The 240,692-nt window shown below is 37.1% G+C and overlaps 1 protein-coding gene and 1 long non-coding RNA gene across 9 annotated transcripts; one reads left to right on the forward strand and one right to left on the reverse strand.

Moving 5' to 3' along the window:
• Positions 1–74,406: 74,406 nt before the first annotated feature.
• Positions 74,407–167,363, reverse strand: PCDH17 (protocadherin 17). 7 transcript variants are annotated; one of them, XM_027674272.1, is made up of 9 exons: positions 166,810–167,363; positions 166,539–166,692; positions 162,026–165,558; positions 139,427–139,485; positions 139,102–139,274; positions 102,375–102,458; positions 88,162–88,236; positions 83,920–83,967; positions 79,170–79,274 (listed from the first exon to the last, which is right to left on the reverse strand). In XM_027674272.1, coding segments are annotated over exons 3-9 (3,057 nt in total). In that variant the 5' UTR covers positions 164,642–165,558; positions 166,539–166,692; positions 166,810–167,363; the 3' UTR covers positions 79,170–79,272. The 7 variants fall into 7 exon arrangements, with proteins under 7 accessions (XP_027530070.1, XP_027530067.1, XP_027530068.1 ...); XM_027674269.1 differs by lacking the exon at positions 83,920–83,967 and having other exon boundaries at positions 74,407–79,274; positions 139,102–139,271; XM_027674266.1 differs by lacking the exon at positions 83,920–83,967 and having other exon boundaries at positions 74,407–79,274.
• A 694-nt stretch (positions 167,364–168,057) lies between these two features.
• On the forward strand, positions 168,058–200,054 carry LOC113963347. 2 transcript variants are annotated; one of them, XR_003532766.1, is made up of 3 exons: positions 168,058–168,307; positions 195,165–195,267; positions 198,112–200,054. It is a non-coding gene; the product is annotated as an uncharacterized LOC113963347 (long non-coding RNA). The 2 variants fall into 2 exon arrangements; XR_003532767.1 differs by lacking the exon at positions 168,058–168,307 and adding an exon at positions 178,193–178,387.
• The last annotated feature ends 40,638 nt before the right edge of the window (positions 200,055–240,692 follow it).

Below are 240,692 nucleotides of genomic sequence, written 5' to 3' on the forward strand. Positions count from 1 at the left end.
TCTCTTTCTCTTTCTCTTTCTCTTTCTCTTTCTCTTTCTCTTTCTCTCTTTCTTTCTTTCTAAGATTTGAAAGTATTTCCAACCATTGTGTCCAGTACACTGTATTATGGCCCCAAAAGAACCAAACATTTACCATAAAATATACTGAGAAACTGCACCTCCCTATATTCACTGGATACCCACTAGAAATAATGATCAAACACAAATGTTCACGTAGTGTTAGAAGACATAGAAGGAAATTTTGAAAGGGATTGCAATGACTTTAGCTTGAAGCATTCCAAATACAAAAGCAAACTATTAATAATAATAGAAAGGAAGACAAAAGAAGCAGGTTGTTAGTGTGAGGCTGACAAAAGTCTAAATAAAGAATTTCAGATTGAATGTTCCTTCCAGGCACTATCGTGGGAACTATAAAATATCAAACATAATATGACAAAAATCATCTTTCACTACAGAAGCCAAGATCTTCAAAATGGAAACGTGGATGAAGAACCCTTTCAATCTGGATTGAAAAAACAAGTGTGTTCTTAGTGCTTCCAGATACTACTCTGTGCTTCATGATTAACTTCACTTAGAGCTGTAGGAGTTCATCAAATCTAAGATCAAAACATAAGTTTCAGCTTTGGCCCATCAAGATGAAGGAATGGAAAATTACAGTGCATCATTTTCCCCACCTCTAAAATATGGGCTACAACCCTTTTTCACCTGACAAGAGGTTTTGTGGCAGTCAAATCATTACTGGTTTTAATAATATCTATAATATCTGGATATTTCCACTTCTATTCCATTCTGTCTTCAAGTTAGTGAGTAAACGTTGTTTTATACTTGAGTCGTCCTTTCACTGACAGTACCACTGTACTATTTCATTCATCTGTGGATTTACTATTAACATTTTTGTTGCCATAAAGATATTCTTCGATAATAGGTACTGTTTGCTGTGTTTGAATCTAGTTTGGTTGACTAGATATTTACAGAGGCAATAAAATCAATAAAATATTAAAAATTAATAACTATAACAACACAAAAATTAGTGGCAATGAGAGCTTTGTGCAGATGTTAAATGAAACATTTGGACTAGAATTAGATTCTACATTATGTATATTGTTTTTAAGAAAGATCAATGGTTATGTAATATGTCTTTAGTACAAATAAACACAATTCCTGTGGTTTTGACCCTCTTACCACCTAAAAACTTCTATACAGAGTTTTGTGTCATAATTTTTTAAACTCCTATCTTGATAGAATCAAAAGCAACAGACAATTCTAATATTATCAATAAATATTCCTAGCACAGCTGAGTCTCTTAAGTCTCATAAATTTATCAGTACAGGAGTCGGAGTTAATTACATGTAAATGCCATAGATTTCATTTATATCAATCTATTTGTAAACTATAAATAGATAACATATTATTTTTGCGGTGTCTGTTGATTGTTTCCTAGGAATAAAGTTGCATGGGTTTGGTGTTACCACACCTAATAGAAGTAAGTATTGGTGACCTCTTTATAGGACCTCAGATTTTAAAGATTCACACTTCAATTAATCCTATCTTTGCTTTTAGAGATAGCTATTAAAAATATCAACACCAACCAGTTTAGTTGTGATATCATGTAAAACTAACTGTGAGCAAGAGGAAACAAGGAAGGGGCATCTACATTTCTATGTAACTATAATGTCCCTATCACTGCATCATTTATTTTTAAACATAAAAAAAAATTCTTATCACCATGGAAGCGCTAGAAAAAGTGTGTTTCTGTATGAGGGTATTTGTGTATGTCCAAGCATGCAAGTAACGGATTAGGACACATTCTTGGTGATGAACTTCTCTCAAGTTTCACCATTTTTTTAATCTGAAAAACTCTCCTAAGGAAATCTTATCTAGACTGATGAATATTACTGGGAAAAAGAACAGAAAGTGCTGTCAAGTAAATAACACCTGTCTCTCCCAATGAGTATCTGTGTGCAGCTTTGAGGTAAATTGTAGAAGATTAGGCATTACATATGCCATTAGCCTTCTTGAACTCATTCAGTGTCTATGTTTACATTTTCATTAAAGTTAGATTCCAGAGTTACAGTGCATTCATGATGTAAGAATTAGAACATGATCTTAGTGAAAGTAAACTAAATGTGATTTACTGACAAAATACTTGCTGAGGTCAGAAACCTGTTGTCTGAAACTGTGTTGGCAAACATATCATTGAGTAGCGTGTGTTCACCTTTAGATCATTTGCTACAGAGGTCTTACTTCTACTCCTGACAGCCTTGGATTTTGAGATAGGAGATAAGGTTCATAATGGTTCTTATCATTTTAAGACACTGAGATGTAGCAGCTGCTCCTCCTCAGCTTACATGTGAAGGCTGAAATATTCAATATGAACAGTGTGCTGGTTTCAACACCAACAGGAAATTAAACTTGAAATAAGCCACTGCCCATCCCCCTTCTGCTTCCCATGAGGGAGGGACAAAAGCAGAGATTATGGGTTGAGGTAACAAATTACTGAAAGCACAAAACAATGGAATAAGACACACACAATGACGACAGCAATATTAATAACAAAAGTATAAAAAATAGGAGGTTTTACCCACAGAAAGGGTAACAGTGGGAACAAAAGCAAGATGAAGGACACTTCCTGTACATCATGGCCATGTGGTTTCCCCAGACAAAGGCAGTATGGAGACCATTCCCAAGCGCTGCCCCATGTGACTCTCAGGAACAAAAGCAATATGTCAGGAGAGCTCCTGTGGCTAACCTTCCAGCCTGCCAGTCCAAAAAAGCCAATGATGGACAATGACAAAACAACCCCCAAAATGCTAGGTCATCTGAGCTGAGTTGTGCCTGTCTCCGCTGAGTTCTGTTCTGTGCCAGGTGCCTGCACCACCACTACTTCTGGTCCATCACACTCATTTGGCTCAGGTGGGCTGGGTTCGGCTACATTGGGGTCACTCCCACCACCAATCTGTTCCTCCCCACTGGTGCTGCCAGTTCAGCACTATGGTGAATTCACATTTTCACTGCTGTCCCTTTCAGCACCATGGCCCATATATGCATTCTGGAGACAATGGGAGGGGGACCATCGGGGCAGCAGAGGGACTGAGTCCGCAGGGGTTGATGATGACATCTTCCCGGAGTGAGGCAAAATGGCTTACCTGGCTTTTCCTGCTGAAACCACCCCCCCCAGCAATGATGTGGGTGCTATAGAATAACACCTTGGTCACACCCACACAGCGCTAACCTCTCCCCTCTCTCTGTAATCAGACGAAGAGTTGTGTATGTCCTCAGCTCAAAGAATAAACATATTCAAATAGTACTGGTGTGGAAACCTCTGCATTGTCTCCATGTCACTTACTGCGTGCTGATTGGTTCACTCTTGACTCAAGCAAGTTAGAAACATAACAGACCTATGCAAAAAAATTAGAAAGTGACTGCATTATTCTGGGTCTGCTGTGCATTTATATGCTGATTGCTGTACATTTTGCTGGATCTAAGATAATACATTGTTTGTGAAGACAATCCATATAAATACACAGAAGCTAGAATATTGACTTCAGTACAGAACTATCACTACTCCCTGCTAGTACGGTTATTGAGCTCAAGGTCTTGTTAAGAATGTCTTCTTTATGGGGTAAACAGTTAAGAAAACAATGTTGTCAAAAGGCTTGTCTCTATTATGGATTTTTTCTACAGGTATGGTTGCACCAATGTATGGTATATTTACTTGCTTTAAAATGTGATCTTCTCCTGTATGGCTTTGGTTTGGTTTCTAACTGGACTGAACACTGAAACAGTGGAAATTCATGTTTCACTGAAGAGGACTTCACTAAGAGACTGATGCTTTATTACTAGTAGAAAGTCATTGGTAGGAAAACCTTTTCTGTTGGGAAAAAGGGACTTAAGTAATCTTTCTCTTCTGTCACATAAAATGTTCTGAAGAAAAATCAAACATCTGGTACAAATATTGCCACATTCTAAGGAACTGAGAAGTAGATCAGAGTTTGAATTCTTCCTGTGACATCCTTCTTATTTATGTCTATAGTGAACTGTCAATGTGCATTGCTATGCAATTCTAGGTCCTAATCCACATACATCAGCTGCCTTTCACAGAAGCCAAGGAGCAAGAAGTGCAAGTGGCTTGATACAGGTCCATGTCTCCTATTAAATGTAATTCACAGCACAACTTCATCCAGCAAGTGCTTAAGAGGGTTAGGATAAGATGTCCACCTACACAGTCTATATATTTTATCTCTGTATGAGATAGATTACAATGCACCAGTGCAGACATTAGTGAGAATCAGGGAAAGTCTTGCAGTATAGAATCATGAACGGTTCAATAGTAGAGACATCTTAATCAAATGTAATAATGTAATAGACTTCTTTTGTAATCAATAGAAAAAATAATTTAAGTATGAATTTAAAATATATTTTAAAATTTTCTAGCTGAATCTTGCCCTAAATGTGTTCATGTGCCTCTTCTAACAGTAAATAGAACAAAAGATGATTAGTTTATAACCAAATATAGGTGAAAGGAATCTCACTCTTAAACCATTATTTAGACACCTGAATCATTATGTAAGAGGTCAATATAATTATTAAATTTGTTCAAAGAAGAATAAGGTCTAGAAAGATTTGTCATGAAAAAATAAAAGGCCTAATGTCTGAGACCTCATAATTGAAGATGGTGGGAAAGCACTCCATGTCCAGACCACGTTCTCAGTAGAGAAGATGAAAGGCACTATCTTCATGAGTGTTAAAAATAGTATTGTTGTTACTTACGTTACCACCTCCACATTTTCTAGACTTATATTTAACTTTCTTTTATGTGATTCATCTATGATAGGCACCGTCAAATTATTTAGGAGTTCCTAGAGAACTCAAGGACACATACCAGTTTATTCTGAAGAACTGCATTACCACAAAACTCAGTTAATCATAAATTGATCTAATGTTTGACCTTTGCTTCAAAGTGGGCCATAGAAAGGTGTATTGAAATCGTTTTGCAATGATCAAGGCCTCTGTTTGTAATAAAGGCGTTAAGAAACTGCCTGCATTTTTCTTACAGATCCTTTTTTTCAGGCTTGGACATATTAGGCATTAAGCCTAGGAGAGAAATCCATTACAAATAAAGTATTTCCTATCAATACTGCTTCAACTTGTACTATGACTTTGGCAAAGCTTCCATGCTTTTTTCATTTGCCTTTGGTAAATGCTTATGGACTCAAATTTTTCTGATAAGCATAGTTGCAAAGATTCATCACACCAATATTTGTGACTAAATAGAGTCAAATTCCAAACTTTTTGTTTATATCCTGTAGGTTAGAACCCTGTTCAAATATAGACACAGCCTGAGTAAATTGCCTCAGGCTGAAATTTTCACAATCAACCAAAGAAATAAAACACAGAACCAATTTTTTTTTCTCATCATAATTAATAATGCCGTGTCCTCATTATATAATTTGTTTAGGGCTAAAACCAGAGAATGAAAAAGAAGATAAAGGAAGAAGGAGAAGAAAAGGCCAAGGGGAAGAAAAAGGGGAAGGAAGAAGGAGAAGGAGGAGAAAGAATGAGATGGAAGAAAAAGGGAAAAGAGAAGATGGAAAAAAGAAAAAAGTAGAAGAAGGGGGAGGAAGGAGAAGAAAAAGATTTTTTTTTTTTTAAGTAATATTATTTATATTTGTGTTGGATTTGTGTGGCAAGGTTTTGGTAGTAGGGAGGGTCAGAGGGTAAAGCCAGGGATGGCTTCTGTTTGAAGATGCCATAAGCTTCCCCTATGTCAGACAGAGCTAGTTTCACCTTGCTCCACGATGGAGCTGAAGCTGGCCAAAGCTGAGCCAAACAGCAATGTTGGTAACAGCTCTGCAACAACATATTTAAGAAAGGGTGAAAAATGCCGCATGACAGAAGCTGAGAGCAAGAGTATGTGAGAGAAACAGCCCTGCAGACACTAAGGTCAATGAAGAAGGAAGGGGAGGAGGTGTTCTAGGTGCTCCCCCTCCCCAGGAAGCTATAGAGGGCAATGAGGTCACCCCTCAGCCTCCTTTTCTCCAGATTAGACAAGCCTAAAGTCCTTAGCTGCTTCTAATAGATATTCCTTTTAGCCCTTTTTCCAGCTTTGTTGCCCTCCTCTAGAATACATTCAAGGACCTCCACATTCGTTTTAAATTGTGGGTCCCAGAACTGCACAGAATACTCATAGTGAGGTGCACCAATGCTAAGCATAGTGAGATAATCAACTCTTTTGACCATTCAATGATGCTGTGTCTGGTTTTCCCTCTTGGCTGACAGGGCTGACTCATATTGAGTGTACTGTTGACCAGGATCCCCAAATTCCTTTTTGCAGGGCTGCTCTCAAGCCACTCCTCTCCCTTAAACTTGTGCCCAGCATTACTCCATCTTAGGTGCAGAATCCAGGACTTTAACTTGTTACATTTCATCCCATTATTTATAGCCCAATGCTCCAATATATCTAGAACCCTCTGCCCTTCATGAGTCAACAGTACATCTCAGTTCAATATCATCAGCAAACTTCCAGTGGTGCATTCAACCTTTGCATCCAGACTGCTGGGAAATTTATTGAACAAAGTGGCCCTAGAATCGAACCCTGCACCACTGGTGACTGGTCTCCAGACAGATGTAACCCTATTCACTACAATGCTTTGAGCTCTGCCTTTCAGCCAGGTCTTCACCCAGTGCACCATGAACATGCTTATCCCACAACTGGACAACTTGTACAGAAGGGTGCTGTGAGGGACAGTGTCAAAAGCCTTACTAAAATCCAGTTAAACTACAGCCACCACCTTCCATTCATCCACTAGACAGGGGACCTTATTGTAGAAGATAAAGAAGAAGTCCATGAAGGACTGTATCATGTGGAAGGGATCCCAAGCTGGAGCAGCGGAAAAGCATGAGTAGGACGGAGCAGCAGAAACAAAGACTTATGGACCAACCACAAACCCCATTCCCCATTCTCCTAGGTTGTTCAGAGGGAGGACATAGAAGAGTCATGAGTGAAGCTGAGTTTGGGAAAGAAGGGAGAGATGGGGCAAGGTGTTTTTAGGCTTGTACTTTTTTCTTATTATCTTCCTTTTTTAATTGGAAGCAAATTAAATTAGCTAGGCTAGTTTAATAGGCTAATTTCAGTGAGTCACACATGACACTCATTTTGGTACCTAGTTTATGAGTATTCTTCCAAATTTTTTTCTGGAGGTACTTCTCTCTGTCCATTGCAAAGAGAGAAAATTTAGACAAGAATTTCAGGTTATAGGCATAGTTTTCAGATAGGAACTTAAGGCAGCAGTAACTTTTTCTTACAAAATAAAGAGAAGATACAGAGATCAAGATGAAGCATGAGATCATTGAGTGAGATTTAAGTTTTCCTTTGTGTTTTTGCACTTTGACATTAGGAAAAATGAAAGACAACATAACCCCCCCCCCAATTTTCTTGAAGGTTCTTGAAGCCTGTAAAAGTGAAGTTAGTTCAATCTTTAAGGGAAAATTTGAATACCACATCTGTCCCTTGTGTATGCTAATGATTTTGACACTTATAAATAAAATGAACAGTGCAGTGCAGAATAATTGCTTATTTCCAAAAACTTCATAAAGATTTTTATTATGTATAGTTACCCTGTGTGCTTGGTTGAGTGCTTTAAAGTCTCCCTCAGCAGGCACTGATACATCAGACCATAGCAGCACTAAAAGAAACCATTATAGTCTATTATGTCAATGAGCTGTGCATGAAGAATTTCCTTAGTAGTATTTATTGGCACAATACACCATGAAAACCACAGAATGTATGATTATGCTTTTGATGGAGGAATCATGACAGTTATATTAATATCTCATGGAAATTAGGTAGCACTGTCCCATGCACTTTAACCAAAATCATAATAGCTCTAAAGTGTCTTCTGTGATCACCATGAAGGAAATGGAGAATAATTGTTACTATATCAGATCAGTTCTTTCAGTATGAGGTTTTCTATTACACATTTTTTCAGAAAATGTCAAAAAATATGGAAAGATCCTTGTTAAAACGTGCAACAAGTTGTCATTTAAAACTCCAAAAGTCATAAGACTCTGACTGGTTTTTCTCTTCATATTATACTCATTTCATTGCATCTTGAAGTATTACAGGCGTCTAAAAAGACTGTGTGATCTTATTGACCATGTGTGCCATAATCCTTCCTAAATACAAAAGCTGTGTAAAAATAATCCAATGAAAGCCGGGAACTACAGAGTTAAGGCTTCTTATTCCATCCCTAATACATTCAACATGTCTGGGGATTGCATTTGATGTTCTTTGGTTCTGGGCAGACTGTCTAGTAAAACATTGAGCTGATTTAGGATGAGATACTAGCATGTCTCTTCTTTTTACGCACTTTGTGAGAAGGTGGAGGATTGTGCAGTTTTCATGAAGGTATTGCTAATTAGCAAAATGTAAACTCAGCATACGTTGCCAGCACAAACTCCTTCAATACAATCTGTTTGTAAAAGAATTGTTTAAGACTCAATGTTCTATCTCTCCACAAATGTCTTATATGGAGTTCCCCAAAAAAATTAGGTTTCCCAAACCTATAGCCACCTCTGAAGCTTTCCGAAATCTGTACTGCTATAGGAAAAAGTGAACAAATATAAAATGGTTATATGGTTCTTCCTCGTAGCCAGAGCAAGAGCCATTACAGATGTTATCCTTTATAATAACTCCTAGAGAAGACTACTGTAAAGGACAAATTCCGTAGTGAGATTGAAGTCTCAGGCTGTTACTTACCTGAAAGTCCTCAAGTACACAAAAACAGCACATTAAAAAAAAATCTTGTCATGTTGGATTCAACACTGGTGATTTTGTCAAAGTGAACGTTTCTTTTCAGAGAATTAAAAAAAAAATTCAATAAACACAAATTGTTATTTTTATTTTACTCAAATAAGCCTTTATGTGAAATAGTGAGGTAAAAATATTCTTCATCTTTTCTTTTTTTTTTAATTATTTTTTTTATTTTGGGCAGGTTGGTATTTGCGTTTTTTTTTGTTTGGTTGGTTGGTTTGGTTTGGTTTGGGGTTTTTTTGCATAGACAGCTTTTTTTTTTTCTTTCTCAAAGGAAAAGATATTTCACAGTGACATCTAGCTTTTCTAAACTCATTTACATACCTGCAAAGTGGGTGAAAAATAATTTCATAGTTTGGTTGGTTAAAATTTTTGAGCTCTGTCCAAAAAATTACTCCAAACTTTTTAATTAATCCCTTCTGAACAAAATAAAACTGTATATAATTTATAGTGTTATTCAAAATAACATCCAGCATTTGAAATGGTTAAATACAATCCAAAAACTAAAATAAAAAGGAAGTAATTCTTTCAGTGGTGGCCTCACTCTATCTTCCTAAATACAGCCCTAAATGGACTTTTTAAAGGTTGACAATAATCCTATATAGACCCTTTTGTAGAACATTAAATAGGATCAAAATATTATGCTAAAGAATGAAAAAATAAAAGTAGCAATTACAGTTTAATCATCCCACTTACAGAGCTTCTACTTGCTTATTTCCACTTATTGCCTAGCACACCACTGTTTCCTACACCATCATAGTAAGTATAAATATAAAACGTATGCATCCGGCATATGGACCTGGTTTTGAAATACTTACAGCTTTCATGTTTTTCACCAAAGATGTAGGGGAGAAAATGGTTCTACTGTTTGTGACTCCCAAAAGAATCCTTGTGGAAAATTTAATGCAAACGTTATTCTATTTTTATGTCACATACCGCGCTCATAATAACTGAACAAATTATTGATTTTCAGTAGGGAGATTATTTAAAACACTTATTCTACGCTTTCTGGATCTGCATTAACCATAAGCATGGAGAGTACTCTTATCTAAAAAGTATTATGTCACTGGAGTAACTGTTGAGTTAGCAGTAACATGGTAGTGACATTTGATATTACTGCCCTGTTTCTTATACTTAAAACAGTTGAAATATTTATAAGATTTCTAAAAGAAATTTACAACAATGTAGTTTTAAATTACTATATTTCAGGTCATTAAATGCTTCAGCTGTGGGATTCACTGCTGCAAAAATTAAAATAATACCTTCAAAAATCTCAGCTACACATTCTGAGGAAAAAAAAGGCGTTTACGATATTACTAATAAACACAATATCAATAAGCTATAACTTCACTGGCATAAATTTGTTCTATGCATGTGGATTCAGAAATATTAGTACCTCTGAAAATAGACAAGGAAGATCTAAGCCCTTACTGTCATCTAAATGATGACTAAATCACTAGCAAATAGTGATATATAGTGTATACCCAGACCACCTTACCTCTGTCCCCTGTAAATAACCTGACTGTGTCTAAGAGTAAAGTGGCAGAGAGATTTACCAGAGTGCTTTGGAAGAGCTGTGATAGAGTAGAAGAGCAGGAAAAATATCTTTTGCCTTTCTTCCATATTTCCATTTAGAAATCTTTTTCCTTGAAATGCAGCTCAGTAAGGAAAGAGTAGGGAAGAAAACTGATCTTGCTATGGAGAGGAGTAGTAACTTTGAGAGATATGAATGTGACTGTAGGCTTAGTGATGGGGTAGCACATTGTTCCTGTGAAACTGAATAGAGTGATCATAAAGGCTGGTCTGAGCTTGAAAACATTATCAGATATACCTTTTCAGTAATATTGTTAGCTAAATGTAAGGAGGAGAGAGTGTCTCAGAAAACACACATGATACCCTGGAGACATGGGACAAGGAGGATGCAACAAACTCCTTGGTCATCTGTTTGTATGGAAGAGCAGAAGGAGGAGCGTATTTATTAAGATAGGCAGGCTCTGAAATCCCAAAATACAGACGGTGATGAAGCTTACAGACGCCACTCTCTCCTGTATTTCTTTTGCCTTGCTACCTAGTTTTCTGGTCACCTTCACAGACTCACAGTTTTTTTGGGTGCATACACTGAGCTCCGTCTGACCTGCACTTCTGTCTCTAAATCCTCCTAATAAAGAAAATTCTCATGGCCTGGACATCGACTGTAAACATAATAACTGTGTTTACTGCTGACTCACAGGATACATTAGTTAAATAAATATACTATGCAAGGTGAGAAGTTTGCACAGCTATTGCAAAGCTAAGGGCACTCATCAGAATAGTGTTTTAGCTGGTCTATAGTAGTCTGCAAAATTAATGAAAGACAGAATTGTTTTGGACTGGAAGATCAGAAGCATTTCTTAGAAATTTTACAACAGAAGTGTGTAATGGTGCATGAGTGCCATGATCACCAGTACACAGAGGACATACTTGCCCTATGAGTGAGGACTGATCACTTTTACTTGTAGTCTTTCCTGCAATTCAATATAAGGACCTATTAATGTACATCTACGTGTTACAGGGAATGGTCTATTACAAGGAAGTCTGTCTCTAATTCTAGATAACAAAAAAGAAATGCTAGCAAGGGCAATGTTCTGTTACATTCATTCTGCAACAGGTGGGATCTCCTTTATTTTTATTGACAAACTTTCCCTACTGAACAAGAATTTATGTGTTTGAAAGTAATTTGAAACAATGTCATGTGTCTCAAATTAGATTTGAGATGTTGAAGTATTACATAATAGATTTCCTCACTTTCTAGCTTTTCTTTCCTCATGTTTCTATAAAAGGACAGGTTCGAATTAACACCAGTGAAGGTCATGAGTCACCCTTTTGTTATAGTAGTATCTGTCAGGAGAAAAATTTTTCAGATAATGCAGTCTATGTCTGTGCATTATAGTCTGTGTAATTTGCAAAAACTGAAGTTGCACTTATGTTGAGAGGTAATTTTTTTTTAAATGGAGACATTGATATTGCTTCCTATTAATTCTCTTAAGTGATGTGGTAAGAGAGACTCTCCAAAGGCTTGCTTTGAATCTTTGTGTGATCAACACAAAAATGTTAATAGAATATTTCAACTTTCTACCTTATAACTCTTATTGCACCTAACTGCAAAAGTTAAAGCCTAATCTAAGCTTATCTGTTGGAATATGTCATTGTGTGATCGGCCTGGTCTCTATTTCTGTTGTAAAACCGAATTGCCCATACTCAGACTTTCAGCTGACTAAAATCTGCAGCTACACTTTTTTTGCAGCAAGTGACACTAAGTGTGACTACATTCATAAAAATTTGTATTTGAAGGATGTCAAAAGCCAGACCCTGCAGGCTTTTGTTAGTTGTGACTCATGGTTTTATTTTACTCTCTTTCAATATGATATCATCTTTATTTAAAGGAAGTAATGGATTATTAATATATATATAAATAAAAAGAGAATACAGGTGTTTGGTAGAGAAAGAATAGCAGCTTTACTCTGTTTTACTCCCACTGAAAACTTCTCATTTCTTCTTGAGACAAGGGATTTTTCTAACTATTATTAATGAAAAAAAAAAGAAAAAAGGAAGTTTGCATCTATATTTTGAAGAAGTTTTTTCTGTCTGGAGGCAAACAAAATCCAATACCAAAACTAAATGTAACTTTCGTACCCCACTACAATAATCGCTAGTTCACAAGATGTAATGAAGGCGGCATAATGAAATTTTCCTGAATGTAATGGAATTTCTCCTAATGATTGAATTATCATTTGTATTTCATGTATTAAGAAATAATTTTTGCTCTTTGTTGAGTGCTCAATGTCATCTTTCCTTTTATTAGAAAGTAAATTAAATAGTTCAAAGGAGCTTTGTGCAGAAATGTTTGCTCCTTTATTCTGTCCCAGAATGTTGGGAATACAGATAACCTCCTTTCTTTCCAACAGCAACTGTAATAGCTTTGACAAGAACATAAGAAGGATAGTTGTGAGCAAAGACAAAATGCAAATAATATGGCTAAGGGCCCGGTTACGGAACAACTGGCCCAAGTGTGAGCTCTTATTACCATGTTAAGCTTTATTGAAGTCATTTTAAGCTCCAAAATATTTATTTGGGACTGATTGGAAAAAGTCTGAAAAATAAAATGAAGTTGTGCCATTTGCCACTACTTTGCTGATAATATGATACACAAAACAGCTCTTTCCTGAGTTCATCAAAGAGAGGTTCAAGCTGGTTTTCATTAGAAATTATGAAAGGTGTTCTCTACCTAACTGGGCAGAATACTTGTAATGTACAAATAGCAAAATCCTTATGAAATCGTTTTTGCTCTATTACTTCTCCTTTGAAATGACATGATAACAGTTAAGCACAAAAATCTATGGGAGTTAGACACATAAGCTGCCAGATCCACAAACTGTAAGACTTCAGGGGATTTAGTTGCCAGGCTTGGGAGGTGCCTAAGCTGTTTAGATAATTTTTTTTGTCAGTACCAACTTCTATTGCCAGGCTTCTAATATTGTGAAAAATATTGGGTCCTTAGATCACAGTGGAACTCACACAGTCCAGGGAAACTTGCTAGACTGATTGACTGGATATGGTCTCAAAATTCATGTTGGACCAATAACAGCACTAGTTCCACATTCACTGACCCAACATTTAGACTGACTTAGAACATTCCTCAACTGCATCCTTTAAGGTTATGATTTTAACACAGCTTCCCTGACACACTCAGTCAATGAGGGTATTGTGCTCTTATGTCAAATTTATAATCTTTTTAGCCAAATAAGAGACTTAATTACAAGACACTAATTTTATAAGTGAATGCTCAATATCCCTCCTTCTTGCTAGCTTTTTTGTGAAGCCTAATAGAGCAGATAGTCTTTTCTTTCAGTGTATCATTCACAGCAGGCTCTGTTGGAAACAAAATGATTAGCACGAAACTTGCCTCAGGACTGCAGTATGAACTTCAGTTCAGAATGACTCAGTAATGTTAAGACTTGGCTAGTTGATTCCCACAGCTTTAGCACAAACTTGAGTCTGCAGTGAGTGTTATCTCTAGAAAGCTAGACCATAAGACATTTCATCTTGCATACAGTTGTAGGTGAACAGGAATTTTGTGGAAAGAAATTTGAAGGTATTCAAGTAACAATGAAGTGCCTCAGTAGTAACTGAAATTTCTATGTAAGAGTTTTAGAAAGTTTTGTATGACTACTTTTTATGTCCTACTTGAAGAAATCCAACAGTATGTTACCACTCTAAAGATCTACTATACCTATAGGGCCCCTCTCCATACTAAACTTTGAGCCTTTGTCCAGCCAGGCAAGTTTAGAACTTCGTCAAAAATGTATCTGAACTCTTACTAAATTTCAGTGAAAAATTTCCACTGACTTCATTGGGCAATGGAAGAGGGCTAAGAGAAGTCATTAAGGTCCAGAACCTTCTGATTATGTAGGTATCTCAATGTCATTCGTCTCACTAGGAGTCATGTCAGATGTGCTGAAGGATCTGCAATGTGGCAGAGCCATCTTTGAACAATGACAGTGACATCTGAAATCTTCATGCAGAGGAACTGAGTACCAGGGTTACATAAATGTGACTACACTTCTTATGTTTCTCAAGCTGTTCAAAAGACAAGTAGGAAGGCCAAAAGAAATCCATCTCAAGCATTAAGTTCCACCCAGAAAAAAACTCAAAAAATAACAAAGCCACAAAACAACAAGAACTGTTTATCTTTCCTCTTGTATTATCTTGAGGTAGAGATGCTGCATGATGGCTGCCCTGGAACATATCACAATGAATAAGTACAATGGCCAAGATTTTTTTTCACTTGAATGTAGCTCGTACTTCAGCTACCAGTCCCTCTAGCCATGCCCAGGGCTTTATGGACCTGCAAAATTTGCATAGGCAGCAGCTTCACTAAGGAAGAAAGGAAAAAGAAAACCCAGAAAACAAAAACAGTGTTTTGTTTAAAATAGGAGCACAGATCATATTCTAGCAGCACTTAAACCTTCATTGCTGGTGATACTGTCAGCACAGAAACAAATAATCATTTAGAGAGATATGATTTAATTTTCCTTTCCCAACAAGCTCCGGAGGAATAAGCAGGGAGAATAGCTTGGGTACCTCCTTCCTCCTTATCTCTTGTGACAGAAAGCTTTATGGGCATCAAAGCTGCTCCTACTGTCCCCCAGACTTTGTCAGTATTGGTGAGACAGTAGAGGTGTAAGGTACAGAGAAGAGTGTTGACAGCTCTGCTTGACTGTGTTATTTTTCCCCACGTGTAATACCTGCGATGTCGCATTGATAAAACCTTGTTTTGGCCGCAGTCCTCTATTTCCTGAGTTATACTGACTGCCCTTCAAAATCACAGCCTGGAGGTAAATTAGCGGTGTCTACTGGGCCTACTTTAAACAAAACTACCAGAAAGATGCCTCATGAAAGCATTCTGCGTGGTAACACCCTGCCAAAAATGGGCAATCCTGCTCAAGAAACAAGCTTAGTCAAGTCTGACTACTTTTCAAGACTACAGAATTATGATATTGCCCTCTTTCACGGCAAATCCTACTTATCACAATCATTGCTTAGTGAGGTGTTCTACATTCTGTGATCCAACTGTTCAGAACTAATACTGTTTTATATTAAACCGTAATCTAAATTATAACTGCTTCAGGGATCACTTCAGACTCTGATTACAGGTTGCACTACCAAAAATCAGTGATACAGGTGTTAAATTATCATGATAATGGTCTCCTGTTGCAGAGAAACAGCCCAGAATATATTTCAGCTCCTGCTACATTTTCATAACACTCAAGAAGATCCTTTTGCATGGAAGTGAATGAATTCTACCTATTTTCAGAAGTATGAACAGCTGGTGACCTCCTCTTTCTCTGCATTATCATAGAACATTCTAACTTTAATGGAGATTACAAATAATTATTATAATAATTATATTTATTACAGCAATGTAGAACTGATTTGTAACTCATTAGGTAATATTACTTTTTAAAATAAAGATTTATGAATAAGCCAACAGAAACAAAAAGCTATGAAAGCCATCTATTAAATGTTTAGATAGATGCATTGTACATCTTCCTCTGAACTAGTCTCATTTAGGTCTTTTATGTATATGTCAAGAGGAAAAAAAGAGAATTTACTGAACACTATGCTCCTGAGTAATATGTAATCTATGACTAATGACTAATCTTAATCTAATTTTAGATACTTACTTTACTGTGACATGAATTGTATCCAATATTTTCTATTTCCTTCCAGTAACTACAAGTGAAGTTGAAGATAACTGCTCTAGATCCAGACATATTTATCAGGCCAAACAAATCTCATCCACATTGTCAACCTATCAGTACTTCTAAATGGTAGGCTCCACTGCACAGTCAATCCAGTCCAGCTGTAGGGAACTGTTGTGAAACAACTAAAACACCACAAAATCAGAAGTATTTACTTTGCACTGGATGGTTTTAGTGGGAAGGGAATTAAGGAGACAAAGGCCTTTAGTCTGATAAATCCATGTTCAGGGTTAGCTGGCTCTGTAGTGTTTCAGCTGAACTGCTTTCAACACCTGAACGAGCACCATTGCACCACTGTCTGTACAGAGCACTGCCATCCCCATTGTACATGTCTTCTAACACATCTGTGCTCTATCTATATCAAGAAGTTAAATGCCTCTGTGTCTGTTTTCCATCAGTGAGGCAACTGGCATAGGACAACTCTAGTTTTTGTGCTATTATCCATATAACAACAGTTGCTTCAGTCACCACACAAGTAAGGATGCAGACAAAGCAGACATGCCTTCTTTGCCTCAGTCTTTAACAGTGATGATGCAACCTGGGACCCCTGGAACCTTGTGTTGGAAGATCATGACTAGGAGGATGATAAACTCCCAGATGACTCCAAACTTATTTGACACTTGCTGCTCCAACTGGATGCTCCATAAGTCTATTGGGCCTCATGGGAGTCATCCCAGGGTACTGAAAGAGCTGTTAGATGTCATTGATGGACCTCTCTCCATCATTTTTCAATGGTCTTCAGAGTCTGCAGAGGTCCCAGTGGAGTGGAGGTTGGCAAATGTTGTTACAGTCTTCAAGAGGGGTGAGAAGGAAGACCCTGGTAATTGCAGGCCTGTCAGTCTCTCTTCAGTGGTAAAATCACACAGCTACTGGCATTTACTAAAAACCACTTGAGAGACAAGAGTCATTGCTTATAGCCAACACAGGTTCATGAGGACAGAGTCCTGCTTAACAAACTTTACGACGAGGTTGATCAAGGGAAGCCAGTAGAAGTGTTATTTTATTTTAGCAAATCTTTGGTACCGTTTCTCACAGTATTTTTCTGGATAAGAGGTCTATTCAGCTTAGAGAAGAGAAGGCTGAAGGGTAACCCCATCACACTCAAAAACTTCCTCAAGGTGAATTGCAGAGGGGAAGGTGCTGATCTCCTCTCTCTGGTGACCAACAATAGGACTTGAGGAAACAGCATGAAACTGCAGCAGGGTAAGTTCAGATTGGACATTAGGGGAAGGTTATTCAGTGAGAGGGTGGTCAGTCACTGGAACAGAGTCCCCAGGGAAGTGGTCATGGCACCAAGCCTGGCAGAATTCACAGAGTGCCTGGATGATGCTCTTAGTCATATAATTTAGTTTTAGGTAGTCCTATGAGGAGCAGGGAGTTGAACTCAATGATCCTTATGTATCCTTCCAGTATGAGATATTATGTGAGTCTATGCATTATAAACCAATATGGAAACTACATAGATTTACCAAGACTTAGGTTTTAATAAGGCTTAAATGTAAAAAACTCTTTTCACGCTAACCATGAATTAGGATAAGCCATTTAATCCTAGGTTGGTTTTCTTTTTTCCTATATGAATTTCTAGCAATATAATACCCTTTTGTAATACTAATACATTTGTATACTTGCTATGAAGTTGTTCCTCTTGCTTATATTCGGCACTGAAATTTTAAGTCCTTGTATTATCCATGAGCAAGGTGATGTAATTTAATTCTTCAGAATATGGACAGAAAATTGAGTGTGTTGCTGTCTGTGGAAGTGTTTATCCAATTTAAGCTTATTTTCACTGAGGTCATTTCAGTCTATTGAATAGCTCATAATGCACAAAGCAAGACAGACTTAACAAGGGAAAGAAAGAAGATTAAACAGAAAGAGAAGGATTACTTGAAGAAGATTGTCTGTGGTGAGGAGGAAGGTTTGAGCCTTGTAAACTGTGAGGTTTGATTTACAACGCATCACGCCACACCCATGTATTCCACATGCACATGTACAAATATCAGTAGCACTGAGCCAGTTGCCATCAATACTTTCTGACTTCACAGAACACTCAATAGTAGATTTATAATTCAGTTGTTTTCAGAATAATAACTAAAGAAATTTAAACTTTAATTAAAGAATATCAAAGCACTTCTTTTCTTCTATTAAGCAGCACCTGCAACACATGAAAATGACTTGTTGGGGTTACTAGATTTTTCTAAAGCTACAGAGGCAATTGACTGCACTCATATGCCCATTTAATGAGTCTCTCAATGAACAGATACATAGGATTTTCAAGGTGATTCATTCATGAAAAAGCAGGGAAAATGAGTCATCCTGTGAAGAAAACTGTTTATTACGTTCAGGAGTGCATTATAAACATTAGTTAATGATCTCAGAAGAGATCTACATCAGTGCTGGAGAAGATAATAGAGATTGCAGATTTAATGGACTTGGCCTTCAGAATATTTAACATAAAACCATTTTGTAAAAATTACCTCAATGACATATCTAGATGATACGTTATCTTGAGCTGAATACCATAAATTACATTGTTCCATTTCTATGAGTATATGCGCATGCCACAGAATGCTAAATTTTTTCAGCCTATTTCTCACACTTGCACAAATAAAATACAGTATTCACCATTCTTATTCTGTTATGAAGAAAAGAGCTGGGTTTAGTCCAGGTTTCTAGATCTAAATCTATCCAGTGACAACATAAAATATAGCACTTGGAAACAACTGTTAGAGTGTATTTCCTCAGACTGCATTCAATATAATGGCCTGGTTACTGTTAAGGATAATTCACATCTGTAAGACTTTGAAAGCAGAGAGGCTCCCATGACAGAGAAGACAAATGGGAACAATAGTGTGTTGCAACTTACACAGCATTTACTATTCAATGCACCTAAAGGCCATTAAAATTCACAATTAAATCTTCCAAAAACTTTCTATGAAGTAAAGAGTTTTATTATTCCTGCCTTACAAATTAGCAAACTAAGGCCCCCCAAAAAATATTAATTTGCTCAATGACACATACAAATTAGTGTACCAAATCAACACAGACTTATAGTTTGTGAATTCGAACACTTTGACCAATAAATATCCCATGCTTCCTTTAATTAAATTAAAACTTGTATTATTATTGTTGTTGTTGTTGTTGTTGTTATTAGAAGAAAAGGAAATTTTATTAGAGTGAAAGGAAAATTTTCTCAATTATAAACTAAAAATTCTCAAGAGAACCAATAATGATAAAACTGAAGTCCGGACACAGAAGTGAAAACCCTGAAACTATTTCCAAACCTTCAGGAAATTCTAGCATACTGCTTGTTCCATCCTGTAATAAATTATCATCATGACACACAGTGATAAAAGCCATGGTTTATAACTTTTCAAAATATTTTTGTAGATCATTCAGCAAATGGTTGAAAGCTAAGTTCAATTCCTGTAGCTCACAATAGTTTAGCAAGGAGAGAAAAAGAAGTGGAACAAGAAAACCATTCACAGTCACTGATTTCTCACCTTTAAAGAAGGATGCTGGTGGGCAGAAGCACTGTTCAGAGAAGAAGTGATCTGCTACACAACATTCTATGCACCCTTCTTCTGCACTCTTTGTTAGCAGTGAGTGGGAAAGATTAGAAATTTATCCTATAGGTCAACAACTGTGGCTCAGAAGCTGCAACAACCTCGCAGTCCAATGCTTTCTAGGATCAGTTAGTTCACTCTTTTAAGGACAGGCATTGGACTGCCAATGAAACGTCAGATAAAGTCCTACTTTAAAATTCTGTAGAAAGACCATCACAGGCTAAAGAGAGACATAATGTAAACAAGCACTGTGCAAGTTCCCAGCGCAAGCCTGTCAATAAGGCTCATTCCTGCTCTTTGTAGATTGCTAGCCATCCTCTATTACTACAAAGAAAAATAAAATTTAATGTATAAACTCAGTATCTGCTTTCTTTCTGGTGACCTTCAAATGTTTCATTAAAGTCTTAGTACTGATGTTTAATAAATCCTCACAGGGGATCACATGGAAGTCTATTGATAATAATAAATGTTCTAAGTTGGGTTTTATTTGGAAGACAAATAAAAGTAAACGTTTTCTTTGGAGGGCCTTTTGCTGTCTCTGAATGCAATAGCACATAGCAAAGAGGATGTTCTTCACTTGATAAATTAAAATAAATATTTGATTATACAAAATATTTAGGATTAAGAGAGTATCAGTCACCTAAAGTGCCTAAACAAGAACTTTTAACTTTACAAGAAGAGAATGTTGTGGTTTTTCTCTTTTCCTAGTGCAAAACCTAGTGAGATTATTAGGCCATTTTTGGCATGAACTGTCATAAAAATTGCAGATGAATTTAATGGATTTATCTGCATGCATGTGAAAACAAAATTTATCAGAATATAAGTATTTCAATCATCAACATAAAAGTTACTTTCACTCTTTTATTTTGTCTAATGAATTAGTCATAATTTGGTCTGCTCTTGTGAAACGGATGCATCTTACCCTTTTTTTTCCCTGACTCTTACTTGACGAGTGCTCTACTTTGAACCTTATCTTGTGGATATCTATGTGCAGTTACTAATTGTTTCTTATGACTTTACTGGTGTACTTCAGCTGAGAAGGCAGTTCAATACTTTTTGTGATTGACACATTCTCTAGGTTTATTTACACCATATTTTCTGTTCTTTTCCTAATAAATGTTTTTAGAACAGCCACTGCTGGCCTAAGTGCTTATTGCTTTTTTTCTGCCCCATTTCTTTTATTAATGTGTCCACTCCATCCACTTATGGTACTTTATAAGAGTGTTTTTATAATAGTTTTTATCATTTATTGCAGTTTTTTTTTAAATTTCTTTTGTATTTCCTTTATGCACATGTACCAGGAGTAAGGCCATGTTTTATGAAAACTACTGGTATTGCTAGTGATTGTTGACATTATTGCTACTATTATGTATATAATTTGTTACAGATATTTATTCAAAAAGCACTGATACTTTCTTCCATATATAGGAAGATTTTATACATATAGATATGAATATAATTTTATATATATATATTTATTATATATATAAACGTTCTAGCTTATGTGCATCTGTGTTTGGTATTTCTCAACCAGTATGTGTTTCTCTGTGTGTGAAAATAAGAATGTTGCATGATATCTGGCTCACCACTTCCAAGAAAAATACATTACACATCAAATAGTGTGCAACAAAAATATAGTAGTTTAAAACCCATGTCAGCAAATAATGCCTAAATCCAGCACTAATGCATTCCTAGGGGCATGAATGTTAGAATTAGAGCATAGCAGTTTTGTATTCTGTAAAGCAAATGCTTTTAAGCGTATCTTGCATCCTTTTTTATATAATTAAGAAAAACAAAGCAACAAAAAATCATGAACATTATGAAATGATAATTAACAGTAACAGACACAAGGTAACAAATCATCAATTCAAGACCACTGTTGTGCTTTGAACTCGTTGGTGTTGTCCCTCTAATTAATACCGTCATGTTTTCATGCTTCATGTATCTAATTGCTGTTCCAAGTAGTCTTCATCCATTCAACCACTTCCCTCAGGGGTTAACAATTTTAGTTTCAGTGTGTTTTCAATGACAGTGTTCATATTCTAAACTCAAAGGGCATTTTCTTCTTGCTGTGAGTTCTATATTAGCTTTTTTTTTTTTTTTAACAAGCTAAAAGGATACCTGTGGTTTTACTGAAATTGTATAAATTTCTGAAATCCCTTTTTGTAATATCACTGAGCTAATTTTATTTGGACACTAGCAAGTGCTTTGGTCAGAGACACATATTTGCAGGCATACATGGAAAGTGCTCTAACAACAGTTAGTTAAATATTTCCTTTCTTACGCATAAAACATAAACATCCTAGTTTTACATAAAGTGATGGAATCTTTGTCTTTCCATGAAACTGCATAAGAAGGTAAGTGCTCAGGGGCTTAAACACTCACTGAGATAAAAATGCAAGAGCATGAAACATCACAAGATGGAAAAAATAGGAATTTGAGCAGAGAAATTGCAGAAGGCAAAGAGGAAATAAGATCATATCATTAGAGTACCAAATTGAATGTAGTTTCAATAATATAATGCCCACTAGAAGAGAAATTTCTGACCCTCATACACTTGCATAAAAGGAAAAGTATGTTCAATGTAATGTTTCCAGGGGACAATGCAAAATACTACCCATTCCAAACTGAGAAACCTCTGTTTAACAAGGATTTCAAACAGCATTTACTATTTTAGTCAAGCTTCTAAGTTTGAATTCAGCCTATGAATAACACTTTAAGCTTGTTTGTGTCTACTTACCACAGACTATAGTATTAACCAAAAAGACATTCTCAGGCTCTTATAGACTAACAAAAACCATTTTCATTTGTGTTGGTGAAACACATATGCAAGCACTCATACATACTCATTACACCCCTTTCTGCAGCACTGCCAAGTCTTAAAATTTTTTGGAAATACTTCAATGCTTTTACTTCTGGAAGATTTCATGATATGATGAGGCTGATTCATGAACTCTGAGAGCTGTTTACACCAGGCTGATATAGTTCCAGTCTACATCAGTAGAGCTGTGCAGCCCTCACTGACTTGTGCAGCCCTCACTACATTATGCAGGCAGGGAACAAGGACTGTTCTGCCCAGTTTGAGTTGGGTGAAGGATGGATTGTCATGGGAAGGAAATGCCTTTAGACATGTTCATTAGCTTTACAATTAAGCAATATATTGTCAGTTTCTCCTAACTTCAGTGCTGTAGTTCTGTTGCCCAAAAAGTTTTATATTGTGTTCTGGACTGCCATGGTTGAGATAAAGACAGTTTAATAGGTAAAGCAAAAGCTGCACACACAAGCAAAGCAGATCAAAGAATTCATTCATCACCTCCCATGGGCAGGCAGGTGTTCAGCCATCTCCAGGAAAGCAGGGCCATAACACATGCAATGGTGACTTGGGAAACGCCATCACTTTGAAAGTGTCCTTCTTCTTCCCACAGCTTTATATGCTGAGCAGGATGCCATATAGTCTGATCAGTTGGGGCCAGCCCTCCGTGTCCCCTCCCAACTTCTTGCACACTCCCAATCAACTCTCTGGTGTGGTGTGGTGAGAGGCAGAAAAGGCCTTGACTGTGTGTAAGCACAGCAGTAACAAAAACATCCCTGTGTTATCAACATTGTTTCCACCACAAATTCAAAATGTAGTCCCATACTAGCTACCGTGAAGAAAATTATCTCGTTCAAAATCAGCACATGATTCAACAGTGGAAAGGGAAGGCATGATATAGCGAGCAATATCCAACTGAGTAGCAACACATTTTGTCTTGTTGTGCTTTAGAAAGTTCAGGATAAAAGAAAAAGGCACCTGGAGGAAGGGGACAGGTAGATATACAAGAGGAGGAAAGACAGCTGAGGGGAAAGAATCAGTAGAACTAGGACACCCAGAGGGAGAATCTGGTCCACACAATTCTAGGCATCACACCAATGTGTAATATCAAAGTAGACTTCCTTTTATACCCTACTCCAGCAAGTCACCTAGTATTCCTGGCTTTTAAGGTGGCTCTGTCAGATTGGAAAGAATTTTAGAATTTATATGTCCACTTACAGTCTACTCCATGAGTCCATGTGAATGTGTATATCTATAAAAATAGCTCTTTCTTTGTCTAAATACATGCATGTGCATATATCTGTGCATGCATGATCAATTTTTTCATAGCTTCTGCAGACAGCAATTCCTAATACAAGAAGCATCTAATAAATTAGAAAGGCACATCTCTCTCCCCATTGACTAATGAGTTTAGATGACTAGTTTTAACTAAGTACCTAACCATTTTTTAGTTCAAATTAGCTGTAAGGATATAAACTCAGTTCAGACTCTCAACTAGAAAAACTGGTACATCTGTATTTTTATTTAAACAGTTGTGAAAGAACAGTTCTAAATTTCTGCTCAGTAGATAGGAATAATTGTTTAGGATTAATGAATTTGCACTGGTGTAAAATGCAAAACAATTCAGAAGTATAACTTATTTTTTCAACTGTTACACTGCTGTTCACAAATAGATTTCTTGTTTCATTACAGTTGCTTTTGTATTAAAATTGTAAAATATCAGGCATAGTGGTCTTTGGAATTAGTTACTGGAGATAAGATTAATTTCTTGTATAGCTGATATAGCTACCATTTATATGTCTTTCTTCCACTTAAATGTCTTTGTAATAAAACTTTGTTTTCTTCACACTCTATTTTTGAATATAATGCAGAAATCTAAGTGGATACACATTAAGAAATGAACCTACAAAGAAGTCATCATATGATAGGAAGAAGCACGGCCATAGTTGAAACTAGACAGTGATAATATTGTGATCAATTCTTCTACACAATTAATCAAATTTTGTGATTATGACTATATTAGAAATCAGTTGTTAGTCATTATAGATTTTCCAATGAGAAAATGTATAAATCATAGGTTAAAAGAAGAACTAAATGAAAACTGAGCAGAAATTGCAAGGCAAAACTTGCTGCTTGAACTGATCATTGCTACTATCACTTTAAAAAATAAATGGCTGATAGCAGGAATTCTGCCTCCCTTTCTTTTTATGAACTCTATTTTTGACACCTTTATATGGGAGCCCTACAGAGACATGTGCCCTTTTCTGAGAACTGAGAGGGGTAAGGAAGGGATAAGATTTTACTGGCTTGACACAGACAACCTCAAAAAAAAACAAAATAAAAAACCCCAACAACAAATAATGCACATGCAGCACATAAAGAGCTCTCCCAAAGACATTGGAAAGTCTGAAAACCACAGAGACTTTAGCTTGATTCTTATCAGACAATGCTGTCCAACTGTTGATGGCGTAATGCAATAGGGACAACAGAAGGATTCTCATATCTTCATCAGAGATAAAACTTTGTACTACTTTTTTCTCAATATCTGACATAAGATAACACAGCTTGGCTATAGCATGAAACTGAGTGCAATGTAGATAATTCCTAAACAGCTTCCAGAGCATCCGGTAGTTCCACACAGTGCAGAGTTGCAGCAGACAACTGTGCCAAATTGGGTCCCCAAAGCAGAAGAGCACTGTGTCTGCAGCAGCCAGCCTGGCCTCTTGTAGCTCAGATATAACACCAGAAATGTGCTAGATTATTATGGAACTGAAAACTTTTAATTTCTATAATTATAAAATACAAATATTTTATCTGAAAAACTTAAATGCTTGACAGATTGAAGTACTTCATTCAAAGATGTTTTCAAACTGAACCAGAGTCTTGAGCCACTGAAATAATTCAGATTTCAAAAAGCTGCATTTCTCCATTCTGTCTTGGCTCTACTGCCTTATTAAATTCCCATCACCACTTTATCATAAAAAGCTGCAGTAACAAAAGGTGAAGACCAGATGAAGCTTAACTGAAGAGGCAATAAAAATAGGAGTGAATGATGGGCTGAGATACTCACATTTCAATTAGCAGTAGCTGATCAGAAAAGTGAATGCCACACCCTGACAGAAACAAAGTTTTTTCTTTAGACTTCATTGTAATGCTTTTATGTTTTTTTATTTTTAATAGCTTGCCATAAAAACCTAAGCTAAAATAAATGTGTTATGGAAAGCCACAGAGAGATCAAAACAAAATGGAAGCTGTTTGTATTACAACTGCAGCAAAATTGAGAATGCATGTTGAGTCAAATGTACCAGAGCAGGAGACAATACTTTTGTGTGTGCAGAGAGGCTTAAAAATTTTTTTGAGTTAAATGTTCAAGCATTTGAAAAACAACAAATCATTCTAGATTTAAGAAATGTCTGAAGCTATTACTCTCACTTCTGCCCCTCAAATTACCCCACATTTCCTCTGTTCCATAAATGCGCATCAGTGCCCTGCACACTGATAGGGACAAAAATAGCTTCATTTATTACTGGGGTTTTTTTCAGTCTTCTTTCTTTGCAGCCTCATTGCAACTGGATGAGCAAAAGTCAAATCCAATGGAAAGCAAGAACAGAAGTTTTTGCAGAAGCTTCATGCTTATTAACTGAGTTTTCGCTTACCTGGGTTTTCGGTTACAAACTCTTAGACAAGTAGAAATCAGTTTTGTGGATTTGAGTGTATGTTTATCTTTACAGATTGTCATAACAGCCACTAATTTCTGTAAAGTTTTTCTTAATATCTTAATTTTCTGTAGGTTGAGAAACAGCCTAGAAGAGTCAATGCTGCATCCAAAGTCACAATGGCTTAGGTAGAGGATCAGTGCTAGAACTTGCAAATACTTATTTTGCAAATGGGGATTCACTATATAACAGTACATAAATGTGACCTATACCAAATTTCTTGTATATACTTACTTTAAATAGGCAAATTGTCAGGAGAGTTTCCAAAAAAACTATAAAGCAAGATATAGAATTGAAAATGTTTTTCTTAAGGATAACCCCCACCCCCCTCCTCATTTAAAGCTACTTTTGCCTGGAGTTATATTTGTATCTTAAAGTTTAAAAATTCCTGGGAAGAGATTTTATCCTATCAACACTACTTTTGTACTGAAGATTTAAACATACTGGTAATCTGATTAACAATAAAAGGAGTCATTGAACTAGTCACACCAGCAAACATTTCAAAACTAAAGAATAAATAATTGTGACAAAGATAAAAATAATAAAACTTCATAGAAATAAAACCCCAGCAAAATATCAGCATGTGCTATCAACTGTTAAATTCAGTTGTTTGACAATTTTGTTTGTTTGTTTGTATTTGATGGCAGACCATGGCCCCCTTGTGAACCCTTTCTCAATGTTGTGGATTAGAAAGAGATACCAGGAGTCAACTTCTGATGTTAGAGGGACTCTTAACTCAAGGAAAGACTCACAAATTAACCCCCATCTGATTCTGACATTTGCTTTCTCCTTCATATAAAAAGAGACACAGGGCATGGAGAATCTGTATTTCTAATAAGAAGTTAAGCATTATGAACCCTACTATTTTCTTTAATTTCAATTTGCTTTTCAAACACTTTGGAAATTTTTATATTTTAGTCAACTTATGTGGGCTTAAGCTTAACTTTGCAGACATCTTGTATATGCACACTCTTCTTCTCATCACTTCCAAAGAAAGATCCTAGCAAAATTACATCCTAACTATAATTATGACAGATCCTAGCAAAATTACATCCTAACTATAATTATGACAAATCTTTTATCACTGAAATAAAGGTATTCACAACAAACCAGCTGAGTAAAAAATGAGTATGGTTTCTGATAGATATACTAAACCTGTAGATCTATCTGTTGGGAAAGAATGGAGATGTTGAGAAAACTGTGATAGAGAAAAAATGCAACTTGCCCATCCCTGTGACTGACTGTCTTGCAGATATTCCCATCTCCAGTACAGTCATCTGTGCTTCTTTTTATTTACAGCTATTTCCATTTTGCTCACTGTAGTGTAGATTCTGAGCCCATTATTTTATGACTAGTAAGGGTCTTCAAATTTTTCCAACATGTAGACCATATTTTCAGAAAGTGGTTGTCTAATGGACACTTGCCTTAGCTGTGATCAATAACAACCTTAGGACAGCTGTAGAAATGGCTTACAGGGATAAAGAAGTTAATCAAGCTCATAGGTAATTGAAGTATATGTATTTTATCCTTACATAAGAAGTTAGCCATACTGTCTGATTTTGTTCATTGTTTAATCTCTTGCTCCCATCTGCTCTATTTCCTTCTCTTTTCTTGCTCCCCGAATCCTGAATCTTCACCATCTAATCTTTGTCTTCCACTTCACTTTCTTAGTGGTTTATGTTTTTTTTCTCTTCAGCTGCATCAGTGGAATAAAAATACCTCTTTTTTTCCCCTTCTATTTCATCTGTGTTATGCCAGAGGTTCTGATAAATAAACTACCTGAATGCATGGAGGAAAGAAGGCTTAAAAGAGGCCTTCTCACCGTGCAGTTCTCTGGATAAATATGCTTTAGAACACTTTTTCTCTGAGTGTTTATTTAAAGATATTTTATTATATTATTAAGGAAACAAAGCCATGAAACCCATATTTTCGTTATGCTCAGTGATTTTACATCTTCAGGGATTCAGTATGTTCAAACTATAGGTAAATACTATGGTGACTCCCAGTATATGACCAAGTAATCCAAGGTAAATACAGTAATGATTCTCTCACAGCTGAAAATTTTTGAGCAAAAATATGAGCAATAGTCTATCTCAGCTGCTCTGGAGGAACTAATCTCTCTTCACTGGTACTGTGGGAAGCCATGGCAGAGTAGCTCTCTAAGTCAGACACTAGGTTCATAGAACTGGTTCTGCCCAAGGCATGAAACAAACTCATGGGGTCAGACCCTGGAGCTATACGCTGTGCACAGTACGAAAGCAAAAATATGAAAACAGAGGGACACACAACATGTTATTCAATCCTAAGGAAAGGAGGATATCATATAAACTCACAGACTATTCAAATGAGGTGAGCACAAAGGATGTCATAAAGCAGTACAGGGCTGTGTTTCAAGAAAACTCCCCGATGATTTTGCTGTGGATTTGTCCGAGAGTGATTATGGCAAAAAAAAAAATCTAAACTACTCAGAAAAGGTATCTCACAAACCCATTGCAGAGGATTGCTAAGCAACAGACACAGCATCAAAACAATTGCAGTGCAAATGATGTAGAATTTCTTGATGTACACTCAATCCAGCTGTGTGATACCTGTAGAGTGGGCCTGATGTGTTTTCATCATTGCACCCTTTTCATGCTGGCTCTGCAAACTCTATCCTCAGGGCCTATCCCTGTGAGCTCAAGCATTCATCTGCACCCCTTCTGTGAACACAGAGATTAGAATAGTTGAAGAAAGTATCATATATATCTCATGGACAACAAAATAAAAAAAAATGTTAACCAGCTACTATGTATGGATTGATATTTACAGAATCTTGGTATTGAACAATTAGAAAAGCTGTTTTTTGACTACAGATGTGTTTGTAAAAACAAATTTTTATTAAAATATTACATTTTTATATAAAATTCTGTTCTTTTATGTCCCATTTAATTGTATGTGAGTAGATAAGGAACAATAAATTGTTAATAATGTTCATTAAAAGTACTTTTCCATAGCCACTGTATGCCAGGTCATTTGTAATCTTCCCCACCTACTTGTCACACAGTATGATACTGGATTCTGGGAATTAGTTATGTATGACATGGTATGGTAGAATACATTTTATAGCAGTATTGGACAAAAATTTGTCCCCAATTACATCTACACCAATCCAATCATGGGCAAATAAGAGAAGAATGTCATTTAGTGTGTTTGTCATTGTGGTCAATATCATTATTAACTGAATCTAGAGAACCATCAGCAAATTTGCAGATGATACCAAGCTCGGGGGGAGTGTCGATCAGCTGGAAGGCAGGAGGGCTCTGCAGAGGGACCTGGACAGGCTGGAGAGTTGGGCTGATTCCAGTGAGATGAGGTTCAACGAGGTCAAGTGCCGAGTCCTCCACTTTGGCCACAGCAATCCCCTGCAGCGCTACAGGCTGGGGACAGAGTGGCTGGAGAGCAGCCAGGCAGAAAGGGACCTGGGAGTTTGCATTGACAGGAAGCTGAACATGAGCCAGCAGTGTGCCCAGGTGGCCAAGAGGACCAATGGCATCCTGGCCTGTATGAGGAACAGTGTGGCCAACTGGTCCAGGAAAGTGACTCTTCTCCTGTACTCAGTGCTGATGAGGCCACACCTGGAGAACTGTGTCCAGTTCTGGGCCGCTCAGTTCAGGAAGGATATTGAGATGCTGGAGCAGGTCCAGAGAAGAGCAACAAGGCTGGTGAAGGGACTCGAGCACAAGTCCTATGAGGAGAGGCTGAGGGAGCTGGGGTTGTTCAGCCTGGAGAAGAGGAGGCTCAGGGGAGACCTCATCATTCTCTAAAACTCCCTGAAAGAAGGTTGTAGCCAGGTGGGGGTGGGTCTCTTCTCCCAGGCAGCTATTAGTAAGACAAGAGGGCATGGTCTTAAGCTGTGCCAGGGGAGGTTTAGGTTAGATATTAAGAAGAAGTTCTTTACAGAGAGGGTAATCAGGCATTGGAATGGGCTGCCCAGGGAAGTGGGTCTCCGTCCCTGGAGGTTTTTAAGATGAGACTGGATGTGGCACTTAGCGCCATGGTCTAGTAACCATGGTGGTAGTGGATCAAGGGTTGGACTTGATGATCTCAGAGGTCCCTTCCAACCTGGTTGATTCTATGATTCTGTGATTAGATCTAATTTGCCTTCTATCCTAAAGGGTTTCTGAGAGAGTTTTTACTTACCTTTTTCCCTTGGGTAGTTCTGCCACTGCTAGTCGCAAAGTATTCCTACTTTACTTTTTGCTGTCTTTGCTTAAGATCTGGTTGATTTGCTTTTTGTGGAATCAGACATGTGGCAGTTTGAGCCACGTTAGAAATCCAAAATCCAATTTCCAGGCTCCCCTACCCCTTCCCACAATTTATCCCAACACCGAAGAGAGACCATTCAGGCCAGAGGCTTCTGTAGGGGAAGGGGGAAGTATTTACATTTATTTACACAAATAAATATACTGTACAAACTAAAGCAACTATATATGTATATATTACATTCTATCAGTCCTTTTAAGTCCCTCCCTTTAACTTTTGTCCAGGAAGAGCCTTTCAAGGCTGCTGGGTAATGCAGTCTCTCTCTTGTGGGAGTGTTCTGGGCCCCTGAACATTCCCTACCAACCTTCAGCTGATTGCTGCAGTCTTTCTCCTCACGAAGTCCAAGAAAGTAGCTTTGAGTCCTTTCTCCTCGGTCTACTGTGTCACTCTCTCTTATACCTCAGTCTCATACCTCGGTTTGTAGGCTGCTGTAGCGTAGTTAGTTTATCAACGTATGCGTCCTGGAATTTCATTCCTCCTCCGGGTTTTTGGCTGTCCTCTGTTTAGATCACTGCAAAGACATCCTCCGGGCCTCTCTCTTCAGTCCGTCTCCAATTTCACCTGGGATTCTTCTCCCGAGCGCCGAGCTGAATTGCTATCAACCCATCCACTTGGCTCTGCTTCAATGCTGAACCTCTCCTCCACTTTACAGTGGAGGGAAAGAAAAGGCCCCCCTCCACAGCTTAACTGCAAAAAAGGGGGGGGAAGAGGGCTTGGCTGCAAAGCCTGCCTCTCTCCTCTTACCTCAGGTGCTGTTAGTCACATCCCTCACAAACACTCACTCCAAATGCTGCCTCTAACTCTGGCCTAGGCAGAGTTGGGGGACCACAGGGCTCCCCCCGGAGGGGAAGAGAAGGAACCCAGCCACCCACATGCAGCAGACACCAACAGAAGAACTGCCAACAGCTTCCGGTGCTGTGTATATATGGTTTGTCAGCAGAAATTAACAACATGAGTGGTGATTGGCTCTCCGGGGAACACTGCCCTGGCACCCAATCACCTCTGAGCCCCCAACTCTCAGGGGGGGCCAATCTCAAACCATGACACATGTATACATCTCTGAGGTGGCTCTGAAATCTACTACATGCATTCCTATTGTGTCCAACAGAGGTGTGAATCCACAGAATTGTCCAACAAGCGTGTGCTGTAGCATCTAGAAAGGCATGCTAATTAAAAACCCATTATAGGTACAGTTATGCAAGACAAGAAAACTTCACATCTATAGTTTCCCGCTGAAAGAATATTTTATGTAATACCAGAAACTTTTAAAATTTACTATATAAAGGTGAGAGAATTTGGAGAAAGTGTGATTTAGAATCATATGGTCATAGAAATATTTTAGTTGAAAAAAGCCCTTAAGATCATCAAGTCCAAATGTTGACTGAACCCTATCAAGTCCTAAGCACCACATCTACACATCTTTTAAATATCTTCAGGGTTGGTGATTAACTTCCCCAAGAAGTCTGTTCCAACACTTGACTATTCTAGATATTTTTCCCAATATTTAATCTAAACCACCCCTGGTGCAAGCTGAGGATGTTTTCTCTCATCCCATAAGTTATTACTCATGAGAAGAGACAGACACTCACCTCACTACAACCTCCTTTCAGGTAGTTTTAGAGAGAGACAAGGTCTCCCTTCAGCCTCCTTTTCTCCAGGCTAATTTACAGACTCTCATAAATCAGGAGAATTTTGTCCAGAAAAACATTTAGCAACACACAGAATTTAAAATAATTATCATTGTACATATAACAAAAATTATATTTGTCTGCTCTGTCTTTTTCAATAAGGAAATGGTTTTTTAATCTAGAACTAAAAAGAGTTGGAGATCTCACCTTTTGAGCTTATTCTATGTGAGCCTCTTCAAAAGCCATCACTTAACAAGGCTTGGGAAAATTATCTACAGCGATAAGAGCAGGTCAGAACTTTCTGAGAACTCCATGAAGACAGAGGAGTTCCTAGGAAAAGTCTGTGAGCACCTTTTGACAAGTGAGGGAAATTAAACTGTGCTAGGTCATATTTACCTTAGTTCTATATGACATTTTGTAATTTGGGACATTTTGGTCAAAAAACATCCATCATCAAACATTTCAGTGGTGTTCCTTCTCAGAATGTGGTGACCCATACCGTTAAAACGTCCATAGCACTGAGGTGAAGAAAAGCAAAGCAAAAGTATGTCTCCATTCAGGAATGAAGTGGTAGGGCTTTAGCTATATAGACTCAGTTCTGGTCCCATATATCATGATTCCTCTCTCAGGTGTGCTTCAGAAACTTCTTTCAGATAAATACAGGAATGGAAGCACTGTGACTTGCAGTGCAGCTGTTTCAAGAAATAGTGTTGAAAAATATGAGTTGGTTATCTGAGCAAGAAGCATGAAGACACTTATGACAATGAAAACTTGAGACAAAACAACAAAAAACAAAGAGCCTAGACCAGGCCCTACATCAACAGCATCTACATAGAACATCAGATCTCTTCATAAGCCCGCAGAAATTTCCTTTTTTGGGAGAGGAAGTCAAAACCTCTGGTGGTGTTTTCACAGAGAGAATAGAGTACACCCAATAGCTGAATAATGTCTCCATGACCTGGATACTCAACAGAAAAAGAGATCTCACCAGCAGGAAAGATCAGCAACTGAGTACCTTTTTCTACCCATATAATTTCCAAGATAGATCACAGGTGATACCTTTTACTACTATCAATTTCTATTATTATTTTAAAAATTTATTTATATTTTACTTATATAAGTATACTATATAAGCCCTATCTTCCCATAAAAGGTTTTTTTTTTGAATGGATAAAGAAACAGTTTCCCTCAAAAAAAAAAATCATAAACAAAAAAAACCCCAACCAAAACAAAACATCAAACCCCAGCCGCTCAAAGAATTCTACTCTATCTTCCTACTTTTCCTGGTGAGGACTGGGCATGAGACACAGGATTATTATATCAATTATTGCCTCAAACCAACTCAAGAGTGTGTGTCGGGGGGGAAGGGACAAGTTGAATTTTAGGAAGGTGAAGTGGTGACCTGCTCCATACCTCAGCCCCTTGGAGCCTCCTTGGCCAGCCCTGGGGCAGCTGTCAGTCATTGGACATGGGGAGCACTGCCCACACCATACCTCCTGGGCCCCCAAGATGGCTGGCACACTGAAAGTCCCACCTGGGGGAGGGAGGTGGCCATAGGGGGCCAGAGCAGATAAAACCAAAGATGTGGTCTCCACGTTGTCGTGGCCCTGCCATTTTCTGGACTCCTGGTAGATGCTGGATCTAGGGTGGTAGCTATATTTCTCTTTTTCTCTCTCTTTCTTCACTTCTTCTTCTTCTTCCCCTAATCTCCTTTCTTGATATTTGGGTAAGTTAAAGCTTGATGGGTTGAATTTCACTAAGTTGTATGAGTTAGCATGTGATAAGTCAGTGTTGTGTGGAATACTTTATTTTGGTTGAATGTTGCCCCTTAAACTTCTGCCAAGTTCCCTTATTTTCTAAAGTTTGTCAATAAATGTGTGTTATTTCACCATCTGAGAAATGTGTGCAGCGTCTTCTCCTGTGCACTCTCTCGAGGTAAAAAAGAACTGAAGGCCCTTTCAATGAATTCTGCAGGCAGATTTTCTGGAGCATTTTATATTTTTGCAGTAAAACCCCTTCGATGAGATTGTAGAAGCAAGCCTGGGGTCTTACACTAGAGCTTCTATTACTGAAGTTTTTCTGTTATAGACTCCCAGAAACAGGCTTTTTAGAATTGAACAATCTCTGGTAGAACTGTCACAGAGACAAGTGTTACAGAGTCACAGAGTTGGAATGGACCCATGAGGATCATAAAAAAGTTTAGACTTTTTTTTTTCATCAATTTGTGTAGCATTACCTCCAAGCTTTGGATCTTGTTAAGAATTTCTTTCTAGCCCAGAGGACCCCTTGATATTTCATATTGTCTATTTGTGCAAGAATTTATAAAGAATGATGCCACCGCTCTTCAGTAGTACATATATTTCACACGCAAGATGATCTTCCAGGTTGAAGGGCTGAGGGCAGATTTTATGGTCATTTTAAATTTAAACTACACAGAAAGCTGTTACAGAGAGTCAGTCTACAATAATTAGATGAGGGAGCTTGAGGTTGCCACAGAGATCTGTGTCCTGTTCCACATACATTTGCAGCTGTCATAAAGGTGGATTTAAGATTTCGGCACTTCCAGCACCTTGCTCCTGTTTTCTCACTGCTATTTACCATTCTTTTAGTAATGTTAGTACCACTTTTCGTGCTCCTGAAATATAATTGGAACTGTTTTAGTAGCCTTTGTTAAGAAAAAAAAAGAGATTAGGATATAAAATAAGTAATTGGGAGGAGGTGGATTTCATAAACTAAGTCAAATTCCCAAAGTAATGTTATGTTGGGTGATACCCTAAGATATTCCAGTAGCAATGAAGATTCCAGGACCACATTTCCACCTGAACTCTTCAAGTTTTCCCGTGATATATATTTAGGAATGAAGGTGCAAAAAGAAAAAAGTACTTTATTACAGATTGTATATTATGTTATTGTGGTGAATTGAATTGGTCTGACCTTTCTTAAATGTGCTTTCTCCAAAGTGGCACCACCTTGGCTGAGGGGCTTAGCCACAACTGGTGGTAGGTCTGTTGGTCTTGGCTGGAATTGTCTATGTCTGGCACCAGGTAGCCCAAATCTGTCTTCACAGAGCACGCCCATGCAATCCCTTCACTGCCGACATTTTGACATCAACAGATAATACAGTTGTCCATTAGCCGGGGATGACGACAACGTTGAAATAAACAAAAAAGGAAAAAAGAATACACTAATAGATGAAAAATTGATTGGGAGGGATTTTCTTTGTTATTGAAAATTGATGCTTAGCAGTATACTGTCAAAAATACTTAAAACAGTGAACTGAGAGTAAAGATCTGACAGATCCAGAGGTCTGGAGTTATTTCCTGTATTTTTTTTCACTCCATCTTGTCAGTAATGATATTCCTTTTGTCTCTTATGCAGTGCTAATACACCACTGATTCCTCACAAAAAGGATTCCTTTCCTCATTGCAAGCTTTAATGTGCTTTAGGCACAATTGTACTCCCTGTCCTATGTAATTCTGGCTTGTGTTAGCTGGTGGGTATGGGTCCTAGAGAACCACTGCATGGTCTGTGCTCTAGCAGTCATCAGAAACTCATCAATAAGATTAAGAAATTTGGCTTTTGCAAGTAAATTCTGCCTCTTGATTACAATACTCACTGTTATTTTAATGCAATCACAAGGCCAGAGGAATAAGGATTATGACAGTTCCTCTGGACTTCGTAAGAAAAGTTGCTTATTAATTATTTACAGTAGTATAGAATTAACCTCTTTTCATCATTAAGCTCCAGATATTGTAATGCTTTGAATCACCTGGAGCAAATTGAAGACTTTATCCAAGAGACAAGACCCATAAAGGCCAGGTTGGATGGGGCTCTGGGCAACCTGGTCTAGGAGTCATGTCCTTGCCCATGGCAGGGTGGTTGGAACAACGTGGTCTTTAAGTCCCTTCCAACCCAAATCATTCTATAATTATATGATTCAATGACAGCAGGAAAGTCGCTGCCACCTATCATTTTGATTTTTCTAATCTTCTAGGCTTTAAAATGTCAGCCTTAGCTTTTCAAAAGCATCTTCTTCCTACTTTTAATGTGTATTGCATTTCCAATTCCTTTTACCATAAAAATATATTTTGCATTACATAGCTTTTATTTTCATCTTTATAGATCAATTAGGTTATACCTCTTCTCTATTCCCAGACAAGAGCCAGTGAAGCAATTTCCAAGTAAACATAGTATTTAAGAGTGCTTGCCATTTTACCCAAATATAAAATGCTAAAAAGATAGATACAGAGGACCTTAAGAGAGATGAAGTTGGGTTAAATCTGACCTGACTACAGTGTAGTATTTTGAAAATAATGAGGGGAAAAAATTGGTGTTAGAAATTTACTATTTATTGTCCTAGTGACGAATTAAGCAAAAAGCATAAATATGACTTCCTGTAGTGTAAAAAAAAGTAATCAGGAAAATCCCAGAGTTGACACAAAGATGCTAACTGATTCCAGTGTACTCCAGTATTCTCTAGGACCAAAAAAAAGAGGCTTCAGCTTAGCCAATATTTACACTTGAACTGTAAGAGTTGGCCAATTTAATACACTAAGATTATTTATTAAAGCTATACCGAATTTTTCAGTGAAATTCCAGAAAGCTCTGTATTGCCCAAACTGTAGTTCCATTCCAATGATTATTTAATTATCCATACAGAAAGGAACAAGCTGGTACAAATGAAGAGAGGATACTGACCCCAAAATAGCTAATAAAATTCTGACTATGATGTTCACTGGGCTGTGGAAAAAATGCAGAAAAAAAATGGCTCTTAACTTTTATTTCTCACATTGTAGATAAACGACCAGATCCTTTGATTATTGGACATTTCAAGGTGAATTTCTATTTCACTGTAAAATCCACCCTGCACTTGAAGAGTTTCATGAATTGGCATTTCTTAATGAAAGTCTTTTTCAATGTATTTTAGTTCAGAGTGTTAAGCAAGAACATGTGACTTGCAGCATCAAGGACTATTCATAAAGAATACAGCAGTTGTTTGTGGAATACTTCAGGATTTACAGCACTAGCTTGGGTTTCAGATTCCTACTCTACTTCATATATTATCATCAATGAGTTTCTCAGAAAAGCTCATAAGAAGTATTTATGTTCCTGACTCCTAAATCCAACCTTTCTAGATCCATTTACAACAGTTCAGAGCTTCTCGGGGCAACTTCAAGAGCAAAATAATCTCATGTTTTTACTTGTCAGTGCCAGAGTGCCTTCCAGCCTAGTTTGAGTTAATTCTCTGTTCAAGGTCTCACTTAGCTGGTACCCCTGAGAGCATGCTCCCTATAACCCAATCTCTCTGTATTTAATGGAGATTGACAATATTTGCTGGACTTTCAGAAATTATGAAGTAATAAATGTTTTCAACTCATTCACTTCTTAACAAGTACTAGTGTTCTATATCTCCCATATTCACCAGATGACTTTATCTCCAATATAGAAAAGAGAAGACAAGTGTAAAGGGATTGTTTCAAAGTAGTTTCAGAGGGTCAAGGGGATAGAAACAGCTTGAAAAAAATCACCAGAAGGGCAGAGAAGCAGGCTGGGTTTGACAAGAGTTGCTGTCGCAAGTTGGGGTTTCGGACGGATTACAACAGGTGGATTGTCCTCAGTTTTGGGGAACTGCTCAGGGGAAAGCATGGCCTGGAATGAATATGCCTAATGTTAAGCCACAGAAATCCTCTCTTCACGCCACTGCACCAGAGTGTCCTTAGGGGCTGCATTAAGAACTGACTGTGCCTGGGTAATTTATAGATGTAGTTTGGTGTGACCTTAATACCAACAGAGAACTAGAATATGCAATCTCATTTAATTTTGAATCTTGTACAGACTTCACTGTAGACAAAGAAGTGTACTATTTAGCTGGCAAATGAAGCCTAAACCTGTGGAAAATCAAGTAAGTGAATTTCTTAATGACATTTTCCGCTTCCCCAGTGACCTTTATCTGATGGTCTAAAAGCATTTTACAAAAACATAACATTTCTTACAACCAAAATTAGTTGGAAGATTATGTTATTTTGTTTCTTTCCCTGTGGAAAATGTTGACTTCTCCCTGAAAAATGAAAAACTTAAAAAACTCCGGAATAAAAACTTTTGACTTGAAATAAAAACTCCAGGTTCAAAGAAGATGTAGATTTTTGATGAATTCATATCTGCAATCCCTCATTCTCCTGTTCTCTTGTATGAACTGTGCTTGGTATTAAAACCGTATCTTTTGTTGGGCTCCAGGTTCTCCACTTTCTCAGAATAAAGCTCTAGGAGGCTCTTAGACACCTCTGACTATGCTGCATAAGGACAGAAGTGATAAATAATGTGTTGAGCCACTATTTGATGCTCAGAACCACTTTTCACTTTCTCATAAGCACAACTTTCAAATAGTTATTTAAGTTATCAGAAAAATTTCTCATAGTTTTATAATTTGATACCAATGGTGGTGGTCAACAGGATTTAGACTCACCCCAAATACCTACAGAGAATGCTTGAGAAAAGTGAGACAGTTTCATAAAATGTGCTATGTATGTTTTTTGGCCGATGATTATAGCACTTCATCCTGTGTCTCTGGGAGAATGAGGTGCACTGAATGCCACAAACTATCATTTTATGTGGCAGAGGTCTGCCAACCCAATCTCTCACTTTTATCACTATGTCACTTACTTATAGTCTGGTTTATGTCTAACCCACAGTACTTTTTTCAAGATCATTGCAACTCAGCAGTGAAGATAGACATTGCCTCCTGTACACTTATCAGATCTTGCTATTTTCACCATGCACATTTTAAGATTGCTGGTGTATCTTGTGTAATCATATTAAATAAAAAAAAAAACCAGAAAAAATAACACTGGAGGTGGAAAAAAATGATGAATGAATTATAGACTAGAAAAGAATGGGACCGTTTCAGTTGGAAAGGACCTACAACAATCATCATGTCCAACAGATTTACCAGTTCAGGGTTGATCAAAAGTTAAAGCATGTTATTAAGGGCATTATCCAAATGTCTCTTAAACACTGACTGGCTTGGGACACTGGCCACATCTCTAGGAGGTTTGTTCCAGTGCTTGACCACCTTTTTGGTAAAGAAATCCTTGCTAATGTCCAGTCTAAACCTCTCCTGATGCAGCTTTGAACCATTTCCATGTATCCTATCACTGGATCCCAAGGAGAAATGATCAGCACCTCTGTATCCACTTTCCCTCCTCAGGAAACTGTAGAAAGCAATGAGGTCTATCCTCAGATTCCTTTTCTCCAAATTAGACAAGCCCAAAATCTTCAACTCTTCCTCACAGGACATTCTTTCCAGTCCTTCCACCAGTTTTGTTACCCTACTCTGAGTGCCTTCATTCACATCCTTCTTAGATTGTGACTCCCAGAACTGCATCCAGTACTCAAACTGTGGGCTCTGACATTACCAGAATTATCTAGCTTCTGAAAGGAAAATTTGAAGGATTCAGCACAAAAGTTATTCAAAGACCACAAAAAGGCTCATGCAAGGTATTAAAAGAATGAGCATAACTGAAGAAATGACATCACACAATAGAAGACGTTGAGATCTGCTAAGAATAGCAAAGATGTGAAATGAAAGGAAAATTGCAGCAGAGGTTAAGATAAATAACAAAATTTTCTTTTTTTCAAGAACATATTGAACAAGAGGTCATTGGAAGAATTCTAAGAGCCAGCCCGAGTAATTCAATGACTGAAGAGACAGACATAACTAAAGCACAGTCAAATGAATTCTTTGCCTCTGTTCACACAGAAGGTTTGGGGATGGATGTCAGAAACTACACAAATTTCCCAGGAGAGCAAGAAAAAATATCGAAGGAGGTAAGATTCAGCCAGAACAGGTGATCAAGGAATTAGAACATCTGAAGCATAACAGATCTCCAAGACCTGGAAATATACCCTAGACATTTCTAAAGAGAGTTGCAAAACAATGGGAGAAACATTTCCAGATGGAGCTGAAACCTTTTTGAAAACAAGGACAGCATGACTAGACTATATGAACAAATACAATTTGTACTAAATAAGGACAAAACCTGCTTCATTCTGCTCCAGTGAGTGTGGAAAGTGCAATCACAGCTAAATCAGCATGGTATTCCCACAGCATAAACTCTGTGAAATCACTGTGGAAAGGAAGTTACCCAGAATACAAAAAGCATTTGAATTTTTTTAGGGTTTTTTATTTCTTTGTTGTTAAGAGGAGTTATGCACTCCAAGTCAGTAAGATTTACTGTGCATGGGATTCGTCTGACCAAAGGTAGATTTCTTTACCTGTGCTGGTTTCTTACTTCTCAGTAAACCTTTTGTTCAAACATGAAGGCAGAGAGTGCTAATCAGACTGTGCTTTAGCTGTAACTGTCTCTTCAATCAGTAAATTACATCTTAGCTTGCTGCTGTGTCTGAAATATTCTACCTTACAGTTAGTGGAAAAAAAAGCAAGCACTTTTAGGGATTGAGTCCAGTCAGCCTGAAGCAGCTAAAATTAAAATTGGCCAGTTAAAGCACACCTGAAGTACATGTCTAGTTCTCTCGTTTGTTACTGAACAAATTTGCAGATAGTAGCTCACATGTCCATATTCATATTGTAGATATCTGCAAGTGGGTAAGGTGATTCCCACTGCAAAAGTTTTGAAGCTATGAAATGTTTCAAGGGGAAAAGTTATTTCAGCCAAAAGCTTTTCCCTTATTCTTAGATCTTGTTGATGTGGTTCCTCACCCAATTCTATCTAGACTGTGAAAAATCACAAATTTCATACTTAAAGTGATAGTAGTATGTAAGAAAATATTTTTCTAGGGAAGAAAGTTCTCATCATAGATCAGAACTCTTAGAAGGGGAACGAATGACTATGTTTATTCCAGCCATTTTGTGCCTATCTGGTAGTATATCTGGGTGCTGACCATTATCATCTATGGTACGTTGGGCAGGCACGTCTCAAGGATGAAGGATCACTGCCTCCCTAAGATCTTTCTTTATGGTGAACTTGCCACTGGCTGCCGCAAGAGAGGAGCCCCGAAACAACATCTCAGCCTTGGCCATATTGATCATCATAACTGGTCTACTCTGGCCTCCAATCGGGAGGTCTGGAGACACACCATCTATAACGCTGCTGATGCTTTTGAGAAAGCATGCAGGATCACTCTTGAGGAGAAAAGACAACGCAGAAAGAATCGCGCCTTGCAGAATATATCTCCTAACGAGTCTTTCTGCTGTGTCTTTTGCAACTGGGCGTGTCTATCTTGTATTGGCCTTTTTAGCCACCAATGCGCTTGTAACAAACGTGGGTAGAGCCCTTCCCAAATCTTCGTTTGCGAAGACTAGCCATGATGATGATGATGATGACGACTACATTTTAGAACATTCTCTGGCATGAGTTTAGTCTTCTTCATCTAGCACTTTTTCTGAAAAATTTATTTACTTTTAATGTTTATGAATGCCCCTGAACTCATATTATGAGTACAGATAGCCAGAAAAATCAGACTACATACAGGCTACATTATGAAAAATTACACTTAAGCAAATAATGACAATATAATTTCATTTCGATAGAGACCTGGTGAAGACTGTGTTTGGTTCTTATTTTATTTGAACCAGCTCGAACAGTGTTTTTGGAATGCAACGAGAACATACCTTTTTATTTATGCAGCACAAACTGGTGTCTGCTGTGCTTGCAAACTCCAAAAGGGTCACTGCTATTGGGTCACTCCAAAGGGCATATTCAATGACAAGAAGAAAGGCAAAATCCAGATTATAGTGGACAAAGTTGGGAGAGTGAAGGCAAAGTAGTGGGAGCTGGCAGACAATGTCTCTTTTTTTGCCCCCCTCCTGCAGTTTTCTTTCTTACATTTTCTGAGCTGTGTATTCACCTTGATGGCTCTTCACTTCAGCCACTCTATAAAAAGGCTCTCCATTGTTCATGTTCTTTGTGGAAGTGAGTGGAAAAGGATTTCCATGCTTCATAGCTCACACTGCATCACTTTTGTGTATGTCCCAAACAAAGATCAAGTACCACAGAATCTGCATAATGATGTCTTCTTTGACAGTAGGTTAGGGAGACAAGGCAAGCTTTCCTTGTCTCAGAGGAGCAGTCTGAATGCAGCACACCAGAAGTATGGAAAAAACTGCAGGTTGTGTATGTATTTTTTATGTACACACAAAAAAATATGTAAATTAGATGTCACCTGATGTGTCACCAAAGGAAAGAGAAAAAACTTCAGAGACAAACAAATAAACAAAAAAATTGCAATCATATATTTCATAAATCATATACTCCCATTATCTATTATTTCAAAAGTTTAAGAAAACAATACTCTAGTTTTTACTTTTGTGAAAGCTGCTCTCTTCCTTTTCCGTATTTTAACCTTTTTCTCTGGCAGATTCACAATTAGAAGGGAAAGGAAACAGGTATATCGAGAAAATTAATGTTTTTCTTCAATTTTTTTTTCAAAAATACAGATAAAGGATAAGATTTCACTCTATACTGTCACAATAAAATGCTACAAAAAGCTTAGAAACATATTAGATATTCATATTGATAAGAAGGGTACTACAGCCAAGAATTGTATCTCCATAGAATCCTGAAAGTAGTATTTCCCTGTAGTTGCTAGCATTTACCTAAGGAAAAAAAAAAAAGGTTTTTTGAGTTGCCTTCAAATAGAAGCTGAAAGGTTAATACTCACCCTAAGTATAGTCAGCCTTGTAAGGCAGAAAAATGATGCAATAAACAAGAGTTTAAAATACTCATATTCCTTCAAGATCATTGTTAAAGTACTTGCAATACCAATCATCCATCATCTCTCTCAAGTATATCTGAGTTTCATGCAGCATGGGGCTACAGAACTGTGTCATGAAGCCCAAACAGCTCCTGGCTTCTCTACATGAACACTATGGACACAAAGGGATTTGTCATAAACAGAAATTTTTCAGTTTGCTAAAATTTGGTATCTTACCCATCTTCTCTGATAGACTGGATGTCATCTCCTGCTGAGTTAGGAACCAGTCATCATCCTTTGCATGTGTAGGCAAGTTTTATGGATTCTACTACTGCTGAGAGCTCAAATAAAATGCAGTCGAAAGCCTTACTTCTCATCCTTTTCCCTCCATCTCTCTTTATGAAGAGAAATTATTCTGAGAGAAATCAGATCTTCACCTAAGTCAATAACAAAAGTCCTTGTTGACATCACAGAGGTGTGGTTTTGCCCTTTGACAATACGAAACTGCGTGAAAATCACTTGACATTTCTATCATTCATCTCTCATTATTTAAAAATAGATAATAATAAACATTTCTTAGCATTGACTTAGAGAATTATTTCATGTCACCTATTGCAGGCTTTAGTTGCCAGCACTAGAGTGTTGATCTTTTTCCAGCTGTTGCAGCTATTTGCAATTTTGAGTACTGGAAATCAAAGAGGAAATGTTTTTCGTAAATGTAATAAATAAAGGTAATGGTGTAAAGCTGTGAAGGTGTACTAACATTAGTCTTGAGCAATGCACACCAGCAAAAAAACGCTTGAAAAATCAATAGAAAGGTCTGACCTGTCTTCAGACATCTAAGTGAGCAATACTTTTGGGGGAAAGAACGTAATTTGGAAAAGTCACTGTGATGATTCTGTGGCTCTTTCAAGTAGGGATATAAAATAATATACTTTATTTTGATCAGATTTTTCAAAATCCAAAGGCCTTTTCCTGTGTTTTGCTGCTTGCAGTCATGTTTAAGCACTTACAGCAAATGCCTAATGGATTTTGCAGTCAGAGTCTGCCATCAGTTCATATATTTTTAGCAAAGTACATTGGTGATAGCAAGCTGTGCATAAACTATTACAAATTAATTTGTTGCTCTCTGCTAGTGACTCTGCTGTCTGTTGCCTCACAATATTAATTTTGGGGTTTTGTTATGGCTTTAACTGTAACGATAATGTGAGAAGTTTAGACAGAAATTTAGCCTAATATAATAACCAATTTTATTTGGTTTTTTTTATCATTTTGCTTCTAATTGATTTTCCGTTGTACCCTAGATTTACACATTTGTTAAAGCATTAAAACATGAATGCTTATGATACTGGGACTGATGCTACACCACTGAGCAATCAGGTGAAGTGAAACAACTCACAGTGAGTATTGGCTTAAGTGGAAAAATGTTATGCAATGTTAAGCAAGTTCAGAACCTCTTAATTATGTATCTTTTGCCGTTTATGGAAGAAAAAATATTTTAAAAGTGGTTTAGATATCTAATTTCCTGAGAAATCAAGTGGAATCAAAAGATGGTTAGTGTTGAAATACCTTTAACTCTTTGTGCAGAAACTTTTAAGAAAAATCGGTGAACAAGAGGACCATAAAAGGTTAGTAAATATATTTTCATTATGCCTTATCTCCTAGTTCATTTATCTTGTTTTTCTCCATCTCCTGTTTTTCTTCCCTTTTCTCTCATAATGTGTCTTAAAATCTTAAACATCTTCTCTCGAAGTATTTATTAGGGATCCTACCAACTAGATTCCTGTAGGATTTGAGGGTACACAATCTTTAAATTATTTTCTTCCACAGCATTCTGTTAAGGAAGAAAGACATATTTACATTTCACACATGGAAAACGAAAGCACTGAGAAGCTAATGAATAGACCAAAAATATATTTCAGGCATCTAAATTCAAATAGACATGTAATTTAGAAATCATAATCCCCAAATTGTTATCCCTAAGACTCCCATCAGGCATATCTTAGAAATTCCCATATTTCAATGATTCTTTATTTTGTGACCTTAAAAAAAATCTTCATAGGTAACACATGTACTTTAGACATTTAAACTCAATATTTTTGAGCAACACACCACCTAGACATTAAATAAAGCTATTTAGAGACACCAGCCATTCTTTTCCTTTAATTCCATGGGGAATTTGATCTTACAGGCACTCTCAGATCAAGACAAATGTGCATATTAAAATTTTAGCATAGAGGACAGAACTTGAAAACAAACATAGCTGAAAAACCAAAAGATTAATTTTAACAGTGGGAATTTGGATCCTTTAAATTTTTGATACCTAATTCAAGAAGAGGTATCCAAACCCTACCAAAGTGACTGCAGTCAGATAGAGTGCAATCTTTCTAGTCTCTTCTTTGTCTAATATGGTGCTACATGAAAATAGCCAACAGATAAGCCATCTCACCTTTTAAAAGGACCTGATCACTTGGCATGGCTCTGACAAGGTGGTCTGTCTGTACTGGGGGTGCTCAGCCCAGGTTGCTCTTCTGCACACAGATGCCTACAGCTGTCTTTCAAAAAAGGTCCTGAATCTTGAACCTCAGTCACACACACATCTCTCAGATGAAAAAAGACGTAGGATTTCAGTCATTCCCCTCTTTCAGTGTCTCCCAGGGTGTAACTCATTCATACTGCTCCCTGGCATATTAGGTGTTATGCCTTTCACTCCTATAAATGTAACCATCTAAGCACTACAGCAATTATGTGGGTGAAAATGAATTCATGCTTTACTTAGCACTTGAAGCTCTGTGGATGAGGAACAAAGATATGGTCAGTTTTTTATGGGGTTTGTTAGTTTTTTTGTTGTTTTTTTTTTCAGAGCTGGATCTTAGATCTTATTTTCTGACCTTATTAGTTCATCTAGTTAATGAATAAATAAAAACAAATTATGAAGTGTTTAGTTAGGCTCATGAGGTTTCAGCACTTGCATTTGCCTAGCTTTTTGTCAGTTAGAACAAAGTGCATCTCAATATATTTCTCATTAAATTTTTTAACTGTAGTTTTAATTAGCTCATGATAACTTTCATTACTTTAAAAGAATATGCCATAAGGTAGAGGCAAGGGCAGGTGGAGGGGGCAACATAATAGTGGAAGATCGATGATATAAATGGAATTTCAGAGGGCTTTTTCCTCACTGAGGTAGCATCAATGTATTATTTTCCCACTTTTTTTTCTCTCTCTAAGATGATCATAAAATCTCATATGCTATAATACAGAAATTCTCACTTTGGAAATTATCCCTTCAGAATATGAACATGCTGTTCTGAAAAGTTTGGGGTTTTTTTCCCTGGTACTATTAATTTACAATGACATAGGTAATAATAATGGTTCCTTAATTTTTTCTTCCATGCTTTACATATTTCAACAGCCTTTTTGAGTTAATAAGGCTGCACACTTACACCTCATAAAATCTGAATCAGTGCCGGAGTATGTGCCTTTTGCTTTGCTGAATTTTTTCCTGCTGGTTTGCGCAAAAAAACAGTTTGAGGCCTAGCTGCAGATAAAAGAAATAATTCTTCAGCCACTACATCTCAACCAGTCCATAATAACTGGTTGGGGTGAGAAAAGTTCAAGCCAAAAGCTGTTGATTTCCCCAGAGTCAATCAAAATGATAGATGCAGTGGTAGAAGATCACAGCTGACTGGGTTTAGTCCTCTCATCACTAGCTGCAGATGGCATGTAATTTAGGGATGCCCATTTGGTAAAATTTACCAGTTTCTCTTGAGATAACACGTATGGGCTTGCATTTAAAAAACAGTTGTATCAGGAATACCATTTCAAACTACAGATGTTAATATTGACAGTGAAAGGATGCCCAAAAATAAAGACTATATTCACACCAGAGAATGGAAAGAATTTGTGTTATGCTTTACAGAACTCCATTTGACATTTTAACTTTAAAAAAAAGAACAGAAAATGACCATGAAAATCAATGAATGCAACACTTGCCAAACTTCCTAAATTAGATATGAGCTGCTGTCTTTATAGTTTATGACCTTCAAGCATTTGACATAACTTTTTCCCCCCAACTTCATATTTCAAAGCCACACTCTCAAATCCTCACATAACAAAGAATTGGCTTCGAAAGAATTATGAGTTGGGCTGATCGCTTTGCTTGATTTGAGTTCTAGATTTAGCTAAAAGGAATCACGCAACCAGATTTTTTGCTATAATCTTTCCTTAATTCAGAGCAGGCATTTTTTGCAGTGTTTAGACTTCAACCAAATGGCTGGTGCAGAATTTCAGACAGTCGCATAACTAAAATAAAATAAATTAATAATTAATCCTGCAAAGTTATCTTATCAGTAAAAGAGCTGTCAGGGCAAATCATAACACTGGCCTGAGACAGTTAAAGAAACAATTCTGTCCACAGTAAAAGTCAACAAAAAAATCTCAATTTATATAACACAGCATCAAAATCACTTTCACAAGTAACCCGATTTCCATTTTTCTGTATAAGTGTAGTTATAGACATTTCTGGATAAGAAGCTGTGCCTTCAACAATGTAGGCTGTTAAGCATCTCTACTCTAACACTACATACGAGAAGATAACATAAGAGGTTAGATTTGAACGTATGCCTTTCCCAGTGATTAGTTCTTCACTGGATACACCATATATATTCTTCTTTTTCAGTCTCCTGAGTTAAATAACCTGGGCTACAACGAGAAATCAGTAAGCAGCAGTTTGGATTTTTTCTGTTCACAAGTCACACAGTAAAAAAAGAAGAAGATTTGGTCTAGTTTTATTTGTGATGTAGAAAGATGGGAAATGAGTGTTCTGCTACGGATTCAATGAAAGTGAAATTTGGTTTTACAAAGAAGAGAAAATTATCCCAGTGATGACATATTTATAACAACATTATGAAAAGAAGAACCATGAAGAACCAAGAAAAGACAGCAATACAACCTTCAATATTCTATGATATATAGGCAAATCAGTCACTGTCATCCACTTCTGGTATGTTGTTATGTATATTTCTATCTAAAGAATTTTTACTTTACCCTATTGCATGGACAAACTGAAAAGTTTTGAGTATGCTAAGTCCAGTAAGTAGTCTCCATGTGCCTAGGAAGAGAAAGCAGCACTTACGTGGCAAAAAAAGTTATGTGTAAAAATCTAAGGACATAAAAAAATATTATTCATTACTTTTATTGTTTTTGTCAGACCAAAGCAAAGAGAATTGTTTAGAAGAGATTATGGCTCAAGTGTCAAAAGCATATGGGCTTCTTAATCTAATGTAAAAGAGATTCTGAGGACCATTGTAGATGCTACAATATAATCTGTGCAATCAAGTTAAAAAAGATAATGATCGGAGAGAACAATAAAATTAATTTAATCTTTGGTTGCAGTTAGCTTTTTCCGTTGACACTAAATAAATAAGATTAGATCATAATATCTTGGTTTTTTGTTGGTTTTTTGGCCAGATCTGCAGATGGCAAGTGCTGGAGGAGAGAACACAACCAATCTTCGGAGCCTGAGGCTGGGTTGCTAAGGACTCACACTGAAATAAAGCCAAGTGTTTAAGGCTATGGATAAGTCAGGGATGAGAAAGACAAATAGTGATAGCGACATACATTACAGTCATTCAAAACTGTTAATGAATAAAGACTGCAGGTTTGAATTTACACATAAAATAGCATTTAATTAATTCTAGAACTTTGTAATATAGACACCCTCATAATAGTTAATCCATACTATTACTGTTTTTTAATAAGTTGCTTGGGGTCTTTTGCAAAATATCAAAAGAATTGATGTGCTGGTGAACTTCTGAGCCTTTGCTCATTAGAAATGATATAAACAGAGAAAACAAATTCATGGTCTTGAAGGCACCAAGCAGTTTGGGAGTACCTCATAGGTCACAACAAATGGGGCATACCACAGACAGGGAAGAAGGATTCCTAGGCTTTAGAATCTTTCTAAAAATGCCTTTTAAGACTTGTAAGAAATGTATTCAGTTATGACTTGTAAGAAATTTATTCAGTTATGTCTTGAAATACATAATTTCCGTGTAATGCAAACTAATATTGGAGGGAGACCTTGCAGGGTAAATTGAAGAAGCTGAAGGGAAAGGAGGATGAAGAACAGTGGAAGCCTCTGTCAGTGTCCCTCACTACACTGAGGTCAACATGAAAACTAGATTTGCCTATCTATATCCAGGATGTTTCAGTGCACTGCTGTTTGTGAAGAGGATAGCCTGAGCTTTTATTTTTTAAAAGAACTAGGACTCCTTTCCTTATCTACTACAGTTGTCCTGTGCTCTCAACTGACCATATACGAATGGGAACCAAAGTGCTTAAAGCGGGATGTCAAAAAAGTTTAGATACTAAAAATGCAATCACAGTTCAGCTTATATCTGATTTCAGAGTTGACCCAATATCTGTAGATTCTCCACTGTTAGATGATAAACTCTCCTATTCGTCTAGGGACAGGTTCAACCTGTCTATCTCAACATGAATATTAGGCACCTAATCACCTTAGGTACCCTACATAGATGCCCACAGAAAACAAAAGAGACTCCTAAGTTTTAGATTCTCTGTGTTAAAACAGATCAGTTTTATAGTTGCTGGAAAATTCATCACACCTTATACCTGGTATTCAGATGTTAGATATCTGTCCTATTATGTTCCAAAAGTGGTTCAATTCAGAAGATTACTACAGAGCATGTGTAGCACATCCCATTAGGACTGGGTTCATCTCAAAAGGTAGAGTCAGAACTTCACTCTTAGTTTATAATGGGCTAGATAGTAATATACCTCCTTTCCCTAAAAAGCAAGACATGTGAGCTAAAATTCTTTCTGGGTTGGTAGCTTTCTATCACAACTCTGTTTTGATCCACCCCAAGTCCTTAACTAATGGGATATAGTCTATCTGAAATATTGGTACAGACATTCTTACTGTTGGTAGTGATCAGGAAGAAATTGAAGATTCATTGACACCGACAGTATTTATTATATGTCACTTACACTTACACCACCTCTTTTCATATGATATTTTGCCAGTGTGAGTCACCAGTAATATGAGGCTGCTTAGCATCTTTTCATTGATTAGATCAATATCAACATCTAGACTATTGTAGCTGTCTCTGTTAAACCAGGTGAAAAATGTTTTAAAGAGAAAAAAAGAACAACTTGGAAAATTATAGATAGTAGGTGTAGCACAAATTATTTTTAATATTAAAGATAGACTAAGGGAGATAAAACTGACAGAACTGCTTAAGAAATAGAAAATGTGAGGATTAAAAAAATGCCAGCACATTAACAGAGAGGTGCTCCAAGGTTTTACATTAAACTCCATGCTTTTTAATACATTTTATTAATGATCTGAAAGAGAAGATTGTGCAGTGAGGTAGAAAGATGACACAAAGTTGTCAATCAAGACCAGAAGGTACTGAGAAAAACATTAGCAAAGGAAAACCACTTGCTATCCAGTTTTATGCTTTCTGGAGTCACAGAAGATAATTGTTTCAAAACTATGTAAATCAATAGTCGTTTGAAGTTGATTCCCTCCTAAAGGATAAGAAAACATCATGGAAAGGGTTGGGGAGACAGTGGTTACACTGGTGGAAATAGGAAGAATGTGCTGCACCACATTCTCTATGGCTTGAGATCTATTTGTGTCCCAGCTGGAACTCAGGAACTCTTGAGACCTGGGCACTGCTGTAAATAAGTCAATGAAATACTTGGATCAGTACTTGGAGGAATAATGTGATAATTGTAAATATGGTAAAAGCTATGAAGTATTTCCATAAATCAGTAGTGTGGTCTTAACTCAAGAGTGCTGTGCAAATTAGCACCTATCAAAAAGATTATTTTGGAATTAAAACATGTAGAAGAAAGGCAGAAATAACTAGAAATCAGAAAAAAAACTCAAAAAAAAAGTAAGTTTGGCAGAGGGAGGACAAACCCCAAAACTAGCAGAGAATTATCTTGCATATTAAATTTGTGTCATGGGTGCACTCATAACTTTTAATGGCCTGGAGCAATCTCATCTGGCTGCTCCAAGGGCACTTTGCCCACAGGCCCAGGAGCCAAATTCCAGCACAGACTTGGGCCTCCAGACACTGCCTGGGCTGCATGATAGGTGTTCCCTTCTCCAGCCCTGCTGCCTGGATGGACCTCACCCAGCTACCTGTGGGTAGCTTGTCTCATGGACGGATCCCTTGGACATACTCTGCATTTTGTCTCAGACCCTGCCTCTGTTGTTGTGTCTTGCTGCCCCTGATGGGGCCCTGTGGATGTATTCTGGACCTGATGTATTGTTTGCCACACTGGGAGCTGATGATGGACCTTGCTATCAGCTTCCAGCTGTGCCCACTGTGCTCAGACCCTGTAGGAGGTAGTGAGAGCACTACCTCCTCTTGGGTCACCTCTGGCTCACTGCTGTTGTGACTTGAGGAAGCAGCCTGCTGCTGCCAATCCTTGTTCAGCTGGAAAGTGCATTTTTAGATGCCTATCTTTAAAACTGCAAAATTAGCCTGAGCCCTTGCTTTTTTTTCTACGAAATACCCTTATTCACCTTAGTCCTGCTATGGAAAACATCTGGAACTGCCGCTGTCTTGGTTGACTGGAGAATCTAGGTATTGTTCACCTAAACCCATTTGTTCTGCTGGGCTCTACCTGTAAAATAACACCCTAGTAACACAGCCTAGCAGAGGTGAAGACTTGTTGGTTGGTTAGTATTTGAGACCCTAGAGAAGAAAGAGTCCCTGGTAAAGTGAATAACAGTGTTCAGAGCAGTCTGAAAAGTGTGCGCTAAACAAGGCTTTTCATCACGCATTTTGAATAATGAGAATAGTAAATGAGCATCCTCCCCAGCTTTGTATTAAGTGAATGACACATTTGATTATGCCAATGAAGATAGTGTCACAGGATAAGTTGCAGTTGCTGTAAATGATAGATACAGTTTGTGCCTTAGCTTTGGGTGTTTAGTGATTCAGTTCTCCTGAAATGAGTGTTTTATAAAAGAATAAATTGAGTGACCCTGAGAACATCCAGGGAAAGACTCTTTTCCATTTATGTTTAGACATCTAAATATGAAACTCAATTAAAGCAACCTCATTACTAACATTTTTAACTTTGTATTGTTTGATTTTTTCATCCTTTATGATTATCTTTCAGATACATTTTTTTTCTAAAACATATGAAGACAAACCATTATCTGCTAACATGCTAATTTCTATTCTAAAAAGTGAAATGGATTTTTTCTTACTATTATTGTACAGTAAGGAAGAATCCCAGCCATTGCTAATTTCCATCACATAACTCATTATATAATCTTTCCTTTTCCAGCTTCATGGACTTATCTCTTGATAAAATGTAACACTTTTGTAAATATGATCCTAATGGTTGTTTTTTCTGCATTGCTTACATTTATAGCAAAACGTTAAGGTGCTGTGAGGAGTCACAGTGCAGAAAACAATTCAAATCTTGTTTCCTCCTGGCTTTTTCTTTTACTTTCAGGCTGGTTTATGTGTCTGACACTCTACAACTTGCTTATTTTGCAACCTCATTGCATCTTTCCCAGCTGTCTCTGTGGAAATCTTAATTGCAGATTTTAAGGTTAAGTTCCATCTTTTAAAAGCTGCATCTTTGAATGCTCATTACATGCAGAGTGGGCAATGAACGTATTTGGGTATCACTCTAGTCATCATCAGACTGGCAGGATTCAAATACTCAGCTTTGCTGTGCTGACTACAGTACATTCACTTTTTGACTGAAATTAGTTGGGAAAAACAGCAACAAGGCATTATGAACAACAAGATTTATGTTTTAATTTATAGAGAAAGCCAAAGCATTTTCGTTTTTATTCCTTCAAAAATCTCTTGGTTATATTCAATTCTTTCTGAGTGTGTGAATTAGTTTACCTTAAGCAAAAACTCAATGTGGTTTGGGCAAAAACCTGTCTCAAAATGCAGTGTAAATAATACTGAATAAGTCAGATTTCCTCTCCCAGTCATCTAAAATCACACCAAACCCAACATCTCAAAATTAACCTACTCACCAGAGGGATATCCTTAGATTCAGACTGCAGGATCACCAGTCTAGTAGGCTGAAACACATCTTTCATATTATTTCAGACACTTTCAAGTTAAAAAAAATTATATATATATTTATATATATTTATATATATTGTATTTATATTTATATATATGCAAAAGTGAATCGATGCCTGTATTTTAACATGGAGCTTAACAGTGAGTCAAATGCTATGTTTTAAGGATATGGCAAATCATATGTAGAAGGCACTAGTCCTTAACAGTTTGGACACAAGTCACTGTACTTGGTGCTGAAAGCCAGGGATCACTCCCTTGGAAGTGTGTAGGTGTGTAGCTACTGCTGACTTAAAATCATCTCAACAAGCTGATAGAAATCACCCTAAGATTTAATTCATTATGCTAAGTTAAAAAAGACTGAAACATTCATTGTGCTTGACTTAAGACAGAACAATGCTTGAGTTTTATATAGACTGAAGTATGCATTATAAAAATAAATCTCTATATATTTATTAAATAAAGTCAGTATCTCACACAAACCATCACAAAAGTTTAGGTAGTTTTCATTCAAGCAATTTACATGGACACTGTGTGAGAGTACATGGCTTATTAGATTATTTTTCTTTAAAGAAATTCAAATGTTCAGAATAAATCCACCTCAAGTGGGAGATGATTAAGTGCAGTACTGAATTCTGTCTATAAGGTGGCATTTGTGAAAATCTTTCAGGTCTCCCAAGAGCATTAGAGTGTCCAGAGCAGAAAACAACCTTGGACTCATTAAGACCAGCATCCTAGAGGCTGCAGTGAATGATAAGGGGAAGATGACAAACAGGACAAGTGACATTTTCTCTGGTCTTGTGTTCCTGTACCAGACATCAGCTGACTGGGGTTTCCTGAAGTTTCATTCAGACCACTGTTGTTAGTAACTACAGAACGAACTTCACTTTCTGAATATTTTTGGCACTTTCTGAGATTTATCCACTTCCTATGAAAATAAAATTCACTTTTCAATTATACACTGTGTGAAAAAAATACTTATTTTGATCTTTATAAAGCTACTGTCTCTCATCTGCTGAGATGCTCCTTAGATCTTAAGTTATGAAAAATTGGAAATAAATTTTCTTATTCATTTATTCTATATTTTAATTATTTTAACATATTTTTTTTTGTCTATGTGTGTATGCATATATGTATGTTTTATTGTTTGTCTTTATTTCCTAAATCAGCTCTTCCGGATACCCATCAATTTACAATTGATGTAGATTTTCCCCACTATCATTTAGAAGGGCAACTATAAAACCTAAATTTCCAAATCTGAGGGAGATATCCTACAACACGTATCTCCAGGTGCTGAGCTTTACTCTGATCTGAACTACCTCTCTCAAGACAGCTGCTTGCTATCTTGAGATAGCATAACATATCAATCTATAACATTCAGAGAAACTCAGAGGATGAATTTCCCATTCCTTTTCTGGCCCCATGGAGTTTGGGCACTGGTTCTATTTTCAAATTGCCATACATACTCTCCAGGTTGCTATTCTCTTTCAATGAATTTCTTCCAAGACTCAATAATGCAGCTTGCAACTCCCAGAGATTTTTCAGTTTCAGAGTTTTTCCCAGGGTCTTGTGGGTAACCTGAAATATAGTTTACCTCTTCAAGACTTGTGGCTGTTTAGGAAAAATAAATGTCCTATAGAGATAAAAATTTTAAAATAAAAAAGTCACCTGTATTTCCTCTAAAAGAAATGATGGTCAGGTTTCTTGTGAACCCATATCCATCATCACTAATGAACAGGCTCTCATTACACACACACTAATGAAAAATAATTTTAGCAAACAGATCAAAGACTTCCATGACTTAGAGGTGGAGAATGCATTCCCTCAAATCTCCAGAATAGAACCCCTTTAATGAGTTTTGTCATGGTTGGTCAAGGCAAGGAGAAACATGTGCTGTCAATATGCAGTCTACAACTTCCTCGTGAGGGGAAGAAGGGTTGACACTGATCTCTTTTCTGTGGTGACCAGTGACAGGACCTGAGGGAATGGCCTGAAGTTGTGTCAGGGGAGGTTTATGTTGGATATTAGAAAAACGTTCTTCACCTAGAGGGTGGTTGGGCACTGGAACAGCCGCCCCAGGGAAGTGGTCATAGCACCAAGCCTGACAGAGTTCAAGTGTTTGGATGATACTCTTGGGCACATGGTGTGACTCTTGGGGACAGTCCTGTGAAGGGCCAGGGGTTGGACTTCAGTGATCTTTGTGGGTCCCTTCCACCTCACCATATTCTGTGATTATGTGATTCTGTAAAATTGCTTAAGAATTACCTGACTGACAGCATGATTACTGCAAGTGGCATTAGACATAAGGCTATTGACAAGTTGAAATAGAGAATAGTATCTCGAAAGAATATAGTACAATCTGTAACAAACATGCCTTTTAAACTCTAAAGCTGTTTATTCTCTAAATCGTGTGCCTTCAGGTTTCTGCGAGGCATCTTGTCCTCGTGATCCTCTTACTCCTAATCAACCTGGATTCAAAAATGCTATGTTCTTGGAATTCCAGCATAGAGTATCCCCTAACATATTACTTCAAGCATTTTGAATTAGTACCTGCCCCCATTCATAGACACAGACTAATTAGAATTGTTGTGGGATCCAAAGGACATCACACAGGTTCTAGAGGAGACCTGAGGCTGAGTGATTTGTGTTCCATGTGACAAGTCTACTTTGCAAAGAGATAGCTAGCTATGAAAAATATGAATGTGAGCCAATCTGTGCTTAAGGTGCAGGACTGGCCTCAATCCTATTTAACAGTATAGGCATAGGCTGTATCATCTGGGTTTGGGAAATACACACAAGTGCATTTAGAGAGGAACAAGTTTTCTGTAATATTATAAGATGGCAATATCTTCAAATGGAATCCTCTAGCCACTGTGTGATGCTGTGCCCTACCATATCATGAAAGATTATTGCTTTTTAATTTTTAAGGCCACAGAATGGGAAAAACAAACAAACAAACAAACAAACAAACAAAAACAAACCACAAAATTCCTAAACATTCTCTTTGGGATCTTTGTGTTTATATACTCTTTGAACAGCTTTAAACTGTTGGTGGTAACAGGTGTTCAAAACCAAAATTATACTAAGAGCACAGTAGTGTAAAAAGCATAGCAACTGCAAAAAAAAAAAATCCCTAAGGATTGGTTTAAATAATGAAGCATTTCTGTTGCATAAGCAAATATAGTAGCCAAATATTTATGAACTGAGTAAATGAGTCCATCCAGAATCTTTGCTTAAAACCAAACAAAGTTTTGGATTAAGAAGCCTTCCATGTAGCACTCTGGTTATATGATATAATCTCTGAACTTCCTGACATTATGAATCAGAGCATGGCATTCTATTCTGACATGTCTAGTGCCAAATTTTCACTAGAAGTTGCAATAGTTCCCTAGAGTTATGGACTATGCTGCTTATTAAATCGGTTTCCTCTTGCCTGTCATAATTTGGAAATAGCAGCATGTTCCAAGGTATGAGGATATCATAGATTCATCAATGCTGAGGCTGGAAAACATTATTTTAAAGCATTTGGTGTGACCTTCTGCCTATTGCAGAAAATTTTTCTCTAATTCCTCTATCAAGTCAATAAATAGCATAACCAAATGGCCAGGTTTTTGTGTTTTTGATCCTATTTAGTAGAAAGGAAACATTCCTTCATCTACATAAATGAGTTGAATTGTTGGATTTGACTATAGTTTCTTTTTACTATTTTTATTTTTAATGAACACTGATTGCTATGGTTGAATAATCCTGTCACTATTATTTTAAATTATAAATTTAATATTTTAATATTGTCTGCTTAATGTTCATGCAATGTTCCCACTGACTGAACATTATGAACAAAAATTTTCAAAAGCGACTGATTGTTTTGCAAGCCTAGAAGGTATTTATTTATGGAAATCCATGTCATTTACATTTCTGCACAGAAAATTTCCAGAAGCTAATCCATCTTCCCAAAATTATATTTAAAAGGCCATATTCCTGCAGTCTGTAATACCATCTGTCAGAAATTAGGATTCCTTCCTGAAAGAAGGTGAAAACATCCTATATGGATCTAAGACTTGTGTCAGAAGTCTGAAAAGAAAAGCCAAAAGCCACTCTGTTTCTGACAAAACAAATATTGAAAAATTGCTCTTCATTTGCTGACAGGATATGCTCTGAAAGTGTTACACAAAATGAAAGAGCACCTTGTGTTGTTGGGTAATAAATTTATTTTGTTCACAGTCCATTTCTTTCTGTAGTAAACTGCTAAAAAAATAAGCTTTCAGTTCGTCCCATGTGGCATATTGGGCTCCATATAGTTCCTTACAAAGAATGGATTTGCATCAGGACCAAATATTATCCTGTATGAACTTCCGATATGCATATTTAGTCACATTCTAGATCTAGTAATAGCCTGGAAATGATTTAATATGCAAGAAAGGGACTGAAGAAAGGAAGGAGTGGACACTTTATTTCATAGTAGCTTCTTCCTTTTATGACCAAAGAGAAATACACGAGAGGATGAAAGAAAAGGAAGAAAAAATAGATAAAGCATCTGAAAGTTTGATAAAAAGTTTCTGAAGGTTTGTCATAGCTTTTGTCAGAAGAAGAGAGAAATTTGCTGCTAGTGAATGAGGCAGACAGCAGTTGTCAAATTCCTAAGCACTTGAACCCCTTCTTCGGGTTCTAGATGGGAATGTAATTGCAAGACTAAAGAGGACCTTCTACATAATTAATAGAAATAACACATTTGCAAAATATGTCACCCTTTCCTTTAAAAAAAAAAAAAAAAGAAGGAGATTATTCCCTGAAAAAAAAAAAAGTGTCATTTTGGAGCATCTTTTTCTCACAATGTTAGCATATTATTTTGACAGTTTATTAAAGTTTCAAGAAGTAGTCATGCAGATTAGCTTAAATGTCTTATTTTTCTTTGCCACCATATTCCTGTTAAAATTGATCAAATCATTACATTCATTCATCATCATTTGGCTTTGAGGTTCCAGGATGCCAAAAATAGTAAACACTTGTGGAATCTACAGTAATTGAGAGCAACAATAAATTACATTTTAAGTGATCATCAAGGTGAGAACAAGGCACTTCATGACTCTTCGTACATCCTTGTTAGGAATATTGCCAAGCTAGAAAAATGCACAGGTTCATATAGAAGTTGCTTGCTCTAACCTTCCTATGAATGCATTTGTGCTATACAAACCCAGTGATTTTTTTCAGAAATACCTCACTGATTTAAAAAAAAAAAAAAAGGAAAGCAAAAGTAGTCCGCCTTGTATGGAGATTTGTGCTAAAACCTCTAATATATACTGCTCCTGTATTTCAATCTGATAATTTAAATGGTAGTGCGGATACTTGCTACATTTTCTTTAGGGATTAGACAGGTTGAAATGTTACATTTACTTGCAGTTTCCTACAAGAAAATTCCCTCTGTGAGGCACAGCACCAATGTCTTAACATTGAATATTGGAAATACAGCAGCTGTTGTTTAATTTGTCAACATACTCCTATGCTATAGAGTTAGTAAAAACAACATTGTAGAACAACTGTCCGCTTTAGAAATTTTACTTTCTTCCCATTTCTGCCCTTACGCAATACATTTCAAGGAGCTGAAAAAGTTTGCCTTTGACTGTAACAGGACACACTGGCAAGATATAATTTTTGGAGTATCCTTTAGCTGGAATGGCATCCCTTGGTCTTAAAAAATTTAGTTACCATCCCATTTATAAAATCTACTTGATCTCCTCTTGTCATAATAAAGATATCAACTTCATCATACAGCAAAATTAATTGCCTGTTGCTCCTTTGTGTGTTAGCTTTGCTAGTATTCCACTATGCCTGGAACCAGATAATTTTGGCTAGTAAAGTCCCAAGAGATCAAAGGTGCATCTTACCTGTCTATTTCTATAACAACCAAGATAGGAATGATTTAATCACTCATACCTGATCACTCACTCCAGGAAATGACAGGAGACCTAAGACAGGATGGGGCCTCAGCTTTGCTTTCCCATGTTCACCCCTTCATCCACTTCCCACAGGTCGGGCCAGAATCCAGTACCTCAGGCCACAGCAGCTTGTCTTCCCCACAGGCCCCCTGAGCATTTGGGGGTTCAGATCAGTCTCCTGGGAGTGAGAGGACCCAACTGCCACTGCCCTTCATCTTTTTTGAAGCCCCTAGAGGCCATGAACAGCCTCCAGTTCCTTCTTTAATGTCCACTGAACATTAAGAGTGAAAGGAAGATGATATACTGTTTCTAAAACCTCTTGTTCTTATAGAAAGTATCTTTTTTTTTTTTTTTTGTCTTCTGATGGCTCATCTCTCTGTATATTCTGCTGTAGGTGGCTCCAAAGTAGTACAGCTAAGTGGGCTAAGAAGCAGATAGTAATGATTACTGAAAGACATTATATAGGAAGCATCCAGAGAAAGCATATGCATTGGAATAAAATGATTTGTAAAAAATGTTTATGGAGCTCTGTATTACTCTGAATGCAAATTGCACTTCTAAGATTCACAGATCCTTGTTGAGTGTGGTCATATATTTTCAGGTGCCTTAGATAAACCTTGGGAAAGCATAATAGACACTGAGATCCACTTTGAGATATTCTGAGTGGAAATTGCTTCCCTTTTTATTCTCTCAGTAAAGAAGATAAATGGCTGTAGAAAAATTTCTGAAAGGTTTTGTCCTATAAAGATAAAAATCCAAGGCCTCCCACATATCTTGTTTCTTCTCTTTGCAGTTGACATAGTCTGGTAAATTTTTAAGTTGGCTGAATTCTGAAACTATTGAAAATAGTCAGGCAGAAATGTTACTACAATATGTTTTTGGGAAAAGAAATCTGGTATTGTCTCTTCCTGGAATCTCCCATCATTCTTCCTATTGTCTAAAAAAACTGATGGATTTCATGCTGTGAGAAAAAACTGACAGAGAAGAAGGTAACCATGAGACAATGCTACAAGATGTCTGAAATAGTTTTGGATGCTCATGCATATTTAACTAAATATACAGGTTTCTAGATAGTAACTGCATTCAGCAAGACCTCTTAGTAGAAACCAGAGTGTATGCTCAGAGTTCTGACTTAGCAAAGACACTTTTGGTGTTCTGAAAAATCCAGTTGAGAAAAAAAAAATAAATTCAGACATACTAAACGTGTACTTGGTCTACTGAATAAATCTTTGAAAGTGATGACTGAATGTAAAACAGAACCAGGTTTGTTAAGTCATTTCATGTTTAGAATAAATCTTTGTCTAATTTTTGTCTGAGTTTGATTTTGGTGAGGAATTGCAAAGATCAGGAAGTTTCTTCTGTCAGTTATTCTCTCTCTTTCTTTGTTGACAATGAGACTTAAATGCTGTTGTGCCCACTTGTGGTGGTTTGACCATGGCTGGATGCCAGATACTCAACAAAGCCACTCTGTCACTCCTCTCCTTAACTGGACAGGGGAAAGAAAACAATGAAAGGCTCTTGGATCAAGATAAGGACAGGGAGGGATCAATCACTGATTATCATCATGGGCAAAACAGATCCAACTTCAAGAAATTAATCAAATTTTTTACCAATCAGAATCAGAGTAAGATAATGAGAAGTAAAAGAGGGCTTAAAAGCACCCTCCCAGGCTTAACCATATTCCTGATTCTCTGCCTTCTTCTCCCAGGTGGCACAGGGAGATGGGGAATGGAGATTACATTCAGTTCCATCACGTGCTGTTTCCGCCTCTGGTTCCTCCTAAGGCAGAGGAGGAACTCCCCTGCTCCCATGTGAGGTCCCTCCCATGGGAAACAGTCCTCCACAAACTTCTTCAGTGGAAATCCTTCCCATAGGCTACAGTTCTTCCCAAACTTTCCACTGGGTGCAGTCCTTCAGGAACAGGCTACTCCATCACGTTGTCCCCATGGGGTCATAGCCTTCTTTCAGGCATCCACATGCTCCAGTATGGGTCCTCCATGAGCTGAAGGTGGATCTCTGCTCTCCCATAGATCTCCATGGGCTGCAGGGGAATCTCAGCTCTGGTACCTGGAACACCTCCTCCCCCTCCTTCTTCACTGACCTTGTCTCACTCACATATTCTCACTCCTCTCCTCTGTGGCTGCAATTACTTCTGCACAGTAACTTTTCTCCTCCTTTTTTTTTTTTCCTTCTTAAATATGTTGTCAGAGAGGCATTACTACCATTTCTGATAGGTTCAGCCTTGGCCAGCTGTGGGTCCATCCCTGAGCTCGCTGGCATTGGCTCTTTTGGACATGGGGGAAGCCTCTGGCAGCTTCTCATAGAAGCCATCCCTGTTGCCCCCTCACTACCAAAACCTTGCCACACACACCCAATACACCAGTTTACATCTCTAGGTTTTTGAAAATTAAATCTGTAACAAAGATTGTTATAAAGATGCAGAACAGCAGAAATAAATCCAGTAACTGTTTATTTGTTATGATGGGAGACAAACTGCTATAAATTTGTACTAACATTTCCCATAGATGCATAGAAGAGGGAAGACAGAACCAAAGGCTGTCAACAATTGTGTCAAATAGGATGCTTCCAGATAGTGATTTTGCTGACAGCAAAGTAGAAAGTATATTACCCCTTTGAGGCTTTGGATGCACCTGAAATGGATCCTAAGAGTAATCTCTCCCAGTGAAGCATCAGGTTCCATGGGGGCTGACAGGGCAACACATGACCAAACATCTCACTGCCCGCACTGAATGCAAAACTTATGGTGATCCCCAAGCCATAACTATAACCTTATAATACATCTCTAGCCTCAAGTCCTAGCTCTTACTCAGTTTTGCTTGACTCACTTTAACACACACGTTTCAGCCAGCTCACCCTTATAATGCACAGGGAATGTCACAGAACCACAGAAATATTGGTTGAAGGGGACCTCAGGTGACCATCTAGTCTAACCCACTCCTTGCTGCAGGGTTATCACCAATATAGATTTTTTCATGCACACTGTACTGTTGAAAAGTCCACGTTGAGTGTTCCTGATTACTCCTCTCGTCTTTCACTTACTTGGATGTGGATTCCAAAAGCATGTATTTCTTGATCTTCCCAGGGACTGAGACCAGCCAACAGTTTCCTTGAGTCTATGATTAACTTCCGAGCTATCTTTAAGCTTTCTTAAAAAATCACCTTGCTCTCCTTGACATCCTTCTTCATGGCAGCTACCCAGAGAGTTCCCAAGCAACATACTGAATTAGAAGAAATATGCAGTTGTAGAGTCCAGAATCCAAAATTTGCTACTTGTCTTTCCATTTCAGACCCAGGCCCTTAACTTAATCATCTTGAAAACACTGCAACTCAAGCTACACTCGAAGACTCCCAGCAGGTGTTCCCTGTTTATGAGTAGAGCACTACCCCTGGTCGTTCCCGCCAACACTTGCATTAGGAGATATGGTAGAAGTACAGTTACACCATTCTTGGAGACCTTTAACTTTTCCCCAAGGATATGAAATCTTTCCCTGGCTAATATAATTACATTGCATGTAATAAAAATGCATGGTTAATGGAAGACAAAATTTTACATGGTTATAAACTACTGTTATCCTCTATCTATTACCAGAGTTTCAAGAGAAATGTTTCATGTCCAAATACAAGGAAATTTTTTACCTACCAATTACATCTCACACAGGTCAGTATGTGCATTACAGGTTTTTTTTTCTATTGTGTGTGTGTGTGCTTTGTAATATTGTGTAAATAATTTTCATTCATGTAGTACCAGTACAAATATTAATTATAATGAAACCACCTGCATGAGCAGAATCAGTAATTTTCCTGAAGAGCTTCAACTTTTTCCTGAAGATATGAAATCTTTTTTTGGCTAATATAATAATTCAAATTAAAATCTGGTCCAAAAACCCACATAAATAAATATAGTTATCTCCGAGAACTACCATTGAGCCATTAATAATCAATGTCATGGTTTTTTTTTACTTCCAATCCCAAAAGAAGCAGCTCAAGGCAAGACAAGTTCTCCATTCTTCCCCAAACCAGTATGAAAGTAGAAATGTAACTTTGAACGACCCCACTTGAAGGAGCAATTACAGTTTCTTCTGCCTCTGGCAGACAGGTAATAGATGTTCAGAGTGTGGAATACCACAGCTGACAGAACATTTGGAAGGAGTCCACATAAACTTAGAACAAAATTTTCAATTTATCTTAGTATAGGAAGGGAGAGAATGAGGGCTTCTGCCATAAGATATGAAAAGGCAGAGACCTTATCAGGTCAAATAATTTTGACTAATATTGACTAGTTTAAAGTTGACATAGAAGAAAACGACAGTAACACCTGGTAAACAGCCTAGTTTACTTAGTAGATATTTCTGTTTTCCTTGGAGATGTCCCAAGAATTGGATAGAGTGAGCTCCACTTAGTTGATTGGATCTGGCACAACTACATAGTGCAGTAAATTAGTTCTTATGTACAGTGAAAATTAAAGCTGCAGCTAATCTGCAAATCTCTCATGTTCATATAAAGTTTAAAAATTCTCAATGTTTGTCATGAAAGAAATTATAGTGCCTTAAAGTAAGCAATCTTCTATTTTATTTGCCTTAGGAATGGCAGGAAAGTTATAAGAATGTAACTTGTGAGAAAAATTCATTTGGATTAGTAATGTGGACAAAACCAAATTGTTTCATTATATGGAAGTGTTGATTGTAATCCAGCCTTTCTATTTGCTTAAGATAAGGGCATTTTAAATATTTATCTAGATTTTACAAGTATTTCTTCAATACTCAAATATAAGCAGAAAGCATTTACAGGGAAATAAATAATATCTAGATGCTGTTTCCATATTTATAATTTAATGAACTGTCCAAAATGTGATTACAGATGCACATGAGAATGAAAAACTTTTAATTAGCTAACCTTATAGTAGTATAGAATTTGTCCTTTGTTATAAGGGAATGCATCTATGGAAAGGTTTGGGTCAGAACGTAGTTTAGCTGAATCTGTTCAGCTCAATTTTAAATCTTTTACTTTCACAGGCCTCTTCTCCTTGTGTGTATGTGTGTGTGTTCCTAGATTCTAAATTTTAATTTCCATATTCCATTAAAAGATAGGCAACTTTTTCATAAATTTCTTATTTGCCAGTTTCCTTACTTAGCAAGCCAGAAGAGAGCATATTCCCTAATATTATTTAAAACAACTCAAAAACCTTGGTTCCTATAGGGACTTTACTATCACACTCATTCATGTTCTACTGTGAATGTTACGTGCTAGTTTTGGTATGCAACATGAAATAGAAATCAAGCATAATCAAATGGCTTTTATACAGCTTTTTGGGTGCAACACAATTATAAATGATCCTGAATATTATACACAGAGAGGTCAATCTTAAATCAAGAGTAGTAGTTACAGTGATACACTACATATTTATCTAAAATTTTATTAAAACAATATTCTTCTTTCTTGAAAATTTGACTTCAAAAAATCCATAGTTTAAGCAACTATCTGAATCATACAACAAGATTCAATTATACCAGGTGGTATTGACTGATATATTTGGTAATGTAATAAAGATGCCAACCCTGACAAAATTTGTTAGTTTAAAAATAGGGTAAAATACCATTTTATTGCAAAGCTAATGAAAAATATTGCTTACAGAATGATGAGACCCATCAAGTAGATTTATAGCATATGACATTTTTAAGATCCCAAATATTTCAATGAGGTTCGAAGGCTTATGCAAGGGGCAATATGACTATTGTCTATGCAGTATAATGAACCAAAGAAAAAGGAGAGGGGTGAGCTCTGACATTCAGAGACACACGGTAGACGGTTAGAAACTTTTTGAATAGTAAAACTCTTAAACAAAGCAGTCTGTTTTTTGAGCTTATGCAGTCACTGTCATGGCTGGACCACCACCTGGATGTTTTGCAAGCTCCACAATTCAGAGATACTGCTTGGGGGGATTAAAGATTGTGAATCAGATTCACTGAACCCAAATCCCAGCAGAAGTTTGGCAGAGGATTGAGTCAGTCCCTGGGATGCCAGCATTAATGGCTGAGGGCCAGCCACTAATCTCAGATGCATGGCACGTGTCGCCTCCTATCTCAATTAAGCCATGTCTGTGGCTTCCACACAAAACACATAACAGCAGATTTTCTAAGGCATATGCCGCTTCCAGTGCCATACGTTTTAGTTTAAAAATCTGGTCCATAAGGTATGAGTATTTCTTTTCTTTCCCTTCAGTTGTTTGATGAAGAAATAAAAACAAATGAAAAACAAAACAAAAATTTGTTAATAGGACTCACCCTGTTTTACCCCTCTGGCTTTTTCTTCGTCTTCTATTCCCCTCCTTCAAAAGGATTAAATTAGCACCACACCAAAGATGCAAAGAAATTAAAGTAATAATAGAAGCAGCACAGGAAGATGATTTTACTTCATTTTTTCTTCAGTATATGTGAGACATGACAGGATTTGATAAACTCTCAAGTATTTACTCTTTAAGTTAATTCTGCAGCGTTGTAAAACATGCAAACTGCAGGCTAGAGAGAAATAAGAGAGTCAGCATAGCAAAACTCGATTAGAAAGTTTGATTTGATTATCTGTTCCTTATTTGCATCACACTGCTGTTTTACTCTGAGCTACCTGACTGGAATATTTTCACTTCAATCTGAATGCGGAAACCAAAGCTATCGGCAGAATAATAGGCTGCAGGAAGCACAGCATTTTATGCTGGAACATTCCAGCACACTAATTGCTGCTTTGAAAATCATACTCCAAACATTTTCTCGCTTCATTTCATTTCTTGGTTTCAATGGAAAATGTCCAGAAACAATGCAGTTGAGCTTGAAGATGAGAAATGGGAGACTGAGTGGCTGAAAGGTATCGTATGAGTGGATTGATGCAGTGCCTTAACGTACTGGCCTTGAACTGTAGGAACCTGATGGTGAGTTCAGCCAGATTAAGGAGAGTGAGAATCAATCAGTTTCAGATGGCTCTGAAAGGTGCAATAAAAGGGAAGATGGTTGTCTATTCATTGTTTAAGACCCACACAGAAGACCCTCTTGTGTACTAATAATTAAAAAGACTCAACTAGAGTGATTAGCTTGAAAAACAAGGAAGAAAACCACCTGACCCTTCTGTTCTTAGAAGAGAACCCATTAGCTAAATGATTGATTTTGTGCTCAATTTTTTGTTTGTTTTTTTTCTTTTTTTCTTCAGCACGTATTTTTCCTTTTGATCTCATTCTCTATATTACATGAAACATCCCAAAGTATTTTCATCAATTGGATACTTAGCCCAAATTGGGGAGGGTTAAGTGTGAGGCTCATTAAAAAAAGTCCTGTCATATTAAATTTTACTTTTGAATAAGCTATTTTTAACCTTTCACATAATGGCATGACAGGCACCAGAAAACAAGCTGCTTTTGGTTATTTTTTAAATAAAAGAAAGAATCTATATAGGTTACGTATCATATTTTAAAATCATGTCCCTGTTTCACTGATGTATAACCACCAAAAAAAGAAAAAAAATTGAAAGAAAAACAACATCACTCTGCTTCTGAGGTGATGTAACAAAGAATGCTCTTTACTATCACTGTCCCTGACTTTACAGAAACCTCTCTCTTACATACTGGAATAATATATAATGTAGATGAGATTAGTAGGGCCAGAAACCTTAATTTATTTATTGTATAAGTGTAGTGCCAGCCACCTCCTGTTTTCATTATACCAATCTAATACCAGCCATTTCCTGTTTTCATTAGACCATTGTAATGCTAGACTCCTACTGTTCTCATTAGTGCAGGACTGTGTAATGGCAACCACCTCATGTTTTCATTATAACAAAACTGTGTGGTGCCAGCTGCCACTTATTTTACTTTACAGAATAGCATTTGAATGTAGTCCATATTTTTTTCGACAGAATATATACAGAGGTGTCAAGAACCCTAAAAGTGTAAGGCCCCTAAGAAAATGGTGGGAAACACCCTTCCTGATTATTTTGTTACTGAAAGAATGGTAAAGTTTATACAGCATTTACAGAAAAGAGGTTAAACTCTTTTGGAACATGATTAAATTCTAGGAACTGCCTTTCTGATCCATAACCTATCTAGTCTTCCTGAAGAAGATGAAAAAGTGGTTGTAATTGTTCAAGGTCTGTATTAGACTTAAAGGGAAATTCAAGTTCAATTCCTGGCTCCAGTACACATTGCCTGTGCAGACTATAACCTATAAATTCTTAGTCATATGACTCTTGTTGTGACTGTTTGGAGTCAATAAAATTTTCTCTGTCCAAAATATTGTTTTTGTTTTGTTATGTTTTGCTTTGCTTTGCTTCTGTAATACCTTTCCAATATGAAATATTTCACTGCTTATCAGTGGTGCTTAAAAAGAAGCTGTGACTCCTTCTCTGGGGTCTTCAAATAAAATTGTAATGATATTACATAGTGCTAAGAACTACCTGATGACACAAAAGTCTTCCATTGAGAGATCTTAAAAATATAGTTTGAAAGCTGAAAGGGTTCTGTTACTAAGGTACAGATAAGGTGTAACATTGCAAAAGATTATGGATATTTTTACTTTTGTAGTAGGTATCAGGATAAAAAATCCTCAGATTTTAAAAGAAATAGAGGCATAGGATGTTGTAAAAATATTTTTCCTAGAAAGTTTACTACCTTTTACTAAAAAGTAAAATTTAATTTAGATGCTCAGGTTTCTACTCATATTGAACATTATAGATTTAAAAAAATAAACAAAACCAAAACCAAAACATCCCATTGTCATTGCTCTGGAAAGGCTATAGATCTTCTATGTGGATGTCCTGTAATATCGCTGCAAAAACATACCTGGTTTACACAGGGGGACTGCAGCCTTGGTTCTATAACGAATGAATGAGCTGCACATTAGTCATGAGGTAGAGCTACCACATCTACTAGTACACATACATTTGGTGCCTCTATTTTGAAGCCTTGGGAGCTTGAAGTGCTTGCGATCCGAACCAGAAAAAGCACCACAGTGAAGGCCCTTATTCTGTACCTGACCAAAATTATCAGTTCTGCACAGTGATTTTGGTTTTAATTATTTGTGTGATGCCAGCTTGTCATGTTTTATCAGTTGTATGTTTTAATGATTTATAGTTTCACTGTAGCTTGGAAAAAGAAAAAAGCTCTGTAGACAGGTACCATGAAAATAAAATTTTACTGTTGTTATAAATGCTGCTTGTGGTGGGTTGACCTTGGCTGGACTCCAGGTGGCCATCAAGCTGCTCTGTCCATCCCCTTCTCAGCAGGACAGGAAAGGGAGAAAATTAGATGAAAAAAACCCCATGGGTCAAGATAAGGGCAGTTTAATAAAGCAAAAGCAAAGATCATGTGCAGAAGCAAAGGAAAACAAAAGATTTATTTTCTACTTTCCATCAGCAGGTGACGTCCAGTAGTGCCTTCCTGGGAAGCACGACTTCATGTAGCAGTTGCTCCACAAGACAAATGTCATAAATAATGAATACTTCCCCTCCTGCCTCCTTTCTCCCAGCTTTTATATCTGAGATGTCATATAGTATGGACTACTCCTTTGATCAGCTGTCCTGGCTATGTCCCCTCCCAAGGTCTTGTCTACCCCCAGCCTACAGTGGGGGTAGGGAGAGAGGGCAGAATGTTGGAGAGTACTGGCACTATGCCAGCACTGCTCAGCAGGATCAAAACACTGGTGTGTTACCAACACCTTTCTAGCTCCCAATGCAAATCATATCACTGTGAGAGCTGCTGTGAGGAAAACTAACTCCATCTCAGCCAGATCAAGTATGCTGCTACTTATACTGAATTGTCTGGAAAAAACAGCTCTTCAAAAGTGTTTTTGTTCTTTGCTTCCAGTCTTGATGGAAAAGTTGTGGTTTCAAGAAAAGGAAAGCATATTTTGTCATTCTCAGATTGCTGTATTATTAACATCACTGAATAGAGTAATTGACAGATGTGTATAAGTTTTGTTAAAATGATTAAAAGCTCTGGAAATCATAACCTGTCAGTGTTCCCTGGGAAACAAAGACCTTTCCATCTGTTAAGGGACTCTGTAAATGAATGTAATGAGTCACCTTTACAATGACAGCTGTCACCCATAGGATTTGAGCCTCGAAGGAAGTGCAAAAATATAATGAAATATATATAAAATGTCAATCAAAAATACCCTAAATTTGTTATTATTTTGATCACCTCATGCTGGGCAGCGTGTGACACCTTTTCTGTGATCTCTAGTGTCTGGATTAGGTACAACTCAATAGGAAGACAGTTATGTTTAGTGATGTTAGAGCTTGATAAAGCACTATATGCCTGCATAGGCCTTTGCACATTCTCTGTCAGAGTATTCACAATGAATAAAATTTTACACGGATAATGGCATGTGATAGCAGCATATTTGAGAATTACTTCTCAGTTGTGGAAACCCAGTAAAACAGAAACCGAGTGATAAAACTGAGGAAGATGAGGGGAGTTGATGCACTTTTAGTTCACCTGCAAAGATGCTATACTGTACAGGTACCCTTCCCTTCAATATTTATATTGTTTTAGTAAAGGTGATTTGTCACTTTTTTCTTGTACCACTGTTTCCCCTTTCTGATACATTTTCTGAACTAAGGCAGGTGGAGTCACAACATTTTCTCTGAAATAAAATCGAATTCCACTATGCAAATGGACCACTAAGAAATGAATTAGTTTAAGCAGTGGTGGTAAATCAACAATTATACTGTCTTTTTTTTTAATAGCAAGATTCTAGTAGAAATAAAATCCAATGTTAGACACCACTAGAAGAGAAAGCCTAGGGCTGCTGATGTGCTTTACTGAATTTAGTATATATTTTACCACCACTCAGATGCAGTCTTTAAAACTAAGGATGCTGAGCAAAGTGCTTTGAGTCAGCTGGTAACACAGTATATTAATTACAGCTCATAATAACTTCCATTTTTACATATTTTTGCATAGTTGTACATGTTATGCCAAATAAAATCCTCAGTCTGGACTGGTGATTGTGATTAATATTTATGCTGCTCATATTAAAAATGAACATGTGTTTAGCTTCACTGATGCTGAAGATTTTCTGGATTATTTATACAATGAAACAAAATAATAAAGAAATTCCCAAACTGAGCAAACAGGTGGTTCTTCGAATATAGTTCTGATTTTTATCTGGCTGCAAAAAAGCATTCTGTGCTAACAAACTCATGCATTGAACAAGGATTGGTCTTCCTCCAGACCACCCTTCAAGGTTTGGAAATGTCAACTAGCATTTAGTAGTATGCCTTATAAACACTTAGGATGAAGGAAATAAAGTGAATGAGGAGAGTTGCCATCCACTTACAAGAAGCTACGGGATTCAAGATTTGGCAGCTGCACCTGGTGGCTCCTTGCAGTTGATGTCATTGCCCATAGAAGCTTGAAATTGTTCCAGGCAGTAGGTGATGTGAACATCACCTTATACTACAGGAATTACTGGTTATCGGCAGAGCTGTCTCAGGTTTACAGGCTTGATCCCAGAATAAGCTTGGCAAATCTCCATGAAAGCTTTTTGAACAAGAGTGTTTGATTCCGATGTCCTTCAATTGTTTCTACTTCTCCTACTGTTGCAGTAATATGATGGGTCCCTGACATTTCACCTCAGATAAAGGGATAAGAATTAATAGGAACTGGAAGTCTGCCTGAAGCATAGTCTTCCTTTTCTTTCGGTACCTTGATACTTACCTCCACCACATTAACTTTTGCAACAGCAGTGGTTTTATGATTTAGCAGTCCATAGAAGGTTATTACTAAGAGCAGAAGTATGAATCTTCTAAAAAACGTGATTCATTTGGAATTAAAGGATTGAATGTGCTTGCTATCAGTATACAGGTTTTACCTGGTTTTCTAAACTTCCATTCCTCTCTCTTATTTTAGTCCACTGGAACAGGTGTATTTAGAAAAGTATGGTGGTGGATTTATAGTTATCAACTCATCTGAGTTTTGGAGGGAAAAATATCCACAAGCAAGACTATATTTGCTATTTTTCGTGGGGTTTTTTTCTTTTTTTCTGGGTGGATTCTGGAGACTACTTTTCAAAAACTGTTGCTTTTTCAAAAGGTAGGTATTCTTTTCCTTTGAAAGGTGTTCTTACTTTGACACGTACAAAAAGATGTACTACAAAAATCCACTTTCTATCCATACTGGATCTCTAAAAAAGTCACCTAAACAGACTCTGCTAAGGTAGTCTTGAAGCAGTGAGTGGCAGTGAGTTGGTACATACCAGCTTGGCTCACTTACTTACACTGGGTCACGGAAGTGCAAGAGTTACTATGGACACATAATTACCAACCTCTGGAGTCTCTTCTAGAAAATACCATGAAATAAACACAGAGTCTGAACAGTACCCTTATTCTGCAGCTTTCCACTACTAATACAGACCTTAAACTGAGGCAAACCTCAGTGCTTTTAAGAGGTTTATCTTGTCGTAAAAGATAAAGGCTTATTAACAGCTGCTAATCTCTGTTCTAAATCTCTTATAATACAATGATACTGTAATGTTAAAATAGTTTCACATGTATTCTTTTCTGCTGTATTTATTGTATTCACTTGGCGTTACACAACTTCTTATGAAATGATATAGCAGTGCTTATATTAATTTTGTCCTCAATTTAGAATGAAGCACAAGGGAATAGAAGATCATTCCCATAGGCAATATGGCTTCAATCATGGAAACTCAAAGGGTGTTCAGAGTAAGTACAATTTCTCATCTGGTCTAAGACAGTACCTAAACATGTACTCATAATGAAGTATCATTACTATGAACCCTATTATTGTTAGAGGATATTAAATGTATTAGTTATCCAGAATACACATATCAGATTATTTTTTCTTATAATTTCTGGACAAAAAAATCAAAAAAGAAATAATATTCACTAAAGACAAAATAGCTATATGTTTAGTTACCAAGAAAACATACTTATTTAAAGCTGTCCAGCTTATTAAGTATGGCACTCTTCTTAACAGGATCTTCCACTGAACTCACAATAGTGAACGAAGAATTTATTCATAAAAAGATAAAGATTTTAATTGAAAAATAAAAATATTGCTAAAATAAAATATTATTTTAGCAGCTCAAATCAAATTTTAAACCAAAGAATTGTAAGAAATAAATGGAGGTCTCATCTACAAATATTATTATTAATATTTTTATTATATGGTATAAACTGTGAAATATCTTTGAAGATGGAGAGGTAATCTGCTCTAAATTTAATGAGATAAATTTTCAATTAAACAATTTCAAATGGACATATGAAAAGGAAGGAGTGATGACTAATAAAAGGGACACTTGCAGAAATCATTATATCATCCATCATAATAATCAATACCTGATGTAAAAGGCTTAAAAAATATATGCATGGAACATTTTCCTATAGAAAGTAATAACAGAAATAGATAAATGTCATTTTCTGATGGTCAGACAGATATGGTGTTTCCATTTCAGTGTTGACGTCAGCCTAGTGATCCATTTTTTATCACTCTCAAATCAAACCACTCAAAAGAGTTCTGTATGTGATTGCACTTAAAAAGATGGAAATGTGCAGTTATTACAAAATGTAATTGCAAATTTGTTAAGGAGTATTTCTTCTTCAAACATAATGAAAATATGTTTTCTATACTACACTAGCAATCAATTGATTTCCAGAGGCAACTTCAATGTTGCTTTTAACTTGGAAAAAGTTGAGGATAACTGGCTGACTGTTCCCCTAGTTCTCTGACAGCAGTTCAGTAGATGCGCTATAATAAAATTTCCATAGAGTTAGTGTTCAAAGTATTAAATAAAATGTATTTTAAGAAATGGAATTTTAATTATTCCATTCCTCAGTAGGTAAAAATATGAATCTCTTGTCCAGTAATATATGTTTCAAGCTGCACCTACACTATTAACTCTCACCAAGATAAATTTCATAATGTTTGCAGACATTTTGGAGTCTTGTCCAAGGAAAAGGTATTATCTCCAGCCTAAAGAACTGAAAGGGGGGAACCATACCAGAACAATATTTTTATTTTAAAAATAACAAAGGGGCCCAAATAGTATATATTTAGGAAACCAATCAACCAACCAACCAAAATCTTTAAAAAAAGAGAGAAAAATGTTTCCCCAAAATTCAAACTAAATGTTTTTGTGAGCCAGGCATTACCAGGAACCATTGGCAATAAATAAATCAAGATACTGTACTATCATAACATATCCATTACGGAATATACATCTCAGAAAATTCTTAGATGACTCATTAATTCCCTGATCCATTTCTTCTTGCACTACTGAAACTAAGGTGACCTTTCACAAATCAAGCTATGCATACAACAGACAGTTGTCCTTTCTACTGGAGAAATTTCATTTTTAGGGAAACATTACTAACTGAAGAAATAAGCTTTCAGCTGCTTTCATGTCTTAGACTCAATAAAGGATAAAGATGGATATTTATCCCATGAGTGAACACCCTGAAGCAGTTATACGTGGTTGGCTTAAAGGAGATCTAAGAATCTCTGTTTGACAGACTGGCTACTTTCCAAATGGGAAATCAATGACACTGTATTCTGGGTAAAGAAAAGCCAGGATGGTTTATGACTTGTTCTACATATACTGTGGATCCAGCAAAGCTTTGAATTGCACAAAGCTGAAGACAGTAAGAGTAACATCCCATGTCCAGTGAGCCCATCAGCAGCATAAGGTACATCCTGTCAGGAGTCTGCACAGAGAGTGACTTCCTAGATTTTGGAATTCAGTCTGTAGAAAGACAAATATATGTAACAGGAAAAAGGGAAGAAAACCATGGTGGGTTTCTGTGCCTTAGGATGGCCAGCTAACAAGATGCAGGCTGGTTTTGTTTCTTACGTGTAGAAAAAATGCAATGTAGAAAAAAGATAATTCTGTCCACAGGACTAGAACATATCTTTATAATATCTGTAGTATTCTGAACAAGATAAAATTCTATTTAGCTGTCAAAAGCAATGCCTGTATACTTAATTATTAGTAAAAAACAAACAAACAAACCAAAATAAAAACAAAAACCAAAAACAACAAAACAATGAAACAAAAATAAACAAACAAAAGCCAAACCAACTCTTCCTAAAAAAAACCCTAAAAAATCTGGTGTACAGGCTTTACACAATTTGGTATGTCATTGCTACAATCACATAGGAACAGAGACAGAGAAGACCATACATTCTAAGGATTAATCATAATGCTCAAATATAACAAAAACCAATCAAACAAAAGAGGTTAATGAAAGTGTTAAATTATAACAAAAAACTGGGAAAAAATATTTTTCCCAGCAACTTGTCACGTTATTTACAGCAACATGAACAAAATTGCTCAGACTCTTAAAAAAGACATTTGAAAAAAAACCCCACAACCAAACCCCAATCCTTTGCATTCTTCAGGTTTTTTTCTCCATTAGTATACTTAAGCGGTGTTTTGATCTCCTCTGCTGTTCTGACAGTCTTTGAGAACTTATGCCCTGATTTATAATGTTTTTGGTGAACTAACACCAGTGCACTAGACCAAAATATCCTTTATTCAGCTCCATGTTTCTATGAGCAAATAACAGCCTGTAGGGATTCAGTGCATCAGCTGCTTAAAAGATAAACCTACCCAGCTTGATGAAAACTCTTCACCACTTTCCTGTTGAGAGAAAACAGCTACACATTTCTAATAAATGAAGCAGGAACTGTCATTTTTTTGGCAAACTGATAACTAACTGTAACAGCCGCATTGCCACAAGTTGCTTTTCCAAAGTAATTACCATCAGGCTCCCTGTAGTATGCAGTGTTTAACACATTTCTTCTGTGTTAATGAATGCAAAAGCAGGCAACACCACTATTAGTAATTGCTTTTTATTCGTAGTCCTCATTTTCCAGATAGGTCACATTAAACACAGTCATTAAACAATAGTGGTTGAGAAAATCCATACAATGTATGCTGCTTTTGTTTGGGGTTTTTTGTGTCATTCACCAGTCACTGGTGCAACTTTGAGCCATATGGGGAGACAGGGGCTGATAAATGAGAATGCCAACCTGTATCACAATTGGGCCAGAGAAGTCAAAACCTTGATCAGATTTCATTCAATTACACTTCAAAGCAACGAGTCTTGATAGCCAAAACTCCCATTTAAATTAATGCAATAATAATCACTACCTGATGTAAAAAGAAAGTAATTAAACAATAATGAGTGTGTGCGTGTTATGCTAGGCTTCAGACTCCTACTTGACCTCAGCAATTGCCCTTTCATTTGACAGCAAGCAGCATGAAAGCTTGTTTGAATGATGCATCTTGCTCCACTATGAGCAACGTTTGACTTCTAGAGTAACTTGGACTGGGAAATGTCTATTCTTAAGTGGCAAATCACAGTTCAGGAGAACCTCCTGATAAATATGTCAATTAAAAAAAAAAAAAAAAGGTCTGATTTTGAGTTCTGATTCGATTGGCCAATTGTATAAGGAACTCTCAGTTTCTGGCTTTTGTTAATTAGAAAAAGATATAGAATGCCTTATTCGCTGTTCAGTGTACAGTACAAATTTATTAGTTGCTTAACTTGCCTCCCTTAACTCCAACATTCTCTTTATAATCATGTGGCGGATATTTTCTCCCAATCTTATAAAGCATATATGTGAGAAATGAGCGAAATAACTCCTAAACTTTATCTTTCAATGCTGCCTCTTTCTCCAATGGTGATATTAGAGACACCATGGAGAAAAAACACTTTTTAAATTCTTTTGTGTGCAGTATGTCCTTCACACACAATCATGTTAATTTTGACTGAACCAGCAAAACTCACATTGTATAAGCTTTACTGGTTTATTGGTTCATTATGCATCTATTCCAAATTGTGACACAGAGGTTTTAACCTGGGATATCCTTATTGGAAGCAGTATGCCAGAGTTCTACAACACAAGGCAGTCATAAGCCAAATTAAATAAAAGCAAGGTTTCCTAAACTCTTCTATAAAGCTGTGAGTCATGAATTCTGAATTACCTCAGACTGGTAAATAAATAATCACTACTAAATACAGATAATGTGTTAAACAGCTAAAGTTAGTAAATCACTAGTGACAGAGAGCCTTAAGGTAAATTCCTCTTACATTGGCACAGCCCTTTCTCAGAATGTTGTGGTTTTATGTCTTCAGAAACATATATGAATTGTACAATTGGTTATTCAGTGTTAAAATCATTTATAAAATACACAAATCTCCATCACTTGACTGCATTTACATATTGGCTTAGATTTTGCTGAATAATGGATCTCACTGGCAGAGCTAAAGATTTGGTGCACAGACACTGAAGTGATGGGCACCACGAAAATACATATAAAAGATCAATCAAACAATAAGAAATCCTCTCCACAATGGAATTTCAAGCTATCAAGCTATCAAGCAAAACCAATCTCAGGTCTCCTGGCCAAAAAAATAAAATTATATAACACAGACAACACCACATTTTAGATACATAAATTGTCCAAAACATGGAGAGTAGCTTGATAAGACATGTACAAGATCCTTTTCTTGCATTTAATAGTGGATTTCTTTAATAGGAGGAGCTAAAAGCAAACCGTCAGAACGGTTGTCTCCCAAAGACAATTCATTGTAGGACTGACTAGCTAAGAATCACCATTTAAATGCAATCCCAAAACCAAAATAGGTTGTTGGGTCAACCTTCTTTCTTGAACAGATACAGACTATGGCTTATGGTTTTTCAGAGTGACAATCTGGTTTATAAGTGTTTTTATAGTACAGATTAAATTTAATAAACCCAATACCTAATTTTTTAAAAATGTGCCATAGTGATATTTTCAACGGACTATCTGAAGTATATAAGGGACAAATCCTGAGCTAGTAATTTTATTGTTCTGCTTCTTCTTGTTCTGTGCAAGTTCATTTTGAATGTGTGTTGTTTTTTAAGTTATACCTGAAAGTAATTTTGAATTTTTCAAATGCAATAAAAACACTCTTAGAAAAAAAAAAACAAACCTAGAAACTATATACCAAGTTATCTGAAAATACTATTCAAGTGAAAATCAAACTAAAACCACCCTCCAAAATAACCAGTGTTTATCTAGAACTGCAGTAAGCAATTGCATATTCTGAAGAATCAGATGAAATACTCCTTATGCCATATTGGCACTGAAACATTTTTCAGCTCTATGAATTTTATACCAAAACTTCGGAAATGGTGTCATCTCTGAAGAAGTCAATCAAATATCCTACATTAAACAGGCTGGCTGCATGTGTTTGAAAAAAAAAAAAAAAAAAACAAACCAAGGAGGTTCCAGCTGTTGGTTCAAGTGTAATTTTTGTTATTACACATGGGTTTGCAATAGAAGCTTCTACAAGGACTTGCACATAACCATAACTGATGGATGTATTTGTAGGCTGTTCAGTTAGCTCCATCAGCTCACTCAAACACATTTTGAACAGATTATGTACTGCAGTACTTCGTAGACCATACATTAAACAAGAGACTTTGCTCTGAGGCGCTGCTTCCCATATTCCATGGGGAAAAGGAAGCAGGAAAAAACAAAACTCATAGAGTTCGACAGCTACCGAGGCAACACTTGCCATTTACAATATAAGCCCAAATATTTTTGCAACACAACTATATATTAATTTAATAAAATACACAATATAGCTCTTATACACTCAACAATTTGGCTCATATGCACTGAATCTGCAATAAATCAATAAAAATATGTCATTTGATGTAAACACACTGAATTTTCTTACATTTGCACATTTAAATGACCATGTGATTTTTGTGGATGCCTAAGACATTTTCACCCTCCTGAGCTATTTTAGTGTCCACAAATGAATAAAAAAGTGTTAATAATGTTAATTTCTTTTCTGTATTACCCTTAAGGTAACTCTATTTTTTTTCAAACTTCTTTTTACTTCCTTTTTTTTTAAAACTTATCACTAACTATTTATAGCTTTGTTGGACACTAAAAAGCTAAATAGATATTAATTTTTTTTCTTTTTTATCAAGTGAGTTAGCTTATGTGTGTGCAGGACAAGATGGACTATATCATTTTACACTTAACCTTAATATGATATGAAGTGTTTCATTAATGATTAGGATATGTTTCCTTGAATAATGTTCTGGAATGGTTCTTTCTGTTTTATTGTTCTTTTTTTCTTTCCCATATTTGTGGCAGATAACTTTGTACATAAATATTTACCACAAATGAATGTTAATGTTTGATGTCACTTGGACTACTACAATAACTCTTTATGGGACTTTCAATAGAAGCCTGTGGCGACTGCTGGAAATCCACCACAGATCAGCATTATACAACCCTTTTTTTCTTGGGGTTTATACGTAAACAGTAAAGTCAGCATCAGCTATTTGAGGACAGTCTTAAAGTATCACACGTATTTCCACTCCATCTTTCCACACCTTCCTATCAGATTGTCAAAATGGCACTGTCTTTTCTTCTTTCATTTTGTTCTTTGTGTACTTGACTCTGTCCTAATGAAAGTTTGGTCAAAATGAAACCAGTGTTATCTGTCAAAAAGAAAGAGCAGTGAAAAGAACATACTTGTGGGCACTTCAGATGTTCACTAAAAGCCTTAAAGCAGCATTGGTCTTCCTTCATTCCTGTTAATTCTGTTACAAGCAGGGGATTTATTTATTTATTTACTTTTAACCAGCTGAAGAAGAACCAAACTGTCAGCCTGTCCATTTTCCCCCTCACTTTCTGATGGCCACAGGGTCACTTCCCCGACAGTCCTGCAAGAGCTTGTCTATTTCTCTCACAACTTCCTCGGCATCCACCGACTCCCTGCCTAGATCCCGGGCTGAACGGTCTAACTGCTCCAGAACAGAGTCCATCTCACTCGAGTCTCGGCTCACTCGGGAATGTACATCTGCAAAGGCCCTAGCCATCTGATCTGATGCAATGAAGGAAGTGTCTTTTGACTGTTTACTGGGTGATAGATACTGACTGTCAGTTGACAAGTACTGGCTGCTGGGTTCAGCCAAGGCTCCTGATTTCACTTCACAACCATCCAGTGGTCCTTTTGTCGAGGTGCAAGGCTCAATGCATGTCTTGGTTGGGCTGCTCGATGCTGAGGGAACCTCCTGAAGCAGAGGACTCAGGGCACGTTTGGCTTTTAAGTAAGGTTTAACATTGGCAATGAGAATAGTGTGCTCTCTCTTGTCTTTCCCAAATGTACAAAAAGTCTTTTTCCCAGTGGGATTCACAGTTTCGTATGTCTCAGTCTCAACATTAGCTTCAACTGTGGGTACAAAGAGATTTGTGCGATAATCTGCATTCTCAGCCTGACTGGCTGCAGGAAACTGTGGCATCCAACACCTGTCAGAATGACCAAGCACTCTGCATTCATCTGTGCAGTTAACACATTCTTCTTGCTCTGCAAAACAAAGGAGAAAGAGAAAAAACCCTAATTATAAGTGAATTTATTTAGTCTAATGGATAGGCGATAATAAACACATGATGGCCTTGATATCTGGTTTCTTAATTATGGAGAAAAAGAAGAAGATATAATTAAATATTTCAGAAGTTTTGCATAAACGTGTTAGTTGAGACAATAGATTTATTTAGCTCTGTTCTCTACATATTAAAGCATTCACACAGCCCAATGGAAATATAAAGGGGTCATTACAGAATCATTCTCAGTGGAATTGAGCTTCATGTGTAAACTAATCTGCTGTAGAAATCTGTTAGGCTTTGTTCTGTAAAACTCATCCTGGAAAAGAGTGAACAGTACTTAAGGAACTCAAAAGGAATTATAAGGATTAATTTTTCAAATCAAATAACTGCAATGAGTGCCTTTCTGGAAATACAAACACTTCATAAAAATCAGCAAGCTGGTTTTTCATTCTTGTCACTTCCATTTCATTTATAATTGTTATGTTGTGTGACAGTCAAAAAATAAAAAGGTTTTCTTAAAATCCTACTTTTCCTGCTGAGAACAGAGAACTAGAATTTCCCATCAGTATGCATTAAATATAAGCCTGTCAGAAAGTGCATATTGCAATTTTATTAGACATGAGTATGGATCATGTAATCAGTTTTTCCCTTTTTTGTTTTGGTGCAAGTAAGTGAAAACGGATTTGCTCAATACATACAATTTGGAAGAATGACAAACTGTGACACACTATTTGAACTGATAATGTTTTCAGATAGGATTTCTATATTCTATTTCTTTCAAAGTATATAGCTAAATGAGATTTCTTTGCTTCATTTTTAGAACATAAATTTTGATACTGCCTGTTTTACAATTCAAAGAAAACTTTCTGCTTTAAAAACCTTAGCTCGTCTGTCGTTTACATTAATAGATTATGTTTGGGCCAACATTTACTATTTTACAATTGTACTCCTGACTCTAACCAAATATCAGGGATAAGAAAAACAATAAATAGAATAAATCCTTTTATCATCTCTAGGTTTCAGTGTACTACACATTAATCTTTAGCTATGAAGTATTTTTCTTTCACAAAATGGGCTGATGGGTTCAATATTAATTTTATTTGAGGAATTTAGTATTTAAAAAATGACTGGAATTCCAGTTAGACAAAAAGCTGTTAGTACACCTTTAAATGCATAGATGAAGCAAACATACAGATACATGCACAACAAGTCTTCAGAAAAGCAGAACAAACATGTTGACCCAAACATAGGAAAAATTTAAGCAATCATCATCTTTCTAAATTAGAAAATGAATTCCTACTAATCTTATATCACCACCAGATTAATGGATGATTGCACTGTGAAAACATGACACAAAAGAAATACCAAAGCTGATCTACGAGAATCCAATAGTGTAAACAGTTTTGACTCTTCACCTTTCTAAAAATATATGAGCAAATATGATTTAAATTTAAGTAAAATTGTGTTATGTCACAATGATCAGTTAAATTGGAATGAGATAATTTACTCAGAACTGATACTTGTTAATGACACAGTTCTGTGAAAAAGTGTCAAACTGTATATGTGCTCCCTTCCTAGAAGACTTTGAAATCTAAGTATGGTGCAGGTCCTAAAAAATATCAAAAGCAAGAGAGAATGAGGTACAGGGACAGCAGAACAGAGTGATTGTTGAGGAAAAGAATGTGACATAAAGGCTTTAAATATAAAATTCACAGAGGTGAGTCAACCTCACCTGTGTACCTGGTAAGATAATGGAACAGATCTTCCTAGAAGATATATCAAAACACATGGGAGATAGGGAGTCATTAGAGACAGACAACATGGCTTCACCATTTTGCCTGACTAATCCAGGGGTCTTCTATGATGGAGTCATTGCATCAGTGGACAAGGTCTTTGATGTGGTCCTGCATAATATTCTTGCTGTTAAATTGAAGATAGATTGATTTGATGATGGACTGTCAGATCGATAAGGAACTGTCTGGGTGGTCACATGCAAAGAGTTCCTGTCAATGGCTGAAATGTTCAAGTGGAAACCAGAAATGAATGGTGTCCCTCCAGGGTCTACACTGGGACTAACATTATTTAGTATCTGCATTGTTGAGACAGTGGGATTGAGTGCGCCCACAGATCACAACAAGCTGAGTAGTGCATCTGATTCGCTAGAGGGAAGGGATGTCCTCCAAAGGGACCTTGACAGGTTTGAAAGGTGAGGACCATGTGAACCTCATGAAGTTCAACAAGGCTAAGTGCAAGGTCCAACACCTAGGTTGGAGAGTTTACCAGTATCAATACAGACTGGGAGCTGGACAGATTGAGAACAGACCTGTGGAGAAGAACTTGGGGGTACTGGTGGATGAAAAATTAAACAAGAGGCAGCAGTGTGGCTCAGAAAGCCAGTTGTGTCCTGGGCTGCATAAACTGAAAGAAAGCAGATTTAGATTGTAGATACGTGAGGTAGAAACTCTTTGACATAAGGGTAGTGAGAAACTGAAACAGATTTCCCAGAGAAATTGTGGATGCCCCATTACTGGAAGATTTCAAAGTCATGTTGGATGGGACTGTGAGCAACCTGATCTAGTGACAGATATTCCTGTCATGGCAGATCTTTCAAGATCCCTTCTGACCCCAAACCATTCTATGATTCTTTGAACTCCAAGGAAAAGTAATCTGCACACTGATTTTAGTATACACTAAAAAATAGAACTATCATGATGAAAAACAAGAATAAAAGACACCCTGACGTTGGGACAGTAACACAGTGACAGAACTAAAAAGAGTTTAAGGAAGAAATTTAAGTTTGTTGTGTTTCATTTTACTTCACTTGCCTGTGATGGCATTGGTATGCATAACCATGGACATATGCCACACAACATATGTCTGGCAATTGCTTAATGAAATGGGAGCCATACAAATAAAGGACATAGCTATATACCTCATTCTACCCATTAGTTCACCTCCACTAAAATTCTCTGTATCTAGTTTTCTGGAGCTTCTATAGCATCAAAAAGCTGCAGCTTAAAACAGGTGAGTGAAACTGCTATTCTCTCTGAAAAAAAAAGAAAAAATAAAACCAAAACCAAAACACAACCAAGAGCAAACCAAACAAAAAAAATCCAAAACAAACAAATGAACCCCTCAAAAAAAAAAAAAAAAAAGCAGCAAACCCATAAAACTTCACGAAACAAACCAAATCAATATATTTTAAAAAACACATGGGGCAAGAGCATCGGAGGGGAAAGTTCTGAGTTGTAGCGTGGCAGTAGTTAATATTAGCCAAGTTTGATAACACTTTATCAGAGAAATCCAGTAGAAATAAAAAAACAGTGCTCCAAGCCAAACTGTTCCAATGTTAATTTAGAACTTTAGATTTTTCAGATGCTTGCTATTAAATAATTTTGTTATTTTTCTCATCCTCCTAATCCTTCAGAGAAGATTTGTGGCAAGCTCAGTCTCTAGCTTTAAAAGTGGACTTATATAGTAAGGAGAAATAATAGGTATTTTCTTTAAGATTTTCCCTAGATATATCTCAAAATATTTTTCTTATATATGGAATTCATGACAATGCTGAGTAAAAATTTTCTGGCACTTTCAAACCTAAACAACTAATCAGACTTCCAACTATTATTTTGTAAGTTTAACTATCCTCTGTATGGATATTTGTAAACAATTTTGTTGCTTCTTAACAAGAGGTGAAAATAAACCTTGCTGCATGTTAGCTGCCATAAAATGTTCAGAACTGCACAATCAATGGACCAGTACTTCTCTCTGCTCCTCTCTTTTCAATTATTCCAGCGAAGCAAGCTCCCTCTTTGCTCCTTCCTTTTTCTCAGGAAAAAAACAAAACCCAACGGTAGTACTTCCTGTAAAACTTTCTAACCATGTTGAATGTGTCAAGACCTCACACTGTACTGGGAGACCCCCACTGAACACTGCTGGGAAGATTTCAATACATTACAGTCTATTTTATTTCACCAAAAAAGGCCATTGTGAAGGGAAATACTTACTGTCTTTCAGGTAGTAGTTCTATGTCATATTATCTTACAATACATCAAAGAAATGTTCATATATATTTATATACAATTCTCTTCTATCAACATTTACAACATATATATGTACATGAAATATAGAACTGGGAAATTCGATTTGGAAAATTACTTTTTTCTAAAACTCAACTGAACTGTATTTCTTCCAAAAAAATTAATTTTTTTTCCTTAAACTGAGATTGAAATGAACAAACTTCAGATACAAGGTAAGGATCAGAGAAGTTGTCAGTCACTGGAAATAAGTTTATTATACTAGGTATTCAGTACTGTGCCAAAAACTATGCTTTGAGATTTTCAAGACTCATTAGGTTAATTTGTTGCAATCAAGTTATGTTTGAAGATTTATGTTTTTAGCTCTTTCACATATACATACACTGGTATGAGGAGAAGCCTTACACAGTGTTTACATTATTCATTACTGTCAACAAAAATGCAAAGTTTGCTGCCTATCTCTAAGTAAAAGAGATGTATATCATGTAGCATATATATGTTATATATATATATATCGCATGCCATATCTTCCTTCCTCTTCTCATTTCCTGCATTTGTTAAAGCAGTTTTTATACTTGCATTTCTACTCACAGTATCGACTAACTCTCCATTTCTGCTCCCTGGGCATCATAGAAGTGACTGAATTAAATATGAAGCCAAAAAAGAAGAAAAAAGAAATACTGAATGACCTTGAATTGAAAACCACTTGCATTGCATGAGCATTGGAGCTCTAGTCCTGAAAATCTGTGTCTTTTCACTTCATGCTTTTATGTCACATCATAGGAAATGGATTTTGAGTATTGATTATTATATATTACAAGCTGCTTGTCTAACCATTAGCCTGTAATTTTGACTGCTACAGCTAGCAGACAGTGAAGAAAATCAAACAGGGACTTTTTTACGAGTAGCAGAGACTACAACACAAAAACTATCACCACCAAGGGCCAAATTAGTGCATATGAGAAAACAGAATCAATTTAAAGGTAAATATATAAATATATATATGTAAAATAGGTCATATGCTGTGCTGTACAACAGGATGTGCCAGTAGAGTGATATGTGTCATTGGTCTTTATTTCTGTACTTGTCTCTCTCCTGTTGAAAATAAACCCTTAACAGTGCATGTGTGTACAATAAACAGAAGCAGTCTAGAGGTTTTCCTAACTCTCTAGAGTTTTAAGGGTAAACAGTCAGAAGTGCTTTATGCACTTAGGGGAGAGCATACACTAAAATAGAATTGCAAAATTATCAGCCACAGAAAGAAAAGGAAACAAGTTATCTGTAAACAACAGTCGCTTAGATGGGAAATATATTCTGGATAGAAATTTAGAGATGGTATAGAATGAAAGTTATACTAGCAACACACAAAATGCAATGCAAGATATGTACTTTTGGTGCAAGATAAAACATATCTTACATATTTTATTCTATAGGAGATGTATTTAACATCTGCCTTCCATAGCAAGCTAAAAGAAATAGATACTTAAAGCGTGATATCCATAATTTCCTATGATTTCCTTATAAATATTTTGAACAGAATTAATTATGGCTACTGATTTCATTTGCACTATAAAACTAATTGATTAATACTTTAGATAGCCGGTTTCTTTCAATGACTAAAATGGAGATATCTTATTTTGACTCATTAATTTTATGAAATTTGCATAATGATAACAAAGAAGAAACTCAAGAATTATAATTTTTTTAAACAGTGACTCAGTGTGGTCAAATCAGGTCAATAAACAAAATATTTGCTGTAATTTAAACATACCCTAATCATTTAAAGTACACATACACACAAAGCAGAAAAACAAATGAAAAGTAAACATCACCATGCAAACATTTTCAAGAAATATTTAATGTCCTGTGCTTATAAGATGAAGAACACTATACTCTGAATCAAAGTACTCCATAGAGCTTAATAGTAAATGTCCAGACTTCTTTATATGGAAATGTCCTGGTTAGAACGGCTGGGACCAATTCATCACTGGATGAGTGTAACCCAAAACTGTGTATTCTATAGCCTTCCATGCCATTTCCCAACAACTGTTGTCAGTAGAGGCCTGCGAGATGGGAAGATGTTCCTGTCCTCATACCCTTTTATGGAATTCCCCGCTCTGATACCCTTTTATGGAATTCCCCTCTCTGAGGAAAGGACTGAGCACTCCTCATGCCCTTTTATGGAATTGCCCACTCTGAGGGAGGGACTGAGCACTCCCGCCTGAACTGGAGAATATACAAACTGGGAGTTTCGGAACCTTGGCACCACTCGTGGGATCCAGAGGAAGACTGCAGACCACCGCTCTCAACTAGACTGAGACCACCACCATCAACTGGACTGCAATCACCACTTTCTGACCAGACTGCAGCAGCTCTCCCACCAGCAGGTTTTTCCCCTCTCCCTTTACTTTGGACTCGGGGGGGGCCAAGGAACACCACTTCTGTTCATGCCCCAGGGTGCTGGGTTATACATTTGGGTTTTGTGGGTTCAAACCAATTGTCTGTCTGTATAATTGTACTTATTGTATTATTTTAATAAATTGTTATTCTGACTTATAATCTCTCTTTTGAGTTGAGTTCATTTCCCCTGCTGGTTAACTTTTAAACCAGTACAGGAAAATTAAACTATAAATATATGCACATATAAGTATATATTTTTATATATATTTATGTAAATAAATGTATCTACCTATATTTAAAGTCTGATTTTCCTTATACACAAGTCTGGATATATACCTAGACGTAGATCTAGATCTACACCTAGTCCTATACCATCACATTACTCACAAAACCTGTAAATTATTTTATCAAATTGTATTTTAAATTAAACAAGACAGACAGAGCTAGGAATATTACCATTTATAAGATCTGACCAGGTAGAGGGTCATTCAAGTCCTTTCTTTTCTAAACTTTTTACTCACAAAATGTAGCTTTTTATTACCATATGTTCATTGATAAGGGTTAAATAAGAATATGGCTAGATAACTACATGAATAACACTGACTATTTAAAAATGTCAGTAGCTTTTGTTATTTTTTATTGTCCTGGGAAAGCTCATCTTTCAGATATCTTACTCACTCCTTTTTGCTCTTTCAACATGTGACGTCTAGCTTTTACCATTGCATAAACACCTTTTTCTGAGTTTTTTTTTTCTTTCTTTCTATAATTATGGAAACTAAAAAATAAACATTAATTGTCAGGGATGGTTTGTTGGCTGACTCAGTTGACTGGAACAACTATTAACTAAAAGGTCCAAATAAAAAACCCACTGGAGGAGCCATTTCAAAATATATGCTGCCTTTTTTTTGAAGGCGTGTTGTTTCACACTCTTGAAATGCTCTATTCTTCAGCGCGTTACAGAGTTAATAGTAATGCACATCTGTGATGACCCTTGTTTCACATTACAAGGAAAAGGATCTGCCTATGAATGCATGCATAGAGTTAACACTGACTTGTCTAAGAGATAAATTCCTTTCACCCTTGATTTTACTATTGAAAATATTTCCATTTAGAATTCATTCTGTAATGAAACAAGGTGAAAAATTCTCTGTAGCTTTTATTTCTCTGGTCTAACCACACACTATTCTTGACTGTAAGGGTGGTGAGGCACTGGAACAAGTTGCCCAGAGAAGCTGTGATTCCCCATCCCTGGAAGTGTTCAAGACCAGGTCAGATGGGGCTTTGAACAACCTGGTCTAGTGGAAGGTGTCCCTGTCCACAGCAGAGGGGTAGGAACTAGATGATCTTTAAGGTCCCTTCTGACCCACATCATTCTATGAAAAAAAAAAATAAGGACCACCAGTACTTGCTTTAGACTAATAAAATAATATTATATTTGATATTTTTAATACCCTGAATAGATATGAAAGATCTGTATCTTCGGTACATATGTGTAAGCAGATGGACAATAAATGCCAAATAATATCTAACAGAGAATGCAATTAACTCTGCTTTTCAGAACTTCAGTAATTCCTGAAATATGACCAGAAAACCTCCCAGAATTTATATGAAATGGTGGTTTACCTTTTTTGGGGGGGTTTTTTGTTGTTTTTTTTTTTTTTAATTTGATATGGGCAATTGTCTTTACTAAAGAAGTGAAATTACTATAAGGAGATATTTATTACAGGAGAAAAATAATGGCTACTTTGACATGTCCTAAACACTGGGTCTATATGACACTTCTATTGAGAAGAATCAGCTAAAGTACTGCTTCTGTGGTTGGATTTCTGTTTAATTACAATTGATTTTGACAGAAATGAGTAGAGGTAAACAAATAGTTTTATACACATTCTTGCTGTTATTAAACAGAATTGTCTCCAACCTGAGTATTTATATTGACTTGTCTGTTTAAAAGCTTCTTTCAGTCAGGTAATGTAATTATGTAGCTCAGGTTAGCGAAATGACTGGCAGTAAAATAAGAGTGAACTGCCACATTTTTAAACCTCTTGGATCTCATGATCTCTTCCTAATAATAAAAATAAAAGTTTCTGAGGTCTATAATCCTTACTCAGTTTCCCTGGTTTTGGTTGTTGGGGCTTTGTTTGCTTGGTTTTGTTTGCTTGCTTTCCGAATGTAGGATAAAGGCAATATATGTTTTATATTGACATGGCATAAAACACTTCAAAAGCCATAAAAATATTATGGCCTATGGATTTAATTCTTGTTCTCATTTGTCCAAAATGAGAACAATATTGGAGGAATATTTCAGGATTACATGGAGCACATAGAACATTTAATATAGTTCTTACAGAAGTATGCTTTAATTTCATGTTTATAATTCAATGGCAATCATGTATTTTTATTTAAAGACAATGTAAGAGAAAGATGTGTTACCTGAAAATTTTCCATCCTCACAGCGGGCTGGTCCACAGATCCCAACAATGGGTCTTTGGCCTCTGCCTTGCTGTTCTGGAGGCAAATCAAAACTGTGAGTCACAGACATGGATAGGCTCTGCTTCCAAAATTCACAACAATGACAAAACTTCCACAGCAGAAAAACAGCTTTTATCTGTGGCCCAGACACAGCTCACAGCCCTTGAAATTTTTCACTGTGCTTCTCAAAGGTACAAACACTTAAGTTTATAGTTGGCAGTGAACTGGAAATATCTGACCAGTAAAAAGGATGCCTCATTTACTCCTATCAGGTGAGAAAGAGGAGAATGGACACCCAGAAGTTGGTTTCCAATGGTTTGCCTATAAGTTGGCTGGCCCTGACTGTAATTTGCAGTGAAAAGACCATATGAGATCATGAAAAGATATTTTGGTCTCTTCCCCATTCCACCATAAAAAACTCTTCCTGGCCTAAGGCTGCAGTGAGCAAATACACAAAGGCTAGCTGTGCCAGCCCTGCCCATAGCTGAGAAGCTAGTGGGAAACTTCAGTAATATGACAAATTCATAGTTTTAAACTGTAAATCTTTGTTGTAGAGCTCCAAAGCTTTTTCCTGAGAATTAAGGAAAACAAAACTGCAGTAATTAACAGAAGAAAAAAGGTTTTATACATTTTTAGTATAACACATTTTCATACTCTTGATTAAGGCAGTGCCACAGATTTTTCAATGGGATTGCTTCAACACTAGAATCTAAAAATGCAATGACTCTTAAATCTGAAATCTAACTGAATTTGTGTAACCATTTGCATAATTTGCATGATATTCAAATTTTTTTACTAACTTTATTGTGAGCTAGGCATAATTATAGTATCAATAATTTCCATATCTAATATGCAATATTTAGTAAATACTACATATTGTACTGCGTCAATGTTTAGGAATATAGTCATTAACCAGGACCACTGTGAGGCATCCTATACAAATATTAACAGATTGTATAGTTAGAGACAAAAGGTAACAAGTGATTATGACAAACAAAAGCAATGAATGGGAAGAAAAGACAACATTAATGAAAATATAATCACACTGTTGACATTTCCTGAAAATACCAATATAAATGCTCCATAATTTTAAGATGCTATCCCCATCTGTCACACCATCAAGCCACCAATGATTATCTATATATTACACCACTGAACCTTCTTCACCGGTTGCCAATTATCGCAGTATACAAATCTTTAATCAGAAGGCACTAAGCTTTTTGCTTTGTAAACCTACCTCAGATTTGGATATGACAACTTGATTATAGACATTGACTGAGGAGGGTGCCACTGAGGAGAGAGACATGGCAAGCTTCTGAAGAAATTTATTTCTATGTACTTTTGATGGCTGTGTTTACATTCTGACTATAAGTAAGCTCTGTTGAGTGGACAGAATCTGTTGGTTTCCGTGTAGGAGCCTCATTTTGACCAAAGCAGAATCAATGCAGTAAAGCTTTTCAAATGCTATCTGTTTTCCTTTGCAAAGTCTCATGAAAATAATTATAAAGGCTATATAGATATTGAACCATTCAAAATCTGGCCACTTTGGTAAAAGACAGTCTTTTCCTCCACGTTCCTCTTAGTATGCTTGGATTTACATTCAAAATATCCTTTAACAGCCATAATGAGACCATGTCTGTTTTATACAAAGAGATGCAAAAGCCTACTGGGTATCATTCTCTGCTTCAAAAGGTTGATGTCATCAGTGGGTCATATATTTTAGATTTCATGGGAGGTACAATGCATCTGACAGAACAGAGAGAAGAACACTTTTCATGATGCCGCTCTCAGAAAATCCCTGAAGTTGCCCAGACATCTCAAGGAACTCTCACTTGGACATATGGATGCAGAAAAATATTCTTAGAAAAAAAGAAATTATTTAAGAGTTTAATATAGAATCTAAGTAACATATTCAATATTGTATGATTAGATGGTCTCCTGGACTATTGTTTGACAGATTGCTGGTGTTGTGTTCTATTGCCACCTTTGAAAGAGATTTGCAGAATGGGATTACCTTTATGCCAATTTGTGAAGAACCCCCATTCACTTAGCAATTTGATTTTGATAATGCTATCCTACTTAAATTTCTGCCTGGATATTGCTCCAATTAGATCAATCAGAAAGGCTAATTAAGGGCATCTTTTTCAAATCTGACTTTCTAAATACAACTAGTTTGGCAAAGAGAATTATACATGTAAACAGATTCAACACCGTATTTTCAGATTCTCCATGAATAGTAAACTAATTTTTGAAAGACACTTACTGAAAACACCTTCAGAATATTCATATCTTCCTTTCCCTTGATCCTTCATTAAAAACTCTAAGTTCCAGATCACTTTCTTATATTTCAAGGATTGAGGAGATTATAGATATCAACAACCGTAATACAGAAAAATCTCTCCTGCTAGTTACATTTATGTGCAGCAGTTGAGCTGCTCAACTGAGACACACTATTTTACTTGTCATCTTTTCATTTGTTATAGCGTCAACTTTTGAGTGGATGTCAGAGTGCTTTGATGTGACAAAAGATATCTTTAAGAAAAATTATCAATTTCCAAAGATGCCATCATTATGTGTTCTTTGTTTTCACTAATATCTTTGCTTTTTAAGCCTGCTAACTGTTAAGCTATTTTTCTGGTGTGTAGCAACCACTAATCCGAGCCATGTTCTTATAAAAAGTGTATTTTTGTCTTGGAGATAGACATAAAGGCCAATTACGAACAGCACCAAGTAAGATGTAGTCAGGGTAATTTCTGTTAGCTGTGCCCTCATCTTATTTATCTGAACACCCTCCAGAGGAAATCAGCATTGAGGCATTAGATAAGTTAAACACTGTTCAGGTAAAACAAGGAAGAGATGCAGATGCTTCCTTTAAAGCCACTGAAGGATTCAGAATATGTCAGTCAGTATCAATCTATTGACATTCTTTAAGAAAATCTTAAATCTGTAGAGGTGATGAAGATACTACACCCCTAGAAATGGTGAAGACATGCTATAAAATGCAGTGAAAACTATTCTAGATATGCATCATTATTAACTTTCTCAGGGTATTTAAAACAACCTTTTCATTTACTGGAACTTATCACTATAATATTTACTTGATTTAGAATTTCATGTATGCTTTCCACCATGACTTGATTTTAATGTGTCACCCTCCTCCCAGGCTTTTTATTCTATTGGAAAAAAAAAGGCAAGAAACCTGTACAGTTATTATTGGCTTGAATTCTGAGTATCACAGATATGGAAAGTAGAGAAATTTGAGCCCCAATATCTACTGCATGGTTCTTCAAAAACAGCCTCTGAGTTTCCAAATAAAAATGTAGCTTTGCTTTGTTTTTCTTTAAGAAAAACAATGGCTTTAATTCCTAAAGAGACAAAAATAAAGCAGCCTATCTGAAAGCAGGGCTCAGCCTGACCTCGAATTATATTAGGAATTATATTATCTAAGGAATTATATTATCTAAGGAATTAAGGCAAGCAAAAATTGTCTTACGGGAAAAAAAAATTAAACTTTTTGTTTTGTTTTGTGTCCACCTATTACACAGGTGCCTATGCACAGGCACAGTATACACACTGCATCTCAGGTATCTAAGAAACAGTCTAGCAGAGTTCTAAACTTATTTATAAGCTCTCAAGTGACTCTCTGCAGTTCCAGCTGATGATGGATACAAGGCAGCTAATTTCCTACCACCAAGGGAAAATGTTACAACATAAAAACATTCCCTCCCTTAGCTTCAAAACTGTTGAGTGCCTAGGGAGCCTGACTATTTGTAGAGCTGATACTATGCATATGCTTCTTCTGTAACTGTTACATGCTTACATCTGGCATCTGTCTCTGTGTTAAACAGACTTAATTGTCCCTAGTATTACCTAGGTAAAATCCCTCTAACCTAGATGGTGAATGCAAATGAAATAAATGAAAGGATATATATGATTTTTTTGGTAGCATTATTTTTGCATTATTGGCAAGATATGTTTATGGTGAACTTGCCACCGGCTGCCGCAAGAGAGGAGCCCTGAAGAAAAGATACAAGGACTCCCTGAAACAACATCTCAGCCTCGGCCATATTGATCATCATAACTGGTCTACTCTGGTCTCAAATCAGGAGGTCTGGAGACACACCATCTATAATGCTGCTGATGCTTTTGAGAACGCATGCAGGATCACTCTCGAGGAGAAAAGACAACGCAGAAAGAACCGTGTCTTGCAGAATATACCACCTAAGGAGTCTTTCTGCTGTGCCTTTTGCAATCAGATATGTCTATCTCCTATTGGCCTCATTAGCCACCAGCGTGCTTGTAACCAATGTGGATAGAGCCTTCCTAAATCTTCGTTCGTGAAGCCTAGCCATTTTTGGCAAGATATGCAATGAGCTCTGTACTGTGGTTATGATCAAAATATTTTAGCTCTGCCTCCTGAGTAACTTTGGATAGAGATTATGCTTTTCTCTTAGCATGACATTTGACACTTTGTACAGCTTTTTAATCAAATTGGATTGTTTTAGCTGGAATTCTTTTTTCTGTTTATTCTCCTTTTATTTTTTCCTTTCTTGATTGTTGTTGTCTCCTCTTTTATCCACATCAGACTTCAGAGCATTTAATCATTTGCTAGACATAGCTGGTCTGATTCTGAAGAGTTGTCATTTCTTTTTTTTTGTTGTTGTTATTAGGGGGACTCTACATGTTAGTACATTATTCAGCTCACTGTTGCCAGCAAAGTCAAGACTCAGGAAAAGCAATTGATTTCAGATTTTAGTATATTTTTAAAAGATCAAAGAACATGGAAAATCTTGTTCTTTGGTTACACAGACCATGCAGAACAGTAATACTCTAAAAGATGGAGATAGTTGTATAGAACTAATACTAAATTGAAGGCCTTTTGAAGTTGTTTTAACATTTATGTTCATGTTCATCTCAAAGTCCCCCCAAAAAGTATAAAACCAATGCTTTTAATTGGGAAAACACACAGAAATGAGTTCTTCCTGTAAAATCAGATGAAAAAAAGTTGCTGGTTTGATATCTGACATTATTCATGATAGCAAAGACAAAATATCCTCGAGGTGCTTCTTTTACTGACTTATTTCTTTGAGCAACACTATAGCAAGCACAATCTTTCCTAAGGCAACTGTCCCTCCCTAAGTCTACTTAGGATTCAGAGTAAAGCTATTCCTACAGCTGAGATCTTCTCAAGAGCCTGACTTCCTCCTACTATGCGCATTAAAACCTGGTGAGCAGGAAGAGAGGTCATAGGATTTTCACCCCTCCTATTAAAGATTTATTATTATCATGCAACAGGGAAGCAAACCAGAGAAAGCTTCCATATAATCTCCTGTTTAAGGAAGAGTTCTTGTCAATCAAGGGACTAAATAAAAGCCCACAGGATGTAGATTCATATGCTGAATACTAGTTTCATGAGATACCTAGTAGCAGCTATGAGACAAAGAGTAATTTCATTCAACAATGAATGTAGATGGGGTTGAGGTATATAACTTAGAATCATAAGTTCCCTTTTCCACGATTTGCTCTAATGCACATTGTCCTTCCAGGGGTAGGAATATTTTCCCTTTCCAAACTAATAATTAAGTGATTACATGCACATATAACTTCTGGGATATCCACAGAATATTCATTCAGTATCTGGTCAGATCAAGTTTCATGGTATTTTTCCACTGAGCTATTTTCTGGCAAAAGCAAACAACTTTCTTTTTCCCTAACACTATACTATCATGTTTATACCAAGTTACTACTTTCTTTTACAGAATTAAAACTTGTGACAAAGTGCTGCATTTTGAATACCTGAAGGATTGGGACCTAATGTTCTTCATTGAGGAAAATTGTAACTGATCCACACCCTTCTTGCAGCTGCAGCTTTGATGCCATCTAAGTTTCATGTGAGAACCATAGCAGAGAGTGGCTTTGCTAATGTATGCATGCTTCCACCATTACAAAAGCAGGATGTGTGACATCGTGTGCAGTGGCATTTTATTTTATTTTTATTCCAGAAATTTAGGAAGAGAAGTCCAGATCAGCTGATGAACTACGTTTTGTCTAGAGAGCAAGTTGGCACATTGCCAGCTTGACCAACCATCCTGTCTTCTGCAGGAATTTGGGGACAGAGACAGATGACAGCCAAAAGTCTTTTTGCCAACACTTCTGTCCAAACATACGTTGCTTTTGCAGCCCAGGTTCTATTGGCTCACAGATCTAGTGAACCTTAAACAGAACAGGGTACGGGACACATTGCAAATTTATTGATATGGAGTGGCATACTTGGAATTCCCACCAGTCACCAATTCCATTCTCAGAGACAATTCTGATCTCAAAATTCTTATTTAAAAGGTTGAGTAGGACTGAGCTCTTCCATTCATTAAATCTGTTGCTTTCAAAATCAACACAAATATTCCTTTTTTAAATAAATTCTCAGTTAAAATTTGGCATCTGATTTTTGATTCAACAATGTTGAACTGGTATTTCTCAGAGAGTCAGACTATGATGATAAACAACTGTTAACAACTGTCAACAACTCTGTTCATAAAACATCAGTCACAGTCCTCTGAGAAGCTGACATACTTATTTAGCAGGTTTTTTTCTTTAAACATAATCAAGTGGAAAACCAAAGTAAATCCTGTAGAGTGCATATGCATTATCAAATGATCTCATGATATTTTATCACAGCTACATTTAGCCACTGCAGCCTACTGGTCTACATGATAAACAAATACATTCAGTTCCAGCTTGATGTTATAAACTATCTCCAACATTTTCATCTGCAGTTCATTGTACCTGCCCAACTTCAAGAGGTATTTCAGAGCCATCACTGGACAGAGTAGTAAGGCTAATATTCACAACATATAGTGGGATACAATACATATCAGGGTAGATATTTTCAGGTTTAGACCATCCTTTTTTTGATAGCTAAGGGCTAATAAAAGGAAAATAATCATATTAAAAAGAATAAAATACAAAACTAGTGATTCTTTATTAGAGCAGTTCTTTATTAGGTTAACCACTCTATATAAGAAGAAGTTCTTATGTAAGTATGATTTTCAAGACAAAAAACCAAAAGAGATCATATATTAAAACTAAATGTTTATGTAAACCATTTTCCCTAAAGTTTCCTATGACTAATTCAGTAGAAATTAATTTGTTTGCAATCTTTCTTTGAAAAAATCACATCTAAAGTAATATATTTATTTTGCTTACTGTGAGAATCTGCTTTATAAAACAATCAGCAAATGTTGTTCTGGAATATAACTGCCTATTAAATTTCAAAGAGGAAATCAAAGCGGGATAAAAATGCCAAAAAAAATATTTCATACAGAGAAAGATATGTGTATTTCAGTCACATTTTGTATTTTCTAGCTTTGGAGAGTAAAATGCAGCATTTTCTGTAAGCTTTCAGTGTCCCACTTAGCCTGCTCTAGCTATGATGACAACATGCATCTTTGATGACATGGATGAATACATCTAGAATTCAAGTCTTTCTTCTAGCAAAACTGTAATCCAGCACAGAAGGTCAATGACAATCTGCCTTTTAAAGCCACCTCTTTTTGAGTAGTAAGCAGTTTTTTCTTGTTAGGCTTTTTCTCTCTGCTTTGCTATCTGATTTCTGCAGGGACATGCATCTATTTACCACACTGAATCCTGTTGTTCATCTTTCACATCTAATGTATTTTTTGTTAATTTCCTAGAAGTAGAAAAACAAAACTGGCTTTATTGTTAGCATTCTCCAAAGACAGACTCAATGAAGATCTAGCTAATCCTCTCCTACTTATTATTCAACAGTGTCTGCCAATAGGATTTGGGAATCCCAAAAGGCAATATTTAAAGGGAAGGGTTAAAGTCATCTTGTGTAATGACATTCTCTGTTCCTGGGATAATTCATCATATTCAAGGAATATGTTCCATGGAGTGATCTAAGGCTGCCAATTAAAATAAATTAAACTGGATGGACAGGCATCCAAGTGAATGAGATTGCTGTCACTGTCTGAAGTAACTTTATTATAGTGAGAAGCTATGTTGGTATAGACAGTTCTTTTAATCTGTTCCAAAGGCCTACATATTCCTTGCAGAAAGCTGTGTTGGGGAGGTATCACCTCTAGAGCTAAGCTCCTTGGGAAGCAATGATATTAGAGAAACCTGCTGGGGTACTTGATTTAACATTAAAGTGAATTTATCAGCTACTCCCAAATTTTTGAGAGACTAATTGAATTATCAAAGGCTGCAATGGGGAATATAAAGCCTTCTGAGAACAGATTTTTAATATAGATAAAATCCTTAAATCATTCCATGTGATTATCTTAAAATGTAGAAATAGCCCAGTGGTTAAAATGCACCTGAATTTAAGATTTCTTTTGCCTATCTAAATGCTCTCTCTACCCACCAAAATGAAATTTTAAGTGTTTGGGACAGGAAAAAAGAAAAAAATATTTTAAAACATCTATTATGTGTCCTCTTTCAATGTCTTCAGGTCTGCCGGGTGCTCACTAGGGTAAGTTTTATCACATTTGTTGCTCAACTAAATTCTAATCTTTCACTTTTTAAAGGCTTTCAGAAAGCATATATGACTTTCCTCATTTTCAGTGAGACCATACGAGATTAAAATCAAAGATGAATGCATCATCTGCATGAACTTGGACATACAATAGTGATAGAAAAGCTAGTATTAACCTAGACAGAAATTTCATCTGTGAAAATTCAACCTTTCCCAAAATTTTGCAAGATAATTATTTGACAATTTATTTTTATTTTCTAATTATATCTCTTTGATGTACCTATTCATGTGGAATTGTAGAACAGATCTTGGCAAAACAGACTAGTGGATTGGGAGTATGTGAGTCAGGCAAAATTACAGGACAAAGGTGATTTATTGTGTTTCACTGACATTTTGTAAGAGAACACTTTAATATAAGTACATAAACATTAATATTCACGTGGATATTGTTGAATCTATATTAGGTATGTTTAAAATACATTGTCATATGCTTGTCAACAAATGTATGACAAGTGGTTAATTATCCTATTAACAATTATAAAAAAAATTATAAAAATAATTATAAAAGTAGAAAAAAACATGTTAAAATGGAAAGTATGAGAGTAGAGCTTGCAAGACTTGCATGGCAGAACAAAAGATACAAGACTAGCTTTGCCCCTGTAAACCACTGCAATCAAGTGCAGTGACAACAAGCTGGAGGTGTTCACTGCATGAAGAGGTGAAAAGAGGTGATTGTAAGAAGTGTGAATACAATTCTATATCCATAATGCATTCATCCCAGAGTGCAAGGACATATGTTAAAATGCTTTCCTCTTACCAAGCAGCTTTAGAAGTATTTGACTAAAAGCAGATAAAGAATCACAAATAGAAAATAATTTAACAAGATACTGTAAGGCATCAGAAAGGACATATGTTATAATCTTGTTCTATGATGGAAGTATATCCTGTCCCATGAATGAAACTGGTGATAATTGTGAGTAATTAATAATTATACCGAGAACCAAGAGCTTATACAAAAAGCAAAAAATCTGTAGCATTCTCAATACATGCTGTGTTGTTTGCATTGTCCCTTGTCTTATGGAGACCTCCTAGAGGTATGCAGAATTGCTTAGTAAACTGGACCTGGGAGCAGATCAGGAGCAGCTGAGGCACTATTAATTGTTTCTAATTTATTCCTCTAAATAGAATTTTTCCCTTTTCATGAGAAGGGAAAATAAAAAAGACAACTGCCCCCTTAATAAATTCATGTATATTCTTTTGGTATTTTCAAATCAAATGTCTTGCTAACCTTCCAAGGTCCTCAGAAGTCAGTTTTCTTGTACCTGATTTTTGGAGTGTCATTTCACTGACAATTACACTTTTTGACTTTACACTTATCACCAAAGGAAAACTAAACTTTTTCAAAACTTTGAATATTTTTGCCCATTCACCGGCCTTCCATTAAGGAAGGATGGAACCCAGGTTGGATGGACCTCTAAACAACCTGATATAGTGAAAGGTGTACCTTGCCATGTCAGGGGAGTGGGAAATACATGATCTTTAAGGTCCCTTCCAACTCAAGCTATGTTACGATTCCCTGATTCTGTGATCTTTTTTTCCACTAATATTGCTATTCATGAAAGTTTTGTCCTCCTTTAGCTACTCAAAGGAGCTGTTAGTCTCCCTGTGCTTAGTTCTGTTCACTAGAGTTGTTTCTGTTGCATTGCCTAAAAAGATAACATGGTTACAATAACACATAGTGGCATGAGCAATGGAAGTAATTAGAGCTTATTTTCTGAATTTTTTTGTGTTATTATTGACTAAAATGTCTTGGAAGGCATAGTCTACTCGAAGCTTTCTAAGTAACTGAGGCATTGTTAATGACTCTCTTCAGTCAAGTCTTCAGTGTCTAATAATTTGTGACATCAGTTTTTAACTTGTATTGAACACATATAGTCTATTAGAGCTGTCTATATCCATAAGATTTGTGGAAACTTACTTTTGAGTCCTGCATCCTTGGATAAATTCTGATTCAGAAGCTATGGGTAATCAGGGAAACAGGCAGACACTTCATGGAATTATTTCTAAAAAAAACCTGAAAATTTACCTGGAAAATCAAGTTTTTCTTTCCATAACTTTCAAGATTAGCTGAAAGACTGATCTTCTTACATCATGTTCTTTTTCTGTTGAATATCTGGGAGGCACTTAGGAGATCAATAATGCTACCATAAACTAATTATTGGCTAAGTTTTTCAAATATCGCTTTCTGACCAAAGCAATGTAAAATATGTGTAAATGACTGCTTATTGAGAAGCAGCTTATCCTCATCAAAACATTTATGAATATGATCAGGTTGATTCTGACACTGAAATAACTCAAGACACTTCCACTCAACGTACACTACTGCTCTGTGTTGTTTACACAGACAGGTACATACATTTACAGCTCACCAAGGAATGCAAGAGGGACACAGCCCCAAACTCTGATACTTTCATGCCTCCAAGGAAGGTGTCCATATGCAAGATAGGTGTCTAACTTCCCATTATAGTATACGGAGTCCTACTGAAGAAAGTCAACGTCATGTGCATGCTTATGTAGATATTTATAGTTGATCTGAATGTCTTTGCTAATTAGGTGTATGAATATGGATCAAAATTGCATTCCAAATGTCTAAATATAGATGTAGGTTATCATCTTTTGGCAGAAATAGTTGAAAATACTGGTTCCCTACCCTAAATATAGTCTTCTGTAATAAGACATTTCACAAAGAATTCTGTCAGTGATTATGAGCAGAGCTGCAGAAATGGCATCTAATTGATTTCTTTTTGTTACTGTGTTTGGGAAAGCCTTATTTTGATTAATCACTCTTGCTACAAAAATATGATATTTCTTTCACAGCAGTTTCCAAGAAAGCAGTTTTGAAATTTCTTGGAAGACACGCTCCAGCTTGTTGTGCCCAGCTGTGTTATATCACACAACAACACACTCACACATGATTAATGAAAACGACATCATCCTACACCAGTCAAGAAGAAACTAATTTAACTTGCTTAAAAAAAAGTGCCCCTTCCATAAGAAAAAAAGATCTAGTGCTACTTGGAAAAATTGAGCAGACTAGTTTCTGTACTCCTGCACTTGAAGCAAAGGACAAGAAGGAAGTTTCAAGAGATTACAGGACAAAAATTAACCACAAGAGGCCAATGTATTTCTATCAGATCAAAACATAAATATTAGAGGGGGAGAAAAAGCCAAAAACTGAGGAAATACTACTTCTGAGAACTGTTTCTCTAAAGCAGAATTGCAAGTTTAGGCTTTCTATCCTCCAGCATGAACTGTATTATAAACCTCCAGCCAACAATAAATATCACTTATTTGGATACAGTTTTAATTAAGTAGCATCCAAGATAAGTTCACACAAGGAAAGGAAGTTCTTTAATATAACTTTTCAGGTCAACAATCTTTAAACCTAGCAAGCCTAAGCATGTCATTTTCTACATCAGTAGAAAAAAAAAACCCTTTTAAAATGGAACATTTATCAATAGGTTATTCTGAAGAATTCAAAGCACAAGCAAAAAATTAAAAGTACATATATAATATATGTTGGCAAACATGCAGTAAAGGGAATGTCTGCTAAATACCTGCTTTGCCTAAAGCAAATCCTATTAAAACCAAAATAAAATCAAAAAACAATTTGTGATCATAAAAATCTTACAGTCCACTCTATAAAACATTTTCTTTCCCTCACTAAGTCACACATCCCTTCATGCTTACCTTATTCCAATGACATTGGTTAAGCTCGCCTCTGTTAGGTATGTTTTTGTTTGATTGCCTTGTTTTTAAATAACTGATATTAAGCAAAACTGGGTGAAAAAATGTTATTTGTCCAGTGAACTTTGGACAGAGTGCATTTCAGCAGATTTTTAACTTGAAGAGTGTTTTACCAGTATTGGTTTTGTCACAAATATATAGCCAAATTACACAGCTGTAATCAATTCCATAATCTGAAATAAAGAATTAATTCTTTTTTGTGAGAAAAAAAGAAATGTGATGAATTCTAAAATATGTGCAAAACTGACTCTAACTAAGGCCTACCTGAAGCTGTTCCACACATTCAGAATTTTAGTCAAAAGGAGGTGAGTTCAAAGGAAAAAAGCAGAACTTTTTATCCTGTGCACATCTAGAGGAACTCGTTTTAGAAATATATGTTTGTCTATAGTGTTAAACAAGAGAAATGCCTTCTGAAAATATATTTGCTTTAATGATATATAAACTGTTGCTAAATATGTTAAAAGAAATATATAATTTAATAATTACTTTTATTGTTTTTTATTCTTCCATCTTTTGTTTCTCATCTTGATTTTCTCTTTGTCTGTTCATGTTTCTCTTCCTCTGTTCCTTCTGCAAAATATGTAATGCTCTATCAATGCTCTTTTGACAGGTGGTGTACAGTTTTCGGAAGCTGACACAATTTTACTTTTTCATTGAAAAAATAATATCCAGAACTAAAAATAAGGCACAGAATTAATTTCCAAATCTGAACAAAACCTGAATGGTTATCACCTTTCATTATTTTAATTTGAGTATCCTAATGAGTTTTGTGTTTTTCCCTCATGAAGTACAGATTTAATAAACTCATAATTGTATACTGACTGCATTTCGTGACACCAAGTGAGACATGGACTCAGTCACATGCACTCACACAAGCAAAAAGCAAAAATATTGTTTCAAGCTTTAAAGTTTTGGTCAGGTATAGAATTTGTCCCAACATGAACAGGAAGGTTATAAATTAAAAACTTTTTCATTCTCAGATGAAGTTTGTGTCTTGCAGTAAAGTAGGTAATAAAAAGACTAAGTATTTCATGCTTTAGCAAAAACGACCTTTTCAATAAATTTACACGAGGTAGTAATGAGCTATACTGTGCAGTGTTTAATCTGCTCTAAAAAAAGTGGGAAGTCGTTCTTCTACCCAGCTCTCAGGTATTAAGTTCGTACATCTTTTATGTTGACAGCTCAGCTTCAGGCTATAAAATAGAGGAACCTGTTCTACATCTACTATTTAAAACAAGAGCAGAAAACCTAAACCTCCATCAATCTGCTGCCTTCATTTTATGGCTTATCTGTGGCAAAAAATGAATAATAAGAAAGATATTTTCTGATTCCACAGACAGACCCATCAAACCACTGGTACCCGTAAACCCTGCTTTCCTGTAGAGACTGGTGGTAATGGTGTAGCTGGAGTTTTAAACATACTATAGCAGTGAGCTACTGCTATTCACCTGCAATTACACTAAGGATGCGTAATAAGAATGTATTTAGAAAATGTGCATGCACACAGCACATACCCAAAGTAAAACAGGTTCACACAGTCTTTTTTATACATCTATACCTCTTTCAAATGGTATGCTTTCTTTTAAAACCTCTATCAGGACAAAAGCATAGAATAAGACAGTGATATAATTTTGAACAATTTTTTTAATAGGAAATTTATGTCCAAATCTCTTGAATTCAAGATTAATACAAATATGCAGTTTCTTCATCAAATTACTTTCAAGGTCTTCAAGAAATAGCGTTCTATCAAGTTCTGATATGTGAGTTTTTAAGCTGTGACTTTTCGAAAAACAAACCCTACACATTTTTATAATCTCACATGTAAATTTTGGATCAAAATAGAAGATAGCTAACAGATGAAGTATTTGCTCACCTGAAAGAAGCAGATCAACAGACTGAAGTCTACTTGTGATGGTATGTAGGGTGAGGATAGCAAAGGAAAGCAAAGTTGGGAATGCTTGAAAAATAAAATATTTTTAGTTAACAAGAAGAAAATTAAAACTTTGGAGAAAGGATTCATTTCACATCTGAATCCCTCTTCCAAAATGGCCTCCGATTTTGTCTTAATCCTGCAGGATGGTAGCTGCATTAAAGCACACAATACTTTTAACTAAGGGCCACTGCAGAGTGTATTCAGGAATAACTCTCTCTCAAGTAAATAATCTACTCAGGGTAAAATGGACCGTACAGTGTAGCAGTGTGCGAATGATTTAGCGTAGTGACTACATGTAGTTTCAGCTCCCTTTTTCTGGTAGCTCTATCCAGACAGCAATTTCATAATGCATTCAAAGTCAGTGCCAGAAAATATCAACTCAGTGGAGGAAAAAAAAGCAAAAGATATTCTCTAAAAATTATAGTTCAATTTGCTTTAAAGCATGACACAAGTGTGAGAAACACAGAAAAACATACAAGTATAGTTTGGTGGCATTTATTCCATAAAGATTGAGAAAAATGTGTCTTGTATGGATTATTTGGATAGTTGCAACAGACGAAAATAACAGCTAATTACATAAGCTATCAACAACTTCCCTGGAAAAGAGCTTATAGGGTTTCTGACCTGATATCATATTCATTTAATCTAATTTATGAAACTGCTTGAGGAAATATTCAGCTGCTTTCTTGAAAGACTGACTTGGGGATTATTGGAGCTGTATAATTGTTCAACTGATCAGACTTAAAAAGAAGTATTTTGTTTTACATTAATCTTCCAGAAATGGGCAATGAATTTGAGAAATAGATTGTTGTCTAAAAGTCTTGCCAAAAATGTCTAGCTGAGAGCAACCACAATTACTTTTTTTTCTAAAAAAGTCTCTCATTTTCTTATTTTCAATCTTTATTCAACATCTGTTTCCCCCCTCCTCTGTAATGTAATTATGCAGAAATCCAGCATAAGACAGGTTGAGTGGTTAATAACAGGCAGTTTAAACATTTTTTTCCCATTAATATATTGCAGATGTTTCTTCCTTTTTCTTTTTTTTTCCTTTGGCTTCTCATTTAGTTTGTATACACTTCTATCCTGATCTTAGAATGTGGTCTCATAACATATGGAAGCACCTGAAAATAAATCTAGAAAAAGCACATGTTCATAAGGCTCTTATTGGATGTGTAGCACATTTAACAGGAGAGTACAGTTTGTCAAGATAATGTTGAAGGAATTTGACTGAGATAGGTAGTGTCTCCCAACTCTCACTCAAGAAAGACTTCTAGACCTTTTAAAGATATTCTATATAAAGGTTGATAGTCTTTCAGTATATGTCTATCTTTTCTTTTTCCAGAAGAAAATTTTCTTTTTATTTGACATAAACCTATCCCAAAAGTAGTTGTGGCCATACGATAAATACCTCATTTTACAAATACTTTATTTCAGTAATTAGCACTTGACATTTAGCCTAAAAGAGATGGAAAAATGTTATACTGACAGATGTTCAAAAGGTCCACTAAAATATAAGAGTTCCTCCATGCAGAAACAGGTACAAGATGATGTTGTCCCCTGAATTTCCAAAGGATACTCTTATTAAGATAAATAAAGGATTCTAATTCATCTGGGGAAAAGAAATCTTTAAAGAAGTTGGGATTAACTGTGGAAAAAGTACTAAAAGTCTAGCAGATCTTCAGTTCACACAAACACACACACCAAGAAGATACAAATTACAAAAGACAATGCTATGCAAAAATAGAATGGTTTTCATTTTATGTGATACATGTAAACATACAAAGCACAGTAAGTGTAACTGAACGTACAACCTATTGTAATTAGAGGATTCTATCTTCAAGTTCACATAAATACCTTAAATGGAATTATTTGTTGAATGTTGAATGAGTTTATATGAGACTTCACAGAATCACAGAATATTCTCAGTTGGAAGGGACCCACAAGGATCATTGAGTCCAACTCTTAAGTGAATGGTCCGTGCAGGGGATTGAACCTATATTAGTGGGTTAGTGTTATTAGCTCAAAGTTTTAACCAGTTTTAACCAGTTGAACCAAACTCAGGGTCATGAATCCTAGCAAGCCCAATAAGAGTGCATGTTTTCTCCACAGGTTTAATAATGTATAACTCCTGATTGCAAACTGATGACTGGATAGCAGGTTTTTATTTTTTTTCATAGTGTCACTGATTTAGTTCTACATTCTTGGTATTTCAGAAAACTATTGTATATTTTCCATATTTTCTGGCATTTTTGTGTATAAAATGTTGATTTTAACATTTTTTCAGCCTACTTGGTGCACGAATTTTTTTAACTTTATTTGCACTCACATATTTTTTATACTATATGTAATATGGATGAGATACTACCCTTTATTAATGAGACACCTTACAATCTGATGGTTCCTGCTGGAAGAAAAGTATCTGCTTTCACTTATCTCACAAGAGGTGATGAATAGTTAAAAATTAGCACAGAAGACACATGTAAATTCCTAGTTTATCTGTGAAACATAAATTCCTTAAGAGGGTCACAAAACTGCAACTTCTAAGCTGCTGGGTTTAAAGTAGAAGAGAAATTCTGCCATTGCTTGATGTCATAGCTAGTAAAGTAAGTTTGACAAAGATGAATAAAAGAATGTTTTTTAACTAAATATAAATTTTAAAGAAGTCTGAAGCATTAGTATCTTTTCTTTGGGCAAAATTACACGTAGGATAGTTACAGATTATGAGATTATTCGATTTTCCTTTGTTACTCTGAAAGATGGTTAGTTTCCCTCCCAGGCAGAAGTTTAAAAATCATTTTCCAATTAAAAAAAAACCCAAACAAACCAAACCAGAAAAAATACCCAACCAAAACCCAACTCCAATTTCAAATCCCCTTTTGGCATAAGGTAAGAAAAAACACCTGATATTTTTAAACAGCTATCAAATGCTAGAAGCTGCTTTAATAATGAAAGATTACACAGATAGCTTTTGTAATGTCCCCAGTCAAGTTAGCCATAAATAGGTGTATACAAAACAGAAAAATCCTTTTGTAATGGAAAATATTACTTTGCAAAAAAAGTATTATTTCCATAAGGGAGTTCTTCAGTCTGTCTTTATAGTTGCACTTCTAAATTATCGAAGGTGCAGAAAACTCTTATTGTTACACATCATCCTCACCTGCTCCCAGCAAAGGAATGAAAGCAGAAGAGGCAGTTTGGAAGTAGGCAAGAAAAGCTAAAGAATGTGAGAAGAAACTGAGACACCTTGCATCTGGCATATCCCTAAATTACCCTAGAAATCTGTTTAGAACTACTTGCCAGGTCATGTGTTGACACTTACAGTGCACCCATGTGTGCCTAGAAAACTGGGATTCTTGGAATTAATCTATCCAGACTGAAATTTAGTGAAGTTTATTAGATTATAGGGGTGAGGGGGAAGAAAAGAAAAAAGTAAAAAATATAACAGCATCTTCAATACAAATACAAAAACATCTTTAATATAGGATTGATATATCTGTGCTATGGTTTATAGTAGAGTTTTTCTATACACCATCATCATACCTGAATGGAGCGTACAAGAAAGATGGAGTCAGATTATTTACAAGAGCATATAGTGACAGGACAAGGGGGAATGGTTTTAAACTGAGAGTAGGTTTATATTACATATTAGGAAGAAAATCTTACTGCAAGGGTGGTGAGGCACTGGAACAGGTTACCCAGGGAATTTGTGAATGCCCCATCCCTGGAAGTGCTCAAGACGAGGCTGGATGAGGCTCCAAGCAACCTGGTCTATTAAAAGGTGAAGGTGTCCCTGCCCATGGCAAGGGTACTGGAAATGGATGACTTTTAAGGTCCTTTCCAACTCAAGCCATTCTATGATTCTATGAAAAGTGTATTTTGCACAGGTTATTTGTCTGTTCTTTTATTTTCCTTGTCTTTCTCTGCATAAAATTCAAGATTTATTCCTACTTGTCACCAACAACAGAGATTTTGTAATTGCTGTTAAGTAATGTTTCATGTACAACAGTAAAGATACAATTATTACATATACACAAGCTCACTGCAAGCTTCTACCAAGACATGACAGCTCTCAGAAGAAAGTAATGTCCTCCTATCTTTGTGGAGGGAATTTTTCCTGATGTTAAAAATATATTATTTACAAAGCTGACAAGCCCCAATTTGGGTTTTCTGATATTTCATTTATATTCTTTTCTATTTTCAAAATTTGTGCTATTCTACTATGATAATTGCCTTCTACCTCATGAGACCTGATTTGTTTTCTTACCTCCAGATTTCATCACTTTAGAGTTTTCTGACATTGTTGTCAAAGTTCTCAGGAAAAAAGTTTTATCTGGTATCTGCTGCTTGAACTTGTAGTCTTATAAATATCAGTTCTGTGCAACTCTAGATCAATGATCTTAATATTATGAAACATACATTTATATACTGAACAGGGGTGATGATTTAAAATAATAGTGCCTATTTACAAATCTTTTAATAAAGAACAGATAAAGGAGTTAATTGATACCTTGTTTATAATGGAATTGCACAAGCTATATGTGTACCAAAAGTCCCAAACTTCAGTATAGCTATTCACAAAAAAAAGAGGTTCAAACTTAAGGAAATGGTGATCCAAAAAATCTGAATTATGTCCTTTGCAGCTCAGGAAGGCAAGCAATGTTCACTGGAAGGTGGCTAGTACCAATCTTAACTCTAGCAGACAGTCAAATAAGTCATGTTTACTTTCTTTGCGAAACCAATATTTTAATAAATGCTAAGAGATTCACCAGCTATACCAAACTGACGTTAACTACTCAATCATGTAGATCCTGAATAAGTCCAGGAAATTGTAAATTAATTAAAAAAAAAGAAAGAACCAAACCCTAAGCAAGTTTAATGTTCTTGAAAACTAAGTCTGGACTTGGGTCATGGCATCGAGTTGGAGTACACTGACAGTTGATCTAGAGAGAAAGATAAGACTAATTATTCTTACACTCCTCTATTTCTCTATTGTTAAATACTGTCTACCATGAGATCTGTCTAGCGTGCTTGATCTAGGGAGAATGTCCTATACCTCTGTGTCAGAAATAAGCAATAATAGAACCTATCCTCCACAACTAAGAGCCACACTTGTTGTGAACAAGATAATGATCAGTGTACCTTCAGGTCCTATCTAAATATCATGATTAGATCATATATCATATGTATTAGGTGATATAATTCACATGATATGGACTAAAAAGCTAACAGCTTGCATGCAGCCAACAGTTTACTTCTCTTTAACTCAGGAAAATTATGCTACCTTCAATAGGGAGATACTTGGAAAACATCAGCTTATGAAGGAATGTTTCCTCGTTCAGCAGAGCAAATGGTCCTAAAAGACTCACAAAGTTATTGTGATGCACTCACTATACTCTAGCCTCCTGGGCTGAAATTCTACCAGTATAAAGAATAAAATAATCTGTGTTCTGGGAGGGCTACATTGTTTAGACATGTAAATTAAGAAGTTGGCCTTTTTATGCTCTCCACTTACTCTGTGGAAAAAAAAGAGAGACTCCTACCGAGGGAATTTCAGTTTAAATTCTTAACACAGAGATTCAAATACTTTTGGAGTAAGCTCTCTCTCTTTTTTGACTGACAAAAATCAGGAAGAAGAATTGTTAACTTCGTGAACTTCAACATGGCCAAGTGCAAAGTCCTGAATGTGGGTTGGGCAATGCCCAATATCAATACAGACTGGGAGATATATGGATTGAGAACATCCCTGCTGAGAAGGACTTTGGGTTTCTGGTAAATGAAAAGGTGGACGTGATCCATCAATGTGTGCTCGCAGCCCGGAAAACCAACTGCATCCTGGGCTATATCAAAGGCAGCATGGCCAGCAGGTCAAAGGAGCTGATTCTGCCCCACTACCATACTCTCATGTGACTCCACCTGGTGTACTACATTCAGTTCTGGAATACTTAGCACAAGAAAGACTTGAACCTGTTGGAGGCAGTTTAGAGCCAAGCCACAAAAAACATCAGAGGGCTGGAGCACCTCTCCTGTGAGGACAGGCTGAGAGAGTTAGAGAATCACAGAGTCACAGAATATGCTGAGTTGGAAGGGACCTACAAGGATCATTGAGTTCAACTCTTACCCCTGCACAGGACCATCCCCAAGATTCACACCATGTGCCTGAGAGCATTGTCCAAATGCTTCTTGAACTCTGTCAGGCTTGCTGCTATGACCACTTCCCTGGGGAGCCTGTTCCAGTGCCCAACCACCCTCTGGAGAACCTTTTTCTAATATCCAACCTAAACCTCCCCTGTCACAATTTCAGCCCATTCCCTCGGGTCCTGTCACTGGTCACTAGAGAGAAGATACCAGTGTCTGCCCCTTCTTTTCCTCTCATGAGGAAGTTGTAGACTGTAATGGGTTCTCCCCTCACTCTACTCTTCTCTTCTCCAGGCTGAACACACCAAGTGACCTCAGCTGCTCCTCATATGACTTCCCCTCAAGGCCCTTCACCACCTTCATTGCCCTCCTTTGGACACTTTCTAGCAGCTTAATATCTTTCCTATGTTTTGGTGCCCAAAACTGCACACAATATTCAAGGTGATGCCACACCAGTGCAGAGCAGAGTGGGACAATTCCCTCCCTCGACTGGCTGGCAATGCTTTACCTGATGCCCCCCAGGACACAGTTGGCCCTCCTGGCTGCCACATTCAATTTACCATTGACCAGGACCCCCAGGTCCCTTTTCCATGGCACTGCTTTCCAGCATCTCATTACCCAATCTGTATGTACATCCAGGGTTGTCTCATTCCAGGTGCAGAATCCATCACTTTCCATTCTTGAACTTCACATGGTTGGTGATTTCCCAGTCCTCTAGTTTGCTGAGGTTTCTCTGCCTTGAAGGGAATCAACAGCTCCTCTGAGTCTGGCGTCATCTGCAAACTTGCTTAGTATCCCTTCCAGTCCTTTGTCCAAGTCTTTTATGAAGATGTTGAAGAGCACAGGACCTAAGATGGAGCCCCACAGAACCCCACTAGTCACAGGTCACCAGTCTGATGTTTCCCCATTCAGTATTATCCTCTGTGCTCAAGATGTTAGCCAATTGCTCACCTACTTCATGTGCTTATCCAGCTGTGGGGTGGACATTTTGTCCAGAAGGATCCTGGTTGAGAAAGTATTGAAAGCTTTAATGAAATCCAAAAGGATTACATCAACTGACGTCCCTTGATCAACTAGCTGGGTTACTTTGTCATAAAAGGAAATCAGGTTTGATAAGCAGGACCTCCCTCTTATGAAGCCGTGCTGGCTGTGACCAATGACAGAGTTATGTTTCAGGTGCTTTTCAATACTTCTCTGAATAATCTTCTCCGAATAATCTTATCCATAGCTTTACCAGGCACTGAAGTGAGACTGACAGGTCTGTACTTTCTGGGGTCCTCCTTCTTGCCCTTCTTGAAAATCAGGACAACAGTCGTCAGCTTCCAGTGAGCTGGGACCTCTCCAGATTCCCAAGACCACTCAACAATCATCAAGAGAGTTGTTGTAATGACATCAGCCAGCTTTTTAAGGATTCTAGGATGAATCCCATCAGGCTCCATAGATTTGTAGGGATCTACCTGGAGCAGCAGATCCCACACAATTTCAGGGTTGACTGGAAGCTGATCATTCTTGCAGTCATGGTCCTCCAGTTCAGGGCACTGAGACCCCCTTGGTCCATCATCCGTGTGGAAGACAGAGGTAAAGAAAGTGTTAAACATCTCTGCCTTGTCTCTGTCTCTGTTTGTGAGGTGACTATCCTCATCCTGCATCCTCATCCTGTAATAGACCAATGATATTTCTATACTGTTTCTTGCCATTAATATATTTGAAAAAATATTTTAATTGTCCTCACATTTCTGGCCAGCTTCAATTCCAGCTGAACGTTGGCCGCGCAAATTTTCTCCCTACAGTGGCAAGCAGTATCTCTGTGTTCTTCCCATGTCACTTGACCTTGATTCCATGGGGCAAACACCTTCCTTTTATGCCTTATTTCCAAGAGAAGATCCCTGCTTAGCCAAGCCAGCCTTCTGTCTTGCCTGCTTGACTTCTGACATTTGGGAATTGCCTGCTCCTGTGCCCTTAGGAGGTGATGTTTGAAAAGTGACCCTCACTCATGGACCCCAGCACACGCAAAAACATTTTACCAGCAGACCTTATTCACTAAATCCCTGAGCAGCCCTAAGTCTTCTCTCCTCATGTCCAGAGGTGAGGTTTTGCTGGCACTTTTCCTCCTTTCAACTCTTGATTTTAAACTCCATCACTTCATGGTCGTTGTGGCTGAAATGGTCACCAATCTCCACTTTGCTCATGAGATCCAGTCTGTTGACAAGCAGCAGAACAAGGAGAGCATCTTTCCAAGTTGTGTCCCTTAGGGCCTGTTCCATAAAGTTGTCATTCAGGATTGTTAGGAATCTTCTGGCCAGGTTGAACCAGCTGTGTGATGCTCCCAGTTAATTTCTGGCAAGTTGAAGTCCCCCATAAGGACAAGGGCAGTTGACTTAGAAGTGTCCCTTAGTTCATCAAAGAATAATTTGTCAGCATCATTGTCCTGGCTGGGAGGTCTACAAGACTCCTACAATGACATCCGGATTATTTGTTTGCCCTTTGATTCTTATCCAGAGGCTGGGATTATTAAGCCTGAAGAAGAGAATGTTCCAAGGAGATCATATAGAAGCATAGCAGTATATTTACAGGTGTTTATAAGATGTGGGAAGACTTTTTATCAGAGCCTTTAGTGGCAGAACAAGGGGCAATGGTTTTAAACTGAAAGAAGGTATGTTTAGATTAGATATAAAGAAGAACTTTTTTATGATGAGGATGTTGAATTCTGCTTTTGTTAGAGAGGTTGGACTAGATGATCTATAAATGTCCCTTCTTATTCAAAACATTCTATGACTCAATGGCTACATAATTCATGTGTCCTAACTTTTGTGTTCTTTATTAGGATGAAGTTGTCACAAACAGCTACCTATAAGCAATATTTTTTGTTTCTGCTGGTTGACTGCAAGAGTGTCTCAACTAAGAAGAAAGCGATATGCCCTTGTTCCAGTCTTCACTTCTGTACATGATGTTCCATAGTTCAACCAGAACTAGAGATTTTAACTAGAATGGGAGTCCTTGGGGACATAGGCTGCCAAAAATGCGTTAATTTAAAGTTGATGCATTCAGCTGTTTTCTCCTTCTAGAAAGAAAATGAGATATCTTAAGTCAAGAGCTTGACTTAAGCTGGGAGGTACTCAGGTACTGCTGTGATGAGTATCAACAGAATGAACAAAAATATCTAATACATAATAAAAGCAATGCAGGAAAGGGCTGACTTCCAGAGAACTAACTGCTCTTTTCAAGATAGCTTGGCTGTATATATGCAAGGTGTGCATATATACATATAATCCTTTTTTTCCTACTACACAGTGATTATAGCAATCCCTTTTGCTCTATGTCCATTTGACAAGCGTGATTTTTTCAGAAATAGATACATGCCTTTCACTTCCAAATTGAAAATATGGCTGAAAGGCCCGGATTATTTCAAGTTCCTACCTTTTGCCAGAACAAACAAGAATATTAATCATGAGCATGAAATAACTAACATGAACAAAACTAGCAACAAACCATTCTGCTGGATGGCAGCACATTAGAATGAACACAGCATAAAGATTATTATATAAAAGATAACAAGTGAGGTGGATCACAGAGCGCAATTACTATTATACTTTTTTCCTCTTCCACTCTTTTTTTGAAGAGCAAATTTAAGAAGTAATCTGAAAAAAAAACCCTGAAACATTAAAAGATGGTTAGGGCAGGAAGGATTTGAGGCCATTAACCTTGACAGAGCTTTCTTTGCCCTAAGCAATCTTTGTGCTTTTATAACATGAGCCACCGATGTTCATTTAGAGACTGAGATGAAAATACAACTGCATTTCACTCATGGACTAGTACTCATTTTTTGCTAAATGTACCCACTTAGTCACTGACATAGACTCGCTTTCCTGGTGAACCTTAAGAGAAAGTGCAATTATTTAAATGTAAAAACTCTATATAATTTTTTTTTGCTCTTGTATTCCAGCAATTTAGGCTGTGTCCAAGAAGATCATATAGTCATCTTCAAAAGTATTGCCCTAATCTATACAGAACTGCCAAGAAGTTGCAAACTTAGGCTTCTATAAAAAGAAAATGCATTGCTGTAAACAAGGACAATACAGTACAAAAATACTTACTAAAATAAAAAATAAGATTAGAAGCAATATTCCTGATCAGAGGGGAAGTTTAACCCCAGATGGCAACTAAGCATCATCCAGCTCCACTCAGTCACTCCCCACCACCAGAGGGATGAGGGAGAGAATTAGGAAAAAAAATAAGTGATGCATAATGCAATCGCTCACCACTCAATGATCGCTGCCCAGCCAGTTCCCAGGCAGTGACCCCTGGTCAGCTTTCCCTGAAGTTTATGCTGAGCATGATGCCACATGGTATGGAATATCCCTTTGGCAAGTCTGGGTCACCTGTCCTGGCTGTGTCTCCTCCCAGCTTCTTGCACCCCTCCAGCATTCTTGCTGACAGGGCAAGAGAAGATGAAAAGTCCTTGATTTAGTGTAAGCACTACTTAGCAACAATTAAAAACATCAGTGTGTTATTGACATTATTCTCATACTAAATTCAAAACACAGCACTGTACCAGCTACTAGGAAGATAATAAACTCTGTCCAAGATGAAACCAGGACAGGGAGTCAAACTAATGGAATTAGGTTAGCCGGAAAAAAAGAATAAGAAAGGGAAAACTGTGTAAGGAAAAGTGGTGAAAAGATTAAAAAGACATGCCTTATGCAAAATAAGAAAAAAGGTGATCAAAACATAAAATGCTAATTATAAGATCAGAGATAAAGAAACATACCATAATTAAAAGATAATAAGAGGAAATATCAAGTAGCAAGGTAAAAACCAGTATGTGACTACCAGGGATGATTTAAAATAGTAAATAAGAAAGATTGAAAAGGTGATATTTCAAGAAAAAATTATGCAACACCAACACACATGAAACAGAGGGAAAGATAAAATGTAATGATTGAATCAAAGGAGTGTGGTAGAAGTCACATGAGTGTTATTAATAATTATAATAATGATGATGAAGATGATTGTACAGATTTAAAAAGAGAAGTCGGGTACTAAGAACTGTTATGATCAAAATTAAATAAAAATCACAAAAAGAACAATTTGATCCACTTGAAAATACCACTAATATCTGTGCAATCTGACTAAATACATACTTCCTAATGCATATTTTAGTGCCCATTGACAGCAGATAAAGTATTACACAGAAATGCATGCATAATAATAACACAAGCCTAAACCATTCAACTGTATCACAAATAATAATTATCTGGGACACTAAAAGATCATGGCAAGAGCTAATCTAATAAGTCTTCCATTATCCTTTAATACTTTAAAACTGTGCCGTGAGCTAAACAGTTGTCAAAATTGAGTTCTGTTTACACCGAGCTGAGTATCAGCGAAACAGAAATCACTGCTGAGCTCTAATTACAAAAACAAATTGTTCTCTCTGTAATCGAGCTGAAAAGGTTAGTCTGCTTCTCCTCCTGCCCCCCAACAGACTTTATGCTTATTGGAGGCAAAAAGGCAGATGAAAGCTCATATGTCATTTGTTGAGCAGATAGGAATTGTATGAGGGGGGCACAATACAAAGACCCCACCAGATAACGTTGATTAGCTACTGCCTTGCAGGGATGAGGTCACAGAGAGCCCAGCAGCTACTTTATACCAGATATTGTATTTCATTTTAACTCAGCTAATGGCATACTCCCTTCTTTCCAAAGTGCAGCAGCTAAAGTGTGGTCTACCAGATAAGTACAGTCCATGACTATCCTCCTTCTGAAAAGAGGTACAGATGGCAGAGGTTATTCAGAGAGGCACAGGGAATCTGTTTGCTGCTCAAGATCATGTGAACTTCCATCCTCCATGGCATATATGTAAGAACTGCAGTTCACCTTGTTCATCTTGTGCAAATATGAGCTAGAGTGAGTATTTGTGGAAACTTGACTGCATATGAATTCAGAGACTATACTATGAGCAAGCCTGCATTAGAAGACTGAGTTCAGATTTCATATTGTGAAGTACTGCCCATATGAATGTCCAACATCAATGGAAATAGAAGAGCTCACTATTTACCATGTCTTCTAAGCTTTTATTAATTCCTACTGGGGAAAGATAGGGTTCTATTTGTTTTGCTGCAGTAAGGTCTTACATTGATAGTCACTTTGATGTCCAGCTCCCCACTTTCCAGCTCTCTTGACAATAATTTCCTCTATGACAATCACAGATTAGCTAGTGTCTGACACCAAGAGAGATGTTCATGTCTGAATATAAAATGCTGTTTGCATACTAAAAACCATGGTTGCCTGTACCATCACTTCTTTACAGATAAGTAATTTATTTCTTGAAAGAAACTCTATTACAATGCAACTAAATATAACACTGCTCCTCAGCAGGTATCGCTGTGGTGAAAATAGCCCTTCACAGTTAAATGGTAAAAATTTGTTTTACACGGAACAGCCTCTGCTTATTCACTCTCAGAGAAAATATATTTTGCATCATCACTTGCGTTGTTTTCCTTATCTGGCACGATAGCTACAATCTATATTTCTCAGCTCTGTGCCCCAGGGACCGAAACTAGCAAAGTAGAAGGAAAGCATATATGCTAATAAAAATGCAGTACTAACCCATCTCATGAACAGAAACAGAGTCATCTTTGATTTCCAACATGTTCAGAGCCCTTTCCAAGACAGCTGCTAAATTATTACTTTAAAACACTTCACTATAGCTAGTACAGAGTTTTGCATCTAGAACTCAAAGAAAAGGTTACTGAGAAACTTTATTACAATGGCAAAGCATACTGTTCCTTTGAATGATGAATTACTAAAAAGAAAACAAAAACTGAAAAAAGGCAATTAAATCTACTTAATTCCAACATTCTGCAAAACTCAACAGATCTAAAAATCTAAGGCTCATTTAAAGCAAGTGGAGTGGGTCATTAACAGCTTATTGAAGATGTCAATCAAATGGAGATGTGGGAAGAATTTAAACACTTGTAAGTACTAGCAGTCCTCATGCTGATTTTTTTCTTTTTGTTCTATTAAAGGGAAAATTTCAGTCTTCCACCCCTATTGGAACTAGAAATTCCTCCCAATGTAGATTTCTATTTATAAATTTTTCATAAAATATCTCCTCTAATACTAGAGATTTTAAGGAACTTCATGCCTTAGGAGTGGAATGTCTAACTTCTTTATCTAGGCTAATAAAATAAAAATAATTTTGAAGTTTGCTACAGAAATCTGTACTATTTTCTAAGCCCAGAATGACTAAAGTATACATTTGCTTGGGTATTTACTCACAAAACAGAACTTGTAATCTGATTAGGTCTGTAATACAAAAACAGTATATAATGAATAAGAGTGGAATTTTTAAGCTCTTATCTGTAAATAAGTTTTATAATTAGGATATGGACTTTTAAATACAAAGTAATATGAATGCATTCAGCTTAAAGGTTTTATATCTCAACCTTTACTCAATGATAGTTTACGTCTTGCTGTAATTTTGGCTTGATAACTTGAAAATCTAACCTACTGCTTAAACTTGAAGGCCTACACTTTTTTTCATACTCAGAATGAGCATTCATTCATGCTCATTCATTCATTCATTTCAAGTAGCTTACATGCAAAAGATAAAGGCAAAATTGCAGGTATTGAAAATAGTTGGAGGATATCTTTCAACATCTTGCCTATATGTAGCAGAAACTCTTATTCAAACCATGGAATTATTTAAAAACATATATGAAAATCTTTTAACTTTTTTTTCTTGCTGCAGCATCTGTGAAAACACATATAAAAAACTCTGTGTCAAGATGTGCCTAGTTCAAGAAAGCTGTATAAACTGCAACAGACTGAAGTGACTGCCCATTTCTTCATTTGTTCAAAAATAATTTTTTTACTTAAATGTGTAAAAAACCATGGCATTTTCCATCTTTTTGTTTTGCTTTAAGTAGCTTTGCAGTGTGGATTTGCTACCCCTTTTGGGCTAGCAAACATCACTAGAGAAGACCTAGTTCTGACAGAAGCAAGGTTCTCCTTTCTTTAGGCTGTGATTCCACAATATGTAAAACTAAGCTAGATCATTCCTGCCTGGCATGCACTCTGTGTTTCTACCCTGTTTCGATGTTATGGTGAGTAGGTTCAAGTGCCTAAAAGAACATAAAAAACAACTCACATAATTTTCTGTGAGTTCACCTTCCTGAACTGGCTTGCTGAAGGATCAGAGGTCCTCTCTGTTTTAAAATTCCCATCTGGAGAAACAGAAGTGTACCATATTAATAGAACTGGCACTGTTTAACTGATTCAAACCAGTTAAAATTGCAAAAGTAGCTTTCTAATGTTGGAGAGACTGTGATAGACCCCATGCTTGCTCATCAGGAGCTAATACTTATGGACAGTCACTCATATTTTTCTCTCTTCTTTTAATGTTAAAAGTTTCCTTCTTGTTTTGAACACATTAATGCCTTCCTACAAATTGTCCTTCCAGGCAACAGCTGCTTCTATCACCGAAGAAAACTGGTCACAGAAGAGATTTCTAGGTTGTGAACTCACAGTGGGGACAAGAGCCTGCCCATGCAACCTGGGACCATAAGTTACATGCTTGCCACATGCATTAGAAAGACAGTGTAAGTGGAGCTGCAATGAGCCACAAACTGATGGAGCCCAGCCTTACATGTCCTTCTGAAGTAATGTTGTCAAAAAAGTGTCACAAAATCTAAAAGGTAAAGAATAGTTGATTCAATGTCAGCCAGCAGAAGGAGGATGTGATGATAGATGAAAAAAGAACATTCTGAATATCTGTAGGTTAGGAATGTCTTCTGTTACATTTAATTATATACTGTATGTTTACTTAAGTAGTACAAAGTCTCAAGATCTCATTACACATACAGAGAAAGGAACTGGAATTCACTGGTTTTGCCTCAACAAATATTGTCCTTTTTTTTTTAACATCAGATTGGATAGCAACCATCAATGTGATAATCTCATCTTGCTCATACTGTTGTACTTAGCATCATGCAGAAATCAGTCAGGGATACAAGTATAATGTGCACAGAACAAGAAAATTAATTGTTTGAGAGGACAAGCTACCTCAACCTGTCATATAAAAAAATTCATATTTTCCATTGGTTCTCAATTTATTTTCAATGCCAGTTCAAGAACCTGGCCATAATATTTAAGGTTCTGATGAGCAGGATGTATCCAAGAAGGATTCTCTGTTCAACGCATAATGAGACAGCTGTGTCCCTCTAGGCCACTCTTATGAGTGTGAAGTTTCCAAGATTAGAAATAAAATGTTCTCAGTTGATGGCTGTCATCTGATGGAAAAGACATGCCACAAGAAATAAACAGGGGCTCCAGTCAGATTCTCCTACACTGAGCAAGTAATCAAAGAATAATAACAAAAGTAAATAAAATCAGAAGTTTAAATGAAGTAAATAAAAGCTGCCACATCTGTAAGCTAAGGCTTGGAAAGTCAAGCCTCCCATTAACACCTCCATCGCTACATCAAACTTGTTGTGGATCTACTGGAATCCACATTGCCTCCTTCTCCCCAACCTACATATCTAATTTCCAGTCTTCTAATGGAAGGGTGCAATGATATAAAAATGAATCCAACAGAGTTGTGGGGTCCCATGCAGAATATTGTCCCACTAAACAGTTCAGCACAAGCAAGTCTTACAGTTTGGTCACATCGATATTTAATTGATTTAGGTTTTTGATTCTCACAGGTTGTGATGAGAGAGCTGGAAATGCCATTAAGATGTAGTTAAGATATGAATTCTATGGATTTCAGCATACCATACTTAATAAAATGTATGTCCTGTATCTTTCTTTGTCTTTTCATAATAAATATGACTTCAGGATTTTTTACATCCTCACACTTTTTACAAGGAAACAGGATTCTTTTTGCTTCCCTTCATACCACACTACTGTCAATTTTTATTTATTATTTGCCCAAACTCACCCTCCTTGTGCACTATCCCTACAAAGTAGCTGGAAGAGCTACTTTGGAATCAACCCTGTTTTTGCTGGATAGAACAAATGGCAAGATATGCTTGAAGAGTTACGCGGCTGGCAGTCACCGCTGAGAATAAAGCATATGATGCTGGCTCTCAGCATGCATCAGGGTGAAATTCAAGCTCAGGTGAACAGAGTTGCAGGTATCCTTGACTACCTTTGAGCTGTTCAATCTGACAGAGCAATGTACCACGGCTTTACATTCAGACCCGTTTTGTTCTTTATAGTAAGGAAATCCTGAATACAACACTGATAGCATCACTCGTTTGAATCAGCAAGCAAGCTATTAATGAGACATGGCTAGGTCAAATATTCCACAAGTTCAGGTGTTACTGCAACCTCTTTTTAAAACTGAAATGGAAAGAAGTTATCTTTCCTAAGGTTCCAGATGAAGGAATTTTAAATAAATATGTATTGTAATTGAATGAGAACCTGAGAAAAAAAATGTTAAACCTCTTAGATAAACTGAAAGACTCCTATGCTTGTCTGAGAACATGTGAGTGACAGTCTGTGGAGCTCAAAAGGTGGATCCTTTTTCTATGGATTCTTTGGCTGGATCTGGGTTAATAACTGCAAAAGTGCCACAGCGGAAAAGTGTCTACTTCATAAAACTGCTCTACCTATAACATCCATGCAGCTGGAATGATGTAGAACACACCTTTGGCCTGGGCCAGCTTGCATTCTGCCCATCTGTTTCAGACATGATTCAGAAGTCAGCATAGTCAGGATTCGCGGCTGTGTGAGCCTTCTGCTTAGCGTAATGCTCTTCTTGGATTTTACCTAGAATCTTTACAAAAATTCTGTGTGAAAAGGAACTCCAGTGTTTACAAAAGCGAGTGACTTTTCTGTGCTCAGGGTAAAGGAGACTTCAAGTGTGCCTGTGGCCAGACCATGGAGTTCAATTTCAGGGTCAGAGAGCCCTTAACATCAGGGTGCTTGTGGTTTATTTGCACAAAGTAAGGCTATGAGGGTGTTACCTGATAGGATCTGAGCAATGGTGAATAAAGGATCTATTTGGTAATGTTTCTTTCATGTCTTATGACTCTGTGTTAACCAGACCCAGCCATGAAGCTGCAGCAAACCCCAAGAAGCTATGGCAACCTAGTCAGGAGCCACTACAACCCAAACAGATCCCACCACAGTCCATAAAGGAACATTGGACTCAGGGTGGAAAAGCAGCCTAAGGCCCTGCTTTGATGAAAGACCTCCAAAGCACAATGGTGAACACCGAAGCCTGTAAAAGCACATGCACTTCTGTCTAAGGCTACACTGAAACACTTTGAAAAATTAATCCTTATCAATTAAACAGGCAAACTTGAAGATTTGTTCAATTGCATTAAACCACTAAGTGGATATTCTTATATTCTTCTTGTTGTATTCCTATTCTTTTCATTACTTTTTTCTTATTCTTAATGAGGTCTAAAATGCCCCTGATTCTCCTTACTCTCATTCAGTTTGGCACTGATTTAAGTTCAGCCAAAGTGACTGTACTTTAAGCCCGAATAAATATATAAATAGTTAGATTAAAAGCTATATGACTAATTTACCTGTAATGTTAATTTGGACAAATTTTTACAGATGCCTCAGAATAGAAAAAACATTCAGATTTTTGCTGGATTGAGATAAAATGGTAATCATAATGGATGTTTGCATTCCTGAGTGGAATTCTGCAACAATAAATTGTGAAAGACCTCTAGAAGTATTTTTCCAGGGGTGAGGAAAGTCAAAATGACAAAAGGAGAAGGAACAAACCTAAAATAGGCATTGACAAGTTGTGTAACAAACGAACAATACAAATATTATTAAATTATTGTCTTTGATATGTGATATTACTAATAATAATGGCCCATCTTCGCGAACGAAGATTTGGGGAAAGGTCTTTTTACCTTTCCAGCCTGTGCAATGTATTTTTTAGGTGAGACACAGCCTGCGCTGAACTGAGCCCACCCTTTAATCCTAAGGTTCATCTGCCGGGGCCAAGCAAGCTTGGACAATGGCAGTGAGGTCCCCAGGACGTAGGTTTGTTTAGAGTGTCCTTCTCATAGATGGATGGCCACACAGGGCTAACGACCTCCATCAGGCCAGGAGACCGGGGAATCGAACCCGTGGTCGCAGCAGTGAAAGTCCTGCACGCTAACCAGTAGGCCACCAGGGGTCTCGATATTACTAATATATCAAACAAAAATGGACATGGTCAGTACATGTACTTAAACATGTTATTCTTATTTGCCAAAACTCCCAGGAAGTGTGAGAATAAAAATCAGAAGGAGCTGAAAATAGGAAATTGCTGGCAGTCATTGGAGACTACCAATATAATGTGTGGGGATTTTCCAGTAAAAAGGAAGCACAACATTGAATTTTTACTTGAACATTAGTTACAGGTAGAACTATCAAGTCTCTGTCATAAAAATTCAATATGAATAGGCAGACTTGAGTCAATTGAATCACAAGCAAAAGATAAAATTCAAGATGAAAATGAGACACCTAAGTATCTCTCTATAATTGATTTGGAATAAATGTGTCTTCTTTTTTTTTTCCTGTCTTTCTGTCATGGCCTAAGAAAGAACAGAAAATGACATCACATTTCTGCAGTATTTCCACATTTCTGCAGAGATTCTGTTTCTGCTTTCTGAATTTTAGACACTAAAGCTCATACATTTTTTGTGGTTGAAAATTGACTTAGATAAGGAGGGTATATTTTAATTAGTAACCAAGGAAAGGTTTTTAATGAATGGAACACATCCAAGAAGAGTAAGCATCATGCAAGTCAGCACAAAAAAAAGGCTGATGACATTTGAATTGGCTATGAGAATGTTTTTTAAATGAAAGACAAGTCACAGGTAAGAAAAGCACGTAATCTCAGATAACTTGTCTACTAGACTGAAGTCACAAACTGTAAACTGAAAAAGGAAAAAAAAAGGCTAGAGCAAAAGCTAAACCATATTTGGAGAGGGAATAGCAAAGAAAAACTTTAACAAATGAAATCCAAATTGAACAGGACACATAAAAATTGGTAGCCAGACCAAACCCAAGTATTTACTTGATTCTATACTTTTTTTAAATCTAAAAAAGCAAGAACTCCAGCAGCTGGTTCTAAGTGAGGAATGTGATATAACAGATACTTCACAAGGGCAATAGAAAGAAAATACCCAGTAGAAACCAATGTAATTATAATTACAAGAAACAAATTATATAGGAATGATGAAATACACTGCACTTACAACAACTAGCCAAACAGTTCACAAGAGGATAAACAGCATTTACTTGATTTAATTTTTAGCATTCAACAGGCCAGGTGGAAAAAGTAATTATTTATAAGCTCCACTGTAATGATGGCCATGAAGCTCTCAAATTTGATGTATCTGTAGAAAAGAGAGAGAAAAAGGGGGGAAAGAAAAGGCTACAGTAACATTTAACTTAAAAAATTAGAACTACTTGAACATGGCAAAGCTTTTTGAAAGGAAATTGAAAAGGACAACTAAAAGACTAAATGCTTGTAGACAGCATGACAGGCTGCCTAAAGATACTATATTAGGGGTTCAGAGAAACTGTATACCACTTACCAAAAACACTTTTAAAGGACAGAAAAATAACCAGCATGGTGAAACAGCAGACTAAAAGAGGCCATTAGAAGTAAAAAGATACTCCTAAAAAAAAAAAAGGTGGAAATTGTGAGCAAATTAGGATGAGAAAAATGCATAAATCCATACTGTAGGGAAGTATGAAAAATGTTTGGAAGACTATTTGTTCATGACATAGAAAGTAATGAGAATTTCTACCAAGAAAATCAGAAAAAATTATGGCCTGCCAGAGGATCAGTGGATCAGTGAGGCTGACAGAGACTCAGCATATAATACAGTGCTGAGAGAAGATAAGGTCACAAGTACCCTCCCACTCCCCCTCAAAAAAAAAAAAAAGTTTGAAAAGAAGGAGCCTGAGGAGATTCTTGCAGTGCAGATATTTTGGGGATAGAAATGAGTCATGAAAACTGCTGGCAACTAAAAGATTAATAGACAAAATTCTAGAGAAAATGGGTAAAATGACTCCTAACAAATCAGCAGATCATATGGAACCCAAACATAAAATTGGAGCATTGTAACACTATCACTTAAATTAGCTTTGGTATCAAACAAATGTGAGCAGTACAATCTGAGATTATGAAGAGTTGCAGATAGATGTCATGCTATTGAAGGACTACAATAAAACAGCACATGAGATTCAGTCTCAACAAATGCAGGTAATGTACATGATGGAAAACAGTAACAACTCTCAATACACAATCAAGTGACTCTAAAATAGATCTCTGTATTAGTCTGGACAGTCAGATGAAGATGTCAGCTCATAGTTCATAAAGACAGTAGTTAGAATAAGAGAATATCTTGGAAAAAAATAGATATTAAACCACAAAATATTGCTCTTTTAATCCATAGCCGCTGTGTTTAGACTTCTGTATGAAGTTCTGCTCATACCATGTTCAAAAGAATATAATAAAACTGAAAAGACAAAAAAGAGCAGCAAAGATGATCAAAGTTATGAAAAGGCTTTCATAAGAGAAGAGATTAAATAGACTAAGATTTTTCAGCTTAGAGAAAACAGAACAAAGGGAAAATATGAAAAGATTTTTGAATCATGATTGTCACTGAGAAGACTAATAAGAAACAATTATTTACTCTTTCTCCTAAAGCAAGAACTAGGCACTGCTAATGAAATTATCACATGGCAGGTTTCAATCAAAAACAGCATGTTTGTATACACATCTAAGTTGTGGAGATCATTATGCAGGATGTTATGGAAGACAAGGGTCCATAACACCATTACACAAATCCATGGAACAAAAATCAACACAGGTTTGGTGAAAAATGTCTTTTTTATTTTCTTGCATTCTTTTCTTTAGACCTGTAATTGCACAGGGGTGTAATTGTCCTAGTCTTTGTGCAAATGTTGGAGTAATAGGAACTTCCACAAGGTGACTCAGATATTACATCTAGGTGGACGATTGAATTACCTTCCACAGCTATAAGTGAAGGGCATACATATAGTGCACGTTGAATAGTAGTTTGTTACCTCATGTGTAACTTGCATGTCTCAACCCCTACTAGAAAGGGCTGTTTTCATGTTTTTAAACCCCCACAGATTAATATTGTACATACTAAAGAAAACGTTTAAATCAGTGTGGTAGTTGCTGAATCAGTGCTTGCACTGCACCTTCCCAGCAATTTTTATTACTCTTGCTTTCACATCCATTATTCTGAATGTCAGGGAGCTATTTTTAAGTACTAGCTTCATTCAGCTTAATAAAAGATATTACATTATCTGCACAAAAAAAAATAAATTAAAAGAATTCCTTATAAAGAATTTGGTTTCATAAAATCAAATGTATATGTAGCTACCAGCATGACTCCAGATGAGATACATTTTACAGGAGTAGCATTTTAAGATCTATGTTGGACTATTGAGGTAGAGATCAGAATTATGAAAAGTCACACAAAGTATACAGTTAAAAATTTCAAATATCCAATAGAAAATTTACCTACCCTTTCAATATTTTTATATGATTTACTATCATTACTAAGTTATTGCTTTAAGCTCAACTTCCTTTCTTTTCAAAATCTGTTCTATTGTTTTCAGTAATAGATAAATAACAAATTCAGAAATTGTTACATTTCTCATATTTTCTGAAATAGAAATTTGTAGTCATTAAAAATTATCTACTTAAGATTTTCACAAAAAAAAACTTGGTTTTTTTTATTTTAAAATGTATGGGTTTGGTTTGTTTTATAAAGGTCTTCCCCATTTTCTCTTCCTCTGTAAAACTAATTAAATATTAAAAAAAAAACAAAATAAATCTAACAAAACCTAAACCAAATATTTTGTTGTGGGTAAGAAAAAAGTAAACTAATCCTTCAGAAGAAAGTACTCAAATTTCCGAAAGTAAACTGACTATTTTGAGAGAGGGGGGAAAAAAATCTGTATGAGATGTTTACTCCACTACTTGTTTATCAGTTAACAAAGCTGAGAGAACAAACACAAAAACAGAAGACAGTGGAAGGTATTTGAGTGATGTACAATACACAAGATATAATCTCTGAGATAGTTCTGAGGGACACTTATAGAGCTAAATAGTTGCTGTTAAGGTTACTCTGTATATGAGAAGGTACATAATGTATTCTTGACAATACTGTTCAATTTGCCAAAAATGCAGTTCAATCTTAATCTGAGTGAGCCTTGCAAGAAAGCAGACTATGTTCACTATCAATAACACTGATGCTGAATAGCAGCTTGTGAGACCAGATCTATATCGTGAAGCACTGCTAGCAAAGCTGTGTCATCTAGAAGCATGAAAAAATATGACAACCCCAGCTCACACAGCTATTTGGCAGAAAACTGACATTCACATAGCTATATGAATATATATTTAGATTAGTTTATCTCTTTCAGGGACATAGGGCAGAAAGGTTAGAAGGAGACCTCTTTGTGTCAGCATGTGCAGCATCTCCAGCTGCTGGCTCTCGTGTTGCAGAGAGCAGAGTGGCGGGTGTACTCATGAAGATAAACCTCACCTTACCATCAAAAATGGCATATACTACAGTGGGTATGACAAAACAGGATAGACTTGAAGTATTTTAAACAAATATTTACTTAGATTAAATGGAATTGTTACTGTATGTTTATGAAATGCCAGTTGATTCTTAAATATATTTGCCAGGGATTAACAGCTATTCCAGAACCTATTGCTATTTAATGAACATACAAGAACTGCCTTAGATGTAATAAGGAGCTGGGTTTAACTAGATCATGAATTACTTCCACTCACTAAACAATAAAAATTTACTGAAGATTAACACTATGTAAGGTACAGATATCTCATATAGAGATTAATCCTTAAATTAATATTTTTATTCATCCCTTGGTACTTAATTAACTTAAATTACAATAGTTTCAGCAGTCAGATAAACATACTAATTTATTTTGATTTTAAGAAGTCCTTGTAAACCAAGGCCATGCCTTTCCTTTCTTGTGAGACATTTCATTAAAGTATTTCAGAACATAGGGCTTTTTTAGAAGGTTGATCTCAGATTCTAGTTTTAAACCTCCAACACACTATTGTCCATTGCTTCTGGCACCAGCAATTTGGTCATAAGAATTCAAAACAAAAGCCAAGTAGGTAAATATTTAAGCAAAACATAAAAAATTATGCACCTTACACAGGCACCCAATTTTGTGAGGGACGAAACAGTTCCTAACTGCAAATACATGGAAGAGAGGACAATAGCCATGCATATTTCTGCCATGGAAGAGATATTCACCACCCCCACACCATGACTGATGAAATGGGAAAGACTTGCTGAATAAATTCATGATGATGTATCCAGAATAAACTTGGGCTGAAAGCATTAACACCCATAACACAAATAAGGAACACAGAAGCCAAAAGCTTGTAATAAACAATGGTCAGTATGCAAAAAGCTAGTTCCCTCAAAACCTGAGTTGCAATTAATATTTCATAGGTTTAGATATCTACAATTATTTAACTATATCTCAGTCATCTTTTACTGACAGTAGAGAGGATGTGACTCAATCACGTCAAAGGAATCATGCTCCAGAAGTACCTCTTGCTCTCCTCGGTAATTCTAGAGACCTAATCAACTAATTAACTATAAAGAATTAGAGTAACTAGCTCAGAGGTAGGCGAGATGATAGTTGAAAAGGTAGGTACAAGGTTCCTGAGAACTTGTGGCTGTTCTATTCTTTAACAGGGTTGAAAATGTAGAAGTTTGTCATGTCTAGCTTTCTTTTTTTTTTTTTAAACTAACAAAACTTTGTGGTCTATGTTTTCCAGTTACCTTGTACTTATAGAGGACTAAATATAGAGGAGAAAACTTGAGCTTGAGCCTTAGTTTTGAATCCATTTTGGAAACGTAAAATTCAGTCTAAATAAAAATGCCATTAACTTGAATTTCCTGGATTTCATTGAAATTTTGAAGAGTATTTTTAGCTGTCTTACACTTATCAATTTTTTTTACTTTTCTTATGTTTTCCAAAGTATTGTGCTCACATATTTAGAGTAAAATTATAATCCATATTTTGAGGAAACATTTTATTTTTGTTTACCACAAAAGCTTATGCAAAAGAATGATATTACCTGACATTGGATTAAAAATAGAAAGTTATATTTTGTTGATTTATAACAACAACAAAAAAATAGTATCCTGTGCTCATTTTAAATGGGCACAGTGTTTTAACTCTGCTGACCCTGATGAACTTCTACTGCAAAACAAAAAGCACCTGTCTTTGGATTACCTGACATTGGATTAAAAATGGAAAGTTATATTTTGTTGATTTATAACAACAACAAAAAATAGCGTCCTGTGCTCATTTTAAATGGGCACAGTGTTTTAACTCTGTTGACCCTGATGAACTTCTACTGCAAAACAAAAAGCACCTGTCTATATGGAATATAGTCCAGTTTAGGATTATTTAAATGCATCTTGTCTCTAGGAAAATTACAAATTTTGATCACTTTTGCTAGAAAATTAAATTCTACAAGAGCACATCACCTCTAACAATAGGGTAGTTTCTTGTTTCTTAGGAAATCTAAATTTTGATTACTTGGGGTTTTTTCCTCTCCTCTGTGTTATATGTTATCTTCCCACACCTTTAATTTCTATGTGAAAATTTTTCTTTTTCCTGTAACTCTCTCTGTCTTTCCATACTTCTGCATGGCAGAAAAAGAATCAAGTTTACAATAAGGAAAGCAGCTCTGTGGTACTTATCTTTCAAATGTGTTTGTAAAAGTTTAAATATAGGAGTCTTCTTTTTAATAAACAAAAAACCAGCAACTGTTGTCATGTACGCCTGTGAAAATCTGTAGATATTTAATAAATTTATGATAATCAGAAATTCTACTGACATCTGAATCTATGTCTTTAAAGAATTTAAAGAAATCTTTAGGTTTTAAATAACAAAGATGTTTGCAGGCTTTTTAGCTTTTTTTGTCATACTTAAGGAGATAAAACATCTCCTGAAATCACTGTAAAATAATAATGAATTAGTGATTGGGGCAAGATTTTTCAATAACAAATGGAAGGTGGGTTCATATGTCTCATTAATTGCCTAACCTGTCTTTGAGAGACTCTTTTCTTGTGTCAAAATTTCAGCAACATAAATATTTCTGCTATTCTTCACATACTAAGAATAAAATATGAATGCATACAAAATAAAATGTATGAAATTAAAAATAAAGGAATTAAAATAAGCATTAATAATAAAGAATGAATAAACAGACTCTGAATGTAACAAAAATATGGATATTATCAATGCTTCTGGAGAAGGAAAAGATATCCATAGAAAAAATTCACAATTTTATAAGTGTACGTCACAGGCTTAAACATCTCATGGGATTTCATTTTCACAATAAATGTAATGAAGACTAAAAAATTTTGAGAGAAGATTTATTTCGGAAGTCCAAACTATTTCAATTCTCTTCTTATTGTGAAATAACCATACAATGATAACTGAGATACTTTTTACTAAGTGCTTCAAAGTATTTTATATTTCTGTTCAAAATTTACTTTTTTCTTATTATTATTGTTTGGAAATTGTAATAAATGTTAAATATAAGTATTCTAAGTTAATATAATACTGCTTGTATTGGGGACATTTGCAAGCTGTAATATATTTTACTATACATTACTATGTGAACTTTCCAGTATAATTCCACCCAAATATAATTTTTGAGAATATCTTTATTTTTTTATTATAAATATGGATGTCAAAGAAATTCAGCAGTTTGCCCCGGTTACTCTGGTACTCGTGAGAAGCAAAAAACGGCCACAACACGCTAGCAATTTAAGCTGAGTTTAAAGCTTTCCTTACAGCAGTAGTTTCAGTGTTCAATATAACTTTCTTCATCTTGCTCTACTTCATGCACTTCCCATCAGAAAGTAATTTATGTGAACTTTGCTTACAACAAGGATAAGGGACAGAATCCTCACTTCAAATCAAACTCACAATGTTGAAAAGAAGTATCACTTGTTAAAACTAATCACACGCATGAAGTGTAGGAATATTCATATTCAGCAGTGCACACAGACCCAATATAAGCTTCCCTAGGCCATGAAGATTACTGATGTGCTGTAAAAGTCTCTTCACAGGGTCAGAAGAGACACAGTTCCACTTCTGTATTTCTGTTGTTCTTTGTATGTTTCATTCAGACCTTGGAAAGTTGTTTGGGCTGTGTAGCTCCCTGGAGATCTTTAAATGTGCAACCTAAACTGCACTTTTAATGTTAAGAACTGTTTTCATTTGTTCAAACAAAAATTGGGTCAGATAGTAAAATCTGCTATGAAGAATTTAACTCAAAACTCTGAGAAGCAGTTATACTGATAGGCTACCCTCTAAAAATCCAGTGTGCACATCCCTATAATATTTAACCAGACACTGCAATTATATTATATATAAAAAGTTATATATATGTACAGTATATGTGAAGTACTATACATTATTAAATACATATTTTAAGAACTTTATTTTTAAAGTACTGTTTTTCAATTATATGCTCTCTTCTAAATTGACAGCTTTTGCCTCAGAATTACTTTGCCCAAACAAGTTTCATAAGGAAATAGAATGTTTTGTGAAACAAATTTGTGAATTGTTCTCATAGTTGCAGTTTTAAAATAAGCATAAAAATGTTTTAAAGCACTACATTTTCTATACTGTTAAGATACAGATTTATATAGATTTAAAAAATCAAATTTTCAGGGACATCAGTTAATGATTTCTTATGTTTGTATTTATGCATATGCATGTGGACATATATAGACACACACATACTACATATACATTATTAATCATATTGCATTACTAACAGTAAAAGAAATAATAAAAGATTATACATTTTTTGACATGTGGTCACATAAATATCCCCACTGATTTATAAGATAATTTACGTATAAAAAGCCAGAAGAATAGGGTCCTAAATTTTAAAAATACATATACTTGTCTTAAATGAAGGGGTTTTATGCCACAGTATGACTTGGTTATACTGGGCATATGCTCTTCTCCATTTCATGCTGCAGAGGGGAGCAGATGGAATTATATATAGCTTGGCATGCAGGATGGGGGCAGCCATGGAGCAGTATTTTTTAGTATCATGCAGGCACTACCAGCTCCATATACATTAGAGATGAAACACAAAAAAGGGCATGTCACCTTCAGGAAAGGGTACCAGTCAGGGAACATCTGTTATACATGCAGTGTTCCCTGTAGAAAGAACTGAAACACGATGAAATATGCATCAAAAGTTCCCTATGCACTGAGGTACATTAAGTCCCTTTCAAACCATATGAAGCCCACTTGGGGAAGGGAGGTTATTTAAGTGCAGCAGCTGGAATAGGAGAAAAAAAGCAGCAGGGAATGGAAACCAGATGTTCTGACATTCTGGAAATCAGGATGGGCAGTAGATGCACAGAGGCTGTTACGTGGTATGTGTGCATCACTGATGTACAGAGACTAGATAAAGTTTCACTAACTAGTAATTAGTTTGTCATGCTGCTCTGCCTCTGAGCAAAGTCCATGTTAAATTCTAAGTACTATTACATTATATCAGGGATTCTTGTTGTGAAGAACTGCATAATACACATTCCCTGAAATTCTCTAATATGGTGAGCTCTTTGAGATAAAGATGTTCATGGAGAAAAGACTGTAGAACAGGTCAGTGCAAATGCTCCCTTTCAGTACATTTTACTGAGGACTAGACAGTATAACGCATCCCCACGTTTAATTATGGCATTATAAAAAGGAGGGTTGAGTGGATGCTCTAGTCCTGGGTAGGTCAAAATAAATCTAGATTATAACTGATAAATATATATTTATCCTGTCTTAAAAATCTCCAGGATAGGAGATTTTAACCTTTTTAATCCTTTAACTTACATGGGTAGCCTGCTTCAGTACCTAGAGATCTTTATAGCAAAGCTCTTCCTCATATATAACCTAAATACCCCTCCCAAAAAATTAAACAACAAAAAAAAGCAATCATCATCCTATTTATAACAATTTAATATACGCAAAGACTTCTATTATATTTCACCCCGTCCTTGTTCATTTAAACACACACATATTCTAAACAAACACTACTTTCACCTTCAGGCAATGTTCTGCAAACCTCTATTTTCTGCTGTTATTCACCACTTTTTTGATTTTGAATTTTTCCAGATCTTTCTTTAAAATATGCCTATAAACTACGTACGGTGGATGTATCACTAATTAGAGTGTTCTGCAACTCTGGCCAAAATTCAATTAAACAACTTTTCTCCCTCTGGAAACCACAGCACAGGAGAAAAGTAGTATGTAAAAAGAAAAAAGGCCATGAAAAGGACAGTCTGTATTAGTCGCACAGACATTAGGAGATACTCTTTGTTCCAGAAGAACAAAATACAATTAGTAGCATTCCAGCTAAAACACTGCTGAATGGAATAATTAACTCTTGTCTCTTATTTAAGACACTTCTCTTTTGTCTTCCCTAGCTGGACATAAAACTATTGATAAATACAGTCCAAGTTCAGATTTCCAATGAATATATATCAGATTTACGGTAACTCCATCTGCAGAACATTTCTTCTTTTTAGTAACAAGAATGTGGCTGGAACATGCAATGGGATTTTGTTAAAACTTGTCTACTATTGTTGTTTACCTTATCTGTATTTTCTGCTGACTCAGTAAGAGGGGATACAATCATACAACAATGATTTAAAATGAGAAAGAGAGAAGATGTATTTATTTTAATTGTCTCCTCTATATAACTGAATAAACACACATACTCTCATAAATGTTTTTTTAAACTCCAATTCTGTGAAACTTAATTAAAAGAAACCTGTAAGTACACCATACAAGGACATTTTCAGGCATAAAATAAGAGGCAGGAATAGACTCTCTAGTCCCGTTAAGCCAGTCTCCTTGATATTAAGTAACCATCCAATATATGTATATGTGCCCTAAAATATTACAAAAGTAAGCACAAGTAGAGAACATCCATTTACCACCTAGGGAAATACATAAAGCCTGAAACAATGAAAACTCTCTATTTTCTGATTTCCTTGTTTCAAAAGTTGTTGATCTTTCTATGCCCCCACTTTTCTTCCAATTTATAGAAAGAATCTGAAAAGAAGAAATGTTAGCTGAAGATAATGATTTTGACATAGAAGGACCTCATCTTACTGAGAACTGCAAATCCTTCTCTTGCTCTTCTAGTGGGAATAAAGTGAAAAGATAACTTATGGATTCTAAGCCTTCCAAGAACAAACTGCAGTACAATAACCATGCTCAGCCCGAGGAAAGACAGTGTCAAAACAGAGAGTACAGAAAGGATGTAATGAGATTTCCACTAGTGACAGGGGAGGGATATTCTGCTTTGTTGCATTTGAAGTAAAGCACAAAGAGATGAGCACCAACAGCTACAGCACCCAAATATTAGAATCTCAGATACGAGACTTATGGTAATAGACTGGTGATCTTGAAGTGCATGGTATGCATTAATTTGCAAATAAGGTCATCAAAGAAAACTCCTCTGAAATTTATGAATACTTTCACTGGTGCAGTCTCAAATTTTTATGACGTTAGTAATGATGTATCTAAACCGATTCAACAGTGAAACTTCCAAAGAAAAAAAAATACAGGTCAAAAATATGTATAATTTTCAACCACTGAATTAATTTGCAATTATAAAATTAGTAGGAATAATGCAGGGGAGAAATGAAATTACCTGAAAAATGTAGTATAACACACCAAATGACACATAGATGAAGTTGTGCTGAATGGTTGCAATCCCTTTTTTGAGTCACAGTGACATGTTTCGTGTGTGTGTATAGATGAAGAAAGCTCTTTCTGCATGTTTTGAAAGTCAGTTATAGAAATTTTATCCCTAATTTATGGCTAAATACATTAATTACATGTGGGATATGCTATTCACAAAATTTCACTGCTACCAGATACATGATGGCAATAATCTGCCAGATGCTGAAATGCGCACCTGATTAAAAACCTGGTTTGGCAGAACAAAACTCCAGTTGAAATGCAGGATAATGGGCAATAATATGCAGCAATATTAGAATAAGGTAATCTGATGCAAACTGTATTCACTGTCACTTGAGTAGCGAGAATATTTGCAACACTTTTCTAATTTGTATCAATGAAGGCAGGTAAGTAGTGAAGCATTCGGTTAATCTATCCCTTCTCCATTAGGCTGCCATTTCACTTCCTTTTCTGACTTCTTTTAGGACAAACATCTGCTTCCTCAAACTTCTCCTTCTCATCTGGATAGCCTTGCTTGAAAACAAAAGCTGCTTGTATACTTAAGAGAGCACTACAGAGTGAAGCTGTGATTGTGAACATTCTAACAAGGAAGCACCAAACTGGACTCTGCCTCGAAGCAGTCACACAGCATCGATCACAAATCTAGACTTGCTATTAAAATAACTGAGATCTAAAGTATGAACTTAAATTGACTGGTAGACTAGAGACGGCCTAAAAAGAGAATTTAAAACCTGAAAGATATTCAACATAACTGTAGCAGAGAGAAAAGAAAATCATTAATACTCTGAGTAAATAAAAGTTGGCAGATATAAGAGTTTTTATTTTTCCTAAATCCATCATATAATTTGCTCAATATATTATACAGCAAAAGATATGTCATAGATTACTGGGTATTAACATGAGAAAGGTTATGACAATCATCTGCACAGCAAAAACAACTGATCTGTATTCCTCTCTCTAGTTCATTAACTTAGGTTAAAAGGGATAATATTATTCTGATCTCTCAAAAAAGGGCATTACAGAACATTTGCATAGCCTAGCTCAGCCCAGATAAGGAAGTCTTGCAAAAGTGTTACCTAGATCATCTTTAAAGGAGTGTTTGAGATCAAGGCACTTAGAACATCTGAAATTTTTATGAGTACTCCTCTGACTAAAAGTGAAATATACCAATTTAAAAGTTTAATACCAATAGAAGTTTCAGTATCACCATTCACAAGGAATCCATAAAAAGGATGAGACCAAAAATAATTCTGCTAATTCTCTTACATTTAGAAGTAGTTTCACTGAACAAATTATTCACAGCAGAAAAGCAGCAAAGAAGCACTGTCAGTGCCTTAAATGTCATATTGAACTTGTTATATGCACTAGAGTGGACATCAAGCAAAGCTAAATATAGTCTTATTCTTCATAAAAGTCTGCAGTTCTACATACATTTTTAATCTTAAATTAAAAATCCCATTATTAGAATAAGGCCAAAATCAAATATCTTCAGCTTGTTGATAACAAATTTGGTAGACCAGAAACAGTTACAGAATAGGTAAGTTAGTTTTTGACCTATGCTAGTCTTCATCTAGGATCATATATGTGCTTGCATAAAGCACAGATACAAAACCAAAAAAAAAGGAGAGAAAAATTTATAGAAAAGAACAAACAAAAGCAGAAAACACAAACCCTCGTTTTGTGTGGGATTCACCTAAACATTTTGAAAATTTAGAGTTCTAGAAACAGGTACAGACAGACTAAGAAAAGGAAAGAGACTCTCAACACAATTAAGTTGCTCTTGTAGCTTTCCTGGCTAACAATTAATCAGACGAAAGTGAAGAATGGGTACTGTGTGCAAGTCAAGAGCAAGTTAGCATCTTACCTGACCAATGCTAGGGGTAAGCGAGTTGGAAGGGATCATAATGCTGGACATAAACACTCTTAGGTGGCATCAGAACAAGAAGTGCAGTCTGACAGCCATTCACATTCTGGGCACAAAGAGAATGTGATAGGAGGTGTTCTATCCAGAGAGAAAAACCTATGGGAGGAAGGAATGTTGAACAAACCATTCCACAGGTTGTGTCAGCGCCTGGGGACTCCCAGCTTCCACCAGTTTCTCAGTAAAGGCCATCACCAGTTCAGAAAATTTTGAAAAGAAATATTTCTCCACAATCTTCTTTTTCCATTACCTCATTAAGCTGATGTATTCATAAAAGAACCCATCATCCCCAACAGCATGGTGATGATGTCAGACAGCAGAAATTTGCTTTATGAACTTTGTGCACTTACCAGTCTAGACTGCTTCTAACTCAGTTACTAACAGAATGGATTTTAATTATCTTATGGACTCAAGCAAGATTATGGCAAGAAAAATCAATGGATAGTTCAGAGAAAATCTTGCTAAAAATTTTTGAAAATTTCTACTCTGCTGCAGGTGGATAATGGAGGATACTCTATTTCTAGGATCATTCTTGTTTAGAAATGGAGACTATAAATGTTCAAGTCACTACAGACTTATTATGTGAATGTGTTCAGTGGGCAAACACAAGAGTTAACAGTATTTGTAGAGATTTTGTAACACCGTAATATTTATTCCTAGGACTTGCATGCAGGACTGCATGAGTTGTGATTCAAATGTATTTTTGTTGTGACGATGAAGAAAGAACTATTTTATTTTCAAATTATATTTAGTATCATTTTTTTTCATGAAGATACATTAGAGTCCTTTTATACTATTAATCTATATCCCAGATTAAAACAGTGCTGTTCTACAGGGAAGACTGGTGGGCAATATTGTTCCTGGAGGAAACCCTCACAATTATGCTGAAGAGTTTCCTTTTACCTTCCTCCGAGGAGATGCATTTTTGTTTGTTAGTTGTTTGGAGGTTTTTGTTTGTTGTTTGGGGTTTTTTAATTATTTTTTGTTTATTCTATTTTATCCATGCTATTGTTAATGAGGCAACAGTATATGCGGAAATGGCTCTTCTATGTGATGTATGTGTGAACAGCAAGCAAATGTGTTGAAAGAAAGATGCAATGTACAGTGATAGAGCAAAAACTCAACAAAGCTGTTGAATTTGGAGATACTTAATCCCTTGAAGTTTTTTGATAAAGACATGAAAGTGTAGATTTATGCTAAAACAAGAAAACACAGACAGGAAAAAAAAAGAACAAAAGGAAAAGAAATTAAAAATTCCTGGGAAAATCTAACAAAGGCAATAGTTTATGAGTAACTACAGAAAAGTCCATAACTCTGTATTTTTTACTGATTGTAAGGTAAACACATGCAGGATTCACTAAGAAAAGTATAAAATGTACATCTTGTTGTTTAACTCCCTTATAGATATTATTGTTTATGGTTTATGGTATAATTTTCAGCTTTGGATACCTCTTAAAAAAATACAGAATATTGCTGTTATTCTTAAACCATACCAAACAAAACACTTATTCTGTTGTTTAAATTTTAAAAAGTGAATAATACATGCTACTACTTCAGGTGAAATAAACACCTAACTTGACAGATGTATTCAAAACTATAATTCTTGTAAGACTTTTTAAAGTAGGGTGATCTCAAACTGTCCAAACTAGTGATAGGGTTTAAAGTATCAGCAACAGAAGTGAAAAAAGAGAGAGGTAAACAAAACAAATCTATCTAAAACCATTCTATCAAAAGAGTAGCAAGCATATGGAACAAGCTGCTTAGTAAGACAGCTGATTCAGACAGCATAAGTAAGCTTAAGAGACAGCTAGATATTTTTATGCAGAAAGTGGCTTGGAAATCACAGTAAGAGAATATAAGGTTGAGATAACCAAAATGGGACACGCTTATTTTAACAAAAGACTTACTTTATAGTTTGGGGTTTTCTTCTGCTTTCTTTCCATTAAGGCCATTCCATAAGCAATTCATTAATTAAGACATTAATTATATCTAATTTGCATTACCTTTCTCATTTGTGTAAATGTTTAAAATCACTAGAAGACAAAACTTGCTATTTGTATATATATTTTTTAAAAATCCCTACTTCTCTGTTACTGAGAGAAGCACAATTGCTGTAGTGGTAGCAATACATTTTTTTATCTTAATGTGACCTTTTAATTTTTGAGCTGTCTAGGCTAGAGTTGCTCAAAGCTATAGTTAAAATACTGGTACAACTAGCATTCTTATTACTGCCATGGGTAGAATTGGACCTGTGACAATAGTGTTTGGAATTACATGAAGAGCATGTCAAATTTAAACTAATTTTTGAAATGGGATTGTCAAATGAAGATCCTGAATTCACAATTAACACAGATAATTTTTCAAAAATGTCTGAAGATTTAATAATTATCATTGTTCTAATAGCAGAAGCTAAAGTATTTTAAATATTTTTAAGCAACAACAATCAAGCCTGGAACTTGGCTACAAAATAGTGAATTCCTACCCTGCACACAACCCAAAATGATGACAGAACCATAACTTCTGATATTGCTTCTGGTGTTGTTGAAGACAATTGTTTCTAGCAAGCTTTCCATCTCCTTTTCGCAGAAAACAATTTTTTGCTAAAGAAAAATTAAGTTCTTTTTCCATCTTAATCACACATATCATTTTTCTTACCCTCCTTCAACTTGGCTTATGACTAGAGAAGCAATTTTGTTTATCCTCTTTCAAAAGAGAAAAGTTACATTGGGCTAAGAACCCTAATCATCCTAAACATGACAAGTAATCGTGAGCACCACATAGCTCCACATTTGTCACTGCAATGACCTGAAATCCCATAAGGTACTCAATGCAGCTTCAGTTTTCATAATATGTCCAAGATTTTATTACAGCACACTTGAGAGGGAAGAGTTCATTCAAGTAAACAAATTGATATTGTTACTATTTGTAATTAAATTCAGGGAGAACCAAAAAAAAAAAAAGAGAAGAAAAAATGTAGTTTATCTCTCTATCCCCATTCTTTTTTTTTCTCAGTAAAAAAATTCACATAAACATCCACTGCTGCAGTTCAGTGGCTGACAGTACTTAATATCCACAGTTCAATACGTGTTTAATAAGAACATGTGGATTCATATAAGCCACAAATACATTGTTTCTTGAGGAATAGGGTTCCTCATCTAGATATAATGATGAAGGCACATCTGCGTTATAGGCAAATTCTTTGCATTATAATGAAACTAAGCAACAGGACTGGTTGGCTTAATATACTGTCTAGATTGCATATATTTTGACCAGATTTGGGTATATTGCTGCTGGACAAACTGCTGTATTATGAACACCAGCCACACAGTCCTTTTCTAAAAAACCACATATTTTTAATTTGAGTAGTAAGTAGTTTCCTGGTAAAACTTTAAAGATTTTAGAGCTCTTTCATGGCTATACTTGATAGATAGAAATCCAGAGGTTTTGTCTTTGTTTCACACAAAACTGAGAGAGTAAGACACACACTCAAATAGCTTCTTTAAAAAAAAATCCTGTATGGCATCTTTATACAGATCAATGTCCAATTATAAGCAGAGAGTTGCTGTGGCAAAAGGTCAGGAAAAAATAATCTTTCCGGCATTTATTACTTGGAAAATAAGGTCACATATGAGGTCAACCTTCAAATACATACAGAATAAATTATACTGCTGCATTCTAAATATCCTACACAGCAAAAATTATACTGCAATCTCAACATAATCAGAAAAATTAAATTGAACATATATTTTCTGGTGACTGTACTACAGACCAGACTCAGCTAGGAGGCAAAAAACCTAGGTCCAATCAATCAACAACTAATAAAAAGCTTATAATATATTTCTGCTTAATTATAAATATAACTTCTTATTAAGGCTGACTGCTTTAATAATCTCTTAACTGTCTCTAACACTGAATCACCTTCCCCACAACAAAGTAAAATAATGGCAAATATACAAAACATTTAAAAATAGTTCAGTGGTGCACTTCTTTACTGCTTACAGCCTAGAAGCAAAACACAAATGCACACAATGCTGGAGTGGTCAGTCTGTCTGATGCTTTAAAAAAAAGAAGTGCCTCTTTTGAAATAAAAGGCCTTCTAATTAGATAAAACACATCTGGAAAAAAAGAATTGGATGCAGTTTGAGAAAATAAACATGCTTGTTTGTTGGAATGAATGCTGGCAGAATGTCCATTGTCCTGATATAACTAGTTTTAGCTCTTTCACAGACACTCATTTTTGGTACCTTCACAGAACGTGAATAAAAGTATATTGAAAATAATATTATACTATTATTTGACACTTCTCACACTATTATTAATTGTGAAATCAACATTACAAATAGGAAAATGCATCCATGAAATGAAAACATCTTCAGATTAATTTTTACTTGTTTGATATCCTCAGCCTTTTTTTTTCCCTCTTCTCCAAACTACATGCGGAATGTAAATGACTGGCATTCTTTTATCTGCTGCAGTCATGTCTAGTTTGAATTTTCAAATCACACTTTGACAGAAGGACTGTATATAATATATCACAGGCAATGCCAGTGGAGATAAAGTATATTCTAATAATTTTTAAAAAGTATTTTTTTTAATCTACTTTGGACACTCGTGGTTTCATTTCATGTTCATTCTGAAAGATACTAAGTGTTCTTTGCTCTGGGCTAGTGACAAGATTTACTGTTTTCTCTGATAGTATTATGGGTGGGTTATTCCACCCTGATAATCCGCAACTGCAATACTAATAGGTTTATAATGACGGTTTAAACTTTACGGTTTTGTAAGCATTGGAGGCTTCACTCACCTTGTTCAAGTGGTTGGCTTTTAGTTGAAGTAGTTTTCATCTTGAGTGCCTCCCTAACAGACATGTCACAGCAGGAGCCTTTGTTAGTGTCTTGGTCACTGTCAGCCTGATCACTGTCCCCGTGCCCGCTGTCCCTCAAGCTGGCTCTTTCTGGATCCTTGAACGTGGAGCTACTGAAATACATATTAAAAAAAAAAAAAGAAAGAAAGAAAAAAGAGAGAGAGAGTTGTATTTATTTGTTCTAAGTTGAGTTGTACTCTCTGGCAAAGCAATTTTGACAAGAATGCAAATGGGGAAGCCGAGAAAGTTATTTAATAGGCCTTACCTTTGAACAAACTGCTGCCTGCTGCCCATGTAATTGGGCTCTGCGGGAAAATTGTCTGTCTGTGAAAGAGAAGGAAAAAAATACGTATAGTTGTACACTGGACAAATCTCCTGCAGAGCAACAAGATTTCCTAGAGGAGAAATGATTAATAATTCAAAAATTCCCTTAATCTTCAGATTTGTACATTTTAATTAAATTGGAAAATGCTGGCATGTAATTATGTGCTCAGAACAATTAAATGATTCCGGTCCACAAATTACCTGCTAAAGTAAACAATGAGGCTCCAATAAGTGGCATTCTCTGTTAGTACCCAGACAGATGACACTGTTTATGTTTTTTCATTAGTTAGATATTAAGACTGATGGTTATTGAAAATGAGAGAAAAAAATACTTTTGCATATTACAAAAGTGAATTATTCAATAATACTAATTTTTAATCATAATTACATCATCTGCTGGGATTCTGAAGCTCTTACTGCTGTAATGAAATTTCATACACTACTATCTTACTCTTGAATTGAGAAAAATAAACAAAAAATCAAGAAAGTTTATAGCTGAATAGCTATAGTGTTTCTTAGATGCTACTGGAAAAATGAAAGTATGAAGATATTTGGATTTTCTCTCTTTAATTTTCATCAGTATTAATAGCTATGTCAGAATAATGAGAGTCACACATGCAAACAAGAACATTAAATTATCATTGTTGACAAGTAGTTTTTAAAAGAATATACTTTCATTAGGTCTGTCACGAGTATATTTTTAGCAGCATGAGCCAAGTAACTGTAGAAGCAGAAGTATTAAAAGCATCCAGACCAACATGGAGTCCTGCCAAAGCGAACTGAATTCCCCTTGTATCATTAGCTGAAGTTCCTTGGGAGAAAGAGAGACTGCATCATTCAGAAAACTCCGTATACTGTACATTCACACATGTCACTTCTTGCAGCTGACCTAGCAACAGAGCTTCTACTGTTTTCTGCATCATTTCATATCACCCCTCTATGCTCCGCAGAAGATCTGAGTTTTGCAACAGCATCCAGCATATCAGTATCAGTAACATGGGCAGCATTCAATTAATGGAGCAGAAGGCCCAAGGTAAGGTTTAATGTCACACAACTGTTTACACAAGCAACTGGTCTCATAGATATTTGGTTTTCCCTGCCACTCCCCCTCCCCACCCCGCCATTGTTTTACCTTTGTTTTGGTTTTAAAAGTAGGAGGTAATCAGAAATATTTGCTACTTCTTGTGTGATTGGAATATTGGAGCTTGGAAAAGAGGCATGAAGTTTCATCCAAAATTTAAGTCATGTTGTTTGCAACAGAACATAAGCAGACACCTTCCACTCTCAAGGGACTCCTGAAACAGATGTGCTTATAGAGAGCTATCTTCCATATAGCATGTATGTCAATGTACACCATACTTTCTTCTTGTTTCTAAAACCCTTTAGTTCAAAAATTAAAATTATAACACATTTTATGTTCACGTCCTGATGAGAAGATCCTGGCTTTAATATTCACAACTGGAATAAAAGTTTATCTTTACATTTATTATGTATCAAGTTAGAAAAACAAACATTGAAAATAGAAAAAAAAAGAATGTATAAAGATAAATATTTCAGCATTCTTATGTATAGTTTCTCAAATGCAGCACATCATATTTTGGAAGCATCTTTAATTCTGCCATTTATTCTTTTTTTCTTACAAATTTTAAGCTAGTATATCTCTTTTGTGTAGCATATATACACACAAATAATCATTATGACACTCACAGAGCCAATACTTATCAACCCAAATAAACCTTTACAACTGCAGAACTCATGTCTATTTTCTACGTCTAATATCACAAATAGAGACATCCAGGAAAACTGACCTTATGCTTTTACTTACATAAGACATCTGTCTCCTCCTAAACACAGCTGCTACTAGAATCAACATTTCCATTTTTCGTGACATTGGCAGTCAAAATATCTGCTATAAACTGCCTTTTCATCAATTCTCTGCCATTAGAAAAGTCACAATTCTGCCCTGGAAATAATTATAGCTTCTCCTTTCTGATGGTGCTAGGAGCTTAGTTATAACCTGGACCATAGTTAGAATTGGTTATGCTTTTTGTCTCTGCTTTTTTCATAGCAAAGAAGCATTTCACACATCCTGGACTAGCCAATACAGAGATTTTAAAAGAGAAGTTATGACCACATCTTAGCTGCTGTCCTAGAAATGGACCTCTTTCTGAGAAATTCTGTATTTACGGTAATCATTAATGATCTTTAACTAGATAATAATTGACCAATTTACTTCATACTGCATTTTGCAACAATACAATGAGTTGGGTACCATGTTACAGCAAGTTCATTACTGCAAAAGAATAAATGTAAATACTTGATAACCATATAGAGACACAGAACTCAGAGCTGAATACTTTTCTTTCTGCTCTAAAAGCATTAGTCCTTCTCCCATGAATTATGAAAATACGATGCTTGTGTTGAACTCTGAGGCACAGGCAGCAAAGGGAGAATTGCTTTGTGTATGTTAATATCTATCAAAAATCATGGTAATAAGCAAACATTTAATTTTAAGGCTAGGCAGTTTGGAAGAATCTTAGAAATGTAAGCATCTGCTTCACAATGGACTAGAGAGAGAGATGAATGCTTAACTCCCTTAATTTATTTTTTTTTTGGTAATCCCAGTTGAAGTCAGAGGTCATATACTTAAAATTTTTACACTTCAATCTATGGAAGTGATATTATACATTTCAGCTCATGCATTAATCATAGCTCTTTACATTGCATAGTTGTAACTCTAAGAAAGGAGTTCTACTTTAAAAATCTATTGACAGCAAAAAACTTCTTTTTCTTCTGGATATACAGCCCTTTCTAGGATAACAGAATGTCTAAGACTCTGTACCTTCAGTTCTAAGGTAGGTTTCAGTTCACTTGCAGAAAACCATCTAAAAGCTAGTCAACTACTCTAAGCTAATCACCCAAGATCCTTCAATGTGCGCTAGAGACATACAAGATAATTCATCACATTTTGGTCATCTAGCTTTGGTACATACTGTTCCTGGAAATTACTTTCACCAATAACCGTAGGGCAATCTAGATGACCAGCAAGATATTCAGTGTAATAGCTAAAGTTAAGTAAGATGCATCATATCAGAAGTGAATTGTATGGAATTACAATCTCCTGAGAAATAAACAAAAATTATGCAAATGCCAGCACCATTAACCTCCTGAAGAACAAAATAAAACAAACTCTACGCTCTCCTTTCCCCTCCCCCCAAAAAATCTCCAGAACAATCCATCTCTGAAAGTCACTGGAGTTAAAGAGTAAAGAAATATTTTCTATCTCTGTGGTTCAAGATTGAGGGCTGGAGTATTCATTAGATCACCAGCTACTAAAACACAAGTTCTACAGCAGTAGGCAATCATACTACGACAAATGTTCTCTAAAACTAAAACAAAAGAAGAAATGTCCACTGCTCCAGGTAGATACCAGAGAATTAATGTTTGTGATGTCAACCTAACTGTTCAAAGCTACCCTAAAGGAGTGGAAGGAGTGGCCCTGTTTTTATGGCTCATTTTCAGAGATTAGTGGAACCAGCTCATTTCTGCTGAGAGCATGCTGTTAAACCATTCAACAGATAATCTTTTTTGACAGTTGCTACAACAGATCTTTACAAATACTTTCTTCCATCTATCTGTTCTAATATGTGACTTTAGAGTAAATATGAAATTTTAGGAACACTGTTGTTAGTGTGATGTTGCAGAAAAATACCGGAGGATTTCTGTACACACATTTAATATAGCTTTCTCAGAAAGATGAAGCTCTTTAAAAAAAGTAATTTTAGAAGAGGTCAGAATGCATATGGACCTTTCAAAACCCGCCAAAATTTAAAAGAAAAGAGGGTTACTACCTTTCATAAAATATTGATTTTGTTACCTTTTTCATCAGTGAGTTGAGGAGAAGAAAAATAAAACATCAGGCAAATTAAATCTCTGCAAAATACACATTTCATAGAATCATAAAATGGGTTGGGTTGAAAGGGACCTTAAATATTATCTAGTTCTATCCCCTCTATCATGATCTGGGACACTTTCCACTACTCAGGTTGCTTGGATTTCAAGAATCCTACTATTACTCAGTAAGACAACAGTAGAGAACTTCACAAGGCTTCTGTTTTCAAGAATTACTGAAAAAAAAAGCACTGTCTATTAAAAATTAGAGGTTCCTAGCTATTTTTCTGCTTTTTTTTTCCTTTTCAATAAAAGTCTTTGTTGCATCACAATTCTGAGGATTTCTACCAGTCTTTGGTGTATTCACTACTGTTTGAATAAAATTATAGAAAAATAAGAGAAAGTGTGTTTAATTCAACAGGTCTCTCTAATAAAATAAAAATATCTTAAAATCTTAAAAAAATGGCTACAATAAGAAGAACAGAGGAAGTGAGAGAGAGAAAGAAAGGGGCAGAGAGAGAAATGCAGTTTTTAAGTATTCTTGACAAATTATGTCCAGAAATAATTGCCATATAAGAGAAAGATGTACTCTAAAATATAAAAAACCCCTACTTAGACATTAATCAGATTTATGAATATTAGACTACTGGAATATTCGTATTTTTTCCTCATAATTACAAGAAGTATCACATTTTCAGAAATTATTCAATGCCACTCCATTTTATGTAAGTGTTCATACCTGGAACTATAGCAAAACAAAAAGTCTTTGCTGATTCTAACTTCTTTTTAATTAAACATTAAATGCAAAAATGAAATTAAACATTTCTCCCCCTTATCAGACTGCCACTTAATATCTAACTCAGGCATCTTCTGTGTCTTTTCTTGAAAAGCTTAATTCCAAGTATTCATCCCCCTCACTCCCAAGAAACAAAGATCCTATATAATGGCAATGTCTTCTGAAGACAAAAGAATTGTATTCTGCCAAATCTAGTTTTGAATGAGCAGACAATTGTCTTCATTTTGTTAGGAACAGTGTGGATTCAACATAGTACAATTTTTCACAAAGGCTCCTCAGTATAAGAGTGCCAGTTGGTGGGTATACTTAGCCTGAAGTAGTAGGTTTTGGTTCAACAAGACTTACTTCATTAAGAAAATTCATTAGCCCATTAACAAAATAAACAAACAAACAAAAAAAATCTGGGCATAAAGGTTTCATAAGTTACTCTTCCTTTTTCAAGGACAGAATTAAGTAGGCTTTTTTAACAAATATTGTCCTACTATGTGCTCTCCACTCTCATTCTTTTGAAAATGCTTTTGAGATATAATTTATACAACATGTACATATTTGGGAAGTTTCACACTTGATGTAAAATGTGTATTTGGGTGTTAAAAGGCCTACAGTGTGTTTATGTGAATTTCTGACATATGCAGCATTCTTCAAAAGCACATTAAAAACACAGGGCAATAAAAACGGTAAAATGCATAAGGCAATATCATTCACCAGGCTGCTGTACTCTTTATTGAAGAGTGTTGGTTGGCAGTTTGTGTTTTCTCTCTTTCTTGAATGGGAAAAACAAAACTGTAGGAGAAAGAGGTCCTGAGATCTTTGGTCAATTGCAGAGTGACTTCTGAAAAGTGAAGCTCTGGGGACAGACACTACTATCCTTTCCTGTAAGCAAAGGAATGCAGATTCTCCCAGTATAAATGCCTTACCCATGCACTGTTTTCTCTTAGTAAGAAACATATTTTTTACCAGAAGAAATTATTGTTGATTTATTGTTTAAGCTGTCACACTAGGGTATTGCAGATATTTCAGTTTTTTGTACTACTGGTTTAATGAAAACACTTATTTGTTAAATTTTTACAAGAGTTTATTCCACAATGTACTAAACACAAAAGAAGATAGAAGCCTGGACTGCAGGCATTTAACACAGTGCAAGGATTAGAAATCTCAAGGCCCAGTCAAAATTCTTCTCATCTGATTGATGATTGCACTGAGTCTGAAGACCGAAGAAGCTGAAAAGGTCACTACAGAGAGACATATCTTTAAGTGATCCTGGTAAAAAAAAACAAACTTGAAAAACACTCAAAAGATGAGGTGAGACCAGACCCTGATCAGATTTTTTGACATGAAATAGAAGATTGAAGTATTTCAGGAACAAGTTTGCCTCTTTGTTCTCAGGAAAGTCAGCTCAACAGATGCTTTCAGCTTCTCTACCAGAGCAGGCAGAGGGTATATGTTTGTCGGACTTCTCTCTCTAAGAAAGACGGGATTAGGAAAAAGTGTGGAAGCTGAACCCAAAAATTCCTCCTACTAAAAAGGGAATCAAGAATGTTTTCTGGACAAAACTCAGTTTGCTCTTTTTTTCACAATGGTTTCAGGTTTCCAAGCTTCATTTTATTTTATGCTGGAGAAACATGAAATGTAATGAAATTAGCATGGTCTCGGAAGAGAATGTGGAAAGTTGTCAAATGGGAGTAGGAAAAAAGAATTGTAATATGAGCTTTTAAGTTGAACTACTTTTTGGAGAAGATGCAAGATGAGAACATATGAAGAGGTGCCAAACATCACACTGCATAAAGAGTTCAAGCTAAAAGTACAATAGCTCTATCACAGCATCAATAAATAAACATAATGAAATTCATGACACATTATTGCATTGTTCTGCACTGCTGCTATTCATTTAAAAATTATGAACACATTTAAAAGAATTCGCAACTTGTCAAATGCCTGTGAGCAGTGCAGTTAGACTGGTGCCTTATGAGGCATTTGTAAAGGTCTTATAAGAGAGCTTCTTTCAGCTTATACCAAAGTAAAGATGGCAGTGTGGGAAAACAGAACAATAACTACTTCACCTGAATCTGCTAGTACAATGGCATCCAATATATTTACACTGCTCACCAACAATATGTACTTACTGAAGCTACTCTGTCAATAAAAACCACATTAAGAATCTTTTGAAAGAGCTTCCCTGTCAATTAGGCTGTAGATGCATTCTATCGCTTCAGTTTTCCTGTCAATTTAATATACTGGATCATATTAACAGTACTGGCTTGTCAATAAGGCAAATCCGAATCCTATTAATAGAGTTACAGTGCCAATATAATCGGCTTCCCATTTATCGAGCTCCCCAGTATTTGGGAAAACTGTAAAATGGGATTATAAGGTTAGGTTACATACATCTGACTCTATATTACAAAAATATTTCAGGAATTGTACCCTGTTGTGTAAAGAAATACATGTAATCACTTTTTTCCATTACAAAAACTTCAGATGACAGAGTAGTATAATTGTTTGCTATTGCTGAGAAAGCATTAAATCATCCTCATTTATCACATTGTTTCCTGCTTTCTCTATGTAACACTGCCATTTCATAAGACAGTCTACTTGTGTGCCACACATACAGAACTTCTAAGAGATGTAGGCACTTCACTCTACCTGCACAAGATAATACCTCCTCCAGAAAATAAAAGGAAAGAGATAAAACACATTTAAGGAACTAAATATAAAGCACTCCACAGTTTCAATGTGTATTTAGCCCTTGCACTGTGCTGAATAATCTTGGTGGAATTGAAATATGTAAGTATAATTCTAGTGTAACAGAAACACCTGGAAATAATTAATAAGAGGTAGTAGTTCATGCATTAAAAAAATAGTAGAAGTTCAGCAAACCTTCTACTTAATAGAAGCCTTAATGAAGTTGAACATTAGTTGCTTTTAACCACATTCAATATTAAGTAACTACTTTGACTGGATTAGCAGAATATACAATAGACCGTCAAACCTGATTATATTTAAAAAAAAAAAAGTAATTTCATTAAAATATACTGGATATTCTCTTATCAAATTAACTGTCTAGGTCTAACTTGAAAATATGGATTTAAAAAACATGGTTCAAAATGACAGTTAAAGGTCAATGAATCAAGCTGCCCATTATATTTTCTGGTAGCAGATGGGTGCAATGAAACCTAATGATTGAATTTGAAACGCTTTAATGCACCTATTATCTATGACTCCCACCATGTTGAGTCTACCTTAGTATTCCTAACAGACACTATGTTTACTGCATAACAGATTCAACTACAATCAGCTAACTAGAATGAAATCTGCACTTGTCACAATATCCAGCTTATTCTAAGAATAATCACACCATAAACTCAAAATTGACGATACATGTTGGAGTGTGTCTTTCAGAGCATGTGTGGTTGTTTAAGGTTTTTCTTTTTATATTTCATGTTAAATATGAAGTCTTGAAATTAAGATATCAAAATTTAAGGGAAACTTTAAAAAACACTGCCTTGAAGTTTAAAGAGATGACCAAAGTATTTGTTATAATTTCAAAAATGTTTTTCTCTTCTTGTGTTTAGACCCCCTTTCTGCGTGAAAACAACCTTATCTTTTCTGACTTTCCTTCTCTTTTTTTTTCTTTCACATAGATTCTACAGTGCAATTCGATCTCCTGGCATTTTATTTTTAATTTTGAGACACATCTGAAAGCTCTTACTCAGCAGGAATTCCCAGTGAAGCCAGTAAGTGTTGTAAAATTTGTCCTATTCTTACCACAGCTATTTTCCTGTTTCTAAGAGCAACATAACACAAATGTTTTCTGAACAGATAAAAGCATATAAACATTGCAGTACTAGATGGTGGAGAAGGAGAACAAATTATGGCCTTTTAACACTGTCAGACTGTTTTGTACTTATCATATTTACTAAGGAGAAAACAGAGACACTGGATATTTTAAATCCGTTAACTTTGTGTTAACATCTATCCACTATGTTTACCCTTTTCTGTCCAACCCATACTGTCACTAAAGGCAACAATAAAACTCCCACGAGCCATGACCTAAGGTCCAGTGAAATCAATGGATGTTTTCAATTTGGTTTCAATAGCTCTTGGATCAGCGTGCTTACTTCAATTTCAGGCTAAGCGAGTCTTTACATAGCATGCTACATTCCCCCAGATACATGTGTTTATGCTGAAGAAAGTTGCATTTAAACTGCCATTATAATGGCAGTGAGAGGCAAAAGTGATTAGCTGAGTAGCAAACACTTTATGAGGCACAAAATTCTAGGTCTGTGTTTCTTCCCCACAGAGTGAAAGAAATTAGCAAGAATGCTAGAGCAGGACTTGGTTTTGAAACCACACTGCCTGCACAGAAAACACACACAAGGAGGAACACCGAAGCTTTCTTCCTAGGTGACGATCAGAAGAGGGGTAAATCTAGATCATCTCCTTTCCTTTAAAACTGCCACCTTATCTCCTTTCTCTTTCTAAAATCCTTCTCCAAAAAAGCAATTATTCCTTTAAATTCCCTGGGAATTAGGAAGAAAATCAGAGATGCTAAAACTTAAATTATAATTTTCTGTCTAATTTCTTATTTAGGTCATGCAATTCTTTATTTCAACTTTTTGTTAAAAATACACAAGGTATTCTATAAACATTTTGCGATGGGCTACAAAGCCCTACTTTCACACAAATACCTTCACAGAATTATTTCCTCTAAGCACTAGAATAAAAAATGCACCACTAAATATGCTGCAAAAATAATGGCTGAATTTGTGACAGAATAGTAGATCATCAAACTTTACAGACTCACGTGGCCATGCAAGGAGATTTTCAACTGTAAAACGGTGATGAGTTGATTTATTATTTGTGACATAAGATAAATAATTTAGGCTTGCACAAATTTAGCATGTGGTTCTGTCCCTAAATATATTTTAAAGCCATAACAGTCATGTGTCTACAATGAGGTGCCTCATAAAATGGAAAGTTTGATTGAATACACCATTACAGCTTGAGCATAGTAGCAGTGGTCAAGTAGACTTGGATAGAAAAAAATAAGGCCTTTCTGCTACAGGGCTTTGTATATCCATCCACAACTCTGTCACTTCAATGTTAATCTACCGCAGTGTGTTACCATAGGACTCTTAAGTTCATGCAGAACAAGCAAAACAAAAAATAGTAACCCCTCTTGATAGGATCACCTCAACTAGGACACAACACCCACTTGTCTAGGGATTTCTACAGGTAACCTCTAATTTAATAGGTATTTAAAGGCTTACTTGGACCTGTAAATTCTTAAAAGAGTGGTAAAAAATGTTCTGGATTTCCCTTCTCATTACAGCTTGCCATATCAAGATTCTGAAATCAGATTTTGCTGTAAAATGAAGAAGATCCACATCAGATATGGTCTCTGCAAAGATTTCAAGACTAGGTAAAGTCATCTTTCTGTTCCAAACCAGTGTTGGTTTGTCAATATCTAGGACACTACTGCACGTTTCACGAGGAATAGAGTTGTAGAATATGAATGATAATATTTGACTGAGGGGTTATTTAGAATACAGAGATTAAAATATGGATTTCCTCTCTATCTAATTAGCAGGATGCTCACCCAGCATGTGAGCACTTTTTTTCAAAGTGGAATGCATTGAACAACAACTGAAGGAAGTTTTGTTGGCTTTTTTTTTTTTTCAAATTTTATTTATGATCTTTCAAAGAAAATAGTTTATCCAACCTTCTCTAACATCCACATCACAAAAGTCTCCAAGTTGGCATTCAGAAGTGTGTGTATGTGAAAGCCTCTTTCAGAATGGGAAAAGTAATGAAAACATGAAAGGTACAGTGCAAGAAATTCCAAACCAAAACTCAGAATCACAGAAGCACAGAAGCACAGAATATGCTGAGTTGGAAGGGACTCACAAGGATCATCAACTCCAACTCCTGGCCCTCCAGAGGACCATTCCCAAGACTCGCACCATGTGCCCAAAAATATCATCCAAATGCTTCTTGAACTCTGTCAGGCTTGGTGCTGTGACCACTTCCCTGGGGAGCCTGTTCCAGTGCCCAACCACCCTCTGGATGAAGAACCTTTTTCTAATATCCAAACTAAATCTCCCCTGACACAACTTCAGGCCATTTCCTGGGGTTCCTGTCACTGGTCACTGCAGAGAAGAGATCAGTGTCTGCCCCTTCTTTTCCTCTCACGAGGAAGCTGCAGACTGCAATGAGGTCTACCCTCAGTCTCCTCTTCTCCAGTAAAACTCATGAAAAAGGGAAAAGAAATAACTTATTAAGATTGTTCACACTGCTTATCCTGAATAATCAAACCAGATCATATGTAACACAGACTAATGCTGCTCCCTGCAGGTGGATCAAGAGCCCACATGAAGCCACACCAACTTCCAACTTCACTGGAATTCAACATGGAGTTAGGTGCTTAGCTTCAGAGAGTTATCCCCAGGAGCACAGCCTTTACATGTAATTCTTTTACACATATGCCCTCAAAACTTTTTTTCAGGTAGAAAAATCCATTAGAAGAAGAATAAAATTATTTCCATGGGAAGTTGTTCATTTGTATCATTTCAGGGCCATCTGTTTCATGCCATTGTGATATTGGTGATAAAACAAAAGCTATAAAATACTAAGGGCCTACCATAGTCTTGGGTTCACATGCAACTTTTTTAATGTCCTGATAAATTCCTAAGAATTATTAAACTTGGGTTTGTTTGGTGGTTTTGGTTAAATCTTCTGAGGCACAAAGTAATAAAATACAGAATACCTTTCTAAAATATACCCTTCTAAGATCAACAGAAAATTCATCCACTTTCCATGAAAACAGAACTAGTGCCTTACTCATAGGATGCTGTGTATCACACTTCAGCACAGAGACTTTACAAGGCAGTGGCATAGCATTCTATTCCTAGAGGTATATAGCAGCATTGCTGCTTTAACTTTAACCACAGGATAATAAGCAGCAGCAATATAATGATAATCCAAGCTACCAGTAACCTTACAAATGTGCAAGGAATAGACTGGCAGGAATTAATCTGCCATTTTCACACATCTGCCCAAGGGAAGTATTGTAATTGCAAAAATTTACTCTTAGACTGCTGAGACTCATAGTAATTATGTTTCTTTTTTAATAGAAATAGCCACAGGTAGTAACAAATTGGGTTCTGAGATGGGGAACTGGGCATGCATTCTAACCCAAATTACTATGTAATTGTCTTTATTATAAAACACTATAGAAAAACCAGAACTTAAATCGGAACAAAACCTTTTGCTTAAATTAAGTCTTCTCCCATGGCTATTCAACATGTATACCTATTTCTTCATTCATTGGTATCAGTAAGACCACTATGACTTCAAGTAATTTATCTTTGTCTAAATATCTTTTCCAATGCTTACCAAAATTCCAGAAGCTTACATTTGCTTAATAAAAACAGTTTCCTCTTGCTTTACTTTCATTTGTGTATAAAGCACGCTAACAAGTAGGTTGAAATCTGGAAATCCAGATACTCATTCGTAAAGTTCCTTTGCCAGTATCAGGGGATGAAGTAAAGATTATGTGTGGTCTACACAGACTTTAAATGAACTGCAATTAAATTTTTCTTCAAACTTCTGGAAGCCTGTTTCAAGCAAATGAGCCCAGGAAAGTACTTAAAATGGGTTATTTCAGGCTTGAAGAATTATTATTTTGTTACCACCACATTGTTGCAGTGATGAGAGGAATACTTTTGGGAAAGATCATATATATGGTGGCCAATGGATATATAATAAACTAAATAATCCAGTTACTTCTGCCCCTTGCAATACTATTGCCTGTTAGACCTGAAAAGAAACTACACATGGTTTAAACAGACAAAACACTTTTGCAGATGTAGACAAAATGAAGACTATATATTGTAAGAAATAATAACCTCTTTTTCACCCAGTGGCTACAAAGCTGACTGATACATTTCTTGCCTTGAAGCTACAAGATGCAAATTATCATGTCCTTTTCAATACCTAATGCAGTCCATTGAATCAGTTAAGTCCTGTTTATTTTTACAGGTTGCGTGACTTATACCTCCTTTTAATCATCACTCTCAATCCTGAAGTCTCATAGCAGGATTCCATCACAAAGCAGAAAATAAGATTCATCCTTACCTATGCTCTTGCCTCAGAAAAAAAAAAATGACATCATTTTCTCTAAACTTGATGCGTTCTAGACAATATATACAAAAAAATTAGATACACATTGCGCATTAATAATGCTTTTTATCCACCTAGGTAGTTATTTTGATTCCATTTTGCTCTCTTTTCTGTGTATCTCCACTTATGCATTCATACAGACAATTATATCATCTGGCCTATAGCCTAGAAATCTAAACTCTAAATTCCACTATATTCTTACTCGGATTTGATCCACTGAAATGACGAAGAGATCAGAAAAGAACACACTTGCTACTTTACAGCTGTGGTTGGATAATCTTGCACATGATCATCAAAGCAGGATTGTTTTTATGATCTTCAAATCTGCATATCAAATTACGCAAGTCTATGCGAAAAAGCAAGACATCAGGACTATCTCATAGAATACGAGAAAATATAGTTGGAGGTTAAGTGAAACGAACAGCTCTTGCAGCTTTGCAGTGTTCTTAAGGCAAAGGAGAGAAGCAACAGGGAGCAGTTCAGGTAACACACACTAACAGATTCTGCAGAATTTTGCACATGCTTATGCACATCAGCAACCCCCCCCTCCTGTAAGCAAGCTATTTATTTCGGTGGTTCTACACTGACTTAAATTTAAATGCTCATTGATTAAGTGGTTAAGGATCATGCCCTGAAAGAAATCATATTAATTTAATTTTACATATATATGTATATTTCCATGGGCCTTGAAATTACTTATGCACTGATTAAGGATATGATCCTCTTTTTTTCTACATCTGTGCAAAAAGAGTATCTTTGACTCTGTTGGTAGTAGCTTAAGTGTTGAATATGAAGTACAGTGTTAAAACAATGTTCTTTTCTTTGTCACCATTAAAATTTTATAGAATTAAAATATTTTCATTAAGAATTAATGAGCATTTGTTTAGCCCATTTCAGCTCACCTTTTTTTTTAACTGAGTTGTAGCTAAACAATCATAAGTGGTTGCTTAGCAATCAGTAAAGAGCAAGACAGAAATATAGTAAATGTCAGTAAAGAAACTGACGTTCTGTGTTTGAATCATGGCATTCATTAAAAACAACAGAATAACACCAACAACTTTAAAACAAAATTCTCTTAATAAAGGAATACATATAGTTGTCTTTAGGAAAAATTTATGCACTTAGAAGCTACAAATTGTGATTCACATGTCTGCCTCTACAGAAAAAATCCTCTTATTAAAAATACATTAAAATCCTTCAAATTTTCATGAAACCATTATTTACCTTTTGTTTTAATTCAACTGTCAAGTGTGCTTCCAATGATTTTAAAAACAGTATATATCTACAAAGCAAGCAAGAGTTTGCAGCTTTGAAGACTTGCAATTGATTTTTAATGCACCAGCTTTCAAACACTACAAAGGCTGCTCTCTGCTGATAAAGACAGTAAACAAGAAATTGTCCTTTAAATGTTCCCTTTAATGTTTTTCTTTAATTAAAAATCAATCAAAAAACATTGCCACATAAAAAAAAAAATCAAAATTAAGACATTAAAAAATGTTTTAGGTTTTTGACACACAATGCATTCAAACTAGAATGGAAACTTATGATGTTACTTTTGTTTACTTGTATTAGTTTAGACTTTCTTTGCACTGTAAACATTGTTAATCAAAAACTAAAAACACATAAAAGTAGTTTATCACTAAACTTAGCTATTTTTACTGAATGAAAATATTAAAAATATGATGAAATAAAACTAAAAATGATAAAAGTACTAAAGTAAAATGCTTTTTTAATACCTTTGGATTGTTTTAATATATTACTTTCCTCTAATCAGAACAAAGTTTGTTTATGTAGATTAGTTACATCTACAGTTTCATTTATCTAACCTATATTTACTCTTTGATCACAAAGCTTGTTAACTTAAATGGTCTTTTATTGTTATGATTTGTTTTCCCATAATTATGCGATTTAACTGCCTGATTTTTTTTAATAAATATGTGCAAATGCACCAATCACATTCAACAGTGTTATGCTGGATGCTCAATGAACTGTAGGACCCATTTCAATACAATAAAACTTCTTGGAAGTGTTCCAGGGCAAGGACTGCAAAATAGGAGTAATCATAGTGTCACTAGAACTAGTACAGGTAAATATACGCATGTCGTACACATATCTGAAGCTAATTTTGCATGTCTTTACTGAAAGAACTTACAATGCATCTATCAGAGGTCCTACTCACACAGCTGAAATTATGCATTTGTATCTCATAACAAGACTTTTCCCTTACCCTTTTGAGTCCTCCTTTGGCATGCCATGGAGACTGCAGCACAATGACACCCAGCAGGAAACAGGATGAGATTAAAAACTTTTCTATTATGGATTAAAGTATTTTATGAACGTGAGAAACTCTGATCTGATATATATACCACAAAGCCAGTAGAAAGGTCCATGGCTAAAATAAAATACTGTTAATTTCAAGGATTTCACTTGTCTAGATACCCCCTCACTGCACCAAAGTGAGATACAAATTGATCTCTATGCTTTCCCTCTGTATAAATAACACTAATAATTGGCTGAAACTATGCAATTTTATCTTATATGCAGAGGGACTCCTCAATTTTGAGGACACATCACACAATAAAAAAAGGGAAATACCTTCTCATCTCAAGCACATGAGATGAACTGATCTGCTATCCTTTCTATACAGGTAATACCACTACCTAGTGAAAGCAAATCAGTAGGAGATGGCTCTTGTGTGACCTTAATAATCAGGAATTGTATCAGCAGCCTTTGGGATTTAGCTAGAAAATATATGACTGCTCAAGGAAGTTATTTAAAGCACTGTCTAATATCCTAATTAACAGGGGCATTTATAAGAATTCACTTGTTCTTGAATGTAGTACTTAATACTGAGTATTTTATCTAAAATGCTTAATAATTCACTTTTTTTTCTTTCTCATAGGATTTACAGTAATTAATCCAGAGTCTTCTTCTGATTAAAAAAAATGTCTACAGCAGACTGAAAAACAAAGGTTGCACTAAATAGACTACCAAAAATATACTAATAAGGCTTAGAACATACCATGGCTAAGACTTATGCCAGGCTGTACACTACTACATTTCATCTCATATCAACAAAAGGAGCAACTAGTTAATCTCCTTGATGCCCCCTTAAAAACATAACAAATAAAACACCTAAACTTTTTCCCCAAATCATTTTGCCACTCTCTTCTTAGTACCTTTTTCTATTTCTTTTCATTTTTCTTTTTTTTCCTACTAGGCAAGAACCTGTAGTCCCCTGAGAGTTTTACTTGTTTCTTGTACTTTTGAACCCTTTAGCATTAATTTCACCACTTCTCTTACAGACGAAGTAGAGATACAATTGAAAGCATAAAGCTCTCAGGCTATCTGCTACAAAAATTTGTCCCAACTGCTCTACATTGACCTTTTGACATCAAAGGATTGCTTCTATACTTTTAAAGATAAAAACAGAGCTATGTTTCTGCTCCAGTCAACAAATCATTGTTTACGTTCTCATCACAGAATTTTTTTACCAATTGGAAAATATCAGTACTAGTGTCAAAATGTCTTTTCTTTATACGTGCAGGCACTCCTCTGTCTTGAAGTAGTATCTCAAGATCTCTGCCATGCAACCTATGTTTTCTTCAGAAAACAACAAAAAAAACCAAAATAAAACCAAACCCAAACCATATACATATACTTTTGGTATGTAGAATAAATGCCTTGCATAGCAAAGCCTAAAACCAATTTGATAAGGCATTTTTAACTTTTGTAGAAACAACAAAAGAAAGAGAAATCAAGCATGATACTTAGAACATACATGTAAATATTAGCTGATATGTTACTATTCCCTGGGGAGGAAGGTAGTGAAGAGAAAGAAAAAAACCTGAGGAAAAAAGAACAAAAAAAACCTAACTTTTTTTTGCTCTTTAAACAAAATACCAATTGGTTTACAACCAAATGTTGTGACCTTGGATGAATTTTTTTTTAATGACATTTTTGTCTCATCAGAGAAACAAGGCTGTATCTATTGTTTTTTAATACCAGGTGATATTTGTGAATATTTCACACATACCTAATGATAATTTTCCATGTAACAATATTTGCTGAATTTTAACAATAATGCTATATTGCACAGTTTCAAAAACATTTGAAAACATGTGGAAATGTGTTCAGCAATATGTTCAATGGAGTCTTTGATTTCTTCTTTCAGTGGCACATACGATTATGCTGGGTTAACCACTGGACTTTATCATCTTAAAGGTTTTTCCAACCTAAACAATTATATGATTCTATGTTACAATTAACATTGTAGTTATAAAAACATCTACATTCCAGTTCCCTTAATTCTTTGTAAAGATGTTATAAGAAAAAAAACATAAAAAGCTCATATCTCAAAATAAAGGGCCCAAACATACTATTCTTGGCTGCACTCCATGGTGCTCTTAGTCACAATTCACTCTTGAACCACTGAAATAATTTATGAAGTCAAAATTATTCTATTGACTAAAATATGAGTTAAGAATAGGTCTTTTCATCAATGTGGGTAAGGATAATAGAAACCTGACAAAATCTGTTGTTAAAACATAACTCTCTGAAGGATCAATCAGTCATTGAAATTGCACTGGTAGTCACAAAGTTCTATGGATCTCCTCATTTAAGTTTAGGTAGTGATACTGAGCACCAAGTTGTGGAAAGCTCAGACAACTTTAAAAGCAGTTGAGAGTTGTAATACAGTGAATCTTGCATAACTTGTTATAAAACAGCAAGTTCTACAGAGATATTGTTCTTAATTTATTTGTTAACAAGAATTTCTGTTCTGGAAATATTTTTTCATAATATCTATATTCAACTTCAGACTCTTAAATTTTTTTTTCTATTATTTTTATTGTTATATATTACAGCATTTCATCTTGGAAAGTTCTTTAGATTTCATATGGGCCTATATACCAAGAATGATCCTTTTGAAATAATAGTGCTATAAATAATACCATCAAGGAGACCAGAACAGAACAGATGTAACATGAAACAGGAGCTCAATTCTGCTTTCTCTGTCTATTTCAGCATCCATGGCAGATGCCACAGTGAGTGGCATGTTCCCAGATGTGCAATATATTATGCAGTGCTTCTTGACAAGAAATTAAATAAAGCTTCATGGAAATATAGAAAAGATCCTGTCCTGAAATTCTTACACAGCCAGCTCTGGAATTGACTTCATTGAATGGGTAAAAGTAAAGGTATAGAACAATGTAACACCAAACCATACTAACTGTAGACCATATTTACATAATGCAAACATTAAAGGAGCTATTTTGCAAGATATCTAGCCCTATAAAACACTGCAAAAATTAGAAAAAATGCAACTTAGGTAGTTCCAAAGTTTCATCTGATGATAATTTAGTGTCCTTTGATACAGCAAACTGTGAAACTTTAGAACATACAGAATATGAACCTGCAAACTTGCAAATATTTAGAAGTGCTGCAGTATCCCCTTGTTGCAAAATGTTACTTTGTACTAGTTCTAGTGAAAGAGAATAATATTCCTCATTTGCGGTAGAAGTTAATACCTCTGTTTTCAGATAGGAATTTAAATCACTGAGAATGAGTACAACTTCTGCAAGGAAAGCTGCTTCTTATATGCAGCAGCTGCAGACTTCACAATTTTGAAATTTCTGAGCAAAAGTTTCTCGAAGTAAAGCATGAAATAGCGTATTTTAAGATAAAGTAGCACTAATATGGCTCATGTATTTTATTTCCCCTGAAGACACTATCTTCTTAGGTACTACTAAACACCTGGTGATGAAGCTGCACTGGGACTTGACATTAATATGTTGTGACATCATAAACAGACACCTGAAGTATTAAGAATGATCTGTACTTTATCTTAAAATTTTACATGACTGCCCGGTACAGCAGCTATGGTGATTCCCAGCTTGAGAGCTTCTTTTAGCACAGTCATTCATTTTTAGCTGTTGTTTAGCAAAAGCTGTGACCGCCACTTTCTTTACTCACACCCACCTTATTCCTGATATAGTTACAAAATTCTCCAAGTTGCACAACTCATATAGCAATAAATAATCTTTAGAATGATCAACACTACATACTTGCATATGTAGATAGCTTTCTACACTACTGTTATGTCACTTTGAGGAACTTATTTACACCCACTTGTGTAAAGAAACTATTTGTTTTCCTTTACGTATCCACTCTTTTATCTATTGGAAGCCTGCAAGGAGAAATTGTGACTAATTCACGGGGTGGATGCTACAAAGTAGTGAACAAACACACGAGTTGTTAAACTGTGTGACTAGTGTATAACAGAAGTCACTTAAAGAGAGGCAAGATTATGCCGCTCATACATATCAGGAAGCATTTTATTCAACTGCTAGTCATTTTGGGTCAATCTGAAGCCTATAGTCTCTAAGTAACACTTTACTCCACAGGCATTTGTTGATATAAATTGGGCTATCTGTAGAGTAAAATACTATTAATGAGAAATAAGGGAACTGTAAAGCCCATTGACTAGGTCTTACTAGTAAGCGAAGCAAAAAAAAATAAATTATTATACACTCCTGATAAGAGTGAGAAAACTTGAATCTTATTGAGGAAGAAATTATTTATTTACTTTTAAATATTTATAGAAACCACTGGATGTACTAAGTAATAATATAATATTTAGCATGTATATATATATATCCATATATATATATATGTACATATATATATATAAAGTTTTAATAACAGGTTCCTGTTAGAGAATTCTGTCATTAAACAGTTGCCGAGAAAATGAGAATGAAGAAATGCAGTTCCATTGTATGAATTACAAAATGTGAGATTATTATGGTTCAGTAATATATCTGTAAAAGCTAAAGGGAATATTTGTTAGAGAACTCCTATGCAATTGTTTACTTTCCCCTACTGAAGTAATGAAGACAACTGCTTATTTGTATTGACTACCAAAAAGAGATTATAAAGCAGCTATTTGGATTCTGTTTCTTTTTTTTTTCCATTGGCTACACTGGAATCTATTTGATTACTAACTGTGCAATCTACATATGCAGACACAGGTTTCCTGGAGTGATTAAGGATATAGTAGATCCAGAGAGAGAGCTGGCTGATCCTTTACTATTTCTCCTTAAGTGTGCAGTTTAAATTTTATATGAAGCAGAAGTACAGGACCAGGCATAAAATAGTGTCTACATTCTAAATGCAAATTTTATATCAAATTTACTCCAGAGATGTGGCGATGGAGAAAAAAAATGTATTTTAGTAATGGAAAACTATGGAGAAGATGATCAATTTTCCTATCCAGCTACTTTAAATCTGAGCCATTTCTAAATAGAAACCAAGAACACTGTTTCATACTGTGTATGTTTTGCCAATACTACTACAAACTATAGTATCAACGAGTATGTTTGAACACATTGTTCACTAGGTAAAACTGAATGCTTTCTAATCTACCAACTGAAACATCTAAACATCTAAAACACTCTGTGTAGATATTGAGGGAAAGCAAAACCAATATTAGATATACCAGTATGTGCTATGAGGAGTTACAGTTAACATTTTCCACAGTTCTTATAATGAAAACTCTTATAGAGACCACAACACACTTTTTAAGGGAAGAAATTCCTCTTTTAGCTTTATATAGATCTCAGGGGAAAAAAAAAATCATGGTTGATATTATACAGTGAACACCACAAAAAAAAGGAATCATATTTTCCATAGGGATTTTACACTACAATTGAAACTTTACTATTCAGTAGCATCAATACATTAATTAATTGCTTTATATAGACATTACATGGTTCTAGAAAATTATAATTTTCTGTCTTTTATTGACTATTACGCTTGTCAGTAGGGAAAAAATGTGGAGTTTTTTTTAGCATTCTGACAACTCCATTTTACAGTAAAAAAAAAGTTGGCATTACTTAAACAAGTGTCTTTGAAAGTTATTTGTTTTTTAAAGCATGAATAATAAATCAAATTATCTCTGGTTGTGCCCTAACCTAAACTCTTTTCTAAAGTGTCACTTTTTGTTAAAATCCATTTCAGATTTTAAGTATTGCCCCACTCACCTAATTGATAGCAACACAAATTCATGATGGGCGTAAAATGGAATTGTTTCTGTGACACAACTCGGTAATGAGTTGAGGATTAGTTTGCAGTGACCTTGTACAGGCAGGCTTTTTTTTTCTTTTTTTTCCCCCCATTTATAAATGTTCCATTTACAGGCCATCAGTTACTTGAATTTTGGTTCTTTAACCTGCCAATTACTGATGGTCATTTCTATTCAGTTCAAAGTATTATATACAGATGGCATCTACAACATTGGTGTCCACAGATCACAGGGTATGATAACTCCAAGGTATTATGAATCTTCTTTAGGTACATTGAGTGACTACAGTGCAACTTCTTTCCCACTAGCTGCTTACACAAAATGAGTCTGCGTCACTTCTGATACACTCAGCTCATTCCCCTATGACTCAGAACAGCATATTAGGAGAACCACGGGATAAAAGAGATATGACATTTCAAATATATTTAATAGCCATTATCCAGAGCCTGCTTTCAATCCAAACGTTAAAAATCACTTTGGAACATACCTGTAGTGTTTGAACATTAAGCTGCATTAATCATGAAGTAATACTTTAAATTAAATCAACTGGAGCCAAATTCTGCCCTCATCTTCAGTCTGCAAGTTCACTGCTCTGAAATAAATCTTCTGAACTTGGACTTTAAACTACCTGCTAAAAATTAAGTCATTCTTTAATTAGCACCCTATGTCCAATGGTCCAAATTCTGCCATTTCCCACATTCGCAAAAGTCAGTAGAGGACAGTATGGATATAACTGGCAGCAGAATGCAGCCAGCTATAATTTCTAAATGAACTTTAGTAAAAGACAGAGCATGCGAGTCTTTTGCTATAAAGCAATCATCAATATTGACTCAGGCTACTGGAAATCTGACTAGTTGTTTTTCTGGTTTATGACAGGATGTGAGTTTTGTTAACATTTGGGGGTAGGAGGGAATTACCACACACATCTTCTTTCTATTTGACTATGCAGAATTTTCAGCACTGAAGGTTGTTTTGGGGGAGAGGAGGAGGCAATGAGGCCCCTATGATATCATCAAAAATATATTTATGGATATATATTCTGAAGAAGGAAATTAAAAAAAATTAAACCATACATCTTGGAAATATAGCTTATATTTATACACAAGATTGGAGGGCTATGATACACTGTTGCAATAGATGTCCTCAGTGTGTAAAGTTTCTCCCATGTCCTGTTATTTACCTCAGATAATATGACCACTTCAGAAATGCCCTCCCTATTCTCCACCCCAAACCAAAGAGAAGTGAAACCTGTGGAAGTGCCACCTCTGTCTGACAATCTTCTGGGAAAATACACCAGCGTGCCCCAAACGTACTAAAAGTCTGTCCACACTCTCATGTGCACCTCTTTGGCACTGCCATAACTATGTATGTGTCAGTGGGTATTTGCTTTTGAATTGCATGGGAAACATCAGTGTGACAGTAGAGCCAGACCCACCAGATGTGGTCTGGTTCCACTTTCATTAAGTTCACCTCTCTTTAGTGACTTGTGTTGATCCCTTCAGTGGTGCATTACAGCAGATTTCACTGCAGACAAAAGGGAAAGTTAAACCAGTGTCTAAAGTGAGATCCAGGGTATTCTAAAAGCCTCCTACCTGAATTATGGACATCCGGCTCGGGGGAGCCTCGCTGGCGTTAGTCCCTTGCCCTGTGAAGCTGGTGTGGCAGCCCACATGTCCCTGGGGTACAGTCAGGTTGTTGGAGGCGGGCTTCAGGTACATCACCTCGGACCTGGGAGAGCTGAGGGGCAGGCGGGTCTGGTAGTCAAAGTACATGGGTGAGGTGGCCAGGGATGGGCTGCTCACCACGTTCATAACATTGAGGGGACCCCGGCTGTCCTCGCCCTCACTGGGCACCAGCATAATGTCATTCTTGCTGATCTTCTTCTTCTTGCCCTTGCCCCCTCCACTGCCACTGCCTCCTCCTCCCCCGCCACTGCCTCCCCCTCCTCCCAGCTGAGGGTGGCTATACTCGGCAATGCGACAATTATAGGTGCGGATCTCCTTGTTCTCTCGCTTGCACTTCACAGCAATAGTGATCATGGCAGCCAGCAAGATGATGGAGACAGTGCTCAGTGTCACGATAAGGGGCAGTGACAAGTCCCAGTGTGGTCGCCGGTGTTGCTCACCATTCACCTGCGGCTCACCGGCCTCGGGCAGGGGCCCTGCCAAGGCCCTGACTATGAGCTTGGCCACTGCAGAGAGGCTGGGCTTGCCATGGTCACTGACTTTTACCACCAGTTCAGCCACAGGGCTGAGCTCCTCCCAGTAGGGATGCAAGGTGCGTATCTCACCACTAGTGGGGTCCATCTCAAAGAAGTGCTCCTCATTGCCTTCCACGATCTCATATGTGAGGCGCCCACTCTCCCCAAAGTCACTGTCCAGGGCACGGACGGTCCCCACAGGGTAGCCCACCCCAGCATTGCGTGGTACCTGCAGCTCAGCAGTGTCATTGATGAGGGCAGGAAGGACAATGAGGGGCGCGTTATCGTTGACATCGAGCACAGTAACACGCACTGTGGCATTGCTTTCGCGGTGGGGTGAACCAGAGTCTTTGGCCAGCACACGGAACTCAAAGTGCTTTGTCTGCTCATAGTTGAAGCTCCTCAGGGCATAGATAGCACCATTTGTAGGGTTGACAGAGACATAGGTGTAGATAGAGACATCTCCCACATGCCCGGGCAAAATGGAGTAAGACACCGTCCCATTTTGGCCCAGGTCGGGGTCCTGGGCCAAGACTGAACCCAAGTACTCTCCAGGGATGTTGTTCTCAGGCACCTGTAAGACATAAAGGTTCTTGCTGAAGCGGGGTGGGTTGTCATTCTCATCAAGGATACGGACGGAAAATGACTTGGTGGAGTTAAGTGGGGGATTGCCCCCATCACGTGCCACAATGGTCACATTGTACTCGTCTTGTGCCTCACGGTCTAGAGGTCGATCAGTGACCACAGTGTAGAAGTTGTCATAGTTCTCCTCCAGGGTGAAAGGAACGGCACCGGGCCCGCCGCCACCGCCCAGCACCCGACACTGGAGCTGCCCGTTCTTTCCTGAGTCACGGTCAGTGACCCGCACCAGGGCAATGACGGTGCCTGGTGGGGCAGCCTCACTCAGTGCTCCCTGGCGAACAGAGACAAAGCCAATGGTGGGAGCATTGTCATTGCGGTCAATGAGGCGGACAGTGACCTTACAGTGAGCGGGGATGGGATTGGGCCCCAGGTCCCGAGCCTGGACATCAATCTCAATGAGGCCGCTCTCCTCATAGTCCAGGTTGCCCTTGACACGGATGAGGCCGCTCTGTGGGTCGATGCTAAACAGGTCACGGACGCGTTCAGGAGCGTAGCCACTGAAGGAGTAGAGCACCTCTCCATTGGTACCCTCGTCAGCATCAGTGGCATTGAGGTCGATGACAGCAGTGCCTAGGGGTGCATTCTCCGGCAGCTCTACCACGTAGGAGGCCGCCTCAAAGATGGGGCTGTTGTCATTGGAGTCAATGAGACGCACATTGATCTGCACCGTGCCTGAACGCGGTGGGTCACCACCATCCAGTGCTGTCAGTACCAGGGTGTGATGACTCTGCTCCTCACGGTCTAATGGTTTCTGGATGACCAGCTCTGGAAACTTTGTGCCATCACCACGGGACTTCACATCAAGGGAGAAGAGGCCATAGTCATCACGGGTGAGCAGGTAGGTGCGCAGACCATTGTCCCCAGCGTCTGGGTCATGGGCGCTGGTGAGGGGGAAGCGGGTGCCTGGTGCAGCATTTTCTGAGATGTCCATATCCACTTGGTCAGAGGGGAAGGATGGTGCATTGTCATTCAGGTCCTGAATCTCCACTTTGATCATGCAGATCTCCTGGTCATTGGCAAACACCTCGAGGGACAACTGGCACTTGGCGCTGCGCCTGCACAGCGCCTCACGGTCAATGCGTTGCTTGGTGTAGAGCAGCCCACTCTCCCCATCCACGTCCAGGAGGTGCGGGGCTGAGTTCTCCAGCACCCGGAAGGTGGACTTGGGGCCGCGACCGCCACCGGGAGCGCCACGCTCCGCAGGCAGCATTCCGCCTCCCCCCGTGCCTGCCGCCAGCCGCGCATCGCGTCCGATGTTCCCGATGACCGTGCCCGCTCCCTGTTCCTCTGGCACCGAGTAATTCAGGTTCTTTAGTGACAGGGCAGGAGCCCAGAAGAAGAAAAAGCAACAAATGGAAAGGTACATCCCCGAGCAAGGGGTGGAGGTGGCCGGGGCTGCAGCGACGACCAGGGTTGTCCCCGTGTTCTTTGCCTCCTGCACTGGGGTTGTTCTTCCTCCTCCGACGGCTCTTTTTTTTTTTTTTCCTTCCTTTTTCTTTTTTTTTTCCCTTCTCTCTCCCCACCCCTATATTTCAAGTTCCTGAACCTGTTGCTCTAAAACGTCTGCAGAGACACAGGATGGGAAGCAGCAAATAGACCATGTAGCTCAGAGGGAGGAAGCAATCGTGATGGGGGGGGGCTGAGGGGAGGGAGGGAACAGCTTCGCCAGCGTTACAGCAAGAGCTTGCCGTGCTTGCAGTCCCCTCGCAGTCACTTCGGCTGTTCAACTTCTGCAGTGGGAGGGTTTCAAAAATCAGAAAATTTGCAAAAGATCTTCTCCTCCAGGCAGGCGATGTGTTCCTGATCCTTGAATCCCAGCAGACGTACAAAGGATAATAAAAATAATAACAATAATAAAAAAAATCGGCGGCAGTAGTTTGGTTTTTTTTTTTAAATCAAAAATATTTTTCTTAAATATGTGTATTTATATATACATAGGAAAGGAGGGTGGTCACAGGTCTGTAGCAAGAGATAAAAAAGCTTATTTGCTACTCATCGCTTGTGATGCGATTGATGGAGTGGAGGGGTAGGAGAGAGACAGAAGGGAAAAAAAAAGTCTCAGCTTGTTGTTGAAGCCCTCTTCGTGTGCAGTGAGAGGTAGTGAAATGTCTGATTGCACCGCGGGGTTGTTGGTTTTCAGGGAGTGTTTTGCTGCATTTAGAGATCTAATCTTGCATTGCTTGCGGCGGAGGGCTGCATCTCGCTGCCATCGGTATTTCCCCCCTCTCTGTCTCGTACACCCTCACTGTTTCCTTCCCGAATCAAAGGGAGTGAGAACGAGGACTGCAGGGCAAGAGGGGAAAACAAAACACATGAAAAAAACCCCAACAACAATAAACAAACAAACAAAAAAAACAAACAAAAAACCCACCCCCCCCCCCACCAGCAAAAACTAGTGTCCGGATTTGTAGTTTCCTTTCTCTCCTTCTACTACCAGCCTCCCACTCGTCCTCTTGGGGCGAAAAAATTAAGAAACCCACCAGTTGACCTTCATCATTAACAGTAAATATGTATTTTGAGAGAAAGCTCAGGCCGTGCTCTATCAGCAGCACATTTGGTTTTCTTTAAGACAGGCCAGTAGCCGCCGCCACTACCACATCCTTTCTCTCTGTGTATCTATGCGTGTGTGCGTATGCGTGTCTGAGGAGCTGCACTTTCTCGATGCAGTTTAATGCCAGTTTGCTATTCTCTCCAGCCGAGAGGAAAGCAACAGGCAACCCGTGGCTGGACGCATAGATTAAAAAAAAAAAAAAAAAAGAGAGCAAGAGGGAGGAGGGGGGGCTGCGGGAGAGAGAAAGAAAAGCCGCCGCCACCACACACACACACACACACACACACTCTCACTCTTTCTTAGTCTCTCGCTAAAAGGAAAACAGTCTATGTATTCACAGGGCTGCGCTGTCAAGTGCCTCTCTTTTCTTTCTATTCAGCGTCTCCTTCCAATGACACTGCCGCCTAGTCCTCTTCATTTAGGGGAAGGGAGAAGAGGAAAAACAATCCTGGCGATGAATAAAGTGGGAGATCTTTTAATCGACTAATTAGCTTACATTAAAACCTATGCAGTTCCGCGATCTGTGTGATGCATTTTTTGCAGTCCTTTCAAAGCTTTAACAGTCTCTCTGGGCATCTTGGTACAGGGGAGAAGAGCGGCGGCAACGCCAGATGCGCTCCCCCTCTCCGACAAACACCTTTCCCAGCGATACAGTGTATAGGTAAATAGTGGGGAAGGGTAGCAAAATTTTATTTCAAGTTCTTTTAACAACCTGAAATAAATGAATGTCAAATCCAGAAATGCAGGTGTTTCAATCTGCTTGGATGAGTCAGATCCAGCGGAACAAATCACATTGACTATCGCCTCATGTTTCTCCCTTCACAGGCATTAGTTGCAGCTTCTTCCTAACGCTTCTCTGACTCACTCTATAGACAGGAAAAAAATTAATCAGATTTATATTTTGGAGAGGGGGGAGGGAAGAAAGGAGGAAAAAAAAAAAAAAGAAGGGGGGGGTGTTGGATCCAGCTACACTTTTACTATACCTCTTTCTCCGGGAGACTGAGGATCAGGAAAACAAGGCTGTTATCCACTCACTGGCACAGAGGCGCGTCTGATTCCTGCTTTGCTGAGTGTTTTTAACCACCTTTCCTCAGTGTTATGTGTGAAATAAATCAGAAATCTTTCAAATTAAAAGAAAAAAAAACCCAATAAAAATATAGGTTCCCAATACATTGCTCACAGATCTAGTTCCGAGTCTCAGTTCTGCACCGTTTTTTCTCCTTTATTTGAGTCCGGACCCAAAGTACACAGTTAATTCTGCAACGTGTGGTAGGGAGGCTTTCAAACGAAAAAGAAGAAAAAACAAATATTCTTCTCTGCCTCATTGATGGGTGGCCCCTTGCAAACAGACGGTCGCCAGTCTTAGCCAGGCAGCACGCGGAGCGAACGCCGATCCCAGATAAACCAGATCCATTTCACCAGCCGCCCGCAGGTAAGTGGAGAATTCAGAGAAAATTCAACAGTTGGAGCCGCGCTTTGCTTTGCCTCGCACGCTCGCTCGCTCGCGCTCGCTCTCGCTCTCTCTCTCTCTCTCTCCCCCCCCCCCCCCCCCCGCCCCTCTCCGCCTCGCCTCCCTCACTGCAGCACTCGCGGGGCCGCCGCGCCGCGCCGCGCTCGCCCAGCGCCGCTCTCCGACTGCCGCTATTCACCTCACGCCGCGGCTTAAACATTGATACGGATTCAGTGCCAGCCAATCGGCGGCGGCGGCGGCGCCCGGCCCCGGCCTCCACCGGCCAATGGCGGGCGGCGGGCGGGCGGCGGGCGGGCGGGGGGCGTGGCTGCGGCGGGCGCTGGGTGTCATTGATTAGATCGGCTCGGAGGGGGACGCGCAGCGCGCGAGCAGCCCGGCTGGGCGGGAGGGATGCGGGGTCTCGCTGCCGCGCCCCGCAGCGCCACCGGCCCCCCTCGGCCGCTCCCGGCTCCGCGTTAGTTATTTATTTATATCTACATCTCCCCCCCGCCCGCTTATTTATTTATTTTTTGAGACGTATTAACAAGTCTTGCTTGTTACGGGTGGGAAAGGAGGGGGGACGCGACAACCCCGAACTCGCCCAAAGCGCTGCGAGGGGGAGGACTTGGCTCCGCTGCGCGGTCCCCGAGCACCCCGGCGAGCCGCCGATCCGAGGAGGCATGTCGGGAGGGGTGTGTGTGGATGAGGACAACCCCCCGCCGTCACCTCCGCCCTGGCCCTGCGGAGCCGCCTCGAGAGGGTCTCCCCTCCCCGAGGGGCAGGTCCCGAGTGCGGGAGTATCCCCCGCCTGCCCGCGGGGCCGCGGCGCGGGATAGCCCCGGGTGAGGGGCCGGGGCCGCAGCAGCGTTCCCCACTCCTCTCCCCGCCCGAAGCGGCGCGGCAGGAGTCTCCCGGCCGGGGGCGGTGGTTGCGGGGAGAGGACCGAGGCTGGAAAGGTGCGTGCTCGGATTGCCGGAGCACCGGTCTCGACCCGTGCGTACCGACATGAAGCTGCCATTTGTGACCAGCGTGTAAGTAGCAAGAATCATTTAGGGGGAAAGGGGAAGAAAAAAGAGAAAAAAAAATTAAAAAGGGAAAATATACTCAGTAGCACTTATAAGACGCTCCTGAATTATTTTAGGAGCGTCTTTTAAAAGATTCAATTAAGGCAGCTTCTCCTTCGCCTTACTCAGTAGGATAACCTTCAACCCTGAGTTATTATGTCCATAAATATCATTTGACTTGGAGAAAGTCTGGCAAATTTATAAATTCAAATCAGTGTTCTTTCCAGACCCATCTTCCCGTCCTGAGGATCTCTTTGTAGCTGTGAAATGGATAGTTTGCTACACAGAACAAGTCTGCTGTTAACCGTTATAGAACTAATACTGTGTTAAAATGCAGTGTATAAATAAACTATATATTAGTGGCAGGGGAAAACCACTACTCTCAGACGTGCCAACTTTCTGTGTGAGAGCGACAGACAGATGAAATAAAGGATATGTTTACAAAATGGGCTTTGCTTTCTGCATGAGGGCTTCAGATTGGCTGATGAAAATTGGCGTATTTGGCTAAGTCACATATTTGGAGAAGTTCCCTATAAAAGCAGCACAATATTTAAAGTTTAACAAACAGCAGCATAAGCCCCTGAGCTATCAGGAGACCTCATTTGACTGTAACTCGAGTTCTCTGCTTTCCTCTCCTTATTTTATAGCCTTCTGCCAAACCTTCAAGACGTCTCAGGATGTCCAGCGATTTTTCCACGCCAGTTCTGCTAATTGGAGGGGGGGAAGGGTCATTGCAATTATGTAATGGCTCCCTCTAGCGTGCTAGAGATACTGCTGCATCTGGGGTATATACTTGGTGTGTGCATCCGATGGCATATACATATACATACATATATGTATACACAAACTGTGGGGTAGACACTCTGCCTAAGTGTGTACACGTATGGTAACTCTAGTTTCCTTTCAGAGCAGGAGAGCACCAGCAGGAATAAAAAAAAATGTTTTGTCTTAAGGTGGCATATTCAATGTAATATATTTCTGACAATATTTCTCATGGTTTACTTCGTTTAAAAAAAAAAACAAACTCATAACCCAGGATGAATTTGATTTTTTTTGTTTGAGGAGGCTAGTGTCTCCATCACTTTTTTTCTCCACCCTAGTGAATACTTTTTTTTTTTAATATATGACTCAGCATTACACAATAAATACTCTGACTCCACAATGAACTCAATACATTTGAGGGCACTCTGCAGTTTGTAAAACAAGTACTCAGGACTCTGAATTAAGAGAAAAACTATACAACCCCTTATACAAGTAACTGGAGACTTTGCTTGTAAAATCTGCCTTTTTTATCAAACATCTTGCAGCTTACAACATCCCCTTGACACCAACAACATGCATGGAATACTTAGAGGAAAAATAAAATCTGAAGCACTAGCAATGGATCTTCAAACCTATGACTGACTGCCAGGTGATGATGATAAATGAAACTCCTATGCTTTGCTCTACAAGTCACTGTGGTTTTTGCTGTTAACTTCAGCAGAACAGCATTTTAGTGCTCATTTTTACGTATGGCTGTTTATTAGCTATTTCTAATGATTTCTTGGAAATCATATCATCTTGGCATCTTTAAAAATTGTAGCTCTTAAACCCAGTAGAGACTTAGGTGCCTTACTGGAAAAAGCCACATAAAAAATGTGCCTGCATATGAATATATGCCTCTGTCAGGCTGATGGTTGTTACATCAGACAGTTTGTAACAACAAAATGGCATTTATTGATTTTAATCCACCTGTGCAAGTAATGAATATTTTATTTATACGATGATTTTACAATATATCTAAAATACTTTTTCTGTCAAATTTGTAGCACTACGTAGTTGGTAGCTTAGACTGGCATCATAATTTTATATACCTCCATCAGTCAAAAATGAAATGTATGAAGGTAATGCAAATGCATGCCAGTGCTGTGCCATGTCACTATATATTGAATATATAGTGTATATTTATTGCTGAAAAAGTGAAACAAAATAAAAACAAAATTAAAAGTGTTTATTAACAGCTTGGTGTGAAAGCTGGACTGTGGAGAGACTAATACATAGACAAAATGCAAATCTTTAATAACAGAAATACACAGAAGACTTACACTATCTGACAATCAAGAAAAATACATTAAATACTCTGTATAGAAGTTCAACAGTGAAGCAAAGTCCAATATAACAGCCCTAGCAATTAATTATATATGGAGCAGTTAAATTATGATTTGGAATATTCTTTTTAATACTCTAAATGTTTGTTTATTGGAAGCTATAGTTTGACCTCAACCAAAATAACAGAAAATAACAGGACACATCTCCAAATTAAATTTTTTTTTAAATGCTGTTTTATTGCAAACATAATAGAACAGTATTGAGTCTTTTTTGGGCAAGTGTTCATGGTAAAATCCAGTTCTTTATTATTCTATTCTCAGCAAGGACAGACAGGTAAACCTTTCTACATTCAAAAACACCCCCCAAAAATGGAAATAAATAGGAAACACCCTCAGTCAGAAGTGTTGAAATGAAAATCTTTAGTCTTAGTGTGGAGGGTGCTTAAGCATAGCACAGAAGTCTCAGAACAAATATCCCTAAACAACTAAAAGAAAAGAGGGAGACAAGGAACAGATCAATATAGTTAAATGTCAAGGTTCAGTATTTAGATTATTTGAGCCTAAAATGTATGATTGGGAAAACTCAAATCCAATCACCTTGAAAACAATAGAAAGAAGTAAAATTAGAAAGTCCAAGGAGCAAATATGAGGAACAAGGAATCCATATATATAAGAGAATGAATTATCTGCTAATAAATAAACATATGCTTTACCAGTATGAAGAAGCCTTACAAAACTGTTGGGCCTATTGGTTGACCAGCTATAAAAGAAAAAAAATGCAGAGAAATTATATTTCTATACTCTAGGTACTCATAATAAATGAAACAAACTCATTTCCTCAGGTCAACTTTTTCTTAGTAACAAAGCTGAGATGTGGGTGTGTACTGGGGTGTCAGTGGTGAGATTCTTAAAGAGCAAAAAGCATCTAACTAAATGGTAGTCATCAAGCATTCTTACAGAATCTGAAAACAAGGTAAATGAACTGTTAAAAATATGCAGTCATTAAGATCAGTTACTATGTCTGAGGATTAAAACATACAAAATCGTTTCTCTTTTAAAAAGACTAAAAAGGTTTTCAAGGAATTATTGTGTAGCAAGCTTTACTTTTAGTAGCAGTAGTATAAAATTTGTTAAAATGACAATTAAAAATAGAAATTATATGGCATCTAAAGAAATGTGAGAGAAGTACTGTCCAGAAGCTCAATGAAATCAATAGGAGCCTTTCCACTGATTTGATTCATGAATTTGGTTCCATAATAGCAAAGTAGTACAACTTACATAGGTTAAAAGGACATTTCTTCTCTTTATAATATTGTTTCAAAGTAGTAATAGAACAACAGGTGAAATTACTTTTGTCACTCTGTATGTGAGCAGTTTTATGTCAATTTAATTGTAAGTTCACACCAGCAAGACGTAGAAGAGACAGTTGCTGAAAAAGGGAATATAAAATAATAGTGCAGTAGGTAACGGCAAGAGAGGGTAAGTGTCTGCAAATGATGTTAAGTGTACTAATGGGAGGACAGGGGCCAAGAAGAGAGAGGAGTAGGAAAAGGACACCAAAGCAGGGCACAGGGCTGTTTAAAAGGCTTCAGGCAAAGAGAACTAGTAAGTGGGAACTAAGCCTGAGATTGTCACTAAAAGAGTTAATACCTACAGCTTCTGTCTAGCTGGGGATGTTTACAGTTGTACCTGTGTCATTTTGGAAATGCAAACAAACAAACACACACAATGATTCATAAGGATTACAGGAAGGGTGACTTTAGGGCCACAGGTAAGGTTTAGGACTTGTATTCTCATTCCTCTTTTCAGCCACATTATTTGATGACTTTATCATAAAATCTAGAAACATTTTTTGCTTTTTTTATTACAATGAAAACAGGACACACTGAGATCAAGCCCAGCATGATGCAAACAGACTAAGTAGAAGTCTTCTTAATGACTTTTTTTAAAAAAGCAATTTCTTTAAGAGCAATTGAAACATTGAAAACCAGTTTTCTACAGGTGTGTCTTTTAATTTTCCTCTGCCACTACTACCAGATTCCTCCTGTGTCTGATGGTTACCCTGCAGATATGAGTGGCTGGCTGAGAGGGACATGCTGCTGGGCCAGGCAGCAGCTGCCTGGAAAGGTAGAACAGCTACTTCTCCTTCTCTCAGGGTATCAGTTTATCGCCCATACACACCCACCCACTGAAATGAAATTTAAACTACAACCACCTTTGAAATGTTTATTCCACTCACAAATTTGATTGAAATTGTCCATTAGGTCACAGAGTTGCTGGGCAAAATAATGGAGAGACAGACACACTCAGATAATGGTCAAGGGGGCTGTTTTTTACCTGCATAGCCTCCTTTAAAAAACTAAAACATTAAAAACTAAACTATTTAAGCCATTTTATTATAACATGATGCCAGTTCCGGGGTTATGATTTGGCACAGTAATATGATCATATTATACGACTTGGCATGGTAACGTAATGCGCGCGCTGCTTGTACCAATGAGATATGCATACATTGTGTAAATATAGACACTAGATTTTTGTAACATAGAATAGGAAATATTTGCATTGTCAACTAAAGGATATTCTCTGAAGCATTTGGAAACTTTTCTGAAGCAAATATTGTATGGATTTTTCTTAAACCTGGCAATTTTTGTTTTCATGGTAAATTTCATTAAACGCTATAGAGATCAACAATATGTTTTGCTTCACTGAATAATGAAGTACTTTACTGATGAAAATCTGTTTTGTGAGTTATTTGGGACAAGTTTGTTAGAGATTAGAACACGTACACCCATCATTAATATAATGATTGGAATTTTTTTTTAGAAATTTATAAACATAATTAAATGTTATTAAATACTTGGTTTAGTAGATGGGATTTAGTTTGTCTGCAGTTATCGTAGGTTAATATCTCCTATGTCCTTTAAAGATTATGTGGCAGGATAGGACAGATGTTTGTTGTCTTGTTCCCCTTTGGTTTAGGCTGCGCTATGGAAAGGAGGAGATTATGCCTTCCCTGAGAATGCTCAAGTGAAGAAACTTATGGAAATGCAGGATAAAAAAAGGATAAGGAGGAAGGGGAAAGAAAATCAATCAAAACAAAATCAAGAGTGAGAACAAACTCCAATAAGTGCTAATAAAGGAAGGGAACAGAACTACTATTTGAGTCTTAGAGGGGAAGGAAAGAAAATGTTCTCTTGGGCTTGGGGAGGGTACTGTATATAATTTGGAAACCCTCAGAGCTGCTGGACAGGGACCATACATGGAAAAGCAGACCTGCTGTCTCACATCAGCAGGAGCCAGTGGATGTTCAGCTACACCTTTTCTATTCTCTCTCACTTTGGACACTTTATGAAGTCTTTTGGGGGTAAAATTTTATCTTCAGGGTTTAAAACTTCCCTGGAAGTGCTAACAGTGCTTGCTTTAAGGATAAAGTAGAAGCAGATCCAGCTCAAAGATCTGGCTAAGTGACTGACATTGTGCAGATAGAAGTACTGATAGAGTACTGATAAAGGACAGAATTGGAGAAACCAAAATCACAGAATTATTTGGGCTAGAAAGGACCCTAAAAGTCATCTGCTTCCAACCCTCTGCCATGGGCAGCGACACCTTCTACTAGACCAGCTTGCTCAAAAACCCGTCCAGCAATTTTCTTGTGAAGGAAGACCAGTGTCTTCAGAGCTGATGCTGCCACCTTCAAGTATTGGTAGAAAAAAAAAGGTTTCAGGAAAACTCTGAAATAATTTACATCTGAAGTACTACATAGTCCCGAGCCACAGAAATTTACCTCTGCCATCATTCTTACAATTTCTTCCCAGATGGGATGAAGATATTTTCTTGAAAGTTTTGATTTCAGAGTGCAGTTAGAAATCAAAGTTCAGTTTCTTGAAGAGAATAAGCCTGAATTATAAGTGCCAAGTAATCTGTGTGTATAAATTTGCAGGAGATAAAATTCATACTGTCAACAAAACCAATAATAACAACAACAACAGCAAAGGAATTAAGCCAGATTTCTGGTAGTTAGTTATTTCCATATTTTTCTCATTTTAGTTTTTCTAAGTTGCATTTTGCACCCACTGACAAAACTACAGACTCTCCCAAGGGTGTATGAAATTTCTTATACATTGCATACTAAAGATTCTACAAGCTAAATTTACCTGTTATGCAACCCTTTTGTTTCCAAAGTATTCCCTTATTTAGTTATGCAGTTAGTAGCTCTACTTTAAACATGACTGATTGCAACACTGTAAACAATTCTGTTGCTAAATCTCTCAGAGAAATAGAATCCCATTTACTCTCTCCTAGCTGCAATTTCAGAAGATTAGAAAGAAAAGAAAAGAAAACAAAACAAAAAAACTCAAGCACCAAACCCAAAACAGGTAATGAAACTGTCTCTGCTCCCCATCCCAAAAGTTTAGAGACACAACAAAGAATAAATGATGATAATAAAAATCTGTCAAGTGTTACATTTGTATGGTTGCCTTTTAAAAGGGAGCAATGTCTTTAGAGTTTCTGTAGGTGAAAACCTTTCTTTGATAGCTTACTCATCTATTTGAAACCAACCATCTAGTTTTGTTCCTGCTAACCCTTTTCATTTGTATACTCCTATGTGAGTTCTAACATAAATAAGACTTGTAAACAGCAGACTATAGATAAGCTTTCAAAATATTGTGTGGCATTTTGCCCGCATATCTGTCAAGTAAAAGGTTAGAATCTTCACTTTTTAAAGAAAAACGTAGCAATTAGCAGGAAGGCAAGGTTGTCTAGAGCATGAGGTTTTCGAAGTTTGACATGTCTGTCGGTGCAACACAAGCCATTTATTTGTACCAAGCTCCCTTTCATCTCCTTATGGCAAATGAGAATTCAGGGAGAGTCCCACCTCTGGTGAATTTGCTCACAGGAATTACAAAAGAGGTTCTTTGGCCCATGTGTCCAGTATAGCTACAGCTCAGTAACGGAGTAGCAGTTTGATTGTTTTGCATTGTTTGACTACCAGATTGAGGGCTCAATACTGGTTTCAGTGGCATAATCACCAAATAGGATTGTCAAATGCTCTTATCCCCACCAAGCGGGAAAATAAGGGAGACTTGAGGGCTTGCTTCCTGGCATGGGCTAGTGTTACTGCAGGTCACAGCAAAAGATGAAGTGATGACAGCAGCCCGTGAGGAGCCACTGGTCCCTGTCCTGATGGGGCATTGGCAGCCGATGCTCAGGGCCATGCAGGGCTTTGGCTTCATCCCCTCAACACATTGGCCATCTGAGTTAAGCTAACCTGACAGTTGGCTGTCAGCACAGAGCAGTAGGGTTTTGTGCTCCCCTTAGAGCCAGGGGCAAGCAAGAGAGGAAATAATGTTTCTAAAAGTCATAATTCCCTTCTCTGTTTGCTGCTATACATCCCACTTTCTGCAGGCAAATTGTTGTCTTACAGTCTTGTCATAAGTGATTAGTCAGTATCCAGTGCTATAAAAAAGCCAGAACAAAATGTAATAACTAAGGTGCAAAATTAACATTTAAAAGAATCCTGTAACCTGCTGCAAAACCAAAACCAAATCCTAACATTAAAATATGAAATACTGTATCCCTGAGACCACTAAAAATGCTTAGTGAAGTTATCTGTTTTTATGAAAGATTTTGAGAAGGCTTGACTTCTTAAAATTGCAAAGCGTCCATTTCCTGGAAATTAGGTCCTTTAAGGCATCTTAATGATAAGTACATAAAATCACTTTTTACTCTGAAAAATTTTTTTGAAGGGCACATATTGTTCCATAATGTATTTAAAAATAGAAAACGTAGGAGAAAAAACAAACCAAACAAAAATCCATGCAAATATAAATCCTAGTTAGTGTTTCTATCATTGACTTTGATCTGTTAGGTACCGAAATAAGTTCCAGTTTTATGCAAGAAAGTGTATTTATGGCTGCTGCCCTGAGGAATTCATAGTGTCAGTAAATTACATAAATGAATTGCTACAATTTTCTGTTTTATTATAATTTCTAAAATTGTTAGCAGACTTAACAGTTTTATATACATCTAGAGATAACATCTGAATTGCAAATAAATCATGACAAAATATATGTTGCAGACAGTTTTATTTAATGTGCAGAGGCATTAAATATTTAAATGGCTAACTTCTGCTATTTGCCTATTCCACTAAATGTGTCCACTGTAGTGTGTAAATGAGAGTGTACTATATTAAAATGGGTAATATTTTAAGTTTTGTTTTATACTACAGGAATTCAATTTAGATCTAATGAATCAGTTGCATTGCTAAAGTAGCATAGTTATTGTAAATACATTTATTTAGATGTAGGGAATATATAATTGGTCTTTTAATTCTCTTTCTGCTTCTGTATGTCTTAATAGCTAGTTCCTATTTAATATGTACTAACTCCTATCAAACCTAAATGAAATGCTTTTTGAAGGATTGCTCTTTAAGGTCTTACTGAAGAAGTAAAATTTGGTTTTTTAATGAAAAACTTAGTTTAAATGACAAATTAAGAGTATGTAAACATCTCTGAGGCACAAGTACATGCCCTTTGGTTATGGTGAATGATGATCCAGCATCACTTATATCCTCATTTCTCTATGGGCAAGGCCATACACACTCACCGTGTGGGAAAGTAGCTGACAAGGTGCTGCAGTGCAATTCCTCCATAATGCTGGCTGCTCCTGATGTGTGAGAGCACGAAGTCTGTCTCGGGGTGCATCAGTCAAGTTCAACATCTCACCCTTATCTGAAGGTGCTTAATGATTCAGGGTATCAAAAAGACCAAGTTCTTCATGAAGACGGGTTGATAATTTTGTCCCAGTAGTGAAGTCTGCCATAAATATAGTTTATCTGGAGAGGGACCTGGCAGCTTCAGTGGACAGACCCAATACAGTGGAATGAAATCCCACAAGAAACAATGACCGTTTTACACTGCAGCAAGTTTCTGCTTCAGGTGCAAGGCTTTTCTCTTTACTTCACTTGCTTTAATGGAAATACATATCAAAATTTATATGTAGGTATCTTTAATTTATTAAGATGAAACAGGTCATACACACTTTGAAGCAAGGGTGGCAGAACAAAACTAAAATAGATTAATTTGTACCACTTGGTACACTAATATTAGATGTTCTCATCCTACAGTGATGACTGTCAAACACCTGTGTATTGAAGAAGACCATATATAACCAAAAGAAAGATAAAATCACTGCTAATATGTGGTGTCAGGGACCCAAGCTGTATGAAATATATTAGGTCACAAAAATGTCTGAATTCAGACACTATTGAGCTCTTATTACGAGACATAATCATACAGAAAACTGCTGAAGAAGTGCATTTTAAATTGCTTTGCTATTTTCTTCTCTAAGAAAATGTGGCGTTCCTGATCATTGTCTCTGATCTTTAAAGGCTGTAGTCATGTTAGTATAGCATTCATTTCTTCAGCAGAAGTAAATTTTCTCTATGGTATTATGACTGTAATCCCGATTCTCTTGCAGAACTTTAGCTGCTTGTTGCATTTTCCTACTAAATGCTCAGCAAAGCAGATTTAAGCCTTCCCCTCCATGATCATTCTGTTATCCTTTGGCCCGTGTGACACAAAAATCACAGAAGTCGCCAAGAAATTGAATTTATAAACACATTTAATGAATTAATGAACTTTGAATCACAGCTTCTTTCAGTTTTTTTGTTCGTTTGTTTTATTTTTTGGTTTGATTTGGTTTGGTTTGGTTTTGTTGTTTTTTTTTTGTTGGTTGGGGTTTTTTAACCAATGTGTGTGAGGAGAATTCTAAATTTGTCTTGAGACTATTCTTCAGTTTCATGTAGCCAGCTCTTTGGTTTACAGACTTTATGGGAAAGCATTCACAAACAGGGACCATTGTTTATTGTCTTGTAGTAAACAGCAACTCTCTCTAAGAACTGGCTATGGTACCCTGGGAATTGGGCCCAAACCTCTGAAAAACAACTTATCATACAGTAAGTGCATGAAAGAAAAATGGTTAAAAATCACAGGAGGATTTTGAAAGACCTCAGATAGATCAGATTGTTGTCTAAGCTGTCTAGCTCAAAGAGTTTGAAATAAGGTATAATACAAAATTACAGCTGGCAGACCTAAGCAATACATCACCAAATGCCCACATTCACAAAGTGTATGGCCTCTACTAAGAAACTAAGTAAATTTGCAGATTAATATTTAATCTCTTTATTCTGTTTGGAGACATTATTCTTTTTCAGTATGCTCATTTAGAGTTTAAGCTCTAGATGCTCTCTGTTAGATTCTAATACATGTCCTCCTTCCAGTCAGTGGACCAAAAAAAATGACAATAATTAATGTTCACACCTGATCACATAAAGGGAACAAAGATGATTAATAAATGGAGTTAGGCAAATGCTAATGCTTTGGGGGACTTCCTGTTGTGTATAACCAGCATGAATTTAAAATTATTAAATAAATCCATAGTTGGCTATAGTACTTGGCCTAGCACTTACTTTTCTGAATAGAAAAAAAATTCTTATTGGGTTTAACAGGTCTTTTCTGATATTAGGCATAGTGATGCAATTAATTAGGAAAAAAATAAAGATATGATGAAGACGTTCTTTTTTCCTTCTGTGGGTTACATAGCTGGTGTCAATATGAACAGTAATGTAAGTAACATTTCTAATGTATCAGGACAATTATTTGGAATATTGACCTGCAGAATAAACAAGTATTGAGGTTTTGTCATCCCTTGTAAATGTCACAGCACTGAAAATCTCACAGGGAGAAAACTGTAATGTTAAAAGAAAAGATGCTGTGTTCCAGAACAAGGAAACTGAGACCCATGAGCTAAACACCAATGACGACTATTGTCATATCTTAAAGATATCTTCCTTCTTTTCTTCCTTCCTTCCTTCCTTCCATCTTTCAAGTGAAAATATTGGAATCTCTTTACATAATTTCTTCTGTCCATACAAAACATTTTTCAAAAGCAAAATGAGTATTTAATTCCAATTATATGTTGTTTATTTGCAGTCAAATAAACAACTTTGCATAATTTGCATTGAATTAATGTGTTCAATTCATTACAAATGAAAGGCTGGGAGACAACCCGTTTTAAACGTGGAGAATCATCTTCATCCCTCTGAAATTAGAGAGAATTTTGCCATTCATTATCATGGCAGAAAAAGTACACACTGTGATAGTGAAAATAGGGTATTTTTTAACCTTAGTATAGGTGAGCAAAATAATGATTTAGTTTGGAGTCAATAATTTGGAAGATTGCTACCATTCCAGCCATAGTAAAACTATCCCACTAAAAGATAATGCAAATTATTTAAAATTAAATATGTAAATGTACTTGGCTGCCACACTGAAATTCTGCTCTAATTTGATTCAAAGACATGCTGAAAAAGAAAAGGTAGTCTGTTCCAGTGAAATTTGAATTTTTAATTTTTTTTTTCAAATGCAATACTTACAATCAAAACATTTAGATTAAGTCATTATCAACACTGACTCACTAGCACCACAAAGTGGGAGTAGAGTCTCTGGTACATTTTTACTACGACCAGAGCAATTACACCTGACATTAGCAGATGTGGTTGAATTTAACAAGATTATTTAATTTTAGATGTCAGTATTTCTAGCATTGTATGTGTATTTCAAAGAAAGAGTAATAAGCAAACTTCTATCAGCATTGTTAGAGCAGATAGGTGAACGGTTGGCATGACTTTCCAGATGTGTGGAGTATGTGTCACAAATAATGTGAAAGCATATTTGAAGTTTAAGCAGCTAGTGATCAGTGTAGCATGTTGAGCTCTCAGGCAGATTAATTTCTATATCACTTTATGATGACACATTTTTATCTCTTTTGCTGTTTCAATTATTTTGATAAATTGAGGAAGGGGATTGTTTTCTCACAGTAGCATCAGACAGAAATTTTAGTGGATTTTTTTTCTCATTTATGTACATGATACAGTTTAAGAAGCGTAGTGCTAATTAATCAAATTAATTACATATCAAGATGCAAAGCTTGTGTGGCCAGGCTTTTTTGTTACATTATCTGTTTTGTTAGTTCATTTCATAACTAAGCTAAAAGAAATGTATCACACCACATTTGCTTCAGAAAGAGTTACTGATTTGCTACTGCAAGTTTTTGCTTCCATTTCCCACTGCTTCTAACAATAAAACTGATAGCAGCTGACCTTAGATGTTTCTGGCACTATAATACCATCAGCACTAAAGATTTGCAAACATTAACTGGCAATAGATTATAGCATCTTGTAGCTGAATTATGGGAAAGATTTGTGTGATAAACAAGTTGAAATGCCCCTTGCCTGAGGAAACTCCTATGAATGAAAGGTTCTGTTGTTTCTGTGTGTCTGCGGCTTTTTTTTCATTTCCTTTTTTTTTTTTTTTGGAGGGGGAGGAGAAAAGAGGTCAAACTGCTGCCATAAAATTTTGCCCAACATTTTTCAGTAGGAGCTGTTTTCTGGACACGCAGCATATTTATTTCAAAATTAACTATGGCTCAAGACTTTTTTGAGAAAGTCACAGAGCTAGTATCATTCTCTCATGGGTCATGTCTTAATGAGAATCAGAAGTATACTTTACTCCATGATAAAGTCCAGGCTGTGGTTTAAATATGTATCAGCCTTCAAAGGAAAGGCAATCTGGTGAAGGAACCAAATTTTTCAAGTATATCTGAGTCACACTTAGTAAACACTATTCCTTTCCTTTGCTTGACCATAAATCTGGAGGAGAAGAGAACTGGAAACATTTCTGTTGTTTACATAGTATGAATATATTTAAATGCTAATTTGTATGTTTATTTACAGTGTGATGCAAGATGATGAAGTAAATTTCATAATTATTATTTCTTCAATGTCATTGTTATACCTGCAACTTCAAAAATACCTTGTATTTTCAGAAAGAAGACTCTTGCTGCAAAACACTCATAAAAAAATGTACAAAGAATGCTCAGAGACATGAAAGAGAAAAGTGAAGTTGGTTGGCAGGTTAGAATAGAGAGGATATTTTAGCCACTGTAAACAGTTTTGGGAATAGAAATAGGAAGTCATGCATGAGATATGGATACACACAGTAGGCAGGCCAATATCAGAGCCAGAAAAGAGTAAGGACTCAGTCCAGGGATAGACTAAGACAAACGCTTGCAAAGCCTTGAAATTGCAGAGGAGAAATTTGACCTTGTAGTGTAGTGAGACGGAAAACCACCTGAGGGATTGAGAAAGGACTTGACATGAATGTAGTGGGGAACAAGATAACCTTGGCTGCAGTGTTTGGAGTGGACTGGAGAAGGGAGATTAGAGAGAAGGTTACAGTGGCTAAGAGGTCACAGCAGATGAGAGATAATGAAGGCATGAAGCAGAGAGGAAAAGAAGATGAATAGCTGAAGATGCTCTAGATAGAGAAAAGATATGATTTGGCTAAGGACCCCAAATTCAGGTGTTTGAAATTTGCTATTATGTAAAAAAAATATAATCAAGGCTCCTGCTGTGTTTATTTACTATTCTATTGGCATGCTGGAGGCAACTTACTGTAGTAAAAATCACAAAGCTTTCTATATCATCTATATCATTATCTGTCTCCATATATTCACATGTATTGATAGAAAGCTATTTTTATATTTTGACTGTAGAGCAGCTTAATGGAAATCAGGTGACAGAAGTCTATTTTGCTAACTCTTATCATTATATAGCCCCATGATCATGGACAGGTTATTTCTATTTGCTAGACAACAGTTTCTCTGTCTGTAAAGCAGTGAAAGCAGTTCTTTCGTTTCTTTGCAAATTTATAGATGAAAAAGGATAGATACTGTTCAGTGGACTTAGAATTCTCTGTAGAGCTCTGTTAGAAGATGCTATCAGGTACTCCACATGGACACCTTCACAACCACCACTTGGTCCTTTTATAGTGGCAGCATACCAGTTCCTGATACTGGGGTGGGTCCAGATGTGTTTGGGTTTGCAAGAAAGTTGAAAATGACTGTGCCCAAGTAGGTAGTTTTGACTGGAGGTGTGAGAGCTCAGCTGTATCTGAAGCCATTAGAACCAAAAATTTGCAGACACACTTCACCTAACAGTTGGCTTGGCTTTGAAACATGTGCTGTCAAAAGCATGTATTCTTCCCTGAGAATGCTTCATTCAACATGCCAAAGGACTTTTTAAAATATTGGTAAAATAAGACATAAAGCAGACAAAATACTTGTTGGAATTTCATTTGGAAGTACCAATGTGTTTGGAGTGCCACAATTCTAATTCAGAAAAACTGCAGACAACAAATGATCATGCCGTAGAAGACAGAAAAAATTAGCTAGCAGATTAACCATAAGCCTAGAAAGAAAGAGCAACTCAGCAGTAAACACAGACATAATAATGACCATAATTTTTGCTAAATCACAGTTAGATTCTGCACTGATGAGTTAAAAAAAAAGGTAAAAGAATGGAAGATGGTAAAGAATATTCTTTCCTCTGAGGCACTACTGTCTTGACAGTGTTCTTTGTGCTGCTGGTGCTGAAGCTAAGATCCCAGGTGTATGAAGAAGAGGGGGAAGGTCCTTCACTATAGCACTGAAGGTGGCTATAGATGCCAGTTTTTCACCAGCTGAAATTCTGAATTAATCAGAATTCTTGTTGAGGTAATTTCTGTGGCTTATTCCTCCTGGTTTTCTCCCTGTAAGCTATGAGTATAAAAACCTGTTTGCAACGTCTGCTGTGCAGATAAGGCAATATTTAAAAAGAAAACTAAATTATAGATGAATAACATTTAAAATATTAACTGCACATTAAAAGAATGGTCCAGTAAATCATGTATTTTGTGTTTACTTTAGGAGAGCATATTGTTAGAGAGCAGAACATTCTCAGAGGTATAAACTCAGGAAAAGGTCTTCCTAAGGTAGTAAAGGAATATAACGCAAGAAAAAAATCTGTTGAATATGTAAGATACACTTTTTGACTTTCTAAATTAAATTGTTGCCATTTGCTGCTGAGACAATTAGCAGGTGTCAGTTAGAAGACACAATAGATTATGTACCCAATTACTTACCCTTTTTAGACAACAGTTTGCAGTCACAAGAACGTGTGAGGAGTTTTAATCAAAGATTAGAACTTTTTAATTAAATAGGGCCGTATGTGACTAGTCATTTGACATTAATTACTGTTTTAGTTGGATTCCTTTTGATTTGTAAAAGGCCCTGAGCACTGCAAAAATTATGTCACATCATAGAAACTGCTGATTATTAAAACAAAAGTTTTCTTCATCAGCCTATCACTCTCCTGAAAAAGAAAAGTAATTTCAAAAGTGAAACGGCTGGCTTAAAGAAGGAGAGCAGTGAGTTTTAGAAGCAAAATAGCAGATGATACTTCAGCTGACTCCCTTTAGAAGGGACAGTCTGAAAGCACTTAATTGTAATGATTGATAAGGTCTTCTGTCAATGCTCAGCAAAACTTTCAAGGGGCTAAACAGCTGGCCCGAGGTTCATTTGGAGTTTTAACTGGCTGACTACCCTTTGAGGTGTCTTAAAGCTAACTAGCATCACTGATATTAATAGTGGACATCAATCAAAATGAAATGCTGTAGCAGAAACTGATCTGAGACTTGGAGTAATATTTTAATTTTTTGGCCTACAGAGAAGAGGATAAATGTTAACAGTGTCCTTGTGAGATAACTTTAAATTCAAGTCCAATGGTGGCATCAGTATTTGCGAGTTATTCTTTTGTGATTTTGGCTTTTTCATACACTCCACTTATTCAGAGTAGAGTGGGAACAATGACAATGAAAATCCTTATCTGAACAGCCTGCAGAAAGAGAAGGGAAAAAAAAGAGAAAGTTATAAAAGGAGCAGGAATAATTCTTAGCTCATGTAAAGATTAGGGGTGAACTTCACACAAACACACACTCAGAGTCACTGTGCCTTTTGTGGTGAACTTTTAGAGAGATTTGCCTTTCTGAAGGTGAATTAAGAAAGCCAAATCCATCCCTAACCTGCAGTGTCACAGTGCAGCTTCTGCATATGGGGCTCGAGAACACGTATCTGTATTTGTCACAGTCTCATCATACTAGTAAATTTTAAGTTGGCAAAGCAATTAAAAGCCTGTTTTGCACCCCAAATTAACAAAGCACATTTCACTGAGAGTCTTTTGTGGGCAAAAGTACTGACATGATAGAAAGAATTAATATTACTTGGAATTAGCTAATCTCCACAAATTGATACCTGATTTACATGCAAGTGAGCTGCTTCCAGCCATCAGCACAGGAGGTTAATCTGCAGTTTGAATACTAGTTAAATGGAGGAAATTTACTCGATGGAAAACTGAAGTCTGGTTTATAACCTGGACTAAAACTCAACAGACGTGGGTTCATTTCTGTGACAGTATTCCTATATGACTGTAAAAGAAATGTCTTTCAATTTCTCCGTAACTCAATTTCCTAAGTATAGAAAGATGGCAGTACACTTCTGCTTCACTTAGTAGACAGCAAGACTTTGAAAAGAAAAGTTATCTGTGGCTGGCATTGGTGCAGAGCCTGGGACAAACAGGTGCTCCCAAATACTGTTGTTATTTCTAGTATAAATTGTATTTATGTCTGTTTTTCTAGTTTAGCCTCCAGCCTGCTACAGTCTGAAAATCACTATGGAAACTGTGATAGTAAATGTGGTATTTAGCAACCAGTCTTCATACCACGTCTAGGTTAAATCTTTTCCTAAAATGATCTGAATCACAGTGTATTTCCTATAGGATTGCAGCCTCTCCTGAAATGGACAGAAGAATTCACTCCATTCAGATAAAAAGTTTCTATTTAAAGTGATAAAAACTATCAATTTTGTATGAAGACAAGCACTGTAGTAAACTTTAGAGTGAATGGAAAAATGTATGCTTTATTATTGAAGAGATATTGTTTTTCAAGGGAAAAAAAACACTGAGGAGAAACACAAAATTATCATAGCATTTTGTATTCACTGCATCAGTTATTTCCCAAAGAAAGCCTATCAGTTAAAATGATGAATTTTAACCTTTACCGATTCTTCTGGAGAATGTTCAATTTATATTCTTCAGGCACTTTGCTACTCGTTCACCATACTGATGCAAAATTATTGTTTTTGTAATATTTATAAAGTTCTAGTTACAAGTTTTCAAGGACATATTTCACCAATTTTTTCCAAATCTAAACCCTGTAGTATACGTTAAGATAGAAATGGAACAAAAAGTTAACATATGGTAGACTTATATGCTTCAATACATTAATATTTAAATAAAATATCATATTGCATACAAGTCTGGTGGTCAATAGAAAATACAAAGGTCATGTTATCACAGAGTACAGAAAGCTTTAAGAGATGAATACCAATGGATAAACATATCTGCATAGAATGTTTTTTTTTTATTGCTCCTATCAGATCAAATAATGCCCATATGAAATCAATGGTTTCAAACCCCTTTATGAAACCAATCCTGTAGCTGCTCATGGCAGAACTAAACTTGGAAAAAAATCCAAGAAAACAAATAAACAAACAAAACCCCATGGTTTGAATACAGGCTTAAATATTGAGCTTTGTTTAATTTCTGTCTCAAAAAATTTCTGTAGCCATGGTGTCAATTTTTCTTTAGCTACTCTAGGGCTCTGAACATTCTTCTTAAAAGAGCAGCACTGTTACCAATGAATATTGTAGTCCTTGACTACTGCTGCAGCGTTGCAGTATTAGATCCTATCCTTGCTCTGCAATCTAAGGGTGTTTTGGGTGATAGGCCTAGGATGCAAAACTACCAGCACACTGAACAAGGAGATGGTGTGTAAGAGTGCCATGAAGAAATAGGATGACCTAGATGTTTACTTGTCTGCTGTAAAGATTGCTTTCATAGAGTAAGGTTAACAACTGTAAATTCCATCAGAGAATTTTCTTTTTGTTTTTCTCCTTACTTTCTCTTAATTGACTTTTCAAAATTATGTTTATGTTCCTTCAAAATGAGTGGGCCATGTGGATTCTCCTTGTAGGGGAATTTGATCCTTTTCTGGAGAGCATTCTGAGCAAGCACAGAGATAGGAAGTGCAGGGGATTGCCAAGCGTGAGAGAGGAGTAGGAGGCAGTGAGAGGTATAGCAATGAATTGGTGTCCTGCAGGTCAGGAAAACTGAAAACATTGCTAGAGGCTTCAGGGATGACAGAAGCGATGTCCTTACTAACTACAGAGGACTGTGCCATTTGCTTCAGCTGGGAAGCTGCCAGGTTGGCTGAAACAAAGTGTAAAGCAAAGACGTACCTTTAAGATCATGGAGGAACTGAGGTGGGGAAAAATGGTTTAGTTTATAATTTAATTTTTAACTGAATATTTTTGTATCATCCTGGTCACTTGGAGTTTTTCTGTCCAAAAAATTAGCTATCCTATTTGAAAGACTGATAAAGCCTGGATTTTCAGTCTCCTTCAGAGAGGTCACTCTAGGGAAAAGATCTAGACTCATCTACCTCAAAGATTTGGCTGATTTGTGGTCCTGCCAAAGTTCTTGTAGATATTCCAGTATAGCTAAAATAGTCGTAATGTGTTCCAGGCTTTGCTATGGAGTACACTGAGTAATGTCTATTTTATTAAATTTTAATCTAATGATCTAGACACCTACCAGTTTAATGCTGTGGGAACTTTGGTGTTAATATGCATGGCCTCTGGCAATAGCTTAGTTATAAGGGCGATATTATCAGTGGAAATGTTAGTCACCTCCTAAGTGATAGCAGAGATTTGCAAATGTCACTGGTACAAAACCTTCAGACGTAGATACCTAAAGCAGTAGTTGTAGTCTAAGAATAAGCTCCAAAGGAAAGTTTGTATGCTAGTTTATGTTATTTGTCATATCCCAGGAAGTGAATTTTGCCGAATTAGACACATAAGAACAGAATATATAGATGTTGCAGTACTGAGCAGAGAGATTTCAAGATCAGACAGCTTGAAATTATAAAAATAAATGTCTAAACACCTTTGCCTTCCAATTGGAGAAGCTAACTCTGAGCCATGCTTAGCTGCCCGAATGAGGCTGGACCTCACTTAGGAGTCTACCTTTCACACAACTAGATTGGTGTTTAGAGCAATTGCTACAATTGCCGGAGATTTGGAATAAAATCTGTTTCTTCTATTTCATAAGGTACTGCACTGAATGGAGAAGAGTGAGATTTGCATTCTGGTCCACACTCTTGCTATCACCATAACTTTTTTATCTAATGGCAGTTAGATGTAAATTGGGTAGGGAAGCCAGTGCCCAGTTCCCCCTGCTATTGAGTTCTAGAAGCACTGTGCTGTATTCCTCCACAGCTATTGTATGTAAATGTAGAATTCTTGCTTGGCACCCGCCTTTTGAATTCACTTCAAGCTCTTTTGAAGAAAAAGTATGTGCTCAGTTATCTCCTGAAGTTAGTCTGTATTGAGTTTGAAAACCTGACTTAGAATGAACAGCAGTTGATTTGACTATCAATCATTTAAATAAATTTTTGAAAAAAAGTTAATGTGTATTTTTTCTACATTTCATTATTGTGCAGTGGGAAAAAAAAACACCACCTTTCTGTGTCAATGACAAAAATGCACAGATCCATTTTAAGCTTGGCTAACTGACACAGGAAATATTCTATATCTGTAAGTAGATAGCCAGCAATTTATTCATCCACATTAGGAATTAACAAGAAAATGAAATAAAAATTCCCCTGCAGAATTAAAAAAAGTTCCCAGTTTGACAGAGGGAATGAAACTGTAAGACAATAATATTTATTGAACATAGCGATTTTCTACTGCATTTACCTCAGGCAATAGCACAGTGATATTTAAACAGATACTAATTATACGAAAGATGTCAAATAAAAAAATTCAAAATTCAAATTTATATAAGACTCTGTGAGATATGTTAGTTCTTCTAACTTATATAAGCAGGTAACACAAATCCAAAGACAATTCTTTTTCAGGATGTCATAAGAGTTGTGAGTGTAACTGGTATATCTTTGGTAAAAACAAAGAGTTCTTAGACGTAGATTTACTTTGATATTGCTTGTTACATGTCAAAGTCAGTACACAGTAAATCACTTTAGGGAGATTTTTCACACTATATTTTTGTCAGTCTTTGTAATTATTGCAGGGATGAAGGATACCTTTTAATCCCTTATATGCTCTACATGGAAGATAGGTGAAGAATTGTGCCATAGTAGCACACCCCCTGTACTTCAGTGTAAGAAAAGTCTGCAGCTTTTCTAAAGTACCCTATCTAAAATGTTTGTACTGCAGAGGACTGAATGCTTGAATTAATGGTTTCACTCCACAGGTTCACCCCTATTGAACTATGCTGCTTCCTAAGGTAGACATACCTTCTAATCCCTAAGTCTTACACCAAACTATTTTAAAATCATTAAATTTTCAAGTATTGTTCATGGGCTGCTACTGGTTTTGTATCTTTTATTTAAAAATAAAAAAAAAATTATATTTTCTTCATTTCTTAGGCTGCTAAATTTGTGTCAGGTACAACTGAATAAACAGGATATCTCAATAACATCCAGGCAGTGGTATATCAAAGGTGTCACCTGTTTACACAGCTGAAGAGAGTTTTTCCTCAAGACAATCTCTACTGCTATTTGGATCATTGTCTGATAACATGTGAAAATACTTCTGTGAATCAAAACAACAAGGGTTCATTCCTTAGAGAAAAGGTTTTATGTTAGAAGAAAAAATATTAAGATCCAGGAACATTATTGATGGGAAATTTATTGGTGACGTTGATATAAACATCATAAACAGCATTGTGAGGGATCACCAGTTCAATGGAAGATCGTGATCTGAGAAAAAAAGGATAACATGGATGACTACAGTGTTGAAGAATAATGAAAAACAGTTGTATATAGTGCAGTGTCATTATCTTAGGGGGCAATAAACTGGGAGTTAAATCATATGGGAATGAAAAAAAAGAAGAACTAGCTGTAATAGTCTATCAGGGAACAATACTCCTTCATGAAGCAACTCCCTCAAAAGGCAAATACAAGCTTAGGTATGTAAAATTACCTTAAAATTACTTTTACAGAAACAGTAGAAACAGAGAAATAATAATGTCTCCACACAAGGACCTCTAAGTTTGAAATTTTCGTTTGTATCTTCAAAACTGCTGAAAACATTCCTATTCTAAGACATTTTGTAGGATTCCTTTTTCTGAGAAGCAGATGCCTTGGAGCCTTGGGAGACTTGACAGACAAAATGTTTTGGGTGTGGTTCATTTCTATCCCTTTACTTCTATGTTTGGGGTTTTTTTGCCAGTATTAGATAGTGTCTCCTCCAAATCTCCTGCCAATATGAAAAAGACAGGAATTCTTGCTAAGTGAGACTATGTAAGAAGGAATTGATAACTTACAATAGATTAAATCAACTTGTAAACTTAGAGAAACGTGTTAAAATAGTGTTGAAACAGAAACACCAACATTCAAATTTAAAGTAGTTAAAAGACAACAACACTGAGTTTAATTTGGTGACATAATTAATTTACACTGTATGAGAGAAAAGGTATTTGGACAGATTGTGATTAGAAGTGTTAACAAATGGGAAGTTTTAAGATCATACATCCGGTCAATGAGAGAGTGAAAACTTTTTTTTGGTCTTCTATTTTTTTTTTTTAAGAAGTAGAATGGAAATACCAATAGAATTCCCCTATTAGGATAAGAGAACTAAGAGTATAAATATTTGATCAGTAGAACTTTGAAGTCAAATGAAAACCACAGACCTTGTGCTGGAGCTAAAGGGATAACAAGAGAACCACCAATAGAAACTATCACTATCCTCCTTTGCTTTCCAGCTGCTGGCTCAAATAATTTAAAATTGTAATAAAAAATAAACATATATATGCTTGTTACATGTAGGAGACAACCAGCAAAAAAGGAAAAAAAAAAAGTGGTTAGGTTTTATGTCACGTTTGCATATCTCGTCTCTCTTAAAGAAGACCTTAGACCAGAAAACCCCTGTATGCCAACTATGAGCAAAAAAAAGACACAGTCAATAATACCTGGCATAAGAATTAATTATCAAATTAGAGCTCTCATTTTTCATTTGTAAACAAAAGACTTGGAGTAAAAAGAGCTAGTGTTTGAATTTCAGTAATAAGGATACATCTAGTAAAAGTGACATCTTTCACCTACACAGCCTTGTCAGCCTTGGTACGTCTGGAATAATTCAGAGTTCTGTAATAACATTTCTCTCTAATAGGTCTCTAGTCTGTCTAGTATCTAACCCATATCAAGAGGTTAGGAGCTACTGTGATGCATGAGATGAGTCATTTACTGCTAACATATTGGCTAGTCATTAATGCACATATTTTTTGCAGTCTAAACTGTTCCTCTATCACAACCTGGAACTCTAGGAGATGGGAACCCTCAGCTTGCCTAGCAGAAGCTTCATTCTCCCTGCATACTGAGGCATTCTTCACAAGACAGAATGAATTATGTTTATTCAATACAGCAAAGCCTTCAGGCCAGCACAGATTTTCAGTGTCTCAGAGAAACCTTTGGAGTCATCTCGCAAAGAACATTCATCTTTTTTAGAGATAGGGGACTTTCCCTCTTGTGAACAGGTCTTATTGTTCTCTGGTTTTGACCAACAAGGTTCACAAAGGGAACATGTTTCAAAGACCTACAGCCCAACCCACCCCAACAGATGTTAACACTAGTTGAAGTCAGGCAGATACTTACCATAAGTGATTTTTCAGACTGAGTATTATGTTTCATGCAAATGATAGAGCACTAGAGCATTACTACAAAACCTGGAAATAATTTTCACTGCTAAAGTGGTGTATAGATGACCAGAGAATCATAGAATAGTTTGGGTTGGAAAGGACCTTAAAGTTAATCTGGTTCCAACTCCCCTGCTATGGGCAGGGACACCTTTCAGTTGACCAGTTGCTCAAAGCCACATCCAACCCGGTGTGTTGCTCCTACTCAATTTGTAAAATGCATTTGTCCTTTTATGTCTCTTTTTGTTTGCATTTCTTTCTCTTTCTTCCCAGAATTAAAACTTCACAAAATAGTCTAGAGGAGGCCAGGTTAAGTGAGCATTAGAAGTACTATAAAGAAGTATTTTCAATCTGAGCAAGTTAATATTTTCCAGCTACATATCTATGTATATATATCTACTAACACAACATTGTCAAATATGGGATCGAATAAAAAAATTAAAAAAATATTTTGTTTGGGTTCAAATGCTGTGATCTTTAAGACATTCCAGATCTTATTTTATTTTGTTCTAAAATTGTCTAATACATTATTTCATAAGCATTAACATAAAACAGTTATTGGAAACTGCTAATTATTCTGATAACCACATGGGGCCTTAATTAAAAATTGTAATCCATTTCAAAATGTACATGCATATAATGAAAACACAATTCAAATATGTTGACAGATAGCTGGATTTTATTACTTAAGCTTAAGGAAATAGATACATTTTCTAAAAAAGTGCTCAGAAAGCATGATATTTCTTGATGTTGCAGTTGTTCTCTGCTATCCAGCAGTGAAAACAATAATTATTATCAGTTCTTCATGTTCTTAGGATTGGCATTGGTATTTGTTTGCATGAAGAATGTAACCATGCAAAAGCACAGTAGCACTTTAGAGAAAGAGAGGCTGCCAAAGTCTCTGGTGAGGCTTGCCAAAAAACCACTCACAGTAGGGTGTCTCTACTAGCTCTCTAAGACAGTGTATATAGGTCCTGCTCCTAAGGATAATCACCTGCTGCTGAATAGAACTATTCATTGAGGCTGAGGAGGTGTCTGAAAGTCTCAAACCTTTCAAAATTGTAGAATTGCCAATACTCTTGTTTTCTCAGGAGTCTCCTGAGGTTAACTTAGTCTTATGGCCATGTTAAGTACCACCCAGCCTTGGAACTGGAGTCAGCTTATAGCCAGACAGCTAAAATTTGGGATAGGTTGCCATATGCATCTTTACATCTATCTATGAAGCCATGTCCTCAGTCTTTCAATGTATCTTAAAAAAAAGAAAAACAAATCTTCACAGAAAATTCTGTTCTGCTCATGCTATCATCCTTTTTTTTTTCATTTTACATGAGACAAGGTTAATTGAGCCCAGAATGAAAATGGTATGATGAACTCAGATATATGTCACTCAGCTAAGAGTAAGTAGCTAGTTCCCATGACTAAATTCTTGTACAGATATGAAAGAATTCAGGCTAAAAGAGTGAGATGCTGATTTTGAGAGCCTACTCACCTTGAGGGAATAGACACCAAAGGGAACGATTTTGAAAAGTGGTGATAAATTGTGCTCCCTGTCTTTTGAGCTGTAGACTGGCAGGTAAACCAATGGTCTAGTAAGCAGATTTTGAAATCTTGAAGCAATTGATGCCTCCTCCATACTGTGGTGGCCTAAATCACCAAGCTCTTTGACCACTTGAGACACAATTAGCAATTTGGTGAGGACAGCTGCTGATATATGTTTGCTTTTGCTCTTGAAACTAAGGCATTGTAACCAGAAAAGTCAAGTGACCATAGAAAGGGTTATCTGACTGTCCTTCAGTAGTAGAGAAATTATATTATTTCTCTATGTCAGAATAGATATGTACTTCCTTTGCTATTTGGTTATGAGGACAATAGTCTTGGGAATAAAGACCTGAAAAAATATCATATTTACATCTTTCCTGCTAAATACCATAAAAACTAGGAGAGAGCCTCTCATAAACTTTCTATCTATTCTAATATCATAACTCTTTCATCATGGAGGTCCCACCTCTGCAGGTGGGTGGAACATGCCCTTTCCTGTGGCTGCTGTAATATTTATGGCCAATGCTGGCTCAGGGCTGGTAACAGGCCACCAGCTTTTGTGGAGAACAGTTCTGAGCATTAAGCAGATGTGAAAAAAAGACATAGCAATATTTTCAGACTTTTCTGGAGAAGTAGATAACTCACTGACTGAGTATCCTATGATTGAGCCTGGAATTTATCTGGGCAATGGGCATATATCTTCAGTAGCCAGGGCTGAACAAGTGTGGCCACTTTTAGCAATAGCAAACAGGAAGGCATTTTATAGATTTAGGTATTGTAAGGATTAACCAGTGCTGAAAAGAGATGACCTAGATAATGATCTGGGCTGTAGTCAAGTTTGGGCTTCTAAATCCTAATTTAGACTAACCTTAAATGATCCCTAAATTCTCTTAGTTTCATTTTAGATCTAAATCTTATATTGAATCTGGCCCATAAGGTCTTTCTTGGATCTGGTTTGTGATGTTAGGCACTTAAAAGACTTTTTTCCTTAGAGTTTTGAAATTTTTTTTTCCCAAATAAAATGTTTCTGCATGGAAAACATCTGTGATGATTTATATATTTTTTGTAGTAATCTCCTAATTCATTAGGAGCTGTATCTCCATTCAGAGGATTATTATGTAAATATATGTGCATAAAAGTAGGAAAGTTAACTTTTAAAAGGGATAGACACCTGGATTTTAGAAGCATTTTCATTTGTAGTGTTGTTTCCAGCTATGATAAATAAAGGTCTGAATTACAGCAGAAAATGTAGAAATTGAGAACCTGATCCTGCACTGAATTCCAAGTGAGCAGGAGGTTTGCCAACACATAGTTCCGTGCAGGATCAGGGCCCTAAAATCTGAATTTACAAGGGCTAACTTTTTTTTTCTGCAGTGTTCAAATGGACTGCTTAAAAACCCTATAAATGCTTCATCTAGACAGCAGGGCACCATTTCAGGAACTGATTGCCCATTATAGTACTGACAATAAAATAGGAAAATACCTCAAGGGAGAAGGAACAGGGCCTTATGACTTTCCCATTGAACTCAATGTGAAACTTATAATTTCCCAGCCTCACTCTACAGAATGTGTCAGTTTTCAGTGGCCATTGCATTATGCTCCTAAGTCTCGTTCAAGGAAATCTGAAATGAGGGGACTTAATACAGTGGAAAAACAGAGAAATCATGGCAGAAATCTGAGTTCACATATACAAAAGAATATATATTTTTTTCTTTATATTGTCTTCACTTTCCCCTGGAATGAATCAGCTAGAAGCAATACTCCTTTGATATACATTTTCTGTGCTAGATTGTTAAAATGTGCTTATCATACATAGAAGTGAGCATGTCTGTTTAAAAGATCTTTTAAAATTATTTTTTTCACAGATATTTTTAAAGACTCTGAAACAATATTCAGGGAGAACAAACCAGACTGATATACAAACTCATACATTCTCATTTCCTGCATCACAGCCAAGAAACCAATATACATCCCCCTCCTCCCTACACTGAATCTCCTTCGTGGAACTTCCGACAGTCTTTGGTAGCAGAGAGCACCTGTCTGGATAATGCGAAGGGATAAGGGAGTATGTTAAACAAGGGCAGAGGGAATTGGGGAGGGATGCAGGAGACACAGAGCTAATTGAAGCAAAGCATTTTATTAATCTAGAGTGCTGTCTCCAGGCATGCCTAAAATCTAAATAATGATACTGAACTTCAAAGCCCAGTTCTCCATTCCTTGTGCACTCACTACTCCTGCTTAAGTCAATGGAACTTCTAAGTGTATAAAAATGCAGAATCATACTGTGAATAAGCTGTTAAGAATCAATTAGCAGTAAAATCTTATGCTGCTTACAAGAAAAAAAAAGACAAACCCCCAACCTCTATTTGGTCAATTCTTTCCTGTCTATTTGTAGCATGAGTAGCTTGAACATCAAGGTATGTGATTTTGACCCTCTGGAGAACCATCTAAAAGCCTGGATCTCCTTTGAGACTTTATTGTTTTCCAGATGATTTATTCCGCTGATCTATTCTGCTGCCATTGGACACTGTGAATACAGAGCACATCAAGAATTGCGTAAAACCTGACTACAAAGTTATGCAGCTTCTCAGGTGGGCTCAGGGATTTAGCTTGTGTGTTTTAAAACTCTTCTGTTGTTTCAACATCTTTGCATATTGAATTATGTTAATTTCACTAAGTAAACATTAATTACTTGATGGTTTCATAGTGCTTTGAAGCTGTAAGGTATTCTGAAAATGATCATTATTAATTATAATATGTACTATTGTTATTTTGTCTTTATTTTTTAAAAGGAAAAGAACCACTTATCCTCTTCCTTAAAAGAGTCCACTTGCAGAGGCACAGGACCCAGTTCTCCATGTGCCTCTTCAAAGTGTGTGCAAGGATGTCATCTGCCTAGACAGGGAACACGGTGGGAAATACTATTGCACCAGTTATTACAGAACCCCGAATCCAGGGCATTTCTCATTCAGAAATATTCAGCTCTCTCTGAACAGTGGAGAAAAAGTTCTTGTCTATTTTCACATGTAATTTCATGTGTTTGGCAGGATATAATCACTGAATACACTATGGGCCACGATACTGAGCATGATGTCATATGGTCTGGAATATCCCTTTGGTCAGTTTGGGTCACCTGTCCCAACCTCCCATGCACCCCTAACTTCCTTGCTAGCATGGCAGTATGAAAATCAGAAAAGGCCTTGGCTTTGGGTAAGCCCTGCTCAGCAATAACAAAAACATCTCTATATTATCAACTCTGTGTTCAGCACAAATCCAAAACATAGCCCCATACTACCCACTGTGAAGAAAATTAACTCTACCCCAGCCAAAACCAGCCCAGTGTCTTTCTCATTTGCATTTAAATATTAAAATTCATATGAAAATTTTGGGATTGATTTCAATTTTAAAATTTCTGTGGCAGATTGTTTTATAAACCTTTTTTGTTATTAAAGAAGCTTAGTTAGCCTGTGGAGGTTGGCTTAATGCATTATTAATAATTGGGTGGTTGATACTTTTTAATAAGAATAGTATTTCATGGAGAAATGGGAGTTCATCCAAATCAACAGAATTTGTGAGAAAATGTCTATTTTAATTAAATTGATTAGATTTTGTGATCACAACGTACAGCAGCATACATTAAGATTTATTTGCTTTGTTTTATAACTAAACCAAATTAAATCAAATTTGTTTTCTATGTGAATTAATGTATTCGGAATCCATGGTGGGGTGCTGGCAGCGAGGGCTGCAGCAGGGGGCTCTGTGAGGAGTGTCCCGGGCTGCCCTATGCCGGACACAGCCAGTTCCAGCAGGGTTCATCCCACCCACAGCAGGGCAGGGCTGGGCCCTGCGGCCAGGAGGGTGGGTGGTGCCTTGGGGAAGACAAGTTTAAGAAAGGGTGAAACAGTGTTGTGCAGCAGCTGTGTGAGAGAGGAGTGAGAATATTTGGGAGAAACACTCCTGCAGACACCAAGGTCAGTGAAGTAGGGGGAAGAGGTGTTCCAGGCACCAGTGCAGAGATTCCCCTGCAGCCCCTAATGAAGACCACAGCGAGGCAGACTGTTTCCCTTCTGCCCATCGAGGTCCACAGTGAAGCAGATATCCACACTACAGTCAATGGAGGACCCCACACCAGGTGTATGTGCCCTGGAGGAAGCTGCAACTTGGTGGAGAGCCACAGAGGAGCAGGGAAAAGTAGGAGGAGGAGGTAGTGACAGGCAGGAGCTGTTATGGACTGACCTCACCCTTCCATTCCCCAGCTTGTGCACTGCTCAACATGGGGAGGAAGTTGAGTAGTCAGGAATGAAGTGGGAAAGTTTACCTTGAGAAAAAAGGTGAGTGGAGGGAAGGAGGATTGGTTTTTGTTTTGTTTCTCAATATCATATTTTTAATTGGCAATAAATTAAATTAGTCTTCCTCAAGTAAGGTCTGTATTGGCTATGATGACAATTGGTGAATGATCTTGTCTTCATCTCAATCCATGAAATTTTTCATCTTACTATCTCACCCATCCTGCTGAGGAGAGGAAGTGGGAAAGTGGGTGTGTGGGCACCTGGCAGCTAGCCAAGGTGAACTCACCCCAATAAAGCTCAATATTTTGGTTTAAAAAAAAATTGCAGATTTGACTGATCTGGTTCTATCATTCTATGCAAATCTTTTCTTTAAGTGTTGTCATAGAAGATAAAAGCTAAATCATCCTCTTTTTTTTTTCCCTGAGTGTCTCTTCAATATTCTCTAAACAGCTTGGTTTTCAATTACCCATGTGCCTGCACTTGGTGAGCTTTGCTGGTTTCAGACCTCTGTTGACTCCTTCAAGTTATAGGGCAGAGAATCGCATCTCCAATCTTCTAATATCAGTGGGTTTTCTATATGCCACTTTAAAGGCTGAAAATTTAAAAAAAACCCCAAAATACTCTCCACTTTCCTCTCTGTCTTCCTTGATAAAAGAGCAGCTGTTATTTCACCAACCTGACTCTCCTGAGTGTAAAACATTGGAAAGATATTGGAAAGTGCTTCTTTAAGGAATGCTCTGCTCTGCAAACTTTATCTCAAGGGAGACAAGAGAAGTAAAGAAGCTGTTAATGCTAAGCTTCTGAAATATTTCTGTAAGCAAAACATCTAAGAATAGTACAGCAATATTTGTTACCCAAAAAGGCAGCGTGTAATGGAGTGACTAGAACAGCCTCCCACAATTGAATATGCTATTTTACTAGCACAGTTGACGTATGTATGGTTGATATCTTTTGGGTACAAGCTGACTAAAAATTTTTAAGTGGTAATTAATATAATTTGCACATGTAAACAATCCCATTAAGATAAGTCCATTTCAGTGGATGAACACATACTTAGGTCTGTGCTGAACCTTATTTAATAAAAAGACACCTTTTCTTTATCTAAAGGTCATTTTGGCACCACTAATGGACACTTATTATTATCAGGTGGTAAAAAAATGGGAAGGAGAAAGCAAGGAAATGATCATTACAGTTTAAACTACAAAGAAGATAGAAGGAATGTCAGCAGGGTTGGGATGGAGCTAATGTCATATGTGGAACCAACTAGTGCATCCAAAACATTTTTGCAACACTGATGAATACCCTGGCTATGTGAAGATTACAGTACAGAGGGAAGTTCCTATGAGGGTAAATTGAAGAAGACTGTATGCTGGGAAAGAAGCTCCATCAGAGAAAAGTTGCCTGGGGTAGGTGAAATGCATAAGCAGAAAGTGATGTACTGAAAAGCTGTAGTTAAAGTCAGCAGTGGAATATTTTTGAAATGGTGTTTAAAGTTTTTCTCATGCAGCAATAGGTCACCCAAATTGAAAGAAAGGCTTCTGAGGTCTGGTGCTGGGGATAAAGTGGTGAGAGAATTTCACCAAGCTGGAAAATTCTTGTGACATCTTTCAGGGCCATTAAGAATTTGAGAATTTGAAATATTCTCAATGCTGTTGTTTGGCTGAAAAATTCACTGCAGAAAAAAAAGAAAATCAGCCTACAACACTGTTCCATTCCACTGAAATGTCTCTGGTTTTGCTATTGTTTGCTTAATGTGTAGATGTGTTGTAGAGTAACCATTACTTCAATTATAAGACATAATAGAATGTCACTAATAGAGTTCTTAATGACATTTTTATGTTAGTATTTAGAATACTAGAATAAAGAAGAATACTTTTACAGTTACTTTCTGGACATCAGACTAAATTACAATAAGAAAATAACTAATTAAAGCTGTTGGTCTGTTGATTTTGCTGTGCATTTTTCTATTAGTTTTCCTCATTGAGTTCTGGCCCAGATCTTCTCTTTCACAGATTACCAGTCTGAAACAAGCATCTGCTTGGGAAGGGTAAGAAGAAGAAGCTAGATAGCAAAAAGGAGGAAGAAATTTAAATGCACCCAGTGATTTAAGGCACTAAACTGCCTTAGTCCATATTCACAATTCTTTAAATCTATGAAAACCTGTTTTACAGATTCTTTGAGTAGTTGGAGGTGTGTTTCCTCTGGCTGTCCAGCACTGAGCACATTGACACTGAGCTCAGGGCTGAACTTGCTTGTGATGGTGGTTTTGATCCAGAAGTAAGAAGGTTTTCATGCAAAAACTTTTAAATATTCAGTCAAGAGGAGAGAAAAATTTAGTATACCCTAGTAACAGCCTGGGTGATTGACACATTATATAGATATTCTCCAATTAGTGCTGAATATTATATGCAGACATTGTCTGGAATTGTCTGGGACTTCTCAACCCACAGCAGAACATCCTAGACACTTGGATACAAAAACATCTGGTCCAAAATACTTTTAACTCTACATTATTTGGAAAAATAAAGAATACGTCTTTTCAGAAACTGTATTGAGAATCCTATTAGAGAATTTTGTTTTATTTTCCTCTGTTCCATCTTTTGAAGTTGTATAATATTTAGTCTAATATTCAGCTTTTATGGCACATCTTTTTTGAATTACTTACTGTTGGATCTCAGAATATAATATCTGCAGAGAGAGATTTGAGTGGTCTTTGCAAAAAGCTGTGGGCTACAGAAGGTGGGAAAAACCCTCTTCATGGACCTCATCCCTGTGGATTTTTCCTGCCTTCTCCAGCAGGATGTGAAGAGACTCTTTGCATGATGGTATCACATGCCCTGCCCAAACCAGAGAGTCCGCACCTTGATCTTATCAAACCTATGCAGAAGACCTTTTGTGGTTTATCTCTCCCTTTGTGTTCCCTGAATCCTTGCATTCTGTAAACCCGAATACCTTTTTTCCTTTGTAATTCCCCCAAGATAAAATGGGTTTTCCCCTATGATGTATGTGCAAGACCCCAAATTTGTTAATCTGGGTTTTCCCCTTATGTCATCCCCTGAACCCCCCTTTGTAATAATTGTAATAGTTACAACCCCCTGTTGCATACTGTCTCAGTTTAAAGAGACTGGAGCGTTTTGCTAAGGAGGATGAGTTTTGAGGTAGACCAAACTCTTCTCTCTCAGCAATTGTAAATCTGAAATTAAGAGGCTCAAATCGAGGAAGTATGGAAAAAGGAAGAAATAACAACCCTTTATTAAAAGATATATGTATATTGGCAAAAACAGTAACAGAACACAAAATCAACTAAGCAATAATCAATCCTGTACCCAAAAGTTCCCTTCAAAAAGGAAACAGTCTGATACTTCTCTGTCCTCTAGCACGACTCTAATCGCAGTTGGCAGGGGCCGCTGTTGGATCACTGGACGTGCAGAGCCTGCAGTGCTCTGTGTTGGTCAGCAGGGGGCGCTTTTGGGCTCTAGCGGCCACCGCGTGGGGACCCCGGATCACGGGAGAAGCCGAAATGGAGATCTCCCCCCCACCAAGGAGGGAAAGGGGAGAAGGGGAAAGAAGGGCAGTTTCTTTACCACGAAATTCACGTTGTCTGTGGCTGGCTGCAGTCAGGACTCCCCCCTTTCCTTGACGAGCACAAACTCCCTGATGAATTCTGAGCAGATTCGGTCTGGAGACAGGGCACCCCGCAGGCAAGCCGAGGCCAGAGAGCAGCCAGATGATCAGGTCGAGAGCAAAACGGCCTCAAAGCTTTTCCAACACACACACACCCCTTGCCTCAGTTAAGGCAAAAAGTGAAGTGTCCCCGGTTTGTAAGGAGAGGAGGAGAAAACCTCTTCCACCCTCCCTGCAGTTTTTTAGAAAGGCTATTAGCCTGGAATGCAGGTCTGCCAGCTAGTTCTTTTGTATAGTTAATTACCCCTTCCCCCTCTTCGTTCAATCTCCTTCTCTTACAGTGGGACAGGGGAAAGGAAAATTTCTGCTTGGATTTTTAGAACAAGTAAAGCTGTGACAAATATGTAGACCCTAAACCCTTTGAATATGAACTTGTAAGTCCAATAAACCATTCCAGTTTCTTGCCTCCCTGGGATCGTCTGGCCTTTATTGACCTCCACACGAGTTGCACAAAATTCCTGAGATGAAGAGTGAAACAAAGAGCATTTATATGCTCATTATCCCAACTCAGGCCCTAAGATGGAGGAGCTCTGCATTTTTCTATAACATGTTGAGACAATGTATAACCAAAGGAGAATTTCAAACCCTGGAGTTTCTGTGTCATTTCAATGGTTCGCTCAGTCAGCTATTTCAGCAAACAGTTTGCCTAGATTTGTTAGATTTCTTTGCTATAGAATCTCTATACTGTTACAGATAGAGTAACAGGTTCCTTAATCTTTTCATGTCAAAGAAGTAGTTCTTTTTAGAAAGATAGAATAGTAATAGCTTGATTTTTTCAAAGGCAAACTAACAGCAAACTCTTTAATTTAAATTAGTGGCATTTCTACAACTGGATATTGTAATATGTTTGAAGTTCTACAAATAGGCATTGTGCACTGGCAAATACTATTACTAAACAGAAACTACACACATGCCATGAAATACTCTTTAAAGAATAGCATTTCAATTATTTTTTTTGTGATACAAAATATAAAAAATTGGCATTAATTTATCAATATTTCAGTGTGCTTAAATATCTTTCCCATTTATTATTAGAGCTGCTATGAAAAAGGATTCTAGATGATAAAAAAATTTATTCTGTTTTATAAGGAATTCTCAATTTAGAGCAACTTTTATTCTAATTAGTGTTGAACAAGTCTACAAAAATGGAGAAAACACTACATTTTCAATAATAGCAGCATTTATGTCAGCATTTAATTGTTACTATTAATTGTGTTGACATAATTGCTGTTGGAAGATAATCTTCATTAAACTTTTCATTCCAAACTCGCTAAACTTTACATTGAGGAGTGTAATTTTCCATAAATAATTGTTGTTAAATGACCATACTGGGATCTATGACATGCATGTATCTCATTCTGTGTACTGTCTAACACAATCAAGCTTTTATTGCAAGTGTAGAAACAAGTAACTTCTGAAAAGTTTGGCATTATTGGCAAGTCATAATAATCTAGATGTAGATATAGATATATGGATATAATCTATATTTAGATATAATCTATATGTTATTTTGTAAATTTTACCATAAAGCATAGATTCAAACTGACATTGAAAATGTATGTTGAGACATCTACTGCTGTGATTCTGCATTTCTTAGTAATAAGGTGTTGCATGACATAGATTTTCTCTGTAGCCAAAGTTCATATATGACAATTTGACTTCTATTGCCGCATAAATATGGAATATGTGCTTTCAGTTATAATCCCTGTAAATAATCCACCATCTGAGTTTATTGTAGTGGAAAACTAGTCATCTGAACCATACAGGGGAAAGAAAACAGTTAACAGGGATGAGTCTTTTAATTTACCTTTACAGCTATGTTAAGCAGACGCCTGCAACTGAGCTATTTGTGTAGGCCTTGAGCTATTTGTGTAGGCCTCTTTTGTTACTAGTGGAGAGAAACAGGGTCTCAGTCTGTGATTCATAGAATCCTAAAGTAGACGTCTATAGTTGGTCTCATAAATTCTATCTTCTACTGCCTATTGATCTCCATTGGATAGAAAAAAATTGAAAGTTTCTAGTAAATATGCAGCAGTTTACAGACTTCCAAAGTTAGGTGAGATGTCTTCTGAATACTTACTAAAGTGCTATGATATAAAAAAATTATGTCACTTTGTTTTTTTAGTGCTAGTGATTTTCAGCTATTACAATACTTTTATTCTGTGCAAAATTTATCTCTGTTATACTCTGTACAAGGCTACATAACTGAACTATTTGGTCTTATGCTAAAATGGTTATTTTTATAGCTCAGTCATATAACTTCATAAAATATATTAATTTAAACATTTTATAGTTTGCATGGCATGTTAGGGAGGAAGGAGGAAAGGTGAGGCAAAGTCTAGTGAAATGAAGAGGTAAGAGAATGTTCTTCGTAGTTGTATGAGCTTTGCAGAAACAAACATAGAACCTTGCTTTTTCCTTGAACTTGTGGTTATCCTTAACTGTTATCTTATAATCTAACTTCTTTTCTTTTGTTTTCTTTTTGCCTATACTTTCTAACTTGCTTATTTTCTGACACTGTTCAAGTATGAAGCAAAGGCACTATATTTAAATAAGCTGTAATTCCACTTAAGACATAACCTCCAGATGAATTCAGTTTTACAAAATTTTCATGGATGACAATTGAGCAGCACAGAAAAAAACCAAAATTTCTCCCCTATTAATGGACACCCCTCTACAAACACCTCATTTATATTTCTTACTTCTACCCTGGAGAGGGCCTTTACTTTTCAGAACCTGGCCCTTACACTGTAATTTGCACATCATGTTTTACTGAGAGTGCAAATATTGTCACCCTCTAAGGTTACTTGCATTTGCATGCCCAAGTTGTATTGTAAAGTGACAATTGGCAGCATTTACTTTTTTGGCTGCCATTTCTTCATCTTGCATAATGCATTTTTCTTACATTGGAAGATGAGGCCCAGGAAAATTATAAAGTTGGAGTGCACCTGTGGGATGACAGTGTGATGGACATCTGTGAAATAAATGCAGACTTATGGTGAGCAGGTTCAGCTGCAACCCCTTAAAATGACATTGTATAATATGTCAGGCTGAAGTGGTAGACTGTTGAACAACCACAGAAAAACATTACATCATGTAAAACTGTGATACAAGAGGAAAAATGACAACAGTGCGCAAAGCTACGGCTGATCCTGCTTGCCATATGGTATGTAACTCACTGTAATAACACTTACATTGCCTCAGTAAGTGCCCTTAAATATCAGGGAGTGAATAAGGCATTACACAGATTGCAAAAGGAATTTGCAATCATATACGTTAAGATCTTTTTACTTTCAGGAATTATTCTACTCTTACATTAACAGAATACTCTTTAAAAATGCATATATCTTAGAATATTCCCACAACTAAATAATTTAAAATCTGGTTGTTCAAATGATTAAAAGCAAGGCTTCCTTAGTCAATATAAAACAAAAAAGCCCCAAACCATGAACAAATAGCTGCTATAATTTCTCTTCCTTTTCCCTTTCAGAATATTGTGATTTTCACAAAAATGTGATTTTCACAAAAATGTAATTTTCATATGTTTATATATTTTTTGAGAGTATTCTGTTCTTAGTGATCCTGATGAGAAACTAGATAGCTCGAGTTTTTTGAAAGATGATAATTTGGTCTTTATTGCAGATGTAGGGTAAACTGTTTGACTGTTCATTAATTCTCACAAGGCAATATCTAGAGAGCCCTCAATGCAAGTTTCAAGGAGCAGTTTTGGAATAAACAGAGGAAGTACTTTGTCATATCACGCCTGTAATTAAATTGTGGAACTCATTGCCACAAGATGTTTCTGGAGCCAACAGTGTAATTAGATTCTTAAAAGGACTGAGGTCAGCCCCATTTTCTCTATTGAACACAGAAATCTGGAGCCTTCATCTCAGGTAGTAGTCCCTCAGGCTCTTATTGCTGCAAGAGCATGCCAGGAGAAAGGACCACTCCAGGCATGCCTGTTCCCCATATTCATGACTGTTAGAGGAATGCTAGGCCTGGTGAATCCTTGTCCTGATTTAATCTGCTATTTTATGGTAGTATTTACATTGGAATAAATTCAGGTCCAGCATTGTGTTAGTTATTTCCTGTGTCTTTTACTGGATACCAACACATGGAAAATAAATGAAAAAACTAAACCCTGATTTTTTCTTTGTTTTCTCTTAATTTTTTTTCTTTTCTTTTTTTTTTCCCTGTCCTTGGAAAAATAAAAAGTAAGCTGAGTTTGAGGCAAACATGAATCATGATATCATTTATTCTTTTATGAATGGGTGAGTTTTTAGAGATAAGCAAGTTGCTTACTATTCTGACAGGCTATAAGGAATAAATTTGGTCCTTTATTGATTATGTGAATAAAGGATTTTTTTGACATTGTTTTCTGATTTTAATATCTTCTTCATATACTCTGCACTTCATTTGTGTGCTGGAACCATCTCTGTCCTATGGAATCATGAACAGATGATAGGAAGTTAAGTATATTTTTTTACCATTTGCAGTTTCTAAGATCTTCCCTGACAGGAAAGTGTTTTTCCATCATAAGTTTGTGAGAAATTAACACTTCTCCTAATTTTATAGCTAGTGTTTCTGGCTGTATGTTGTACTTGAGCAAAAATCTTACTGGTTTATCTGTAGAATTCTTTAGTACCTTTGTGACATAGCAAGTGTGGCAAATCAGGTAATATGCACCACTAAGAAAAATCCTGCAGTGACAGAGAGAAAAGCAACTTAACTATACAAGTTTTTCTTTATAAATTATACAAAGTAATCATTCCTTATGTGTCACTTAAGGAAGCAAAAGTGGGTTGAGGTTAGGATCTGAGATCTTATGAGAATGTACTCGGTGAGACATGTTCAGCACACATGTCATCACTTCTGAGGTGGTTCCTATAGCATGATTTCTTTTCAGCTCTTTGGTAGATTTTTCATTTTTGTTTTTTAACTTCGCAAGCTAGGAGAGTATACACCAACAGAAAATAGATCTCAATGTGGGGAAATTTGTGGGAAAAAATACTTCCTTGTTATTTTTCCAACAACTTTGACCTTATGCACACGAGTCAGGACATTGTTTTTATTCTACTGACTGACAGATCCAACTTTTTTATGAGACTTCTTGTAGTCAGTAAATGTCCTAATTCTTCTCTTCACACTTTTCATGTCTCTATTCACTGTGTGGCTTATGGGAACTTCACTCATTTCAACTTTTTCCCACAGCTTTTGTGACCCTGAGAATTTTCTCTGATCAGTTTGTAGGATTATATTTTTCTACAAGCTATTTCCTCTGAAATGACAGGTCTCTTCTGCCAACATTTCTGTCATCACTAATAAAGCATAACGTTGGAGAATGCCCTTCTGATTTTTCCTGTTGCCCTTTTCCACAGTTTACTATAGTATCATTTGTTGCCTCTCTTGTGTTCTTCCTCAGTAATGCACTGACTGAGCCAGAACAACTGACCTGATGGTTTCATCATCTGGGATTGCAGACCTGTCTTTTCAGTCACAGTACTTGTCGTATCTGGGGATCAGGGTCAATATCAGTCCTTGGCAGAGTTTTTACATTTCAGGGTACTATCTTGTCTGCCTGATTTACTGATAGTTTCTCAGGAGCTGACAAGAGTGAGCTTCTAGTACATTTTTTTCAGCTGTAACATTGGAAGAAAATGTTAGTCAGAGCAAGCAGATTATCTAAACAGAGCCTGATGAGTCTGTGTCCCTGCTCATTGATCTTTCTTAATCCACGTTTGCTTAATTCATTCTAATCCATGACCTTTGCTCCCACTTTAGCTTTGCAGTGCCCTACATTGAGCAGTGCATTGTGTCTCAGCAAAGTACCAGTGCATTCTCCAGGATATTATCATCCTTGGCCATTGTCAAAGAGAGAGGACCTGGACAGCAGTCAGGTTTACTGGCATTTCTTTACAGAAGATTAAAATAATAAGAGCTGTAAAAGGATTATATCTAATTAAGATTAGTATTCTGTTCTTATCTAGGGGTGTCAATGCTTTCTTGTGTTTTAAACATCATCTTTAAAATGATAAAAGAAATGGCAGCTGAGTGGTAGAACATAGCTAATGCGCCAGCTATTATATTTTAGTATTATACAGTGGCTTTGTGATAGCAATATCATCACAACTGAGACATTCAGCTCATAGGTTGTAATGGAGAAGTTTGTGAAACATATAGTGAAAGCTGGATGCTTTGATGACATGAAAGTGCTATTTTCCTGAAAAAGTAAAAGACAGATATATATAACTTTGTATTTTTTTCTAGATTCCACCAATGAACATAGAGTAGCTTTTCCATTACAAAGTGTCTCCCATATTAGGACATAACAGTAAAATATTGAGTGATATTATATAAATGTTTTTCAGCTGACCTTTCACTCTGGAAATGCAGATAATTTTCAGTCCAGAGTATAACTGTGAGTCAATATATACAGATGACTTAAAGCCAGAAAAGTTTCTCTTGTTTATTTTTATTTTTTACCTTTTTTTTTTTTTTTTTTTTTTTTACTTGATAGACATGGTTTGTACGTTTTAACATCCATTTGGGATATGCTCCTAGGAATCTCATTTATAAATTATGTACTTTCCTGCCTGTCTTCATTTGCAGCAGTGTATCATATACAAAATGACTGTGCAGCTTTGAGCCTCTCTAGTGTACTTTAAACATGTATTAACTTATGCATCTTTAAGTCCATTGAACTTATTTAGAATGAGACTGGGCCAACGTAAATTGAAATGGAGGATTAGAAGAAACAGAGGTAGAGCCAGAACAAAGGAGCATCAAAAGTAGATAAAAATGTTAGACAAAATGGTTCTGAAAAATTACATGCAAGGACTGCAAGCCCTTGGGTAGTTGCACAGTAACTGGAACACACAGTAGTTCATGTAGCAAATGGAAAATGACACTTGCCAGAATCTGACCTTGACAGAAATATTTGAGTAATATTTCTAGTATGATCAAATAACTTCCTCATTATTTTAGGCAGTAAGAGGTTTTCCAGAAAACTCTGTCTGCTAGTTGTTATTATGCTCTCTGTTTTCATAAATGGAAGGACAGGAGTATTGGAAATATATTGCATTTAATTTTTAACCTTTTTATCTAGGTTCTTGTTTGGTCTGCACAACATGAGTATCTGAGCATCTTACAAATATGAATTACTTTACTTTTCCAGGGAAACATACTTATCGTTGTAAGAGAGAAAATGTAGAAAACTGAGGCATAAAGAAACTGAAAGTAAGATTTTTAGAGGTGTTTAGTAATCTAGAAAACAAACTTGGTGGAACTGAGATGTTTCAGTCTCAGAAACTGGCAGGATAGCAGACTCCAAGTTTTCTGCATTTAAGATAAATTATTTTTTTAATTTAATATCCTGCTACTATACATGCCAAGGAGATTCACCAGATTGCTTGTGGTGGGCATAAAGCATATGCAAGATTTACAACTAATATTTAGTCTGGCACAGATCACAGTAGTCACACATGTAGATGCTTGTGTTCTGTATCCTAATGGTTAAATAACTTCTCCAAGGAGCAAGTCCTCTGCCATGTTAGCCTAGAGAACCCCTAACCCTGCTGCCTGGAAAAGGAGGAGCTAGGTGATCAATGTGGGCATCCCTTACTACTAAGCCTCTTGCGTATTTTATACTCAAGAATAGAAGCATCATGGGACCAGAAGAAAAGTAAGAGAGAAGAAACATGGGCATGCATTCTTATTTTTATAATCCTAGTCACTGTGAGGACAAGCCTAGCTTTTAGCTTCTTTCCGCTGGACTGCTTCAGCATTCCATTTATTGAGATCTAATGTAAAATTCATAAAAACAGCAAAATCAGGTTTTATAATTACTGTCTCTCAGTCTATGTTCTGGCCTTTAAACTGCAATATCAGATTTCCCCTTGACTCATTTCTTTCCCTCATAATTTTTGTAACCTTGGCTAGATATTGACTGTATCTCAGCAGCTGGTATGATGGAGTCCCTTTCTTGTTTCGCACCTCCACATGTTCTGTAGTCTGAAAGGTAGGATCTGTATTGCTTGGATAAAAGTAATGTGACCCCTTTCCTCCATTACCTTCTGTGGCTGCTGCATCACCTTCTGGCTCTGGTTTGGGTTTTTTTTGTTTAGTTGGGGTTTTTTGTTCTTTTTTTTTTTTTCACCTGGAACACCTGTCATTACTATGAACTGCAATTGCCATGCAATGAGAGATGTAAAGAGAAGCAAGAGTGAGAGTTGTAGCACCTACTCACCTCACTTAGGTACCCAACCATCTATAGATATTTAAAGTGAAGGACTTATTTATTAAGACTGGAGTTTCTTTAGGTTTTTCTGTAGTTAGTACAGCAAAAAAGGCTTCCCCCAGAGACAATCTCTCTCTGGAGAGAGTGAAAGAGTCCTGAGAGACTCTATATTCAACTCCTTAAATCAAGTTTTAAAATTTTAAAAATAAAAACATAATTTTGAAGTTTATTAGACATTTCAATCTAGGTGAGGTGAATTCTATGCATATTAAAAAAAACCACTTGACTTTGTTTCATATTTATAGTGTAATAATTATCCTACTAATGGTCCTTATAGAAATGTCAGATTTCAGTGGGTTTCTTGGAGTTCACTGGGGTTATTTATGTATCAAGAAATTTCTTTCTCTTGCTCAGTTTTGGTCTTAGTGCCCATGGTTTATAAATGTTTATTCCCAAGTTCTCTTCTGACCCAAGCTTCCCTCCTAAATTAAGTCCAAGCATAGTTCAGTGGATTGCACATCCCAACAACTGTTTTTAGTAGACTTTACAAATTAGAGGGGGTTTTGTCCCCCTGACCTGAGCAGTCCATTATTGTCTACCATGCTGGGGAACTTCCTACGCTCCCCTGTGTCCTTTGTCACTGCCTCAAAATATGACATATGGCCACATTTTCATGCTATAAAAAAAATTTCAAGTGAGCTAAAACACATCTCTCTCATTATTTTAGACAAATTAATTTAAAGTCCTTTCCTCAACCCTCCCATCAGTAATTGTATATACGCACATACATACATACACACAGACTCAGATCAACAAAAATATAAATATGTATTTATGTACACACTATATATATATATTTAAAAATGGACCTTTGTATAAACCATACAAGGCCCAGAAAGGATCTATACCCAAGAATTGTTCACACAAATACAACTGATCTACCCTAGAGGAGACTATTTCTGAGGCTGACTGCCAAGCTTCCCTCCCTGGGTGGATGCAGATCTAGTCTGATTTACTACAAATTGTACCAACAACTTTTCTATACGAGAATATATTGCATGTCACTAGGCTGTTCTTTTTATGTCATGTATCTTTCTCATCATTTTACTGTAAATTTTTAGGTTAGGACTTATTTTTACAATAGGCTTGTAGAGCCTCTTTCCATTAAGCAAGACTATAAAAGTAATGCATTTCAGTGTCCCAACTAAATAATCTGTTTTAATTAGCCAAAAGAAATATATGTGTAGTGTGTTATGCATAATGTATTTGAGGGAAAAAGTTTTTTAAAAGATTCTGTGGCAGTTTGAGCCATGTTAGAAATCTAAAAAATCCAATTTTCAGGCTCTTCCGCCCCCTCCCACAATTATCCCAACACTACTGAAGAGAAACTTTCAGGCCAGAGGCTTCTATAGGGGAAGGGGGAAGTATATACATTTATTTACACAAATAAATACTATACGAGCTAAAAACAACTATATATATTTTACATCTCTATCAATCAGTCCTTTCAAGCTCCTCCTTTAAGTTCAGTCCAGGAAAGAGCCTTTTCAAGGCTGGAAAGTAACCAGTCCCTCTGTGGGAGTGTTCTGGGCCTGAACGCTCCCCCCTCACCAACTTCCAGTTGTTTGTTGCAGTCTCTCCTCCTCCTGAAGTCCAGGAAGATAGCTCTGAGTCCTTGCTCTCCTGCTGCAGTGTGATCTCTCTCTCTCTCTCATACCTTGGTTCGTAGGCTGCTGCAGTGTGGTTCTGCTCATCAAGTGTCCACGTCCTGGCATGTGGATTTCTCCTCAGGTTTTCAGTTGTCCTGCGTGGCAGAGACATCCTCCGGGCCCCCCTCTCTCTCTCTCTCTGGGCGGGGTCTGTCTCCAATTTCGCTTGGGACTCTTTCTCCCGAGCGCCGGGCCTACCTCCACGGCCCGTCCACTTGGCTCAGCTTCAATGCTGAGCCTCTCCTCCACTTACAGTGGAGGGACAGAAAGCCCCCCTCCACAGCTTAGCTGTAGAAAAGGAGGGGGAAGAGGCTTGGCTACAAAAGCCTGGCTCTCTTCTCTTACCTCAAGTCAGGTTCAGGAGGTGCTGTGAGTCTCTTCCCTCACTGCACACACTCAAAATGCTGCCTCTAACTCTGCTCTGAGCTAGAAAGAGCAGGGGGGGCCGCAGGGCTCCACTCTCCCCCCCAGAGGGGAGAGAGGGAGCCCAGCCACCCCCTGGCCTTCCACACCTACGCAGCAGACACCAACAGCCCAAGTGCCAACACAGAACTCTTGCCAACAGCTTCTGGTGGGCTGTGTATATATATAATTTTGAGCAGAAGTGAACAACATGAGTGGTGATTGGCTCTTCAGGGAACACTGCCCTGGCACCCAATCACCTCTGAGTCCCCCTCTTCTCGAGGGGGGGCCAATCTCAAACCATGACAGATTCAAAGGCTAGAAAGTGTCTTTTTTTATTAATATATAATTCCAGAAGAAAATGTATGTAATAATTCATTGTACACAAACTAATTCACAATTATTTCCTTTAAAAGATCTTTATGGATATATACGTACATTGGACTTGAATCACCTTAGAGCTGAGGAAATCCAACTTTTTAATGGATTTCTTTTGAGCATACTGGAGCCATAATTTAAAAGTTTGCATTCTGAGCAAGAACAAGAGGAAGAACAAATGAAGGCAAACAATTAAATTTACAATAAAGTTAAAAACATGAGATACCTCTTCTCTCTGCATATCCTTTGGAAAATATTAGCTAATTATATTTAACACAGAATGAGAACATAATTCCCACTGTTTTGACAAGTAACAAATTGCATATTATCACCTTGTAAATAATATTATTAAAAACAGTCGTTCTTGTCTGTAGTTTCTTCTTTGTAAGAACAAAATTAATTTGAGGCCTGTCATTCAAAAGATATGCATTAGAATATCAAAGCAGCAGTTTGAAGATACTGAAAACTGAAAATCCTCTACACCCTCTGCACAGAGGGAGAAATATGGTGCTGTAATGAGAAGATAAAAGGCAATGTATGAGAAGTCTATGGTAGCAGCATGATCCCTTGTGATAATCAGATTTTCAGTCATGATTAATTTGACTCAGTCATTCTATTAATAATATTATCCTGACTATAATCTAAGTATAATATTGGTTTCCATTGGGAAATGTAAATTGTACATTATTAAGCGTTTTTAATTTTTTTATTAGTTGACTAATTAAACTGAATTGCTTACCTTTTTTTCTTAAAAAATTCCATGCAGAGATTAATTTTAATAGCTTGCATTTAAACACATCATTTTTCATCCAAAGATCCAAAGGTGCTTCACCATACAAATATTAATTTGTACTCTATGAATGATCTCACAGCAGTCCAATGAACTGTATTACTAGCTGTTATTTTTTAATGCTCTTTTTTTAAAGTAAAATGTTCACATCCTTCAGCAGGATATAAGAACGTGAACATCTACATGTTTGCAGAGTCCTTTTCAAGTCAAGGGACAGCACTTGCTGGTAGCACAAAGATTAGATCCATGGAGTGACCTTATTGAAAGATAATAACTCACATTAAAAGTAGGAAAGCTTTTTTCCATTAACTTCAAAGGAGTCAGGTTTTCACCTAATAATGCATAATGGTAGAAGCGTAAGAGACAGATGTAGAAAGGGAACAGTCAAAAATCATCAGGTATTCTCTACACCAGTGAGATGCAGAATGTATTCATACAGAAGTTTGATATGTATATTTAGTTCTTAACTTTTGTTTTCTGTTAAAAATATGTGTGTAAGAGCATTTTGATCATCATAACTGGTCTACTCTGGCCTCCAATCGGGAGGCCTGGAAACACACCATCTATAACGCAGCTGTCTCCTTTGAGAACGCACGCAGGATCACTCTCGAGGAGAAAAGACAATGCAGAAAGAACCGTGTCTTGCGGAATACACCATCTAAGGAGTCTTTCTGCTGTGCCTTTTGCAATTGGATATGTCTATCTCGTATTGGCCTCATTAACCACCTGCATGCTTGTAACAAATGTGGATAGATCCTTCCTAAATCTTCGTTCGTGAAGCCTAGCCATGACAAGAGCATTACTTCCTTCAAATGTGAGGCCAGACCAAATGCTGGATCAGTTTTGTTCCTTAAAGCTAAGATGCAACACAGCAGTAAGAACTACTTTCACTGGGATGATTCAGTGGAGCTTTCTGTTTATTACATGTCATTTTAACCACACTTCAGAATTGATGTGCAGTCAAATGAATCATGATAGCAAGTGTGACTACAGGAAGTAAATATACTGCACCCATACATGGCAATTGCCTTATTATGTTCAGGCTCTTTAAAAAAGACAGGGCTAAATTTTACTTTTCTTTAAACAGAAATGAATTCCAGGGTAATTTTTTTTTCACTTTTTAATTCAGATTTAAACTCAGATAACTGAAACCAGAACGTGGACTTTCTAGTTATGGGTAAAACTATTTAAAAATGTGCTATAACTGTTAAGGATACAGTAAAACCAAACACGATGTTCTGTACTTGGACTTTGTATTAATCAGATCTATGTACAGAGGCAGAGCACGCCTGCAGGGCTATGGTCTTATTGGCATCATGGAGACATGGTGGGATGGCTTCTATGACTGGAGTGTTGGAATGGAAGGATAGAGGCTTTTTAGGAAGGATAGGAAGGTGAGATGAAGAGGGGGTGTTGCTGTCTGTGTCAATGACCAGCTGGAGTGCATAGAGTTCTTTCTCGGAGTGGATGAGAAGCTAAGAGCTTACGGGTCAGGATTAAAGGAAGAGAAGGGAGAGATGAGGTTATAATGGGGGTCTGCTACAAGCCATCTGACCAGGAAGACTGAGCAGATGTACCCTGTGGAGAAACAAGAGTCTGACTGGGAAAGGTACAAGGCATGGAGAGAACTCTACGGAAATTAAATGGATTATGGACTCTGAATATACCGGATAGACTTTTCACCACAGACAGACTGTTATTCCCCAGTTTTTATTGTGTTGTGTGTTTTTACTATTGTACCCCTGTTTGCTACTGGTTTTTTATTAAATTTCTATGTACCCTCATATTAGCCCTTCTTCTCCCTCAGATTTTCCCGCCTAAGTTGTTTACTCCTTTGTTCTCCCCTGCTTTCCCGCTCCTCTGACTCTGATTGGCTGAGGTTTGCCGCAGTGCAGAGTGAGCTCCCATTGGCCCTTTCCCCTGGATACCCCAGAGTTACACCTACCTCTCCTTTATCCCCCAATCCTGATTCTCCCTGGGTTGTCAGTCCCAAGCTCCTCCCCGGTTCTGAATCCTCCCCTCAGACTCACCCTATTTAAGTCCCTGTTCTCCCTCAATAAACTGGCATTGCTCCATCAACCTTCACCTGTGTCCGGACCCTCATTGCAGTGCCGCGTCCCAATTCCCTTTCCCCTGCGGACCGTGGCAAGTGGCGCCCAACGTGGGGCACAGTTGAAGGTCTCTCACATTGAGAGAATTCCTGTGTTTCCACCTGGGCTCAGACGTCACCAGGAGAGGTGATCGTCCCGCTGGTCCCCTCAGCTGGACGGACGGCTGTGAGCTTCTGGAGCTGCACGGGTCGGCACACCAGAGAGGTGAGCAGGTGGGGACATTCCTCATCCCACCCCAACACCTACACCCCTACATACAAGACAGAAAAGGGAGGATTTCAATAACATTAAAATGGGACTCACGCTGTCCACCTCCCAGAAGTTCGTATATAGGCGCCTCAAAGATTTTATCATAGAACACGGTCACCCCCTGGACAAAAAATCAGCTAAAGCACTCGCCAAGTGGTTAGACAATAAAAGCCACAAATTAACGGATAACACCACTGCTGAAGAGTGGCAGGTAATCGGCTACAGCCTGTGGCGAGACAATGACAGGGGGGACCGAACGGCGAAAGAGGCACTCATAGCCTGGAGGCTGGTTCTGATGGTGCTACAGCACCAGATGATGAACCAGAATAGCAGCCTCCATGAATTGGCTACAATCAAGGACAAATCAACTGCGTCACGTACATCACGGCACACACAAGATGGCGGGAGGGAAAAAAGATCGTCACGGCGTGCACAAAATGGCAGCGAGGAGGAGGGAGACGGGAGACGCGTGGAGCGAAGGCGGGAAGGGACACCGCGGGAACCATCAGCGCGGGAAAAGAGGGGGCGGGCCCCCACAGCACCACCCTCCAGACCACCTCCACCTCCTCCTGCGCGCGTCAGAGACCCCTCCCCTGACTCACCCACGTGCACGTCCACTCCCTCCAGTTCCGCCTCCTCCCCGGAGAGGTCATCTTCCGGGGGTGAAAGGGGGGCGAGGGGCGGGGTCAGGGCAAAGGCCAGAGCCGGCTTCCGGCAACATGGCCGCGCCCATAGGGCCCATACCACCAAGGCCTACCCCGCCTGCCACTGCCCGAATACTGACACTGACACTGACCGTACCCAGGGCTCCCCTGAAAGGCAAAGTGAGATGCCTAACATCTGGAAGCCTTTCAGGGAAGAGGCAGCCCAAGCAAACGACCCGGAATTCCTTAAAGCCTTCCCAATCTTTTTAGAAGAAGGAAAGGCTCCAGAATGGAGGCCAATCTCCTACCCAATGTTAAAGGACATAAAAAAAGCAATGGTAGAATATGGGTTGGGAGCACCCTACACTATTGGCCTCTTGGAATCCTTCTTTTTAGCCTATTTGTTAATACCATATGATATAAGAGCTGTGATCAATGGGCTTTTCACAACCATTCAGTCCTCCGTATTCGAGGCTGAATGGAAGAAATTGATTGTGACACATGTGAATGAGAAAATGGAAAGAAGGGGAATTCCGGTGAAACAGGCAATAGACATGCTTTATGGGGAGGGCAGCTACTCAACCAGAGGGGATCAATCGAGAATTGAGCCTAAATTCCTAGAGATTTCAAAAGAATTGGCACTGGAAGCAGTAAAGAGGGTGGCGGACGCTTATGTCCAGACACCCTCTTTCACATTAATCAATCAAGGCCCCAAAGAACCATTTATAGACTTTATTACGAGACTAAAAGAAGCGATCAAAAGACAGGTAAATCAAAAAGAAAGTCAGGAAATTCTATTCAACAAATTGGTTATTGAAAAAGCGAATGAGGATTGTCAAAAAGCATTAAAAATGTTAAAGGATCCCTCTCTGGTTGAGATGATTGAAGCGTGCAAAAACATCGGTTCTAATTCCCATAAAGCACGCCTATTAGCCGCTGCTTTCACCGGACCCCAATCATGTTTCAATTGCGGACAGAAAGGTCACTTCAAAAAACACTGTCCCAAATCCACCTCGGAACCTAACTTACCTAATCTACCCAAGTCCCTCTGCCGGAGGTGTGGGAAGGGTTTCCACTGGTCCTCGGCCTGCAGGTCGGTAACTAACATAAATGGTGAACCCCTTCCCCCCAGAAAATCTCCTGGAGTAAAAAGAAAAGTAACGTTTGGCTCCCTACCCAATCTACGCCAGTGCTCCTGTGAGCACTCGGGAAACGGGGAGCAGAGCGCTCAGGGGGGCGCGAGGACAGAAGCAACCCCTCAATTGCGTTCCATCCTGCGCCCAACACCGCGCCCAGTTACTCCGTAACAGGAAAACCTCCGGCAGACCCTGTTTCTACCCAAAATCACTGTATTTCATTAAATTGGATAACCCTTTCTGTAACACACCCTTTAACACCTTTAAATCGATGCGAACAAATAGTTAAAGTCGTACCATCTATTGAAGTAAACCCAGACGTAATGTATCTAATAGTCTCTCATCTTTCAGCAGTGGCAAGGGGCATTGTTGTAGTCCCCACGCTCTTGACAGGGTTGACAAGTTCCAACACTGCCATTTGTCTAACTGTCCACCTTCCGCCCATACAGCTGGAGGACCGCTTCCCGGTGGCAAAAATGATCCCCACTGATGACCTTCTCTGTGCGGTGTCATGGGAAGAAGAACAGAGGAATAACTCGCTGATGGAAGTCCACTGGGCAACCTCAGTGAGGACCTCTCGACCTTTACTAACTTGTCGTGTTCATTTCCCCCTATCTAGACACCCGCAGAAAGTGATGGTGGAAGGACTTTTAGACACGGGAGCGGATGTCACCATCCTAGCCTCTAAGGACTGGCCACATAGTTGGCCAGCCCACACAACGGACACGAGAGTCAGCGGTGTGGGAGGGATTCAGTACCCTGTCAAGAGTCGTGAAGTAATAACGGTATACGGGCCAGAGAACAAACCTGCATCTCTTCAACCGTATGTATTGAACATCCCGATCACACTGTGGGGAAGAGATGCCATGGAACAGTGGCAATTAACATTAGGGACGGAAGAAAATTTTTAGGAGGGGTCACTGAACATGTGCAGCTGCCCAAACTGATTTGGAAAACCGAGACACCAGTTTGGGTGGATCAGTGGCCCCTACCTACCCAAAAGCTGCAAATTTTAAACGAATTAGTAAATCAAGAATTGGCTAAAGGACACTTGGAGCCTTCCACCAGTCCCTGGAACACTCCAGTGTTCGTGATCAAAAAGTCCTCAGGTTCCTGGAGATTTCTCCAGGACCTGCGCAAAGTTAATGAAGTCCTCGAACCAATGGGAGCCCTCCAGCAGGGAATGCCTTCACCATCTATGCTCCCTGCTGAATGGCCCCTAGTGGTAATTGACATTAAGGACTGCTTTTTTCACATCTATTTAAATCCGGCTGATTCGGCCAAATTTGCATTCTCAGTCCCAGCCATCAACGCCTGTGAACCCCACCGCAGGTTCCAGTGGAGAGTGCTTCCTCAGGGGATGAAAAATTCCCCAACACTGTGTCAAATGTTCGTGGCAAAGGTGTTGGAACCAATTAGGAAAAAGTTCCCGCAATCAATCATCTTCCATTATATGGATGATGTATTGATCTGCGCAAAAACAAAATTGACAGTCCGACAAACATTAGATGCTACAATTGCGGCCCTAAATTCAAAAGGATTGGAGATATCCCCTGAAAAAGTGCAGAGGGAAGCACCTTGGAAGTACCTCGGACTCCAAATTACTGCAAAAACCATCAAACCTCAATCAGTTTCAATTGATAAAAAAGTCCGAACTTTAAATGACCTCCAAAAATTACTGGGAGCGATCAATTGGATCAGACCTGTGCTGGGGATCACAACCGGTGATCTGCACCCACTGTTCGAACTACTAAAAGGAGATGCAGATCTGTCCTCCCCCAGATTTTTAACATCAAATGCAAAGAAAGCCCTTGCCACTGTTGAAACAAAAATTTCAGAGAGACAATCATATCGCAGGATGGAGGGACTGCCATCCTCATTGGTTATAATAAAAGAGAAAAATCAACCGTTGGCCCTACTAGGTCAATTCACGACAGGTGAAAAAGACTTCTGTCTGTGGGAGTGGTTGTTCCTCCCTCACCAATTCTCAAAAACAATTGTGACAATATCAGAAATGATTGGCAAACTGATTTTCAAAGGCCGCACCAGGTGTTTAGAACTCAGTGGGGAAGAACCGAATTACATTTACCTCCCACTGACTTCTGAACATCTGGAACAACTACTGCAAAATTCCGTTGACTTTCAAATTGCCATCGGGGGTTACCCGGGAGAAGTGAAATTCCACCTCCCGGCGTGCCCATTTTTACAGAGACTAATTCCAATTCCATTAAAATTAAAAGTTATGCAATCGGATCTTCCAATCAAAAATGCAAAAACTATTTTTACCGATGGCTCAGGGAGAACCGGAAATGCGGTAATAGTTTGGAAAGAGAAAAATAATTGGCATCAAGATATCCATAAAGTACAAGGTTCTCCATAAATAGTGGAATTATCAGCAGTTGTTCGCGCCTTCCAAATTTTTGATAAAGAACCCATTAACATTGTCTCAGATTCGGCTTACGTTGTGGGCATTGTAAAACGAATTGAAAATTCATATTTAAAAGATGTGTCTAATGAGAAACTATCTAACCTATTGAAAAAATTATTATTTCTAATAGAAATCAGAACATTTAGATACTACATTGTCCACACAAGGTCCCACACTACTCTACCAGGTCCTGTGGCTGAGGGAAACCAGATCGCCGACCATCTGGCAGGTATGGTTGTTACCCCTAATTTATATCAGCAAGCGAAAATTTCTCATAAATTTTTCCACCAGAATGCGCGATCGCTAAAGAAACAATTTGGCCTCAAAATAACACAGGCAAAAGAAATTCTAAAAGCGTGCCCCGACTGCCAAAAAATTACCCCACTGGTTCCAGAGGGGACAAATCCCAGGGGGCTGACAGCATTAGAAATCTGGCAGTCGGATGTCACCCATGTGCAAGAATTCGGCAAGCTAAAATATGTTCATGTATCTGTGGATACATTTTCAAAAATGATTGTAGCCACCGCACATTCTGGTGAAAAAAACAAAGATGTCAAGAGACATTTCTTGTCTGCATTTGCTAGGATGGGAGTCCCCAAACAAATTAAAACTGACAATGGACCATCCTATGTATCTGCAGACACGAAAAAGTTTTTTGATGACTGGGGAATTCACCATACCACTGGGGTCCCTCACAATCCCACGGGACAGGGCATAGTAGAGCGGGCCCACCAAAACATCAAAAATTTACTTAAAAAACAAAAAAGGGGGAGTATTGGCCTAACCCCTCAAGAAAGATTGGAAAAGGTAATGTACGTCTTAAATTTTTTAAATTTGATAGAGGAACACGAAACTCACACAGACAGAAGTCCCATCGAAAAACATTTTAAATCAGAAATTACCCTAAATGAACAAAAAGCGAAAATCATATACAAAGACCCAATAACAGAATCATGGACGGGCCCTTTCTCCCTGATCACCTGGGGGAAAGGGTACGCATGTATTTCAGGTGAAACCGGACCAAACTGGGTCCCAACGAGACGAGTGAAAATATATCAAGAACGAGATACAACATGTGGACCACCTACATCTACGCCTTCCTCTTCAACACCTTAAGACTCCTGGATATCTCCGCATCATTCCCCCTGAAAGATTGGATGAATCAACCCACCGACAACCTGTGGGTAACGTTGGCCAAAGCCACTGGGACAGACACCCTGTGTCTGGCCCAGTCTGGTGCTGGCAACCCATTTCAAACCTGTCTGGTAGGCATCCCTATTTCCACCGGTAAAGAATGGGATACATTTTTACCACAGACCCGAGTCACAGAGTCCCTTCCTTTTAATTCTGCTACACTTGCCCAAGCCATCTCTCGCACCCACCTTTCTCCCGAACCTCCCCAAGAAATCGATCTCTTTGGTTCCATTCCTACTAGTAATTGTGTTTTATTTCATCGCTACACGGAACCTAAATTATTCACCCCCTTTAACGTATCTGCCAACAAACCCGTCTATCGAGAAATACCTTCCTCGTGGTGCAATCATTCTGTCATCACTACAGTAACAACAGAGACAATACCGAGGTGGAGAAGACTCCCACAAGGATTTTTCCTTCTGTGCGGGGACCGGGCATGGCAAGGTATTCCTGCGTACCCAGAGGGTGGTCCCTGCACAGTAGGAAAATTAGCCCTTTTTAACCCAGCCAAATTCCAATTACCAAATCAGGCATTTTCTCCTCAAGATCAAATCTCAAATTCTTCCCCCCTATCAAAAATCAGTAGGTCCAAGAGAACATTTGTTTTATATGAACGCCCAGTCCTCCCAAAAAAGATTATTCGTCCTACACCTCCAGCACCCCTTGTAGCCCCGGCTCCTAAATCAGCTCCTTCTCCTCCTGTCTCCTCTTGGACTGCTCCACCACCCCTTCCCTTTCCCGAGGACTGTGATTCTCATATTTATGTTTGGTCCCAAATGAAAAATTTTTGGGCTTCCTTCCCACTCCCAGGAATATACCCAAGCATAGGAACAGCCCATGCTTTGTCTCTGCTTACCCACCTCGGTTGTTGGCTCACCAAGGAAGCGAATGCAACCACAACAGCAATAGAGGGCTTATTGGCAGATACCCAAAAATTAAAAGAAGTTAGCTTACAAAATCGTGCGGCCATTGACTTCCTACTCCTGGCACACGGACATGGGTGCCAGGAGTTTGAAGGAATGTGCTGCATGAATTTTTCAGATCATGCGCAGTCGATCCATCAGAGCATTGATCGACTGAAAAATCTGGTACAAGACATCCGTCAATCCCGCAGGGAGGGATTGGACGGTCTTTTTGATTGGCTCAAATTTCCCTCAATCCCCAATTGGCTTAAAAAGATAGTGATCATGGCTTTAATCTCCGTGTGCGTCCTTTTTACTTTGTGTACTTGTTTGCCCTGCATTCTTATTTGTCTCCGCCAACTGCTCTTAAAGACTATCAACGCCAACGTTGCATCATTAAACAAAGAAGGGGGAGATGTGGAGAAACAAGAGTCTGACTGGGAAAGGTACAAGGCATGGAGAGAACTCTACGGAAATTAAATGGATTATGGACTCTGAATATACCGGATAGACTTTTCACCACAGACAGACTGTTATTCCCCAGTTTTTATTGTGTTGTGTGTTTTTACTATTGTACCCCTGTTTGCTACTGGTTTTTTATTAAATTTCTATGTACCCTCATATTAGCCCTTCTTCTCCCTCAGATTTTCCCGCCTAAAGTTGTTTACTCCTTTGTTCTCCCCTGCTTTCCCGCTCCTCTGACTCTGATTGGCTGAGGTTTGCCGCAGTGCAGAGTGAGCTCCCATTGGCCCTTTCCCCTGGATACCCCAGAGTTACACCTACCTCTCCTTTATCCCCCAATCCTGATTCTCCCTGGGTTGTCAGTCCCAAGCTCCTCCCCGGTTCTGAATCCTCCCCTCAGACTCACCCTATTTAAGTCCCTGTTCTCCCTCAATAAACTGGCATTGCTCCATCAACCTTCACCTGTGTCCGGACCCTCATTGCAGTGCCGCGTCCCAATTCCCTTTCCCCCGCGGACCGTGGCAGTACCCCTCTGCAGATAGATAGGAACAGCCTCACGTTGACAATTCCTAGTCCACATGGGGAACTTCTACCACCTCAATGTCTGTTGAAAGGACAACACAGCAGGGCGTAAGCAATCCAGGAGGTTCTTAAAATGCCTTTATGACAACTTCCTTCTCCAAGTAATAGAGGAGCCACTGAGGAAAGGTGCTATACAGGACCTTATTCTCACCGTCAAGGAGGGGCTGGTGGGGAATGTAAAGCTCAAGGGAAACCTTGGCTGGAGTGACCATAAAATGGTGGAGTTCAAGATCCTTAAGGCAATGAGGAGGGTGTGCAGCAAGCTGACTGCCTGTCAGCCTCACCTCCATCCCTGGTAAGGTGATGGAATAACTTATCCTGGATGTCATCTCTTAGCATGTGGAGGAAAAGAAAGTTAGATGAGTAGACAATGAGGTGGACCAAGAACTGGCTGAATGGCAGAGCTCAGAGGGTTGTGATCAGTGACACAGAGTCTAGTTGGAGGCCTGTAAGTAGCGGTGTTCCCCAGGGTTCAGTACTGCATCCAGTATAGTTCAACTTATTCATCAAAGACCTGGATGAAGGGACAGAGTGAACCCTCAGCAAGTTTGCAGATGATACAGAACTGGGAGGAGTGGTTGACACGCCAGAAGGTTGTGCTGCCATTCAGTGAGACTTGGACAGGCTGGAGAGTTGGCCAGAGAGGAACCTAATGAAGCTCAGCAAAGGCAAATGCAGGGTCCTGTATCTGGTGAGGAATAACCTCATGCACGAATACTGTCTGGGGGCTGACCTGCTGGAAAGCAGTTTTGGGGAGAAGGATCTGGGGATTCTGGTGGACAAAAAGCTGTCCATGAGTCTGCAGTGTGCCTTTATGACCAAGAAGGCCAATGTTGTCTAGGGTGCCTTAGGAAGAGCATTTCCAGCAGGTTGTGGGAGGTGGTCCTACCCCTCTAGTCATCCCTGATGAGGCCACATCTGGAGTACTATATCCACTTCTGGGCTCCCCAGTTCAAGAAGGACAAGGAGTTACTGAGGAGGGTCCACCAGAGGGCTCTGAAGATGATTAGGGGACTGGAGCATCTCCCTCAGGCTGAGGGAGCTGGGCGTGTTTAGCCTGGAGAAGAGACAACTGAGAGGAAATCCTATCAATGCATATAAATATCTTAAGGGTGGATGTCAAGAGGATGGGACTAAACTCTCTTCAGTGGTGCCTAGGGGCAGGAGAAGGGGCAACAGGCAGAATCTGAAACACAGGAAGTGCCATCTGAATATAAGGAAAAAATTCTTTACCATGAGGGTGGCAGAACACTGGAACAGGCTGCTCAGAGTGGTTGTGGATTCTCCTTCTCTGAAGATATTCAAAACTGGTGTGGACATGGTCCTGTGCAACCTACTGTAGGACGACCCTGCTTTATCAGGGAAGGTGGACTAGATGATCTCCTGAGGCCCTTTCCAATCCCAGCCATTCTGTGTAAATCTGTGTGAAAAGAAATGTGTATACCTGAAACAAGGTCCTTGGATACAGTGCTTACCTTACCATAGGGTATTGCTTGAGGATATCTCACTGAAATGAGGGATAAGGTGCTTGGCAACTCAAAAAACTGAGTCAATTATGTTAAAAAAAAAGGCAGTGGAACACTCATAAAGTGCATGTAACAGCTGCATGAAATAGCAATATGCTATTATTACAAGAAAAATAAAATGGATCATTATAAATGAAACATGCAGAGGCTTGTTATCAGCAGAACAATTGTTATGTATTCAACAATCAGAAACACCCGCTTGGAAATCCTTAACAAAATGCTTAACATTGTATAAATAGAATTTCCAGGGAATTTAGAGATCAATACAACTGTCTAGCCACCTTCCACCTGTCTGGAACTGCCTTCCAATAAGAATAACAGAGGAAAACAATTTAAGTAGCTTTGAAGTGGAGCTTAATATATTTTTGAATGGGATTATAGGATGCAGGAAATGCCTGTTAGAGCAGGGGATATGAATCAATGGCTTGGGAGGCCTTTCAGTATCACATCTTGTGTTCCAAAAACTAACTTTGTTTTCTTGTCTCCTGTAAGCACACATTCATCACAGAAGACAGGTTTCAACAAAACATCGTATTGTTAAGAAGTTGTTCTAGCTAATAGTGTTGTTTGATGAACATTTAACCTTCAAGTAATTCTAATATTAACCCTGTATTAGTGGAGTAGGAATCCATGCTTCATGAGTCAGTATTTGTAGTCAACAGCAGAAGTGTCTAAAATCAATAACTAACATGCACTAGGGCCTTACGTGGAATTAGGAACAGTGTGAAAACAGCAGTTGCTCTTCAATATGCCTGTGCCAACTGAGATCAGATGAAATTTGAACATTTTTTTCCTTTGGTCACTAGAATGTATATATACATGCAGTAGAAAGGCCTATTAGAAAATTAATCATTTTTGGATTTAAATCCCTGTTTATTCATCTGCCTTGCGTGCACCTCTAAGGAATAACTACACACAGAAAGAGGAGAAGAAGCACTCAAGGTCAAGTGGGGATCCATGGGAATTCTTCCTATTCTAGGTGAAGAATGGGGAAAAAAAAATCAATGCAAATTCTCTTTGGCTGATGTGCCGCAAGTTTCTCATTATGGTAATTAGTGACGCATGAACACTGTTAGACTTTGCTGCATGTTATATCCCTTAATGCTCACTATTTACTGTAGTGCCCAGAGGCCCTAATAGGAACACTGAGCCAATGCAGCACAGCTTGGAGGCTGACAGGGCAGTAGGAGGAAATGTCACTGCTGATCTTATAAAGGGACTCAAGGATTTCTTGCTCCTCTCTGTCTCCCATAGGTGCTGCAACTACTGAGATGGAGCAAAGCTATCACCCTTGCTGGGCTCAACGACTGTGTGCATATGGTGCTGCACCTGGGAACTTCTGTGGCATGCGAGTCCTTTCCTTGCACTGTCCATAATAAATAAGCACTCATTCCTGAAATGGACCTCATAAAGGATGATACTATATTGTTTCACAGAACTGGAGTACTGTCAAAACCAATTTTTCTTTCCTTGTCTAATTCTAAATGTTTCAGTTGTCATTCAGAAGCAGGTTACCTACATGTAAATGTGACCCTTATTATATTGCCAAGAACAGAGAGACTTAGGACAATCTGTGTTGAAGAGGTTGATTGCACAAGTTTAGGCTTCCTGAGGGCTGCTGTTTCAAAAACTTGGGGGAAGAGAGGACTGTATACTAAAACTGATTCATTCTACTTACCTTATTTTTCTCTTTATATCTTCTGAACAGTCACCAAATTCTCTGTCCATTGTTGTTTGGTAACTATTAGAAGTATTCACCAAAATATTATTCTGAAATAATTGATGTATACATCACATAGGTCAGAGAAACTATCAAAAAAATGCCTGGCTGAAGATTAGAAAACTGTTTATCTCTCAGTCTTAGTTAATTGAGACTTCACATCTAAGCTTTTGATTGGTACCCCAATACAAGTGTTAGAAGTTAATCTTTTAAGTCTAACTACTCACATAGCCTCTCCTTATGTCAAGGAGTCAGAAAGCATCATCAAAGATTTATCTCATTCCATACCAGACATTTAAGATGTTTCAGATAAACTATGCTCATGAACTTCCTTTTTCTTCTCATAGGTCTGGGCTCAGTAGGCCACTATGTCTAATGTTAAAATGTGTAGGTTAGATGAAATGAATTGCACAGTATAAAGAGGTGGAATATGATTCACGTGCTTCACCCAATAAGGGATTACAAATAAAATTCTGGGATTTAAAGGCAAGAGTTGCCTAGATTCTACCATCCACAAGCAGATGGTTGGCATTTTAATGTAAATGTAATATAAAGAAAGAGTAGTCAAAAATACTGGTGTGTAGTGTGTGCAAATTGTGTTTCAGCAGATAGACATAAAGAGTCAGTAATAAGAAATTATGTATCTGATAAAATTGTCAGCTTAATAGATGAAATAATGTAGAGTGAGAATTTCTGTGTGCATAAAAATTTCTGTTTCTAGAATTATATGCTCCTGAAATGACAGAATAAATGTTATCAGGATGTTGGTTACACAGCTACTATTGCTGCAATTGTAAACTACAAAAAACCAAACCAAACAAAAAACCCAAGCCCAAACCCACCAAATGCACAAATATCTGGTAGTAGGTAGTTTTAATTACCACTCTGTGTATTTATGCTTTTATTTAAAATGTACTCATTTTATCATCACATGCCTTTATGCTGTCAATTCAGAACTGATCATTCAAACCCAGAAAATCCTCCTTGAACTGTGTGTGTCACATGGTAATCTTATCTGAACATATTTAATGAAGAAAAATGTTCAATTTTGAACGTATGCTATGAAGTTAGCTGCTTTTTCTATGCTGTATAATACCTTAAAAATGCACCTTAACACTTCTATCTGATTAGCATGAATGATTCAATAAAAACACCTTAACTGCATAGAAACTGGAGACGATATAGCCTAACCCAGCTGTCATGCAATTTATAAATACAGAAGCAACTACCCACATCTGTTCTCCTATTTTCTTTTTTTCAATTTAAGAGGGAAATTGACCTTACAATCTTCAACGTGACTTCAGGTCATTGTTATTAGTGATGAGAAAATGCTGTGTTCTTCTTTTGACTGAGTTTGGCAAAGCTCCCAGATATTTTACAATCATAGTGTAAAAGCTCTGAAATGCTGTACAATATTTTATTTTTTTCAGGTTTAGACATTCGTTGTAGTAGTCTGTACAGCTGGCAAATAAAAATCTTTTTGCAGGAAGTCTGGGGGCTTTTTTTCTGTTAAAATGATGTTTCTCCTTTGAAACCCTGAATTCTAAAATAACTTGCTGAAATAAATATGTTACTAGGTGTTTCTTTTAGGCAAAGCAGTTAGTAATTTCCATTTAGGGAGCATGGGTAAGGGAGCAGTATTATTATTATTTTTCAAGTTTCAGGAAGAACAAATATTTGTGTGTAAAATTAGAGTTGGCTTGAGGCTTATTCTCAAGAAAGCATGGACGCATAAACACAGAATTATGGAATTTTCCATTCTCCCCACATGAAGGAAAGAGAAAATCCAGATTTTTGCAGCATAATTCCCATTAACTACAGTATTATTCATGCATAATCCTGTTTAAATTTTTTGATGTCTAAGTTAAAAAAATCAACTGTTTAAGTACCCCAATAAAATAATTATATCATAATTTAGCAGCATCCAGTGGATCTCTACAGGAACTTGTTTGACTTCTTATCTTCTATATGCAGGAGTTCAGGACCCATGCAGTAAGTCTTGATGTTTAATATAATAAGCAGCCTGTAAGAACTGAAGTAAAAATTGATGAATGTGTTTGTATTCAGATGGGATAAAAGGATGCCAGGTTTGGGGGCTATGTTTTTGTCTCCACTTTTTGAAACAGTTCTGTCTCACATGGTATTAAGAGACAAAGATACGTCTCCTGTAACAGCTGGTTAATATGGCACACACACACGATTTTTGAACTGGAACTGCGGTTGAGGTTTCCACTTTTTCTCAACACTTAGACAAGAGAATCATGCTTAGAAACTTTCTTGGGTAAAATGAGTATTTAGTGATGCTGAAAGAAGACAAACAACCCTTGCAAGAAGAAAAGTACTCTTTATCTTTCCATTAAAACAGATTGTTGTTTAGTGAGCAGTTTTGATAATTTTGAGCAGAAATACAATACAAAACCAAGTATGTAATCTAAACTGATTATTTTGCAAAATCTCACCAATTTCTTTAGAAAACTAATTCAGATGTGTTAAGTTACTTCAGATGTCACAGCATTCCTGCAGTTGTCCTTCTAGGAAGAGGGGAGGAGAGTAAGACACACTGCAGATATTGAGGAAAGCAGATTCATTTGCCATAGTCAAATTTTTATGGCTTTTTTTAAACCAACCTCCTTGAAGAAAGACTGGAAAAACAGATAGGCTTCATGGCATGATTTTAAGACTTAGCAAATTCAGTGCTGTTGAACTGTAGGGGTAGCAAGATCAAGGACTATTTGTTGACAAAAATCTGCAACTAGTCATCTCCCATTATAAAATAGAATTACCGCCTATCTAAAATGTGGACTTATTCCAAGGAAGCAGAAGTTTTCGTGGTGTCATCCAGGAACTTATCATATGTGTTTAGTGGGGGAATGGGAGAAAGAATATTTATTACTCAGTTATTTACCAGGAAATGTTTATTGTAATCATGAAATGTAGTAGTAGTGTAGTAGTAGTGTAGATAATTCCTTAAAATTGAAAAGATCTTAAAACTGTAGAATGAGGCTTTATTTTGCAAAATGAATAGATGACTGAATATGCAGTGCACAGTACCACCATTAGCTGTTATTTAATAAGCAAATATTGGGTCTGACTTAAGCTTTACTTTGGTTTAGGTGCCCTAGCAATTTTTCTAATTAACTAAGTGCCTGCAGCTAATTTGTTTTATTTTTGTTGTCTGTGTATAGTGAAACCATTGTTTTGCACAGATAGCAGAAATAAGCAGTTCTGTGCAAAATGAAATATATGTAGTACTAAGGTAGTGACATAATGTAGAGAAATAGAGGCCTAGTACAACAGCAGAGGGCTTGAAAAGTAGGGGCATGGCATTTGCCATAGGGATGGGCATGAGGCGATAGGGGATGGGTCACAGGATGCCATTTCAGACACGTGGTAATAAACTCACTTGTGGTCACTCACAGAAATGCAGATCTGGGCAAAACTGGTTTTAGGGATTAAAAAAAAAAAAAAGGTATCTAGCTATGCGTAAAGAGTATCACATAAGTAAATTTAGATGTAAGGTTGAGATGCAGTCCAACAAAAAACCTGTGGAGTTGTAAAAGCAAGTTAGCAAATACAAAAGTGATGCTAAGTGAACCATAAAGTGAAAAAGAAGAAACCATGAACACAAACATTATATGTTTGTGTCCTTCCCACTGAAGGACTCGAGATGCTGATAATTCACCATAACAATGCCCTCACACATCCTCCGAGAAATTAAGCACTGATCCTAAGATCCAAGGAGCAGGGAAAGAGTGAGTGTAGCACCAGAAAAAGGGATAGAAACAAAGTGCAAGTTCAGCAATTTTAATTGCATTGTTATTCTTGCTTTTTCTATTTCAATTAAATATGGACTAATAATGACTAGTCTGTTAAAATTTCAATTATAGTAAGTTCTTGGGTTTATATTTATGTAAGGTTTGCCTGCTCTTTACACATAAAGATTTTGAATGTAACAGACACTGACTGTAGTGAAGTAGAAGGAGGTAAAGCAACAATTTAGAAAAGTCAGAACCAGACCTGTTCTGTATGGTCTTCATTGTGCTACTACTGTTTTGGATAGCCAGCTTAAATTTTCGGAGTCAGAAATAATGTTTCTAAAATACTTTACTTGCATACTATTCTTTCCTTTTACTGTTCTTGCACTGGAAAGCAATGGGGAAAAAAAACGTAAAATAAAAAGTGCAATTATATTACTTAGCATTTTTCATAGAGTCATAGATATATAGGTTTCCATTGTTTAGCCATAAAGAGCTGGTTGCTTGGGCAACCTAACGGGTTTTAAATTCAGACTCCTTCATTTTACGACAAATATTCTATGTAATCCAGAAATAGTCACAAGTATTTCATTGTCCATCTGTTAACTTTATTTCATACCGAGCCTGACAGAGTTCAAGAAGTGTTTGGACGATACTCTCAGATACATGGTGTGACTCTTGGGGGTTGTCCTGTGCAGGGCTAACGGTTGGACTTGATGGTCCTTGTGAGTCCCTTCCAATTCAGCAGATTCTGTGATTCTGTGATCCCACCTTTGTCCCTGTTATTTTTTTCCTTCAGATCTATACCAATGGAGTTTTTTGTTTGTTTGTTTGTTTTGTTTGTTTGGGGGTTTTTGTTTTGGGTTTTTTTTTTGGTTTGGTTTTTTGTTTGGTTTGCTATGGTGGTTTTTCTGTTTGTTTTGTTTTCTGTGGTTTTTTGACCTTTTTTGGGGGGGGTGAGGTATGATCAGCAGAAATATCTGGTATTGATTGGCTTTAGAAAGTGCACAGAAGAGTAAATAATCTGCTTGACTATCATCAGGTGTTCCAGCACTGCTGCTCAACATCCTATTCAGCAACCACTCTCAAATATTTTTGCTAGTAAACAAAGTTTTTGATAGTCAGTATTTGAAGTCAACACTTTTGTTTTTCTTACATTGACCCTGACAAGGATCTATTTCACCTTGAAGCCAGGACATGAGGTTGCTATTTCATTAATGATGACAACAGTGAACTGAAATATGATAAAATTTGCAACTAAAGTATTTAGTACTGAAGTATATCAGGAAAAAAAATAGATTCTTAAAAAAATAGGAAAAATAATGCTTCTTGTTTTAACAAAATCTTCTAAAACAGTCAAAACAAAATAAAAAGAATATTTTTATAATGCAGGTGTTCAATAAGATTTTTATAGTACTTGAGACATAATTAATGTCCACTTTTTATTACCAAAAAGAAAAGCAAATGGGATAGGTTCAAATGAATTAGAATGAAGGATCCATCATTAAGTGAAAGAGACGCTTTGATTATCCATGGGTCATTAGTTCAATATGCTTTAATGGCTCCTAAAAAGTTGTTCAAATTCTGAGCGTACTTACTGACTGACTTAGCTTATAAATGCATCAGTACAGAGGAAAAAATATCAGTTTCAGAAAATCATCTTGGTAGGTCTATAGGTGATTCAGAATATTTATGTCCACTTTTCAGTTATTATGATCATGAAATGATCATGTTTTATTCATGGCATCAGCTATTGCTCATGGTGACGATACAATCATTGTTGGGAATCGTTACTCTTTCTACATTTTTTTGAAATTTATACCACATAAAATCCAAGTTGTCAACTTGCGGAAATCATATTGTCTCTTTTAATGTGGAGGTTGGGTGGATTGTAGATAGCCATGTGTAGGAAAATAGTCCAGAAAATTCCTGCTCACTAACCTAAGATCCCTTAGGGGTCTTTGCTTTTCAATGTCTTAGAGGCTTCCATTTTTGGTGAGAGATTACTTAGACATTAATATTACTACTACTGCAATACATGCCAATTTCCTTCTGCAGTCTTGTGTTGCTTCACATGAATGTGGAACATATTTAAATCGGAAGCTTCACTCTAATAACTTTTTCTTTTTCATCCATTCTGACTGACTTCTACAGTTATTACATGCAAGTACATACAAGCTCACTGAAAAAAATATATTTTTTTGCTTTCTAGTTTCTTTTATATCCATTCCTGCCCTGAATATTATTAAATAGTATATGTCATGAAAAAATGTATCTTAGTTGGGGCAAACACACGTAGCCACATACCTTCATGATACAAAAGGTATAGCATTTTTCCTGGATAAAAGAAGGCAGCAGTTGCACACCGAAGTGGTGAAAATCTTTTCATGGGATCATAGGATCATATGATTGAATCTGGAAGGAGCCTCATGAAGCCATTTATTCCAATCTTCTGCTCAAAGCACAATCAGCTCTAAGATCAGACCTGGTTACTCAAAACTTTGCCTAGTTGAGCCTTGAAGATCTCCAAGGACAGATGCATGACTTCATTGGACAACCTGTTTCTCCACTTGACTATCTCCATCTTGGGAAAAGCTTTTCCTGGCATGCAACCTGAACTCTCTCTTGTCATCTCCCTCCCCCCCCGCACAGCTGTGAAAAGCCTGGCTCCATCCTCTTCATTAACTTCCTCATAGGAAAGGGAGGGCTTCTGTAGCTCTCCTCAAAGTTGTTGATTCTCCAGGAGGAACAAACATTGTTCCCTCACCTATATAATTTTGATACTCTTAACTAAATTTTGAAAATTTGTAAATCTGTTCTGTAAACCTTACTTTTTAAATCATTGGATTAACATGCAACAGCCTTAGGCTTAGATTCAACAAATGATTTATGAGCTTACCTGCTGCGAAAGCTATTACCATCTAATGTTAACAGTTAGAAGTTGAAAGCATAAATATTTTGTTGGATCTGGGCCATGGCATTTTCCTAGCTTGTTCTCACTTTGCCCTTAGTCATTCATCTACCCCAATTACAGTTAATTCTACATTATACCCTATTCATGCAATCTTTTTCCCATATGTCCTTTTTATTCAAACCAAGTAAGGCATTGGCTCCTTAAAATGTGTCTGGCCTCAATCAGCAATACATGATTTTGCCTCTGGCATCATAGGCACCCAAAGGATATCTATAAGTCCCTTATTTTGTCTTTCTCTCCAAGGTCTGTCAACTTCTTCCTGTTCTTCTTCAGCAATTCATCAGTTCCCTGTTCCTGTCTCAAAGGAACTATAATTTCTGTATTTTTTTATCATTAAACACTTCTTCAATTCTATTGTCTCTTACCCCTAGGACTATTTTACTCAAATCTATCAACCAGAGAGTTGTTATTCCTTCTATTTTCTACCTGTCCAGCCATCACAGCAAGACCTAGTTGGTTTCTCAACCCTGGATCTTCTTATCCAGCTTTCTCTAGGACAGCTTATCAGAAATCAGCCAGAATAAATGGCCTACATCAATTCATCTGCTATGGCTGTCTGACATCAGGGCCTTTCAAGAAGTACACTTTACCTCCTTCCGGTTTCCTGCTGGAGAAAGGGAACTTAATGCCTCCACTTATTAGTCAGCCAAGAAAAAGGGATTGTCTGCAACAGCAGTGTGCAATTGTTGTCAGTAGGACCCTCCCTTCTCTTTCCCCACAAATGAAAAGAAGGAGGTACTAGTTAGAAGAGGCAGGACAGAAATCTGATTGATACAGGCAGACAGTATAAAGATCCTGGATTATTAAGGAAGAGAAGGTAAATGTGTGTATGGAGGTTGTGGCTTTATTTGTTTGTTTGTTTTAAGCATGGAGATTTTTGTAATTGGACAATTTCATTGCATGTCTGAACGTGAAAACACATTATAGTAAGAGCAGCACATCCTCCCTTTTTGATATTAAAGCTGTCTTCCAATTTTCCCTGCATGCTTGCACAGTGTGAAATCCGAATGTTCTCTTTCAGTTTTTACTTGGTTGCAACTTCTCTGTTCTGACATAGAACAAGAAATTGCCCGCATTATTTTAGGTATTGGCTGAATTGATGTAGCACCTGCTATTCTCTACTGGTTGCTGGTTACCAGACTAAAATTAGATATGTGTGCCTTAGGATAGCTAGCCTTTATCTCTCTCCAAACAAAATATATAACAGTTACCTTCTGTGGAATGAAGCATTGGGCTCTTCTCATTTCTCTAAGCTTCTGACATGGTTTCTCTGACACAAAAAATGACCAGATCCATGAAGTAATGTCATACCATCTTGCCTAGGTATTCAGGAGCAACTGAGAAAGGACCAGAGATGGCAAGAATCCCCACTATCCCTACACTGGAAGACATACTTTGAACTAGTAAAGATACAATGTCATTTAAATTCTCTTCAGAAAAATGTGGAGACAAGTCAGAGTAATAAGGTGTTGTCCATAATAAGGAACACAGTTTCAATTCACAAGCTAGCTTTCCAGCTTTTCATTATTTTTTTTCCCAGTATATTTTTAATTTAATTTCAAATCATTTAATTAGAAGTGCATGCTTTTGTCATTCTGACCTGTGTTTTCATCCAGGCTTTGTATGGTACAATAGATACCAGCCCAGTGTGAACTGCTGTTGGGTCTACTAAAGAGACACAGCATAGTGTGATGATGTTTGTTGCTGCTGAGATTTAATGGCTATTTGACTTGGCAGCTGCTTTCTAAGACATGGTTCTCACAGGGGATCTCTCCATTTCAACAGCCACAGTATAGGCTTCCTTTCTGGTACAGAGTGTCAAACATCTGCTCTTCTCTTATCTTTCCCTTGCAGTTTTCCCTGTATCTGGCATAGTTTACTGTGGGCCAGAACTCCCCTATTTACCCCTTCAGGATTGTGGCAGCAGCTTTTTCTTGCTCAGGCCCGCTACGACTAGGAATTTGTAGATATGTCAGGAAACATGGGAAACTACTGTGACATGCGCTTTTCATCTTTGCCACTATTGCATTGTTACTATTGCATTCCCCTCCACAATGATCCTTCAAGTGCCAGGAGTGATCCTAACAGTGCCACAGGCACTATCACCTGCTGAAGGGATGAGTCATCTCCAGCATTCGAATAGAACTTATTTTTGCACCCATTTGGCTGCATTTTTAATCCAGTCCACTTCCCCATTTCCTAACGCATTATATTGCTCTGCTCTAATTCTTCCTTCCTCCGCTACACAACATTAAAATGGAGCCCAGGACAACTTGTGTGTTTAGTTTTTAATTTTTTCTAGTTCAACACAGAATTTAATAGAAAGTGATTGCCAACTTAAACTTCTATTTCTTTTCTCTAAGTGTCTGTCTGCAGGTTCAAAGTAAAATTTTGCATTACTTTGTCCTTACATTGTTATTGATAATTTTCTCTCAACTGGTCTATCCTATTTTTGAGAAGGAATTTCTTTCTATATACCTTAACTTTTGGAGCAAGCCTCTAAATGGAAATGTGGCCGTATATCTTATGAGGAGAAAAATGGGTTCAGCAGTATGTCGGGATTTTAGTTTCGTATTTCTTCAGGAATTATTACAATTACTTTCATAGCCCATACTTAATCTTCTTTCCATCCCATTAAGTCATCAAAAGAACCCATAAGGAAATAAAATACAATATTTTCTTGCAATTATGACATTATTAGAGGGCTTGTATGAGACTCCATTACATCCTATTAACAAGAATGAACTCTGCCCTCTACTAGTTATGTTTAGGAGTGGAATTTGAATGGATGGCTCTTGTCCAGTAAACCAATATCTGTGAAGGCTCCCATCTTTGATAGGCTCAGGCAACTGAGCTTTCAGTAGAGTATTAAGAGATAGATTTTCAGATCTTGAGTTTTTGCAAATAAATAACTGTACTCAGAAAAAAAATTATGAGTAGGAGGTTTAAGATACTTAAGTGCTGCTATGCATGGAAAATCCAATCATGCAGTTAGACACAGACATTGGAGGTAATGGTGAAATGCTGAGCAGATGGGAGAAGAGGACATATGTGCCTAAGTGGGTTGTGCAGAAGGGGTTTTGGAAGTGTGTCACGGGTCAAGAGTTGATTTGAGAATAGTGGGGCATCATGCTGGCTTATTGTTTCTTAATGTCAAGTTACAGTCTTGACTGATGGATACAGCAACACCTTCCAGTATTTGGCATTTATTTTGCTGACATTTTAGTGTGTAGGTATAGATCTAATATGTTGCCAAACTTTTGATGAGAATTATCATAAATCTTCAGAAGAGTTCCAGAAAGGACCCCAGATATTCTGAATTAATCCACTTCAGCTGAATTATTCTCAGACACAAAGAGCCCACACTCTTTTCTTTTTTCTAGTTTTCTTCCTTTTTTGTATTGGATTTTCCTCCCAAAAAAAGAAATAGATGCCAGGCCTTTCTAGTGACTGCTCAGTGTTGCTCTCTCCCTTTCACAGGAAAGAGCTGATGTCACCTCCTTAACAAAATTCACGTGTTTCAAGTAGAGAAATTATAGTCTAGAAAAATAATGCTATGAAGCTATCCCCCTGCTAACTAACCAGAATTGGGGTACAAACAATAGTTAGGTAATTACTGCTTTAATTTTATGTCAGAAATTCTATTCAATATTTTGTATGTTAAATTCATATGCTTTTTTCTTGGATCAGCTGAAAGAGAAATGTACAGAAACTACCACATGTTGGAAGAGTACTTAAATAAAGACATAGAGAATGGTCACCGTGATTACAAAAGGAAAGCATTTCCCACATATTTTGGCTTATGGAAAGTTAAGCCCTGATTGTGGAGGAAGGTCAATATTAGAATAAATGCCTATTCAATATTAATCATAAGAAAAGTGATGACACTCAGTGGCTGAACTCATCCATAGACATTGCATGTACTTTTAAAACTCATTTTTTCCATCTATTCTGTGCTGAAGGCAGAATAGCAAAAGACTGGGTTCATTAACACTGTAAACTTGCAGGAAATGCTTTACAGCATCTTGCACTATGCTTATCCAGAGACAAGGACTACCTTTGGACTTAACTGGAGTGCTCTATAGTGTCTTTAGAGGCCAGCATGTGGAAATTTTCTTTTATCTGAAGAAGACGACACAGAGATGGCACTTACAACAAAGTCTGTGGGAAGATCCACTAAGATCTGCTGGAGAAAGAATCTCAGCAAAAAAACAGACAATAGAGAAATACCTCTCTCTGCTTTTGCTGGCCAGATTGCATGTAAAATTCACAGAGACACTGCATGTAAATAAGGCAAGGGGTACACATTTACTGCAGAAGTTGGTTTGTCTACTGATGTTGCCTCTGTAGCATCTCATCCTGACTGTGTGCCAAATAGCTCCTGGCAGATGCTCAGCTCAGTGAACCTACAGTCCTTACCAGCTACAGTTTAGCAAATACTTGGAAGAGACAGAGTCAGACTGTGAACCTATTGATTCAGAAGGGATATTGCTTCAGAGGTAGATGATGATTCCATTAAGAAAGCAGATGACAGCTACAGGTTCAAACAAGCAAAGGCAGTGTTGAGCAAACCATGCTGATCTTTGGCATGAGACAACTAATTAATCCAAAACAATGGTATGGCTCTCAAAAATATTCTCCCAAAGGGAATTCTAAAGATCGTCTTTCAGGAGGAGCAAGTTCTCTAAAAATGCACAGATACTCCTAAATCCTAGCTAAACAGTAGGAATAATGCATGTTACATTCAAGATTTTGAAAAGTGATACAAAGTCATATAAGGTGGTCCTCTGGTTCCAGTTGTTGTCTGTGTAATACAAAAGATATAATAAATTATTAATATATGGCACATAATAATTGTTCTGATTTCGGCCAGGACAGGGTTAATGTTTGCAGTAGCCAGGAGGGGGCATGGCTAGGACCCAGAGGTTATTCTATACCACCTTAAGTCATTTTCCCTCTCTTCAGGGTCTTTGGGGTCCTGCAAACTGGGGGAGATCAAGTATTGTCGGGCTCTGGGGTGAGCATTCCCATGTGAATTGCTCACCTCTCTTGTACACTTTTGTTATTAATATTGTTGCTGTTACAGTGTGTTTTCTTATATAATTGCTATTTCCAGTAAATTGTTCTTATCTCAACCTGTGATCTTTTGTGCATCCAGTTCTCCTCTTCAAGCCCACTGCAAGAGGAAGGGAAGAAGGAGGGGAAAATGATTGAGTGGCACTTGGTTTGGAGTGGTTTCTGTCCCAACACTAAATTGAAGAATACAATTCCTAAACCACAACAATATTTTTACACACAGTCCAGGATTTTTTTAAAGTAGACAGCTGATTCTTGCCAATGATGCCAGGCTGTTCTGCAGGATGTCAGCTACTGTTTCTGCTATTTTGTTTTTTTCCAGAACAGACAAATTTTCATACTCAGTCTAGAAAAGGAAGTTGAAAATTTTATTTGAGGAAGAGAAAATATTAACTTGAGCCACTCAGAAATTATTTGTGATCCTCTTAAGGACCCTGTCTGAGGCAGCCCAGAGAGAGAAGTGATAACACTTGATAAAGAAAAAAACTGGAAAAGAATAACTGATCACAGATAAAACAGTGATAAAGTCTGACAACCGAGGGTTAACATGGAAACCAGCAAGAACCATCAGAATCACAGAACTTGGCCCAAAGTGCAGCCGTTGTTTGTTGGGTGAATTTTTTGAGTGTGGAGTAATGGAATAGAGTGTCTGGTGCCCTAAATATGGTCCCCAGGATATAAGACTAGACTTATATGTACCCCAAATCAGACATCTTCAGACATGCTGACAAGATATTTGCTTCACCATATAGCAAAGCCTTCATCATAGAGTCGGCCTTTTGGCAGACAGCGGACTGCATCCCTTTAATGAGCAAATGTTGGCATCCCAGACCAGAACTGTAATGTCCCATCAGTTTTCCATGTGCAGAGGTGTACCCTCAATGTACTGTAGGAGACATCGGTGTTACAGACTTCCAAAATCCTTGTGAACCCAAGGGACAAAGGGAAAAATAACAGTTCCCATTATATGGGAAGTGAGGCAGTAAAAGTTAATAATTATCCCAACCTGGGCATGGTTTAATATAAAATGGAAAAAAAAATTACAGTGGAAAATTGTTTCCTGTATTTTCTTTTATTTTTCTATCCATGCCTCCTATTGAGGTCTCCTATCTTTAATGTTTTCAGAATAACATTGTAGTCACACATTTCCAGTTGTCTTTCTCTGAATTTATCCAATTAAGTAATTCTAAATGTATTTTTGCAGTTATTCACCCTCACACATTAATCTTCAAGAAAGTCTAAGTTAGGTCTGTCCTGAAAATGTCTATTTTTTAATATGCTTCATTTTGGTTATTTCCTCTTTTGCATGGTTGGAAAATATCTGTGCAGCTGTAATCACTCCCATAAAATGTGGAAGACCTACCCCTTGCACCATCCCGTGCTCTCACCACTGATGCTTAGAATCTTCCTCTGTCAAACTGATAAAAGCAGGAAGTTGTGAAATGCTGTTTGTTTGGCTATGACCATCCCATAAGTACAGCTGTCATTTTTTAGTTAGAATGGTAACACAAAACCTAAATGATGATAATTTAAATGTCAACAATATCAAGACCAAAACATGAAAGAAGAAAGATAAATGATCCTAATTATACTTTAAGATTATAGACTCACAGATTGGAAAGTATTTTGAGAGGTATAGTAATTTGTCCTTTATACAGGATAAATTAGACTTAAATCATTAATCTTTGCTATTTTTCTAACTTGTTTTTGAAAACTTCCACTGATATAAATTCCACAACCTTCCAAGATGAATTTCACCCTCTGTACAGATCAAAAGTTGTGCCTAAACTAAATCTAACTTTCTACATTTTAGGAGCAATACTTCTTGTCCTTGCTACACAGACAAGGAAATCAGCCTTCGTTTGCAACGTATCCTATATTTTAGGTCTGAATTTTTTTTGTATAACAAATTTCTCTAGATTCTTCTTTTCTTACATTTGCTCATTTCTGATGAGGTAGCCAAATGGAATCTTTCTTCCTGTCAAAATGGAATTCTTCTCCAACTGTGTAAACCTAAATATCTAAATATATCTGTCACGCACACACTGCTGAAATGCTGTATTTATAGACAAAGTCATGTGAATCCTTAAGAGCCACTGGAAATGTAAGGCCTAATTTACCTGCCCACACATAGGTGCCTAACATCATGCGAAGTACCCAGTGTGTCTCAAAGATCCAGATGGGACTGTCAGGTATGACACAACACTAATGAAACACCTGTGCTTTCCTGAAATGGCATCTGGAGGTCACTGAATCAAGCCCAGGGTAGCCTGGAGAGCTATTCATTTGATGGTTTGTATGTGCCTACTTTTAGGTGAGCTGAATAGCCCTCTGGGCTCCATTGGCTGCATATATTTAAGTCTCAGTTCTGTTACCCAAACACTCAGATGCCAAGGGCCATTTGAGATGCCCCAGCATACCTGAGACATGCAGATGTGACCTCAGGGTATGATGCGAGGCCAACAGTGACATATTTTTCTGGAGGGGCCGCTGGAGGACAGGCATGATACCATAGGGTATATCAAACTGTGCTAGACACACATTATGAGTAGCTAAGCCAAACAGTACTTTGGCATTTTTTCAGCAGCATTTCTGTCTAACTCATTGATTTCAATGTTGTACATGTTGTTATTTATATCTACTTTAAAGTGATATTTTGCTCTTGTCCCATTTTGAATTGCAGTCTATTTACTTTTTACTATACCCTCCTCTTGTACATCATTTCGAATTCTAACCCTGTGCTTCACTGTGCTTCCATCTGTTCTGAGTTTCGTATCATTTGTAAATTTAATAAACATTGCTTCTATTTCACTGTCTGTATAATTAATGACAATATTAAATAATGCCAGTTTCAGAACAGAATTCTGTGGAACACCACTTGACACACCTTTCTGTTTTGACAACGCACCACAGTACCTACTTTTTCAGTATGAATCTCCAACTAATTGTACATGCAACTCACAATTTTTTGATCTAGATGAATTTTCACTCATTTTGTAGTGAGAACTTGATGTGTGGCAGTGTTACATACATTACTTACATTATGGTATATGACAACAAATCCTTTTTCTCCCTTACTACAAATTGAAGTTTCTTTGAAATTACATAATTTGTTCTTGACAAATCTGCGTTGGCTGTTACTTAGCCTCTTACTCTTTCTGAATCCTTACAGACAGACAATTTGTCCCAGAAGTTTTCTGACTTTGAAAGTATAATGACAGTCCTAAAATATTCTGATAACCTTTGTGTTTGTCCCATTCATAATCTGAAAACTTAACTGTCCTGCACTAATATTTTTGTTGCTTCGCCAGGTTGAAATCTAAGTATCTCAGGGTAAATTTCACTAGGCTAGATGAATAATTTATGGACTAGTATCACAGAATCACAGAATATACTTGGAAGGGAGCTGCAAGGATCATCAAGTCCAACCCTTACCCCTGCATAGGACGATCCCCAGGAGTCACACCATGTGTCTGAGAGTATCATCCAAACGCCTTTTAAACTCTGGCAGGCTTGGTGCTGTGACCACTTCCCTGGGGAGCCTGTTCCAGTGCCCAACCACCCTCTGGGTGAAGAATCTTTTTCTAATATTCAACCTAAACCTCCTCTGACACACCTGCAGGCCATTGCCTTGGGTCCTGTCACTGGTCACTAGAGAGAAGATATCAGCGTCTGCCCCTTCTTTTCCTCTCATGAGGAAGTTATAAACTGTGATGGGGTCTCTCTCCTCTCCTCTCCCTCTCCTCTCCCTCTCCTCTCCCTCTCCTCT

This window comes from Neopelma chrysocephalum, unplaced genomic scaffold, assembly GCF_003984885.1.
Source record: "Neopelma chrysocephalum unplaced genomic scaffold, ASM398488v2 Primary Assembly neopelma1_25, whole genome shotgun sequence".
Classification (NCBI taxonomy): domain Eukaryota; kingdom Metazoa; phylum Chordata; class Aves; order Passeriformes; family Pipridae; genus Neopelma; species Neopelma chrysocephalum.

Coding starts and splice junctions, on each gene's coding strand:
- PCDH17 (XM_027674267.1), bottom strand. CDS start 164,641: ATGTACCTTTCCATTTGTTGCTTTTTCTTCTTCTGGGCTCCTGCCCTG. Junction 139,275..139,426: donor AGGCAGCAGTTTGTTCAAAG/GTAAGGCCTATT, acceptor TATGTATTTCAG/TAGCTCCACGTTCAAGGATC. Junction 79,275..88,161: donor TGAGGATGGAAAATTTTCAG/GTAACACATCTT, acceptor TTTGTTTTGCAG/AGCAAGAAGAATGTGTTAAC.